Source organism: Arctopsyche grandis, chromosome 6 (assembly GCF_051622035.1).
Source record: "Arctopsyche grandis isolate Sample6627 chromosome 6, ASM5162203v2, whole genome shotgun sequence".
Lineage (NCBI taxonomy): Eukaryota > Metazoa > Arthropoda > Insecta > Trichoptera > Hydropsychidae > Arctopsyche > Arctopsyche grandis.
The window spans coordinates 866,749-1,155,106 of NC_135360.1; the positions used below are offsets into that span (position 1 = coordinate 866,749).

A 288,358-nucleotide genomic window follows, 5' to 3' on the forward strand; every position below is an offset into this window, starting at 1 on the left:
TAAGCACGTTTTGTGGATATTTTAGCAATGTCCAATTCTTTGATTTCGGTGATGGTTAGGTTCAGATGGGTGAGGTTTGGTAGGATAAGAACTTTTTGTGGATATTTTGGCAATGTCGAATTCTCTGACTTCGGTGATGGTAAGGTTAGGTTGGGTTAGGTATTTTGAGGTAACCACGTTTCGTGGATATTTTGGCAATGCCTAGTTCTTTAATTTCGGTGATGGTTAGTTTCAGATGGGTGAGGTTTTTAGGATAAGAACTTTTTGTGGATATTTTGGCAATGTCAAATTCTCTGACTTCGGTGATGGTTAGGTTAGGTTGAGTTAGGTATTGTGAGGTAAGCCCGTTTTGTGGATATTTTATCATTGTCCAATTCCTTGATTTCGGTGATGGTTAGGTTCAGATAAGTGAGGTTTGGTAGGATAAGAACTTTTTGTGGATATTTTGGCAATGTCGAATTCTCTGACTTCGGTGATGGTTAGGTTAGGTTGGATAAGGTATAGTGAGGAAAGTTCGTTTTGTGGATATTTTAGCAATGTCCATTAATTCGATTTCGGTGATGGTTAGGTTCAGATGCTTAGGTTTGGTGGGGTATTAATTTTTTTTGGATATTTTGGCAATGTTGGATTCTCTGACTTCGGTGATGGTTAGGTTAGGTTGGTTTAGGTATTGTGAAGTAAGCACGTTTTGTGGATATTTTCGCAATGTCTAATTCTTTGATTTCGGTGATGGTTAGGTTCAGATGGGTGAGGTTCTGTAGGATAAGAACTTTTTGTTGATATTTTGGCAATGTCGAATTCTCTGACTTCGGTGATGGTTAGGTTAGGTTGGATAAGGTATAGTGAGGTAAGCACGTTTTGTGGATATTTTGGCAATGTCCATTTCTTCGATTTCGGTGATGGTTAGGTTCAGATGGGTGAGGTTTGCTGGGGTATAAACTTTTTGTGGATATTTTGGCAATGTTGAATTCTCTGACTTCGGTGATGGTTAGGTTAGGTTAGGTTAGGTATTGTGAGGTAAGCACGTTTTGTGGAGATTTTGGCAATGTCGAATTCTTTAATTTCGGTGATGGTTAGGTTCTGATGGGTGAGGTTTGGTAGGATAAGAACTTTTTGTGGATATTTTGGCATTGTCGAATTCTCTGACTTCGGTGATGGTTAGGTTAGGTTGGGTTAGGTACTGTGAGGTAAGCATGTTTTGTAGATATTTTGGCAATGTCTAATTCTTTAATTTCGTTGATGGTTAGGCTCAGATGGGTGAGGTTTGGTAGGATAAGAACTTTTTGTGGATATTTTGGCAATGTCGAATTCTCTGACTTTGGTGATTGTTAGGTTAGGTTGGGTTAGGTATTGTGAGGTAAGCACGTTTTGTGGATATTTTATCATTGTCTAATTCTTTGATTTCGGTGATAGTTAGGTTCAGATAAGTGAGGTTTGGTAGGATAAGAACTTTTTGTGGATATTTTGGCAAAGTCGAATTCTCTGACTTCGGTGATGGTTAGGTTAGGTTGGGTTAGGTATTGTGAGGTAAGCACGTTTCGTGGATATTTTGGCAATGCCTAATTCTTTAATTTCGGTGATGGTTAGGTTCAGATGGGTGAGGTTTGGTAGGATAAGAACTTTTTGTGGATATTTTGGTAATGTCGAATTCTCTGACTTCGGTGATGGTTAGGTTAGGTTGGATAAGGTATAGTGAGGTAAGCACGTTTTGTGGATATTTTGGCAATGTCAATTTCTTCGATTTCAGTGATGGTTAGGTTCAGATGGGTGAGGTTTGGTGGGGTATGAACTTTTTGTGGATATTTTGGCAATGTTGAATTCTCTGACTTCGGTGATGGTTAGGTTAGGTTGGGTTAGGTATTGTGAGGTAAGCACGTTTTGTGGATATTTTATCATTGTCCAATTCTTTGATTTCGGTGATGGTTAGGTTCAGATAAGTGAGGTTTGGTAGGATAAGAACTTTTTGTGGATATTTTGGCAATGTCGAATTCTCTGACTTCGATGATGGTTAGGTTAGGTTGGATAAGGTATAGTGAGGAAATCTCGTTTTGTGGATATTTTGGCAATGTCTTTTTATTCGATTTCGGTGATGGTTAGGTTCAGATGCTTAGGTTTGGTGGGGTATTAATTTTTTTTGGATATTTTGGCAATGTTGGATTCTCTGACTTCGGTGATGGTTAGGTTAGGTTGGGTTAGGTATTGTGAGGTAAGCACGTTTTGTGGATATTTTGGCAATGTCCAATTCTTTGATTTCGGTGATGGTTAGGTTCAGATGGGTGAGGTTTGGTAGGATAAGAACTTTTTGTGGATATTTTGGCAATGTCGAATTCTCTGACTTCGGTGATGGTAAGGTTAGGTTGGGTTAGGTATTTTGAGGTAACCACGTTTCGTGGATATTTTGGCAATGCCTAGTTCTTTAATTACGGTGATGGTTAGGTTCAGATGGGTGAGGTTTTTAGGATAAGAACTTTTTGTGGATATTTTGGCAATGTCAAATTCTCTGACTTCGGTGATGGTTAGGTTAGGTTGAGTTAGGTATTGTGAGGTAAGCCCGTTTTGTGGATATTTTATCATTGTCCAATTCCTTGATTTCGGTGATGGTTAGGTTCAGATAAGTGAGGTTTGGTAGGATAAGAACTTTTTGTGGATATTTTGGCAATGTCGAATTCTCTGACTTCGGTGATGGTTAGGTTAGGTTGGATAAGGTATAGTGAGGAAAGCTCGTTTTGTGGATATTTTAGCAATGTCCATTAATTCGATTTCGGTGATGGTTAGGTTCAGATGCTTAGGTTTGGTGGGGTATTAATTTTTTTTGGATATTTTGGCAATGTTGGATTCTCTGACTTCGGTGATGGTTAGGTTAGGTTAGGTTAGGTTTTGTGAGGTAAGCACGTTTTGTGGATATTTTGGCAATGTCCAATTCTTTGATTTCGGTGATGGTTAGGTTCAGAAGGGTGAGGTTTGGTGGGGTATGAACTTTTTGTGGATATTTTGGCAATGTTGAATTCTCTGACTTCGGTGATGGTTAGGTAAGGTTAGGTTAGGTATTGTGAGGTAAGCACGTTTTGTGGATATTTTATCATTGTCCAATTCTTTGATTTCGGTGATGGTTAGGTTCAGATAAGTGAGGTTTGGTAGGATAAGAACTTTTTGTGGTTATTTTGGCATTGTCGAATTCTCTGACTTCGGTGATGGTTAGGTTAGGTTAGGTTAAGTATTGTGAGGTAAGCACGTTTTGTGGATATTTTGGCAATGTCCAAATCTTTGATTTCGGTGATGGTTAGGTTCAGGTGGGAGATGTTTTGTAGGATAAGAACTTTTTGTGGATATTTTGGCAATGTCGAATTCTTTGACTTCGGTGATGGTAAGGTTAGGTTAAGTTAGGTATGGTGAGGTAAGCACGTTTTGTGGATATTTTGGCAATGTCTAATTCTTTGATTTCGGTGTTGTTTAGGTTCAGATTGGTGAGGTTTTGTAGGATAAGAACTTTTTGTGGATATTTTGGCAATGTCAAATTCTCTGACTTCGGTGATGGTTAGGTTAGGTTGGGTTAGGTATTGTGAGGTAAGCCCGTTTTGTGGATATTTTATCATTGTCCAATTCTTTGATTTTGGTGATGGTTAGGTTCAGATAAGTGAGGTTTGGTAGGATAAGAACTTTTTGTGGATATTTTGGCAATGTCGAATTCTCTGACTTCGATGATGGTTAGGTTAGGTTGGATAAGGAATAGTGAGGAAAGCTCGTTTTGTGGATATTTTGGCAATGTCTATTAATTCGATTTCGGTGATGGTTATGTTCAGATGCTTAGGTTTGGTGGGGTATTAATTTTTTTTGGATATTTTGGCAATGTTGGATTCTCTGACTTCGGTGATGGTTAGGTTAGGTTGGGTTAGGTATTGTGAGGTAATCACGTTTTGTGGATATTTTGGCAATGTCCAATTCTTTGATTTCGGTGATGGTTAGGTTCAGATGGGTGAGGTTTGGTAGGATAAGAACTTTTTGTGGATATTTTGGCAATGTCGAATTCTCTGACTTCGGTGATGGTAAGGTTAGGTTGGGTTAGGTATTGTGAGGTAACCACGTTTTGTGGATATTTTGGCAATGTCCAATTCTATGATTTCGGTGATGGTTAGGTTCAGATGGGTGAGGTTTGGTAGGATAAGAACTTTTTGTGGATATTTTGGCAATGTCGAATTCTCTGACTTCGGTGATGGTAAGGTTAGGTTGGGTTAGGTATTGTGAGGTAACCACGTTTCGTGGATATTTTGGCAATGCCTAGTTCTTTAATTTCGGTGATTGTTAGGTTCAGATGGGTGAGGTTTGGTAGGATAAGAACTTTTTGTGGATATTTTGGCATTGTCGAATTCTCTGACTTCGGTGATGGTTAGGTTAGGTTAGGTTAAGTATTGTGAGGTAAGCACGTTTTGTGGATACTTTGGCAATGTCGAATTCTTTGATTTCGGTGAAGGTTAGGTTCAGATGGGTGAGGTTTTAAGGATAAGAACTTTTTGTGGATATTTTGGCAATGTCAAATTCTCTGACTTCGGTGATGGTTAGGTTAGGTTGAGTTAGGTATTGTGAGGTAAGCCCGTTTTGTGGATATTTTATCATTGTCCAATTCCTTGATTTCGGTGATGGTTAGGTTCAGATAAGTGAGGTTTGGTAGGATAAGAACTTTTTGTGGATATTTTGGCAATGTCGAATTCTCTGACTTCGGTGATGGTTAGGTTAGGTTGGATAAGGTATAGTGAGGAAAGCTCGTTTTGTGGATATTTTAGCAATGTCCATTAATTCGATTTCGGTGATGGTTAGGTTCAGATGCTTAGGTTTGGTGGGGTATTAATTTTTTTTGGATATTTTGGCAATGTTGGATTCTCTGACTTCGGTGATGGTTAGGTTAGGTTGGGTTAGGTATTGTGAGGTAAGCACGTTTTGTGGATATTTTGGCAATGTCCAATTCTTTGATTTCGGTGATGGTTAGGTTCAGATGGGTGAGGTTTGGTAGGATAAGAACTTTTTGTGGATATTTTGGCAATGTCGAATTCTCTGACTTCGTTGATGGTTAGGTTAGGTTGGGTTAGGTATTGTGAGGTAAGCACATTTTGTGGATTATTTATCAATGTCAAATTCTTTGATTTCGGTGATGGTTAGGTTCAGATGGGTGAGGTTTTGTAGGATAAGAACTTTTTGTGGATATTTTGGCAATGTCGAATTCTCTGACTTTGGTGATGGTAAGGTTAGGTTGGGTTAGGTATTGTGAGGTAAGCACGTTTTGTGGATTATTTATCAATGTCCATTTCTTTGATTTCGGTGATGGTTAGGTTCAGATGGGTGAGGTTTGGTGGGGTATGAACTTTTTGTGGATATTTTGGCAATGTCGAATTCTCTGACTTCGGTGATGCTTAGGTTAGGTTGGGTTAGGTATTGTGAGGTAAGCACGTTTTGTGGATATTTAATCATTGTCCAATTCTTTGATTTCGGTGATGGTTAGGTTCAGATAAGTGAGGTTTGGTAGAATAAGAACTTTTTGTGGATATTTTGGCAATGTCGAATTCTCTGACTTCGGTGATGGTTAGGTTAGGTTGGTTTGGGTATTGTGAAGTAAGCACGTTTTGTGGATATTTTCGCAATGTCCAATTCTTTGATTTCGGTAATGGTTAGGTTCAGATGGGTGAGGTTCTGTAGGATAAGAACTTTTTGTGGATATTTTGGCAATGTCGAATTCTCTGACTTCGGTGATGGTTAGGTTAGGTTGGATAAGGTAATGTGAGGTAAGCACGTTTTGTGGATATTTTATTAATGTCCAATTCTTTGATTTCGGTGATGGTTAGGTTCAGATGGGTAAGGTTTGGTAGGATAAGAACTTTTTGTGGATATTTTGGCAATGTCGAATTCTCTGACTTCGATGATGGTTAGGTTAGGTTGGATAAGGTATAGTGAGGAAATCTCGTTTTGTGGATATTTTGGCAATGTCTTTTTATTCGATTTCGGTGATGGTTAGGTTCAGATGCTTAGGTTTGGTGGGGTATTAATTTTTTTTGGATATTTTGGCAATGTTGGATTCTCTGACTTCGGTGATGGTTAGGTTAGGTTGGGTTAGGTATTGTGAGGTAAGCACGTTTTGTGGATATTTTGGCAATGTCCAATTCTTTGATTTCGGTGATGGTTAGGTTCAGATGGGTGAGGTTTGGTAGGATAAGAACTTTTTGTGGATATTTTGGCAATGTCGAATTCTCTGACTTCGGTGATGGTAAGGTTAGGTTGGGTTAGGTATTTTGAGGTAACCACGTTTCGTGGATATTTTGGCAATGCCTAGTTCTTTAATTACGGTGATGGTTAGGTTCAGATGGGTGAGGTTTTTAGGATAAGAACTTTTTGTGGATATTTTGGCAATGTCAAATTCTCTGACTTCGGTGATGGTTAGGTTAGGTTGAGTTAGGTATTGTGAGGTAAGCCCGTTTTGTGGATATTTTATCATTGTCCAATTCCTTGATTTCGGTGATGGTTAGGTTCAGATAAGTGAGGTTTGGTAGGATAAGAACTTTTTGTGGATATTTTGGCAATGTCGAATTCTCTGACTTCGGTGATGGTTAGGTTAGGTTGGATAAGGTATAGTGAGGAAAGCTCGTTTTGTGGATATTTTAGCAATGTCCATTAATTCGATTTCGGTGATGGTTAGGTTCAGATGCTTAGGTTTGGTGGGGTATTAATTTTTTTTGGATATTTTGGCAATGTTGGATTCTCTGACTTCGGTGATGGTTAGGTTAGGTTAGGTTAGGTTTTGTGAGGTAAGCACGTTTTGTGGATATTTTGGCAATGTCCAATTCTTTGATTTCGGTGATGGTTAGGTTCAGAAGGGTGAGGTTTGGTGGGGTATGAACTTTTTGTGGATATTTTGGCAATGTTGAATTCTCTGACTTCGGTGATGGTTAGGTAAGGTTAGGTTAGGTATTGTGAGGTAAGCACGTTTTGTGGATATTTTATCATTGTCCAATTCTTTGATTTCAGTGATGGTTAGGTTCAGATAAGTGAGGTTTGGTAGGATAAGAACTTTTTGTGGTTATTTTGGCATTGTCGAATTCTCTGACTTCGGTGATGGTTAGGTTAGGTTAGGTTAAGTATTGTGAGGTAAGCACGTTTTGTGGATATTTTGGCAATGTCCAAATCTTTGATTTCGGTGATGGTTAGGTTCAGGTGGGAGATGTTTTGTAGGATAAGAACTTTTTGTGGATATTTTGGCAATGTCGAATTCTTTGACTTCGGTGATGGTAAGGTTAGGTTAAGTTAGGTATGGTGAGGTAAGCACGTTTTGTGGATATTTTGGCAATGTCTAATTCTTTGATTTCGGTGTTGTTTAGGTTCAGATTGGTGAGGTTTTGTAGGATAAGAACTTTTTGTGGATATTTTGGCAATGTCAAATTCTCTGACTTCGGTGATGGTTAGGTTAGGTTGGGTTAGGTATTGTGAGGTAAGCCCGTTTTGTGGATATTTTATCATTGTCCAATTCTTTGATTTTGGTGATGGTTAGGTTCAGATAAGTGAGGTTTGGTAGGATAAGAACTTTTTGTGGATATTTTGGCAATGTCGAATTCTCTGACTTCGATGATGGTTAGGTTAGGTTGGATAAGGTATAGTGAGGAAAGCTCGTTTTGTGGATATTTTGGCAATGTCTATTAATTCGATTTCGGTGATGGTTATGTTCAGATGCTTAGGTTTGGTGGGGTATTAATTTTTTTTGGATATTTTGGCAATGTTGGATTCTCTGACTTCGGTGATGGTTAGGTTAGTGTTCCGACTTTTGTAATGACGTGTGGCAAACAGTCTTATTAACTGATTGTCGATTGGCATTATTGACGAGTTGGCATTAGTGTCGGCCCAAGCGGAAATACGCGACGGTCGACAGAGTTCGAGCAGACGGCGTACGGACAACTTGTGTTCCGTACGCTCCGCTGAACCACCACGTGCAAATTTTACATTTCAATAAACTACATCAAACCATTATCGAAGTCTTTTCCATGATGGTCACTTCGAACCGGACACCAGGAACCTAGGCCACAACACCAAACGGACAAACCAATAGGAAAAAACGTGGTCGAGAAAAAATGGATGTCAATTAAGAAATCGGTATCGTTCCTTTGTTACTATCCATACCTTTCCAATACTAATAACATGTTTGCTTCTATTTCAGCAATATATTGATTGATGTACAGAGGTACATGACCGCGTGATTGACGCAGAAAATATATAAATAAAAACATAACCTACAAAGACGCATGGGACACAGAGGTAATCCAAAATTATCGGAACGATCACATAAACATCGTAAAGGATATTCAAGTAAGTGAATGTATTCAATCTCAGGCAATCTGTTCAAAAGGCAATCATGTGGGTAGGTCAGTTTTAAAATATGTTTTAAAGTATAACAATTAATTAACGCGATTGTATAAAATAATATCGCGCTACGAAGGAATGTTTCATCGGTCGCATCGAATTTCGTATTAAAAGTGTAAAATCAGATGTAGTGTAAAATTAGCAAAGCACGTGGAGAATTATACTTGTAGCCCCAAAGTGGATTAAATCAAGTACATACCGGTATATTCATATCGGTAGATCTTTGTTTCTTAATGTGTGTAGAAACACCCTCCCCCCCCCCCCTTCCACGATAAATGTGGAATTATACTTGTAGCCCCAAAGTGGCTTAAACCAAGTACATACCGGTATATTCATATCGGTAGATCTTTGTTTCTTAATGTGTGTAGAAACACCCTCCCCCCCCCCCCCTTCCACGATAAATGTGGAATTACACTTGTAGCCCCAAAGTGGATTAAATCAAGTACATACCGGCATATTCATACATCGGTAGATCTCTTTGTTTCATAATGTGTGATGAAACAGTGGTGATTTAAATTAAATCACAAGACTTGTAGCCCCAAAGTGGTTTAAATCAAGCACCCACCAATTTAGGGTTGTTATTTCTACCAAAATATGTTGGATAGATTCTGGTGATAATAGTTAAAGTAGAATATTAAGATTCACGGTGAATCATTGAATATTATTACCTTATCTCTACGAATAGTTCAATTGACAGCTATAGTAGAGAATAACTGTATTTATGAGACGAAATAGTGCAACTTTCTGAAACAAATGTCAAGTGCTGAAAACGAGGAAATAGAAGCTTCGACTTCCCAGTCGCATAAAGGTCGAAATCCAACTAGGGACGTAGAACCTATTAGAGACAGGTCAAGCTCTAGAATACATCAGACTCGAAGTCAGACTCAATCGATAAAAACATTAGCGAAAGAAAATAAAGTAGAAGTTACAATGACGTCAATAGAATTAAGGTATTCGGGCGCGTTTAAAAGACTACAGGAGAAAATAGACAGAATCTCCGAAATAAATGAAGGACAGTATCAATTTATTGAAAAAGCATACGACTATCTCCAAAAACTCCATTATGAGTATTTAGACAACATCACAGATATAGAGCAGGCGGATCAAATAGACGAAGAGTTCTACATAATCACAATGACAATTCAAAATCTTAAAGCAGCATTAGAGAGACAATCCATTCAAGATTGTAAACTGAAGGTAGAGCAAGCAACAATTAAATTTGCTAGAGATAAGTTACCGACGTTAACCATTCCCACATTTCAGGGAGATCCATCTGAATGGCAATCGTTTCAACAAGCTTTTAAGAATATAATAGGAAACAAAACGGAATATTCGAATGTCACGAAATTGCAATATTTGCATCAATCCTTAATCGGTCCCGCTTTGGCAGCTGTATCAGGTTTAGATATTAGCTCAGACAGTTACGAAATAGCTTGGAGTATTTTAGACAAGCAATATAATTTACCAAGACTTAATCTCAAAACTAGGATTAATTCACTTTGTGACTTAAAATTAATCACAAGAGAATCACATATCGAATTGAGAAATCTATTGAATCAGGTAACAGTGTGTATTAAAAACATTGAATCGTTGGGTTACGCGAGAGAAATTTTAGATCCATGGGTAACATGTTTAGTTCTAAGGAAATTACCTTTTAATCTAGTAAGAGACTGGGAAATATCGCTGGTTAGCAGAGAAATGCCACCATATGAAAGTTTAGAGACATTCTTGCAGAATAGATGTAATGTATTACAATCTACTGCATCTGTAACTACGGTGAAGGAATTCCCTCATAGTCGTCAAAGAATCATGAGAACTCATGTCGCGAACAAAAACCCATCAAGTAAGGTAAACGCATGCGCATTCTGTCGAAATAATCATTTCATAGGCAAATGTGATAAATTCAAAGCAAAATCCAGTATGGAAAGAAATGAATTCGTTAAATCTAATAACATGTGTTTTAAATGTTTAAATTCATCGCATAAGATAACAAATTGCAAGTCTAACTATAATTGCTTAAGGTGCAAACAAAACCATCATACTTTGTTGCATCAGGACGATACATTTAGTTCAAATAATACGGGAAGGAAGTCAATTAATGCTCATTCTACTCATTTCTCTCAAAGGGAGATAATTTTACCCACGGTACAAGTAGACATTATAACGTCCAATGGAACGGTCGCTAAGGGTCGCACATTATTAGATTCCGGCTCACAAGTCAACTATGTTACCACATCTTTCGCTAAGAAGAATAACTTCAAATTAGAGAAAATCTCTCAAAAAATTGTAGGTATCGCTAATCAAGAAAGTAGCATTCGTCACATCACCAAGGTGACCATAAGGTCTTCAACCACTAATTACTCAACCAAAGTGTCGTGTTTGGTATTACCAGAAATTACTGGCGAAATTCCAACTGTGAAACTGGATCAACAGTTAATTTCAATACCAGCGGGAATCAAGTTATCAGATCCCCTTTGGAATAAACCGACGCCAATCGATTTATTGCTCGGCGCCGAGATTTGCGTTCATGCTATGAAAGCAGGAACCATCCAGTTAGGAAAAGGTATGCCTATCTTAAAGGATACCGAATTCGGATGGACAATAGTTGGTCCATATCCCGAAGTAAATAATGCTCCAGGGAAGAGCCACATAGGCTTAAGTCAATTAGACAGTCACATTCAAAACTTTTGGATGATAGACCAGGTTCCTATGGTAAAACATCAATCTCTTGAGGAGAAAAGATGTGAGGAACATTTCCAAGCACACACATCACGAGATAAAAACGGTAGATTTTGTGTAGCTTTACCATATAAAAATTCCCCGGTAGTATTAGGAAGTTCATTGCACATTGCGGAGAAAAGACACAAAACTTTGGAAAGACGTTTTTTAGCCAATAATAATTTAAAAATGGAATACAATAAGGTTTTAGAAGAGTACATAAATTTAGGACATATGTCAGAGTGTGAACCTCCGGAGGCACATGAGGTTCATTGTTATTTACCTCATCACGTCGTGGTTAAGGAGTCTAGCCTTACCACTAAATATCGTGTAGTTTTTGATGCGTCCGCAAAGACAACGTCCAATATCTCACTAAATAATATTTTGATGGTGGGACCTAGTGTCCAATCAGATTTGTTAAGTTTACTACTCAACTTTCGACTCCATAAATACGTGATTACTGCGGATATTAAGCAGATGTACCGACAGATTCAAATAGCAGAGAAAAATAAAAATGTACAACGAATCATTTGGCGAACAGATCCCCAGAGTAAATTCAAGCATTACAAACTTAATACAGTAACATTCGGAACTGCTTCAGCCCCATTTTTAGCTACTAGATGTCTAAATCAGTTAGCAGAGGAGAATAGAAACAAATATCCCATCGCTAGTAAAGTGATCGAACGTGATTTTTATGTTGATGATTTGCTCACGGGAACTAATACTATTGAAGCTGGTAAATTATTAAAGGTTCAACTGGAAACCATATTATTATCAGCCGGTATGCCCTTAAGCAAATGGACATCGAACAACTCCGATATAATCACGGATGTTAAAGCTGACGATTGTTCAGATTTTAACTTCTCTAACGAATCACACAAAACTTTAGGTTTATTTTGGAAACCGCGGGAAGACGTTTTTGTATTTAAGGTTCAAACCGAAGTCGAGACTGAAAATATAACAAAAAGAAACTTTTTATCAGTAATTAGTCAGATCTTCGACCCATTAGGACTATTATCTCCATTGTTAATTAATTATAAGATATTAATGCAATCTGTCTGGCAACAAACCATTGGTTGGGATGAATTCATTCCTCAGACAATCTTCAAAAAATGGAAAGATTGCCAATTATCCAATACAGTCATGAAACTTTATAAAATTCCTAGATTGATAATACTAAATAATGCCATTAATATACAGGCACACGGATTTTGTGACGCATCCGAGAAAGCTTATGGTGCTTGTATTTATGTAAAATGTACTGATCAATTGGGAAATTCCAAATGTCATCTTGTGTGTTCTCGTTCGAGAGTCGCTCCGCTCAGTTTTGTAACTATTCCGCGTTTAGAGCTGTGCTCCGCTATGTTATTATCAAAGTTAATGAAGTCAACAATAGACCAATTAACAATTCATATTAATGAAAAATATTATTGGACGGATTCAACCGTCGCATTGCATTGGATTAGAGGAGAGTCATGTAAATGGACCACCTTCGTTGCCAATCGAGTGGCCGAAATCCAATCAATATCTCAACCCATTGAGTGGTACCATGTCTCCTCTACAGACAATCCAGCAGATTTAATTTCTCGAGGGACTCAACCATCAGAATTAAATCATAATTCGTTATGGTGGGACGGCCCTAGTTGGTTGAAATTAGACGAATCACGATGGCCTCGAAGACCTCCTGAGATCACAATAGATCTTCCAGAGAGAAGGGTAGTCACTAACGCTACCCTTGTGAGGGAAAATAATTGGATAGATAAATATTCTCATCTTCCAAGACTCCTTCGAGTTTTATCATATGTTCGTCGGCCACTAAGGAATAAACAATTAAACGTTAAAGAAAATAACGAACCGTCCGCTTTAGAATTAAAAGATGCTTTAAATAATTTGATAAGGTTATCGCAAATGGAATCATTTCCATTGGAATATCGTTTGCTGAGCAAGGGACATCCAATTCCCAGTAGCAGTAAATTAGCTAAATTGTCCCCTCTATTCCACGAGAATTTAATTTGTGTTGGAAGTAGACTTCCTCTGGGAACAACTCTATCAACGTCACCCATTATCTTGTCAAATAAGCATAAACTTACACACATGATTGTCCGAGATGCGCACTTGAAATATATTCACTTGGGTACTCAAGCCTTACTGTCGTTATTGCGGCAGACCTATTGGCCATTGGCCGGACATAATACTGTCAAAGGAGTGGTGCGTTCATGTGTCATTTGTTTCAGAAATAAACCACTGTCACACAATAGATTAATGGGATTACTCCCGCTTGAACGTACCACTGCGAATTTTCCTTTCAGTCATGTGGGGATAGATTTCGCAGGACCTTTTCCTGTGAAGAGTGGTTGCAATAAGAATTCTAAGATAATTAAGGGTTACGTTTGTGTCTTTGTGTGTTTTTCCAGTAAGGCAGTTCACTTGGAACTTGTCGGAGACTTAACGAGTTCAAATTTCTTAAATTGTTTAAGAAGATTCGTAGCCAGACGTGGCAGGCCCAATACGATATATTCCGACAATGCTACTAATTTTGTCGGTGCAAGTCGTGAACTCGTTAATTTAGTAAAATTAATTTACGAACGTCCTCATGAGGAGAAGCTACTACGGTATGTAGCCTCCGAAGGGATTCGTTGGAAGTTTAACCCGCCAAGGGCGCCTCACATGGGAGGGCTGTGGGAAGCAGCGGTTAAATCCATGAAGATTCATTTAAACAAGGTGTTAAAGGCCACCACCTTAAATTTCGAATCATTTTGTACGGTATTGACTCAAATAGAAGCTTGCATGAATTCCCGTCCTCTTAGTCCCTTGTCTTCGGATCCACTAGACCTTTTACCCCTCACACCTGGACATTTCTTAATTGGCAGATCCTTACTCGCTCTTCCAATGGAGGTTAAATATAACACTAATGTCCATGCCAATCTGCTTCAGATACAATTGACCACAGCAGCATTTTGGAAACGTTGGTCGGCGGAATATTTACATTCTTTGCAGTTACGACACAAATGGAAGAAGGACTCGAGCAACAATCTGAGTGTGGGTCAAATGGTCCTGTTAAAGGAGGAACACATGCTGCCAACCCGATGGGTCTTGGGTCGAGTCACTAAATTGTATCCCGGACCAGATGGCAGAGTTCGAGTCGTCGACGTCTTTACTGCCAGCGGAGAGTTTCGTCGGTCCAGTCATCTAGTGGCGCCATTGCCGATTCTACCACAAGGACCACTTGACAGGAAGGAAGATCAGCAAGAGGGAGGAGAAACAGCAGCTTCAATTCCGTCAACTTCGGTAGCTTAGTTTAACCCGAAGACACTACCCCCAACTCATATTACTTATTAGATGTAATCATGAGTTTAAATCAGTCAATGTTAATAGTAGTACTCCGTAATTCACTTTAATTGTGTTGTGTGTATAATTTAAGCTATTTTCATTTTAACATTCGGCAGTATATATCTCCGAATTTAATCTAATCATTTTGTCTTTATAATATAAGACTTGTCTCATGTCATCACTCGGAAGGATTATATCCGAGTTTAAAATAAACTGTTCAAATTTGACAGTTAAAATTAGATTCATGATTTGTTAATGTTAGTCTCCAAGCCACACTTAATGGAGCATCTTAAATTATTTCATGTCTACTTAATTATAACCTGCCGGGAGTCATCCGCAGGTCTTATGTTTCTTGTTATGAAAACATAAATTAACTCTTACTGTTTATAGTATTTATGTGAATCATAGAATAAGTAAATATTATAATACTGAACATTTCGATGTAACGTAGAGACATCTATAATCATAGTTCGCCTTCATTTCCTGCTTGTAGGAATGAATGAATGACTTTCCAATTTACTTTTAATTTAGCAATGTTTGTGCTACTTGTTGATGAAATCAAGTTAACTTAGGAGCATTACACTCACTAATCAAGTTTAGTTGATCGGTAATAGCTGATCTGTCTTGACAACTGTAACAGTGTCAACATTGTATTGTCTAAGTTAACATCAAGATGAGGAATGCTTAAGTTTTAAACCATATACAGTCCACTCTCTCTTCTTTAAAGTAAACTTATCTTGTAATGCTTATTCACAGCTTCAAAGGAGATTTCAAAAATTTTAATGTAAAGAGAAACAACATTCACCAGAGGTATACCTATAAGTTGAAATATTACTGAACCAATAAATTGATTTTATCCTCACACTGGATGAGGCAAAGGTTTCATTATTCACCCTCTATTTAATTATTTTAAGAGCTATGATTTATTGTAAACGACTCGTCAGTAATGCTGTAACTCTGTAGAATAACTGTATTGTTCAACAGTTTTCCTATGTGGGACTATGTTCCGACTTTTGTAATGACGTGTGGCAAACAGTCTTATTAACTGATTGTCGATTGGCATTATTGACGAGTTGGCATTAGTGTCGGCCCAAGCGGAAATACGCGACGGTCGACAGAGTTCGAGCAGACGGCGTATGGACAACTTGTGTTCCGTACGCTCCGCTGAACCACCACGTGCAAATTTTACATTTCAATAAACTACATCAAACCATTATCGAAGTCTTTTCCAGTTAGGTTGGGTTAGGTATTGTGAGGTAATCACGTTTTGTGGATATTTTGGCAATGTCCAATTCTTTGATTTCGGTGATGGTTAGGTTCAGATGGGTGAGGTTTGGTAGGATAAGAACTTTTTGTGGATATTTTGGCAATGTCGAATTCTCTGACTTCGGTGATGGTAAGGTTAGGTTGGGTTAGGTATTGTGAGGTAACCACGTTTTGTGGATATTTTGGCAATGTCCAATTCTATGATTTCGGTGATGGTTAGGTTCAGATGGGTGAGGTTTGGTAGGATAAGAACTTTTTGTGGATATTTTGGCAATGTCGAATTCTCTGACTTCGGTGATGGTAAGGTTAGGTTGGGTTAGGTATTGTGAGGTAACCACGTTTCGTGGATATTTTGGCAATGCCTAGTTCTTTAATTTCGGTGATTGTTAGGTTCAGATGGGTGAGGTTTGGTAGGATAAGAACTTTTTGTGGATATTTTGGCATTGTCGAATTCTCTGACTTCGGTGATGGTTAGGTTAGGTTAGGTTAAGTATGGTGAGGTAAGCACGTTTTGTGGATATTTTGGAAATGTCCAATTCTTTGATTTCGGTGTTGTTTAGGTTCAGATTGGTGAGGTTTTGTAGGATAAGAACTTTTTGTGGATATTTTGGCAATGTCAAATTCTCTGACTTCAGTGATGGTTAGGTTAGGTTGGGTTAGGTATTGTGAGGTAAGCCCGTTTTGTGGATATTTTATCATTGTCCAATTCTTTGATTTTGGTGATGGTTAGGTTCAGATAAGTGAGGTTTGGTAGGATAAGAACTTTTTGTGGATATTTTGGCAATGTCGAATTCTCTGACTTCGATGATGGTTAGGTTAGGTTGGATAAGGTATAGTGAGGAAAGCTCGTTTTGTGGATATTTTGGCAATGTCTATTAATTCGATTTCGGTGATGGTTAGGTTCAGATGCTTAGGTTTGGTGGGGTATTAATTTTTTTTGGATATTTTGGCAATGTTGGATTCTCTGACTTCGGTGATGGTTAGGTTAGGTTGGGTTAGGTATTGTGAGGTAAGCACGTTTTGTGGATATTTTGGCAATGTCCAATTCTTTGATTTCGGTGATGGTTAGGTTCAGATGGGTGAGGTTTGGTAGGATAAGAACTTTTTGTGGATATTTTGGCAATGTCGAATTCTCTGACTTCGGTGATGGTAAGGTTAGGTTGGGTTAGGTATTTTGAGGTAACCACGTTTCGTGGATATTTTGGCAATGCCTAGTTCTTTAATTTCGGTGATGGTTAGGTTCAGATGGGTGAGGTTTTTAGGATAAGAACTTTTTGTGGATATTTTGGCAATGTCAAATTCTCTGACTTCGGTGATGGTTAGGTTAGGTTGAGTTAGGTATTGTGAGGTAAGCCCGTTTTGTGGATATTTTATCATTGTCCAATTCCTTGATTTCGGTGATGGTTAGGTTCAGATAAGTGAGGTTTGGTAGGATAAGAACTTTTTGTGGATATTTTGGCAATGTCGAATTCTCTGACTTCGGTGATGGTTAGGTTAGGTTGGATAAGGTATAGTGAGGAAAGCTCGTTTTGTGGATATTTTAGCAATGTCCATTAATTCGATTTCGGTGATGGTTAGGTTCAGATGCTTAGGTTTGGTGGGGTATTAATTTTTTTTGGATATTTTGGCAATGTTGGATTCTCTGACTTCGGTGATGGTTAGGTTAGGTTGGTTTAGGTATTGTGAAGAAAGCACGTTTTGTGGATATTTTCGCAATGTCTAATTCTTTGATTTCGGTGATGGTTAGGTTCAGATGGGTGAGGTTCTGTAGGATAAGAACTTTTTGTTGATATTTTGGCAATGTCGAATTCTCTGACTTCGGTGATGGTTAGGTTAGGTTGGATAAGGTATAGTGAGGTAAGCACGTTTTGTGGATATTTTGGCAATGTCCATTTCTTCGATTTCGGTGATGGTTAGGTTCAGATGGGTGAGGTTTGCTGGGGTATAAACTTTTTGTGGATATTTTGGCAATGTTGAATTCTCTGACTTCGGTGATGGTTAGGTTAGGTTAGGTTAGGTATTGTGAGGTAAGCACGTTTTGTGGAGATTTTGGCAATGTCGAATTCTTTAATTTCGGTGATGGTTAGGTTCTGATGGGTGAGGTTTGGTAGGATAAGAACTTTTTGTGGATATTTTGGCATTGTCGAATTCTCTGACTTCGGTGATGGTTAGGTTAGGTTGGGTTAGGTACTGTGAGGTAAGCATGTTTTGTAGATATTTTGGCAATGTCTAATTCTTTAATTTCGTTGATGGTTAGGCTCAGATGGGTGAGGTTTGGTAGGATAAGAACTTTTTGTGGATATTTTGGCAATGTCGAATTCTCTGACTTTGGTGATTGTTAGGTTAGGTTGGGTTAGGTATTGTGAGGTAAGCACGTTTTGTGGATATTTTATCATTGTCTAATTCTTTGATTTCGGTGATAGTTAGGTTCAGATAAGTGAGGTTTGGTAGGATAAGAACTTTTTGTGGATATTTTGGCAAAGTCGAATTCTCTGACTTCGGTGATGGTTAGGTTAGGTTGGGTTAGGTATTGTGAGGTAAGCACGTTTCGTGGATATTTTGGCAATGCCTAATTCTTTAATTTCGGTGATGGTTAGGTTCAGATGGGTGAGGTTTGGTAGGATAAGAACTTTTTGTGGATATTTTGGTAATGTCGAATTCTCTGACTTCGGTGATGGTTAGGTTAGGTTGGAAAAGGTATAGTGAGGTAAGCACGTTTTGTGGATATTTTGGCAATGTCAATTTCTTCGATTTCAGTGATGGTTAGGTTCAGATGGGTGAGGTTTGGTGGGGTATGAACTTTTTGTGGATATTTTGGCAATGTTGAATTCTCTGACTTCGGTGATGGTTAGGTTAGGTTGGGTTAGGTATTGTGAGGTAAGCACGTTTTGTGAATATTTTATCATTGTCCAATTCTTTGATTTCGGTGATGGTTAGGTTCAGATAAGTGAGGTTTGGTAGGATAAGAACTTTTTGTGGATATTTTGGCAATGTCGAATTCTCTGACTTCGATGATGGTTAGGTTAGGTTGGATAAGGTATAGTGAGGAAATCTCGTTTTGTGGATATTTTGGCAATGTCTATTAATTCGATTTCGGTGATGGTTAGGTTCAGATGCTTAGGTTTGGTGGGGTATTAATTTTTTTTGGATATTTTGGCAATGTTGGATTCTCTGACTTCGGTGATGGTTAGGTTAGGTTGGGTTAGGTTTTGTGAGGTAAGCACGTTTTGTGGATATTTTGGCAATGTCCAATTCTTTGATTTCGGTGATGGTTAGGTTCAGATGGGTGAGGTTTGGTAGGATAAGAACTTTTTGTGGATATTTTGGCAATGTCGAATTCTCTGACTTCGGTGATGGTAAGGTTAGGTTGGGTTAGGTATTTTGAGGTAACCACGTTTCGTGGATATTTTGGCAATGCCTAGTTCTTTAATTTCGGTGATGGTTAGGTTCAGATGGGTGAGGTTTTTAGGATAAGAACTTTTTGTGGATATTTTGGCAATGTCAAATTCTCTGACTTCGGTGATGGTTAGGTTAGGTTGAGTTAGGTATTGTGAGGTAAGCCCGTTTTGTGGATATTTTATCATTGTCCAATTCCTTGATTTCGGTGATGGTTAGGTTCAGATAAGTGAGGTTTGGTAGGATAAGAACTTTTTGTGGATATTTTGGCAATGTCGAATTCTCTGACTTCGGTGATGGTTAGGTTAGGTTGGATAAGGTATAGTGAGGAAAGCTCGTTTTGTGGATATTTTAGCAATGTCCATTAATTCGATTTCGGTGATGGTTAGGTTCAGATGCTTAGGTTTGGTGGGGTATTAATTTTTTTTGGATATTTTGGCAATGTTGGATTCTCTGACTTCGGTGATGGTTAGGTTAGGTTAGGTAAGGTTTTGTGAGGTAAGCACGTTTTGTGGATATTTTGGCAATGCCTAGTTCTTTAATTTCGGTGATGGTTAGGTTCAGATGGGTGAGGTTTTTAGGATAAGAACTTTTTGTGGATATTTTGGCAATGTCAAATTCTCTGACTTCGGTGATGGTAAGGTTAGGTTGGGTTAGGTATTGTGAGGTAACCACGTTTCGTGGATATTTTGGCAATGCCTAGTTCTTTAATTTCGGTGATTGTTAGGTTCAGATGGGTGAGGTTTGGTAGGATAAGAACTTTTTGTGGATATTTTGGCATTGTCGAATTCTCTGACTTCGGTGATGGTTAGGTTAGGTTAGGTTAAGTATGGTGAGGTAAGCACGTTTTGTGGATATTTTGGAAATGTCCAATTCTTTGATTTCGGTGTTGTTTAGGTTCAGATTGGTGAGGTTTTGTAGGATAAGAACTTTTTGTGGATATTTTGGCAATGTCAAATTCTCTGACTTCAGTGATGGTTAGGTTAGGTTGGGTTAGGTATTGTGAGGTAAGCCCGTTTTGTGGATATTTTATCATTGTCCAATTCTTTGATTTTGGTGATGGTTAGGTTCAGATAAGTGAGGTTTGGTAGGATAAGAACTTTTTGTGGATATTTTGGCAATGTCGAATTCTCTGACTTCGATGATGGTTAGGTTAGGTTGGATAAGGTATAGTGAGGAAAGCTCGTTTTGTGGATATTTTGGCAATGTCTATTAATTCGATTTCGGTGATGGTTAGGTTCAGATGCTTAGGTTTGGTGGGGTATTAATTTTTTTTGGATATTTTGGCAATGTTGGATTCTCTGACTTCGGTGATGGTTAGGTTAGGTTGGGTTAGGTATTGTGAGGTAAGCACGTTTTGTGGATATTTTGGCAATGTCCAATTCTTTGATTTCGGTGATGGTTAGGTTCAGATGGGTGAGGTTTGGTAGGATAAGAACTTTTTGTGGATATTTTGGCAATGTCGAATTCTCTGACTTCGGTGATGGTAAGGTTAGGTTGGGTTAGGTATTTTGAGGTAACCACGTTTCGTGGATATTTTGGCAATGCCTAGTTCTTTAATTTCGGTGATGGTTAGGTTCAGATGGGTGAGGTTTTTAGGATAAGAACTTTTTGTGGATATTTTGGCAATGTCAAATTCTCTGACTTCGGTGATGGTTAGGTTAGGTTGAGTTAGGTATTGTGAGGTAAGCCCGTTTTGTGGATATTTTATCATTGTCCAATTCCTTGATTTCGGTGATGGTTAGGTTCAGATAAGTGAGGTTTGGTAGGATAAGAACTTTTTGTGGATATTTTGGCAATGTCGAATTCTCTGACTTCGGTGATGGTTAGGTTAGGTTGGATAAGGTATAGTGAGGAAAGCTCGTTTTGTGGATATTTTAGCAATGTCCATTAATTCGATTTCGGTGATGGTTAGGTTCAGATGCTTAGGTTTGGTGGGGTATTAATTTTTTTTGGATATTTTGGCAATGTTGGATTCTCTGACTTCGGTGATGGTTAGGTTAGGTTGGTTTAGGTATTGTGAAGTAAGCACGTTTTGTGGATATTTTCGCAATGTCTAATTCTTTGATTTCGGTGATGGTTAGGTTCAGATGGGTGAGGTTCTGTAGGATAAGAACTTTTTGTTGATATTTTGGCAATGTCGAATTCTCTGACTTCGGTGATGGTTAGGTTAGGTTGGATAAGGTATAGTGAGGTAAGCACGTTTTGTGGATATTTTGGCAATGTCCATTTCTTCGATTTCGGTGATGGTTAGGTTCAGATGGGTGAGGTTTGCTGGGGTATAAACTTTTTGTGGATATTTTGGCAATGTTGAATTCTCTGACTTCGGTGATGGTTAGGTTAGGTTAGGTTAGGTATTGTGAGGTAAGCACGTTTTGTGGAGATTTTGGCAATGTCGAATTCTTTAATTTCGGTGATGGTTAGGTTCTGATGGGTGAGGTTTGGTAGGATAAGAACTTTTTGTGGATATTTTGGCATTGTCGAATTCTCTGACTTCGGTGATGGTTAGGTTAGGTTGGGTTAGGTACTGTGAGGTAAGCATGTTTTGTAGATATTTTGGCAATGTCTAATTCTTTAATTTCGTTGATGGTTAGGCTCAGATGGGTGAGGTTTGGTAGGATAAGAACTTTTTGTGGATATTTTGGCAATGTCGAATTCTCTGACTTTGGTGATTGTTAGGTTAGGTTGGGTTAGGTATTGTGAGGTAAGCACGTTTTGTGGATATTTTATCATTGTCTAATTCTTTGATTTCGGTGATAGTTAGGTTCAGATAAGTGAGGTTTGGTAGGATAAGAACTTTTTGTGGATATTTTGGCAAAGTCGAATTCTCTGACTTCGGTGATGGTTAGGTTAGGTTGGGTTAGGTATTGTGAGGTAAGCACGTTTCGTGGATATTTTGGCAATGCCTAATTCTTTAATTTCGGTGATGGTTAGGTTCAGATGGGTGAGGTTTGGTAGGATAAGAACTTTTTGTGGATATTTTGGTAATGTCGAATTCTCTGACTTCGGTGATGGTTAGGTTAGGTTGGAAAAGGTATAGTGAGGTAAGCACGTTTTGTGGATATTTTGGCAATGTCAATTTCTTCGATTTCAGTGATGGTTAGGTTCAGATGGGTGAGGTTTGGTGGGGTATGAACTTTTTGTGGATATTTTGGCAATGTTGAATTCTCTGACTTCGGTGATGGTTAGGTTAGGTTGGGTTAGGTATTGTGAGGTAAGCACGTTTTGTGAATATTTTATAATTGTCCAATTCTTTGATTTCGGTGATGGTTAGGTTCAGATAAGTGAGGTTTGGTAGGATAAGAACTTTTTGTGGATATTTTGGCAATGTCGAATTCTCTGACTTCGATGATGGTTAGGTTAGGTTGGATAAGGTATAGTGAGGAAATCTCGTTTTGTGGATATTTTGGCAATGTCTATTAATTCGATTTCGGTGATGGTTAGGTTCAGATGCTTAGGTTTGGTGGGGTATTAATTTTTTTTGGATATTTTGGCAATGTTGGATTCTCTGACTTCGGTGATGGTTAGGTTAGGTTGGGTTAGGTTTTGTGAGGTAAGCACGTTTTGTGGATATTTTGGCAATGTCCAATTCTTTGATTTCGGTGATGGTTAGGTTCAGATGGGTGAGGTTTGGTAGGATAAGAACTTTTTGTGGATATTTTGGCAATGTCGAATTCTCTGACTTCGGTGATGGTAAGGTTAGGTTGGGTTAGGTATTTTGAGGTAACCACGTTTCGTGGATATTTTGGCAATGCCTAGTTCTTTAATTTCGGTGATGGTTAGGTTCAGATGGGTGAGGTTTTTAGGATAAGAACTTTTTGTGGATATTTTGGCAATGTCAAATTCTCTGACTTCGGTGATGGTTAGGTTAGGTTGAGTTAGGTATTGTGAGGTAAGCCCGTTTTGTGGATATTTTATCATTGTCCAATTCCTTGATTTCGGTGATGGTTAGGTTCAGATAAGTGAGGTTTGGTAGGATAAGAACTTTTTGTGGATATTTTGGCAATGTCGAATTCTCTGACTTCGGTGATGGTTAGGTTAGGTTGGATAAGGTATAGTGAGGAAAGCTCGTTTTGTGGATATTTTAGCAATGTCCATTAATTCGATTTCGGTGATGGTTAGGTTCAGATGCTTAGGTTTGGTGGGGTATTAATTTTTTTTGGATATTTTGGCAATGTTGGATTCTCTGACTTCGGTGATGGTTAGGTTAGGTTAGGTAAGGTTTTGTGAGGTAAGCACGTTTTGTGGATATTTTGGCAATGTCCAATTCTTTGATTTCGGTGATGGTTAGGTTCAGATGTGTGAGGTTTGGTGGGGTATGAACTTTTTGTGGATATTTTGGCAATGTTGAATTCTCTGACTTCGGTGATGGTTAGGTTAGGTTAGGTTAGGTATTGTGAGGTAAGCACGTTTTGTGGATATTTTATCATTGTCCAATTCTTTGATTTCGGTGATGGTTAGGTTCAGATAAGTGAGGTTTGGTAGGATAAGAACTTTTTGTGGATATTTTGGCATTGTCGAATTCTCTGACTTCGGTGATGGTTAGGTTAGGTTAGGTTAAATATTGTGAGGTAAGCACGTTTTGTGGATATTTTGGCAATGTCCAAATCTTTGATTTCGGTGATGGTTAGGTTCAGGTGGGAGATGTTTTGTAGGATAAGAACTTTTTGTGGATATTTTGGCAATGTCGAATTCTTTGACTTCGGTGAGGGTAAGGTTAGGTTAAGTTAGGTATGGTGAGGTAAGCACGTTTTGTGGATTTTTTGGCAATGTCCAATTCTTTGATTTCGGTGTTGTTTAGGTTCAGATTGGTGAGGTTTTGTAGGATAAGAACTTTTTGTGGATATTTTGGCAATGTCAAATTCTCTGACTTCGGTGATGGTTAGGTTAGGTTGGGTTAGGTATTGTGAGGTAAGCCCGTTTTGTGGATATTTTATCATTGTCCAATTCTTTGATTTTGGTGATGGTTAGGTTCAGATAAGTGAGGTTTGGTAGGATAAGAACTTTTTGTGGATATTTTGGCAATGTCGAATTCTCTGACTTCGATGATGGTTAGGTTAGGTTGGATAAGGTATAGTGAGGAAAGCTCGTTTTGTGGATATTTTGGCAATGTCTATTAATTCGATTTCGGTGATGGTTATGTTCAGATGCTTAGGATTGGTGGGGTATTAATTTTTTTTGGATATTTTGGCAATGTTGGATTCTCTGACTTCGGTGATGGTTAGGTTAGGTTGGGTTAGGTATTGTGAGGTAATCACGTTTTGTGGATATTTTGGCAATGTCCAATTCTTTGATTTCGGTGATGGTTAGGTTCAGATGGGTGAGGTTTGGTAGGATAAGAACTTTTTGTGGATATTTTGGCAATGTCGAATTCTCTGACTTCGGTGATGGTAAGGTTAGGTTGGGTTAGGTATTGTGAGGTAACCACGTTTCGTGGATATTTTGGCATTGCCTAGTTCTTTAATTTCGGTGATGGTTAGGTTCAGATGGGTGAGGTTTGGTAGGATAAGAACTTTTTGTGGATATTTTGGCATTGTCGAATTCTCTGACTTCGGTGATGGTTAGGTTAGGTTAGGTTAAGTATTGTGAGGTAAGCACGTTTTGTGGATACTTTGGCAATGTCGAATTCTTTGATTTCGGTGATGGTTAGGTTCAGATGGGTGAGAATTTTAGGATAAGAACTTTTTGTGGATATTTTGGCAATGTCAAATTCTCTGACTTCGGTGATGGTTAGGTTAGGTTGAGTTAGGTATTGTGAGGTAAGCCCGTTTTGTGGATATTTTATCATTGTCCAATTCCTTGATTTCGGTGATGGTTAGGTTCAGATAAGTGAGGTTTGGTAGGATAAGAACTTTTTGTGGATATTTTGGCAATGTCGAATTCTCTGACTTCGGTGATGGTTAGGTTAGGTTGGATAAGGTATTGTGAGGAAAGCTCGTTTTGTGGATATTTTAGCAATGTCCATTAATTCGATTTCGGTGATGGTTAGGTTCAGATGCTTAGGTTTGGTGGGGTATTAATTTTTTTTGGATATTTTGGCAATGTTGGATTCTCTGACTTCGGTGATGGTTAGGTTAGGTTGGGTTAGGTATTGTGAGGTAAGCACGTTTTGTGGATATTTTGGCAATGTCCAATTCTTTGATTTCGGTGATGGTTAGGTTCAGATGGGTGAGGTTTGGTGGGGTATGAACTTTTTGTGGATATTTTGGCAATGTTGAATTCTCTGACTTCGGTGATGGTTAGGTTAGGTTGGGTTAGGTATTGTGAGGTAAGCACGTTTTGTGGATATTTGATCATTGTCCAATTCTTTGATTTCGGTGATGGTTAGGTTCAGATAAGTGAGGTTTGGTAGGATAAGAACTTTTTGTGGATATTTTGGCATTGTCGAATTCTCTGACTTCGGTGATGGTTAGGTTAGGTTAGGTTAAGTATTGTGAGGTAAGCACGTTTTGTGGATATTTTGGCAATGTCCAATTCTTTGATTTCGGTGATGGTTAGGTTCAGATGGGTGAGGTTTGGTAGGATAAGAACTTTTTGTGGATATTTTGGCAATGTCGAATTCTCTGACTTCGGTGATGGTAAGGTTAGGTTGGGTTAGGTATTGTGAGGTAACCACGTTTCGTGGATATTTTGGCAATGCCTAGTTCTTTAATTTCGGTGATTGTTAGGTTCAGATGGGTGAGGTTTGGTAGGATAAGAACTTTTTGTGGATATTTTGGCATTGTCGAATTCTCTGACTTCGGTGATGGTTAGGTTAGGTTAGGTTAAGTATTGTGAGGTAAGCACGTTTTGTGGATACTTTGGCAATGTCGAATTCTTTGATTTCGGTGAAGGTTAGGTTCAGATGGGTGAGGTTTTTAGGATAAGAACTTTTTGTGGATATTTTGGCAATGTCAAATTCTCTGACTTCGGTGATGGTTAGGTTAGGTTGAGTTAGGTATTGTGAGGTAAGCCCGTTTTGTGGATATTTTATCATTGTCCAATTCCTTGATTTCGGTGATGGTTAGGTTCAGATAAGTGAGGTTTGGTAGGATAAGAACTTTTTGTGGATATTTTGGCAATGTCGAATTCTCTGACTTCGGTGATGGTAAGGTTAGGTTGGATAAGGTATAGTGAGGGAAGCTCGTTTTGTGGATATTTTAGCAATGTCCATTAATTCGATTTCGGTGATGGTTAGGTTCAGATGCTTAGGTTTGGTGGGGTATTAATTTTTTTTGGATATTTTGGCAATGTTGGATTCTCTGACTTCGGTGATGGTTAGGTTAGGTTGGGTTAGGTATTGTGAGGTAAGCACGTTTTGTGGATATTTTGGCAATGTCCAATTCTTTGATTTCGGTGATGGTTAGGTTCAGATGGGTGAGGTTTGGTAGGATAAGAACTTTTTGTGGATATTTTGGCAATGTCGAATTCTCTGACTTCGTTGATGGTTAGGTTAGGTTGGGTTAGGTATTGTGAAGTAAGCACATTTTGTGGATTATTTATCAATGTCAAATTCTTTGATTTCGGTGATGGTTAGGTTCAGATGGGTGAGGTTTTGTAGGATAAGAACTTTTTGTGGATATTTTGGCAATGTCGAATTCTCTGACTTTGGTGATGGTAAGGTTAGGTTGGGTTAGGTATTGTGAGGTAAGCACGTTTTGTGGATTATTTATCAATGTCCATTTCTTTGATTTCGGTGATGGTTAGGTTCAGATGGGTGAGGTTTGGTGGGGTATGAACTTTTTGTGGATATTTTGGCAATGTTGAATTCTCTGACTTCGGTGATGGTTAGGTTAGGTTGGGTTAGGTATTGTGAGGTAAGCACGTTTTGTGGATATTTTATCATTGTTCAATTCTTTGATTTCGGTGATGGTTAGGTTCAGATAAGTGAGGTTTAGTAGGATAAGAACTCTTTGTGGATATTTTGGCAATGTCGAATTCTCTGACTTCGGTGATGATAAGGTTAGGTTGGTTTAGGTATTGTGAGGTAAGCACGTTTTGTGGATATTTTCGCAAGGTCCAATTCTTTGATTTCTGTGATGGTTAGGTTCAGATGGGTGAGGTTCTGTAGGATAAGAACTTTTTGTGGATATTTTGGCAATGTCGAATTCTCTGACTTCGGTGATGGTTAGGTTAGGTTGGATAAAGTATAGTGAGGTAAGAACGTTTTGTGGATATTTTGGCAATGTCCAATTCTTTGATTTCGGTGATGGTTAGGTTCAGATGGGTGAAATTTGGTAGGATAAGAACTTTTTGTGGATATTTTGGCAATGTCGAATTCTCTGACTTCGGTGATGCTTAGGTTAGGTTGGGTTAGGTATTGTGAGGTAAGCACGTTTTGTGGATATTTAGTCATTGTCCAATTCTTTGATTTCGGTGATGGTTAGGTTCGGATAAGTGAGGTTTGGTAGAATAAGAACTTTTTGTGGATATTTTGGCAATGTCGAATTCTCTGACTTCGGTGATGGTTAGGTTAGGTTGGTTTAGGTATTGTGAAGTAAGCACGTTTTGTGGATATTTTCGCAATGTCCGATTCTTTGATTTCGGTAATGGTTAGGTTCAGATGGGTGAGGTTCTGTAGGATAAGAACTTTTTGTGGATATTTTGGCAATGTCGAATTCTCTGACTTCGGTGATGGTTAGGTTAGGTTGGATAAGGTAATGTGAGGTAAGCACGTTTTGTGGATATTTTATTAATGTCCAATTCTTTGATTTCGGTGATGGTTAGGTTCAGATGGGTAAGGTTTGGTAGGATAATAACTTTTTGTGGATAATTTGGCAATGTCGAATTCTCTAACTTCGGTGATGGTTAGGTTAGGTTGGATAAGGTATAGTGAGGTAAGCACGTTTTGTGGATATTTTGGCAATGTCCATTTCTTCGATTTCGGTGATGGTTAGGTTCAGATGGGGGAGGTTTGGTGGGGTATGAACTATTTGTCGATATTTTGGCAATGTTGAATTCTCTGACTTCGGTGATGGTTAGGTTTGGTTAGGTTTGGTATTGTGAGGTAAGCACGTTTTGTGGATATTTTGGCAATGTCGAATTCTTTGATTTCGGTGAAAGTTAGGTTCATATGGGTGATGTTTGGTAGGATAAGAACTTTTTGTGGATATTTTGGCAATGTCAAATTCTCTGACTTCGGTGATGGTTAGGTTAGGTTGGGTTAGGTATTGTGAGGTAAGCACGTTTTGTGGATATTTTCGCTATGTCCCATTCTTTGATTTCGGTGATGGTTAGGTTCAGATGGGTGAGGTTTGGTAGGATAAGAACTTTTTGTGGATATTTTGGCAATGTCGAATTCTCTGACTTCGGTGATGGTTAGGTTAGGTTGGGTTAGGTATTGTGAGTTAAGCACGTTTTGTGGATATTTTCGCTATGTCTCATTCTTTGATTTCGGTGATGGTTAGGTTCAGATGGGTGAGGTTTGGTAGGATAAGAACTTTTTGTGGATATTTTGGCAATGTCGAATTCTCTGACTTCGGTGATGGTTAGGTTAGGTTGGGTTAGGTATTGTGAGGTAAGCACGTTTTGTGGATTATTTATCAATATCCAATTCTTTGATTTCGGTGATGGTTAGGTTCAGATGGGTGAGGTTTTGTAGGATAAGAACTTTTTGTGGATATTTTGGCAATGTCGAATTCTCTGACTTCGGTAATGGTTAGGTTAGGTTGGGTTAGGTATTGTGAGGTAAGCACGTTTTGTGGATATTTTGTCAAGCCTAATTCTTTGATTTCGGTGATGGTTAGGTTCAGATGGGTGAGGTTTGGTAGGATAAGAACTTTTTGTGGATATTTTGGCAATGTCGAATTCTCTGACTTCGGTGATGGTTAGGATAGGATGGATAAGGTATAGTGAGGTAAGCACGTTTTGTGGATATTTTGGCAATGTCCATTTCCTCGATTTCGGTGATGGTTAGGTTCAGATGGGTGAGGTTTGGTGGGGTATGAACTTTTTGTGGATATTTTGGCAATGTTGAATTCTCTGACTGCAGGGATGGTTAGGTTAGGTTAGGTTAGGTATTGTGAGGAAGGCACGTTTTGTGGAGATTTTGGCAATGTCGAATTCTTTAATTTCGGTGATGGTTAGGTTCAGATGGGTGAGGTTTGGTAGGATAAGAACTTTTTGTGGATATTTTGGCATTGTCGAATTCTCTGACTTCGGTGATGGTTAGGTTAGGTTGGGTTAGGTATTGTGAGGTAAGCATGTTTTGTAGATATTTTGGCAATGTCTAATTCTTTAATTTCGTTAATGGTTAGGCTCAGATGGGTGAGGTTTGGTAGGATAAGAACTTTTTGTGGATATTTTGGCAATGTCGAATTCTCTGACTTCGGTGATGGTTAGGTTAGGTTGGATAAGGTATAGTGAGGTAAGCACGTTTTGTGGGTATTTTGGCAATGTCCATTTCTTCGATTTCGGTGATGGTTAGGTTCAGATGGGTGAGGTTTGGTGGGGTATGAACTTTTTGTGGATATTTTGGCAATGTTGAATTCTCTGACTTCGGTGATGGTTAGGTTAGGTTGGTTTAGGTATTGTGAAGTAAGCACGTTTTGTGGATATTTTCGCAATATCCAATTCTTTGATTTCGGTAATGGTTAGGTTCAGATGGGTGAGGTTCTGTAGGATAAGAACTTTTTGTGGATATTTTGGCAATGTCGAATTCTCTGACTTCGGTGATGGTTAGGTTAGGTTGGATAAGGTATTGTGAGGTAAGCACGTTTTGTGGATATTTTATTAATGTCCAATTCTTTGATTTCGGTGAGGGTTAGGTTCATATGGGTGAGGTTTGGTAGGATAAGAACTTTTTGTGGATATTTTGGCAATGTCGAATTCTCTGACTTCGGTGATGGTTAGGTTAGGTTGGGTTAGGTATTGTGAGGTAAGCACGTTTTGTGGATATTTTCGCTATGTCCCATTCTTTGATTTCGGTGATGGTTAGGTTCAGATGGGTGAGGTTTTGTAGGATAAGAACTTTTTGTGGATATTTTGGCAATGTCGAATTCTCTGACTTTGGTGATGGTTAGGTTAGGTTGGATAAGGTATTGTGAGGTAAGCACGTTTTGTGGATTATTTATCAATATCCAATTCTTTGATTTCGGTGATGGTGAGGTTCAGATGGGTGAGGTTTTGTAGGATAAGAACTTTTTGTGGATATTTTGGCAATGTCGAATTCTCTGACTTTGGTGATGGTAAGGTTAGGTTGGGTTAGGTATTGTGAGGTAAGCACGTTTTGTGGATTATTTATCAATGTCCATTTCTTTGATTTCGGTGATGGTTAGGTTCAGATGGGTGAGGTTTGGTGGGGTATGAACTTTTTGTGGATATTTTGGCAATGTTGAATTCTCTGACTTCGGTGATGGTTAGGTTAGGTTGGGTTAGGTATTGTGAAGTAAGCACGTTTTGTGGATAGTTTATCATTGTTCAATTCTTTGATTTCGGTGATGGTTAGGTTCAGATAAGTGAGGTTTAGTAGAATAAGAACTCTTTGTGGATATTTTGGCAATGTCGAATTCCCTGACTTCGGTGATGATAAGGTTAGGTTGGTTTAGGTATTGTGAGGTAAGCACGTTTTGTGGATATTTTCGCAATGTCCAATTCTTTGATTTCTGTGATGGTTAGGTTCAGATGGGTGAGGTTCTGTAGGATAAGAACTTTTTGTGGATATTTTGGCAATGTCGAATTCTCTGACTTCGGTGATGGTTAGGTTAGGTTGGATAAAGTATAGTGAGGTAAGAACGTTTTGTGGATATTTTGGCAATGTCCAATTCTTTGATTTCGGTGATGGTTAGGTTCAGATGGGTGAAATTTGGTAGGATAAGAACTTTTTGTGGATATTTTGGCAATGTCGAATTCTCTGACTTCGGTGATGCTTAGGTTAGGTTGGGTTAGGTATTGTGAGGTAAGCACGTTTTGTGGATATTTAATCATTGTCCGATTCTTTGATTTCGGTGATGGTTAGGTTCAGATAAGTGAGGTTTGGTAGAATAAGAACTTTTTGTGGATATTTTGGCAATGTCGAATTCTCTGACTTCGGTGATGGTTAGGTTAGGTTGGTTTAGGTATTGTGAAGTAAGCACGTTTTGTGGATATTTTCGCAATGTCCAATTCTTTGATTTCGGTAATGGTTAGGTTCAGATGGGTGAGGTTCTGTAGGATAATAACTTTTTGTGGATATTTTGGCAATGTCGAATTCTCTGACTTCGGTGATGGTTAGGTTAGGTTGGATAAGGTAATGTGAGGTAAGCACGTTTTGTGGATATTTTATTAATGTCCAATTCTTTGATTTCGGTGATGGTTAGGTTCAGATGGGTAAGGTTTGGTAGGATAATAACTTTTTGTGGATAATTTGGCAATGTCGAATTCTCTAACTTCGGTGATGGTTAGGTTAGGTTGGATAAGGTATAGTGAGGTAAGCACGTTTTGTGGATATTTTGGCAATGTCCATTTCTTCGATTTCGGTGATGGTTAGGTTCAGATGGGGGAGGTTTGGTGGGGTATGAACTATTTGTGGATATTTTGGCAATGTTGAATTCTCTGACTTCGGTGATGGTTAGGTTAGGTTAGGTTTGGTATTGTGAGGTAAACACGTTTTGTGGATATTTTGGCAATGTCGAATTCTTTGATTTCGGTGAAAGTTAGGTTCATATGGGTGAGGTTTGGTAGGATAAGAACTTTTTGTGGATATTTTGGCAATGTCAAATTCTCTGACTTCGGTGATGGTTATGTTAGGTTGGGTTAGGTATTGTAAGGTAAGCACGTTTTGTGGATATTTTGCGCTATGTCCCATTCTTTGATTTCGGTGATGGTTAGGTTCAGATGGATGAGGTTTGGTAGGATAAGAACTTTTTGTGGATATTTTGGCAATGTCGAATTCTCTGACTTCGGTGATGGTTAGGTTAGGTTGGGTTAGGTATTGTGAGGTAAGCACGTTTTGTGAATTATTTATCAATATCCAATTCTTTGATTTCGGTGATGGTTAGGTTCAGATGGGTGAGGTTTTGTAGGATAAGAACTTTTTGTGGATATTTTGGCAATGTCGAATTCTCTGACTTCGGTGATGGTTGGGTTAGGTTGGGTTAGGTATTGTGAGGTAAGCACGTTTTGTGGATATTTTCGCTATGTCCCATTCTTTGATTTCGGTGATGGTTAGGTTCAGATGGGTGAGGTTTGGTAGGATAAGAACTTTTTGTGGATATTTTGGCAATGTCGAATTCTCTGACTTCGGTGATGGTTAGGTTAGGTTGGGTTAGGTATTGTGAGGTAAGCACGTTTTGTGGATTATTTATCAATATCCAATTCTTTGATTTCGGTGATGGTTAGGTTCAGATGGGTGAGGTTTTGTAGGATAAGAACTTTTTGTGGATATTTTGGCAATGTCGAATTCTCTGACTTCGGTAATGGTTAGGTTAGGTTGGGTTAGGTATTGTGAGGTAAGCACGTTTTGTGGATATTTTGTCAAGCCTAATTCTTTGATTTCGGTGATGGTTAGATTCAGATGGGTGAGGTTTGGTAGGATAAGAACTTTTTGTGGATATTTTGGCAATGTCGAATTCTCTGACTTCGGTGATGGTTAGGTTAGGTTGGATAAGGTATAGTGAGGTAAGCACGTTTTGTGGATATTTTGGCAATGTCCATTTCCTCGATTTCGGTGATGGTTAGGTTCAGATGGGTGAGGTTTGGTAGGATAAGAACTTTTTGTGGATATTTTGGCATTGTCGAATTCTCTGACTTCGGTGATGGTTAGGTTAGGTTGGGTTAGGTATTGTGAGGTAAGCATGTTTTGTAGATATTTTGGCAATGTCTAATTCTTTAATTTCGTTGATGGTTAGGCTCAGATGGGTGAGGTTTGGTAGGATAAGAACTTTTTGTGGATATTTTGGCAATGTCGAATTCTCTGACTTCGGTGATGGTTAGGTTAGGTTGGATAAGGTATAGTGAGGTAAGCTCGTTTTGTGGGTATTTTGGCAATGTCCATTTCTTCGATTTCGGTGATGGTTAGGTTCAGATGGGTGAGGTTTGGTGGGGTATGAACTTTTTGTGGATATTTTGGCAATGTTGAATTCTCTGACTTCGGTGATGGTTAGGTTAGGTTGGTTTAGGTATTGTGAAGTAAGCACGTTTTGTGGATATTTTCGCAATATCCAATTCTTTGATTTCGGTAATGGTTAGGTTCAGATGGGTGAGGTTCTGTAGGATAAGAACTTTTTGTGGATATTTTGGCAATGTCGAATTCTCTGACTTCGGTGATGGTTAGGTTAGGTTGGATAAGGTATTGTGAGGTAAGCACGTTTTGTGGATATTTTATTAATGTCCAATTCTTTGATTTCGGTGAGGGTTAGGTTCATATGGGTGAGGTTTGGTAGGATAAGAACTTTTTGTGGATATTTTGGCAATGTCAAATTCTCTGACTTCGGTGATGGTTAGGTTAGGTTGGGTTAGGTATTGTGAGGTAAGCACGTTTTGTGGATATTTTCGTTATGTCCCATTCTTTGATTTCGGTGATGGTTAGGTTCAGATGGGTGAGGTTTTGTAGGATAAGAACTTTTTGTGGATATTTTGGCAATGTCGAATTCTCTGACTTCGGTGATGGTTAGGTTAGGTTGGGTTAGGTATTGTAAGGTAAGCACGTTTTGGGGATATTTTGTCAAGCCTAATTCTTTGATTTCGGTGATGGTTAGGTTCAGATGGGTGAGGTTTGGTAGGATAAGAACTTTTTGTGGATATTTTGGCAATGTCGAATTCTCTGACTTCGGTGATGGTAAGGTTAGGTTGGGTTAGGTATTGTGAGGTAAGCACGTTTTGTGGATTATTTATCAATGTCCATTTCTTTGATTTCGGTGATGGTTAGGTTCAGATGGGTGAGGTTTGGTGGGGTATGAACTTTTTGTGGATATTTTGGCAATGTTGAATTCTCTGACTTCGGTGATGGTTAGGTTAGGTTGGGTTAGGTATTGTGAGGTAAGCACGTTTTGTGGATATTTTATCATTGTTCAATTCTTTGATTTCGGTGACGGTTAGGTTCAGATAAGTGAGGTTTAGTAGGATAAGAACTCTTTGTGGATATTTTGGCAATGTCGAATTCTCTGACTTCGGTGATGATAAGGTTAGGTTGGTTTAGGTATTGTGAGGTAAGCACGTTTTGTGGATATTTTCGCAATGTCCAATTCTTTGATTTCGGTGATGGTTAGGTTCAGATGGGTGAGGTTCTGTAGGATAAGAACTTTTTGTGGATATTTTGGCAATGTCGAATTCTCTGACTTAGGTAATGGTTAGGTTAGGTTGGGTTAGGTATTGTGAGGTAAGCACGTTTTGTGGATATTTTGTCAAGCCTAATTCTTTGATTTCGGTGATGGTTAGATTCAGATGGGTGAGGTTTGGTAGGATAAGAACTTTTTGTGGATATTTTGGCAATGTCGAATTCTCTGACTTCGGTGATGGTTAGGTTAGGTTGGATAAGGTATAGTGAGGTAAGCACGTTTTGTGGATATTTTGGCAATGTCCATTTCCTCGATTTCGGTGATGGTTAGGTTCAGATGGGTGAGGTTTGGTGGGGTATGAACTTTTTGTGGATATTTTGGCAATGTTGAATTCTCTGACTTCGGTGATGGTTAGGTTAGGTTAGGTTAGGTATTGTGAGGAAGGCACGTTTTGTGGAGATTTTGGCAATGTCGAATTCTTTAATTTCGGTGATGGTTAGGTTCAGATGGGTGAGGTTTGGTAGGATAAGAACTTTTTGTGGATATTTTGGCATTGTCGAATTCTCTGACTTCGGTGATGGTTAGGTTAGGTTGGGTTAGGTATTGTGAGGTAAGCATGTTTTGTAGATATTTTGGCAATGTCTAATTCTTTAATTTCGTTGATGGTTAGGCTCAGATGGGTGAGGTTTGGTAGGATAAGAACTTTTTGTGGATATTTTGGCAATGTCGAATTCTCTGACTTCGGTGATGGTTAGGTTAGGTTGGATAAGGTATAGTGAGGTAAGCACGTTTTGTGGGTATTTTGGCAATGTCCATTTCTTCGATTTCGGTGATGGTTAGGTTCAGATGGGTGAGGTTTGGTGGGGTATGAACTTTTTGTGGATATTTTGGCAATGTTGAATTCTCTGACTTCGGTGATGGTTAGGTTAGGTTGGTTTAGGTATTGTGAAGTAAGCACGTTTTGTGGATATTTTCGCAATATCCAATTCTTTGATTTCGGTAATGGTTAGGTTCAGATGGGTGAGGTTCTGTAGGATAAGAACTTTTTGTGGATATTTTGGCAATGTCGAATTCTCTGACTTCGGTGATGGTTAGGTTAGGTTGGATAAGGTATTGTGAGGTAAGCACGTTTTGTGGACATTTTATTAATGTCCAATTCTTTGATTTCGGTGAGGGTTAGGTTCATATGGGTGAGGTTTGGTAGGATAAGAACTTTTTGTGGATATTTTGGCAATGTCAAATTCTCTGACTTCGGTGATGGTTAGGTTAGGTTGGGTTAGGTATTGTGAGGTAAGCACGTTTTGTGGATATTTTCGCTATGTCCCATTCTTTGATTTCGGTGATGGTTAGGTTCAGATGGGTGAGGTTTTGTAGGATAAGAACTTTTTGTGGATATTTTGGCAATGTCGAATTCTCTGACTTCGGTGATGGTTAGGTTAGGTTGGGTTAGGTATTGTAAGGTAAGCACGTTTTGTGGATATTTTGTCAAGCCTAATTCTTTGATTTCGGTGATGGTTAGGTTCAGATGGGTGAGGTTTGGTAGGATAAGAACTTTTTGTGGATATTTTGGCAATGTCGAATTCTCTGACTTCGGTGATGGTAAGGTTAGGTTGGGTTAGGTATTGTGAGGTAAGCACGTTTTGTGGATTATTTATCAATGTCCATTTCTTTGATTTCGGTGATGGTTAGGTTCAGATGGGTGAGGTTTGGTGGGGTATGAACTTTTTGTGGATATTTTGGCAATGTTGAATTCTCTGACTTCGGTGATGGTTAGGTTAGGTTGGGTTAGGTATTGTGAGGTAAGCACGTTTTGTGGATATTTTATCATTGTTCAATTCTTTGATTTCGGTGACGGTTAGGTTCAGATAAGTGAGGTTTAGTAGGATAAGAACTCTTTGTGGATATTTTGGCAATGTCGAATTCTCTGACTTCGGTGATGATAAGGTTAGGTTGGTTTAGGTATTGTGAGGTAAGCACGTTTTGTGGATATTTTCGCAATGTCCAATTCTTTGATTTCGGTGATGGTTAGGTTCAGATGGGTGAGGTTCTGTAGGATAAGAACTTTTTGTGGATATTTTGGCAATGTCGAATTCTCTGACATCGGTGATGGTTAGGTTAGGTTGGGTTAGGTATTGTGAGGTAAGCACGTTTCGTGGATATTTTGGCAATGCCTAATTCTTTAATTTCGGTGATGGTTAGGTTCAGATGGGTGAGGTTTGGTAGGATAAGAACTTTTTATGGATATTGTGGCATTGTCGAATTCTCTGACTTCGGTGATGGTTAGGTTCAGATGGGTGAGGTTTGGTAGGATAAGAACTTTTTGTGGATATTTTGGCATTGTCGAATTCTCTGACTTCGGTGATGGTTAGGTTAGGTTGGGTTAGGTATTGTGAGGTAAGCATGTTTTGTAGATATTTTGGCAATGTCTAATTCTTTAATTTTTTGATGGTTAGGCTCAGATGGGTGACGTTTGGTAGGATAAGAACTTTTTGTGGATATTTTGGCAATGTCGAATTCTCTGACTTCGGTGATGGTTAGGTTAGGTTGGATAAGGTATAGTGAGGTAAGCACGTTTTGTGGGTATTTTGGCAATGTCCATTTCTTCGATTTCGGTGATGGTTAGGTTCAGATGGGTGAGGTTTGGTGGGGTATGAACTTTTTGTGGATATTTTGGCAATGTTGAATTCTCTGACTTCGGTGATGGTTAGGTTAGGTTGGTTTAGGTATTGTGAAGTAAGCACGTTTTGTGGATATTTTCGCAATATCCAATTCTTTGATTTCGGTAATGGTTAGGTTCAGATGGGTGAGGTTCTGTAGGATAAGAACTTTTTGTGGATATTTTGGCAATGTCAAATTCTCTGACTTCGGTGATGGTTAGGTTAGGTTGGGTTAGGTATTGTGAGGTAAGCACGTTTTGTGGATATTTTCGCTATGTCCCATTCTTTGATTTCGGTGATGGTTAGGTTCAGATGGGTGAGGTTTTGTAGGATAAGAACTTTTTGTGGATATTTTGGCAATGTCGAATTCTCTGACTTCGGTGATGGTTAGGTTAGGTTGGGTTAGGTATTGTAAGGTAAGCACGTTTTGGGGATATTTTGTCAAGCCTAATTCTTTGATTTCGGTGATGGTTAGGTTCAGATGGGTGAGGTTTGGTAGGATAAGAACTTTTTGTGGATATTTTGGCAATGTCGAATTCTCTGACTTCGGTGATGGTAAGGTTAGGTTGGGTTAGGTATTGTGAGGTAAGCACGTTTTGTGGATTATTTATCAATGTCCATTTCTTTGATTTCGGTGATGGTAAGGTTCAGATGGGTGAGGTTTGGTGGGGTATGAACTTTTTGTGGATATTTTGGCAATGTTGAATTCTCTGACTTCGGTGATGGTTAGGTTAGGTTGGTTTAGGTATTGTGAAGTAAGCACGTTTTGTGGATATTTTCGCAATATCCAATTCTTTGATTTCGGTAATGGTTAGGTTCAGATGGGTGAGGTTCTGTAGGATAAGAACTTTTTGTGGATATTTTGGCAATGTCAAATTCTCTGACTTCGGTGATGGTTAGGTTAGGTTGGGTTAGGTATTGTGAGGTAAGCACGTTTTGTGGATATTTTCGCTATGTCCCATTCTTTGATTTCGGTGATGGTTAGGTTCAGATGGGTGAGGTTTTGTAGGATAAGAACTTTTTGTGGATATTTTGGCAATGTCGAATTCTCTGACTTCGGTGATGGTTAGGTTAGGTTGGGTTAGGTATTGTAAGGTAAGCACGTTTTGGGGATATTTTGTCAAGCCTAATTCTTTGATTTCGGTGATGGTTAGGTTCAGATGGGTGAGGTTTGGTAGGATAAGAACTTTTTGTGGATATTTTGGCAATGTCGAATTCTCTGACTTCGGTGATGGTAAGGTTAGGTTGGGTTAGGTATTGTGAGGTAAGCACGTTTTGTGGATTATTTATCAATGTCCATTTCTTTGATTTCGGTGATGGTAAGGTTCAGATGGGTGAGGTTTGGTGGGGTATGAACTTTTTGTGGATATTTTGGCAATGTTGAATTCTCTGACTTCGGTGATGGTTAGGTTAGGTTGGTTTAGGTATTGTGAAGTAAGCACGTTTTGTGGATATTTTCGCAATATCCAATTCTTTGATTTCGGTAATGGTTAGGTTCAGATGGGTGAGGTTTGGTAGGATAAGAACTTTTTGTGGATATTTTGGCATTGTCGAATTCTCTGACTTCGGTGATGGTTAGGTTAGGTTGGGTTAGGTATTGTGAGGTAAGCATGTTTTGTAGATATTTTGGCAATGTCTAATTCTTTAATTTCGTTGATGGTTAGGCTCAGATGGGTGAGGTTTGGTAGGATAAGAACTTTTTGTGGATATTTTGGCAATGTCGAATTCTCTGACTTCGGTGATGGTTAGGTTAGGTTGGATAAGGTATAGTGAGGTAAGCACGTTTTGTGGGTATTTTGGCAATGTCCATTTCTTCGATTTCGGTGATGGTTAGGTTCAGATGGGTGAGGTTTGGTGGGGTATGAACTTTTTGTGGATATTTTGGCAATGTTGAATTCTCTGACTTCGGTGATGGTTAGGTTAGGTTGGTTTAGGTATTGTGAAGTAAGCACGTTTTGTGGATATTTTCGCAATATCCAATTCTTTGATTTCGGTAATGGTTAGGTTCAGATGGGTGAGGTTCTGTAGGATAAGAACTTTTTGTGGATATTTTGGCAATGTCGAATTCTCTGACTTCGGTGATGGTTAGGTTAGGTTGGATAAGGTATTGTGAGGTAAGCACGTTTTGTGGATATTTTATTAATGTCCAATTCTTTGATTTCGGTGAGGGTTAGGTTCATATGGGTGAGGTTTGGTAGGATAAGAACTTTTTGTGGATATTTTGGCAATGTCAAATTCTCTGACTTCGGTGATGGTTAGGTTAGGTTGGGTTAGGTATTGTGAGGTAAGCACGTTTTGTGGATATTTTCGCTATGTCCCATTCTTTGATTTCGGTGATGGTTAGGTTCAGATGGGTGAGGTTTTGTAGGATAAGAACTTTTTGTGGATATTTTGGCAATGTCGAATTCTCTGACTTCGGTGATGGTTAGGTTAGGTTGGTTTAGGTATTGTGAAGTAAGCACGTTTTGTGGATATTTTCGCAATATCCAATTCTTTGATTTCGGTAATGGTTAGGTTCAGATGGGTGAGGTTCTGTAGGATAAGAACTTTTTGTGGATATTTTGGCAATGTCGAATTCTCTGACTTCGGTGATGGTTAGGTTAGGTTGGATAAGGTATTGTGAGGTAAGCACGTTTCGTGGATATTTTTGCAATGCCTAGATCTATAATTTCGGTGATGGTTAGGTTCAGATGGGTGAGGTTCTGTAGGATAAGAACTTTTTGTTGATATTTTGGCAATGTCGAATTCTCTGACTTCGGTGATGGTTAGGTTAGGTTGGATAAGGTATAGTGAGGTAAGCACGTTTTGTGGATATTTTGGCAATGTCCATTTCTTCGATTTCGGTGATGGTTAGGTTCAGATGGGTGAGGTTTGCTGGGGTATAAACTTTTTGTGGATATTTTGGCAATGTTGAATTCTCTGACTTCGGTGATGGTTAGGTTAGGTTAGGTTAGGTATTGTGAGGTAAGCACGTTTTGTGGAGATTTTGGCAATGTCGAATTCTTTAATTTCGGTGATGGTTAGGTTCTGATGGGTGAGGTTTGGTAGGATAAGAACTTTTTGTGGATATTTTGGCATTGTCGAATTCTCTGACTTCGGTGATGGTTAGGTTAGGTTGGGTTAGGTACTGTGAGGTAAGCATGTTTTGTAGATATTTTGGCAATGTCTAATTCTTTAATTTCGTTGATGGTTAGGCTCAGATGGGTGAGGTTTGGTAGGATAAGAACTTTTTGTGGATATTTTGGCAATGTCGAATTCTCTGACTTTGGTGATTGTTAGGTTAGGTTGGGTTAGGTATTGTGAGGTAAGCACGTTTTGTGGATATTTTATCATTGTCTAATTCTTTGATTTCGGTGATAGTTAGGTTCAGATAAGTGAGGTTTGGTAGGATAAGAACTTTTTGTGTATATTTTGGCAAAGTCGAATTCTCTGACTTCGGTGATGGTTAGGTTAGGTTGGGTTAGGTATTGTGAGGTAAGCACGTTTCGTGGATATTTTGGCAATGCCTAATTCTTTAATTTCGGTGATGGTTAGGTTCAGATGGGTGAGGTTTGGTAGGATAAGAACTTTTTGTGGATATTTTGGTAATGTCGAATTCTCTGACTTCGGTGATGGTAAGGTTAGGTTGGATAAGGTATAGTGAGGTAAGCACGTTTTGTGGATATTTTGGCAATGTCAATTTCTTCGATTTCAGTGATGGTTAGGTTCAGATGGGTGAGGTTTGGTGGGGTATGAACTTTTTGTGGATATTTTGGCAATGTTGAATTCTCTGACTTCGGTGATGGTTAGGTTAGGTTGGGTTAGGTATTGTGAGGTAAGCACGTTTTGTGGATATTTTATCATTGTCCAATTCTTTGATTTCGGTGATGGTTAGGTTCAGATAAGTGAGGTTTGGTAGGATAAGAACTTTTTGTGGATATTTTGGCAATGTCGAATTCTCTGACTTCGATGATGGTTAGGTTAGGTTGGATAAGGTATAGTGAGGAAATCTCGTTTTGTGGATATTTTGGCAATGTCTATTAATTCGATTTCGGTGATGGTTAGGTTCAGATGCTTAGGTTTGGTGGGGTATTAATTTTTTTTGGATATTTTGGCAATGTTGGATTCTCTGACTTCGGTGATGGTTAGGTTAGGTTGGGTTAGGTATTGTGAGGTAAGCACGTTTTGTGGATATTTTGGCAATGTCCAATTCTTTGATTTCGGTGATGGTTAGGTTCAGATGGGTGAGGTTTGGTAGGATAAGAACTTTTTGTGGATATTTTGGCAATGTCGAATTCTCTGACTTCGGTGATGGTAAGGTTAGGTTGGGTTAGGTATTTTGAGGTAACCACGTTTCGTGGATATTTTGGCAATGCCTAGTTCTTTAATTTCGGTGATGGTTTGGTTCAGATGGGTGAGGTTTTTAGGATAAGAACTTTTTGTGGATATTTTGGCAATGTCAAATTCTCTGACTTCGGTGATGGTTAGGTTAGGTTGAGTTAGGTATTGTGAGGTAAGCCCGTTTTGTGGATATTTTATCATTGTCCAATTCCTTGATTTCGGTGATGGTTAGGTTCAGATAAGTGAGGTTTGGTAGGATAAGAACTTTTTGTGGATATTTTGGCAATGTCGAATTCTCTGACTTCGGTGATGGTTAGGTTAGGTTGGATAAGGTATAGTGAGGAAAGCTCGTTTTGTGGATATTTTAGCAATGTCCATTAATTCGATTTCGGTGATGGTTAGGTTCAGATGCTTAGGTTTGGTGGGGTATTAATTTTTTTTGGATATTTTGGCAATGTTGGATTCTCTGACTTCGGTGATGGTTAGGTTAGGTTAGGTTAGGTTTTGTGAGGTAAGCACGTTTTGTGGATATTTTGGCAATGTCCAATTCTTTGATTTCGGTGATGGTTAGGTTCAGAAGGGTGAGGTTTGGTGGGGTATGAACTTTTTGTGGATATTTTGGCAATGTTGAATTCTCTGACTTCGGTGATGGTTAGGTTAGGTTAGGTTAGGTATTGTGAGGTAAGCACGTTTTGTGGATATTTTATCATTGTCCAATTCTTTGATTTCGGTGATGGTTAGGTTCAGATAAGTGAGGTTTGGTAGGATAAGAACTTTTTGTGGATATTTTGGCAATGTCGAATTCTCTGACTTCGGTGATGGTTAGGTTAGGTTGGTTTAGGTATTGTGAAGTAAGCACGTTTTGTGGATATTTTCGCAATATCCAATTCTTTGATTTCGGTAATGGTTAGGTTCAGATGGGTGAGGTTCTGTAGGATAAGAACTTTTTGTGGATATTTTGGCAATGTCGAATTCTCTGACTTCGGTGATGGTTAGGTTAGGTTGGATAAGGTATTGTGAGGTAAGCACGTTTCGTGGATATTTTTGCAATGCCTAGATCTATAATTTCGGTGATGGTTAGGTTCAGATGGGTGAGGTTCTGTAGGATAAGAACTTTTTGTTGATATTTTGGCAATGTCGAATTCTCTGACTTCGGTGATGGTTAGGTTAGGTTGGATAAGGTATAGTGAGGTAAGCACGTTTTGTGGATATTTTGGCAATGTCCATTTCTTCGATTTCGGTGATGGTTAGGTTCAGATGGGTGAGGTTTGCTGGGGTATAAACTTTTTGTGGATATTTTGGCAATGTTGAATTCTCTGACTTCGGTGATGGTTAGGTTAGGTTAGGTTAGGTATTGTGAGGTAAGCACGTTTTGTGGAGATTTTGGCAATGTCGAATTCTTTAATTTCGGTGATGGTTAGGTTCTGATGGGTGAGGTTTGGTAGGATAAGAACTTTTTGTGGATATTTTGGCATTGTCGAATTCTCTGACTTCGGTGATGGTTAGGTTAGGTTGGGTTAGGTACTGTGAGGTAAGCATGTTTTGTAGATATTTTGGCAATGTCTAATTCTTTAATTTCGTTGATGGTTAGGCTCAGATGGGTGAGGTTTGGTAGGATAAGAACTTTTTGTGGATATTTTGGCAATGTCGAATTCTCTGACTTTGGTGATTGTTAGGTTAGGTTGGGTTAGGTATTGTGAGGTAAGCACGTTTTGTGGATATTTTATCATTGTCTAATTCTTTGATTTCGGTGATAGTTAGGTTCAGATAAGTGAGGTTTGGTAGGATAAGAACTTTTTGTGGATATTTTGGCAAAGTCGAATTCTCTGACTTCGGTGATGGTTAGGTTAGGTTGGGTTAGGTATTGTGAGGTAAGCACGTTTCGTGGATATTTTGGCAATGCCTAATTCTTTAATTTCGGTGATGGTTAGGTTCAGATGGGTGAGGTTTGGTAGGATAAGAACTTTTTGTGGATATTTTGGTAATGTCGAATTCTCTGACTTCGGTGATGGTAAGGTTAGGTTGGATAAGGTATAGTGAGGTAAGCACGTTTTGTGGATATTTTGGCAATGTCAATTTCTTCGATTTCAGTGATGGTTAGGTTCAGATGGGTGAGGTTTGGTGGGGTATGAACTTTTTGTGGATATTTTGGCAATGTTGAATTCTCTGACTTCGGTGATGGTTAGGTTAGGTTGGGTTAGGTATTGTGAGGTAAGCACGTTTTGTGGATATTTTATCATTGTCCAATTCTTTGATTTCGGTGATGGTTAGGTTCAGATAAGTGAGGTTTGGTAGGATAAGAACTTTTTGTGGATATTTTGGCAATGTCGAATTCTCTGACTTCGATGATGGTTAGGTTAGGTTGGATAAGGTATAGTGAGGAAATCTCGTTTTGTGGATATTTTGGCAATGTCTATTAATTCGATTTCGGTGATGGTTAGGTTCAGATGCTTAGGTTTGGTGGGGTATTAATTTTTTTTGGATATTTTGGCAATGTTGGATTCTCTGACTTCGGTGATGGTTAGGTTAGGTTGGGTTAGGTATTGTGAGGTAAGCACGTTTTGTGGATATTTTGGCAATGTCCAATTCTTTGATTTCGGTGATGGTTAGGTTCAGATGGGTGAGGTTTGGTAGGATAAGAACTTTTTGTGGATATTTTGGCAATGTCGAATTCTCTGACTTCGGTGATGGTAAGGTTAGGTTGGGTTAGGTATTTTGAGGTAACCACGTTTCGTGGATATTTTGGCAATGCCTAGTTCTTTAATTTCGGTGATGGTTTGGTTCAGATGGGTGAGGTTTTTAGGATAAGAACTTTTTGTGGATATTTTGGCAATGTCAAATTCTCTGACTTCGGTGATGGTTAGGTTAGGTTGAGTTAGGTATTGTGAGGTAAGCCCGTTTTGTGGATATTTTATCATTGTCCAATTCCTTGATTTCGGTGATGGTTAGGTTCAGATAAGTGAGGTTTGGTAGGATAAGAACTTTTTGTGGATATTTTGGCAATGTCGAATTCTCTGACTTCGGTGATGGTTAGGTTAGGTTGGATAAGGTATAGTGAGGAAAGCTCGTTTTGTGGATATTTTAGCAATGTCCATTAATTCGATTTCGGTGATGGTTAGGTTCAGATGCTTAGGTTTGGTGGGGTATTAATTTTTTTTGGATATTTTGGCAATGTTGGATTCTCTGACTTCGGTGATGGTTAGGTTAGGTTAGGTTAGGTTTTGTGAGGTAAGCACGTTTTGTGGATATTTTGGCAATGTCCAATTCTTTGATTTCGGTGATGGTTAGGTTCAGAAGGGTGAGGTTTGGTGGGGTATGAACTTTTTGTGGATATTTTGGCAATGTTGAATTCTCTGACTTCGGTGATGGTTAGGTTAGGTTAGGTTAGGTATTGTGAGGTAAGCACGTTTTGTGGATATTTTATCATTGTCCAATTCTTTGATTTCGGTGATGGTTAGGTTCAGATAAGTGAGGTTTGGTAGGATAATAACTTTTTGTGGTTATTTTGGCATTGTCGAATTCTCTGACTTCGGTGATGGTTAGGTTAGGTTAGGTTAAGTATTGTGAGGTAAGCACGTTTTGTGGATATTTTATCATTGTCCAATTCTTTGATTTCGGTGATAGTTAGGTTCAGATAAGTGAGGTTTGGTAGGATAAGAACTTTTTGTGGATATTTTGGCAAAGTCGAATTCTCTGACTTCGGTGATGGTAAGGTTAGGTTGGGTTAGGTATTGTGAGGTAAGCACGTTTCGTGGATATTTTGGCAATGCCTAATTCTTTAATTTCGGTGATGGTTAGGTTCAGATGGGTGAGGTTTGGTAGGATAAGAACTTTTTGTGGATATTTTGGCATTGTCGAATTTTCTGACTTCGGTGATGGTTAGGTTAGGTTGGGTTAGGTACTGTGAGGTAAGCATGTTTTGTAGATATTTTGGCAATGTCTAATTTTTTAATTTCGTTGATGGTTAGGCTCAGATGGGTGAGGTTTGGTAGGATAAGAACTTTTTGTGGATATTTTGGCAATGTCGAATTCTCTGACTTTGGTGATTGTTAGGTTAGGTTGGGTTAGGTATTGTGAGGTAAGCACGTTTTGTGGATATTTTATCATTGTCCAATTCTTTGATTTCGGTGATAGTTAGGTTCAGATAAGTGAGGTTTGGTAGGATAAGAACTTTTTGTGGATATTTTGGCAAAGTCGAATTCTCTGACTTCGGTGATGGTAAGGTTAGGTTAAGTTAGGTATTGTGAGGTAAGCACGTTTCGTGGATATTTTGGCAATGCCTAATTCTTTAATTTCGGTGATGCTTAGGTTCAGATGGGTGAGGTTTGGTAGGATAAGAACTTTTTGTGTATATTTTGGTAATGTCGAATTCTCTGACTTCGGTGATGGTTAGGTTAGGTTGGATAAGGTATAGTGAGGTAAGCACGTTTTGTGGATATTTTGGCAATGTCAATTTCTTCGATTTCAGTGATGGTTAGGTTCAGATGGGTGAGGTTTGGTGGGGTATGAACTTTTTGTGGATATTTTGGCAATGTTGAATTCTCTGACTTCGGTGATGGTTAGGTTAGGTTGGTTTAGGTATTGTGAAGTAAGCACGTTTTGTGGATATTTTCGCAATATCCAATTCTTTGATTTCGGTAATGGTTAGGTTCAGATGGGTGAGGTTCTGTAGGATAAGAACTTTTTGTGGATATTTTGGCAATGTCAAATTCTCTGACTTCGGTGATGGTTAGGTTAGGTTGGGTTAGGTATTGTGAGGTAAGCACGTTTTGTGGATATTTTCGCTATGTCCCATTCTTTGATTTCGGTGATGGTTAGGTTCAGATGGGTGAGGTTTTGTAGGATAAGAACTTTTTGTGGATATTTTGGCAATGTCGAATTCTCTGACTTCGGTGATGGTTAGGTTAGGTTGGGTTAGGTATTGTAAGGTAAGCACGTTTTGGGGATATTTTGTCAAGCCTAATTCTTTGATTTCGGTGATGGTTAGGTTCAGATGGGTGAGGTTTGGTAGGATAAGAACTTTTTGTGGATATTTTGGCAATGTCGAATTCTCTGACTTCGGTGATGGTAAGGTTAGGTTGGGTTAGGTATTGTGAGGTAAGCACGTTTTGTGGATTATTTATCAATGTCCATTTCTTTGATTTCGGTAATGGTAAGGTTCAGATGGGTGAGGTTTGGTGGGGTATGAACTTTTTGTGGATATTTTGGCAATGTTGAATTCTCTGACTTCGGTGATGGTTAGGTTAGGTTGGTTTAGGTATTGTGAAGTAAGCACGTTTTGTGGATATTTTCGCAATATCCAATTCTTTGATTTCGGTAATGGTTAGGTTCAGATGGGTGAGGTTTGGTAGGATAAGAACTTTTTGTGGATATTTTGGCATTGTCGAATTCTCTGACTTCGGTGATGGTTAGGTTAGGTTGGGTTAGGTATTGTGAGGTAAGCATGTTTTGTAGATATTTTGGCAATGTCTAATTCTTTAATTTCGTTGATGGTTAGGCTCAGATGGGTGAGGTTTGGTAGGATAAGAACTTTTTGTGGATATTTTGGCAATGTCGAATTCTCTGACTTCGGTGATGGTTAGGTTAGGTTGGATAAGGTATAGTGAGGTAAGCACGTTTTGTGGGTATTTTGGCAATGTCCATTTCTTCGATTTCGGTGATGGTTAGGTTCAGATGGGTGAGGTTTGGTGGGGTATGAACTTTTTGTGGATATTTTGGCAATGTTGAATTCTCTGACTTCGGTGATGGTTAGGTTAGGTTGGTTTAGGTATTGTGAAGTAAGCACGTTTTGTGGATATTTTCGCAATATCCAATTCTTTGATTTCGGTAATGGTTAGGTTCAGATGGGTGAGGTTCTGTAGGATAAGAACTTTTTGTGGATATTTTGGCAATGTCGAATTCTCTGACTTCGGTGATGGTTAGGTTAGGTTGGATAAGGTATTGTGAGGTAAGCACGTTTTGTGGATATTTTATTAATGTCCAATTCTTTGATTTCGGTGAGGGTTAGGTTCATATGGGTGAGGTTTGGTAGGATAAGAACTTTTTGTGGATATTTTGGCAATGTCAAATTCTCTGACTTCGGTGATGGTTAGGTTAGGTTGGGTTAGGTATTGTGAGGTAAGCACGTTTTGTGGATATTTTCGCTATGTCCCATTCTTTGATTTCGGTGATGGTTAGGTTCAGATGGGTGAGGTTTTGTAGGATAAGAACTTTTTGTGGATATTTTGGCAATGTCGAATTCTCTGACTTCGGTGATGGTTAGGTTAGGTTGGTTTAGGTATTGTGAAGTAAGCACGTTTTGTGGATATTTTCGCAATATCCAATTCTTTGATTTCGGTAATGGTTAGGTTCAGATGGGTGAGGTTCTGTAGGATAAGAACTTTTTGTGGATATTTTGGCAATGTCGAATTCTCTGACTTCGGTGATGGTTAGGTTAGGTTGGATAAGGTATTGTGAGGTAAGCACGTTTCGTGGATATTTTTGCAATGCCTAGATCTATAATTTCGGTGATGGTTAGGTTCAGATGGGTGAGGTTCTGTAGGATAAGAACTTTTTGTTGATATTTTGGCAATGTCGAATTCTCTGACTTCGGTGATGGTTAGGTTAGGTTGGATAAGGTATAGTGAGGTAAGCACGTTTTGTGGATATTTTGGCAATGTCCATTTCTTCGATTTCGGTGATGGTTAGGTTCAGATGGGTGAGGTTTGCTGGGGTATAAACTTTTTGTGGATATTTTGGCAATGTTGAATTCTCTGACTTCGGTGATGGTTAGGTTAGGTTAGGTTAGGTATTGTGAGGTAAGCACGTTTTGTGGAGATTTTGGCAATGTCGAATTCTTTAATTTCGGTGATGGTTAGGTTCTGATGGGTGAGGTTTGGTAGGATAAGAACTTTTTGTGGATATTTTGGCATTGTCGAATTCTCTGACTTCGGTGATGGTTAGGTTAGGTTGGGTTAGGTACTGTGAGGTAAGCATGTTTTGTAGATATTTTGGCAATGTCTAATTCTTTAATTTCGTTGATGGTTAGGCTCAGATGGGTGAGGTTTGGTAGGATAAGAACTTTTTGTGGATATTTTGGCAATGTCGAATTCTCTGACTTTGGTGATTGTTAGGTTAGGTTGGGTTAGGTATTGTGAGGTAAGCACGTTTTGTGGATATTTTATCATTGTCTAATTCTTTGATTTCGGTGATAGTTAGGTTCAGATAAGTGAGGTTTGGTAGGATAAGAACTTTTTGTGTATATTTTGGCAAAGTCGAATTCTCTGACTTCGGTGATGGTTAGGTTAGGTTGGGTTAGGTATTGTGAGGTAAGCACGTTTCGTGGATATTTTGGCAATGCCTAATTCTTTAATTTCGGTGATGGTTAGGTTCAGATGGGTGAGGTTTGGTAGGATAAGAACTTTTTGTGGATATTTTGGTAATGTCGAATTCTCTGACTTCGGTGATGGTAAGGTTAGGTTGGATAAGGTATAGTGAGGTAAGCACGTTTTGTGGATATTTTGGCAATGTCAATTTCTTCGATTTCAGTGATGGTTAGGTTCAGATGGGTGAGGTTTGGTGGGGTATGAACTTTTTGTGGATATTTTGGCAATGTTGAATTCTCTGACTTCGGTGATGGTTAGGTTAGGTTGGGTTAGGTATTGTGAGGTAAGCACGTTTTGTGGATATTTTATCATTGTCCAATTCTTTGATTTCGGTGATGGTTAGGTTCAGATAAGTGAGGTTTGGTAGGATAAGAACTTTTTGTGGATATTTTGGCAATGTCGAATTCTCTGACTTCGATGATGGTTAGGTTAGGTTGGATAAGGTATAGTGAGGAAATCTCGTTTTGTGGATATTTTGGCAATGTCTATTAATTCGATTTCGGTGATGGTTAGGTTCAGATGCTTAGGTTTGGTGGGGTATTAATTTTTTTTGGATATTTTGGCAATGTTGGATTCTCTGACTTCGGTGATGGTTAGGTTAGGTTGGGTTAGGTATTGTGAGGTAAGCACGTTTTGTGGATATTTTGGCAATGTCCAATTCTTTGATTTCGGTGATGGTTAGGTTCAGATGGGTGAGGTTTGGTAGGATAAGAACTTTTTGTGGATATTTTGGCAATGTCGAATTCTCTGACTTCGGTGATGGTAAGGTTAGGTTGGGTTAGGTATTTTGAGGTAACCACGTTTCGTGGATATTTTGGCAATGCCTAGTTCTTTAATTTCGGTGATGGTTTGGTTCAGATGGGTGAGGTTTTTAGGATAAGAACTTTTTGTGGATATTTTGGCAATGTCAAATTCTCTGACTTCGGTGATGGTTAGGTTAGGTTGAGTTAGGTATTGTGAGGTAAGCCCGTTTTGTGGATATTTTATCATTGTCCAATTCCTTGATTTCGGTGATGGTTAGGTTCAGATAAGTGAGGTTTGGTAGGATAAGAACTTTTTGTGGATATTTTGGCAATGTCGAATTCTCTGACTTCGGTGATGGTTAGGTTAGGTTGGATAAGGTATAGTGAGGAAAGCTCGTTTTGTGGATATTTTAGCAATGTCCATTAATTCGATTTCGGTGATGGTTAGGTTCAGATGCTTAGGTTTGGTGGGGTATTAATTTTTTTTGGATATTTTGGCAATGTTGGATTCTCTGACTTCGGTGATGGTTAGGTTAGGTTAGGTTAGGTTTTGTGAGGTAAGCACGTTTTGTGGATATTTTGGCAATGTCCAATTCTTTGATTTCGGTGATGGTTAGGTTCAGAAGGGTGAGGTTTGGTGGGGTATGAACTTTTTGTGGATATTTTGGCAATGTTGAATTCTCTGACTTCGGTGATGGTTAGGTTAGGTTAGGTTAGGTATTGTGAGGTAAGCACGTTTTGTGGATATTTTATCATTGTCCAATTCTTTGATTTCGGTGATGGTTAGGTTCAGATAAGTGAGGTTTGGTAGGATAAGAACTTTTTGTGGATATTTTGGCAATGTCGAATTCTCTGACTTCGGTGATGGTTAGGTTAGGTTGGTTTAGGTATTGTGAAGTAAGCACGTTTTGTGGATATTTTCGCAATATCCAATTCTTTGATTTCGGTAATGGTTAGGTTCAGATGGGTGAGGTTCTGTAGGATAAGAACTTTTTGTGGATATTTTGGCAATGTCGAATTCTCTGACTTCGGTGATGGTTAGGTTAGGTTGGATAAGGTATTGTGAGGTAAGCACGTTTCGTGGATATTTTTGCAATGCCTAGATCTATAATTTCGGTGATGGTTAGGTTCAGATGGGTGAGGTTCTGTAGGATAAGAACTTTTTGTTGATATTTTGGCAATGTCGAATTCTCTGACTTCGGTGATGGTTAGGTTAGGTTGGATAAGGTATAGTGAGGTAAGCACGTTTTGTGGATATTTTGGCAATGTCCATTTCTTCGATTTCGGTGATGGTTAGGTTCAGATGGGTGAGGTTTGCTGGGGTATAAACTTTTTGTGGATATTTTGGCAATGTTGAATTCTCTGACTTCGGTGATGGTTAGGTTAGGTTAGGTTAGGTATTGTGAGGTAAGCACGTTTTGTGGAGATTTTGGCAATGTCGAATTCTTTAATTTCGGTGATGGTTAGGTTCTGATGGGTGAGGTTTGGTAGGATAAGAACTTTTTGTGGATATTTTGGCATTGTCGAATTCTCTGACTTCGGTGATGGTTAGGTTAGGTTGGGTTAGGTACTGTGAGGTAAGCATGTTTTGTAGATATTTTGGCAATGTCTAATTCTTTAATTTCGTTGATGGTTAGGCTCAGATGGGTGAGGTTTGGTAGGATAAGAACTTTTTGTGGATATTTTGGCAATGTCGAATTCTCTGACTTTGGTGATTGTTAGGTTAGGTTGGGTTAGGTATTGTGAGGTAAGCACGTTTTGTGGATATTTTATCATTGTCTAATTCTTTGATTTCGGTGATAGTTAGGTTCAGATAAGTGAGGTTTGGTAGGATAAGAACTTTTTGTGGATATTTTGGCAAAGTCGAATTCTCTGACTTCGGTGATGGTTAGGTTAGGTTGGGTTAGGTATTGTGAGGTAAGCACGTTTCGTGGATATTTTGGCAATGCCTAATTCTTTAATTTCGGTGATGGTTAGGTTCAGATGGGTGAGGTTTGGTAGGATAAGAACTTTTTGTGGATATTTTGGTAATGTCGAATTCTCTGACTTCGGTGATGGTAAGGTTAGGTTGGATAAGGTATAGTGAGGTAAGCACGTTTTGTGGATATTTTGGCAATGTCAATTTCTTCGATTTCAGTGATGGTTAGGTTCAGATGGGTGAGGTTTGGTGGGGTATGAACTTTTTGTGGATATTTTGGCAATGTTGAATTCTCTGACTTCGGTGATGGTTAGGTTAGGTTGGGTTAGGTATTGTGAGGTAAGCACGTTTTGTGGATATTTTATCATTGTCCAATTCTTTGATTTCGGTGATGGTTAGGTTCAGATAAGTGAGGTTTGGTAGGATAAGAACTTTTTGTGGATATTTTGGCAATGTCGAATTCTCTGACTTCGATGATGGTTAGGTTAGGTTGGATAAGGTATAGTGAGGAAATCTCGTTTTGTGGATATTTTGGCAATGTCTATTAATTCGATTTCGGTGATGGTTAGGTTCAGATGCTTAGGTTTGGTGGGGTATTAATTTTTTTTGGATATTTTGGCAATGTTGGATTCTCTGACTTCGGTGATGGTTAGGTTAGGTTGGGTTAGGTATTGTGAGGTAAGCACGTTTTGTGGATATTTTGGCAATGTCCAATTCTTTGATTTCGGTGATGGTTAGGTTCAGATGGGTGAGGTTTGGTAGGATAAGAACTTTTTGTGGATATTTTGGCAATGTCGAATTCTCTGACTTCGGTGATGGTAAGGTTAGGTTGGGTTAGGTATTTTGAGGTAACCACGTTTCGTGGATATTTTGGCAATGCCTAGTTCTTTAATTTCGGTGATGGTTTGGTTCAGATGGGTGAGGTTTTTAGGATAAGAACTTTTTGTGGATATTTTGGCAATGTCAAATTCTCTGACTTCGGTGATGGTTAGGTTAGGTTGAGTTAGGTATTGTGAGGTAAGCCCGTTTTGTGGATATTTTATCATTGTCCAATTCCTTGATTTCGGTGATGGTTAGGTTCAGATAAGTGAGGTTTGGTAGGATAAGAACTTTTTGTGGATATTTTGGCAATGTCGAATTCTCTGACTTCGGTGATGGTTAGGTTAGGTTGGATAAGGTATAGTGAGGAAAGCTCGTTTTGTGGATATTTTAGCAATGTCCATTAATTCGATTTCGGTGATGGTTAGGTTCAGATGCTTAGGTTTGGTGGGGTATTAATTTTTTTTGGATATTTTGGCAATGTTGGATTCTCTGACTTCGGTGATGGTTAGGTTAGGTTAGGTTAGGTTTTGTGAGGTAAGCACGTTTTGTGGATATTTTGGCAATGTCCAATTCTTTGATTTCGGTGATGGTTAGGTTCAGAAGGGTGAGGTTTGGTGGGGTATGAACTTTTTGTGGATATTTTGGCAATGTTGAATTCTCTGACTTCGGTGATGGTTAGGTTAGGTTAGGTTAGGTATTGTGAGGTAAGCACGTTTTGTGGATATTTTATCATTGTCCAATTCTTTGATTTCGGTGATGGTTAGGTTCAGATAAGTGAGGTTTGGTAGGATAATAACTTTTTGTGGTTATTTTGGCATTGTCGAATTCTCTGACTTCGGTGATGGTTAGGTTAGGTTAGGTTAAGTATTGTGAGGTAAGCACGTTTTGTGGATATTTTATCATTGTCCAATTCTTTGATTTCGGTGATAGTTAGGTTCAGATAAGTGAGGTTTGGTAGGATAAGAACTTTTTGTGGATATTTTGGCAAAGTCGAATTCTCTGACTTCGGTGATGGTAAGGTTAGGTTGGGTTAGGTATTGTGAGGTAAGCACGTTTCGTGGATATTTTGGCAATGCCTAATTCTTTAATTTCGGTGATGGTTAGGTTCAGATGGGTGAGGTTTGGTAGGATAAGAACTTTTTGTGGATATTTTGGCATTGTCGAATTTTCTGACTTCGGTGATGGTTAGGTTAGGTTGGGTTAGGTACTGTGAGGTAAGCATGTTTTGTAGATATTTTGGCAATGTCTAATTTTTTAATTTCGTTGATGGTTAGGCTCAGATGGGTGAGGTTTGGTAGGATAAGAACTTTTTGTGGATATTTTGGCAATGTCGAATTCTCTGACTTTGGTGATTGTTAGGTTAGGTTGGGTTAGGTATTGTGAGGTAAGCACGTTTTGTGGATATTTTATCATTGTCCAATTCTTTGATTTCGGTGATAGTTAGGTTCAGATAAGTGAGGTTTGGTAGGATAAGAACTTTTTGTGGATATTTTGGCAAAGTCGAATTCTCTGACTTCGGTGATGGTAAGGTTAGGTTAAGTTAGGTATTGTGAGGTAAGCACGTTTCGTGGATATTTTGGCAATGCCTAATTCTTTAATTTCGGTGATGCTTAGGTTCAGATGGGTGAGGTTTGGTAGGATAAGAACTTTTTGTGTATATTTTGGTAATGTCGAATTCTCTGACTTCGGTGATGGTTAGGTTAGGTTGGATAAGGTATAGTGAGGTAAGCACGTTTTGTGGATATTTTGGCAATGTCAATTTCTTCGATTTCAGTGATGGTTAGGTTCAGATGGGTGAGGTTTGGTGGGGTATGAACTTTTTGTGGATATTTTGGCAATGTTGAATTCTCTGATTTCGGTGATGGTTAGGTTAGGTTGGGTTAGGTATTGTGAGGTAAGCACGTTTTGTGGATATTTTATTATTGTCCAATTCATTGATTTCGGTGATGGTTAGGTTCAGATAAGTGAGGTTTGGTAGGATAAAAACTTTTTGTGGATATTTTGGCAATGTCGAATTCTCTGACTTCGGTGATGGTAAGGTTAGGTTGGGTTAGGTATTGAGAGGTAACCACGTTTCGTGGATATTTTGGCAATGCCTAGATCTATAATTTCGGTGATGGTTAGGTTCAGATGGGTGAGGTTTGGTAGGATAAGAACTTTTTGTGGATATTTTGGCATTGTCGAATTCTCTGACTTCGGTGATGGTTAGGTTAGGTTAGGTTAAGTATTGTGAGGTAAGCACGTTTCGTGGATATTTTGGCATTGCCTAGTTCTTTAATTTCGGTGATGGTTAGGTTCAGATGGGTGAGGTTTGGTAGGATAAGAACTTTTTGTGTATATTTTGGTAATGTCGAATTCTCTGACTTCGGTGATGGTTAGGTTAGGTTGGATAAGGTATAGTGAGGAAAGCTCGTTTTGTGGATATTTTGGCAATGTCTATTAATTCGATTTCGGTGATGGTTATGTTCAGATGCTTAGGTTTGGTGGGGTATTAATTTTTTTTGGATATTTTGGCAATGTTGGATTCTCTGACTTCGGTGATGGTTAGGTTAGGTTGGGTTAGGTATTGTGAGGTAATCACGTTTTGTGGATATTTTGGCAATGTCCAATTCTTTGATTTCGGTGATGGTTAGGTTCAGATGGGTGAGGTTTGGTAGGATAAGAACTTTTTGTGGATATTTTGGCAATGTCGAATTCTCTGACTTCGGTGATGGTAAGGTTAGGTTGGGTTAGGTATTGTGAGGTAACCACGTTTCGTGGATATTTTGGCATTGCCTAGTTCTTTAATTTCGGTGATGGTTAGGTTCAGATGGGTGAGGTTTGGTAGGATAAGAACTTTTTGTGGATATTTTGGCAATGTCGAATTCTCTGACTTCGGTGATGGTAAGGTTAGGTTGGATAAGGTATAGTGAGGAAAGCTCGTTTTGTGGATATTTTAGCAATGTCCATTAATTCGATTTCGGTGATGGTTAGGTTCAGATGCTTAGGTTTGGTGGGGTATTAATTTTTTTTGGATATTTTGGCAATGTTGGATTCTCTGACTTCGGTGATGGTTAGGTTAGGTTGGGTTAGGTATTGTGAGGTAAGCACGTTTTGTGGATATTTTGGCAATGTCCAATTCTTTGATTTCGGTGATGGTTAGGTTCAGATGGGTGAGGTTTGGTAGGATAAGAACTTTTTGTGGATATTTTGGCAATGTCGAATTCTCTGACTTCGTTGATGGTTAGGTTAGGTTGGGTTAGGTATTGTGAGGTAAGCACATTTTGTGGATTATTTATCAATGTCAAATTCTTTGATTTCGGTGATGGTTAGGTTCAGATGGGTGAGGTTTTGTAGGATAAGAACTTTTTGTGGATATTTTGGCAATGTCGAATTCTCTGACTTTGGTGATGGTAAGGTTAGGTTGGGTTAGGTATTGTGAGGTAAGCACGTTTTGTGGATTATTTATCAATGTCCATTTCTTTGATTTCGGTGATGGTTAGGTTCAGATGGGTGAGGTTTGGTGGGGTATGAACTTTTTGTGGATATTTTGGCAATGTTGAATTCTCTGACTTCGGTGATGGTTAGGTTAGGTTGGGTTAGGTATTGTGAGGTAAGCACGTTTTGTGGATATTTTATCATTGTTCAATTCTTTGATTTCGGTGATGGTTAGGTTCAGATAAGTGAGGTTTAGTAGGATAAGAACTCTTTGTGGATATTTTGGCAATGTCGAATTCTCTGACTTCGGTGATGATAAGGTTAGGTTGGTTTAGGTATTGTGAGGTAAGCACGTTTTGTGGATATTTTCGCAAGGTCCAATTCTTTGATTTCTGTGATGGTTAGGTTCAGATGGGTGAGGTTCTGTAGGATAAGAACTTTTTGTGGATATTTTGGCAATGTCGAATTCTCTGACTTCGGTGATGGTTAGGTTAGGTTGGATAAAGTATAGTGAGGTAAGAACGTTTTGTGGATATTTTGGCAATGTCCAATTCTTTGATTTCGGTGATGGTTAGGTTCAGATGGGTGAAATTTGGTAGGATAAGAACTTTTTGTGGATATTTTGGCAATGTCGAATTCTCTGACTTCGGTGATGCTTAGGTTAGGTTGGGTTAGGTATTGTGAGGTAAGCACGTTTTGTGGATATTTAATCATTGTCCAATTCTTTGATTTCGGTGATGGTTAGGTTCAGATAAGTGAGGTTTGGTAGAATAAGAACTTTTTGTGGATATTTTGGCAATGTCGAATTCTCTGACTTCGGTGATGGTTAGGTTAGGTTGGTTTGGGTATTGTGAAGTAAGCACGTTTTGTGGATATTTTCGCAATGTCCAATTCTTTGATTTCGGTAATGGTTAGGTTCAGATGGGTGAGGTTCTGTAGGATAAGAACTTTTTGTGGATATTTTGGCAATGTCGAATTCTCTGACTTCGGTGATGGTTAGGTTAGGTTGGATAAGGTAATGTGAGGTAAGCACGTTTTGTGGATATTTTATTAATGTCCAATTCTTTGATTTCGGTGATGGTTAGGTTCAGATGGGTAAGGTTTGGTAGGATAATAACTTTTTGTGGATAATTTGGCAATGTCGAATTCTCTAACTTCGGTGATGGTTAGGTTAGGTTGGATAAGGTATAGTGAGGTAAGCACGTTTTGTGGATATTTTAGCAATGTCCATTTCTTCGATTTCGGTGATGGTTAGGTTCAGATGGGGGAGGTTTGGTGGGGTATGAACTATTTGTGGATATTTTGGCAATGTTGAATTCTCTGACTTCGGTGATGGTTAGGTTTGGTTAGGTTTGGTATTGTGAGGTAAGCACGTTTTGTGGATATTTTGGCAATGTCGAATTCTTTGATTTCGGTGAAAGTTAGGTTCATATGGGTGATGTTTGGTAGGATAAGAACTTTTTGTGGATATTTTGGCAATGTCAAATTCTCTGACTTCGGTGATGGTTAGGTTAGGTTGGGTTAGGTATTGTGAGGTAAGCACGTTTTGTGGATATTTTCGCTATGTCCCATTCTTTGATTTCGGTGATGGTTAGGTTCAGATGGGTGAGGTTTGGTAGGATAAGAACTTTTTGTGGATATTTTGGCAATGTCGAATTCTCTGACTTCGGTGATGGTTAGGTTAGGTTGGGTTAGGTATTGTGAGGTAAGCACGTTTTGTGGATATTTTGGCAATGTCCAATTCTTTGATTTTGGTGATGGTTAGGTTCAGATGGGTGAGGTTTGGTAGGATAAGAACTTTTTGTGGATATTTTGGCAATGTCGAATTCTCTGACTTCGGTGATGGTAAGGTTAGGTTGGATTAGGTATTTTGAGGTAACCACGTTTCGTGGATATTTTGGCAATGCCTAGTTCTTTAATTTCGGTGATGGTTAGGTTCAGATGGGTGAGGTTTTTAGGATAAGAACTTTTTGTGGATATTTTGGCAATGTCAAATTCTCTGACTTCGGTGATGGTTAGGTTAGGTTGAGTTAGGTATTGTGAGGTAAGCCCGTTTTTTGGATATTTTATCATTGTCCAATTCCTTGATTTCGGTGATGGTTAGGTTCAGATAAGTGAGGTTTGGTAGGATAAGAACTTTTTGTGGATATTTTGGCAATGTCGAATTCTCTGACTTCGGTGATGGTTAGGTTAGGTTGGATAAGGTATAGTGAGGAAAGCTCGTTTTGTGGATATTTTAGCAATGTACATTAATTCGATTTCGGTGATGGTTAGGTTCAGATGCTTAGGTTTGGTGGGGTATTAATTTTTTTTGGATATTTTGGCAATGTTGGATTCTCTGACTTCGGTGATGGTTAGGTTAGGTTAGGTTAGGTTTTGTGAGGTAAGCACGTTTTGTGGATATTTTGGCAATGTCCAATTCTTTGATTTCGGTGATGGTTAGGTTCAGATGGGTGAGGTTTGGTGGGGTATGAACTTTTTGTGGATATTTTGGCAATGTTGAATTCTCTGACTTCGGTGATGGTTAGGTTAGGTTAGGTTAGGTATTGTGAGGTGAGCACGTTTTGTGGATATTTTATCATTGTCCAATTCTTTGATTTCGGTGATGGTTAGGTTCAGATAAGTGAGGTTTGGTAGGATAAGAACTTTTTGTGGATATTTTGGCATTGTCGAATTCTCTGACTTCGGTGATGGTTAGGTTAGGTTAGGTTAAATATTGTGAGGTAAGCACGTTTTGTGGATATTTTGGCAATGTCCAAATCTTTGATTTCGGTGATGGTTAGGTTCAGGTGGGAGATGTTTTGTAGGATAAGAACTTTTTGTGGATATTTTGGCAATGTCGAATTCTTTGACTTCGGTGAGGGTAAGGTTAGGTTAAGTTAGGTATGGTGAGGTAAGCACGTTTTGTGGATTTTTTGGCAATGTCCAATTCTTTGATTTCGGTGTTGTTTAGGTTCAGATTGGTGAGGTTTTGTAGGATAAGAACTTTTTGTGGATATTTTGGCAATGTCAAATTCTCTGACTTCGGTGATGGTTAGGTTAGGTTGGGTTAGGTATTGTGAGGTAAGCCCGTTTTGTGGATATTTTATCATTGTCCAATTCTTTGATTTTGGTGATGGTTAGGTTCAGATAAGTGAGGTTTGGTAGGATAAGAACTTTTTGTGGATATTTTGGCAATGTCGAATTCTCTGACTTCGATGATGGTTAGGTTAGGTTGGATAAGGTATAGTGAGGAAAGCTCGTTTTGTGGATATTTTGGCAATGTCTATTAATTCGATTTCGGTGATGGTTATGTTCAGATGCTTAGGATTGGTGGGGTATTAATTTTTTTTGGATATTTTGGCAATGTTGGATTCTCTGACTTCGGTGATGGTTAGGTTAGGTTGGGTTAGGTATTGTGAGGTAATCACGTTTTGTGGATATTTTGGCAATGTCCAATTCTTTGATTTCGGTGATGGTTAGGTTCAGATGGGTGAGGTTTGGTAGGATAAGAACTTTTTGTGGATATTTTGGCAATGTCGAATTCTCTGACTTCGGTGATGGTAAGGTTAGGTTGGGTTAGGTATTGTGAGGTAACCACGTTTCGTGGATATTTTGGCATTGCCTAGTTCTTTAATTTCGGTGATGGTTAGGTTCAGATGGGTGAGGTTTGGTAGGATAAGAACTTTTTGTGGATATTTTGGCATTGTCGAATTCTCTGACTTCGGTGATGGTTAGGTTAGGTTAGGTTAAGTATTGTGAGGTAAGCACGTTTTGTGGATACTTTGGCAATGTCGAATTCTTTGATTTCGGTGATGGTTAGGTTCAGATGGGTGAGAATTTTAAGATAAGAACTTTTTGTGGATATTTTGGCAATGTCAAATTCTCTGACTTCGGTGATGGTTAGGTTAGGTTGAGTTAGGTATTGTGAGGTAAGCCCGTTTTGTGGATATTTTATCATTGTCCAATTCCTTGATTTCGGTGATGGTTAGGTTCAGATAAGTGAGGTTTGGTAGGATAAGAACTTTTTGTGGATATTTTGGCAATGTCGAATTCTCTGACTTCGGTGATGGTTAGGTTAGGTTGGATAAGGTATTGTGAGGAAAGCTCGTTTTGTGGATATTTTAGCAATGTCCATTAATTCGATTTCGGTGATGGTTAGGTTCAGATGCTTAGGTTTGGTGGGGTATTAATTTTTTTTGGATATTTTGGCAATGTTGGATTCTCTGACTTCGGTGATGGTTAGGTTAGGTTGGGTTAGGTATTGTGAGGTCAGCACGTTTTGTGGATATTTTGGCAATGTCCAATTCTTTGATTTCGGTGATGGTTAGGTTCAGATGGGTGAGGTTTGGTGGGGTATGAACTTTTTGTGGATATTTTGGCAATGTTGAATTCTCTGACTTCGGTGATGGTTAGGTTAGGTTGGGTTAGGTATTGTGAGGTAAGCACGTTTTGTGGATATTTGATCATTGTCCAATTCTTTGATTTCGGTGATGGTTAGGTTCAGATAAGTGAGGTTTGGTAGGATAAGAACTTTTTGTGGATATTTTGGCATTGTCGAATTCTCTGACTTCGGTGATGGTTAGGTTAGGTTAGGTTAAGTATTGTGAGGTAAGCACGTTTTGTGGATATTTTGGCAATGTCCAATTCTTTGATTTCGGTGATGGTTAGGTTCAGATGGGTGAGGTTTGGTAGGATAAGAACTTTTTGTGGATATTTTGGCAATGTCGAATTCTCTGACTTCGGTGATGGTAAGGTTAGGTTGGGTTAGGTATTGTGAGGTAACCACGTTTCGTGGATATTTTGGCAATGCCTAGTTCTTTAATTTCGGTGATTGTTAGGTTCAGATGGGTGAGGTTTGGTAGGATAAGAACTTTTTGTGGATATTTTGGCATTGTCGAATTCTCTGACTTCGGTGATGGTTAGGTTAGGTTAGGTTAAGTATTGTGAGGTAAGCACGTTTTGTGGATACTTTGGCAATGTCGAATTCTTTGATTTCGGTGAAGGTTAGGTTCAGATGGGTGAGGTTTTTAGGATAAGAACTTTTTGTGGATATTTTGGCAATGTCAAATTCTCTGACTTCGGTGATGGTTAGGTTAGGTTGAGTTAGGTATTGTGAGGTAAGCTCGTTTTGTGGATATTTTATCATTGTCCAATTCCTTGATTTCGGTGATGGTTAGGTTCAGATAAGTGAGGTTTGGTAGGATAAGAACTTTTTGTGGATATTTTGGCAATGTCGAATTCTCTGACTTCGGTGATGGTTAGGTTAGGTTGGATAAGGTATAGTGAGGGAAGCTCGTTTTGTGGATATTTTAGCAATGTCCATTAATTCGATTTCGGTGATGGTTAGGTTCAGATGCTTAGGTTTGGTGGGGTATTAATTTTTTTTGGATATTTTGGCAATGTTGGATTCTCTGACTTCGGTGATGGTTAGGTTAGGTTGGGTTAGGTATTGTGAGGTAAGCACGTTTTGTGGATATTTTGGCAATGTCAAATTCTTTGATTTCGGTGATGGTTAGGTTCAGATGGGTGAGGTTTGGTAGGATAAGAACTTTTTGTGGATATTTTGGCAATGTCGAATTCTCTGACTTCGTTGATGGTTAGGTTAGGTTGGGTTAGGTATTGTGAAGTAAGCACATTTTGTGGATTATTTATCAATGTCAAATTCTTTGATTTCGGTGATGGTTAGGTTCAGATGGGTGAGGTTTTGTAGGATAAGAACTTTTTGTGGATATTTTGGCAATGTCGAATTCTCTGACTTTGGTGATGGTAAGGTTAGGTTGGGTTAGGTATTGTGAGGTAAGCACGTTTTGTGGATTATTTATCAATGTCCATTTCTTTGATTTCGGTGATGGTTAGGTTCAGATGGGTGAGGTTTGGTGGGGTATGAACTTTTTGTGGATATTTTGGCAATGTTGAATTCTCTGACTTCGGTGATGGTTAGGTTAGGTTGGGTTAGGTATTGTGAGGTAAGCACGTTTTGTGGATATTTTATCATTGTTCAATTTTTTGATTTCGGTGATGGTTAGGTTCAGATAAGTGAGGTTTAGTAGGATAAGAACTCTTTGTGGATATTTTGGCAATGTCGAATTCTCTGACTTCGGTGATGATAAGGTTAGGTTGGTTTAGGTATTGTGAGGTAAGCACGTTTTGTGGATATTTTCGCAAGGTCCAATTCTTTGATTTCTGTGATGGTTAGGTTCAGATGGGTGAGGTTCTGTAGGATAAGAACTTTTTGTGGATATTTTGGCAATGTCGAATTCTCTGACTTCGGTGATGGTTAGGTTAGGTTGGATAAAGTATAGTGAGGTAAGAACGTTTTGTGGATATTTTGGCAATGTCCAATTCTTTGATTTCGGTGATGGTTAGGTTCAGATGGGTGAAATTTGGTAGGATAAGAACTTTTTGTGGATATTTTGGCAATGTCGAATTCTCTGACTTCGGTGATGCTTAGGTTAGGTTGGGTTAGGTATTGTGAGGTAAGCACGTTTTGTGGATATTTAATCATTGTCCAATTCTTTGATTTCGGTGATGGTTAGGTTCAGATAAGTGAGGTTTGGTAGAATAAGAACTTTTTGTGGATATTTTGGCAATGTCGAATTCTCTGACTTCGGTGATGGTTAGGTTAGGTTGGTTTAGGTATTGTGAAGTAAGCACGTTTTGTGGATATTTTCGCAATGTCCAATTCTTTGATTTCGGTAATGGTTAGGTTCAGATGGGTGAGGTTCCCTAGGATAAGAACTTTTTGTGGATATTTTGGCAATGTCGAATTCTCTGACTTCGGTGATGGTTAGGTTAGGTTGGATAAGGTAATGTGAGGTAAGCACGTTTTGTGGATATTTAATTAATGTCCAATTCTTTGATTTCGGTGATGGTTAGGTTCAGATGGGTAAGGTTTGGTAGGATAATAACTTTTTGTGGATAATTTGGCAATGTCGAATTCTCTAACTTCGGTGATGGTTAGGTTAGGTTGGATAAGGTATAGTGAGGTAAGCACGTTTTGTGGATATTTTGGCAATGTCCATTTCTTCGATTTCGGTGATGTTTAGGTTCAGATGGGGGAGGTTTGGTGGGGTATGAACTATTTGTGGATATTTTGGCAATGTTGAATTCTCTGACTTCGGTGATGGTTAGGTTTGGTTAGGTTTGGTATTGTGAGGTAAGCACGTTTTGTGGATATTTTGGCAATGTCGAATTCTTTGATTTCGGTGAAAGTTAGGTTCATATGGGTGATGTTTGGTAGGATAAGAACTTTTTGTGGATATTTTGGCAATGTCAAATTCTCTGACTTCGGTGATGGTTAGGTTAGGTTGGGTTAGGTATTGTGAGGTAAGCACGTTTTGTGGATATTTTCGCTATGTCCCATTCTTTGATTTCGGTGATGGTTAGGTTCAGATGGGTGAGGTTTGGTAGGATAAGAACTTTTTGTGGATATTTTGGCAATGTCGAATTCTCTGACTTCGGTGATGGTTAGGTTAGGTTGGGTTAGGTATTGTGAGGTAAGCACGTTTTGTGAATTATTTATCAATATCCAATTCTTTGATTTCGGTGATGGTTAGGTTCAGATGGGTGAGGTTTTGTAGGATAAGAACTTTTCGTGGATATTTTGGCAATGTCGAATTCTCTGACTTCGGTGATGGTTAGGTTAGGTTGGGTTAGGTATTGTGAGTTAAGCACGTTTTGTGGATATTTTCGCTATGTCTCATTCTTTGATTTCGGTGATGGTTAGGTTCAGATGGGTGAGGTTTGGTAGGATAAGAACTTTTTGTGGATATTTTGGCAATGTCGAATTCTCTGACTTCGGTGATGGTTAGGTTAGGTTGGGTTAGGTATTGTGAGGTAAGCACGTTTTGTGGATTATTTATCAATATCCAATTCTTTGATTTCGGTGATGGTTAGGTTCAGATGGGTGAGGTTTTGTAGGATAAGAACTTTTTGTGGATATTTTGGCAATGTCGAATTCTCTGACTTCGGTAATGGTTAGGTTAGGTTGGGTTAGGTATTGTGAGGTAAGCACGTTTTGTGGATATTTTGTCAAGCCTAATTCTTTGATTTCGGTGATGGTTAGGTTCAGATGGGTGAGGTTTGGTAGGATAAGAACTTTTTGTGGATATTTTGGCAATGTCGAATTCTCTGACTTCGGTGATGGTTAGGATAGGATGGATAAGGTATAGTGAGGTAAGCACGTTTTGTGGATATTTTGGCAATGTCCATTTCCTCGATTTCGGTGATGGTTAGGTTCAGATGGGTGAGGTTTGGTGGGGTATGAACTTTTTGTGGATATTTTGGCAATGTTGAATTCTCTGACTGCGGTGATGGTTAGGTTAGGTTAAGTTAGGTATTGTGAGGAAGGCACGTTTTGTGGAGATTTTGGCAATGTCGAATTCTTTAATTTCGGTGATGGTTAGGTTCAGATGGGTGAGGTTTGGTAGGATAAGAACTTTTTGTGGATATTTTGGCATTGTCGAATTCTCTGACTTCGGTGATGGTTAGGTTAGGTTGGGTTAGGTATTGTGAGGTAAGCATGTTTTGTAGATATTTTGGCAATGTCTAATTCTTTAATTTCGTTAATGGTTAGGCTCAGATGGGTGAGGTTTGGTAGGATAAGAACTTTTTGTGGATATTTTGGCAATGTCGAATTCTCTGACTTCGGTGATGGTTAGGTTAGGTTGGATAAGGTATAGTGAGGTAAGCACGTTTTGTGGGTATTTTGGCAATGTCCATTTTTTCGATTTCGGTGATGGTTAGGTTCAGATGGGTGAGGTTTGGTGGGGTATGAACTTTTTGTGGATATTTTGGCAATGTTGAATTCTCTGACTTCGGTGATGGTTAGGTTAGGTTGGTTTAGGTATTGTGAAGTAAGCACGTTTTGTGGATATTTTCGCAATATCCAATTCTTTGATTTCGGTAATGGTTAGGTTCAGATGGGTGAGGTTCTGTAGGATAAGAACTTTTTGTGGATATTTTGGCAATGTCGAATTCTCTGACTTCGGTGATGGTTAGGTTAGGTTGGATAAGGTATTGTGAGGTAAGCACGTTTTGTGGATATTTTATTAATGTCCAATTCTTTGATTTCGGTGAGGGTTAGGTTCATATGGGTGAGGTTTGGTAGGATAAGAACTTTTTGTGGATATTTTGGCAATGTCGAATTCTCTGACTTCGGTGATGGTTAGGTTAGGTTGGGTTAGGTATTGTGAGGTAAGCACGTTTTGTGGATATTTTCGCTATGTCCCATTCTTTGATTTCGGTGATGGTTAGGTTCAGATGGGTGAGGTTTTGTAGGATAAGAACTTTTTGTGGATATTTTGGCAATGTCGAATTCTCTGACTTTGGTGATGGTTAGGTTAGGTTGGATAAGGTATTGTGAGGTAAGCACGTTTTGTGGATTATTTATCAATATCCAATTCTTTGATTTCGGTGATGGTGAGGTTCAGATGGGTGAGGTTTTGTAGGATAAGAACTTTTTGTGGATATTTTGGCAATGTCGAATTTTCTGACTTTGGTGATGGTAAGGTTAGGTTGGGTTAGGTATTGTGAGGTAAGCACGTTTTGTGGATTATTTATCAATGTCCATTTCTTTGATTTCGGTGATGGTTAGGTTCAGATGGGTGAGGTTTGGTGGGGTATGAACTTTTTGTGGATATTTTGGCAATGTTGAATTCTCTGACTTCGGTGATGGTTAGGTTAGGTTGGGTTAGGTATTGTGAAGTAAGCACGTTTTGTGGATATTTTATCATTGTTCAATTCTTTGATTTCGGTGATGGTTAGGTTCAGATAAGTGAGGTTTAGTAGAATAAGAACTCTTTGTGGATATTTTGGCAATGTCGAATTCTCTGACTTCGGTGATGATAAGGTTAGGTTGGTTTAGGTATTGTGAGGTAAGCACGTTTTGTGGATATTTTCGCAATGTCCAATTCTTTGATTTCTGTGATGGTTAGGTTCAGATGGGTGAGGTTCTGTAGGATAAGAACTTTTTGTGGATATTTTGGCAATGTCGAATTCTCTGACTTCGGTGATGGTTAGGTTAGGTTGGATAAAGTATAGTGAGGTAAGAACGTTTTGTGGATATTTTGGCAATGTCCAATTCTTTGATTTCGGTGATGGTTAGGTTCAGATGGGTGAAATTTGGTAGGATAAGAACTTTTTGTGGATATTTTGGCAATGTCGAATTCTCTGACTTCGGTGATGCTTAGGTTAGGTTGGGTTAGGTATTGTGAGGTAAGCACGTTTTGTGGATATTTAATCATTGTCCAATTCTTTGATTTCGGTGATGGTTAGGTTCAGATAAGTGAGGTTTGGTAGAATAAGAACTTTTTGTGGATATTTTGGCAATGTCGAATTCTCTGACTTCGGTGATGGTTAGGTTAGGTTGGTTTAGGTATTGTGAAGTAAGCACGTTTTGTGGATATTTTCGCAATGTCCAATTCTTTGATTTCGGTAATGGTTAGGTTCAGATGGGTGAGGTTCTGTAGGATAATAACTTTTTGTGGATATTTTGGCAATGTCGAATTCTCTGACTTCGGTGATGGTTAGGTTAGGTTGGATAAGGTAATGTGAGGTAAGCACGTTTTGTGGATATTTTATTAATGTCCAATTCTTTGATTTCGGTGATGGTTAGGTTCAGATGGGTAAGGTTTGGTAGGATAATAACTTTTTGTGGATAATTTGGCAATGTCGAATTCTCTAACTTCGGTGATGGTTAGGTTAGGTTGGATAAGGTATAGTGAGGTAAGCACGTTTTGTGGATATTTTGGCAATGTCCATTTCTTCGATTTCGGTGATGGTAAGGTTCAGATGGGGGAGGTTTGGTGGGGTATGAACTATTTGTGGATATTTTGGCAATGTTGAATTCTCTGACTTCGGTGATGGTTAGGTTAGGTTAGGTTTGGTATTGTGAGGTAAACACGTTTTGTGGATATTTTGGCAATGTCGAATTCTTTGATTTCGGTGAAAGTTAGGTTCATATGGGTGAGGTTTGGTAGGATAAGAACTTTTTGTGGATATTTTGGCAATGTCAAATTCTCTGACTTCGGTGATGGTTATGTTAGGTTGGGTTAGGTATTGTAAGGTAAGCACGTTTTGTGGATATTTTGCGCTATGTCCCATTCTTTGATTTCGGTGATGGTTAGGTTCAGATGGATGAGGTTTGGTAGGATAAGAACTTTTTGTGGATATTTTGGCAATGTCGAATTCTCTGACTTCGGTGATGGTTAGGTTAGGTTGGGTTAGGTATTGTGAGGTAAGCACGTTTTGTGAATTATTTATCAATATCCAATTCTTTGATTTCGGTGATGGTTAGGTTCAGATGGGTGAGGTTTTGTAGGATAAGAACTTTTTGTGGATATTTTGGCAATGTCGAATTCTCTGACTTCGGTGATGGTTGGGTTAGGTTGGGTTAGGTATTGTGAGGTAAGCACGTTTTGTGGATATTTTCGCTATGTCCCATTCTTTGATTTCGGTGATGGTTAGGTTCAGATGGGTGAGGTTTGGTAGGATAAGAACTTTTTGTGGATATTTTGGCAATGTCGAATTCTCTGACTTCGGTGATGGTTAGGTTAGGTTGGGTTAGGTATTGTGAGGTAAGCACGTTTTGTGGATTATTTATCAATATCCAATTCTTTGATTTCGGTGATGGTTAGGTTCAGATGGGTGAGGTTTTGTAGGATAAGAACTTTTTGTGGATATTTTGGCAATGTCGAATTCTCTGACTTCGGTAATGGTTAGGTTAGGTTGGGTTAGGTATTGTGAGGTAAGCACGTTTTGTGGATATTTTGTCAAGCCTAATTCTTTGATTTCGGTGATGGTTAGATTCAGATGGGTGAGGTTTGGTAGGATAAGAACTTTTTGTGGATATTTTGGCAATGTCGAATTCTCTGACTTCGGTGATGGTAAGGTTAGGTTGGATAAGGTATAGTGAGGTAAGCACGTTTTGTGGATATTTTGGCAATGTCCATTTCCTCGATTTCGGTGATGGTTAGGTTCAGATGGGTGAGGTTTGGTAGGATAAGAACTTTTTGTGGATATTTTGGCATTGTCGAATTCTCTGACTTCGGTGATGGTTAGGTTAGGTTGGGTTAGGTATTGTGAGGTAAGCATGTTTTGTAGATATTTTGGCAATGTCTAATTCTTTAATTTCGTTGATGGTTAGGCTCAGATGGGTGAGGTTTGGTAGGATAAGAACTTTTTGTGGATATTTTGGCAATGTCGAATTCTCTGACTTCGGTGATGGTTAGGTTAGGTTGGATAAGGTATAGTGAGGTAAGCTCGTTTTGTGGGTATTTTGGCAATGTCCATTTCTTCGATTTCGGTGATGGTTAGGTTCAGATGGGTGAGGTTTGGTGGGGTATGAACTTTTTGTGGATATTTTGGCAATGTTGAATTCTCTGACTTCGGTGATGGTTAGGTTAGGTTGGTTTAGGTATTGTGAAGTAAGCACGTTTTGTGGATATTTTCGCAATATCCAATTCTTTGATTTCGGTAATGGTTAGGTTCAGATGGGTGAGGTTCTGTAGAATAAGAACTTTTTGTGGATATTTTGGCAATGTCGAATTCTCTGACTTCGGTGATGGTTAGGTTAGGTTGGATAAGGTATTGTGAGGTAAGCACGTTTTGTGGATATTTTATTAATGTCCAATTCTTTGATTTCGGTGAGGGTTAGGTTCATATGGGTGAGGTTTGGTAGGATAAGAACTTTTTGTGGATATTTTGGCAATGTCAAATTCTCTGACTTCGGTGATGGTTAGGTTAGGTTGGGTTAGGTATTGTGAGGTAAGCACGTTTTGTGGATATTTTCGTTATGTCCCATTCTTTGATTTCGGTGATGGTTAGGTTCAGATGGGTGAGGTTTTGTAGGATAAGAACTTTTTGTGGATATTTTGGCAATGTCGAATTCTCTGACTTCGGTGATGGTTAGGTTAGGTTGGGTTAGGTATTGTAAGGTAAGCACGTTTTGGGGATATTTTGTCAAGCCTAATTCTTTGATTTCGGTGATGGTTAGGTTCAGATGGGTGAGGTTTGGTAGGATAAGAACTTTTTGTGGATATTTTGGCAATGTCGAATTCTCTGACTTCGGTGATGGTAAGGTTAGGTTGGGTTAGGTATTGTGAGGTAAGCACGTTTTGTGGATTATTTATCAATGTCCATTTCTTTGATTTCGGTGATGGTTAGGTTCAGATGGGTGAGGTTTGGTGGGGTATGAACTTTTTGTGGATATTTTGGCAATGTTGAATTCTCTGACTTCGGTGATGGTTAGGTTAGGTTGAATTAGGTATTGTGAGGTAAGCACGTTTTGTGGATATTTTATCATTGTTCAATTCTTTGATTTCGGTGATGGTTAGGTTCAGATAAGTGAGGTTTAGTAGGATAAGAACTCTTTGTGGATATTTTGGCAATGTCGAATTCTCTGACTTCGGTGATGATAAGGTTAGGTTGGTTTAGGTATTGTGAGGTAAGCACGTTTTGTGGATATTTTCGCAATGTCCAATTCTTTGATTTCGGTGATGGTTAGGTTCAGATGGGTGAGGTTCTGTAGGATAAGAACTTTTTGTGGATATTTTGGCAATGTCGAATTCTCTGACTTCGGTAATGGTTAGGTTAGGTTAGGTTAGGTATTGTGAGGTAAGCACGTTTTGTGGATATTTTGTCAAGCCTAATTCTTTGATTTCGGTGATGGTTAGATTCAGATGGGTGAGGTTTGGTAGGATAAGAACTTTTTGTGGATATTTTGGCAATGTCGAATTCTCTGACTTCGGTGATGGTTAGGTTAGGTTGGATAAGGTATAGTGAGGTAAGCACGTTTTGTGGATATTTTGGCAATGTCCATTTCCTCGATTTCGGTGATGGTTAGGTTCAGATGGGTGAGGTTTGGTGGGGTATGAACTTTTTGTGGATATTTTGGCAATGTTGAATTCTCTGACTTCGGTGATGGTTAGGTTAGGTTAGGTTAGGTATTGTGAGGAAGGCACGTTTTGTGGAGATTTTGGCAATGTCGAATTCTTTAATTTCGGTGATGGTTAGGTTCAGATGGGTGAGGTTTGGTAGGATAAGAACTTTTTGTGGATATTTTGGCATTGTCGAATTCTCTGACTTCGGTGATGGTTAGGTTAGGTTGGGTTAGGTATTGTGAGGTAAGCATGTTTTGTAGATATTTTGGCAATGTCTAATTCTTTAATTTCGTTGATGGTTAGGCTCAGATGGGTGAGGTTTGGTAGGATAAGAACTTTTTGTGGATATTTTGGCAATGTCGAATTCTCTGACTTCGGTGATGGTTAGGTTAGGTAAGATAAGGTATAGTGAGGTAAGCACGTTTTGTGGGTATTTTGGCAATGTCCATTTCTTCGATTTCGGTGATGGTTAGGTTCAGATGGGTGAGGTTTGGTGGGGTATGAACTTTTTGTGGATATTTTGGCAATGTTGAATTCTCTGACTTCGGTGATGGTTAGGTTAGGTTGGTTTAGGTATTGTGAAGTAAGCACGTTTTGTGGATATTTTCGCAATATCCAATTCTTTGATTTCGGTAATGGTTAGGTTCAGATGGGTGAGGTTCTGTAGGATAAGAACTTTTTGTGGATATTTTGGCAATGTCGAATTCTCTGACTTCGGTGATGGTTAGGTTAGGTTGGATAAGGTATTGTGAGGTAAGCACGTTTTGTGGATATTTTATTAATGTCCAATTCTTTGATTTCGGTGAGGGTTAGGTTCATATGGGTGAGGTTTGGTAGGATAAGAACTTTTTGTGGATATTTTGGCAATGTCGAATTCTCTGACTTCGGTGATGGTTAGGTTAGGTTGGATAAGGAATAGTGAGGTAAGCACGTTTTGTGGATATTTTGGCAATGTCCATTTCCTCGATTTCGGTGATGGTTAGGTTCAGATGGGTGAGGTTTGGTAGGATAAGAACTTTTTGTGGATATTTTGGCATTGTCGAATTCTCTGACTTCGGTGATGGTTAGGTTAGGTTGGGTTAGGTATTGTGAGGTAAGCATGTTTTGTAGATATTTTGGCAATGTCTAATTCTTTAATTTCGTTGATGGTTAGGCTCAGATGGGTGAGGTTTGGTAGGATAAGAACTTTTTGTGGATATTTTGGCAATGTCGAATTCTCTGACTTCGGTGATGGTTAGGTTAGGTTGGATAAGGTATAGTGAGGTAAGCTCGTTTTGTGGGTATTTTGGCAATGTCCATTTCTTCGATTTCGGTGATGGTTAGGTTCAGATGGGTGAGGTTTGGTGGGGTATGAACTTTTTGTGGATATTTTGGCAATGTTAAATTCTCTGACTTCGGTGATGGTTAGGTTAGGTTGGTTTAGGTATTGTGAAGTAAGCACGTTTTGTGGATATTTTCGCAATATCCAATTCTTTGATTTCGGTAATGGTTAGGTTCAGATGGGTGAGGTTCTGTAGGATAAGAACTTTTTGTGGATATTTTGGCAATGTCGAATTCTCTGACTTCGGTGATGGTTAGGTTAGGTTGGATAAGGTATTGTGAGGTAAGCACGTTTTGTGGATATTTTATTAATGTCCAATTCTTTGATTTCGGTGAGGGTTAGGTTCATATGGGTGAGGTTTGGTAGGATAAGAACTTTTTGTGGATATTTTGGCAATGTCAAATTCTCTGACTTCGGTGATGGTAAGGTTAGGTTGGGTTAGGTATTGTGAGGTAAGCACGTTTTGTGGATATTTTCGTTATGTCCCATTCTTTGATTTCGGTGATGGTTAGGTTCAGATGGGTGAGGTTTTGTAGGATAAGAACTTTTTGTGGATATTTTGGCAATGTCGAATTCTCTGACTTCGGTGATGGTTAGGTTAGGTTGGGTTAGGTATTGTAAGGTAAGCACGTTTTGGGGATATTTTGTCAAGCCTAATTCTTTGATTTCGGTGATGGTTAGGTTCAGATGGGTGAGGTTTGGTAGGATAAGAACTTTTTGTGGATATTTTGGCAATGTCGAATTCTCTGACTTCGGTGATGGTAAGGTTAGGTTGGGTTAGGTATTGTGAGGTAAGCACGTTTTGTGGATTATTTATCAATGTCCATTTCTTTGATTTCGGTGATGGTTAGGTTCAGATGGGTGAGGTTTGGTGGGGTATGAACTTTTTGTGGATATTTTGGCAATGTTGAATTCTCTGACTTCGGTGATGGTTAGGTTAGGTTGAATTAGGTATTGTGAGGTAAGCACGTTTTGTGGATATTTTATCATTGTTCAATTCTTTGATTTCGGTGATGGTTAGGTTCAGATAAGTGAGGTTTAGTAGGATAAGAACTCTTTGTGGATATTTTGGCAATGTCGAATTCTCTGACTTCGGTGATGATAAGGTTAGGTTGGTTTAGGTATTGTGAGGTAAGCACGTTTTGTGGATATTTTCGCAATGTCCAATTCTTTGATTTCGGTGATGGTTAGGTTCAGATGGGTGAGGTTCTGTAGGATAAGAACTTTTTGTGGATATTTTGGCAATGTCGAATTCTCTGACTTCGGTAATGGTTAGGTTAGGTTGGGTTAGGTATTGTGAGGTAAGCACGTTTTGTGGATATTTTGTCAAGCCTAATTCTTTGATTTCGGTGATGGTTAGATTCAGATGGGTGAGGTTTGGTAGGATAAGAACTTTTTGTGGATATTTTGGCAATGTCGAATTCTCTGACTTCGGTGATGGTTAGGTTAGGTTGGATAAGGTATAGTGAGGTAAGCACGTTTTGTGGATATTTTGGCAATGTCCATTTCCTCGATTTCGGTGATGGTTAGGTTCAGATGGGTGAGGTTTGGTGGGGTATGAACTTTTTGTGGATATTTTGGCAATGTTGAATTCTCTGACTTCGGTGATGGTTAGGTTAGGTTAGGTTAGGTATTGTGAGGAAGGCACGTTTTGTGGAGATTTTGGCAATGTCGAATTCTTTAATTTCGGTGATGGTTAGGTTCAGATGGGTGAGGTTTGGTAGGATAAGAACTTTTTGTGGATATTTTGGCATTGTCGAATTCTCTGACTTCGGTGATGGTTAGGTTAGGTTGGGTTAGGTATTGTGAGGTAAGCATGTTTTGTAGATATTTTGGCAATGTCTAATTCTTTAATTTCGTTGATGGTTAGGCTCAGATGGGTGAGGTTTGGTAGGATAAGAACTTTTTGTGGATATTTTGGCAATGTCGAATTCTCTGACTTCGGTGATGGTTAGGTTAGGTTGGATAAGGTATAGTGAGGTAAGCACGTTTTGTGGGTATTTTGGCAATGTCCATTTCTTCGATTTCGGTGATGGTTAGGTTCAGATGGGTGAGGTTTGGTGGGGTATGAACTTTTTGTGGATATTTTGGCAATGTTGAATTCTCTGACTTCGGTGATGGTTAGGTTAGGTTGGTTTAGGTATTGTGAAGTAAGCACGTTTTGTGGATATTTTCGCAATATCCAATTCTTTGATTTCGGTAATGGTTAGGTTCAGATGGGTGAGGTTCTGTAGGATAAGAACTTTTTGTGGATATTTTGGCAATGTCGAATTCTCTGACTTCGGTGATGGTTAGGTTAGGTTGGATAAGGTATTGTGAGGTAAGCACGTTTTGTGGATATTTTATTAATGTCCAATTCTTTGATTTCGGTGAGGGTTAGGTTCATATGGGTGAGGTTTGGTAGGATAAGAACTTTTTGTGGATATTTTGGCAATGTCAAATTCTCTGACTTCGGTGATGGTTAGGTTAGGTTGGGTTAGGTATTGTGAGGTAAGCACGTTTTGTGGATATTTTCGCTATGTCCCATTCTTTGATTTCGGTGATGGTTAGGTTCAGATGGGTGAGGTTTTGTAGGATAAGAACTTTTTGTGGATATTTTGGCAATGTCGAATTCTCTGACTTCGGTGATGGTTAGGTTAGGTTGGGTTAGGTATTGTAAGGTAAGCACGTTTTGTGGATATTTTGTCAAGCCTAATTCTTTGATTTCGGTGATGGTTAGGTTCAGATGGGTGAGGTTTGGTAGGATAAGAACTTTTTGTGGATATTTTGGCAATGTCGAATTCTCTGACTTCGGTGATGGTAAGGTTAGGTTGGGTTAGGTATTGTGAGGTAAGCACGTTTTGTGGATTATTTATCAATGTCCATTTCTTTGATTTCGGTGATGGTTAGGTTCAGATGGGTGAGGTTTGGTGGGGTATGAACTTTTTGTGGATATTTTGGCAATGTTGAATTCTCTGACTTCGGTGATGGTTAGGTTAGGTTGGGTTAGGTATTGTGAGGTAAGCACGTTTTGTGGATATTTTATCATTGTTCAATTCTTTGATTTCGGTGACGGTTAGGTTCAGATAAGTGAGGTTTAGTAGGATAAGAACTCTTTGTGGATATTTTGGCAATGTCGAATTCTCTGACTTCGGTGATGATAAGGTTAGGTTGGTTTAGGTATTGTGAGGTAAGCACGTTTTGTGGATATTTTCGCAATGTCCAATTCTTTGATTTCGGTGATGGTTAGGTTCAGATGGGTGAGGTTGTGTAGGATAAGAACTTTTTGTGGATATTTTGGCAATGTCGAATTCTCTGACATCGGTGATGGTTAGGTTAGGTTGGGTTAGGTATTGTGAGGTAAGCACGTTTCGTGGATATTTTGGCAATGCCTAATTCTTTAATTTCGGTGATGGTTAGGTTCAGATGGGTGAGGTTTGGTAGGATAAGAACTTTTTATGGATATTGTGGCATTGTCGAATTCTCTGACTTCGGTGATGGTTAGGTTCAGATGGGTGAGGTTTGGTAGGATAAGAACTTTTTGTGGATATTTTGGCAATGTCGAATTCTCTGACTTCGGTGATGGTTAGGTTAGGTTGGGTTAGGTATTGTGAAGTAAGCACGTTTTGTGGATATTTTCGCAATATCCAATTCTTTGATTTCGGTAATGGTTAGGTTCAGATGGGTGAGGTTTGGTAGGATAAGAACTTTTTGTGGATATTTTGGCATTGTCGAATTCTCTGACTTCGGTGATGGTTAGGTTAGGTTGGGTTAGGTATTGTGAGGTAAGCATGTTTTGTAGATATTTTGGCAATGTCTAATTCTTTAATTTCGTTGATGGTTAGGCTCAGATGGGTGAGGTTTGGTAGGATAAGAACTTTTTGTGGATATTTTGGCAATGTCGAATTCTCTGACTTCGGTGATGGTTAGGTTAGGTTGGATAAGGTATAGTGAGGTAAGCACGTTTTGTGGGTTTTTTGGCAATGTCCATTTCTTCGATTTCGGTGATGGTTAGGTTCAGATGGGTGAGGTTCGGTGGGGTATGAACTTTTTGTGGATATTTTGGCAATGTTGAATTCTCTGACTTCGGTGATGGTTAGGTTAGGTTGGTTTAGGTATTGTGAAGTAAGCACGTTTTGTGGATATTTTCGCAATATCCAATTCTTTGATTTCGGTAATGGTTAGGTTCAGATGGGTGAGGTTCTGTAGGATAAGAACTTTTTGTGGATATTTTGGCAATGTCGAATTCTCTGACTTCGGTGATGGTTAGGTTAGGTTGGATAAGGTATTGTGAGGTAAGCACGTTTTGTGGATATTTTATTAATGTCCAATTCTTTGATTTCGGTGAGGGTTAGGTTCATATGGGTGAGGTTTGTTAGGATAAGAACTTTTTGTGGATATTTTGGCAATGTCAAATTCTCTGACTTCGGTGATGGTTAGGTTAGGTTGGGTTAGGTATTGTGAGGTGAGCATGTTTTGTAGATATTTTGGCAATGTCTAATTCTTTAATTTCGTTGATGGTTAGGCTCAGATGGGTGAGGTTTGGTAGGAAAAGAACTTTTTGTGGATATTTTGGCAATGTCGAATTCTCTGACTTTGGTGATGGTTAGGTTAGGTTGGATAAGGTATAGTGAGGTAAGCACGTTTTGTGGGTATTTTGGCAATGTCCATTTCTTCGATTTCGGTGATGGTTAGGTTCAGATGGGTGAGGTTTGGTGGGGTATGAACTTTTTGTGGATATTTTGGCAATGTTGAATTCTCTGACTTCGGTGATGGTTAGGTTAGGTTGGTTTAGGTATTGTGAAGTAAGCACGTTTTGTGGATATTTTCGCAATATCCAATTCTTTGATTTCGGTAATGGTTAGGTTCAGATGGGTGAGGTTCTGTAGGATAAGAACTTTTTGTGGATATTTTGGCAATGTCGAATTCTCTGACTTCGGTGATGGTTAGGTTAGGTTGGATAAGGTATTGTGAGGTAAGCACGTTTTGTGGATATTTTATTAATGTCCAATTCTTTGATTTCGGTGAGGGTTAGGTTCATATGGGTGAGGTTTGGTAGGATAAGAACTTTTTGTGGATATTTTGGCAATGTCAAATTCTCTGACTTCGGTGATGGTTAGGTTAGGTTGGGTTAGGTATTGTGAGGTAAGCACGTTTTGTGGATATTTTCGCTATGTCCCATTCTTTGATTTCGGTGATGGTTAGGTTCAGATGGGTGAGGTTTTGTAGGATAAGAACTTTTTGTGGATATTTTGGCAATGTCGAATTCTCTGACTTCGGTGATGGTTAGGTTAGGTTGGGTTAGGTATTGTAAGGTAAGCACGTTTTGTGGATATTTTGTCAAGCCTAATTCTTTGATTTCGGTGATGGTTAGGTTCAGATGGGTGAGGTTTGGTAGGATAAGAACTTTTTGTGGATATTTTGGCAATGTCGAATTCTCTGACTTCGGTGATGGTAAGGTTAGGTTGGGTTAGGTATTGTGAGGTAAGCACGTTTTGTGGATTATTTATCAATGTCCATTTCTTTGATTTCGGTGATGGTTAGGTTCAGATGGGTGAGGTTTGGTGGGGTATGAACTTTTTGTGGATATTTTGGCAATGTTGAATTCTCTGACTTCGGTGATGGTTAGGTTAGGTTGGGTTAGGTATTGTGAGGTAAGCACGTTTTGTGGATATTTTATCATTGTTCAATTCTTTGATTTCGGTGATGGTTAGGTTCAGATAAGTGAGGTTTAGTAGGATAAGAACTCTTTGTGGATATTTTGGCAATGTCGAATTCTCTGACTTCGGTGATGATAAGGTTAGGTTGGTTTAGGTATTGTGAGGTAAGCACGTTTTGTGGATATTTTCGCAATGTCCAATTCTTTGATTTCGGTGATGGTTAGGTTCAGATGGGTGAGGTTCTGTAGGATAAGAACTTTTTGTGGATATTTTGGCAATGTCGAATTCTCTGACTTCGGTGATGGTTAGGTTAGGTTGGGTTAGGTATTGTGAGGTAAGCACGTTTCGTGGATATTTTGGCAATGCCTAATTCTTTAATTTCGGTGATGGTTAGGTTCAGATGGGTGAGGTTTGGTAGGATAAGAACTTTTTGTGGATATTGTGGCATTGTCGAATTCTCTGACTTCGGTGATGGTTAGGTTAGGTTGGGTTAGGTATTGAGAGGTAAGCACGTTTTGTGGATATTTTGGCAATGTCCAATTCTTTGATTTCGGTGATGGTTAGGTTCAGATGGGTGAGGTTTTGTAGTATAAGAACTTTTTGTGGATATTTTGGCAATGTCAAATTCTCCGACTTCGGTGATGGTTTGGTAAGGTTAGGTTAGGTATTGTGAGGTAAGCACGTTTTGTGGATATTTTCGCAATGTCGAATTCTTTGATTTCGGTGATGGTTAGGTTCAGATGGGTGAGATTTGGTAGGATAAGAACTTTTTGTGGATATTTTGCCAATGTCGAATTCTCTGACTTCGGTGATGGTTAGGTTAGGTTGGATAAGGTATAGTGAGGTAAACACGTTTTGTGGGTATTTTGGCAATGTCCATTTCTTCGATTTCGGTGATGGTTAGGTTCAGATGGGTGAGGTTTGGTGGGGTATGAACTTTTTGTGGATATTTTGGCAATGTTGAATTCTCTGACTTCGGTGATGGTTAGGTTAGGTTAGGTTAGGTATTGTGAGATAAGCACGTTTTGTGGAGATTTTGGCAATGTCGAATTCTTTAATTTCGGTGATGGTTAGGTTCAGATGGGTGAGGTTCTGTAGGATAAGAACTTTTTGTGGATATTTTGGCAATGTCGAATTCTCTGACTTCGGTGATGGTTAGGTTAGGTTGGATAAGGTTTTGTGAGGTAAGCACGTTTTGTGGATATTTAATTAATGTCCAATTCTTTGATTTCGGTGAGGGTTAGGTTCATATGGGTGAGGTTTGGTAGGATAAGAACTTTTTGTGGATATTTTGGCAATGTCAAATTCTCTGACTTCGGTGATGGTTAGGTTAGGTTGGGTTAGGTATTGTGAGGTAAGCACGTTTTGTGGATATTTTCGCTATGTCCCATTCTTTAATTTCGGTGATGGTTAGGTTCAGATGGGTGAGGTTTGGTAGGATAAGAACTTTTTGTGGATATTTTGGCAATGTCGAATTCTCTGACTTCGGTGATGGTTAGGTTAGGTTGGGTTAGGTATTGTGAGGTAAGCACGTTTTGTGGATTATTTATCAATATCCAATTCTTTGATTTCGGTGATGGTTAGGTTCAGATGGGTGAGGTTCTGTAGGATAAGAACTTTTTGTGGATATTTTGGCAATGTCGAATTCTCTGACTTCGGTGATGGTTAGGTTAGGTTGGATAAGGTATTGTGAGGTAAGCACGTTTTGTGGATATTTTATTAATGTCCAATTCTTTGATTTCGGTGAGGGTTAGGTTCATATGGGTGAGGTTTGGTAGGATAAGAACTTTTTGTGGATATTTTGGCAATGTCAAATTCTCTGACTTCGGTGATGGTTAGGTTAGGTTGGGTTAGGTATTGTGAGGTAAGCACGTTTTGTGGATATTTTCGCTATGTCCCATTCTTTGATTTCGGTGATGGTTAGGTTCAGATGGGTGAGGTTTGGTAGGATAAGAACTTTTTGTGGATATTTTGGCAATGTCGAATTCTCTGACTTCGGTGATGGTTAGGTTAGGTTGGGTTAGGTATTGTGAGGTAAGCACGTTTTGTGGATTATTTATCAATATCCAATTCTTTGATTTCGGTGATGGTTAGGTTCAGATGGGTGAGGTTTTGTAGGATAAGAACTTTTTGTGGATATTTTGGCAATGTCGAATTCTCTGACTTCGGTGATGGTTAGGTTAGGTTGGGTTAGGTATTGTAAGGTAAGCACGTTTTGTGGATATTTTGTCAAGCCTAATTCTTTGATTTCGGTGATGGTAAGGTTCAGATGGGTGAGGTTTGGTAGGATAAGAACTTTTTGTGGATATTTTGGCATTGTCGAATTCTCTGACTTCGGTGATGGTTAGGTTAGGTTGGGTTAGGTACTGTGAGGTAAGCATGTTTTGTAGATATTTTGGCAATGTCTAATTCTTTAATTTCGTTGATGGTTAGGCTCAGATGGGTGAGGTTTGGTAGGATAAGAACTTTTTGTGGATATTTTGGCAATGTCGAATTCTCTGACTTCGGTGATGGTAAGGTTAGGTTGGGTTAGGTATTGTGAGGTAAGCACGTTTTGTGGATTATTTATCAATGTCCATTTCTTTGATTTCGGTGATGGTTAGGTTCAGATAAGTGAGGTTTAGTAGGATAAGAACTCTTTGTGGATATTTTGGCAATGTCGAATTCTCTGACTTCGGTGATGATAAGGTTAGGTTGGTTTAGGTATTGTGAGGTAAGCACGTTTTGTGGATATTTTGGCAATGTCGAATTCTCTGACTTCGGTGATGGTTAGGTTAGGTTGGATAAGGTATAGTGAGGTAAGCACGTTTTGTGGGTATTTTGGCAATATCCAATTCTTTGATTTCGGTAATGGTTAGGTTCAGATGGGTGAGGTTCTGTAGGATAAGAACTTTTTGTGGATATTTTGGCAATGTCGAATTCTCTGATTTCGGTGATGGTAAGGTTAGGTTGGATAAGGTATTGTGAGGTAAGCACGTTTTGTGGATATTTTATTAATGTCCAATTCTTTGATTTCGGTGAGGGTTAGGTTCATATGGGTGAGGTTTGGTAGGATAAGAACTTTTTGTGGATATTTTGGCAATGTCAAATTCTCTGACTTCGGTGATGGTTAGGTTAGGTTGGGTTAGGTATTGTGAGGTAAGCACGTTTTGTGGATATTTTCGCTATGTCCCATTCTTTGATTTCGGTGATGGTTAGGTTCAGATGGGTGAGGTTTGGTAGGATAAGAACTTTTTGTGGATATTTTGGCAATGTCGAATTCTCTGACTTCGGTGATGGTTAGGTTAGGTTGGGATAGGTATTGTGAGGTAAGCACGTTTTGTGGATTATTTATCAATATCCAATTCTTTGATTTCGGTGATGGTCAGGTTCAGATGGGTGAGGTTCTGTAGGATAAGAACTTTTTGTGGATATTTTGGCAATGTCGAATTCTCTGACTTCGGTGATGGTTAGGTTAGGTTGGATAAGGTATTGTGAGGTAAGCACGTTTTGTGGATATTTTATTAATGTCCAATTCTTTGATTTCGGTGAGGGTTAGGTTCATATGGGTGAGGTTTGGTAGGATAAGAACTTTTTGTGGATATTTTGGCAATGTCAAATTCTCTGACTTCGGTGATGGTTAGGTTAGGTTGGGTTGGGTATTGTGAGGTAAGCACGTTTTGTGGATATTTTCGCTATGTCCCATTCTTTGATTTCGGTGATGGTTAGGTTCAGATGGGTGAGGTTTGGTAGGATAAGAACTTTTTGTGGATATTTTGGCAATGTCGAATTCTCTGACTTCGGTGATGGTTAGGTTAGGTTGGGTTAGGTATTGTGAGGTAAGCACGTTTTGTGGATTATTTGTCAATATCCAATTCTTTGATTTCGGTGATGGTTAGGTTCAGATGGGTGAGGTTTTGTAGGATAAGAACTTTTTGTGGATATTTTGGCAATGTCGAATTCTCTGACTTCGGTGATGGTTAGGTTAGGTTGGGTTAGGTATTGTAAGGTAAGCACGTTTTGTGGATATTTTGTCAAGCCTAATTCTTTGATTTCGGTGATGGTTAGGTTCAGATGGGTGAGGTTTGGTAGGATAAGAACTTTTTGTGGATATTTTGGCATTGTCGAATTCTCTGACTTCGGTGATGGTTAGGTTAGGTTGGGTTAGGTACTGTGAGGTAAGCATGTTTTGTAGATATTTTGGCAATGTCTAATTCTTTAATTTCGTTGATGGTTAGGCTCAGATGGGTGAGGTTTGGTAGGATAAGAACTTTTTGTGGATATTTTGGCAATGTCGAATTCTCTGACTTCGGTGATGGTAAGGTTAGGTTGGGTTAGGTATTGTGAGGTAAGCACGTTTTGTGGATTATTTATCAATGTCCATTTCTTTGATTTCGGTGATGGTTAGGTTCAGATAAGTGAGGTTTAGTAGGATAAGAACTCTTTGTGGATATTTTGGCAATGTCGAATTCTCTGACTTCGGTGATGATAAGGTTAGGTTGGTTTAGGTATTGTGAGGTAAGCACGTTTTGTGGATATTTTCGCAATGTCCAATTCTTTGATTTCGGTGATGGTTAGGTTCAGATGGGTGAGGTTCTGTAGGATAAGAACTTTTTGTGGATATTTTGGCAATGTCGAATTCTCTGACTTCGGTGATGGTTAGGTTAGGTTGGGTTAGGTATTGTGAGGTAAGCACGTTTCGTGGATATTTTGGCAATGCCTAATTCTTTAATTTCGGTGATGGTTAGGTTCAGATGGGTGAGGTTTGGTAGGATAAGAACTTTTTGTGGATATTGTGGCATTGTCGAATTCTCTGACTTCGGTGATGGTTAGGTTAGGTTGGGTTAGGTATTGAGAGGTAAGCACGTTTTGTGGATATTTTGGCAATGTCCAATTCTTTGATTTCGGTGATGGTTAGGTTCAGATGGGTGAGGTTTTGTAGTATAAGAACTTTTTGTGGATATTTTGGCAATGTCAAATTCTCCGACTTCGGTGATGGTTAGGTAAGGTTAGGTTAGGTATTGTGAGGTAAGCACGTTTTGTGGATATTTTCGCAATGTCGAATTCTTTGATTTCGGTGATGGTTAGGTTCAGATGGGTGAGGTTTGGTAGGATAAGAACTTTTTGTGGATATTTTGCCAATGTCGAATTCTCTGACTTCGGTGATGGTTAGGTTAGGCTGGATAAGGTATAGTGAGGTAAGCACGTTTTGTGGGTATTTTGGCAATGTCCATTTCTTCGATTTCGGTGATGGTTAGGTTCAGATGGGTGAGGTTTGGTGGGGTATGAACTTTTTGTGGATATTTTGGCAATGTTGAATTCTCTGACTTCGGTGATGGTTAGGTTAGGTTAGGTTATGTATTGTGAGGTAAGCACGTTTTGAGGAGATTTTGGCAATGTCGAATTCTTTAATTTCGGTGATGGTTAGGTTCAGATGGGTGAGGTTTGGTAGGATAAGAACTTTTTGTGGATATTTTGGCATTGTCGAATTCTCTGACTTCGGTGATGGTTAGGTTAGGTTGGGTTAGGTACTGTGAGGTAAGCATGTTTTGTAGATATTTTGGCAATGTCTAATTCTTTAATTTCGTTGATGGTTAGGTTCAGATGGGTGAGGTTTTGTAGGATAAGAACTTTTTGTGGATATTTTGGCAATGTCGAATTCTCTGACTTCGGTGATGGTTAGGTTAGGTTGGGTTAGGTATTGTGAGGTAAGCACGTTTTGTGGATTATTTATCAATATCCAATTCTTTGATTTCGGTGATGGTTAGGTTCAGATGGGTGAGGTTTTGTAGGATAAGAACTTTTTGTGGATATTTTGGCAATGTCGAATTCTCTGACTTCGGTGATGGTTAGGTTAGGTTGGGTTAGGTATTGTGAGGTAAGCACGTTTTGTGGATATTTTCGCAATGTCCAATTCTTTGATTTCGGTGATGGTTAGGTTCAGATGGGTGAGGTTCTGTAGGATAAGAACTTTTTGTGGATATTTTGGCAATGTCGAATTCTCTGACTTCGGTGATGGTTAGGTTAGGTTGGGTTAGGTATTGTGAGGTAAGCACGTTTTGTGGATTATTTATCAATATCCAATTCTTTGATTTCGGTGATGGTTAGGTTCAGATGGGTGAGGTTTTGTAGGATAAGAACTTTTTGTGGATATTTTGGCAATGTCGAATTCTCTGACTTCGGTGATGGTTAGGTTAGGTTGGGTTAGGTATTGTAAGGTAAGCACGTTTTGTGGATATTTTGTCAAGCCTAATTCTTTGATTTCGGTGATGGTTAGGTTCAGATGGGTGAGGTTTGGTAGGATAAGAACTTTTTGTGGATATTTTGGCATTGTCGAATTCTCTGACTTCGGTGATGGTTAGGTTAGGTTGGGTTAGGTACTGTGAGGTAAGCATGTTTTGTAGATATTTTGGCAATGTCTAATTCTTTAATTTCGTTGATGGTTAGGCTCAGATGGGTGAGGTTTGGTAGGATAAGAACTTTTTGTGGATATTTTGGCAATGTCGAATTCTCTGACTTCGGTGATGGTAAGGTTAGGTTGGGTTAGGTATTGTGAGGTAAGCACGTTTTGTGGATTATTTATCAATGTCCATTTCTTTGATTTCGGTGATGGTTAGGTTCAGATAAGTGAGGTTTAGTAGGATAAGAACTCTTTGTGGATATTTTGGCAATGTCGAATTCTCTGACTTCGGTGATGATAAGGTTAGGTTGGTTTAGGTATTGTGAGGTAAGCACGTTTTGTGGATATTTTCGCAATGTCCAATTCTTTGATTTCGGTGATGGTTAGGTTCAGATGGGTGAGGTTCTGTAGGATAAGAACTTTTTGTGGATATTTTGGCAATGTCGAATTCTCTGACTTCGGTGATGGTTAGGTTAGGTTGGGTTAGGTATTGTGAGGTAAGCACGTTTCGTGGATATTTTGGCAATGCCTAATTCTTTAATTTCGGTGATGGTTAGGTTCAGATGGGTGAGGTTTGGTAGGATAAGAACTTTTTGTGGATATTTTGCCAATGTCGAATTCTCTGACTTCGGTGATGGTTAGGTTAGGCTGGATAAGGTATAGTGAGGTAAGCACGTTTTGTGGGTATTTTGGCAATGTCCATTTCTTCGATTTCGGTGATGGTTAGGTTCAGATGGGTGAGGTTTGGTGGGGTATGAACTTTTTGTGGATATTTTGGCAATGTTGAATTCTCTGACTTCGGTGATGGTTAGGTTAGGTTAGGTTATGTATTGTGAGGTAAGCACGTTTTGAGGAGATTTTGGCAATGTCGAATTCTTTAATTTCGGTGATGGTTAGGTTCAGATGGGTGAGGTTTGGTAGGATAAGAACTTTTTGTGGATATTTTGGCATTGTCGAATTCTCTGACTTCGGTGATGGTTAGGTTAGGTTGGGTTAGGTACTGTGAGGTAAGCATGTTTTGTAGATATTTTGGCAATGTCTAATTCTTTAATTTCGTTGATGGTTAGGTTCAGATGGGTGAGGTTTTGTAGGATAAGAACTTTTTGTGGATATTTTGGCAATGTCGAATTCTCTGACTTCGGTGATGGTTAGGTTAGGTTGGGTTAGGTATTGTGAGGTAAGCACGTTTTGTGGATTATTTATCAATATCCAATTCTTTGATTTCGGTGATGGTTAGGTTCAGATGGGTGAGGTTTTGTAGGATAAGAACTTTTTGTGGATATTTTGGCAATGTCGAATTCTCTGACTTCGGTGATGGTTAGGTTAGGTTGGGTTAGGTATTGTGAGGTAAGCACGTTTTGTGGATATTTTCGCAATGTCCAATTCTTTGATTTCGGTGATGGTTAGGTTCAGATGGGTGAGGTTCTGTAGGATAAGAACTTTTTGTGGATATTTTGGCAATGTCGAATTCTCTGACTTCGGTGATGGTTAGGTTAGGTTGGGTTAGGTATTGTGAGGTAAGCACGTTTTGTGGATTATTTATCAATATCCAATTCTTTGATTTCGGTGATGGTTAGGTTCAGATGGGTGAGGTTTTGTAGGATAAGAACTTTTTGTGGATATTTTGGCAATGTCGAATTCTCTGACTTCGGTGATGGTTAGGTTAGGTTGGGTTAGGTATTGTAAGGTAAGCACGTTTTGTGGATATTTTGTCAAGCCTAATTCTTTGATTTCGGTGATGGTTAGGTTCAGATGGGTGAGGTTTGGTAGGATAAGAACTTTTTGTGGATATTTTGGCATTGTCGAATTCTCTGACTTCGGTGATGGTTAGGTTAGGTTGGGTTAGGTACTGTGAGGTAAGCATGTTTTGTAGATATTTTGGCAATGTCTAATTCTTTAATTTCGTTGATGGTTAGGCTCAGATGGGTGAGGTTTGGTAGGATAAGAACTTTTTGTGGATATTTTGGCAATGTCGAATTCTCTGACTTCGGTGATGGTAAGGTTAGGTTGGGTTAGGTATTGTGAGGTAAGCACGTTTTGTGGATTATTTATCAATGTCCATTTCTTTGATTTCGGTGATGGTTAGGTTCAGATAAGTGAGGTTTAGTAGGATAAGAACTCTTTGTGGATATTTTGGCAATGTCGAATTCTCTGACTTCGGTGATGATAAGGTTAGGTTGGTTTAGGTATTGTGAGGTAAGCACGTTTTGTGGATATTTTCGCAATGTCCAATTCTTTGATTTCGGTGATGGTTAGGTTCAGATGGGTGAGGTTCTGTAGGATAAGAACTTTTTGTGGATATTTTGGCAATGTCGAATTCTCTGACTTCGGTGATGGTTAGGTTAGGTTGGGTTAGGTATTGTGAGGTAAGCACGTTTCGTGGATATTTTGGCAATGCCTAATTCTTTAATTTCGGTGATGGTTAGGTTCAGATGGGTGAGGTTTGGTAGGATAAGAACTTTTTGTGGATATTGTGGCATTGTCGAATTCTCTGACTTCGGTGATGGTTAGGTTAGGTTGGGTTAGGTATTAAGAGGTAAACACGTTTTGTGGATATTTTGGCAATGTCCAATTCTTTGATTTCGGTGATGGTTAGGTTCAGATGGGTGAGGTTTTGTAGTATAAGAACTTTTTGTGGATATTTTGGCAATGTCAAATTCTCCGACTTCGGTGATGGTTAGGTAAGGTTAGGTTAGGTATTGTGAGGTAAGCACGTTTTGTGGATATTTTCGCAATGTCGAATTCTTTGATTTCGGTGATGGTTAGGTTCAGATGGGTGAGGTTTGGTAGGATAAGAACTTTTTGTGGATATTTTGCCAATGTCGAATTCTCTGACTTCGGTGATGGTTAGGTTAGGTTGGATAAGGTATAGTGAGGTAAGCACGTTTTGTGGGTATTTTGGCAATGTCCATTTCTTCGATTTCGGTGATGGTTAGGTTCAGATGGGTGAGGTTTGGTGGGGTATGAACTTTTTGTGGATATTTTGGCAATGTTGAATTCTCTGACTTCGGTGATGGTTAGGTTAGGTTAGGTTAGGTATTGTGAGGTAAGCACGTTTTGTGGAGATTTTGGCAATGTCGAATTCTTTAATTTCGGTGATGGTTAGGTTCAGATGGGTGAGGTTTGGTAGGATAAGAACTTTTTGTGGATATTTTGGCATTGTCGAATTCTCTGACTTCGGTGATGGTTAGGTTAGGTTGGGTTAGGTACTGTGAGGTAAGCATGTTTTGTAGATATTTTGGCAATGTCTAATTCTTTAATTTCGTTGATGGTTAGGCTCAGATGGGTGAGGTTTGGTAGGATAAGAACTTTTTGTGGATATTTTGGCAATGTCGAATTCTCTGACTTTGGTGATTGTTAGGTTAGGTTGGGTTAGGTATTGTGAGGTAAGCACGTTTTGTGGATATTTAATCATTGTTCAATTCTTTGATTTCGGTGATGGTTAGGTTCAGATAAGTGAGGTTTAGTAGGATAAGAACTCTTTGTGGATATTTTGGCAATGTCGAATTCTCTGACTTCGGTGATGATAAGGTTAGGTTGGTTTAGGTATTGTGAGGTAAGCACGTTTTGTGGATATTTTGGCAATGTCGAATTCTCTGACTTCGGTGATGGTTAGGTTAGGTTGGATAAGGTATAGTGAGGTAAGCACGTTTTGTGGGTATTTTATTAATGTCCAATTCTTTGATTTCGGTGAGGGTTAGGTTCATATGGGTGAGGTTTGGTAGGATAAGAACTTTTTGTGGATATTTTGGCAATGTCGAATTCTCTGACTTCGGTGATGGTTAGGTTAGGTTGGGTTAGGTATTGTGAGGTAAGCACGTTTCGTGGATATTTTGGCAATGCCTATTTCTTTAATTTCGGTGATGGTTAGGTTCAGATGGGTGAGGTTTGGTAGGATAAGAACTTTTTGTGGATATTGTGGCATTGTCGAATTCTCTGACTTCGGTGATGGTTAGGTTAGGTTGGGTTAGGTATTGAGAGGTAAGCACGTTTTGTGGATATTTTGGCAATGTCCAATTCTTTGATTTCGGTGATGGTTAGGTTCAGATGGGTGAGGTTTTGTAGTATAAGAACTTTTTGTGGATATTTTGGCAATGTCAAATTCTCCGACTTCGGTGATGGTTAGGTAAGGTTAGGTTAGGTATTGTGAGGTAAGCACGTTTTGTGGATATTTTATCATTGTTCAATTCTTTGATTTCGGTGATGGTTAGGTTCAGATAAGTGAGGTTTAGTAGGATAAGAACTCTTTGTGGATATTTTGGCAATGTCGAATTCTCTGACTTCGGTGATGATAAGGTTAGGTTGGTTTAGGTATTGTGAGGTAAGCACGTTTTGTGGATATTTTCGCAATGTCCAATTCTTTGATTTCGGTGATGGTTAGGTTCAGATGGGTGAGGTTCTGTAGGATAAGAACTTTTTGTGGATATTTTGGCAATGTCGAATTCTCTGACTTCGGTGATGGTTAGGTTAGGTTGGGTTAGGTATTGTGAGGTAAGCACGTTTCGTGGATATTTTGGCAATGCCTAATTCTTTAATTTCGGTGATGGTTAGGTTCAGATGGGTGAGGTTTTGTAGTATAAGAACTTTTTGTGGATATTTTGGCAATGTCAAATTCTCCGACTTCGGTGATGGTTAGGTAAGGTTAGGTTAGGTATTGTGAGGTAAGCACGTTTTGTGGATATTTTTGCAATGTCGAATTCTTTGATTTCGGTGATGGTTAGGTTCAGATGGGTGAGGTTTGGTAGGATAAGAACTTTTTGTGGATATTTTGCCAATTTCGAATTCTCTGACTTCGGTGATGGTTAGGTTAGGTTGGATAAGGTATAGTGAGGTAAGCACGTTTTGTGGGTATTTTGGCAATGTCCATTTCTTCGATTTCGGTGATGGTTAGGTTCAGATGGGTGAGGTTTGGTGGGGTATGAACTTTTTGTGGATATTTTGGCAATGTTGAATTCTCTGACTTCGGTGATGGTTAGGTTAGGTTAGGTTAGGTATTGTGAGGTAAGCACGTTTTGTGGAGATTTTGGCAATGTCGAATTCTTTAATTTCGGTGATGGTTAGGTTCAGATGGGTGAGGTTTGGTAGGATAAGAACTTTTTGTGGATATTTTGGCATTGTCGAATTCTCTGACTTCGGTGATGGTTAGGTTAGGTTGGGTTAGGTACTGTGAGGTAAGCATGTTTTGTAGATATTTTGGCAATGTCTAATTCTTTAATTTCGTTGATGGTTAGGCTCAGATGGGTGAGGTTTGGTAGGATAAGAACTTTTTGTGGATATTGTGGCATTGTCGAATTCTCTGACTTCGGTGATGCTTAGGTTAGGTTGGGTTAGGTATTGTGAGGTAAGCACGTTTTGTGGATATTTAATCATTGTCCAATTCTTTGATTTCGGTGATGGTTAGGTTCAGATAAGTGAGGTTTGGTAGAATAAGAACTTTTTGTGGATATTTTGGCAATGTCGAATTCTCTGACTTCGGTGATGGGTAGGTTAGGTTGGTTTAGGTATTGTGAAGTAAGCACGTTTTGTGGATATTTTCGCAATGTCCAATTCTTTGATTTCGGTAATGGTTAGGTTCAGATGGGTGAGGTTCTGTAGGATAAGAACTTTTTGTGGATATTTTGGCAATGTCGAATTCTCTGACTTCGGTGATGGTTAGGTTAGGTTGGATAAGGTAATGTGAGGTAAGCACGTTTTGTGGATATTTTATTAATGTCCAATTCTTTGATTTCGGTGATGGTTAGGTTCAGATGGGTAAGGTTTGGTAGGATAATAACTTTTTGTGGATAATTTGGCAATGTCGAATTCTCTAACTTCGGTGATGGTTAGGTTAGGTTGGATAAGGTATAGTGAGGTAAGCACGTTTTGTGGATATTTTGGCAATGTCCATTTCTTCGATTTCGGTGATGGTTAGGTTCAGATGGGGGAGGTTTGGTGGGGTATGAACTATTTGTGGATATTTTGGCAATGTTGAATTCTCTGACTTCGGTGATGGTTAGGTTAGGTTAGGTTTGGTATTGTGAGGTAAACACGTTTTGTGGATATTTTGGCAATGTCGAATTCTTTGATTTCGGTGAAAGTTAGGTTCATATGGGTGAGGTTTGGTAGGATAAGAACTTTTTGTGGATATTTTGGCAATGTCAAATTCTCTGACTTCGGTGATGGTTATGTTAGGTTGGGTTAGGTATTGTAAGGTAAGCACGTTTTGTGGATATTTTGCGCTATGTCCCATTCTTTGATTTCGGTGATGGTTAGGTTCAGATGGATGAGGTTTGGTAGGATAAGAACTTTTTGTGGATATTTTGGCAATGTCGAATTCTCTGACTTCGGTGATGGTTAGGTTAGGTTGGGTTAGGTATTGTGAGGTAAGCACGTTTTGTGAATTATTTATCAATATCCAATTCTTTGATTTCGGTGATGGTTAGGTTCAGATGGGTGAGGTTTTGTAGGATAAGAACTTTTTGTGGATATTTTGGCAATGTCGAATTCTCTGACTTCGGTGATGGTTGGGTTAGGTTGGGTTAGGTATTGTGAGGTAAGCACGTTTTGTGGATATTTTCGCTATGTCCCATTCTTTGATTTCGGTGATGGTTAGGTTCAGATGGGTGAGGTTTGGTAGGATAAGAACTTTTTGTGGATATTTTGGCAATGTCGAATTCTCTGACTTCGGTGATGGTTAGGTTAGGTTGGGTTAGGTATTGTGAGGTAAGCACGTTTTGTGGATTATTTATCAATGTCCAATTCTTTGATTTCGGTGATGGTTAGGTTCAGATGGGTGAGGTTTTGTAGGATAAGAACTTTTTGTGGATATTTTGGCAATGTCGAATTCTCTGACTTCGGTAATGGTTAGGTTAGGTTGGGTTAGGTATTGTGAGGTAAGCACGTTTTGTGGATATTTTGTCAAGCCTAATTCTTTGATTTCGGTGATGGTTAGATTCAGATGGGTGAGGTTTGGTAGGATAAGAACTTTTTGTGGATATTTTGGCAATGTCGAATTCTCTGACTTCGGTGATGGTTAGGTTAGGTTGGATAAGGTATAGTGAGGTAAGCACGTTTTGTGGATATTTTGGCAATGTCCATTTCCTCGATTTCGGTGATGGTTAGGTTAAGATGGGTGAGGTTTGGTGGGGTATGAACTTTTTGTGGATATTTTGGCAATGTTGAATTCTCTGACTTCGGTGATGGTTAGGTTAGGTTAGGTTAGGTATTGTGAGGAAGGCACGTTTTGTGGAGATTTTGGCAATGTCGAATTCTTTAATTTCGGTGATGGTTAGGTTCAGATGGGTGAGGTTTGGTAGGATAAGAACTTTTTGTGGATATTTTGGCATTGTCGAATTCTCTGACTTCGGTGATGGTTAGGTTAGGTTGGGTTAGGTATTGTGAGGTAAGCATGTTTTGTAGATATTTTGGCAATGTCTAATTCTTTAATTTCGTTGATGGTTAGGCTCAGATGGGTGAGGTTTGGTAGGATAAGAACTTTTTGTGGATATTTTGGCAATGTCGAATTCTCTGACTTCGGTGATGGTTAGGTTAGGTTGGATAAGGTATAGTGAGGTAAGCTCGTTTTGTGGGTATTTTGGCAATGTCCATTTCTTCGATTTCGGTGATGGTTAGGTTCAGATGGGTGAGGTTTGGTGGGGTATGAACTTTTTGTGGATATTTTGGCAATGTTGAATTCTCTGACTTCGGTGATGGTTAGGTTAGGTTGGGTTAGGTATTGTGAGGTAAGCACGTTTTGTGGATATTTTCGCAATGTCCAATTCTTTGATTTCGGTGATGGTTAGGTTCAGATGGGTGAGGTTCTGTAGGATAAGAACTTTTTGTGGATATTTTGGCAATGTCGAATTCTCTGACTTCGGTGATGGTTAGGTTAGGTTGGATAAGGTATTGTGAGGTAAGCACGTTTTGTGGATATTTTATTAATGTCCAATTCTTTGATTTCGGTGAGGGTTAGGTTCATATGGGTGAGGTTTGGTAGGATAAGAACTTTTTGTGGATATTTTGGCAATGTCAAATTCTCTGACTTCGGTGATGGTTAGGTTAGGTTGGGTTAGGTATTGTGAGGTAAGCACGTTTTGTGGATATTTTCGCTATGTCCCATTCTTTGATTTCGGTGATGGTTAGGTTCAGATGGGTGAGGTTTTGTAGGATAAGAACTTTTTGTGGATATTTTGGCAATGTCGAATTCTCTGACTTCGGTGATGGTTAGGTTAGGTTGGGTTAGGTATTGTAAGGTAAGCACGTTTTGGGGATATTTTGTCAAGCCTAATTCTTTGATTTCGGTGATGGTTAGGTTCAGATGGGTGAGGTTTGGTAGGATAAGAACTTTTTGTGGATATTTTGGCAATGTCGAATTCTCTGACTTCAGTGATGGTAAGGTTAGGTTGGGTTAGGTATTGTGAGGTAAGCACGTTTTGTGGATTATTTATCAATGTCCATTTCTTTGATTTCGGTGATGGTTAGGTTCAGATGGGTGAGGTTTGGTGGGGTATGAACTTTTTGTGGATATTTTGGCAATGTTGAATTCTCTGACTTCGGTGATGGTTAGGTTAGGTTGAATTAGGTATTGTGAGGTAAGCACGTTTTGTGGATATTTTATCATTGTTCAATTCTTTGATTTCGGTGATGGTTAGGTTCAGATAAGTGAGGTTTAGTAGGATAAGAACTCTTTGTGGATATTTTGGCAATGTCGAATTCTCTGACTTCGGTGATGATAAGGTTAGGTTGGTTTAGGTATTGTGAGGTAAGCACGTTTTGTGGATATTTTCGCAATGTCCAATTCTTTGATTTCGTTGATGGTTAGGTTCAGATGGGTGAGGTTCTGTAGGATAAGAACTTTTTGTGGATATTTTGGCAATGTCGAATTCTCTGACTTCGGTAATGGTTAGGTTAGGTTGGGTTAGGTATTGTGAGGTAAGCACGTTTTGTGGATATTTTGTCAAGCCTAATTCTTTGATTTCGGTGATGGTTAGATTCAGATGGGTGAGGTTTGGTAGGATAAGAACTTTTTGTGGATATTTTGGCAATGTCGAATTCTCTGACTTCGGTGATGGTTAGGTTAGGTTGGATAAGGTATAGTGAGGTAAGCACGTTTTGTGGATATTTTGGCAATGTCCATTTCCTCGATTTCGGTGATGGTTAGGTTCAGATGGGTGAGGTTTGGTGGGGTATGAACTTTTTGTGGATATTTTGGCAATGTTGAATTCTCTGACTTCGGTGATGGTTAGGTTAGGTTAGGTTAGGTATTGTGAGGAAGGCACGTTTTGTGGAGATTTTGGCAATGTCGAATTCTTTAATTTCGGTGATGGTTAGGTTCAGATGGGTGAGGTTTGGTAGGATAAGAACTTTTTGTGGATATTTTGGCATTGTCGAATTCTCTGACTTCGGTGATGGTTAGGTTAGGTTGGGTTAGGTATTGTGAGGTAAGCATGTTTTGTAGATATTTTGGCAATGTCTAATTCTTTAATTTCGTTGATGGTTAGGCTCAGATGGGTGAGGTTTGGTAGGATAAGAACTTTTTGTGGATATTTTGGCAATGTCGAATTCTCTGACTTCGGTGATGGTTAGGTTAGGTTGGATAAGGTATAGTGAGGTAAGCACGTTTTGTGGGTATTTTGGCAATGTCCATTTCTTCGATTTCGGTGATGGTTAGGTTCAGATGGGTGAGGTTTGGTGGGGTATGAACTTTTTGTGGATATTTTGGCAATGTTGAATTCTCTGACTTCGGTGATGGTTAGGTTAGGTTGGTTTAGGTATTGTGAAGTAAGCACGTTTTGTGGATATTTTCGCAATATCCAATTCTTTGATTTCGGTAATGGTTAGGTTCAGATGGGTGAGGTTCTGTAGGATAAGAACTTTTTGTGGATATTTTGGCAATGTCGAATTCTCTGACTTCGGTGATGGTTAGGTTAGGTTGGATAAGGTATTGTGAGGTAAGCACGTTTTGTGGATATTTTATTAATGTCCAATTCTTTGATTTCGGTGAGGGTTAGGTTCATATGGGTGAGGTTTGGTAGGATAAGAACTTTTTGTGGATATTTTGGCAATGTCAAATTCTCTGACTTCGGTGAAGGTTAGGTTAGGTTGGGTTAGGTATTGTGAGGTAAGCACGTTTTGTGGATATTTTCGCTATGTCCCATTCTTTGATTTCGGTGATGGTTAGGTTCAGATGGGTGAGGTTTTGTAGGATAAGAACTTTTTGTGGATATTTTGGCAATGTCGAATTCTCTGACTTCGGTGATGGTAAGGTTAGGTTGGGTTAGGTATTGTAAGGTAAGCACGTTTTGTGGATATTTTGTCAAGCCTAATTCTTTGATTTCGGTGATGGTTAGGTTCAGATGGGTGAGGTTTGGTAGGATAAGAACTTTTTGTGGATATTTTGGCAATGTCGAATTCTCTGACTTCGGTGATGGTAAGGTTAGGTTGGGTTAGGTATTGTGAGGTAAGCACGTTTTGTGGATTATTTATCAATGTCCATTTCTTTGATTTCGGTGATGGTTAGGTTCAGATGGGTGAGGTTTGGTGGGGTATGAACTTTTTGTGGATATTTTGGCAATGTTGAATTCTCTGACTTCGGTGATGGTTAGGTTAGGTTGGGTTAGGTATTGTGAGGTAAGCACGTTTTGTGGATATTTTATCATTGTTCAATTCTTTGATTTCGGTGATGGTTAGGTTCAGATAAGTGAGGTTTAGTAGGATAAGAACTCTTTGTGGATATTTTGGCAATGTCGAATTCTCTGACTTCGGTGATGATAAGGTTAGGTTGGTTTAGGTATTGTGAGGTAAGCACGTTTTGTGGATATTTTCGCAATGTCCAATTCTTTGATTTCGGTGATGGTTAGGTTCAGATGGGTGAGGTTCTGTAGGATAAGAACTTTTTGTGGATATTTTGGCAATGTCGAATTCTCTGACATCGGTGATGGTTAGGTTAGGTTGGGTTAGGTATTGTGAGGTAAGCACGTTTCGTGGATATTTTGGCAATGCCTAATTCTTTAATTTCGGTGATGGTTAGGTTCAGATGGGTGAGGTTTGGTAGGATAAGAACTTTTTGTGGATATTGTGGCATTGTCGAATTCTCTGACTTCGGTGATGGTTAGGTTCAGATGGGTGAGGTTTGGTAGGATAAGAACTTTTTGTGGATATTTTGGCATTGTCGAATTCTCTGACTTCGGTGATGGTTAGGTTAGGTTGGGTTAGGTATTGTGAGGTAAGCATGTTTTGTAGATATTTTGGCAATGTCTAATTCTTTAATTTCGTTGATGGTTAGGCTCAGATGGGTGAGGTTTGGTAGGATAAGAACTTTTTGTGGATATTTTGGCAATGTCGAATTCTCTGACTTCGGTGATGGTTAGGTTAGGTTGGATAAGGTTTAGTGAGGTAAGCACGTTTTGTGGGTATTTTGGCAATGTCCATTTCTTCGATTTCGGTGATGGTTAGGTTCAGATGGGTGAGGTTTGGTGGGGTATGAACTTTTTGTGGATATTTTGGCAATGTTGAATTCTCTGACTTCGGTGATGGTTAGGTTAGGTTGGTTTAGGTATTGTGAAGTAAGCACGTTTTGTGGATATTTTCGCAATATCCAATTCTTTGATTTCGGTAATGGTTAGGTTCAGATGGGTGAGGTTCTGTAGGATAAGAACTTTTTGTGGATATTTTGGCAATGTCGAATTCTCTGACTTCGGTGATGGTTAGGTTAGGTTGGATAAGGTATTGTGAGGTAAGCACGTTTTGTGGATATTTTATTAATGTCCAATTCTTTGATTTCGGTGAGGGTTAGGTTCATATGGGTGAGGTTTGGTAGGATAAGAACTTTTTGTGGATATTTTGGCAATGTCAAATTCTCTGACTTCGGTGATGGTTAGGTTAGGTTGGGTTAGGTATTGTGAGGTAAGCACGTTTTGTGGATATTTTCGCTATGTCCCATTCTTTGATTTCGGTGATGGTTAGGTTCAGATGGGTGAGGTTTTGTAGGATAAGAACTTTTTGTGGATATTTTGGCAATGTCGAATTCTCTGACTTCGGTGATGGTTAGGTTAGGTTGGGTTAGGTATTGTAAGGTAAGCACGTTTTGGGGATATTTTGTCAAGCCTAATTCTTTGATTTCGGTGATGGTTAGGTTCAGATGGGTGAGGTTTGGTAGGATAAGAACTTTTTGTGGATATTTTGGCAATGTCGAATTCTCTGACTTCGGTGATGGTAAGGTTAGGTTGGGTTAGGTATTGTGAGGTAAGCACGTTTTGTGGATTATTTATCAATGTCCATTTCTTTGATTTCGGTGATGGTTAGGTTCAGATGGGTGAGGTTTGGTGGGGTATGAACTTTTTGTGGATATTTTGGCAATGTTGAATTCTCTGACTTCGGTGATGGTTAGGTTAGGTTAAATTAGGTATTGTGAGGTAAGCACGTTTTGTGGATATTTTATCATTGTTCAATTCTTTGATTTCGGTGATGGTTAGGTTCAGATAAGTGAGGTTTAGTAGGATAAGAACTCTTTGTGGATATTTTGGCAATGTCGAATTATCTGACTTCGGTGATGATAAGGTTAGGTTGGTTTAGGTATTGTGAGGTAAGCACGTTTTGTGGATATTTTCGCAATGTCCAATTCTTTGATTTCGGTGATGGTTAGGTTCAGATGGGTGAGGTTCTGTAGGATAAGAACTTTTTGTGGATATTTTGGCAATGTCGAATTCTCTGACTTCGGTAATGGTTAGGTTAGGTTGGGTTAGGTATTGTGAGGTAAGCACGTTTTGTGGATATTTTGTCAAGCCTAATTCTTTGATTTCGGTGATGGTTAGATTCAGATGGGTGAGGTTTGGTAGGATAAGAACTTTTTGTGGATATTTTGGCAATGTCGAATTCTCTGACTTCGGTGATGGTTAGGTTAGGTTGGATAAGGTATAGTGAGGTAAGCACGTTTTGTGAATATTTTGGCAATGTCCATTTCCTCGATTTCGGTGATGGTTAGGTTCAGATGGGTGAGGTTTGGTGGGGTATGAACTTTTTGTGGATATTTTGGCAATGTTGAATTCTCTGACTTCGGTGATGGTTAGGTTAGGTTGGTTTAGGTATTGTGAAGTAAGCACGTTTTGTGGATATTTTCGCAATATCCAATTCTTTGATTTCGGTAATGGTTAGGTTCAGATGGGTGAGGTTTGGTAGGATAAGACCTTTTTGTGGATATTTTGGCATTGTCGAATTCTCTGACTTCGGTGATGGTTAGGTTAGGTTGGGTTAGGTATTGTGAGGTAAGCATGTTTTGTAGATATTTTGGCAATGTCTAATTCTTTAATTTCGTTGATGGTTAGGCTCAGATGGGTGAGGTTTGGTAGGATAAGAACTTTTTGTGGATATTTTGGCAATGTCGAATTCTCTGACTTCGGTGATGGTTAGGTTAGGTTGGATAAGGTATAGTGAGGTAAGCACGTTTTGTGGGTATTTTGGCAATGTCCATTTCTTCGATTTCGGTGATGGTTAGGTTCAGATGGGTGAGGTTTGGTGGGGTATGAACTTTTTGTGGATATTTTGGCAATGTTGAATTCTCTGACTTCGGTGATGGTTAGGTTAGGTTGGATAAGGTATAGTGAGGTAAGCACGTTTTGTGGATATTTTGGCAATGTCCATTTCCTCGATTTCGGTGATGGTTAGGTTCAGATGGGTGAGGTTTGGTGGGGTATGAACTTTTTGTGGATATTTTGGCAATGTTGAATTCTCTGACTTCGGTGATGGTTAGGTTAGGTTGGTTTAGGTATTGTGAAGTAAGCACGTTTTGTGGATATTTTCGCAATATCCAATTCTTTGATTTCGGTAATGGTTAGGTTCAGATGGGTGAGGTTCTGTAGGATAAGAACTTTTTGTGGATATTTTGGCAATGTCGAATTCTCTGTCTTCGGTGATGGTTAGGTTAGGTTGGATAAGGTATTGTGAGGTAAGCACGTTTTGTGGATATTTTATTAATGTCCAATTCTTTGATTTCGGTGAGGGTTAGGTTCATATGGGTGAGGTTTGGTAGGATAAGAACTTTTTGTGGATATTTTGGCAATGTCAAATTCTCTGACTTCGGTGATGGTTAGGTTAGGTTGGGTTAGGTATTGTGAGGTAAGCACGTTTTGTGGATATTTTCGCTATGTCCCATTCTTTGATTTCGGTGATGGTTAGGTTCAGATGGGTGAGGTTTTGTAGGATAAGAACTTTTTGTGGATATTTTGGCAATGTCGAATTCTCTGACTTCGGTGATGGTTAGGTTAGGTTGGTTTAGGTATTGTGAAGTAAGCACGTTTTGTGGATATTTTCGCAATATCCAATTCTTTGATTTCGGTAATGGTTAGGTTCAGATGGGTGAGGTTCTGTAGGATAAGAACTTTTTGTGGATATTTTGGCAATGTCGAATTCTCTGACTTCGGTGATGGTTAGGTTAGGTTGGATAAGGTATTGTGAGGTAAGCACGTTTTGTGGATATTATATTAATGTCCAATTCTTTGATTTCGGTGAGGGTTAGGTTCATATGGGTGAGGTTTGTTAGGATAAGAACTTTTTGTGGATATTTTGGCAATGTCAAATTCTCTGACTTCGGTGATGGTTAGGTTAGGTTGGGTTAGGTATTGTGAGGTAAGCATGTTTTGTAGATATTTTGGCAATGTCTAATTCTTTAATTTCGTTGATGGTTAGGCTCAGATGGGTGAGGTTTGGTAGGATAAGAACTTTTTGTGGATATTTTGGCAATGTCGAATTCTCTGACTTCGGTGATGGTTAGGTTAGGTTGGATAAGGTATAGTGAGGTAAGCACGTTTTGTGGGTATTTTGGCAATGTCCATTTTTTCGATTTCGGTGATGGTTAGGTTCAGATGGGTGAGGTTTGGTGGGGTATGAACTTTTTGTGGATATTTTGGCAATGTTGAATTCTCTGACTTCGGTGATGGTTAGGTTAGGTTGGTTTAGGTATTGTGAAGTAAGCACGTTTTGTGGATATTTTCGCAATATCCAATTCTTTGATTTCGGTAATGGTTAGGTTCAGATGGGTGAGGTTCTGTAGGATAAGAACTTTTTGTGGATATTTTGGCAATGTCGAATTCTCTGACTTCGGTGATGGTTAGGTTAGGTTGGATAAGGTATTGTGAGGTAAGCACGTTTTGTGGATATTTTATTAATGTCCAATTCTTTGATTTCGGTGAGGGTTAGGTTCATATGGGTGAGGTTTGGTAGGATAAGAACTTTTTGTGGATATTTTGGCAATGTCAAATTCTCTGACTTCGGTGATGGTTAGGTTAGGTTGGGTTAGGTATTGTGAGGTAAGCACGTTTTGTGGATATTTTCGCTATGTCCCATTCTTTGATTTCGGTGATGGTTAGGTTCAGATGGGTGAGGTTTGGTAGGATAAGAACTTTTTGTGGATATTTTGGCAATGTCGAATTCTCTGACTTCGGTGATGGTAAGGTTAGGTTGGGTTAGGTATTGTGAGGTAAGCACGTTTTGTGGATTATTTATCAATGTCCATTTCTTTGATTTCGGTGATGGTTAGGTTCAGATGGGTGAGGTTTGGTGGGGTATGAACTTTTTGTGGATATTTTGGCAATGTTGAATTCTCTGACTTCGGTGATGGTTAGGTTAGGTTGGGTTAGGTATTGTGAGGTAAGCACGTTTTGTGGATATTTTATCATTGTTCAATTCTTTGATTTCGGTGATGGTTAGGTTCAGATAAGTGAGGTTTAGTAGGATAAGAACTCTTTGTGGATATTTTGGCAATGTCGAATTCTCTGACTTCGGTGATGATAAGGTTAGGTTGGTTTAGGTATTGTGAGGTAAGCACGTTTTGTGGATATTTTCGCAATGTCAAATTCTCTGACTTCGGTGATGGTTAGGTTAGGTTGGGTTAGGTATTGTGAGGTAAGCACGTTTTGTGGATATTTTCGCTATGTCCCATTCTTTGATTTCGGTGATGGTTAGGTTCAGATGGGTGAGGTTTTGTAGGATAAGAACTTTTTGTGGATATTTTGGCAATGTCGAATTCTCTGACTTCGGTGATGGTTAGGTTAGGTTGGTTTAGGTATTGTGAAGTAAGCACGTTTTGTGGATATTTTCGCAATATCCAATTCTTTGATTCCGGTAATGGTTAGGTTCAGATGGGTGAGGTTCTGTAGGATAAGAACTTTTTGTGGATATTTTGGCAATGTCGAATTCTCTGACTTCGGTGATGGTTAGGTTAGGTTGGGTTAGGTATTGTGAGGTAAGCACGTTTTGTGGATATTTTCGCTATGTCCCATTCTTTGATTTCGGTGATGGTTAGGTTCAGATGGGTGAGGTTTTGTAGGATAAGAACTTTTTGTGGATATTTTGGCAATGTCGAATTCTCTGACTTCGGTGATGGTTAGGTTAGGTTGGTTTAGGTATTGTGAAGTAAGCACGTTTTGTGGATATTTTCGCAATATCCAATTCTTTGATTTCGGTAATGGTTAGGTTCAGATGGGTGAGGTTCTGTAGGATAAGAACTTTTTGTGGATATTTTGGCAATGTCGAATTCTCTGACTTCGGTGATGGTTAGGTTAGGTTGGATAAGGTATTGTGAGGTAAGCACGTTTTGTGGATATTATATTAATGTCCAATTCTTTGATTTCGGTGAGGGTTAGGTTCATATGGGTGAGGTTTGTTAGGATAAGAACTTTTTGTGGATATTTTGGCAATGTCAAATTCTCTGACTTCGGTGATGGTTAGGTTAGGTTGGGTTAGGTATTGTGAGGTAAGCATGTTTTGTAGATATTTTGGCAATGTCTAATTCTTTAATTTCGTTGATGGTTAGGCTCAGATGGGTGAGGTTTGGTAGGATAAGAACTTTTTGTGGATATTTTGGCAATGTCGAATTCTCTGACTTCGGTGATGGTTAGGTTAGGTTGGATAAGGTATAGTGAGGTAAGCACGTTTTGTGGGTATTTTGGCAATGTCCATTTCTTCGATTTCGGTGATGGTTAGGTTCAGATGGGTGAGGTTTGGTGGGGTATGAACTTTTTGTGGATATTTTGGCAATGTTGAATTCTCTGACTTCGGTGATGGTAAGGTTAGGTTGGTTTAGGTATTGTGAAGTAAGCACGTTTTGTGGATATTTTTGAAATATCCAATTCTTTGATTTCGGTAATGGTTAGGTTCAGATGGGTGAGGTTCTGTAGGATAAGAACTTTTTGTGGATATTTTGGCAATGTCGAATTCTCTGACTTCGGTGATGGTTAGGTTAGGTTGGATAAGGTATTGTGAGGTAAGCACGTTTTGTGGATATTTTATTAATGTCCAATTCTTTGATTTCGGTGAGGGTTAGGTTCATATGGGTGAGGTTTGGTAGGATAAGAACTTTTTGTGGATATTTTGGCAATGTCAAATTCTCTGACTTCGGTGATGGTTAGGTTAGGTTGGGTTAGGTATTGTGAGGTAAGCACGTTTTGTGGATATTTTCGCTATGTCCCATTCTTTGATTTCGGTGATGGTTAGGTTCAGATGGGTGAGGTTTGGTAGGATAAGAACTTTTTGTGGATATTTTGGCAATGTCGAATTCTCTGACTTCGGTGATGGTAAGGTTAGGTTGGGTTAGGTATTGTGAGGTAAGCACGTTTTGTGGATTATTTATCAATGTCCATTTCTTTGATTTCGGTGATGGTTAGGTTCAGATGGGTGAGGTTTGGTGGGGTATGAACTTTTTGTGGATATTTTGGCAATGTTGAATTCTCTGACTTCGGTGATGGTTAGGTTAGGTTGGGTTAGGTATTGTGAGGTAAGCACGTTTTGTGGATATTTTATCATTGTTCAATTCTTTGATTTCGGTGATGGTTAGGTTCAGATAAGTGAGGTTTAGTAGGATAAGAACTCTTTGTGGATATTTTGGCAATGTCGAATTCTCTGACTTCGGTGATGATAAGGTTAGGTTGGTTTAGGTATTGTGAGGTAAGCACGTTTTGTGGATATTTTCGCAATGTCCAATTCTTTGATTTCGGTGATGGTTAGGTTCAGATGGGTGAGGTTCTGTAGGATAAGAACTTTTTGTGGATATTTTGGCAATGTCGAATTCTCTGACTTCGGTGATGGTTAGGTTAGGTTGGGTTAGGTATTGTGAGGTAAGCACGTTTCGTGGATATTTTGGCAATGCCTAATTCTTTAATTTCGGTGATGGTTAGGTTCAGATGGGTGAGGTTTGGTAGGATAAGAACTTTTTGTGGATATTGTGGCATTGTCGAATTCTCTGACTTCGGTGATGGTTAGGTTAGGTTGGGTTAGGTATTGAGAGGTAAGCACGTTTTGTGGATATTTTGGCAATGTCCAATTCTTTGATTTCGGTGATGGTTAGGTTCAGATGGGTGAGGTTTTGTAGTATAAGAACTTTTTGTGGATATTTTGGCAATGTCAAATTCTCCGACTTCGGTGATGGTTTGGTAAGGTTAGGTTAGGTATTGTGAGGTAAGCACGTTTTGTGGATATTTTCGCAATGTCGAATTCTTTGATTTCGGTGATGGTTAGGTTCAGATGGGTGAGATTTGGTAGGATAAGAACTTTTTGTGGATATTTTGCCAATGTCGAATTCTCTGACTTCGGTGATGGTTAGGTTAGGTTGGATAAGGTATAGTGAGGTAAACACGTTTTGTGGGTATTTTGGCAATGTCCATTTCTTCGATTTCGGTGATGGTTAGGTTCAGATGGGTGAGGCTTGGTGGGGTATGAACTTTTTGTGGATATTTTGGCAATGTTGAATTCTCTGACTTCGGTGATGGTTAGGTTAGGTTAGGTTAGGTATTGTGAGATAAGCACGTTTTGTGGAGATTTTGGCAATGTCGAATTCTTTAATTTCGGTGATGGTTAGGTTCAGATGGGTGAGGTTTGGTAGGATAAGAACTTTTTGTGGATATTTTGGCAATGTCGAATTCTCTGACTTTGGTGATTGTTAGGTTAGGTTGGGTTAGGTATTGTGAGGTAAGCACGTTTTGTGGATATTTTATCATTGTTCAATTCTTTGATTTCGGTGATGGTTAGGTTCAGATAAGTGAGGTTTAGTAGGATAAGAACTCTTTGTGGATATTTTGGCAATGTCGAATTCTCTGACTTCGGTGATGATAAGGTTAGGTTGGTTTAGGTATTGTGAGGTAAGCACGTTTTGTGGATATTTTGGCAATGTCGAATTCTCTGACTTCGGTGATGGTTAGGTTAGGTTGGATAAGGTATAGTGAGGTAAGCACGTTTTGTGGGTATTTTGGCAATGTCCATTTCTTCGATTTCGGTGATGGTTAGGTTCAGATGTGTGAGGTTTGGTGGGGTATGAACTTTTTGTGGATATTTTGGCAATGTTGAATTCTCTGACTTCGGTGATGGTTAGGTTAGGTTGGTTTAGGTATTGTGAAGTAAGCACGTTTTGTGGATATTTTCGCAATATCCAATTCTTTGATTTCGGTAATGGTTAGGTTCAGATGGGTGAGGTTCTGTAGGATAAGAACTTTTTGTGGATATTTTGGCAATGTCGAATTCTCTGACTTCGGTGATGGTTAGGTTAGGTTGGATAAGGTATTGTGAGGTAAGCACGTTTTGTGGATATTTTATTAATGTCCAATTCTTTGATTTCGGTGAGGGTTAGGTTCATATGGGTGAGGTTTGGTAGTATAAGAACTTTTTGTGGATATTTTGGCAATGTCAAATTCTCTGACTTCGGTGATGGTTAGGTTAGGTTGGGTTAGTTATTGTGAGGTAAGCACGTTTTGTGGATTATTTATCAATATCCAATTCTTTGATTTCGGTGATGGTTAGGTTCAGATGGGTGAGGTTCTGTAGGATAAGAACTTTTTGTGGATATTTTGGCAATGTCGAATTCTCTGACTTCGGTGATGGTTAGGTTAGGTTGGATAAGGTATTGTGAGGTAAGCACGTTTTGTGGATATTTTATTAATGTCCAATTCTTTGATTTCGGTGAGGGTTAGGTTCATATGGGTGAAATTGGGAGGATAAGAACTTTTTGTGGATATTTTGGCAATGTCAAATTCTCTGACTTCGGTGATGGTTAGGTTAGGTTGGGTTAGGTATTGTGAGGTAAGCACGTTTTGTGGATATTTTCGCTATGTCCCATTCTTTGATTTCGGTGATGGTTAGGTTCAGATGGGTGAGGTTTGGTAGGATAAGAACTTTTTGTGGATATTTTGGCAATGTCGAATTCTCTGACTTCGGTGATGGTTAGGTTAGGTTGGGTTAGGTATTGTGAGGTAAGCACGTTTTGTGGATTATTTATCAATATCCAATTCTTTGATTTCGGTGATGGTTAGGTTCAGATGGGTGAGGTTTTGTAGGATAAGAACTTTTTGTGGATATTTTGGCAATGTCGAATTCTCTGACTTCGGTGATGGTTAGGTTAGGTTGGGTTAGGTATTGTAAGGTAAGCACGTTTTGTGGATATTTTGTCAAGCCTAATTCTTTGATTTCGGTGATGGTTAGGTTCAGATGGGTGAGGTTTGGTAGGATAAGAACTTTTTGTGGATATTTTGGCATTGTCGAATTCTCTGACTTCGGTGATGGTTAGGTTAGGTTGGGTTAGGTACTGTGAGGTAAGCATGTTTTGTAGATATTTTGGCAATGTCTAATTCTTTAATTTCGTTGATGGTTAGGCTCAGATGGGTGAGGTTTGGTAGGATAAGAACTTTTTGTGGATATTTTGGCAATGTCGAATTCTCTGACTTCGGTGATGGTAAGGTTAGGTTGGGTTAGGTATTGTGAGGTAAGCACGTTTTGTGGATTATTTATCAATGTCCATTTCTTTGATTTCGGTGATGGTTAGGTTCAGATAAGTGAGGTTTAGTAGGATAAGAACTCTTTGTGGATATTTTGGCAATGTCGAATTCTCTGACTTCGGTGATGATAAGGTTAGGTTGGTTTAGGTATTGTGAGGTAAGCACGTTTTGTGGATATTTTCGCAATGTCCAATTCTTTGATTTCGGTGATGGTTAGGTTCAGATGGGTGAGGTTCTGTAGGATAAGAACTTTTTGTGGATATTTTGGCAATGTCGAATTCTCTGACTTCGGTGATGGTTAGGTTAGGTTGGGTTAGGTATTGTGAGGTAAGCACGTTTCGTGGATATTTTGGCAATGCCTAATTCTTTAATTTCGGTGATGGTTAGGTTCAGATGGGTGAGGTTTGGTAGGATAAGAACTTTTTGTGGATATTGTGGCATTGTCGAATTCTCTGACTTCGGTGATGGTTAGGTTAGGTTGGGTTAGGTATTGAGAGGTAAGCACGTTTTGTGGATATTTTGGCAATGTCCAATTCTTTGATTTCGGTGATGGTTAGGTTCAGATGGGTGAGGTTTTGTAGTATAAGAACTTTTTGTGGATATTTTGGCAATGTCAAATTCTCCGACTTCGGTGATGGTTAGGTAAGGTTAGGTTAGGTATTGTGAGGTAAGCACGTTTTGTGGATATTTTCGCAATGTCGAATTCTTTGATTTCGGTGATGGTTAGGTTCAGATGGGTGAGGTTTGGTAGGATAAGAACTTTTTGTGGATATTTTGCCAATGTCGAATTCTCTGACTTCGGTGATGGTTAGGTTAGGTTGGATAAGGTATAGTGAGGTAAGCACGTTTTGTGGGTATTTTGGCAATGTCCATTTCTTCGATTTCGGTGATGGTTAGGTTCAGATGGGTGAGGTTTGGTGGGGTATGAACTTTTTGTGGATATTTTGGCAATGTTGAATTCTCTGACTTCGGTGATGGTTAGGTTAGGTTAGGTTAGGTATTGTGAGGTAAGCACGTTTTGTGGAGATTTTGGCAATGTCGAATTCTTTAATTTCGGTGATGGTTAGGTTCAGATGGGTGAGGTTTGGTAGGATAAGAACTTTTTGTGGATATTTTGGCATTGTCGAATTCTCTGACTTCGGTGATGGTTAGGTTAGGTTGGGTTAGGTACTGTGAGGTAAGCATGTTTTGTAGATATTTTGGCAATGTCTAATTCTTTAATTTCGTTGATGGTTAGGCTCAGATGGGTGAGGTTTGGTAGGATAAGAACTTTTTGTGGATATTTTGGCAATGTCGAATTCTCTGACTTTGGTGATTGTTAGGTTAGGTTGGGTTAGGTATTGTGAGGTAAGCACGTTTTGTGGATATTTTATCATTGTTCAATTCTTTGATTTCGGTGATGGTTAGGTTCAGATAAGTGAGGTTTAGTAGGATAAGAACTCTTTGTGGATATTTTGGCAATGTCGAATTCTCTGACTTCGGTGATGGTTAGGTTAGGTTGGATAAGGTATAGTGAGGTAAGCACGTTTTGTGGGTATTTTGGCAATGTCCATTTCTTCGATTTCGGTGATGGTTAGGTTCAGATGGGTGAGGTTTGGTGGGGTATGAACTTTTTGTGGATATTTTGGCAATGTTGAATTCTCTGACTTCGGTGATGGTTAGGTTAGGTTGGTTTAGGTATTGTGAAGTAAGCACGTTTTGTGGATATTTTCGCAATATCCAATTCTTTGATTTCGGTAATGGTTAGGTTCAGATGGGTGAGGTTCTGTAGGATAAGAACTTTTTGTGGATATTTTGGCAATGTCGAATTCTCTGACTTCGGTGATGGTTAGGTTAGGTTGGATAAGGTATTGTGAGGTAAGCACGTTTTGTGGATATTTTATTAATGTCCAATTCTTTGATTTCGGTGAGGGTTAGGTTCATATGGGTGAGGTTTGGTAGGATAAGAACTTTTTGTGGATATTTTGGCAATGTCAAATTCTCTGACTTCGGTGATGGTTAGGTTAGGTTGGGTTAGGTATTGTGAGGTAAGCACGTTTTGTGGATATTTTCGCTATGTCCCATTCTTTGATTTCGGTGATGGTTAGGTTCAGATGGGTGAGGTTTTGTAGGATAAGAACTTTTTGTGGATATTTTGGCAATGTCGAAATCTCTGACTTCGGTGATGGTTAGGTTAGGTTGGTTTAGGTTTTGTGAAGTAAGCACGTTTTGTGGATATTTTCGCAATATCCAATTCTTTGATTTCGGTAATGGTTAGGTTCAGATGGGTGAGGTTCTGTAGGATAAGAACTTTTTGTGGATATTTTGGCAATGTCGAATTCTCTGACTTTGGTGATGGTTAGGTTAGGTTGGATAAGGTATTGTGAGGTAAGCACGTTTTGTGGATATTTTATTAATGTCCAATTCTTTGATTTCGGTGAGGGTTAGGTTCATATGGGTGAGGTTTGGTAGGATAAGAACTTTTTGTGGATATTTTGGCAATGTCAAATTCTCTGACTTCGGTGATGGTTAGGTTAGGTTGGGTTAGGTATTGTGAGGTAAGCACGTTTTGTGGATATTTTCGCTATGTCCCATTCTTTGATTTCGGTGATGGTTAGGTTCAGATGGGTGAGGTTTTGTAGGATAAGAACTTTTTGTGGATATTTTGGCAATGTCGAATTCTCTGACTTCGGTGATGGTTAGGTTAGGTTGGGTTAGGTATTGTAAGGTAAGCAATTTTTGTGGATATTTTGTCAAGCCTAATTCTTTGATTTCGGTGATGGTTAGGTTCAGATGGGTGAGGTTTGGTAGGATAAGAACTTTTTGTGGATATTTTGGCAATGTCGAATTCTCTGACTTCGGTGATGGTAAGGTTAGGTTGGGTTAGGTATTGTGAGGTAAGCACGTTTTGTGGATTATTTATCAATGTCCATTTCTTTGATTTCGGTGATGGTTAGGTTCAGATGGGTGAGGTTTGGTGGGGTATGAACTTTTTGTGGATATTTTGGCAATGTTGAATTCTCTGACTTCGGTGATGGTTAGGTTAGGTTGGGTTAGGTATTGTGAGGTAAGCACGTTTTGTGGATATTTTATCATTGTTCAATTCTTTGATTTCGGTGATGGTTAGGTTCAGATAAGTGAGGTTTAGTAGGATAAGAACTCTTTGTGGATATTTTGGCAATGTCGAATTCTCTGACTTCGGTGATGATAAGGTTAGGTTGGTTTAGGTATTGTGAGGTAAGCACGTTTTGTGGATATTTTCGCAATGTCCAATTCTTTGATTTCGGTGATGGTTAGGTTCAGATGGGTGAGGTTCTGTAGGATAAGAACTTTTTGTGGATATTTTGGCAATGTCGAATTCTCTGACTTCGGTGATGGTTAGGTTAGGTTGGGTTAGGTATTGTGAGGTAAGCACGTTTTGTGGATTATTTATCAATATCCAATTCTTTGATTTCGGTGATGGTTAGGTTCAGATGGGTGAGGTTTTGTAGGATAAGAACTTTTTGTGGATATTTTGGCAATGTCGAATTCTCTGACTTCGGTGATGGTTAGGTTAGGTTGGGTTAGGTATTGTAAGGTAAGCACGTTTTGTGGATATTTTGTCAAGCCTAATTCTTTGATTTCGGTGATGGTTAGGTTCAGATGGGTGAGGTTTGGTAGGATAAGAACTTTTTGTGGATATTTTGGCATTGTCGAATTCTCTGACTTCGGTGATGGTTAGGTTAGGTTGGGTTAGGTACTGTGAGGTAAGCATGTTTTGTAGATATTTTGGCAATGTCTAATTCTTGAATTTCGTTGATGGTTAGGCTCAGATGGGTGAGGTTTGGTAGGATAAGAACTTTTTGTGGATATTTTGGCAATGTCGAATTCTCTGACTTCGGTGATGGTAAGGTTAGGTTGGGTTAGGTATTGTGAGGTAAGCACGTTTTGTGGATTATTTATCAATGTCCATTTCTTTGATTTCGGTGATGGTTAGGTTCAGATAAGTGAGGTTTAGTAGGATAAGAACTCTTTGTGGATATTTTGGCAATGTCGAATTCTCTGACTTCGGTGATGATAAGGTTAGGTTGGTTTAGGTATTGTGAGGTAAGCACGTTTTGTGGATATTTTCGCAATGTCCAATTCTTTGATTTCGGTGATGGTTAGGTTCAGATGGGTGAGGTTCTGTAGGATAAGAACTTTTTGTGGATATTTTGGCAATGTCGAATTCTCTGACTTCGGTGATGGTTAGGTTAGGTTGGGTTAGGTATTGTGAGGTAAGCACGTTTCGTGGATATTTTGGCAATGCCTAATTCTTTAATTTCGGTGATGGTTAGGTTCAGATGGGTAAGGTTTGGTAGGATAAGAACTTTTTGTGGATATTGTGGCATTGTCGAATTCTCTGACTTCGGTGATGGTTAGGTTAGGTAAGGTTAGGTATTGTGAGGTAAGCACGTTTTGTGGATATTTTCGCAATGTCGAATTCTTTGATTTCGGTGATGGTTAGGTTCAGATGGGTGAGGTTTGGTAGGATAAGAACTTTTTGTGGATATTTTGCCAATGTCGAATTCTCTGACTTCGGTGATGGTTAGGTTAGGTTGGATAAGGTATAGTGAGGTAAGCACGTTTTGTGGGTATTTTGGCAATGTCCATTTCTTCGATTTCGGTGATGGTTAGGTTCAGATGGGTGAGGTTTGGTGGGGTATGAACTTTTTGTGGATATTTTGGCAATGTTGAATTCTCTGACTTCGGTGATGGTTAGGTTAGGTTAGGTTAGGTATTGTGAAGTAAGCACGTTTTGTGGAGATTTTGGCAATGTCGAATTCTTTAATTTCGGTGATGGTTAGGTTCAGATGGGTGAGGTTTGGTAGGATAAGAACTTTTTGTGGATATTTTGGCATTGTCGAATTCTCTGACTTCGGTGATGGTTAGGTTAGGTTGGGTTAGGTACTGTGAGGTAAGCATGTTTTGTTGATATTTTGGCAATGTCTAATTCTTTAATTTCGTTGATGGTTAGGCTCAGATGGGTGAGGTTTGGTGGGGTATGAACTTTTTGTGGATATTTTGGCAATGTTGAATTCTCTGACTTAAGTGATGGTTAGGTTAGGTTGGTTTAGGTATTGTGAAGTAAGCACGTTTTGTGGATATTTTCGCAATATCCAATTCTTTGATTTCGGTAATGGTTAGGTTCAGATGGGTGAGGATCTGTAGGATAAGAACTTTTTGTGGATATTTTGCCAATGTCGAATTCTCTGACTTCGGTGATGGTTAGGTTAGGTTGGATAAGGTATTGTGAGGTAAGCACGTTTTGTGGGTATTTTGGCAATGTCCATTTCTTCGATTTCGGTGATGGTTAGGTTCAGATGGGTGAGGTTTGGTGGGGTATGAACTTTTTGTGGATATTTTGGCAATGTTGAATTCTCTGACTTCGGTGATGGTAGGGTTAGGTTAGGTTAGGTATTGTGAGGTAAGCACGTTTTGTGGAGATTTTGGCAATGTCGAATTCTTTATTTTCGGTGATGGTTAGGTTCAGATGGGTGAGGTTTGGTAGGATAAGAACTTTTTGTGGATATTTTGGCATTGTCGAATTCTCTGACTTCGGTGATGGTTAGGTTAGGTTGGGTTAGGTACTGTGAGGTAAGCATGTTTTGTAGATATTTTGGCAATGTCTAATTCTTTAATTTCGTTGATGGTTAGGCTCAGATGGGTGAGGTTTGGTAGGATAAGAACTTTTTGTGGATATTTTGGCAATGTCGAATTCTCTGACTTTGGTGATTGTTAGGTTAGGTTGGGTTAGGTATTGTGAGGTAAGCACGTTTTGTGGATATTTTATCATTGTTCAATTCTTTGATTTCGGTGATGGTTAGGTTCAGATAAGTGAGGTTTAGTAGGATAAGAACTCTTTGTGGATATTTTGGCAATGTCGAATTCTCTGACTTCGGTGATGATAAGGTTAGGTTGGTTTAGGTATTGTGAGGTAAGCACGTTTTGTGGATATTTTGGCAATGTCGAATTCTCTGACTTCGGTGATGGTTAGGTTAGGTTGGATAAGGTATAGTGAGGTAAGCACGTTTTGTGGGTATTTTGGCAATGTCCATTTCTTCGATTTCGGTGATGGTTAGGTTCAGATGTGTGAGGTTTGGTGGGGTATGAACTTTTTGTGGATATTTTGGCAATGTTGAATTCTCTGACTTCGGTGATGGTTAGGTTAGGTTGGTTTAGGTATTGTGAAGTAAGCACGTTTTGTGGATATTTTCGCAATATCCAATTCTTTGATTTCGGTAATGGTTAGGTTCAGATGGGTGAGGTTCTGTAGGATAAGAACTTTTTGTGGATATTTTGGCAATGTCGAATTCTCTGATTTCGGTGATGGTTAGGTTAGGTTGGATAAGGTATTGTGAGGTAAGCACGTTTTGTGGATATTTTATTAATGTCCAATTCTTTGATTTCGGTGAGGGTTAGGTTCATATGGGTGAGGTTTGGTAGGATAAGAACTTTTTGTGGATATTTTGGCAATGTCAAATTCTCTGACTTCGGTGATGGTTAGGTTAGGTTGGGTTAGGTATTGTGAGGTAAGCACGTTTTGTGGATATTTTCGCTATGTCCCATTCTTTGATTTCGGTGATGGTTAGGTTCAGATGGGTGAGGTTTGGTAGGATAAGAACTTTTTGTGGATATTTTGGCAATGTCGAATTCTCTGACTTCGGTGATGGTAAGGTTAGGTTGGGTTAGGTATTGTGAGGTAAGCACGTTTTGTGGATTATTTATCAATATCCAATTCTTTGATTTCGGTGATGGTTAGGTTCAGATGGGTGAGGTTCTGTAGGATAAGAACTTTTTGTGGATATTTTGGCAATGTCGAATTCTCTGACTTCGGTGATGGTTAGGTTAGGTTGGATAAGGTATTGTGAGGTAAGCACGTTTTGTGGATATTTTATTAATGTCCAATTCTTTGATTTCGGTGAGGGTTAGGTTCATATGGGTGAGGTTTGGTAGGATAAGAACTTTTTGTGGATATTTTGGCAATGTCAAATTCTCTGACTTCGGTGATGGTTAGGTTAGGTTGGGTTAGGTATTGTGAGGTAAGCACGTTTTGTGGATATTTTCGCTATGTCCCATTCTTTGATTTCGGTGATGGTTAGGTTCAGATGGGTGAGGTTTGGTAGGATAAGAACTTTTTGTGGATATTTTGGCAATGTCGAATTCTCTGACTTCGGTGATGGTTAGGTTAGGTTGGGTTAGGTATTGTGAGGTAAGCACGTTTTGTGGATTATTAATCAATATCCAATTCTTTGATTTCGGTGATGGTTAGGTTCAGATGGGTGAGGTTCTGTAGGATAAGAACTTTTTGTGGATATTTTGGCAATGTCGAATTCTCTGACTTCGGTGATGGTTAGGTTAGGTTGGATAAGGTATTGTGAGGTAAGCACGTTTTGTGGATATTTTATTAATGTCCAATTTTTTGATTTCGGTGAGGGTTAGGTTCATATGGGTGAGGTTTGGTAGGATAAGAACTTTTTGTGGATATTTTGGCAATGTCAAATTCTCTGACTTCGGTGATGGTTAGGTTAGGTTGGGTTAGGTATTGTGAGGTAAGCACGTTTTGTGGATTATTTATCAATATCCAATTCTTTGATTTCGGTGATGGTTAGGTTCAGATGGGTGAGGTTTTGTAGGATAAGAACTTTTTGTGGATATTTTGGCAATGTCGAATTCTCTGACTTCGGTGATGGTTAGGTTAGGTTGGGTTAGGTATTGTAAGGTAAGCACGTTTTGTGGATATTTTGTCAAGCCTAATTCTTTGATTTCGGTGATGGTTAGGTTCAGATGGGTGAGGTTTGGTAGGATAAGAACTTTTTGTGGATATTTTGGCATTGTCGAATTCTCTGACTTCGGTGATGGTTAGGTTAGGTTGGGTTAGGTACTGTGAGGTAAGCATGTTTTGTAGATATTTTGGCAATGTCTAATTCTTGAATTTCGTTGATGGTTAGGCTCAGATGGGTGAGGTTTGGTAGGATAAGAACTTTTTGTGGATATTTTGGCAATGTCGAATTCTCTGACTTCGGTGATGGTAAGGTTAGGTTGGGTTAGGTATTGTGAGGTAAGCACGTTTTGTGGATTATTTATCAATGTCCATTTCTTTGATTTCGGTGATGGTTAGGTTCAGATAAGTGAGGTTTAGTAGGATAAGAACTCTTTGTGGATATTTTGGCAATGTCGAATTCTCTGACTTCGGTGATGATAAGGTTAGGTTGGTTTAGGTATTGTGAGGTAAGCACGTTTTGTGGATATTTTCGCAATGTCCAATTCTTTGATTTCGGTGATGGTTAGGTTCAGATGGGTGAGGTTCTGTAGGATAAGAACTTTTTGTGGATATTTTGGCAATGTCGAATTCTCTGACTTCGGTGATGGTTAGGTTAGGTTGGGTTAGGTATTGTGAGGTAAGCACGTTTCGTGGATATTTTGGCAATGCCTAATTCTTTAATTTCGGTGATGGTTAGGTTCAGATGGGTAAGGTTTGGTAGGATAAGAACTTTTTGTGGATATTGTGGCATTGTCGAATTCTCTGACTTCGGTGATGGTTAGGTTAGGTTAGGTTAGGTATTGTGAGGTAAGCACGTTTTGTGGATATTTTCGCAATGTCGAATTCTTTGATTTCGGTGATGGTTAGGTTCAGATGGGTGAGGTTTGGTAGGATAAGAACTTTTTGTGGATATTTTGCCAATGTCGAATTCTCTGACTTCGGTGATGGTTAGGTTAGGTTGGGTTAGGTACTGTGAGGTAAGCATGTTTTGTAGATATTTTAGCAATGTCTAATTCTTTAATTTCGTTGATGGTTAGGCTCAGATGGGTGAGGTTTGGTGGGGTATGAACTTTTTGTGGATATTTTGGCAATGTTGAATTCTCTGACTTAAGTGATGGTTAGGTTAGGTTGGTTTAGGTATTGTGAAGTAAGCACGTTTTGTGGATATTTTCGCAATATCCAATTCTTTGATTTCGGTAATGGTTAGGTTCAGATGGGTGAGGATCTGTAGGATAAGAACTTTTTGTGGATATTTTGGCAATGTCGAATTCTCTGACTTCGGTGATGGTTAGGTTAGGTTGGATAAGGTATTGTGAGGTAAGCACGTTTTGTGGATATTTTATTAATGTCCAATTCTTTGATTTCGGTGAGGGTTAGGTTCATATGGGTGAGGTTTGGTAGGATAAGAACTTTTTGTGGATATTTTGGCAATGTCAAATTCTCTGACTTCGGTGATGGTTAGGTTAGGTTGGGTTAGGTATTGTGAGGTAAGCACGTTTTGTGGATATTTTCGCTATGTCCCATTCTTTGATTTCGGTGATGGTTAGGTTCAGATGGGTGAGGTTTGGTAGGATAAGAACTTTTTGTGGATATTTTGGCAATGTCGAATTCTCTGACTTCGGTGATGGTTAGGTTAGGTTGGGTTAGGTATTGTGAGGTAAGCACGTTTTGTGGATTATTTATCAATATCCAATTCTTTGATTTCGGTGATGGTTAGGTTCAGATGGGTGAGGTTCTGTAGGATAAGAACTTTTTGTGGATATTTTGGCAATGTCGAATTCTCTGACTTCGGTGATGGTTAGGTTAGGTTGGATAAGGTATTGTGAGGTAAGCACGTTTTGTGGATATTTTATTAATGTCCAATTCTTTGATTTCGGTGAGGGTTAGGTTCATATGGGTGAGGTTTGGTAGGATAAGAACTTTTTGTGGATATTTTGGCAATGTCAAATTCTCTGACTTCGGTGATGGTTAGGTTAGGTTGGGTTAGGTATTGTGAGGTAAGCACGTTTTGTGGATATTTTCGCTATGTCCCATTCTTTGATTTCGGTGATGGTTAGGTTCAGATGGGTGAGGTTTGGTAGGATAAGAACTTTTTGTGGATATTTTGGCAATGTCGAATTCTCTGACTTCGGTGATGGTTAGGTTAGGTTGGGTTAGGTATTGTGAGGTAAGCACGTTTTGTGGATTATTTATCAATATCCAATTCTTTGATTTCGGTGATGGTTAGGTTCAGATGGGTGAGGTTTTGTAGGATAAGAACTTTTTGTGGATATTTTGGCAATGTCGAATTCTCTGACTTCGGTGATGGTTAGGTTAGGTTGGGTTAGGTATTGTAAGGTAAGCACGTTTTGTGGATATTTTGTCAAGCCTAATTCTTTGATTTCGGTGATGGTTAGGTTCAGATGGGTGAGGTTTGGTAGGATAAGAACTTTTTGTGGATATTTTGGCATTGTCGAATTCTCTGACTTCGGTGATGGTGAGGTTAGGTTGGGTTAGGTACTGTGAGGTAAGCATGTTTTGTAGATATTTTGGCAATGTCTAATTCTTGAATTTCGTTGATGGTTAGGCTCAGATGGGTGAGGTTTGGTAGGATAAGAACTTTTTGTGGATATTTTGGCAATGTCGAATTCTCTGACTTCGGTGATGGTAAGGTTAGGTTGGGTTAGGTATTGTGAGGTAAGCACGTTTTGTGGATTATTTATCAATGTCCATTTCTTTGATTTCGGTGATGGTTAGGTTCAGATAAGTGAGGTTTAGTAGGATAAGAACTCTTTGTGGATATTTTGGCAATGTCGAATTCTCTGACTTCGGTGATGATAAGGTTAGGTTGGTTTAGGTATTGTGAGGTAAGCACGTTTTGTGGATATTTTCGCAATGTCCAATTCTTTGATTTCGGTGATGGTTAGGTTCAGATGGGTGAGGTTCTGTAGGATAAGAACTTTTTGTGGATATTTTGGCAATGTCGAATTCTCTGACTTCGGTGATGGTTAGGTTAGGTTGGGTTAGGTATTGTGAGGTAAGCACGTTTCGTGGATATTTTGGCAATGCCTATTTCTTTAATTTCGGTGATGGTTAGGTTCAGATGGGTGAGGTTTGGTAGGATAAGAACTTTTTGTGGATATTTTGGCAATGTCGAATTCTCTGACTTCGGTGATGGTTAGGTTAGGTTGGGTTAGGTATTGTGAGGTAAGCACGTTTTGTGGATTATTTATCAATGTCTATTTCTTTGATTTCGGTGAAGGTTAGGTTCATAGGGGTGAGGTTTGGTAGGATAAGAACTTTTTGTGGATATATTGGCAATGTCAAATTCTCTGACTTCGGTGATGGTTAGGTTAGGTTGGGTTAGGTATTGTGAGGTAGGCACGTTTTGTGGATATTTTCGCCATGTCCAATTCTTTGATTTCGGTGATGGTTAGGTTCAGATGGGTGAGGTTTGGTAGGACAAGAACTTTTTGTGGATATTTTGGCAATGTCGAATTCTCTGACTTCGGTGATGGTTAGGTTAGGTTGGGTTAGGTATTGTGAGGTAAACACGTTTTGTGGATTATTTATCAATATCCAATTCTTTGATTTCGGTGATGGTTAGGTTCAGATGGGTGAGGTTTTGTAGGATAAGAAGTTTTTCTGGATATTTTGGCAATGTCGAATTCTCCGACTTCGGTGATGGTTAGGTTAGGTTGGGTTAGGTATTGTGAGGTAAGCACGTTTTGTGGATATTTTGTCAAGCCTAATTCTTTGATTTCGGTGATGGTTAGGTAGGATAAGAACTTTTTGTGGATATTTTGGCAATGTCGAATTCTCTGACTTCGGTGATGGTTAGGTTAGGTTGGATAAGGTATAGTGAGGTAAGCACGTTTTGTGGATATTTTGGCAATGTCTATTTCTTCGATTTCGGTGATGGTTAGGTTCAGATGGGTGAGGTTTGGTGGGGTATGAACTTTTTGTGGATATTTTGGCAATGTTGAATTCTCTGACTTCGGTGATGGTTAGGTTAGGTTAGGTTAGGTATTGTGAGGTAAGCACGTTTTGTGGATATTTTCGCAATGTCCAATTCTTTGATTTCGGTGATGGTTAGGTTCAGATGGGTGAGGTTTGGTAGGATAAGAACTTTTTGTGGATATTTTGGCAATGTCGAATTCTCTGAATTCGGTGATGGTAAGGTTAGGTTGGATAAAGTATAGTGAAGAAAGCTCAATTTGTGGATATTTTGGCAATGTCCATTAATTCGATTTCGGTGATGGTTAGGTTCAGATGCTTAGGTTTGTTGGGGTATTAATTTTTTTTGGATATTTTGGCAATGTTGGATTCTCTGACTTCGGTGATGGTTAGGTTAGGTTGGGTTAGGTATTGTGAAATAAGTACGTTTTGTGGATATTTTGGCAATGTCCAATTCTTTGATTTCGGTGATAGTTAGGTTCAGATGGGTGAGGTTTGGTAGGATAAGAACTTTTTGTGGATATTTTGGCAATGTCGAATTCTCTGACTTCGGTGATGGTTAGGTTAGGTTGGGTTAGGTATTGTGAGGTCAGCACGTTTTGTGGATTATTTATCAATGTCTATTTCTTTGATTTCGGTGAAGGTTAGGTTCATATGGGTGAGGTTTGGTAGGATAAGAACTTTTTGTGGATATTTTGGCAATGTCGAATTCTCTGACTTCGGTGATGGTTAGGTTAGGTTGGGTTAGGTATTGTGAGGTAAGCACGTTTCGTGGATATTTTGGCAATGCCTAATTCTTTAATTTCGGTGATGGTTAGGTTCAGATGGGTGAGGTTTGGTAGGATAAGAACTTTTTGTGGATATTGTGGCATTGTCGAATTCTCTGACTTCGGTGATGGTTAGGTTAGGTTGGGTTAGGTATTGAGAGGTAAGCACGTTTTGTGGATATTTTGACAATGTCCAATTCTTTGATTTCGGTGATGGTTAGGTTCAGATGGGTGAGGTTTTGTAGTATAAGAACTTTTTGTGGATATTTTGGCAATGTCAAATTCTCTGACTTCGGTGATGGTGAGGTTAGGTTGGGTTAGGTATTGTGAGGTAAGCCCGTTTTGTGGATATTTTATCATTGTCGAATTCTTTGATTTCGGTGATGGTTAGGTTCAGATAAGTGAGGTTTGGTAGGATAAGAACTTTTTGTGGATATTTTGGCAATGTCGAATTCTCTGACTTCGGTGATGGTTAGGTTAGGTTGGATAAGGTATAGTGAAGAAAACTCGTTTTGTGGATATTTTGGCAATGTCCATTAATTCGATTTCGGTAATGGTTAGGTTCAGATGCTTAGGTTTGGTGGGGTATTAATTTTTTTTGGATATTTTGGCAATGTTGGATTTTCTGACTTCGGTGATGGTTAGGTTAGGTTGGGTTAGGTATTGTGAGGTAAGCATGTTTTGTAGATATTTTGGCAATGTCTAATTCTTTAATTTCGTTGATGGTTAGGCTCAGATGGGTGAGGTTTGGTAGGATAAGATCTTTTTGTGGATATTTTGGCAATATCGATTTCTCTGACTTCGGTGATGGTTAGGTTAGGTTGGGTTAGGTATTGTGAGGTAAGCACGTTTCGTGGATATTTTGGCAATGCCTAATTCTTTAATTTCGGTGATGGTTAGGTTCAGATGGGTGAGGTTTGGTAGGATAAGAACTTTTTGTGGATATTGTGGCATTGTCGAATTCTCTGACTTCGGTGATGGTTAGGTTAGGTTGGGTTAGGTATTGTGAGGTAAGCACGTTTTGTGGATATTTTCGCTATGTCCCATTCTTTGATTTCGGTGATGGTTAGGTTCAGATGGGTGAGGTTTGGTAGGATAAGAACTTTTTGTGGATATTTTGGCAATGTCGAATTCTCTGACTTCGGTGATGGTTAGGTTAGGTTGGGTTAGGTATTGTGAGGTAAGCACGTTTTGTGGATTATTTATCAATATCCAATTCTTTGATTTCGGTGATGGTTAGGTTCAGATGGGTGAGGTTTTGTAGGATAAGAACTTTTTGTGGATATTTTGGCAATGTCGAATTCTCTGACTTCGGTGATGGTTAGGTTAGGTTGGGTTAGGTATTGTAAGGTAAGCACGTTTTGTGGATATTTTGTCAAGCCTAATTCTTTGATTTCGGTGATGGTTAGGTTCAGATGGGTGAGGTTTGGTAGGATAAGAACTTTTTGTGGATATTTTGGCATTGTCGAATTCTCTGACTTCGGTGATGGTGAGGTTAGGTTGGGTTAGGTACTGTGAGGTAAGCATGTTTTGTAGATATTTTGGCAATGTCTAATTCTTGAATTTCGTTGATGGTTAGGCTCAGATGGGTGAGGTTTGGTAGGATAAGAACTTTTTGTGGATATTTTGGCAATGTCGAATTCTCTGACTTCGGTGATGGTAAGGTTAGGTTGGGTTAGGTATTGTGAGGTAAGCACGTTTTGTGGATTATTTATCAATGTCCATTTCTTTGATTTCGGTGATGGTTAGGTTCAGATAAGTGAGGTTTAGTAGGATAAGAACTCTTTGTGGATATTTTGGCAATGTCGAATTCTCTGACTTCGGTGATGATAAGGTTAGGTTGGTTTAGGTATTGTGAGGTAAGCACGTTTTGTGGATATTTTCGCAATGTCCAATTCTTTGATTTCGGTGATGGTTAGGTTCAGATGGGTGAGGTTCTGTAGGATAAGAACTTTTTGTGGATATTTTGGCAATGTCGAATTCTCTGACTTCGGTGATGGTTAGGTTAGGTTGGGTTAGGTATTGTGAGGTAAGCACGTTTCGTGGATATTTTGGCAATGCCTATTTCTTTAATTTCGGTGATGGTTAGGTTCAGATGGGTGAGGTTTGGTAGGATAAGAACTTTTTGTGGATATTTTGGCAATGTCGAATTCTCTGACTTCGGTGATGGTTAGGTTAGGTTGGGTTAGGTATTGTGAGGTAAGCACGTTTTGTGGATTATTTATCAATGTCTATTTCTTTGATTTCGGTGAAGGTTAGGTTCATATGGGTGAGGTTTGGTAGGATAAGAACTTTTTGTGGATATATTGGCAATGTCAAATTCTCTGACTTCGGTGATGGTTAGGTTAGGTTGGGTTAGGTATTGTGAGGTAGGCACGTTTTGTGGATATTTTCGCTATGTCCAATTCTTTGATTTCGGTGATGGTTAGGTTCAGATGGGTGAGGTTTGGTAGGACAAGAACTTTTTGTGGATATTTTGGCAATGTCGAATTCTCTGACTTCGGTGATGGTTAGGTTAGGTTGGGTTAGGTATTGTGAGGTAAACACGTTTTGTGGATTATTTATCAATATCCAATTCTTTGATTTCGGTGATGGTTAGGTTCAGATGGGTGAGGTTTTGTAGGATAAGAAGTTTTTCTGGATATTTTGGCAATGTCGAATTCTCCGACTTCGGTGATGGTTAGGTTAGGTTGGGTTAGGTATTGTGAGGTAAGCACGTTTTGTGGATATTTTGTCAAGCCTAATTCTTTGATTTCGGTGATGGTTAGGTAGGATAAGAACTTTTTGTGGATATTTTGGCAATGTCGAATTCTCTGACTTCGGTGATGGTTAGGTTAGGTTGGATAAGGTATAGTGAGGTAAGCACGTTTTGTGGATATTTTGGCAATGTCTATTTCTTCGATTTCGGTGATGGTTAGGTTCAGATGGGTGAGGTTTGGTGGGGTATGAACTTTTTGTGGATATTTTGGCAATGTTGAATTCTCTGACTTCGGTGATGGTTAGGTTAGGTTAGGTTAGGTATTGTGAGGTAAGCACGTTTTGTGGATATTTTCGCAATGTCCAATTCTTTGATTTCGGTGATGGTTAGGTTCAGATGGGTGAGGTTTGGTAGGATAAGAACTTTTTGTGGATATTTTGGCAATGTCGAATTCTCTGAATTCGGTGATGGTAAGGTTAGGTTGGATAAAGTATAGTGAAGAAAGCTCAATTTGTGGATATTTTGGCAATGTCCATTAATTCGATTTCGGTGATGGTTAGGTTCAGATGCTTAGGTTTGTTGGGGTATTAATTTTTTTTGGATATTTTGGCAATGTTGGATTCTCTGACTTCGGTGATGGTTAGGTTAGGTTGGGTTAGGTATTGTGAAATAAGTACGTTTTGTGGATATTTTGGCAATGTCCAATTCTTTGATTTCGGTGATAGTTAGGTTCAGATGGGTGAGGTTTGGTAGGATAAGAACTTTTTGTGGATATTTTGGCAATGTCGAATTCTCTGACTTCGGTGATGGTTAGGTTAGGTTGGGTTAGGTATTGTGAGGTCAGCACGTTTTGTGGATTATTTATCAATGTCTATTTCTTTGATTTCGGTGAAGGTTAGGTTCATATGGGTGAGGTTTGGTAGGATAAGAACTTTTTGTGGATATTTTGGCAATGTCGAATTCTCTGACTTCGGTGATGGTTAGGTTAGGTTGGGTTAGGTATTGTGAGGTAAGCACGTTTCGTGGATATTTTGGCAATGCCTAATTCTTTAATTTCGGTGATGGTTAGGTTCAGATGGGTGAGGTTTGGTAGGATAAGAACTTTTTGTGGATATTGTGGCATTGTCGAATTCTCTGACTTCGGTGATGGTTAGGTTAGGTTGGGTTAGGTATTGAGAGGTAAGCACGTTTTGTGGATATTTTGACAATGTCCAATTCTTTGATTTCGGTGATGGTTAGGTTCAGATGGGTGAGGTTTTGTAGTATAAGAACTTTTTGTGGATATTTTGGCAATGTCAAATTCTCTGACTTCGGTGATGGTGAGGTTAGGTTGGGTTAGGTATTGTGAGGTAAGCCCGTTTTGTGGATATTTTATCATTGTCGAATTCTTTGATTTCGGTGATGGTTAGGTTCAGATAAGTGAGGTTTGGTAGGATAAGAACTTTTTGTGGATATTTTGGCAATGTCGAATTCTCTGACTTCGGTGATGGTTAGGTTAGGTTGGATAAGGTATAGTGAAGAAAGCTCGTTTTGTGGATATTTTGGCAATGTCCATTAATTCGATTTCGGTAATGGTTAGGTTCAGATGCTTAGGTTTGGTGGGGTATTAATTTTTTTTGGATATTTTGGCAATGTTGGATTTTCTGACTTCGGTGATGGTTAGGTTAGGTTGGGTTAGGTATTGTGAGGTAAGCATGTTTTGTAGATATTTTGGCAATGTCTAATTCTTTAATTTCGTTGATGGTTAGGCTCAGATGGGTGAGGTTTGGTAGGATAAGATCTTTTTGTGGATATTTTGGCAATATCGATTTCTCTGACTTCGGTGATGGTTAGGTTAGGTTGGGTTAGGTATTGTGAGGTAAGCACGTTTCGTGGATATTTTGGCAATGCCTAATTCTTTAATTTCGGTGATGGTTAGGTTCAGATGGGTGAGGTTTGGTAGGATAAGAACTTTTTGTGGATATTGTGGCATTGTCGAATTCTCTGACTTCGGTGATGGTTAGGTTAGGTTGGGTTAGGTATTGAGAGGTAAGCACGTTTTGTGGATATTTTGGCAATGTCCAATTCTTTGATTTCGGTGATGGTTAGGTTCAGATAAGTGAGGTTTGGTAGGATAAGAACTTTTTGTGGATATTTTGGCACTGTCGAATTCTCTGACTTCGGTGATGGTTAGGTTAGGTTGGATAAGGTATAGTGAGGAAAGCTCGTTTTGTGGATATTTTGGCAATGTCCATTAATTCGATTTCGGTGATGGTAAGGTTCAGATGCTTAGGTTTGGTGGGGTATTAATTTTTTTTGGATATTTTGGCAATGTTGGATTTTCTGACTTCGGTGATGGTTAGGTTAGGTTGGGTTAGGTATTGTGAGGTAAGCATGTTTTGTAGATATTTTGGCAATGTCTAATTCTTTAATTTCGTTGATGGTTAGGCTCAGATGGGTGAGGTTTGGTAGGATAAGAACTTTTTGTGGATATTTTGGCAATATCGATTTCTCTGACTTCGGTGATGGTTAGGTTAGGTTGGGTTAGGTATTGTGAGGTAAGCACGTTTTGTGGATATTTTGTCAAGCCTAATTCTTTGATTTCGGTGATGGTTAGGTTCAGATGGGTGAGGTTTGGTAGGATAAGAACTTTTTGTGGATATTTTGGCAATGTCGAATTCTCTGACTTCGGTGATGGTTAGGTTAGGTTGGGTTAGGTATTGTGAGGTAAGCACGTTTTGTGGATTATTTATCAATGTCTATTTCTTTGATTTCGGTGAAGGTTAGGTTCATATGGGTGAGGTTTGGTAGGATAAGAACTTTTTGTGGATATTTTGGCAATGTCAAATTCTCTGACTTCGGTGATGGTTAGGTTAGGTTGGGTTAGGTATTGTGAGGTAGGCACGTTTTGTGGATATTTTCGCTATGTCCAATTCTTTGATTTCGGTGATGGTTAGGTTCAGATGGGTGAGGTTTGGTAGGACAAGAACTTTTTGTGGATATTTTGGCAATGTCGAATTCTCTGACTTCGGTGATGGTTAGGTTAGGTTGGGTTAGGTATTGTGAGGTAAACACGTTTTGTGGATTATTTATCAATATCCAATTCTTTGATTTCGGTGATGGTTAGGTTCAGATGGGTGAGGTTTTGTAGGATAAGAACTTTTTCTGGATATTTTGGCAATGTCGAATTCTCTGACTTCGGTGATGGTTAGGTTAGGTTGGGTTAGGTATTGTGAGGTAAGCACGTTTTGTGGATATTTTGTCAAGCCTATTTCTTTGATTTCGGTGATGGTTAGGTTCAGATGGGTGAGGTTTGATAGGATAAGAACTTTTTATGGATATTTTGGCAATGTCGAATTCTCTGATATCGGTGATGGTTAGGTTAGGTTGGGTTAGGTATTGTGAGGTAAGCACGTTTTGTGGATTATTTATCAATGTCTATTTCTTTGATTTCGGTGAAGGTTAGGTTCATATGGGTGAGGTTTGGTAGGATAAGAACTTTTTGTGGATATTTTGGCAATGTCGAATTCTCTGACTTCGGTGATGGTTAGGTTAGGTTGGGTTAGGTATTGTGAGGTAAGCACGTTTCGTGGATATTTTGGCAATGCCTAATTCTTTAATTTCGGTGATGGTTAGGTTCAGATGGGTGAGGTTTGGTAGGATAAGAACTTTTTGTGGATATTGTGGCATTGTCGAATTCTCTGACTTCGGTGATGGTTAGGTTAGGTTGGGTTAGGTATTGAGAGGTAAGCACGTTTTGTGGATATTTTGGCAATGTCCAATTCTTTGATTTCGGTGATGGTTAGGTTCAGATGGGTGAGGTTTTGTAGTATAAGAACTTTTTGTGGATATTTTGGCAATGTCAAATTCTCTGACTTCGGTGATGGTGAGGTAAGGTTGGGTTAGGTATTGTGAGGTAAGCCCGTTTTGTGGATATTTAATCATTGTCGAATTCTTTGATTTCGGTGATGGTTAGGTTCAGATAAGTGAGGTTTGGTAGGATAAGAACTTTTTGTGGATATTTTGGCAATGTCGAATTCTCTGACTTTGGTGATGGTTAGGTTAGGTTAGATAAGGTATAGTGAGGAAAGCTCGTTTTGTGGATATTTTGGCAATGTCCATTAATTCGATTTCGGTGATGGTTAGGTTCAGATGCTTAGGTTTGGTGGGGTATTAATTTTTTTTGGATATTTTGGCAATGTTGGATTTTCTGACTTCGGTGATGGTTAGGTTAGGTTGGGTTAGGTATTGTGAGGTAAGCATGTTTTGTAGATATTTTGGCAATGTCTAATTCTTTAATTTCGTTGATGGTTAGGCTCAGATGGGTGAGGTTTTGTAGGATAAGAACTTTTTGTGGATATTTTGGCAATATCGATTTCTCTGACTTCGGTGATGGTTAGGTTAGGTTGGGTTAGGTATTGTGAGGTAAGCACGTTTTGTGGATATTTTGTCAAGCCTAATTCTTTGATTTCGGTGATGGTTAGGTTCAGATGGGTGAGGTTTGGTAGGATAAGAACTTTTTGTGGATATTTTGGCATTGTCGAATTCTCTGACTTCGGTGATGGTTAGGTTAGGTTGGATAAGGTATAGTGAGGTAAGCACGTTTTGTGGATATTTTGGCAATGTCTATTTCTTCGATTTCGGTGATGGTTAGGTTCAGATGGGTGAGGTTTGGTGGGGTATGAACTTTTTGTGGATATTTTAGCAATGTTGAATTCTCTGACTTCGGTGATGGTTTAGTTAGGTTAGGTTAGGTATTGTGAGGTAAGCACGTTTTGTGGATATTTTGGCAAGCCTAATTCTTTAATTTCGGTGATGGTTAGGTTCAGATGGGTGAGGTTTGGTAGGATAAGAACTTTTTGTGGATATTTTGGCATTGTCGAATTCTCTGACTTCGGTGATGGTTAGGTTAGGTTGGGTTAGGTACTTTGAGGTAAGCATGTTTTGTAGATATTTTGGCAATGTCTAATTCTATAATTTCGTTGATGGTTAGGCTCAGATGGGTGAGGTTTGGTAGGATAAGAACTTTTTGTGGATATTTTGGCAATGTCGAATTCTCTGACTTCGGTGATGGTTAGGTTAGGTTGGGTTAGGTATTGTGAGGTAAGCACGTTTTTTGGATATTTTGTCAAGCCTAATTCTTTGATTTCGGTGATGGTTAGGTTCAGATGGGTGAGGTTTGGTAGGATAAGAACTTTTTGTGGATATTTTGGCATTGTCGAATTCTCTGACTTCGGTGATGGTTAGGTTAGGTTGGGTTAGGTACTGTGAGGTAAGCATGTTTTGTAGATATTTTGGCAATGTCTAATTCTTTAATTTCGTTGATGGTTAGGCTCAGATGGGTGAGGTTTGGTAGGATAAGAACTTTTTGTGGATATTTTGGCAATGTCGAATTCTCTGACTTCGGTGATGGTAAGGTTAGGTTGGGTTAGGTATGGTGAGGGAATCACGTTTTGTGGATATTTTATCAATGTCGAATTCTTTGATTTCAGTGATGGTTAGGTTCAGATGGGAGAGGTTTGGTAGGATAAGAACTTTTTGTGGATATTTTGGCAATGTCGAATTCTTTGACTTCGGTGATGATAAGGTTAGGTTGGGTTAAATATGGTGAGGTAAGCACGTTTTGTGGATATTTTGGCAATGTCTAATTCTTTGATTTCGGTGATGGTTAGGTTCAGATGGGTGAGGTTTGGTAGGATAAGAACTTTTTGTGGATATTTTGGCAATGTCGAATTCTCTGACTTCGGTGATAGTTAGGTTAGGTTGGGTTAGGTATTGTGAGGTAAGCACGTTTTGTGGATTATTTATCAATGTCCAATTCTTTGATTTCGGTGATGGTTAGGTTCAGATGGGTGAGGTTTGGTAGGGTAAGAACTTTTTGTGGATATTTTGGCATTGTCGAATTCTCTGACTTCGGTGATGGTTAGGTTAGGTTGGGTTAGGTACTTTGAGGTAAGCATGTTTTGTAGATATTTTGGCAATGTCTAATTCTTTAATTTCGTTGATGGTTAGGCTCAGATGGGTGAGGTTTGGTAGGATAAGAACTTTTTGTGGATATTTTGGCAATGTCGAATTCTCTGACTTCGGTGATGGTTAGGTTAGGTTGGGTTAGGTATTGTGAGGTAAGCACGTTTTTTGGATATCTTGTCAAGCCTAATTCTTTGATTTCGGTGATGGTTAGGTTCAGATGGGTGAGGTTTGGTAGGATAAGAACTTTTTGTGGATATTTTGGCATTGTCGAATTCTCTGACTTCGGTGATGGTTAGGTTAGGTTGGGTTAGGTACTGTGAGGTAAGCATGTTTTGTAGATATTTTGGCAATGTCTAATTCTTTAATTTCGTTGATGGTTAGGCTCAGATGGGTGAGGTTTGGTAGGATAAGAACTTTTTGTGGATATTTTGGCAATGTCGAATTCTCTGACTTCGGTGATGGTAAGGTTAGGTTGGGTTAGGTATGGTGAGGGAATCACGTTTTGTGGATATTTTGGCAATGTCGAATTCTTTGATTTCAGTGATGGTTAGGTTCAGATGGGAGAGGTTTGGTAGGATAAGAACTTTTTGTGGATATTTTGGCAATGTCGAATTCTTTGACTTCGGTGATGATAAGGTTAGGTTGGGTTAAATATGGTGAGGTAAGCACGTTTTGTGGATATTTTGGCAATGTCTAATTCTTTGATTTCGGTGATGGTTAGGTTCAGATGGGTGAGGTTTGGTAGGATAAGAACTTTTTGTGGATATTTTGGCAATGTCGAATTCTCTGACTTCGGTGATAGTTAGGTTAGGTTGGGTTAGGTATTGTGAGGTAAGCACGTTTTGTGGATTATTTATCAATGTCCAATTCTTTGATTTCGGTGATGGTTAGGTTCAGATGGGTGAGGTTTGGTAGGGTAAGAACTTTTTGTGGATATTTTGGCATTGTCGAATTCTCTGACTTCGGTGATGGTTAGGTTAGGTTGGGTTAGGTACTGTGAGGTAAGCATGTTTTGTAGATATTTTGGCAATGTCTAATTCTTTAATTTCGTTGATGGTTAGGCTCAGATTGGTGAGGTTTGGTAGGATAAGAACTTTTTGTGGATATTTTGGCAATGTCGAATTCTCTGACTTCGGTGATGGTTAGGTTAGGTAAGGTTAGGTATTGTGAGGTAAGCACGTTTTGTGGAGATTTTGGCAATGTCGAACTCTTTAAATTCGGTGATGGTTAGGTTCAGATGGGTGAGGTTTGGTAGGATAAGAACTTTTTGTGGATATTTTGGCAATGTCGAATTTTCTGACTTCGGTGATGGTTAGGTTAGGTTGGGTTAGGTATTGTGAGGTAAGCACGTTTTGTGGATATTTTGTCAAGCCTAATTCTTTGATTTCGGTGATGGTTAGGTTCAGATGGGTGAGGTTTGGTAGGATAAGAACTTTTTGTGGATATTTTGGCATTGTCGAATTCTCTGACTTCGGTGATGGTTAGGTTAGGTTGGGTTAAGTACTGTGAGGTAAACATGTTTTGTAGATATTTTGGCAATGTCTAATTCTTTAATTTCGTTGATGGTTAGGCTCAGATTGGTGAGGTTTGGTAGGATAAGAACTTTTTGTGGATATTTTGGCAATGTCGAATTCTCTGACTTCGGTGATGGTTAGGTTAGGTTTGGTTAGGTATTGTGAGGTAAGCACGTTTTGTGGAGATTTTGGCAATGTCGAACTCTTTAAATTCGGTGATGGTTAGGTTCAGATGGGTGAGGTTTGGTAGGATAAGAACTTTTTGTGGATATTTTGGCAATGTCGAATTTTCTGACTTCGGTGATGGTTAGGTTAGGTTGGGTTAGGTATTGTGAGGTAAGCACGTTTTGTGGATATTTTGTCAAGCCTAATTCTTTGATTTCGGTGATGGTTAGGTTCAGATGGGTGAGGTTTGGTAGGATAAGAACTTTTTGTGGATATTTTGGCATTGTCGAATTCTCTGACTTCGGTGATGGTTAGGTTAGGTTGGATAAGGTATAGTGAGGTAAGCACGTTTTGTGGATATTTTGGCAATGTCTATTTCTTCGATTTCGGTGATGGTTAGGTTCAGATGGGTGAGGTTTGGTGGGGTATGAACTTTTTGTGGATATTTTAGCAATGTTGAATTCTCTGACTTCGGTGATGGTTTAGTTAGGTTAGGTTAGGTATTGTGAGTTAAGCACGTTTTGTGGATATTTTGGCAAGCCTAATTCTTTAATTTCGGTGATGGTTAGGTTCAGATGGGTGAGGTTTGGTAGGATAAGAACTTTTTGTGGATATTTTGGCATTGTCGAATTCTCTGACTTCGGTGATGGTTAGGTTAGGTTGGGTTAGGTACTTTGAGGTAAGCATGTTTTGTAGATATTTTGGCAATGTCTAATTCTATAATTTCGTTGATGGTTAGGCTCAGATGGGTGAGGTTTGGTAGGATAAGAACTTTTTGTGGATATTTTGGCAATGTCGAATTCTCTGACTTCGGTGATGGTTAGATTAGGTTGGGTTAGGTATTGTGAGGTAAGCACGTTTTTTGGATATTTTGTCAAGCCTAATTCTTTGATTTCGGTGATGGTTAGGTTCAGATGGGTGAGGTTTGGTAGGATAAGAACTTTTTGTGGATATTTTGGCATTGTCGAATTCTCTGACTTCGGTGATGGTTAGGTTAGGTTGGGTTAGGTACTGTGAGGTAAGCATGTTTTGTAGATATTTTGGCAATGTCTAATTCTTTAATTTCGTTGATGGTTAGGCTCAGATGGGTGAGGTTTGGTAGGATAAGAACTTTTTGTGGATATTTTGGCAATGTCGAATTCTCTGACTTCGGTGATGGTAAGGTTAGGTTGGGTTAGGTATGGTGAGGGAATCACGTTTTGTGGATATTTTATCAATGTCGAATTCTTTGATTTCAGTGATGGTTAGGTTCAGATGGGAGAGGTTTGGTAGGATAAGAACTTTTTGTGGATATTTTGGCAATGTCGAATTCTTTGACTTCGGTGATGATAAGGTTAGGTTGGGTTAAATATGGTGAGGTAAGCACGTTTTGTGGATATTTTGGCAATGTCGAATTCTTTGACTTCGGTGATGATAAGGTTAGGTTGGGTTAAATATGGTGAGGTAAGCACGTTTTGTGGATATTTTGGCAATGTCTAATTCTTTGATTTCGGTGATGGTTAGGTTAGGTTAGGTTAGGTATTGTGAGGTAAGCACGTTTTGTAAAGATTTTGGCAATGTCGAACTCTTTAAATTCGGTGATGGTTAGGCTCAGATTGGTGAGGTTTGGTAGGATAAGAACTTTTTGTGGATATTTTGGCAATGTCGAATTCTCTGACTTCGGTGATGGTTAGGTTAGGTTAGGTTAGGTATTGTGAGGTAAGCACGTTTTGTGGAGATTTTGGCAATGTCGAACTCTTTAAATTCGGTGATGGTTAGGTTCAGATGGGTGAGGTTTGGTAGGATAAGAACTTTTTGTGGATATTTTGGCAATGTCGAATTTTCTGACTTCGGTGATGGTTAGGTTAGGTTGGGTTAGGTATTGTGAGGTAAGCACGTTTTGTGGATATGTTGTCAAGCCTAATTCTTTGATTTCGGTGATGGTTAGGTTCAGATGGGTGAGGTTTGGTAGGATAAGAACTTTTTGTGGATATTTTGGCATTGTCAAATTCTCTGACTTCGGTGATGGTTAGGTTAGGTTGGGTTAAGTACTGTGAGGTAAACATGTTTTGTAGATATTTTGGCAATGTCTAATTCTTTAATTTCGTTGATGGTTAGGTTCAGATGGGTGAGGTTTGGTAGGATAAGAACTTTTTGTGGATATTTTGGCATTGTCGAATTCTCTGACTTCGGTGATGGTTAGGTTAGGTTGGGTTAGGTACTGTGAGGTAAGCATGTTTTGTAGATATTTTGGCAATGTCTAATTCTTTAATTTCGTTGATGGTTAGGCTCAGATTGGTGAGGTTTGGTAGGATAAGAACTTTTTGTGGATATTTTGGCAATGTCGAATTCTCTGACTTCGGTGATGGTTAGGTTAGGTTAGGTTAGGTATTGTGAGGTAAGCACGTTTTGTGGAGATTTTGGCAATGTCGAACTCTTTAAATTCGGTGATGGTTAGGTTCAGATGGGTGAGGTTTGGTAGGATAAGAACTTTTTGTGGATATTTTGGCAATGTCGAATTTTCTGACTTCGGTGATGGTTAGGTTAGGTTGGGTTAGGTATTGTGAGGTAAGCACGTTTTGTGGATATTTTGTCAAGCCTAATTCTTTGATTTCGGTGATGGTTAGGTTCAGATGGGTGAGGTTTGGTAGGATAAGAACTTTTTGTGGATATTTTGGCAATATCGATTTCTCTGACTTCGGTGATGGTTAGGTTAGGTTGGGTTAGGTATTGTGAGGTAAGCACGTTTTGTGGATATTTTGTCAAGCCTAATTCTTTGATTTCGGTGATGGTTAGGTTCAGATGGGTGAGGTTTGGTAGGATAAGAACTTTTTGTGGATATTTTGGCATTGTCGAATTCTCTGACTTCGGTGATGGTTAGGTTAGGTTGGATAAGGTATAGTGAGGTAAGCACGTTTTGTGGATATTTTGGCAATGTCTATTTCTTCGATTTCGGTGATGGTTAGGTTCAGATGGGTGAGGTTTGGTGGGGTATGAACTTTTTGTGGATATTTTAGCAATGTTGAATTCTCTGACTTCGGTGATGGTTTAGTTAGGTTAGGTTAGGTATTGTGAGGTAAGCACGTTTTGTGGATATTTTGGCAAGCCTAATTCTTTAATTTCGGTGATGGTTAGGTTCAGATGGGTGAGGTTTGGTAGGATAAGAACTTTTTGTGGATATTTTGGCATTGTCGAATTCTCTGACTTCGGTGATGGTTAGGTTAGGTTGGGTTAGGTACTTTGAGGTAAGCATGTTTTGTAGATATTTTGGCAATGTCTAATTCTATAATTTCGTTGATGGTTAGGCTCAGATGGGTGAGGTTTGGTAGGATAAGAACTTTTTGTGGATATTTTGGCAATGTCGAATTCTCTGACTTCGGTGATGGTTAGGTTAGGTTGGGTTAGGTATTGTGAGGTAAGCACGTTTTTTGGATATTTTGTCAAGCCTAATTCTTTGATTTCGGTGATGGTTAGGTTCAGATGGGTGAGGTTTGGTAGGATAAGAACTTTTTGTGGATATTTTGGCATTGTCGAATTCTCTGACTTCGGTGATGGTTAGGTTAGGTTGGGTTAGGTACTGTGAGGTAAGCATGTTTTGTAGATATTTTGGCAATGTCTAATTCTTTAATTTCGTTGATGGTTAGGCTCAGATGGGTGAGGTTTGGTAGGATAAGAACTTTTTGTGGATATTTTGGCAATGTCGAATTCTCTGACTTCGGTGATGGTAAGGTTAGGTTGGGTTAGGTATGGTGAGGGAATCACGTTTTGTGGATATTTTATCAATGTCGAATTCTTTGATTTCAGTGATGGTTAGGTTCAGATGGGAGAGGTTTGGTAGGATAAGAACTTTTTGTGGATATTTTGGCAATGTCGAATTCTTTGACTTCGGTGATGATAAGGTTAGGTTGGGTTAAATATGGTGAGGTAAGCACGTTTTGTGGATATTTTGGCAATGTCTAATTCTTTGATTTCGGTGATGGTTAGGTTCAGATGGGTGAGGTTTGGTAGGATAAGAACTTTTTGTGGATATTTTGGCAATGTCGAATTCTCTGACTTCGGTGATAGTTAGGTTAGGTTGGGTTAGGTATTGTGAGGTAAGCACGTTTTGTGGATTATTTATCAATGTCCAATTCTTTGATTTCGGTGATGGTTAGGTTCAGATGGGTGAGGTTTGGTAGGGTAAGAACTTTTTGTGGATATTTTGGCATTGTCGAATTCTCTGACTTCGGTGATGGTTAGGTTAGGTTGGGTTAGGTACTTTGAGGTAAGCATGTTTTGTAGATATTTTGGCAATGTCTAATTCTTTAATTTCGTTGATGGTTAGGCTCAGATGGGTGAGGTTTGGTAGGATAAGAACTTTTTGTGGATATTTTGGCAATGTCGAATTCTCTGACTTCGGTGATGGTTAGGTTAGGTTGGGTTAGGTATTGTGAGGTAAGCACGTTTTTTGGATATCTTGTCAAGCCTAATTCTTTGATTTCGGTGATGGTTAGGTTCAGATGGGTGAGGTTTGGTAGGATAAGAACTTTTTGTGGATATTTTGGCATTGTCGAATTCTCTGACTTCGGTGATGGTTAGGTTAGGTTGGGTTAGGTACTGTGAGGTAAGCATGTTTTGTTGATATTTTGGCAATGTCTAATTCTTTAATTTCGTTGATGGTTAGGCTCAGATGGGTGAGGTTTGGTAGGATAAGAACTTTTTGTGGATATTTTGGCAATGTCGAATTCTCTGACTTCGGTGATGGTAAGGTTAGGTTGGGTTAGGTTTGGTGAGGGAATCACGTTTTGTGGATATTTTGGCAATGTCGAATTCTTTGATTTCAGTGATGGTTAGGTTCAGATGGGAGAGGTTTGGTAGGATAAGAACTTTTTGTGGATATTTTGGCAATGTCGAATTCTTTGACTTCGGTGATGATAAGGTTAGGTTGGGTTAAATATGGTGAGGTAAGCACGTTTTGTGGATATTTTGGCAATGTCTAATTCTTTGATTTCGGTGATGGTTAGGTTCAGATGGGTGAGGTTTGGTAGGATAAGAACTTTTTGTGGATATTTTGGCAATGTCGAATTCTCTGACTTCGGTGATAGTTAGGTTAGGTTGGGTTAGGTATTGTGAGGTAAGCACGTTTTGTGGATTATTTATCAATGTCCAATTCTTTGATTTCGGTGATGGTTAGGTTCAGATGGGTGAGGTTTGGTAGGGTAAGAACTTTTTGTGGATATTTTGGCATTGTCGAATTCTCTGACTTCGGTGATGGTTAGGTTAGGTTGGGTTAGGTACTGTGAGGTAAGCATGTTTTGTAGATATTTTGGCAATGTCTAATTCTTTAATTTCGTTGATGGTTAGGCTCAGATTGGTGAGGTTTGGTAGGATAAGAACTTTTTGTGGATATTTTGGCAATGTCGAATTCTCTGACTTCGGTGATGGTTAGGTTAGGTTAGGTTAGGTATTGTGAGGTAAGCACGTTTTGTGGAGATTTTGGCAATGTCGAACTCTTTAAATTCGGTGATGGTTAGGTTCAGATGGGTGAGGTTTGGTAGGATAAGAACTTTTTGTGGATATTTTGGCAATGTCGAATTCTCTGACTTCGGTGATGGTTAGGTTAGGTTGGGTTAGGTACTTTGAGGTAAGCATGTTTTGTAGATATTTTGGCAATGTCTAATTCTTTAATTTCGTTGATGGTTAGGCTCAGATGGGTGAGGTTTGGTAGGATAAGAACTTTTTGTGGATATTTTGGCAATGTCGAATTCTCTGACTTCGGTGATGGTTAGGTTAGGTTGGGTTAGGTATTGTGAGGTAAGCACGTTTTTTGGATATCTTGTCAAGCCTAATTCTTTGATTTCGGTGATGGTTAGGTTCAGATGGGTGAGGTTTGGTAGGATAAGAACTTTTTGTGGATATTTTGGCATTGTCGAATTCTCTGACTTCGGTGATGGTTAGGTTAGGTTGGGTTAGGTACTGTGAGGTAAGCATGTTTTGTAGATATTTTGGCAATGTCTAATTCTTTAATTTCGTTGATGGTTAGGCTCAGATGGGTGAGGTTTGGTAGGATAAGAACTTTTTGTGGATATTTTGGCAATGTCGAATTCTCTGACTTCGGTGATGGTAAGGTTAGGTTGGGTTAGGTATGGTGAGGGAATCACGTTTTGTGGATATTTTGGCAATGTCGAATTCTTTGATTTCAGTGATGGTTAGGTTCAGATGGGAGAGGTTTGGTAGGATAAGAACTTTTTGTGGATATTTTGGCAATGTCGAATTCTTTGACTTCGGTGATGATAAGGTTAGGTTGGGTTAAATATGGTGAGGTAAGCACGTTTTGTGGATATTTTGGCAATGTCTAATTCTTTGATTTCGGTGATGGTTAGGTTCAGATGGGTGAGGTTTGGTAGGATAAGAACTTTTTGTGGATATTTTGGCAATGTCGAATTCTCTGACTTCGGTGATAGTTAGGTTAGGTTAGGTTAGGTATTGTGAGGTAAGCACGTTTTGTGGATTATTTATCAATGTCCAATTCTTTGATTTCGGTGATGGTTAGGTTCAGATGGGTGAGGTTTGGTAGGGTAAGAACTTTTTGTGGATATTTTGGCATTGTCGAATTCTCTGACTTCGGTGATGGTTAGGTTAGGTTGGGTTAGGTACTGTGAGGTAAGCATGTTTTGTAGATATTTTGGCAATGTCTAATTCTTTAATTTCGTTGATGGTTAGGCTCAGATTGGTGAGGTTTGGTAGGATAAGAACTTTTTGTGGATATTTTGGCAATGTCGAATTCTCTGACTTCGGTGATGGTTAGGTTAGGATAGGTTAGGTATTGTGAGGTAAGCACGTTTTGTGGAGATTTTGGCAATGTCGAACTCTTTAAATTCGGTGATGGTTAGGTTCAGATGGGTGAGGTTTGGTAGGATAAGAACTTTTTGTGGATATTTTGGCAATGTCGAATTTTCTGACTTCGGTGATGGTTAGGTTAGGTTGGGTTAGGTATTGTGAGGTAAGCACGTTTTGTGGATATTTTGTCAAGCCTAATTCTTTGATTTCGGTGATGGTTAGGTTCAGATGGGTGAGGTTTGGTAGGATAAGAACTTTTTGTGGATATTTTGGCATTGTCGAATTCTCTGACTTCGGTGATGGTTAGGTTAGGTTGGGTTAGGTACTGTGAGGTAAACATGTTTTGTAGATATTTTGGCAATGTCTAATTCTTTAATTTCGTTGATGGTTAGGCTCAGATGGGTGAGGTTTGGTAGGATAAGAACTTTTTGTGGATATTTTGGCAATGTCGAATTCTCTGACTTTAGTGATGGTTAGGTTAGGTTGGATAAGGTATAGTGAGGTAAGCACGTTTTGTGGATATTTTGGCAAGCCTAATTCTTTAATTTCGGTGATGGTTAGGTTCAGATGGGTGAGGTTTGGTAGGATAAGAACTTTTTGTGGATATTTTGGCATTGTCGAATTCTCTGACTTCGGTGATGGTTAGGTTAGGTTGGGTTAGGTATTTTGAGGTAAGCTTGTTTTGTAGATATTTTGGCAATGTCTAATTCTTTAATTTCGTTGATGGTTAGGCTCAGATGGGTGAGGTTTGGTAGGATAAGAACTTTTTGTGGATATTTTGGCAATGTCGAATTCTCTGACTTCGGTGATGGTTAGGTTAGGTTGGGTTAGGTATTGTGAGGTAAGCACGTTTTGTGGATATTTTGTCAAGCCTAATTCTTTGATTTCGGTGATGGTTAGGTTCAGATGGGTGAGGTTTGGTAGGATAAGAACTTTTTGTGGATATTTTGGCAATGTCAAATTCTCTGACTTCGGTGATGGTGAGGTTAGGTTGGGTTAGGTATTGTGAGGTAAGCCCGTTTTGTGGATATTTTATCATTGTCGAATTCTTTGATTTCGGTGATGGTTAGGTTCAGATAAGTGAGGTTTGGTAGGATAAGAACTTTTTGTGGATATTTTGGCAATGTCGAATTCTCTGACTTCGGTGATGGTTAGGTTAGGTTGGATAAGGTATAGTGAGGAAAGCTCGTTTTGTGGATATTTTGGCAATGTCCATTAATTCGATTTCGGTGATGGTTAGGTTCAGATGATTAGGTTTGGTGGGGTATTAATTTTTTTTGGATATTTTGGCAATGTTGGATTTTCTGACTTCGGTGATGGTTAGGTTAGGTTAGGTTAGGTATTGTGAGGTAAGCATGTTTTGTAGATATTTTGGCAATGTCTAATTCTTTAATTTCGGTGATGGTTAGGTTCAGATGGGTGAGGTTTCGTAGGATAAGAACTTTTTGTGGATATTTTGGCAATGTCGAATTCTCTGACTTCGGTGATGGTTAGGTTAGGTTGGGTTAGGTATTGTGAGGTAAGCACGTTTTGTGGATTATTTATTAATGTCTATTTCTTTGATTTCGGTGAAGGTTAGGTTCATATGGGTGAGGTTTGGTAGGATAAGAACTTTTTGTGGATATTTTGGCAATGTCAAATTCTCTGACTGCGGTGATGGTTAGGTTAGGTTGGGTTAGGTATTGTGAGGTAAGCACGTTTTGTGGATATTTTCGCTATGTCCAATTCTTTGATTTCGGTGATGGTTAGGTTCAGATGGGTGAGGTTTGGTAGGACAAGAACTTTTTGTGGATATTTTGGCAATGTCGAATTCTCTGACTTCGGTGATGGTTAGGTTAGGTTGGGTTAGGTATTGTGAGGTAAACACGTTTTGTGGATTATTTATCAATATCCAATTCTTTGATTTCGGTGATGGTTAGGTTCAGATGGGTGAGGTTTGGTAGGATATGAACTTTTTGTGGATATTTTGGCAATGTCGAATTCTCTGACTTCGGTGATGGTTAGGTTAGGTTGGGTTAGGTATTGTGAAGTAAGCACGTTTTGTGGATATTTTATCATTGTCTAATTCTTTGATTTCGGTGATGGTTAGGTTCAGATAAGTGAGGTTTGGTAGGATAAGAACTTTTTGTGGATATTTTGGCAATGTCGAATTCTCTGACTTCGGTGATGGTTAGGTTAGGTTGGGTTAGGTATTGTGAGGTAAGCACGTTTTGTGGATATTTTGGCAAGCCTAATTCTTTAATTTCGGTGATGGTTAGGTTCAGATGGGTGAGGTTTGGTAGGATAAGAACTTTTTGTGGATATTTTGGCATTGTCGAATTCTCTGACTTCGGTGATGGTTAGGTTAGGTTGGGTTAGGTATTTTGAGGTAAGCTTGTTTTGTAGATATTTTGGCAATGTCTAATTCTTTAATTTCGTTGATGGTTAGGCTCAGATGGGTGAGGTTTGGTAGGATAAGAACTTTTTGTGGATATTTTGGCAATGTCGAATTCTCTGACTTCGGTGATGGTTAGGTTAGGTTGGGTTAGGTATTGTGAGGTAAGCACGTTTTGTGGATATTTTGTCAAGCCTAATTCTTTGATTTCGGTGATGGTTAGGTTCAGATGGGTGAGGTTTGGTAGGATAAGAACTTTTTGTGGATATTTTGGCATTGTCGAATTCTCTGACTTCGGTGATGGTTAGGTTAGGTTAAGTTAGGTACTATGAGGTAAGCATGTTTTGTAGATATTTTGGCAATGTCTAATTCTTTAATTTCGTTGATGGTTAGGCTCAGATTGGTGAGGTTTGGTAGGATAAGAACTTTTTGTGGATATTTTGGCAATGTCGAATTCTCTGACTTCGGTGATGGTTAGGTTAGGTTAGGTTAGGTATTGTGAGGTAAGCACGTTTTGTGGAGATTTTGGCAATGTCGAACTCTTTAATTTCGGTGATGGTTAGGTTCAGATGGGTGAGGTTTGGTAGGACAAGAACTTTTTGTGGATATTTTGGCAATGTCGAATTCTCTGACTTCGGTGATGGTAAGGTTAGGTTGGGTTAGGTATTGTGAGGTAAACACGTTTTGTGGATTATTTATCAATATCCAATTCTTTGATTTCGGTGATGGTTAGGTTCAGATGGGTGAGGTTTGGTAGGGTAAGAACTTTTTGTGGATATTTTGGCATTGTCGAATTCTCTGACTTCGGTGATGGTTAGGTTAGGTTGGGTTAGGTATTGTGAGGTAAGCATGTTTTGTAGATATTTTGGCAATGTCTAATTCTTTAATTTCGTTGATGGTTAGGCTCAGATTGGTGAGGTTTGGTAGGATAAGAACTTTTTGTGGATATTTTGGCAATGTCGAATTCTCTGACTTCGGTGATGGTTAGGTTAGGTTAGGTTAGGTATTGTGAGGTAAGCACGTTTTGTGGAGATTTTGGCAATGTCGAACTCTTTAATTTCGGTGATGGTTAGGTTCAGATGGGTGAGGTTTGGTAGGATAAGAACTTTTTGTGGATATTTTGGCAATGTCGAATTCTCTGACTTCGGTGATGGTTAGGTTAGGTTGGGTTAGGAACTGTGAGGTAAACATGTTTTGTAGATATTTTGGCAATGTCTAATTCTTCAATTTCGTTGATGGTTAGGCTCAGATGGGTGAGGTTTGGTAGGATAAGAACTTTTTGTGGATATTTTGGCAATGTCGAATTCTCTGACTTTGGTGATGGTTAGGTTAGGTTGGGTTAGGTATTGTGAGGTAAGCACGTTTTGTGGATATTTTGTTAAGCCTAATTCTTTGATTTCGGTGATGGTTAGGTTCAGATGGGTGAGGTTTGGTAGGATAAGAACTTTTTGTGGATATTTTGGCATTGTCGAATTCTCTGACTTCGGTGATGGTTAGGTTAGGTTGGGTTAGGTACTGTGAGGTAAACATGTTTTGTAGATATTTTGGCAATGTCTAATTCTTTAATTTCGTTGATGGTTAGGCTCAGATGGGTGAGGTTTGGTAGGATAAGAACTTTTTGTGGATATTTTGGCAATGTCGAATTCTCTGACTTTAGTGATGGTTAGGTTAGGTTGGATAAGGTATAGTGAGGTAAGCACGTTTTGTGGATATTTTGGCAATGTCTATTTCTTCGATTTCGGTGATGGTTAGGTTCAGATGGGTGAGGTTTGGTGGGGTATGAACTTTTTGTGGATATTTTGGCAATGTTGAATTCTCTGACTTCGGTGATGGTTAGGTTAGGTTAGGTTAGGTATTGTGAGGTAAGCACGTTTTGTGGATATTTTCGCAATGTCCAATTCTTTGATTTCGGTGATGGTTAGGTTCAGATGGGTGAGGTTTGGTAGGATAAGAACTTTTTGTGGATATTTTGGCAATGTCGAATTCTCTGACTTCGGAGATGGTTAGGTTAGGTTGGGTTAGGTATTGTGAGGTAAGCACGTTTCGTGGATATTTTGGCAATGCCTAATTCTTTAATTTCGGTGAAGTTAGGTTCAGATGGGTGAGGTTTGGTAGGATAAGAACTTTTTGTGGATATTGTGGCATTGTCGAATTCTCTGACTTCGGTGATGGTTAGGTTAGGTTGGGTTAGGTATTGAGAGGTAAGCACGTTTTGTGGATATTTTGGCAATGTCCAATTCTTTGATTTCGGTGATGGTTAGGTTCAGATGGGTGAGGTTTTGTAGTATAAGAACTTTTTGTGGATATTTTGGCAATGTCAAATTCTCTGACTTCGGTGATGGTGAGGTTAGGTTGGGTTAGGTATTGTGAGGTAAGCCCGTTTTGTGGATATTTTATCATTGTCGAATTCTTTGATTTCGGTGATGGTTAGGTTCAGATAAGTGAGGTTTGGTAGGATAAGAACTTTTTGTGGATATTTTGGCAATGTCGAATTCTCTGACTTCGGTGATGGTTAGGTTAGGTTGGATAAGGTATAGTGAGGAAAGCTCGTTTTGTGGATATTTTGGCAATGTCCATTAATTCGATTTCGGTGATGGTTAGGTTCAGATGATTAGGTTTGGTGGGGTATTAATTTTTTTTGGATATTTTGGCAATGTTGGATTTTCTGACTTCGGTGATGGTTAGGTTAGGTTAGGTTAGGTATTGTGAGGTAAGCATGTTTTGTAGATATTTTGGCAATGTCTAATTCTTTAATTTCGGTGATGGTTAGGTTCAGATGGGTGAGGTTTCGTAGGATAAGAACTTTTTGTGGATATTTTGGCAATGTCGAATTCTCTGACTTCGGTGATGGTTAGGTTAGGTTGGGTTAGGTATTGTGAGGTAAGCACGTTTTGTGGATTATTTATTAATGTCTATTTCTTTGATTTCGGTGAAGGTTAGGTTCATATGGGTGAGGTTTGGTAGGATAAGAACTTTTTGTGGATATTTTGGCAATGTCAAATTCTCTGACTTCGGTGATGGTTAGGTTAGGTTGGGTTAGGTATTGTGAGGTAAGCACGTTTTGTGGATATTTTCGCTATGTCCAATTCTTTGATTTCGGTGATGGTTAGGTTCAGATGGGTGAGGTTTGGTAGGACAAGAACTTTTTGTGGATATTTTGGCAATGTCGAATTCTCTGACTTCGGTGATGGTTAGGTTAGGTTGGGTTAGGTATTGTGAGGTAAACACGTTTTGTGGATTATTTATCAATATCCAATTCTTTGATTTCGGTGATGGTTAGGTTCAGATGGGTGAGGTTTGGTAGGATATGAACTTTTTGTGGATATTTTGGCAATGTCGAATTCTCTGACTTCGGTGATGGTTAGGTTAGGTTGGGTTAGGTATTGTGAAGTAAGCACGTTTTGTGGATATTTTATCATTGTCTAATTCTTTGATTTCGGTGATGGTTAGGTTCAGATAAGTGAGGTTTGGTAGGATAAGAACTTTTTGTGGATATTTTGGCAATGTCGAATTCTCTGACTTCGGTGATGGTTAGGTTAGGTTGGGTTAGGTATTGTGAGGTAAGCACGTTTTGTGGATATTTTGGCAAGCCTAATTCTTTAATTTCGGTGATGGTTAGGTTCAGATGGGTGAGGTTTGGTAGGATAAGAACTTTTTGTGGATATTTTGGCATTGTCGAATTCTCTGACTTCGGTGATGGTTAGGTTAGGTTGGGTTAGGTACTTTGAGGTAAGCTTGTTTTGTAGATATTTTGGCAATGTCTAATTCTTTAATTTCGTTGATGGTTAGGCTCAGATGGGTGAGGTTTGGTAGGATAAGAACTTTTTGTGGATATTTTGGCAATGTCGAATTCTCTGACTTCGGTGATGGTTAGGTTAGGTTGGGTTAGGTATTGTGAGGTAAGCACGTTTTGTGGATATTTTGTCAAGCCTAATTCTTTGATTTCGGTGATGGTTAGGTTCAGATGGGTGAGGTTTGGTAGGATAAGAACTTTTTGTGGATATTTTGGCATTGTCGAATTCTCTGACTTCGGTGATGGTTAGGTTAGGTTAAGTTAGGTACTATGAGGTAAGCATGTTTTGTAGATATTTTGGCAATGTCTAATTCTTTAATTTCGTTGATGGTTAGGCTCAGATGGGTGAGGTTTGGTAGGATAAGAACTTTTTGTGGATATTTTGGCAATGTCGAATTCTCTGACTTCGGTGATGGTAAGGTTAGGTTGGGTTAGGTATGGTGAGGGAATCACGTTTTGTGGATATTTTGGCAATGTCTAATTCTTTGATTTCGGTGATGGTTAGGTTCAGATGGGTGATGTTTGGTAGGATAAGAACTTTTTGTGGATATTTTGGCAATGTCGAATTCTCTGACTTCGGTGATGGTTAGGTTAGGTTGGGTTAGGTATTGTGAGGTAAGCACGTTTTGTGGATTATTTATCAATGTCTATTTCTTTGATTTCGGTGAAGGTTAGGTTCATATGGGTGAGGTTTGGTAGGATAAGAACTTTTTGTGGATATTTTGGCAATGTCAAATTCTCTGACTTCGGTGATGGTTAGGTTAGGTTGGGTTAGGTATTGTGAGGTAAGCACGTTTTGTGGATATTTTTGCTATGTCCAATTCTTTGATTTCGGTGATGGTTAGGTTCAGATGGGTGAGGTTTGGTAGGACAAGAACTTTTTGTGGATATTTTGGCAATGTCGAATTCTCTGACTTCGGTGGTGGTTAGGTTAGGTTGGGTTAGGTATTGTGAGGTAAACATGTTTTGTAGATATTTTAGCAATGTCTAATTCTTTAATTTCGTTGATGGTTAGGCTCAGATGGGTGAGGTTTGGTAGGATAAGAACTTTTTGTGGATATTTTGGCAATGTCGAATTCTCTGACTTCGGTGATGGTTAGGTTAGGTTGGATAAGGTATAGTGAGGTAAGCACGTTTTGTGGATATTTTGGCAATGTTGAATTCTCTGACTTCGGTGATGGTTAGGTTAGGTTAGGTTAGGTATTGTGAGGTAAGCACGTTTTGTGGATATTTTCGCAATGTCCAATTCTTTGATTTCGGTGATGGTTAGGTTCAGATGGGTGAGGTTTGGTAGGATATGAACTTTTTGTGGATATTTTGGCAATGTCGAATTCTCTGACTTCGGTGATGGTTAGGTTAGGTTGGGTTAGGTATTGTGAAGTAAGCACGTTTTGTGGATATTTTATCATTGTCTAATTCTTTGATTTCGGTGATGGTTAGGTTCAGATAAGTGAGGTTTGGTAGGATAAGAACTTTTTGTGGATAATTTGGCAATGTCGAATTCTCTGACTTCGGTGATAGTTAGGTTAGGTTAGGTTAGGTATTGTGAGGTAAGCACGTTTTGTGGATATTTTGGCAAGCCTAATTCTTTAATTTCGGTGATGGTTAGGTTCAGATGGGTGAGGTTTGGTAGGATAAGAACTTTTTGTGGATATTTTGGCATTGTCGAATTCTCTGACTTCGGTGATGGTTAGGTTAGGTTGGGTTAGGTACTTTGAGGTAAGCTTGTTTTGTAGATATTTTGGCAATGTCTAATTCTTTGATTTCGGTGATTGTTAGGTTCAGATGGGTGAGGTTTGGTAGGATAAGAACTTTTTGTGGATATTTTGGCATTGTCGAATTCTCTGACTTCGGTGATGGTTAGGTTAGGTTAAGTTAGGTACTATGAGGTAAGCATGTTTTGTAGATATTTTGGCAATGTCTAATTCTTTAATTTCGTTGATGGTTAGGCTCAGATGGGTGAGGTTTGGTAGGATAAGAACTTTTTGTGGATATTTTGGCAATGTCGAATTCTCTGACTTCGGTGATGGTAAGGTTAGGTTGGGTTAGGTATGGTGAGGGAATCACGTTTTGTGGATATTTTGGCAATGTCGAATTCTTTGATTTCAGTGATGGTTAGGTTCAGATGGGAGAGGTTTGGTAGGATAAGAACTTTTTGTGGATATTTTGGCAATGTCGAATTCTTTGACTTCGGTGATGATAAGGTTAGGTTGGGTTAAATATGGTGAGGTAAGCACGTTTTGTGGATATTTTGGCAATGTCTAATTCTTTGATTTCGGTGATGGTTAGGTTCAGATGGGTGATGTTTGGTAGGATAAGAACTTTTTGTGGATATTTTGGCAATGTCGAATTCTCTGACTTCGGTGATACTTAGGTTAGGTTGGGTTAGGTATTGTGAGGTAAGCACGTTTTGTGGATTATTTATCAATGTCCAATTCTTTGATTTCGGTGATGGTTAGGTTCAGATGGGTGAGGTTTGGTAGGATAAGAACTTTTTGTGGATATTTTGGCAATGTCGAATTCTCTGACTTCGGTGATGGTTAGGTTAGGTTGGGTTAGGTATTGTGAAGTAAGCACGTTTTGTGGATATTTTATCATTGTCTAATTCTTTGATTTCGGTGATGGTTAGGTTCAGATAAGTGAGGTTTGGTAGGATAAGAACTTTTTGTGGATATTTTGGCAATGTCGAATTCTCTGACTTCGGTGATGGTTAGGTTAGGTTGGGTTAGGTATTGTGAGGTAAGCACGTTTTGTGGATATTTTGGCAAGCCTAATTCTTTAATTTCGGTGATGGTTAGGTTCAGATGGGTGAGGTTTGGTAGGATAAGAACTTTTTGTGGATATTTTGGCATTGTCGAATTCTCTGACTTCGGTGATGGTTAGGTTAGGTTGGGTTAGGTACTGTGAGGTAAACATGTTTTGTAGATATTTTAGCAATGTCTAATTCTTTAATTTCGTTGATGGTTAGGCTCAGATGGGTGAGGTTTGGTAGGATAAGAACTTTTTGTGGATATTTTGGCAATGTCGAATTCTCTGACTTCGGTGATGGTTAGGTTAGGTTGGATAAGGTATAGTGAGGTAAGCACGTTTTGTGGATATTTTGGCAATGTTGAATTCTCTGACTTCGGTGATGGTTAGGTTAGGTTAGGTTAGGTATTGTGAGGTAAGCACGTTTTGTGGATATTTTCGCAATGTCCAATTCTTTGATTTCGGTGATGGTTAGGTTCAGATGGGTGAGGTTTGGTAGGATATGAACTTTTTGTGGATATTTTGGCAATGTCGAATTCTCTGACTTCGGTGATGGTTAGGTTAGGTTGGGTTAGGTATTGTGAAGTAAGCACGTTTTGTGGATATTTTATCATTGTCTAATTCTTTGATTTCGGTGATGGTTAGGTTCAGATAAGTGAGGTTTGGTAGGATAAGAACTTTTTGTGGATAATTTGGCAATGTCGAATTCTCTGACTTCGGTGATAGTTAGGTTAGGTTAGGTTAGGTATTGTGAGGTAAGCACGTTTTGTGGATATTTTGGCAAGCCTTATTCTTTAATTTCGGTGATGGTTAGGTTCAGATGGGTGAGGTTTGGTAGGATAAGAACTTTTTGTGGATATTTTGGCATTGTCGAATTCTCTGACTTCGGTGATGGTTAGGTTAGGTTGGGTTAGGTACTTTGAGGTAAGCTTGTTTTGTAGATATTTTGGCAATGTCTAATTCTTTGGTTTCGGTGATGGTTAGGTTCAGATGGGTGAGGTTTGGTAGGATAAGAACTTTTTGTGGATATTTTGGCATTGTCGAATTCTCTGACTTCGGTGATGGTTAGGTTAGGTTAAGTTAGGTACTATGAGGTAAGCATGTTTTGTAGATATTTTGGCAATGTCTAATTCTTTAATTTCGTTGATGGTTAGGCTCAGATGGGTGAGGTTTGGTAGGATAAGAACTTTTTGTGGATATTTTGGCAATGTGTAATTCTCTGACTTCGGTGATGGTAAGGTTAGGTTGGGTTAGGTATGGTGAGGGAATCACGTTTTGTGGATATTTTGGCAATGTCGAATTCTTTGATTTCAGTGATGGTTAGGTTCAGATGGGAGAGGTTTGGTAGGATAAGAACTTTTTGTGGATATTTTGGCAATGTCGAATTCTTTGACTTCGGTGATGATAAGGTTAGGTTGGGTTAAATATGGTGAGGTAAGCACGTTTTGTGGATATTTTGGCAATGTCTAATTCTTTGATTTCGGTGATGGTTAGGTTCAGATGGGTGATGTTTGGTAGGATAAGAACTTTTTGTGGATATTTTGGCAATGTCGAATTCTCTGACTTCGGTGATACTTAGGTTAGGTTGGGTTAGGTATTGTGAGGTAAGCACGTTTTGTGGATTATTTATCAATGTCCAATTCTTTGATTTCGGTGATGGTTAGGTTCAGATGGGTGAGGTTTGGTAGGATAAGAACTTTTTGTGGATATTTTGGCAATGTCGAATTCTCTGACTTCGGTGATGGTTAGGTTAGGTTAGGTTAGGTATTGTGAGGTAAGCACGTTTTGTGGAGATTTTGGCAATGTCGAACTCTTTAATTTCGGTGATGGTTAGGTTCAGATGGGTGAGGTTTGGTAGGATAAGAACTTTTTGTGGATATTTTGGCAATGTCGAATTCTCTGACTTCGGTGATGGTTAGGTTAGGTTGGATAAAGTATAGTGAGGAAAGCTCGTTTTGTGGATATTTTGGCGATGTCCATTAATTCGATTTCGGTGATGGTTAGGTTCAGATGCTTAGGTTTGGTGGGGTATTAATTTTTTTTGGATATTTTGGCAATGTTGGATTCTCTGACTTTGGTGATGGTTAGGTTAGGTTGGGTTAGGTATTGTGAGGTAAGTACGTTTTGTGGATATTTTGGCAATGTCCAATTCTTTGATTTCGGTGATGGTTAGGTTCAGATGGGTGAGGTTTGGTAGGATAAGAACTTTTTGTGGATATTTTGGCAATGTCGAATTCTCTGACTTCGGTGATAGTTAGGTTAGGTTGGATTAGGTATTGTGAGGTAAGCACGTTTTGTGGATTATTTATTAATGTCCAATTCTTTGATTTCGGTGATGGTTAGGTTCAGATGGGTGAGGTTTGGTAGGATAAGAACTTTTTGTGGATATATTGGCAATGTCGAATTCTCTGACTTCGGTGATGGTTAGGTTAGGTTGGGTTAGGTATTGTGAGGTAAACACGTTTTGTGGATTATTTATCAATATCCAATTCTTTGATTTCGGTGATGGTTAGGTTCAGATGGGTGAGGTTTTGTAGGATAAGAACTTTTTGTGGATATTTTGGCAATGTCGAATTCTCTGACTTCGGTGATGGTTAGGTTAGGTTGGGTTAGGTACTGTGAGGTAAACATGTTTTGTAGATATTTTAGCAATGTCTAATTCTTTAATTTCGTTGATGGTTAGGCTCAGATGGGTGAGGTTTGGTAGGATAAGAACTTTTTGTGGATATTTTGGCAATGTCGAATTCTCTGACTTCGGTGATGGTTAGGTTAGGTTGGATAAGGTATAGTGAGGTAAGCACGTTTTGTGGATATTTTGGCAATGTCTATTTCTTCGATTTCGGTGATGGTTAGGTTCAGATGGGTGAGGTTTGGTGGGGTATGAACTTTTTGTGGATATTTTGGCAATGTTGAATTCTCTGACTTCGGTGATGGTTAGGTTAGGTTGGGTTAGGTATTGTGAAGTAAGCACGTTTTGTGGATTATTTATCAATGTCCAATTCTTTGATTTCGGTGATGGTTAGGTTCAGATGGGTGAGGTTTGGTAGGATAAGAACTTTTTGTGGATATTTTGGCAATGTCGAATTCTCTGACTTCGGTGATGGTTAGGTTAGGTTAGGTTAGGTATTGTGAGGTAAGCACGTTTTGTGGAGATTTTGGCAATGTCGAACTTTTTAATTTCGGTGATGGTTAGGTTCAGATGGGTGAGGTTTGGTAGGATAAGAACTTTTTGTGGATATTTTGGCAATGTCGAATTCTCTGACTTCGGTGATGGTTAGGTTAGGTTGGGTTAGGTATTGTGAGGTAAGCACGTTTTGTGAATATTTTGGCAAGCCTAATTCTTTAATTTCGGTGATGGTTAGGTTCAGATGGGTGAGGTTTGGTAGGATAAGAACTTTTTGTGGATATTTTGGCATTGTCGAATTCTCTGACTTCGGTGATGGTTAGGTTAGGTTGGGTTAGGTACTTTGAGGTAAGCTTTTTTTGTAGATATTTTGGCAATGTCTAATTCTTTGATTTCGGTGATGGTTAGGTTCAGATGGGTGAGGTTTGGTAGGATAAGAACTTTTTGTGGATATTTTGGCAATGTCGAATTCTCTGACTTCGGTGATGGTTAGGTTAGGTTGGATAAGGTATAGTGAGGTAAGCACGTTTTGTGGATATTTTGGCAATGTTGAATTCTCTGACTTCGGTGATGGTTAGGTTAGGTTAGGTTAGGTATTGTGAGGTAAGCACGTTTTGTGGATATTTTCGCAATGTCCAATTCTTTGATTTCGGTGATGGTTAGGTTCAGATGGGTGAGGTTTGGTAGGATATGAACTTTTTGTGGATATTTTGGCAATGTCGAATTCTCTGACTTCGGTGATGGTTAGGTTAGGTTGGGTTAGGTATTGTGAAGTAAGCACGTTTTGTGGATATTTTATCATTGTCTAATTCTTTGATTTCGGTGATGGTTAGGTTCAGATAAGTGAGGTTTGGTAGGATAAGAACTTTTTGTGGATAATTTGGCAATGTCGAATTCTCTGACTTCGGTGATAGTTAGGTTAGGTTAGGTTAGGTATTGTGAGGTAAGCACGTTTTGTGGATATTTTGGCAAGCCTTATTCTTTAATTTCGGTGATGGTTAGGTTCAGATGGGTGAGGTTTGGTAGGATAAGAACTTTTTGTGGATATTTTGGCATTGTCGAATTCTCTGACTTCGGTGATGGTTAGGTTAGGTTGGGTTAGGTACTTTGAGGTAAGCTTGTTTTGTAGATATTTTGGCAATGTCTAATTCTTTGGTTTCGGTGATGGTTAGGTTCAGATGGGTGAGGTTTGGTAGGATAAGAACTTTTTGTGGATATTTTGGCATTGTCGAATTCTCTGACTTCGGTGATGGTTAGGTTAGGTTAAGTTAGGTACTATGAGGTAAGCATGTTTTGTAGATATTTTGGCAATGTCTAATTCTTTAATTTCGTTGATGGTTAGGCTCAGATGGGTGAGGTTTGGTAGGATAAGAACTTTTTGTGGATATTTTGGCAATGTGTAATTCTCTGACTTCGGTGATGGTAAGGTTAGGTTGGGTTAGGTATGGTGAGGGAATCACGTTTTCTGGATATTTTGGCAATGTCGAATTCTTTGATTTCAGTGATGGTTAGGTTCAGATGGGAGAGGTTTGGTAGGATAAGAACTTTTTGTGGATATTTTGGCAATGTCGAATTCTTTGACTTCGGTGATGATAAGGTTAGGTTGGGTTAAATATGGTGAGGTAAGCACGTTTTGTGGATATTTTGGCAATGTCTAATTCTTTGATTTCGGTGATGGTTAGGTTCAGATGGGTGATGTTTGGTAGGATAAGAACTTTTTGTGGATATTTTGGCAATGTCGAATTCTCTGACTTCGGTGATACTTAGGTTAGGTTGGGTTAGGTATTGTGAGGTAAGCACGTTTTGTGGACTATTTATCAATGTCCAATTCTTTGATTTCGGTGATGGTTAGGTTCAGATGGGTGAGGTTTGGTAGGATAAGAACTTTTTGTGGATATTTTGGCAATGTCGAATTCTCTGACTTCGGTGATGGTTAGGTTAGGTTAGGTTAGGTATTGTGAGGTAAGCACGTTTTGTGGAGATTTTGGCAATGTCGAACTCTTTAATTTCGGTGATGGTTAGGTTCAGATGGGTGAGGTTTGGTAGGATAAGAACTTTTTGTGGATATTTTGGCAATGTCGAATTCTCTGACTTCGGTGATGGTTAGGTTAGGTTGGATAAAGTATAGTGAGGAAAGCTCGTTTTGTGGATATTTTGGCAATGTCCATTAATTCGATTTCGGTGATGGTTAGGTTCAGATGCTTAGGTTTGGTGGGGTATTAATTTTTTTTGGATATTTTGGCAATGTTGGATTCTCTGACTTTGGTGATGGTTAGGTTAGGTTGGGTTAGGTATTGTGAGGTAAGTACGTTTTGTGGATATTTTGGCAATGTCCAATTCTTTGATTTCGGTGATGGTTAGTTTCAGATGGGTGAGGTTTGGTAGGATAAGAACTTTTTGTGGATATTTTGGCAATGTCGAATTCTCTGACTTCGGTGATAGTTAGGTTAGGTTGGATTAGGTATTGTGAGGTAAGCACGTTTTGTGGATTATTTATTAATGTCCAATTCTTTGATTTCGGTGATGGTTAGGTTCAGATGGGTGAGGTTTGGTAGGATAAGAACTTTTTGTGGATATATTGGCAATGTCGAATTCTCTGACTTCGGTGATGGTTAGGTTAGGTTGGGTTAGGTATTGTGAGGTAAACACGTTTTGTGGATTATTTATCAATATCCAATTCTTTGATTTCGGTGATGGTTAGGTTCAGATGGGTGAGGTTTTGTAGGATAAGAACTTTTTGTGGATATTTTGGCAATGTCGAATTCTCTGACTTCGGTGATGGTTAGGTTAGGTTGGGTTAGGTACTGTGAGGTAAACATGTTTTGTAGATATTTTAGCAATGTCTAATTCTTTAATTTCGTTGATGGTTAGGCTCAGATGGGTGAGGTTTGGTAGGATAAGAACTTTTTGTGGATATTTTGGCAATGTCGAATTCTCTGACTTCGGTGATGGTTAGGTTAGGTTGGATAAGGTATAGTGAGGTAAGCACGTTTTGTGGATATTTTGGCAATGTCTATTTCTTCGATTTCGGTGATGGTTAGGTTCAGATGGGTGAGGTTTGGTGGGGTATGAACTTTTTGTGGATATTTTGGCAATGTTGAATTCTCTGACTTCGGTGATGGTTAGGTTAGGTTAGGTTAGGTATTGTGAGGTAAGCACGTTTTGTGGATATTTTCGCAATGTCCAATTCTTTGATTTCGGTGATGGTTAGGTTCAGATGGGTGAGGTTTGGTAGGATATGAACTTTTTGTGGATATTTTGGCAATGTCGAATTCTCTGACTTCGGTGATGGTTAGGTTAGGTTGGGTTAGGTATTGTGAAGTAAGCACGTTTTGTGGATATTTTATCATTGTCTAATTCTTTGATTTCGGTGATGGTTAGGTTCAGATAAGTGAGGTTTGGTAGGATAAGAACTTTTTGTGGATATTTTGGCAATGTCGAATTCTCTGACTTCGGTGATGGTTAGGTTAGGTTGGGTTAGGTATTGTGAGGTAAGCACGTTTTGTGGATATTTTGGCAAGCCTAATTCTTTAATTTCGGTGATGGTTAGGTTCAGATGGGTGAGGTTTGGTAGGATAAGAACTTTTTGTGGATATTTTGGCATTGTCGAATTCTCTGACTTCGGTGATGGTTAGGTTAGGTTGGGTTAGGTACTTTGAGGTAAGCTTTTTTTGTAGATATTTTGGCAATGTCTAATTCTTTGATTTCGGTGATGGTTAGGTTCAGATGGGTGAGGTTTGGTAGGATAAGAACTTTTTGTGGATATTTTGGCATTGTCGAATTCTCTGACTTCGGTGATGGTTAGGTTAGGTTAAGTTAGGTACTATGAGGTAAGCATGTTTTGTAGATATTTTGGCAATGTCTAATTCTTTAATTTCGTTGATGGTTAGGCTCAGATGGGTGAGGTTTGGTAGGATAAGAACTTTTTGTGGATATTTTGGCAATGTCGAATTCTCTGACTTCGGTGATGGTAAGGTTAGGTTGGGTTAGGTATGGTGAGGGAATCACGTTTTGTGGATATTTTGGCAATGTCGAATTCTTTGATTTCAGTGATGGTTAGGTTCAGATGGGAGAGGTTTGGTAGGATAAGAACTTTTTGTGGATATTTTGGCAATGTCGAATTCTTTGACTTCGGTGATGGTTAGGTTCAGATGGGTGATGTTTGGTAGGATAAGAACTTTTTGTGGATATTTTGGCAATGTCGAATTCTCTGACTTCGGTGATAGTTAGGTTAGGTTGGGTTAGGTATTGTGAGGTAAGCACGTTTTGTGGATTATTTATCAATGTCCAATTCTTTGATTTCGGTGATGGTTAGGTTCAGATGGGTGAGGTTTGGTAGGATAAGAACTTTTTGTGGATATTTTGGCAATGTCGAATTCTCTGACTTCGGTGATGGTTAGGTTAGGTTAGGTTAGGTATTGTGAGGTAAGCACGTTTTGTGGAGATTTTGGCAATGTCGAACTCTTTAATTTCGGTGATGGTTAGGTTCAGATGGGTGAGGTTTGGTAGGATAAGAACTTTTTGTGTATATTTTGGCAATGTCGAATTCTCTGACTTCGGTGATGGTTAGGTTAGGTTGGGTTAGGTATTGTGAGGTAAACACGTTTTGTGGATTATTTATCAATATCCAATTCTTTGATTTCGGTGATGGTTAGGTTCAGATGGGTGAGGTTTGGTAGGGTAAGAACTTTTTGTGGATATTTTGGCATTGTCGAATTCTCTGACTTCGGTGATGGTTAGGTTAGGTTGGGTTAGGTACTGTGAGGTAAGCATGTTTTGTAGATATTTTGGCAATGTCTAATTCTTTAATTTCGTTGATGGTTAGGCTCAGATTGGTGAGGTTTGGTAGGATAAGAACTTTTTGTGGATATTTTGGCAATGTCGAATTCTCTGACTTCGGTGATGGTTAGGTTAGGTTAGGTTAGGTATTGTGAGGTAAGCACGTTTTGTGGAGATTTTGGCAATGTCGAACTCTTTAATTTCGGTGATGGTTAGGTTCAGATGGGTGAGGTTTGGTAGGATAAGAACTTTTTGTGGATATTTTGGCAATGTCGAATTCTCTGACTTCGGTGATGGTTAGGTTAGGTTGGGTTAGGTACTGTGAGGTAAACATGTTTTGTAGATATTTTGGCAATGTCTAATTCTTTAATTTCGTTGATGGTTAGGCTCAGATGGGTGAGGTTTGGTAGGATAAGAACTTTTTGTGGATATTTTGGCAATGTCGAATTCTCTGACTTTGGTGATGGTTAGGTTAGGTTGGGTTAGGTATTGTGAGGTAAGCACGTTTTGTGGATATTTTGTCAAGCCTAATTCTTTGATTTCGGTGATGGTTAGGTTCAGATGGGTGAGGTTTTGTAGGATAAGAACTTTTTGTGGATATTTTGGCATTGTCGAATTCTCTGACTTCGGTGATGGTTAGGTTAGGTTGGGTTAGGTACTGTGAGGTAAACATGTTTTGTAGATATTTTGGCAATGTCTAATTCTTTAATTTCGTTGATGGTTAGGCTCAGATGGGTGAGGTTTGGTAGGATAAGAACTTTTTGTGGATATTTTGGCAATGTCGAATTCTCTGACTTTAGTGATGGTTAGGTTAGGTTGGATAAGGTATAGTGAGGTAAGCACGTTTTGTGGATATTTTGGCAATGTCTATTTCTTCGATTTCGGTGATGGTTAGGTTCAGATGGGTGAGGTTTGGTGGGGTATGAACTTTTTGTGGATATTTTGGCAATGTTGAATTCTCTGACTTCGGTGATGGTTAGGTTAGGTTAGGTTAGGTATTGTGAGGTAAGCACGTTTTGTGGATATTTTCGCAATGTCCAATTCTTTGATTTCGGTGATGGTTAGGTTCAGATGGGTGAGGTTTGGTAGGATAAGAACTTTTTGTGGATATTTTGGCAATGTCGAATTCTCTGACTTCGGAGATGGTTAGGTTAGGTTGGGTTAGGTATTGTGAGGTAAGCACGTTTCGTGGATATTTTGGCAATGCCTAATTCTTTAATTTCGGTGAAGTAAGGTTCAGATGGGTGAGGTTTGGTAGGATAAGAACTTTTTGTGGATATTGTGGCATTGTCGAATTCTCTGACTTCGGTGATGGTTAGGTTAGGTTGGGTTAGGTATTGAGAGGTAAACACGTTTTGTGGATATTTTGGCAATGTCCAATTCTTTGATTTCGGTGATGGTTAGGTTCAGATGGGTGAGGTTTTGTAGTATAAGAACTTTTTGTGGATATTTTGGCAATGTCGAATTCTCTGACTTCGGTGATGGTTAGGTTAGGTTGGGTTAGGTATTGAGAGGTAAACACGTTTTGTGGATATTTTGGCAATGTCGAATTCTTTGATTTCAGTGATGGTTAGGTTCAGATGGGAGAGGTTTGGTAGGATAAGAACTTTTTGTGGATATTTTGGCAATGTCGAATTCTTTGACTTCGGTGATGGTTAGGTTCAGATGGGTGATGTTTGGTAGGATAAGAACTTTTTGTGGATATTTTGGCAATGTCGAATTCTCTGACTTCGGTGATAGTTAGGTTAGGTTGGGTTAGGTATTGTGAGGTAAGCACGTTTTGTGGATTATTTATCAATGTCCAATTCTTTGATTTCGGTGATGGTTAGGTTCAGATGGGTGAGGTTTGGTAGGATAAGAACTTTTTGTGGATATTTTGGCAATGTCGAATTCTCTGACTTCGGTGATGGTTAGGTTAGGTTAGGTTAGGTATTGTGAGGTAAGCACGTTTTGTGGAGATTTTGGCAATGTCGAACTCTTTAATTTCGGTGATGGTTAGGTTCAGATGGGTGAGGTTTGGTAGGATAAGAACTTTTTGTGTATATTTTGGCAATGTCGAATTCTCTGACTTCGGTGATGGTTAGGTTAGGTTGGGTTAGGTATTGTGAGGTAAACACGTTTTGTGGATTATTTATCAATATCCAATTCTTTGATTTCGGTGATGGTTAGGTTCAGATGGGTGAGGTTTGGTAGGGTAAGAACTTTTTGTGGATATTTTGGCATTGTCGAATTCTCTGACTTCGGTGATGGTTAGGTTAGGTTGGGTTAGGTACTGTGAGGTAAGCATGTTTTGTAGATATTTTGGCAATGTCTAATTCTTTAATTTCGTTGATGGTTAGGCTCAGATTGGTGAGGTTTGGTAGGATAAGAACTTTTTGTGGATATTTTGGCAATGTCGAATTCTCTGACTTCGGTGATGGTTAGGTTAGGTTAGGTTAGGTATTGTGAGGTAAGCACGTTTTGTGGAGATTTTGGCAATGTCGAACTCTTTAATTTCGGTGATGGTTAGGTTCAGATGGGTGAGGTTTGGTAGGATAAGAACTTTTTGTGGATATTTTGGCAATGTCGAATTCTCTGACTTCGGTGATGGTTAGGTTAGGTTGGGTTAGGTACTGTGAGGTAAACATGTTTTGTAGATATTTTGGCAATGTCTAATTCTTTAATTTCGTTGATGGTTAGGCTCAGATGGGTGAGGTTTGGTAGGATAAGAACTTTTTGTGGATATTTTGGCAATGTCGAATTCTCTGACTTTGGTGATGGTTAGGTTAGGTTGGGTTAGGTATTGTGAGGTAAGCACGTTTTGTGGATATTTTGTCAAGCCTAATTCTTTGATTTCGGTGATGGTTAGGTTCAGATGGGTGAGGTTTTGTAGGATAAGAACTTTTTGTGGATATTTTGGCATTGTCGAATTCTCTGACTTCGGTGATGGTTAGGTTAGGTTGGGTTAGGTACTGTGAGGTAAACATGTTTTGTAGATATTTTGGCAATGTCTAATTCTTTAATTTCGTTGATGGTTAGGCTCAGATGGGTGAGGTTTGGTAGGATAAGAACTTTTTGTGGATATTTTGGCAATGTCGAATTCTCTGACTTTAGTGATGGTTAGGTTAGGTTGGATAAGGTATAGTGAGGTAAGCACGTTTTGTGGATATTTTGGCAATGTCTATTTCTTCGATTTCGGTGATGGTTAGGTTCAGATGGGTGAGGTTTGGTGGGGTATGAACTTTTTGTGGATATTTTGGCAATGTTGAATTCTCTGACTTCGGTGATGGTTAGGTTAGGTTAGGTTAGGTATTGTGAGGTAAGCACGTTTTGTGGATATTTTCGCAATGTCCAATTCTTTGATTTCGGTGATGGTTAGGTTCAGATGGGTGAGGTTTGGTAGGATAAGAACTTTTTGTGGATATTTTGGCAATGTCGAATTCTCTGACTTCGGAGATGGTTAGGTTAGGTTGGGTTAGGTATTGTGAGGTAAGCACGTTTCGTGGATATTTTGGCAATGCCTAATTCTTTAATTTCGGTGAAGTAAGGTTCAGATGGGTGAGGTTTGGTAGGATAAGAACTTTTTGTGGATATTGTGGCATTGTCGAATTCTCTGACTTCGGTGATGGTTAGGTTAGGTTGGGTTAGGTATTGAGAGGTAAACACGTTTTGTGGATATTTTGGCAATGTCCAATTCTTTGATTTCGGTGATGGTTAGGTTCAGATGGGTGAGGTTTTGTAGTATAAGAACTTTTTGTGGATATTTTGGCAATGTCAAATTCTCTGACTTCGGTGATGGTGAGGTTAGGTTGGGTTAGGTATTGTGAGGTAAGCCCGTTTTGTGGATATTTTATCATTGTCGAATTCTTTGATTTCGGTGATGGTTAGGTTCAGATAAGTGAGGTTTGGTAGGATAAGAACTTTTTGTGGATATTTTGGCAATGTCGAATTCTCTGACTTCGGTGATGGTTAGGTTAGGTTGGATAAGGTATAGTGAGGAAAGCTCGTTTTGTGGATATTTTGGCAATGTCCATTAATTCGATTTCGGTGATGGTTAGGTTCAGATGATTAGGTTTGGTGGGGTATTAATTTTTTTTGGATATTTTGGCAATGTTGGATTTTCTGACTTCGGTGATGGTTAGGTTAGGTTAGGTTAGGTATTGTGAGGTAAGCATGTTTTGTAGATATTTTGGCAATGTCTAATTCTTTAATTTCGGTGATGGTTAGGTTCAGATGGGTGAGGTTTCGTAGGATAAGAACTTTTTGTGGATATTTTGGCAATGTCGAATTCTCTGACTTCGGTGATGGTTAGGTTAGGTTGGGTTAGGTATTGTGAGGTAAGCACGTTTTGTGGATTATTTATTAATGTCTATTTCTTTGATTTCGGTGAAGGTTAGGTTCATATGGGTGAGGTTTGGTAGGATAAGAACTTTTTGTGGATATTTTGGCAATGTCAAATTCTCTGACTTCGGTGATGGTTAGGTTAGGTTGGGTTAGGTATTGTGAGGTAAGCACGTTTTGTGGATATTTTCGCTATGTCCAATTTTTTGATTTCGGTGATGGTTAGGTTCAGATGGGTGAGGTTTGGTAGGACAAGAACTTTTTGTGGATATTTTGGCAATGTCGAATTCTCTGACTTCGGTGATGGTTAGGTTAGGTTGGGTTAGGTATTGTGAGGTAAACACGTTTTGTGGATTATTTATCAATATCCAATTCTTTGATTTCGGTGATGGTTAGGTTCAGATGGGTGAGGTTTGGTAGGATATGAACTTTTTGTGGATATTTTGGCAATGTCGAATTCTCTGACTTCGGTGATGGTTAGGTTAGGTTGGGTTAGGTATTGTGAAGTAAGCACGTTTTGTGGATATTTTATCATTGTCTAATTCTTTGATTTCGGTGATGGTTAGGTTCAGATAAGTGAGGTTTGGTAGGATAAGAACTTTTTGTGGATATTTTGGCAATGTCGAATTCTCTGACTTCGGTGATGGTAAGGTTAGGTTGGGTTAGGTATTGTGAGGTAAGCACGTTTTGTGGATATTTTGGCAAGCCTAATTCTTTAATTTCGGTGATGGTTAGGTTCAGATGGGTGAGGTTTGGTAGGATAAGAACTTTTTGTGGATATTTTGGCATTGTCGAATTCTCTGACTTCGGTGATGGTTAGGTTAGGTTGGGTTAGGTACTTTGAGGTAAGCTTGTTTTGTAGATATTTTGGCAATGTCTAATTCTTTAATTTCGTTGATGGTTAGGCTCAGATGGGTGAGGTTTGGTAGGATAAGAACTTTTTGTGGATATTTTGGCAATGTCGAATTCTCTGACTTCGGTGATGGTTAGGTTAGGTTGGGTTAGGTATTGTGAGGTAAGCACATTTTGTGGATATTTTGTCAAGCCTAATTCTTTGATTTCGGTGATGGTTAGATTCAGATGGGTGAGGTTTGGTAGGATAAGAACTTTTTGTGGATATTTTGGCATTGTCGAATTCTCTGACTTCGGTGATGGTTAGGTTAGGTTAAGTTAGGTACTATGAGGTAAGCATGTTTTGTAGATATTTTGGCAATGTCTAATTCTTTAATTTCGTTGATGGTTAGGCTCAGATGGGTGAGGTTTGGTAGGATAAGAACTTTTTGTGGATATTTTGGCAATGTCGAATTCTCTGACTTCGGTGATGGTAAGGTTAGGTTGGGTTAGGTATTGTGAGGTAAGCACGTTTTGTGGATATTTTTGCTATGTCCAATTCTTTGATTTCGGTGATGGTTAGGTTCAGATGGGTGAGGTTTGGTAGGACAAGAACTTTTTGTGGATATTTTGGCAATGTCGAATTCTCTGACTTCGGTGGTGGTTAGGTTAGGTTGGGTTAGGTATTGTGAGGTAAACACGTTTTGTGGATTATTTATCAATATCCAATTCTTTGATTTCGGTGATGGTTAGGTTCAGATGGGTGAGGTTTGGTAGGATAAGAACTTTTTGTGGATATTTTGGCATTGTCGAATTCTCTGACTTCGGTGATGGTTAGGTTAGGTTGGGTTAGGTATTGTGAGGTAAGCACATTTTGTGGATATTTTGTCAAGCCTAATTCTTTGATTTCGGTGATGGTTAGATTCAGATGGGTGAGGTTTGGTAGGATAAGAACTTTTTGTGGATATTTTGGCATTGTCGAATTCTCTGACTTCGGTGATGGTTAGGTTAGGTTAAGTTAGGTACTATGAGGTAAGCATGTTTTGTAGATATTTTGGCAATGTCTAATTCTTTAATTTCGTTGATGGTTAGGCTCAGATGGGTGAGGTTTGGTAGGATAAGAACTTTTTGTGGATATTTTGGCAATGTCGAATTCTCTGACTTCGGTGATGGTAAGGTTAGGTTGGGTTAGGTATTGTGAGGTAAGCACGTTTTGTGGATATTTTTGCTATGTCCAATTCTTTGATTTCGGTGATGGTTAGGTTCAGATGGGTGAGGTTTGGTAGGACAAGAACTTTTTGTGGATATTTTGGCAATGTCGAATTCTCTGACTTCGGTGGTGGTTAGGTTAGGTTGGGTTAGGTATTGTGAGGTAAACACGTTTTGTGGATTATTTATCAATATCCAATTCTTTGATTTCGGTGATGGTTAGGTTCAGATGGGTGAGGTTTGGTAGGATAAGAACTTTTTGTGGATATTTTGGCATTGTCGAATTCTCTGACTTCGGTGATGGTTAGGTTAGGTTGGGTTAGGTACTGTGAGGTAAACATGTTTTGTAGATATTTTAGCAATGTCTAATTCTTTAATTTCGTTGATGGTTAGGCTCAGATGGGTGAGGTTTGGTAGGATAAGAACTTTTTGTGGATATTTTGGCAATGTCGAATTCTCTGACTTCGGTGATGGTTAGGTTAGGTTGGATAAGGTATAGTGAGGTAAGCACGTTTTGTGGATATTTTGGCAATGTTGAATTCTCTGACTTCGGTGATGGTTAGGTTAGGTTAGGTTAGGTATTGTGAGGTAAGCACGTTTTGTGGATATTTTCGCAATGTCCAATTCTTTGATTTCGGTGATGGTTAGGTTCAGATGGGTGAGGTTTGGTAGGATATGAACTTTTTGTGGATATTTTGGCAAAGTCGAATTCTCTGACTTCGGTGATGGTTAGGTTAGGTTGGGTTAGGTATTGTGAAGTAAGCACGTTTTGTGGATATTTTATCATTGTCTAATTCTTTGATTTCGGTGATGGTTAGGTTCAGATAAGTGAGGTTTGGTAGGATAAGAACTTTTTGTGGATATTTTGGCAATGTCGAATTCTCTGACTTCGGTGATAGTTAGGTTAGGTTAGGTTAGGTATTGTGAGGTAAGCACGTTTTGTGGATATTTTGGCAAGCCTAATTCTTTAATTTCGGTGATGGTTAGGTTCAGATGGGTGAGGTTTGGTAGGATAAGAACTTTTTGTGGATATTTTGGCATTGTCGAATTCTCTGACTTCGGTGATGGTTAGGTTAGGTTGGGTTAGGTACTTTGAGGTAAGCTTGTTTTGTAGATATTTTGGCAATGTCTAATTCTTTGATTTCGGTGATGGTTAGGTTCAGATGGGTGAGGTTTGGTAGGATAAGAACTTTTTGTGGATATTTTGGCATTGTCGAATTCTCTGACTTCGGTGATGGTTAGGTTAGGTTAAGTTAGGTACTATGAGGTAAGCATGTTTTGTAGATATTTTGGCAATGTCTAATTCTTTAATTTCGTTGATGGTTAGGCTCAGATTGGTAAGGTTTGGTAGGATAAGAACTTTTTGTGGATATTTTGGCAATGTCGAATTCTCTGACTTCGGTGATGGTTAGGTTAGGTTAGGTTAGGTATTGTGAGGTAAGCACGTTTTGTGGAGATTTTGGCAATGTCGAACTCTTTAATTTCGGTGATGGTTAGGTTCAGATGGGTGAGGTTTGGTAGGATAAGAACTTTTTGTGAATATTTTGGCAATGTCGAATTCTCTGACTTCTGTGATGGTTAGGTTAGGTTGGGTTAGGTACTGTGAGGTAAACATGTTTTGTAGATATTTTGGCAATGTCTAATTCTTTAATTTCGTTGATGGTTAGGCTCAGATGGGTGAGGTTTGGTAGGATAAGAACTTTTTGTGGATATTTTGGCAATGTCGAATTCTCTGACTTTGGTGATGGTTAGGTTAGGTTGGGTTAGGTATTGTGAGGTAAGCACGTTTTGTGGATATTTTGTCAAGCCTAATTCTTTGATTTCGGTGATGGTTAGGTTCAGATGGGTGAGGTTTGGTAGGATAAGAACTTTTTGTGGATATTTTGGCATTGTCGAATTCTCTGACTTCGGTGATGGTTAGGTTAGGTTGGGTTAGGTACTGTGAGGTAAACATGTTTTGTAGATATTTTGGCAATGTCTAATTCTTTAATTTCGTTGATGGTTAGGTTCAGATGGGTGAGGTTTGGTAGGATAAGAACTTTTTGTGGATATTTTGGCATTGTCGAATTCTCTGACTTCGGTGATGGTTAGGTTAGGTTGGGTTAGGTATTTTGAGGTAAGCTTGTTTTGTAGATATTTTGGCAATGTCTAATTCTTTAATTTCGTTGATGGTTAGGCTCAGATGGGTGAGGTTTGGTAGGATAAGAACTTTTTGTGGATATTTTGGCAATGTCGAATTCTCTGACTTCGGTGATGGTTAGGTTAGGTTGGGTTAGGTATTGTGAGGTAAGCACGTTTTGTGGATATTTTGTCAAGCCTAATTCTTTGATTTCGGTGATGGTTAGGTTCAGATGGGTGAGGTTTGGTAGGATAAGAACTTTTTGTGGATATTTTGGCATTGTCAAATTCTCTGACTTCGGTGATGGTTAGGTTAGGTTAAGTTAGGTACTATGAGGTAAGCATGTTTTGTAGATATTTTGGCAATGTCTTATTCTTTAATTTCGTTGATGGTTAGGCTCAGATTGGTGAGGTTTGGTAGGATAAGAACTTTTTGTGGATATTTTGGCAATGTCGAATTCTCTGACTTCGGTGATGGTTAGGTTAGGTTAGGTTAGGTATTGTGAGGTAAGCACGTTTTGTGGAGATTTTGGCAATGTCGAACTCTTTAATTTCGGTGATGGTTAGGTTCAGATGGGTGAGGTTTGGTAGGACAAGAACTTTTTGTGGATATTTTGGCAATGTCGAATTCTCTGACTTCGGTGATGGTTAGGTTAGGTTGGGTTAGGTATTGTGAGGTAAACACGTTTTGTGGATTATTTATCAATATCCAACTCTTTGATTTCGGTGATGGTTAGGTTCAGATGGGTGAGGTTTGGTAGGGTAAGAACTTTTTGTGGATATTTTGGCATTGTCGAATTCTCTGACTTCGGTGATGGTTAGGTTAGGTTGGGTTAGGTACTGTGAGGTAAGCTTAATTTGTAGATATTTTGGCAATGTCTAATTCTTTAATTTCGTTGATGGTTAGGCTCAGATTGGTGAGGTTTGGTAGGATAAGAACTTTTTGTGGATATTTTGGCATTGTCAAATTCTCTGACTTCGGTGATGGTTAGGTTAGGTTAAGTTAGGTACTATGAGGTAAGCATGTTTTGTAGATATTTTGGCAATGTCTTATTCTTTAATTTCGTTGATGGTTAGGCTCAGATTGGTGAGGTTTGGTAGGATAAGAACTTTTTGTGGATATTTTGGCAATGTCGAATTCTCTGACTTCGGTGATGGTTAGGTTAGGTTAGGTTAGGTATTGTGAGGTAAGCACGTTTTGTGGAGATTTTGGCAATGTCGAACTCTTTAATTTCGGTGATGGTTAGGTTCAGATGGGTGAGGTTTAGTAGGATAAGAACTTTTTGTGGATATTTTGGCAATGTCGAATTCTCTGACTTCGGTGATGGTTAGGTTAGGTTGGGTTAGGTACTGTGAGGTAAACATGTTTTGTAGATATTTTGGCAATGTCTAATTCTTTAATTTCGTTGATGGTTAGGCTCAGATGGGTGAGGTTTGGTAGGATAAGAACTTTTTGTGGATATTTTGGCAATGTCGAATTCTCTGACTTTGGTGATGGTTAGGTTAGGTTGGGTTAGGTATTGTGAGGTAAGCACGTTTTGTGGATATTTTGTCAAGCCTAATTCTTTGATTTCGGTGATGGTTAGGTTCAGATGGGTGAGGTTTGGTAGGATAAGAACTTTTTGTGGATATTTTGGCATTGTCGAATTCTCTGACTTCGGTGATGGTTAGGTTAGGTTGGGTTAGGTACTGTGAGGTAAACATGTTTTGTAGATATTTTGGCAATGTCTAATTCTTTAATTTCGTTGATGGTTAGGCTCAGATGGGTGAGGTTTGGTAGGATAAGAACTTTTTGTGGATATTTTGGCAATGTCGAATTCTCTGACTTTAGTGATGGTTAGGTTAGGTTGGATAAGGTATAGTGAGGTAAGCACGTTTTGTGGATATTTTGGCAATGTCTATTTCTTCGATTTCGGTGATGGTTAGGTTCAGATGGGTGAGGTTTGGTGGGGTATGAACTTTTTGTGGATATTTTGGCAATGTTGAATTCTCTGACTTCGGTGATGGTTAGGTTAGGTTAGGTTAGGTATTGTGAGGTAAGCACGTTTTGTGGATATTTTCGCAATGTCCAATTCTTTGATTTCGGTGATGGTTAGGTTCAGATGGGTGAGGTTTGGTAGGATAAGAACTTTTTGTGGATATTTTGGCAATGTCGAATTCTCTGACTTCGGAGATGGTTAGGTTAGGTTGGGTTAGGTATTGTGAGGTAAGCACGTTTCGTGGATATTTTGGCAATGCCTAATTCTTTAATTTCGGTGAAGTTAGGTTCAGATGGGTGAGGTTTGGTAGGATAAGAACTTTTTGTGGATATTGTGGCATTGTCGAATTCTCTGACTTCGGTGATGGTTAGGTTAGGTTGGGTTAGGTATTGAGAGGTAAGCACGTTTTGTGGATATTTTGGCAATGTCCAATTCTTTGATTTCGGTGATGGTTAGGTTCAGATGGGTGAGGTTTTGTAGTATAAGAACTTTTTGTGGATATTTTGGCAATGTCAAATTCTCTGACTTCGGTGATGGTGAGGTTAGGTTGGGTTAGGTATTGTGAGGTAAGCCCGTTTTGTGGATATTTTATCATTGTCGAATTCTTTGATTTCGGTGATGGTTAGGTTCAGATAAGTGAGGTTTGGTAGGATAAGAACTTTTTGTGGATATTTTGGCAATGTCGAATTCTCTGACTTCGGTGATGGTTAGGTTAGGTTGGATAAGGTATAGTGAGGAAAGCTCGTTTTGTGGATATTTTGGCAATGTCCATTAATTCGATTTCGGTGATGGTTAGGTTCAGATGATTAGGTTTGGTGGGGTATTAATTTTTTTTGGATATTTTGGCAATGTTGGATTTTCTGACTTCGGTGATGGTTAGGTTAGGTTAGGTTAGGTATTGTGAGGTAAGCATGTTTTGTAGATATTTTGGCAATGTCTAATTCTTTAATTTCGGTGATGGTTAGGTTCAGATGGGTGAGGTTTCGTAGGATAAGAACTTTTTGTGGATATTTTGGCAATGTCGAATTCTCTGACTTCGGTGATGGTTAGGTTAGGTTGGGTTAGGTATTGTGAGGTAAGCACGTTTTGTGGATTATTTATTAATGTCTATTTCTTTGATTTCGGTGAAGGTTAGGTTCATATGGGTGAGGTTTGGTAGGATAAGAACTTTTTGTGGATATTTTGGCAATGTCAAATTCTCTGACTTCGGTGATGGTTAGGTTAGGTTGGGTTAGGTATTGTGAGGAAAGCACGTTTTGTGGATATTTTCGCTATGTCCAATTCTTTGATTTCGGTGATGGTTAGGTTCAGATGGGTGAGGTTTGGTAGGACAAGAACTTTTTGTGGATATTTTGGCAATGTCGAATTCTCTGACTTCGGTGATGGTTAGGTTAGGTTGGGTTAGGTATTGTGAGGTAAACACGTTTTGTGGATTATTTATCAATATCCAATTCTTTGATTTCGGTGATGGTTAGGTTCAGATGGGTGAGGTTTGGTAGGATATGAACTTTTTGTGGATATTTTGGCAATGTCGAATTCTCTGACTTCGGTGATGGTTAGGTTAGGTTGGGTTAGGTATTGTGAAGTAAGCACGTTTTGTGGATATTTTATCATTGTCTAATTCTTTGATTTCGGTGATGGTTAGGTTCAGATAAGTGAGGTTTGGTAGGATAAGAACTTTTTGTGGATATTTTGGCAATGTCGAATTCTCTGACTTCGGTGATGGTTAGGTTAGGTTGGGTTAGGTATTGTGAGGTAAGCACGTTTTGTGGATATTTTGGCAAGCCTAATTCTTTAATTTCGGTGATGGTTAGGTTCAGATGGGTGAGGTTTGGTAGGATAAGAACTTTTTGTGGATATTTTGGCATTGTCGAATTCTCTGACTTCGGTGATGGTTAGGTTAGGTTGGGTTAGGTACTTTGAGGTAAGCTTGTTTTGTAGATATTTTGGCAATGTCTAATTCTTTAATTTCGTTGATGGTTAGGCTCAGATGGGTGAGGTTTGGTAGGATAAGAACTTTTTGTGGATATTTTGGCAATGTCGAATTCTCTGACTTCGGTGATGGTTAGGTTAGGTTGGGTTAGGTATTGTGAGGTAAGCACGTTTTGTGGATATTTTGTCAAGCCTAATTCTTTGATTTCGGTGATGGTTAGGTTCAGATGGGTGAGGTTTGGTAGGATAAGAACTTTTTGTGGATATTTTGGCATTGTCGAATTCTCTGACTTCGGTGATGGATAGGTTAGGTTAAGTTAGGTACTATGAGGTAAGCATGTTTTGTAGATATTTTGGCAATGTCTAATTCTTTAATTTCGTTGATGGTTAGGCTCAGATGGGTGAGGTTTGGTAGGATAAGAACTTTTTGTGGATATTTTGGCAATGTCGAATTCTCTGACTTCGGTGATGGTAAGGTTAGGTTGGGTTAGGTATGGTGAGGGAATCACGTTTTGTGGATATTTTGGCAATGTCTAATTCTTTGATTTCGGTGATGGTTAGGTTCAGATGGGTGATGTTTGGTAGGATAAGAACTTTTTGTGGATATTTTGGCAATGTCGAATTCTCTGACTTCGGTGATGGTTAGGTTAGGTTGGGTTAGGTATTGTGAGGTAAGCACGTTTTGTGGATTATTTATCAATGTCTATTTCTTTGATTTCGGTGAAGGTTAGGTTCATATGGGTGAGGTTTGGTAGGATAAGAACTTTTTGTGGATATTTTGGCAATGTCAAATTCTCTGACTTCGGTGATGGTTAGGTTAGGTTGGGTTAGGTATTGTGAGGTAAGCACGTTTTGTGGATATTTTTGCTATGTCCAATTCTTTGATTTCGGTGATGGTTAGGTTCAGATGGGTGAGGTTTGGTAGGACAAGAACTTTTTGTGGATATTTTGGCAATGTCGAATTCTCTGACTTCGGTGGTGGTTAGGTTAGGTTGGGTTAGGTATTGTGAGGTAAACACGTTTTGTGGATTATTTATCAATATCCAATTCTTTGATTTCGGTGATGGTTAGGTTCAGATGGGTGAGGTTTGGTAGGATAAGAACTTTTTGTGGATATTTTGGCATTGTCGAATTCTCTGACTTCGGTGATGGTTAGGTTAGGTTGGGTTAGGTACTGTGAGGTAAACATGTTTTGTAGATATTTTAGCAATGTCTAATTCTTTAATTTCGTTGATGGTTAGGCTCAGATGGGTGAGGTTTGGTAGGATAAGAACTTTTTGTGGATATTTTGGCAATGTCGAATTCTCTGACTTCGGTGATGGTTAGGTTAGGTTGGATAAGGTATAGTGAGGTAAGCACGTTTTGTGGATATTTTGGCAATGTTGAATTCTCTGACTTCGGTGATGGTTAGGTTAGGTTAGGTTAGGTATTGTGAGGTAAGCACGTTTTGTGGATATTTTCGCAATGTCCAATTCTTTGATTTCGGTGATGGTTAGGTTCAGATGGGTGAGGTTTGGTAGGATATGAACTTTTTTCGGATATTTTGGCAATGTCGAACTCTCTGACTTCGGTGATGGTTAGGTTAGGTTGGGTTAGGTATTGTGAAGTAAGCACGTTTTGTGGATATTTTATCATTGTCTAATTCTTTGATTTCGGTGATGGTTAGGTTCAGATAAGTGAGGTTTGGTAGGATAAGAACTTTTTGTGGATAATTTGGCAATGTCGAATTCTCTGACTTCGGTGATAGTTAGGTTAGGTTAGGTTAGGTATTGTGAGGTAAGCACGTTTTGTGGATATTTTGGCAAGCCTAATTCTTTAATTTCGGTGATGGTTAGGTTCAGATGGGTGAGGTTTGGTAGGATAAGAACTTTTTGTGGATATTTTGGCATTGTCGAATTCTCTGACTTCGGTGATGGTTAGGTTAGGTTGGGTTAGGTACTTTGAGGTAAGCTTGTTTTGTAGATATTTTGGCAATGTCTAATTCTTTGATTTCGGTGATGGTTAGGTTCAGATGGGTGAGGTTTGGTAGGATAAGAACTTTTTGTGGATATTTTGGCATTGTCGAATTCTCTGACTTCGGTGATGGTTAGGTTAGGTTAAGTTAGGGACTATGAGGTAAGCATGTTTTGTAGATATTTTGGCAATGTCTAATTCTTTAATTTCGTTGATGGTTAGGCTCAGATGGGTGAGGTTTGGTAGGATAAGAACTTTTTGTGGATATTTTGGCAATGTCGAATTCTCTGACTTCGGTGATGGTAAGGTTAGGTTGGGTTAGGTATGGTGAGGGAATCACGTTTTGTGGATATTTTGGCAATGTCGAATTCTTTGATTTCAGTGATGGTTAGGTTCAGATGGGAGAGGTTTGGTAGGATAAGAACTTTTTGTGGATATTTTGGCAATGTCGAATTCTTTGACTTCGGTGATGATAAGGTTAGGTTGGGTTAAATATGGTGAGGTAAGCACGTTTTGTGGATATTTTGGCAATGTCTAATTCTTTGATTTCGGTGATGGTTAGGTTCAGATGGGTGATGTTTGGTAGGATAAGAACTTTTTGTGGATATTTTGGCAATGTCGAATTCTCTGACTTCGGTGATACTTAGGTTAGGTTGGGTTAGGTATTGTGAGGTAAGCACGTTTTGTGGATTATATATCAATGTCCAATTCTTTGATTTCGGTGATGGTTAGGTTCAGATGGGTGAGGTTTGGTAGGATAAGAACTTTTTGTGGATATTTTGGCAATGTCGAATTCTCTGACTTCGGTGATGGTTAGGTTAGGTTGGGTTAGGTATTGTGAAGTAAGCACGTTTTGTGGATATTTTATCATTGTCTAATTCTTTGATTTCGGTGATGGTTAGGTTCAGATAAGTGAGGTTTGGTAGGATAAGAACTTTTTGTGGATATTTTGGCAATGTCGAATTCTCTGACTTCGGTGATGGTTAGGTTAGGTTGGGTTAGGTATTGTGAGGTAAGCACGTTTTGTGGATATTTTGGCAAGCCTAATTCTTTAATTTCGGTGATGGTTAGGTTCAGATGGGTGAGGTTTGGTAGGATAAGAACTTTTTGTGGATATTTTGGCATTGTCGAATTCTCTGACTTCGGTGATGGTTAGGTTAGGTTGGGTTAGGTACTTTGAGGTAAGCTAGTTTTGTAGATATTTTGGCAATGTCTAATTCTTTAATTTCGTTGATGGTTAGGCTCAGATGGGTGAGGTTTGGTAGGATAAGAACTTTTTGTGGATATTTTGGCAATGTCGAATTCTCTGACTTCGGTGATGGTTAGGTTAGGTTGGGTTAGGTATTGTGAGGTAAGCACGTTTTGTGGATATTTTGTCAAGCCTTATTCTTTGATTTCGGTGATGGTTAGGTTCAGATGGGTGAGGTTTGGTAGGATAAGAACTTTTTGTGGATATTTTGGCATTGTCGAATTCTCTGACTTCGGTGATGGTTAGGTTAGGTTAAGTTAGGTACTATGAGGTAAGCATGTTTTGTAGATATTTTGGCAATGTCTAATTCTTTAATTTCGTTGATGGTTAGGCTCAGATGGGTGAGGTTTGGTAGGATAAGAACTTTTTGTGGATATTTTGGCAATGTCGAATTCTCTGACTTCGGTGATGGTAAGGTTAGGTTGGGTTAGGTATGGTGAGGGAATTACGTTTTGTGGATATTTTGGCAATGTCTAATTCTTTGATTTCCGTGATGGTTAGGTTCAGATGGGTGATGTTTGGTAGGATAAGAACTTTTTGTGGATATTTTGGCAATGTCGAATTCTCTGACTTCGGTGATGGTTAGGTTAGGTTGGGTTAGGTATTGTGAGGTAAGCACGTTTTGTGGATTATTTATCAATGTCTATTTCTTTGATTTCGGTGAAGGTTAGGTTCATATGGGTGAGGTTTGGTAGGATAAGAACTTTTTGTGGATATTTTGGCAATGTCAAATTCTCTGACTTCGGTGATGGTTAGGTTAGGTTGGGTTAGGTATTGTGAGGTAAGCACGTTTTGTGGATATTTTTGCTATGTCCAATTCTTTGATTTCGGTGATGGTTAGGTTCAGATGGGTGAGGTTTGGTAGGACAAGAACTTTTTGTGGATATTTTGGCAATGTCGAATTCTCTGACTTCGGTGGTTGTTAGGTTAGGTTGGGTTAGGTATTGTGAGGTAAACACGTTTTGTGGATTATTTATCAATATCCAATTCTTTGATTTCGGTGATGGTTAGGTTCAGATGGGTGAGGTTTGGTAGGATAAGAACTTTTTGTGGATATTTTGGCATTGTCGAATTCTCTGACTTCGGTGATGGTTAGGTTAGGTTGGGTTAGGTACTGTGAGGTAAACATGTTTTGTAGATATTTTAGCAATGTCTAATTCCTTAATTTCGTTGATGGTTAGGCTCAGATGGGTGAGGTTTGGTAGGATAAGAACTTTTTGTGGATATTTTGGCAATGTCGAATTCTCTGACTTCGGTGATGGTTAGGTTAGGTTGGATAAGGTATAGTGAGGTAAGCACGTTTTGTGGATATTTTGGCAATGTTGAATTCTCTGACTTCGGTGATGGTTAGGTTAGGTTAGGTTAGGTATTGTGAGGTAAGCACGTTTTGTGGATATTTTCGCAATGTCCAATTCTTTGATTTCGGTGATGGTTAGGTTCAGATGGGTGAGGTTTGGTAGGATATGAACTTTTTGTGGATATTTTGGCAATGTCGAATTCTCTGACTTCGGTGATGGTTAGGTTAGGTTGGGTTAGGTATTGTGAAGTAAGCACGTTTTGTGGATATTTTATCATTGTCTAATTCTTTGATTTCGGTGATGGTTAGGTTCAGATAAGTGAGGTTTGGTAGGATAAGAACTTTTTGTGGATAATTTGGCAATGTCGAATTCTCTGACTTCGGTGATAGTTAGGTTAGGTTAGGTTAGGTATTGTGAGGTAAGCACGTTTTGTGGATATTTTGGCAAGCCTTATTCTTTAATTTCGGTGATGGTTAGGTTCAGATGGGTGAGGTTTGGTAGGATAAGAACTTTTTGTGGATATTTTGGCATTGTCGAATTCTCTGACTTCGGTGATGGTTAGGTTAGGTTGGGTTAGGTACTTTGAGGTAAGCTTGTTTTGTAGATATTTTGGCAATGTCTAATTCTTTGGTTTCGGTGATGGTTAGGTTCAGATGGGTGAGGTTTGGTAGGATAAGAACTTTTTGTGGATAATTTGGCATTGTCGAATTCTCTGACTTCGGTGATGGTTAGGTTAGGTTAAGTTAGGTACTATGAGGTAAGCATGTTTTGTAGATATTTTGGCAATGTCTAATTCTTTAATTTCGTTGATGGTTAGGCTCAGATGGGTGAGGTTTGGTAGGATAAGAACTTTTTGTGGATATTTTGGCAATGTCGAATTCTCTGACTTCGGTGATGGTAAGGTTAGGTTGGGTTAGGTATGGTGAGGGAATCACGTTTTGTGGATATTTTGGCAATGTCGAATTCTTTGATTTCAGTGATGGTTAGGTTCAGATGGGAGAGGTTTGGTAGGATAAGAACTTTTTGTGGATATTTTGGCAATGTCGAATTCTTTGACTTCGGTGATGATAAGGTTAGGTTGGGTTAAATATGGTGAGGTAAGCACGTTTTGTGGATATTTTGGCAATGTCTAATTCTTTGATTTCGGTGATGGTTAGGTTCAGATGGGTGATGTTTGGTAGGATAAGAACTTTTTGTGGATATTTTGGCAATGTCGAATTCTCTGACTTCGGTGATACTTAGGTTAGGTTGGGTTAGGTATTGTGAGGTAAGCACGTTTTGTGGATTATTTATCAATGTCCAATTCTTTGATTTCGGTGATGGTTAGGTTCAGATGGGTGAGGTTTGGTAGGATAAGAACTTTTTGTGGATATTTTGGCAATGTCGAATTCTCTGACTTCGGTGATGGTTAGGTTAGGTTAGGTTAGGTATTGTGAGGTAAGCACGTTTTGTGGAGATTTTGGCTATGTCGAACTCTTTAATTTCGGTGATGGTTAGGTTCAGATGGGTGAGGTTTGGTAAGATAAGAACTTTTTGTGGATATTTTGGCAATGTCGAATTCTCTGACTTCGGTGATGGTTAGGTTAGGTTGGATAAAGTATAGTGAGGAAAGCTCGTTTTGTGGATATTTTGGCAATGTCCATTAATTCGATTTCGGTGATGGTTAGGTTCAGATGCTTAGGTTTGGTGGGGTATTAATTTTTTTTGGATATTTTGGCAATGTTGGATTCTCTGACTTTGGTGATGGTTAGGTTAGGTTGGGTTAGGTATTGTGAGGTAAGTACGTTTTGTGGATATTTTGGCAATGTCCAATTCTTTGATTTCGGTGATGGTTAGGTTCAGATGGGTGAGGTTTGGTAGGATAAGAACTTTTTGTGGATATTTTGGCAATGTCGAATTCTCTGACTTCGGTGATAGTTAGGTTAGGTTGGATTAGGTATTGTGAGGTAAGCACGTTTTGTGGATTATTTATTAATGTCCAATTCTTTGATTTCGGTGATGGTTAGGTTCAGATGGGTGAGGTTTGGTAGGATAAGAACTTTTTGTGGATATATTGGCAATGTCGAATTCTCTGACTTCGGTGATGGTTAGGTTAGGTTGGGTTAGGTATTGTGAGGTAAACACGTTTTGTGGATTATTTATCAATATCCAATTCTTTGATTTCGGTGATGGTTAGGTTCAGATGGGTGAGGTTTTGTAGGATAAGAACTTTTTGTGGATATTTTGGCAATGTCGAATTCTCTGACTTCGGTGATGGTTAGGTTAGGTTGGGTTAGGTACTGTGAGGTAAACATGTTTTGTAGATATTTTAGCAATGTCTAATTCTTTAATTTCGTTGATGGTTAGGCTCAGATGGGTGAGGTTTGGTAGGATAAGAACTTTTTGTGGATATTTTGGCAATGTCGAATTCTCTGACTTCGGTGATGGTTAGGTTAGGTTGGATAAGGTATAGTGAGGTAAGCACGTTTTGTGGATATTTTGGCAATGTCTATTTCTTCGATTTCGGTGATGGTTAGGTTCAGATGGGTGAGGTTTGGTGGGGTATGAAGTTTTTGTGGATATTTTGGCAATGTTGAATTCTCTGACTTCGGTGATGGTTAGGTTAGGTTAGGTTAGGTATTGTGAGGTAAGCACGTTTTGTGGATATTTTCGCAATGTCCAATTCTTTGATTTCGGTGATGGTTAGGTTCAGATGGGTGAGGTTTGGTAGGATATGAACTTTTTGTGGATATTTTGGCAATGTCGAATTCTCTGACTTCGGTGATGGTTAGGTTAGGTTGGGTTAGGTATTGTGAAGTAAGCACGTTTTGTGGATATTTTATCATTGTCTAATTCTTTGATTTCGGTGATGGTTAGGTTCAGATAAGTGAGGTTTGGTAGGATAAGAACTTTTTGTGGATATTTTGGCAATGTCGAATTCTCTGACTTCGGTGATGGTTAGGTTAGGTTGGGTTAGGTATTGTGAGGTAAGCACGTTTTGTGGATATTTTGGCAAGCCTAATTCTTTAATTTCGGTGATGGTTAGGTTCAGATGGGTGAGGTTTGGTAGGATAAGAACTTTTTGTGGATATTTTGGCATTGTCGAATTCTCTGACTTCGGTGATGGTTAGGTTAGGTTGGGTTAGGTACTTTGAGGTAAGCTTTTTTTGTAGATATTTTGGCAATGTCTAATTCTTTGATTTCGGTGATGGTTAGGTTCAGATGGGTGAGGTTTGGTAGGATAAGAACTTTTTGTGGATATTTTGGCATTGTCGAATTCTCTGACTTCGGTGATGGTTAGGTTAGGTTAAGTTAGGTACTATGAGGTAAGCATGTTTTGTTGATATTTTGGCAATGTCTAATTCTTTAATTTCGTTGATGGTTAGGCTCAGATGGGTGAGGTTTGGTAGGATAAGAACTTTTTGTGGATATTTTGGCAATGTCGAATTCTCTGACTTCGGTGATGGTAAGGTTAGGTTGGGTTAGGTATGGTGAGGGAATCACGTTTTGTGGATATTTTGGCAATGTCGAATTCTTTGATTTCAGTGATGGTTAGGTTCAGATGGGAGAGGTTTGGTAGGATAAGAACTTTTTGTGGATATTTTGGCAATGTCGAATTCTTTGACTTCGGTGATGATAAGGTTAGGTTGGGTTAAATATGGTGAGGTAAGCACGTTTTGTGGATATTTTGGCAATGTCTAATTCTTTGATTTCGGTGATGGTTAGGTTCAGATGGGTGATGTTTGGTAGGATAAGAACTTTTTGTGGATATTTTGGCAATGTCGAATTCTCTGACTTCGGTGATAGTTAGGTTAGGTTGGGTTAGGTATTGTGAGGTAAGCACGTTTTGTGGATTATTTATCAATGTCCAATTCTTTGATTTCGGTGATGGTTAGGTTCAGATGGGTGAGGTTTGGTAGGATAAGAACTTTTTGTGGATATTTTGGCAATGTCGAATTCTCTGACTTCGGTGATGGTTAGGTTAGTTTGGGTTAGGTATTGTGAGGTAAACACGTTTTGTGGATTATTTATCAATATCCAATTCTTTGATTTCGGTGATGGTTAGGTTCAGATGGGTGAGGTTTGGTAGGGTAAGAACTTTTTGTGGATATTTTGGCATTGTCGAATTCTCTGACTTCGGTGATGGTTAGGTTAGGTTGGGTTACGTACTGTGAGGTAAGCATGTTTTGTAGATATTTTGGCAATGTCTAATTCTTTAATTTCGTTGATGGTTAGGCTCAGATTGGTGAGGTTTGGTAGGATAAGAACTTTTTGTGGATATTTTGGCAATGTCGAATTCTCTGACTTCGGTGATGGTTAGGTTAGGTTAGGTTAGGTATTGTGAGGTAAGCACGTTTTGTGGAGATTTTGGCAATGTCGAACTCTTTAATTTCGGTGATGGTTAGGTTCAGATGGGTGAGGTTTGGTAGGATAAGAACTTTTTGTGGATATTTTGGCAATGTCGAATTCTCTGACTTCGGTGATGGTTAGGTTAGGTTGGGTTAGGTACTGTGAGGTAAACATGTTTTGTAGATATTTTGGCAATGTCTAATTCTTTAATTTCGTTGATGGTTAGGCTCAGATGGGTGAGGTTTGGTAGGATAAGAACTTTTTGTGGATATTTTGGCAATGTCGAATTCTCTGACTTCGGTGATGGTAAGGTTAGGTTGGGTTAGGTATTGTGAGGTAAGCACGTTTTGTGGATATTTTTGCTATGTCCAATTCTTTGATTTCGGTGATGGTTAGGTTCAGATGGGTGAGGTTTGGTAGGACAAGAACTTTTTGTGGATATTTTGGCAATGTCGAATTCTCTGACTTCGGTGGTGGTTAGGTTAGGTTGGGTTAGGTATTGTGAAGTAAGCACGTTTTGTGGATATTTTATCATTGTCTAATTCTTTGATTTCGGTGATGGTTAGGTTCAGATAAGTGAGGTTTGGTAGGATAAGAACTTTTTGTGGATATTTTGGCAATGTCGAATTCTCTGACTTCGGTGATAGTTAGGTTAGGTTAGGTTAGGTATTGTGAGGTAAGCACGTTTTGTGGATATTTTGGCAAGCCTAATTCTTTAATTTCGGTGATGGTTAGGTTCAGATGGGTGAGGTTTGGTAGGATAAGAACTTTTTGTGGATATTTTGGCATTGTCGAATTCTCTGACTTCGGTGATGGTTAGGTTAGGTTGGGTTAGGTACTTTGAGGTAAGCTTGTTTTGTAGATATTTTGGCAATGTCTAATTCTTTAATTTCGGTGATGGTTAGGTTCAGATGGGTGAGGTTTGGTAGGATAAGAACTTTTTGTGGATATTTTGGCATTGTCGAATTCTCTGACTTCGATGATGGTTAGGTTAGGTTAAGTTAGGTACTATGAGGTAAGCATGTTTTGTAGATATTTTGGCAATGTCTAATTCTTTAATTTCGTTGATGGTTAGGCTCAGATTGGTGAGGTTTGGTAGGATAAGAACTTTTTGTGGATATTTTGGCAATGTCGAATTCTCTGACTTCGGTGATGGTTAGGTTAGGTTAGGTTAGGTATTGTGAGGTAAGCACGTTTTGTGGAGATTTTGGCAATGTCGAACTCTTTAATTTCGGTGATGGTTAGGTTCAGATGGGTGAGGTTTGGTAGGATAAGAACTTTTTGTGGATATTTTGGCAATGTCGAATTCTCTGACTTCGGTGATGGTTAGGTTAGGTTGGGTTAGGTACTGTGAGGTAAACATGTTTTGTAGATATTTTGGCAATGTCTAATTCTTTAATTTCGTTGATGGTTAGGCTCAGATGGGTGAGGTTTGGTAGGATAAGAACTTTTTGTGGATATTTTGGCAATGTCGAATTCTCTGACTTTGGTGATGGTTAGGTTAGGTTGGGTTAGGTATTGTGAGGTAAGCACGTTTTGTGGATATTTTGTCAAGCCTAATTCTTTGATTTCGGTGATGGTTAGGTTCAGATGGGTGAGGTTTGGTAGGATAAGAACTTTTTGTGGATATTTTGGCATTGTCGAATTCTCTGACTTCGGTGATGGTTAGGTTAGGTTGGGTTAGGTACTGTGAGGTAAACATGTTTTGTAGATATTTTGGCAATGTCTAATTCTTTAATTTCGTTGATGGTTAGGCTCAGATGGGTGAGGTTTGGTAGGATAAGAACTTTTTGTGGATATTTTGGCAATGTCGAATTCTCTGACTTTAGTGATGGTTAGGTTAGGTTGGATAAGGTATAGTGAGGTAAGCACGTTTTGTGGATATTTTGGCAATGTCTATTTCTTCGATTTCGGTGATGGTTAGGTTCAGATGGGTGAGGTTTGGTGGGGTATGAACTTTTTGTGGATATTTTGGCAATGTTGAATTCTCTGACTTCGGTGATGGTTAGGTTAGGTTAGGTTAGGTATTGTGAGGTAAGCACGTTTTGTGGATATTTTGGCAATGTCCAATTCTTTGATTTCGGTGATGGTTAGGTTCAGATGGGTGAGGTTTGGTAGGATAAGAACTTTTTGTGGATATTTTGGCAATGTCGAATTCTCTGACTTCGGAGATGGTTAGGTTAGGTTGGGTTAGGTATTGTGAGGTAAGCACGTTTCGTGGATATTTTGGCAATGCCTAATTCTTTAATTTCGGTGAAGTTAGGTTCAGATGGGTGAGGTTTGGTAGGATAAGAACTTTTTGTGGATATTGTGGCATTGTCGAATTCTCTGACTTCGGTGATGGTTAGGTTAGGTTGGGTTAGGTATTGAGAGGTAAGCACGTTTTGTGGATATTTTGGCAATGTCCAATTCTTTGATTTCGGTGATGGTTAGGTTCAGATGGGTGAGGTTTTGTAGTATAAGAACTTTTTGTGGATATTTTGGCAATGTCAAATTCTCTGACTTCGGTGATGGTGAGGTTAGGTTGGGTTAGGTATTGTGAGGTAAGCCCGTTTTTTGGATATTTTATCATTGTCGAATTCTTTGATTTCGGTGATGGTTAGGTTCAGATAAGTGAGGTTTGGTAGGATAAGAACTTTTTGTGGATATTTTGGCAATGTCGAATTCTCTGACTGCGGTGATGGTTAGGTTAGGTTGGCCAGGTTTAGTGAGAAAAGCTCGTTTTGTGGATATTTTGGCAATGTCCATTAATTCGATTTCGGTGATGGTTAGGTTCAGATGATTAGGTTTGGTGGGGTATTAATTTTTTTTGGATATTTTGGCAATGTTGGATTTTCTGACTTCGGTGATGGTTAGGTTAGGTTAGGTTAGGTATTGTGAGGTAAGCATGTTTTGTAGATATTTTGGCAATGTCTAATTCTTTAATTTCGGTGATGGTTAGGTTCAGATGGGTGAGGTTTCGTAGGATAAGAACTTTTTGTGGATATTTTGGCAATGTCGAATTCTCTGACTTCGGTGATGGTTAGGTTAGGTTGGGTTAGGTATTGTGAGGTAAGCACGTTTTGTGGATTATTTATTAATGTCTATTTCTTTGATTTCGGTGAAGGTTAGGTTCATATGGGTGAGGTTTGGTAGGATAAGAACTTTTTGTGGATATTTTGGCAATGTCAAATTCTCTGACTTCGGTGATGGTTAGGTTAGGTTGGGTTAGGTATTGTGAGGTAAGCACGTTTTGTGGATATTTTCGCTATGTCCAATTCTTTGATTTCGGTGATGGTTAGGTTCAGATGGGTGAGGTTTGGTAGGACAAGAACTTTTTGTGGATATTTTGGCAATGTCGAATTCTCTGACTTCGGTGATGGTTAGGTTAGGTTGGGTTAGGTATTGTGAGGTAAACACGTTTTGTGGATTATTTATCAATATCCAATTCTTTGATTTCGGTGATGGTTAGGTTCAGATGGGTGAGGTTTGGTAGGATATGAACTTTTTGTGGATATTTTGGCAATGTCGAATTCTCTGACTTCGGTGATGGTTAGGTTAGGTTGGGTTAGGTATTGTGAAGTAAGCACGTTTTGTGGATATTTTATCATTGTCTAATTCTTTGATTTCGGTGATGGTTAGGTTCAGATAAGTGAGGTTTGGTAGGATAAGAACTTTTTGTGGATATTTTGGCAATGTCGAATTCTCTGACTTCGGTGATGGTTAGGTTAGGTTGGGTTAGGTATTGTGAGGTAAGCACGTTTTGTGGATATTTTGGCAAGCCTAATTCTTTAATTTCGGTGATGGTTAGGTTCAGATGGGTGAGGTTTGGTAGGATAAGAACTTTTTGTGGATATTTTGGCATTGTCGAATTCTCTGACTTCGGTGATGGTTAGGTTAGGTTGGGTTAGGTACTTTGAGGTAAGCTTGTTTTGTAGATATTTTGGCAATGTCTAATTCTTTAATTTCGTTGATGGTTAGGCTCAGATGGGTGAGGTTTGGTAGGATAAGAACTTTTTGTGGATATTTTGGCAATGTCGAATTCTCTGACTTCGGTGATGGTTAGGTTAGGTTGGGTTAGGTATTGTGAGGTAAGCACGTTTTGTGGATATTTTGTCAAGCCTAATTCTTTGATTTCGGTGATGGTTAGGTTCAGATGGGTGAGGTTTGGTAGGATAAGAACTTTTTGTGGATATTTTGGCATTGTCGAATTCTCTGACTTCGGTGATGGTTAGGTTAGGTTAAGTTAGGTACTATGAGGTAAGCATGTTTTGTAGATATTTTGGCAATGTCTAATTCTTTAATTTCGTTGATGGTTAGGCTCAGATGGGTGAGGTTTGGTAGGATAAGAACTTTTTGTGGATATTTTGGCAATGTCGAATTCTCTGACTTCGGTGATGGTAAGGTTAGGTTGGGTTAGGTATTGTGAGGTAAGCACGTTTTGTGGATATTTTTGCTATGTCCAATTCTTTGATTTCGGTGATGGTTAGGTTCAGATGGGTGAGGTTTGGTAGGACAAGAACTTTTTGTGGATATTTTGGCAATGTCGAATTCTCTGACTTCGGTGGTGGTTAGGTTAGGTTGGGTTAGGTATTGTGAGGTAAACACGTTTTGTGGATTATTTATCAATATCCAATTCTTTGATTTCGGTGATGGTTAGGTTCAGATGGGTGAGGTTTGGTAGGATAAGAACTTCTTGTGGATATTTTGGCATTGTCGAATTCTCTGACTTCGGTGATGGTTAGGTTAGGTTGGGTTAGGTACTGTGAGGTAAACATGTTTTGTAGATATTTTAGCAATGTCTAATTCTTTAATTTCGTTGATGGTTAGGCTCAGATGGGTGAGGTTTGGTAGGATAAGAACTTTTTGTGGATATTTTGGCAATGTCGAATTCTCTGACTTCGGTGATGGTTAGGTTAGGTTGGATAAGGTATAGTGAGGTAAGCACGTTTTGTGGATATTTTGGCAATGTTGAATTCTCTGACTTCGGTGATGGTTAGGTTAGGTTAGGTTAGGTATTGTGAGGTAAGCACGTTTTGTGGATATTTTCGCAATGTCCAATTCTTTGATTTCGGTGATGGTTAGGTTCAGATGGGTGAGGTTTGGTAGGATATGAACTTTTTGTGGATATTTTGGCAATGTCGAATTCTCTGACTTCGGTGATGGTTAGGTTAGGTTGGGTTAGGTATTGTGAAGTAAGCACGTTTTGTGGATATTAATTCATTGTCTAATTCTTTGATTTCGGTGATGGTAAGGTTCAGATAAGTGAGGTTTGGTAGGATAAGAACTTTTTGTGGATATTTTGGCAATGTCGAATTCTCTGACTTCGGTGATAGTTAGGTTAGGTTAGGTTAGGTATTGTGAGGTAAGCACGTTTTGTGGATATTTTGGCAAGCCTAATTCTTTAATTTCGGTGATGGTTAGGTTCAGATGGGTGAGGTTTGGTAGGATAAGAACTTTTTGTGGATATTTTGGCATTGTCGAATTCTCTGACTTCGGTGATGGTTAGGTTAGGTTGGGTTAGGTACTTTGAGGTAAGCTTGTTTTGTAGATATTTTGGCAATGTCTAATTCTTTGATTTCGGTGATGGTTAGGTTCAGATGGGTGAGGTTTGGTAGGATAAGAACTTTTTGTGGATATTTTGGCATTGTCGAATTCTCTGACTTCGGTGATGGTTAGGTTAGGTTAAGTTAGGTACTATGAGGTAAGCATGTTTTGTAGATATTTTGGCAATGTCTAATTCTTTAATTTCGTTGATGATTAGGCTCAGATGGGTGAGGTTTGGTAGGATAAGAACTTTTTGCGGATATTTTGGCAATGTCGAATTCTCTGACTTCGGTGATGGTAAGGTTAGGTTGGGTTAGGTATGGTGAGGGAATCACGTTTTGTGGATATTTTGGCAATGTCGAATTCTTTGATTTCAGTGATGGTTAGGTTCAGATGGGAGAGGTTTGGTAGGATAAGAACTTTTTGTGGATATTTTGGCAATGTCGAATTCTTTGACTTCGGTGATGATAAGGTTAGGTTGGGTTAAATATGGTGAGGTAAGCACGTTTTGTGGATATTTTGGCAATGTCTAATTCTTTGATTTCGGTGATGGTTAGGTTCAGATGGGTGATGTTTGGTAGGATAAGAACTTTTTGTGGATATTTTGGCAATGTCGAATTCTCTGACTTCGGTGATACTTAGGTTAGGTTGGGTTAGGTATTGTGAGGTAAGCACGTTTTGTGGATTATTAATCAATGTCCAATTCTTTGATTTCGGTGATGGTTAGGTTCAGATGGGTGAGGTTTGGTAGGATAAGAACTTTTTGTGGATATTTTGGCAATGTCGAATTCTCTGACTTCGGTGATGGTTAGGTTAGGTTAGGTTAGGTATTGTGAGGTAAGCACGTTTTGTGGAGATTTTGGCAATGTCGAACTCTTTAATTTCGGTGATGGTTAGGTTCAGATGGGTGAGGTTTGGTAGGATAAGAACTTTTTGTGGATATTTTGGCAATGTCGAATTCTCTGACTTCGGTGATGGTTAGGTTAGGTTGGATAAAGTATAGTGAGGAAAGCTCGTTTTGTGGATATTTTGGCAATGTCCATTAATTCGATTTCGGTGATGGTTAGGTTCAGATGCTTAGGTTTGGTGGGGTATTAATTTTTTTTGGATATTTTGGCAATGTTGGATTCTCTGACTTTGGTGATGGTTAGGTTAGTTTGGGTTAGGTATTGTGAGGTAAGTACGTTTTGTGGATATTTTGGCAATGTCCAATTCTTTGATTTCGGTGATGGTTAGGTTCAGATGGGTGAGGTTTGGTAGGATAAGAACTTTTTGTGGATATTTTGGCAATGTCGAATTCTCTGACTTCGGTGATAGTTAGGTTAGGTTGGATTAGGTATTGTGAGGTAAGCACGTTTTGTGGATTATTTATTAATGTCCAATTCTTTGATTTCGGTGATGGTTAGGTTCAGATGGGTGAGGTTTGGTAGGATAAGAACTTTTTGTGGATATATTGGCAATGTCGAATTCTCTGACTTCGGTGATGGTTAGGTTAGGTTGGGTTAGGTATTGTGAGGTAAACACGTTTTGTGGATTATTTATCAATATCCAATTCTTTGATTTCGGTGATGGTTAGGTTCAGATGGGTGAGGTTTTGTAGGATAAGAACTTTTTGTGGATATTTTGGCAATGTCGAATTCTCTGACTTCGGTGATGGTTAGGTTAGGTTGGGTTAGGGACTGTGAGGTAAACATGTTTTGTAGATATTTTAGCAATGTCTAATTCTTTAATTTCGTTGATGGTTAGGCTCAGATGGGTGAGGTTTGGTAGGATAAGAACTTTTTGTGGATATTTTGGCAATGTCGAATTCTCTGACTTCGGTGATGGTTAGGTTAGGTTGGATAAGGTATAGTGAGGTAAGCACGTTTTGTGGATATTTTGGCAATGTCTATTTCTTCGATTTCGGTGATGGTTAGGTTCAGATGGGTGAGGTTTGGTGGGGTATGAACTTTTTGTGGATATTTTGGCAATGTTGAATTCTCTGACTTCGGTGATGGTTAGGTTAGGTTGGGTTAGGTATTGTGAAGTAAGCACGTTTTGTGGATATTTTATCATTGTCTAATTCTTTGATTTCGGTGATGGTTAGGTTCAGATAAGTGAGGTTTGGTAGGATAAGAACTTTTTGTGGATATTTTGGCAATGTCGAATTCTCTGACTTCGGTGATGGTTAGGTTAGGTTGGGTTAGGTATTGTGAGGTAAGCACGTTTTGTGGATATTTTGGCAAGCCTAATTCTTTAATTTCGGTGATGGTTAGGTTCAGATGGGTGAGGTTTGGTAGGATAAGAACTTTTTGTGGATATTTTGGCATTGTCGAATTCTCTGACTTCGGTGATGGTTAGGTTAGGTTGGGTTAGGTACTTTGAGGTAAGCTTTTTTTGTAGATATTTTGGCAATGTCTAATTCTTTGATTTCGGTGATGGTTAGGTTCAGATGGGTGAGGTTTGGTAGGATAAGAACTTTTTGTGGATATTTTGGCATTGTCGAATTCTCTGACTTCGGTGATGGTTAGGTTAGGTTAAGTTAGGTACTATGAGGTAAGCATGTTTTGTAGATATTTTGGCAATGTCTAATTCTTTAATTTCGTTGATGGTTAGGCTCAGATGGGTGAGGTTTGGTAGGATAAGAACTTTTTGTGGATATTTTGGCAATGTCGAATTCTCTGACTTCGGTGATGGTAAGGTTAGGTTGGGTTAGGTATGGTGAGGGAATTACGTTTTGTGGATATTTTGGCAATGTCGAATTCTTTGATTTTAGTGATGGTTAGGTTCAGATGGGAGAGGTTTGGTAGGATAAGAACTTTTTGTGGATATTTTGGCAATGTCGAATTCTTTGACTTCGGTGATGATAAGGTTAGGTTGGGTTAAATATGGTGAGGTAAGCACGTTTTGTGGATATTTTGGCAATGTCTAATTCTTTGATTTCGGTGATGGTTAGGTTCAGATGGGTGATGTTTGGTAGGATAAGAACTTTTTGTGGATATTTTGGCAATGTCGAATTCTCTGACTTCGGTGATAGTTAGGTTAGGTTGGGTTAGGTATTGTGAGGTAAGCACGTTTTGTGGATTATTTATCAATGTCCAATTCTTTGATTTCGGTGATGGTTAGGTTCAGATGGGTGAGGTTTGGTAGGATAAGAACTTTTTGTGGATATTTTGGCAATGTCGAATTCTCTGACTTCGGTGATGGTTAGGTTAGGTTAGGTTAGGTATTGTGAGGTAAGCACGTTTTGTGGAGATTTTGGCAATGTCGAACTCTTTAATTTCGGTGATGGTTAGGTTCAGATGGGTGAGGTTTGGTAGGATAAGAACTTTTTGTGGATATTTTGGCAATGTCGAATTCTCTGACTTCGGTGATGGTTAGGTTAGGTTGGATAAAATATAGTGAGGAAAGCTCGTTTTGTGGATATTTTGGCAATGTCCATTAATTCGATTTCGGTGATGGTTAGGTTCAGATGCTTAGGTTTGGTGGGGTATTATTTTTTTTTGGATATTTTGGCAATGTTGGATTCTCTGACTTTGGTGATGGTTAGGTTAGGTTGGGTTAGGTATTGTGAGGTAAGTACGTTTTGTGGATATTTTGGCAATGTCCAATTTTTTGATTTCGGTGATGGTTAGGTTCAGATGGGTGAGGTTTGGTAGGATAAGAACTTTTTGTGGATATTTTGGCAATGTCGAATTCTCTGACTTCGGTGATAGTTAGGTTAGGTTGGATTAGGTATTGTGAGGTAAGCACGTTTTGTGGATTATTTATTAATGTCCAATTCTTTGATTTCGGTGATGGTTAGGTTCAGATGGGTGAGGTTTGGTAGGATAAGAACTTTTTGTGGATATTTTGGCAATGTCGAATTCTCTGACTTCGGTGATGGTTAGGTTAGGTTGGGTTAGGTATTGTGAGGTAAACACGTTTTGTGGATTATTTATCAATATCCAATTCTTTGATTTCGGTGATGGTTAGGTTCAGATGGGTGAGGTTTTGTAGGATAAGAACTTTTTGTGGATATTTTGGCAATGTCGAATTCTCTGACTTCGGTGATGGTAAGGTTAGGTTGGGTTAGGTATTGTGAGGTAAGCACGTTTTGTGGATATTTTGTCAAGCCTTATTCTTTGATTTCGGTGATGGTTAGGTTCAGATGGGTGAGGTTTGGTAGGATAAGAACTTTTTGTGGATATTTTGGCATTGTCGAATTCTCTGACTTCGGTGATGGTTAGGTTAGGTTAAGTTAGGTATTGTGAGGTAAGCACGTTTTGTGGATATTTTGTCAAGCCTAATTCTTTGATTTCGGTGATGGTTAGGTTTAGATGGGTGAGGTTTGGTAGGATAAGAACTTTTTGTGGATATTTTGGCATTGTCGAATTCTCTGACTTCGGTGATGGTTAGGTTAGGTTGGGTTAGGTACTGTGAGGTAAGCATGTTTTGTAGATATTTTGGCAATGTCTAATTCTTTAATTTCGTTGATGTTTAGGCTCAGATTGGTGAGGTTTGGTAGGATAAGAACTTTTTGTGGACATTTTGGCAATGTCGAATTCTCTGACTTCGGTGATGGTTAGGTTAGGTTGGGTTAGGTATTGTGAGGTAAGCACGTTTTGTGGATATTTTGGCAAGCCTAATTCTTTAATTTCGGTGATGGTTAGGTTCAGATGGGTGAGGTTTGGTAGGATAAGAACTTTTTGTGGATATTTTGGCATTGTCGAATTCTCTGACTTCGGTGATGGTTAGGTTAGGTTGGGTTAGGTACTTTGAGGTAAGCTTGTTTTGTAGATATTTTGGCAATGTCTAATTCTTTAATTTCGTTGATTTGTTAGGCTCAGATGGGTGAGGTTTGGTAGGATAAGAACTTTTTGTGGATATTTTGGCAATGTCGAATTCTCTGACTTCGGTGATGGTTAGGTTAGGTTAGATTAGGTATTGTGAGGTAAGCACGTTTTGTGGAGATTTTGGCAATGTCGAACTCTTTAATTTCGGTGATGGTTAGGTTCAGATGGGTGAGGTTTGGTAGGATAAGAACTTTTTGTGGATATTTTGGCAATGTCGAATTCTCTGACTTCGGTGATGGTTAGGTTAGGTTGGATAAAGTATAGTGAGGAAAGCTCGTTTTGTGGATATTTTGGCAATGTCCATTAATTCGATTTCGGTGATGGTTAGGTTCAGATTCTTAGGTTTGGTGGGGTATTAATTTTTTTTGGATATTTTGGCAATGTTGGATTCTCTGACTTTGGTGATGGTTAGGTTAGGTTGGGTTAGGTATTGTGAGGTAAGTACGTTTTGTGGATATTTTGGCAATGTCCAATTCTTTGATTTCGGTGATGGTTAGGTTCAGATGGGTGAGGTTTGGTAGGATAAGAACTTTTTGTGGATATTTTGGCAATGTCGAATTCTCTGACTTCGGTGATAGTTAGGTTAGGTTGGATTAGGTATTGTGAGGTAAGCACGTTTTGTGGATTATTTATTAATGTCCAATTCTTTGATTTCGGTGATGGTTAGGTTCAGATGGGTGAGGTTTGGTAGGATAAGAACTTTTTGTGGATATTTTGGCATTGTCGAATTCTCTGACTTCGGTGATGGTTAGGTTAGGTTAAGTTAGGTATTGTGAGGTAAGCACGTTTTGTGGATATTTTGTCAAGCCTAATTCTTTGATTTCGGTGATGGTTAGGTTTAGATGGGTGAGGTTTGGTAGGATAAGAACTTTTTGTGGATATTTTGGCATTGTCGAATTCTCTGACTTCGGTGATGGTTAGGTTAGGTTGGGTTAGGTACTGTGAGGTAAGCATGTTTTGTAGATATTTTGGCAATGTCTAATTCTTTAATTTCGTTGATGTTTAGGCTCAGATTGGTGAGGTTTGGTAGGATAAGAACTTTTTGTGGACATTTTGGCAATGTCGAATTCTCTGACTTCGGTGATGGTAAGTTTAGGTTAGGTTAGGTATTGTGAGGTAAGCACGTTTTGTGGAGATTTTGGCAATGTCGAACTCTTTAATTTCGGTGATGGTTAGGTTCAGATGGGTGAGGTTTGGTAGGATAAGAACTTTTTGTGGATATTTTGGCAATGTCGAATTCTCTGACTTCGGTGATGGTTAGGTTAGGTTGGATAAAGTATAGTGAGGAAAGCCCGTTTTGTGGATATTTTGGCAATGTCCATTAATTAGATTTCGGTGATGGTTAGGTTCAGATGCTTAGGTTTGGTGGGGTATTAATTTTTTTTGGATATTTTGGCAATGTTGGATTCTCTGACTTCGGTGATGGTTTGGTTAGGTTGAGTTAGGTATTGTGGGGTAAGTACGTGTTGTGGATATTTTCGCAATGTCCAATTCTTTGATTTCGGTGATAGTTAGGTTCAGATGGGTGAGGTTCTGTAGGATAAGAACTTTTTGTGGATATTTTGGCAATGTCGAATTTTCTGACTTCGGTGATGGTTAGGTTAGGTTGGATAAGATATTGTAAGATAAGCACGTTTTGTGGATATTTTATTAATGTCCAATTCTTTGATTTCGGTGATGGTTAGGTTCAGATGGGTAAGGTTTGGTAGGATAAGAACATTTTGTGGATATTTTGGCAATGTCGAATTCTCTAACTTCGGTGATGGTTAGGTTAGGTTGGATACGGTATAGTGAGGTAAGCACGTTTTGTGGATATTTTGGCAATGTCCATTTCTTCGATTTCGGTGATGGTTAGGTTCAGATGAGCGAGGTTTGGTGGGGTATGAACTTTTTGTGGATATTTTGGCAATGTTGAATTCTCTGACTTCGGTGATGGTTAGGTTAGGTTAGGTTTGGTATTGTGAAGTAAGTACGTTTTGTGGATACTTTGGCAATGTCCAATTCTTTGATTTCTGTGATGGTTAGGTTCAGATGGGTGAGGTTTGGTAGGATAAGAACTTTTTGTGGATATTTTGGCATTGTCGAATTCTCTGACTTCGGTGATGGTTAGGTTAAGTTGGATAAGGTATAGTGAGGTAAGCACGTTTTTTGGATATTTTGGCAATGTCCATTTCTTCGATATCGGTGATGGTTAGGTACATCTGGGTGAGGTTTGGTGGGGTATGAACTTTTTGTGGATATTTTGGCAATGTTGAATTCTCTGACTTCGGTGATGGTTAGGTTAGGTTAGGTTAGGTATTGTGAGGTAAGCACGTTTTGTGGAGATTTTGGCAATGTCGAATTCTTTAATTTCCGTGATGGTTAGGTTCAGATGGGTGAGGTTTGGTAGGATAAGAACTTTTTGTGGATATTTTGGCAATGTCGAATTCTCTGACTTCAGTGATGGTTAGGTTAGGTTGGATAAAGTATAGTGAGGAAAGCTCGTTTTGTGGATATTTTGGCAATGTCCATTAATTCGATTTCGGTGATGGTTAGGTTCAGATGCTTAGGTTTGGTGGGGTATTAATTTTTTTTGGATATTTTGGCAATGTTGGATTCTCTGACTTCGGTGATGGTTAGGTTAGGTTGGGTTAGGTATTGTGAGGTAAGTACGTTTTGTGGATATTTTGGCAATGTCCAATTCTTTGATTTCGGTGATGGTTAGGTTCAGATGGGTGAGGTTTGGTAGGATAAGAACTTTTTGTGGATATTTTGGCAATGTCGAATTCTCTGACTTCGGTGATGGTTAGGTTAGGTTGGGTTAGGTATTGTGAAGTAAGCACGTTTTGTGGATATTTTATCATTGTCTAATTCTTTGATTTCGGTGATGGTTAGGTTCAGATAAGTGAGGTTTGGTAGGATAAGAACTTTTTGTGGATATTTTGGCAATGTCGAATTCTCTGACTTCGGTGATGGTTAGGTTAGGTTGGGTTAGGTATTGTGAGGTAAACTCGTTTTGTGGATTATTTATCAATATCCAATTCTTTGATTTCGGTGATGGTTAGGTTTAGATGGGTGAGGTTTGGTAGGATAAGAACTTTTTGTGGATATTTTGGCATTGTCGAATTCTCTGACTTCGGTGATGGTTAGGTTAGGTTGTGCTAGGTACTGTGAGGTAAGCATGTTTTGTAGATATTTTGGCAATGTCTAATTCTTTAATTTCGTTGATGGTTAGGCTCAGATGGGTGAGGTTTGGTAGGATAAGAACTTTTTGTGGATATTTTGGCAATGTCGAATTCTCTGACTTCGGTGATGGTTAGGTTAGGTTCGATAAAGTATAGTGAGGAAAGCTCGTTTTGTGGATATTTTGGCAATGTCCATTAATTCGATTTCGGTGATGGTTAGGTTCAGATGCTTAGGTTTGGTGGGGTATTAATTTTTTTTGGATATTTTGGCAATGTTGGATTCTCTGACTTTGGTGATGGTTAGGTTAGGTTGGGTTAGGTATTGTGAGGTAAGTATGTTTTGTGGATATTTTGGCAATGTCCAATTCTTTGATTTCGGTGATGGTTAGGTTCAGATGGGTGAGGTTTGGTAGGATAAGAACTTTTTGTGGATATTTTGGCAATGTCGAATTCTCTAACTTCGGTGATGGTTAGGTTAGGTTGGATAAAGTATAGTGAGGAAAGCTCGTTTTGTGGATATTTTGGCAATGTCCATTAATTCGATTTCGGTGATGGTTAGGTTCAGATGCTTAGGTTTGGTGGGGTATTAATTTTTTTTGGATATTTTGGCAATGTTGGATTCTCTGACTTCGGTGATGGTTTGGTTAGGTTGAGTTAGGTATTGTGGGGTAAGTACGTGTTGTGGATATTTTCGCAATGTCCAATTCTTTGATTTCGGTGATAGTTAGGTTCAGATGGGTGAGGTTCTGTAGGATAAGAACTTTTTGTGGATATTTTGGCAATGTCGAATTTTCTGACTTCGGTGATGGTTAGGTTAGGTTGGATAAGATATTGTAAGATAAGCACGTTTTGTGGATATTTTATTAATGTCCAATTCTTTGATTTCGGTGATGGTTAGGTTCAGATGGGTAAGGTTTGGTAGGATAAGAACATTTTGTGGATATTTTGGCAATGTCGAATTCTCTAACTTCGGTGATGGTTAGGTTAGGTTGGATACGGTATAGTGAGGTAGGCACGTTTTGTGGATATTTTGGCAATGTCCATTTCTTCGATTTCGGTGATGGTTAGGTTCAGATGAGCGAGGTTTGGTATGGTATGAACTTTTTGTGGATATTTTGGCAATGTTGAATTCTCTGACTTCGGTGATGGTTAGGTTAGGTTGGGTTAGGTATTGTGAGGTAAGCACGTTTTGTGGATATTTTGTCAAGCCTAATTCTTTGATTTCGGTGATGGTTAGGTTCAGATGGGTGAGGTTTGGTAGGATAAGAACTTTTTGTGGATATTTTGGCATTGTCGAATTCTCTGACTTCGGTGATGGTTAGGTTAGGTTAAGTTAGGTACTATGAGGTAAGCATGTTTTGTAGATATTTTGGCAATGTCTAATTCTTTAATTTCGTTGATGGTTAGGCTCAGATGGGTGAGGTTTGGTAGGATAAGAACTTTTTGTGGATATTTTGGCAATGTCGAATTCTCTGACTTCGGTGATGGTAAGGTTAGGTTGGGTTAGGTATTGTGAGGTAAGCACGTTTTGTGGATATTTTTGCTATGTCCAATTCTTTGATTTCGGTGATGGTTAGGTTCAGATGGGTGAGGTTTGGTAGGACAAGAACTTTTTGTGGATATTTTGGCAATGTCGAATTCTCTGACTTCGGTGGTGGTTAGGTTAGGTTGGGTTAGGTATTGTGAGGTAAACACGTTTTGTGGATTATTTATCAATATCCAATTCTTTGATTTCGGTGATGGTTAGGTTCAGATGGGTGAGGTTTGGTAGGATAAGAACTTTTTGTGGATATTTTGGCATTGTCGAATTCTCTGACTTCGGTGATGGTTAGGTTAGGTTGGGTTAGGTACTGTGAGGTAAACATGTTTTGTAGATATTTTAGCAATGTCTAATTCTTTAATTTCGTTGATGGTTAGGCTCAGATGGGTGAGGTTTGGTAGGATAAGAACTTTTTGTGGATATTTTGGCAATGTCGAATTCTCTGACTTCGGTGATGGTTAGGTTAGGTTGGATAAGGTATAGTGAGGTAAGCACGTTTTGTGGATATTTTGGCAATGTTGAATTCTCTGACTTCGGTGATGGTTAGGTTAGGTTAGGTTAGGTATTGTGAGGTAAGCACGTTTTGTGGATATTTTCGCAATGTCCAATTCTTTGATTTCGGTGATGGTTAGGTTCAGATGGGTGAGGTTTGGTAGGATATGAACTTTTTGTGGATATTTTGGCAATGTCGAATTCTCTGACTTCGGTGATGGTTAGGTTAGGTTGGGTTAGGTATTGTGAAGTAAGCACGTTTTGTGGATATTAATTCATTGTCTAATTCTTTGATTTCGGTGATGGTAAGGTTCAGATAAGTGAGGTTTGGTAGGATAAGAACTTTTTGTGGATATTTTGGCAATGTCGAATTCTCTGACTTCGGTGATAGTTAGGTTAGGTTAGGTTAGGTATTGTGAGGTAAGCACGTTTTGTGGATATTTTGGCAAGCCTAATTCTTTAATTTCGGTGATGGTTAGGTTCAGATGGGTGAGGTTTGGTAGGATAAGAACTTTTTGTGGATATTTTGGCATTGTCGAATTCTCTGACTTCGGTGATGGTTAGGTTAGGTTGGGTTAGGTACTTTGAGGTAAGCTTGTTTTGTAGATATTTTGGCAATGTCTAATTCTTTGATTTCGGTGATGGTTAGGTTCAGATGGGTGAGGTTTGGTAGGATAAGAACTTTTTGTGGATATTTTGGCATTGTCGAATTCTCTGACTTCGGTGATGGTTAGGTTAGGTTAAGTTAGGTACTATGAGGTAAGCATGTTTTGTAGATATTTTGGCAATGTCTAATTCTTTAATTTCGTTGATGGTTAGGCTCAGATGGGTGAGGTTTGGTAGGATAAGAACTTTTTGCGGATATTTTGGCAATGTCGAATTCTCTGACTTCGGTGATGGTAAGGTTAGGTTGGGTTAGGTATGGTGAGGGAATCACGTTTTGTGGATATTTTGGCAATGTCGAATTCTTTGATTTCAGTGATGGTTAGGTTCAGATGGGAGAGGTTTGGTAGGATAAGAACTTTTTGTGGATATTTTGGCAATGTCGAATTCTTTGACTTCGGTGATGATAAGGTTAGGTTGGGTTAAATATGGTGAGGTAAGCACGTTTTGTGGATATTTTGGCAATGTCTAATTCTTTGATTTCGGTGATGGTTAGGTTCAGATGGGTGATGTTTGGTAGGATAAGAACTTTTTGTGGATATTTTGGCAATGTCGAATTCTCTGACTTCGGTGATACTTAGGTTAGGTTGGGTTAGGTATTGTGAGGTAAGCACGTTTTGTGGATTATTAATCAATGTCCAATTCTTTGATTTCGGTGATGGTTAGGTTCAGATGGGTGAGGTTTGGTAGGATAAGAACTTTTTGTGGATATTTTGGCAATGTCGAATTCTCTGACTTCGGTGATGGTTAGGTTAGGTTAGGTTAGGTATTGTGAGGTAAGCACGTTTTGTGGAGATTTTGGCAATGTCGAACTCTTTAATTTCGGTGATGGTTAGGTTCAGATGGGTGAGGTTTGGTAGGATAAGAACTTTTTGTGGATATTTTGGCAATGTCGAATTCTCTGACTTCGGTGATAGTTAGGTTAGGTTGGATTAGGTATTGTGAGGTAAGCACGTTTTGTGGATTATTTATTAATGTCCAATTCTTTGATTTCGGTGATGGTTAGGTTCAGATGGGTGAGGTTTGGTAGGATAAGAACTTTTTGTGGATATATTGGCAATGTCGAATTCTCTGACTTCGGTGATGGTTAGGTTAGGTTGGGTTAGGTATTGTGAGGTAAACACGTTTTGTGGATTATTTATCAATATCCAATTCTTTGATTTCGGTGATGGTTAGGTTCAGATGGGTGAGGTTTTGTAGGATAAGAACTTTTTGTGGATATTTTGGCAATGTCGAATTCTCTGACTTCGGTGATGGTTAGGTTAGGTTGGGTTAGGTACTGTGAGGTAAACATGTTTTGTAGATATTTTAGCAATGTCTAATTCTTTAATTTCGTTGATGGTTAGGCTCAGATGGGTGAGGTTTGGTAGGATAAGAACTTTTTGTGGATATTTTGGCAATGTCGAATTCTCTGACTTCGGTGATGGTTAGGTTAGGTTGGATAAGGTATAGTGAGGTAAGCACGTTTTGTGGATATTTTGGCAATGTCTATTTCTTCGATTTCGGTGATGGTTAGGTTCAGATGGGTGAGGTTTGGTGGGGTATGAACTTTTTGTGGATATTTTGGCAATGTTGAATTCTCTGACTTCGGTGATGGTTAGGTTAGGTTGGGTTAGGTATTGTGAAGTAAGCACGTTTTGTGGATATTTTATCATTGTCTAATTCTTTGATTTCGGTGATGGTTAGGTTCAGATAAGTGAGGTTTGGTAGGATAAGAACTTTTTGTGGATATTTTGGCAATGTCGAATTCTCTGACTTCGGTGATGGTTAGGTTAGGTTGGGTTAGGTATTGTGAGGTAAGCACGTTTTGTGGATATTTTGGCAAGCCTAATTCTTTAATTTCGGTGATGGTTAGGTTCAGATGGGTGAGGTTTGGTAGGATAAGAACTTTTTGTGGATATTTTGGCATTGTCGAATTCTCTGACTTCGGTGATGGTTAGGTTAGGTTGGGTTAGGTACTTTGAGGTAAGCTTTTTTTGTAGATATTTTGGCAATGTCTAATTCTTTGATTTCGGTGATGGTTAGGTTCAGATGGGTGAGGTTTGGTAGGATAAGAACTTTTTGTGGATATTTTGGCATTGTCGAATTCTCTGACTTCGGTGATGGTTAGGTTAGGTTAAGTTAGGTACTATGAGGTAAGCATGTTTTGTAGATATTTTGGCAATGTCTAATTCTTTAATTTCGTTGATGGTTAGGCTCAGATGGGTGAGGTTTGGTAGGATAAGAACTTTTTGTGGATATTTTGGCAATGTCGAATTCTCTGACTTCGGTGATGGTAAGGTTAGGTTGGGTTAGGTATGGTGAGGGAATTACGTTTTGTGGATATTTTGGCAATGTCGAATTCTTTGATTTCAGTGATGGTTAGGTTCAGATGGGAGAGGTTTGGTAGGATAAGAACTTTTTGTGGATATTTTGGCAATGTCGAATTCTTTGACTTCGGTGATGATAAGGTTAGGTTGGGTTAAATATGGTGAGGTAAGCACGTTTTGTGGATATTTTGGCAATGTCTAATTCTTTGATTTCGGTGATGGTTAGGTTCAGATGGGTGATGTTTGGTAGGATAAGAACTTTTTGTGGATATTTTGGCAATGTCGAATTCTCTGACTTCGGTGATAGTTAGGTTAGGTTGGGTTAGGTATTGTGAGGTAAGCACGTTTTGTGGATTATTTATCAATGTCCAATTCTTTGATTTCGGTGATGGTTAGGTTCAGATGGGTGAGGTTTGGTAGGATAAGAACTTTTTGTGGATATTTTGGCAATGTCGAATTCTCTGACTTCGGTGATGGTTAGGTTAGGTTAGGTTAGGTATTGTGAGGTAAGCACGTTTTGTGGAGATTTTGGCAATGTCGAACTCTTTAATTTCGGTGATGGTTAGGTTCAGATGGGTGAGGTTTGGTAGGATAAGAACTTTTTGTGGATATTTTGGCAATGTCGAATTCTCTGACTTCGGTGATGGTTAGGTTAGGTTGGATAAAATATAGTGAGGAAAGCTCGTTTTGTGGATATTTTGGCAATGTCCATTAATTCGATTTCGGTGATGGTTAGGTTCAGATGCTTAGGTTTGGTGGGGTATTATTTTTTTTTGGATATTTTGGCAATGTTGGATTCTCTGACTTTGGTGATGGTTAGGTTAGGTTGGGTTAGGTATTGTGAGGTAAGTACGTTTTGTGGATATTTTGGCAATGTCCAATTTTTTGATTTCGGTGATGGTTAGGTTCAGATGGGTGAGGTTTGGTAGGATAAGAACTTTTTGTGGATATTTTGGCAATGTCGAATTCTCTGACTTCGGTGATAGTTAGGTTAGGTTGGATTAGGTATTGTGAGGTAAGCACGTTTTGTGGATTATTTATTAATGTCCAATTCTTTGATTTCGGTGATGGTTAGGTTCAGATGGGTGAGGTTTGGTAGGATAAGAACTTTTTGTGGATATTTTGGCAATGTCGAATTCTCTGACTTCGGTGATGGTTAGGTTAGGTTGGGTTAGGTATTGTGAGGTAAACACGTTTTGTGGATTATTTATCAATATCCAATTCTTTGATTTCGGTGATGGTTAGGTTCAGATGGGTGAGGTTTTGTAGGATAAGAACTTTTTGTGGATATTTTGGCAATGTCGAATTCTCTGACTTCGGTGATGGTAAGGTTAGGTTGGGTTAGGTATTGTGAGGTAAGCACGTTTTGTGGATATTTTGTCAAGCCTTATTCTTTGATTTCGGTGATGGTTAGGTTCAGATGGGTGAGGTTTGGTAGGATAAGAACTTTTTGTGGATATTTTGGCATTGTCGAATTCTCTGACTTCGGTGATGGTTAGGTTAGGTTAAGTTAGGTATTGTGAGGTAAGCACGTTTTGTGGATATTTTGTCAAGCCTAATTCTTTGATTTCGGTGATGGTTAGGTTTAGATGGGTGAGGTTTGGTAGGATAAGAACTTTTTGTGGATATTTTGGCATTGTCGAATTCTCTGACTTCGGTGATGGTTAGGTTAGGTTGGGTTAGGTACTGTGAGGTAAGCATGTTTTGTAGATATTTTGGCAATGTCTAATTCTTTAATTTCGTTGATGTTTAGGCTCAGATTGGTGAGGTTTGGTAGGATAAGAACTTTTTGTGGACATTTTGGCAATGTCGAATTCTCTGACTTCGGTGATGGTTAGGTTAGGTTGGGTTAGGTATTGTGAGGTAAGCACGTTTTGTGGATATTTTGGCAAGCCTAATTCTTTAATTTCGGTGATGGTTAGGTTCAGATGGGTGAGGTTTGGTAGGATAAGAACTTTTTGTGGATATTTTGGCATTGTCGAATTCTCTGACTTCGGTGATGGTTAGGTTAGGTTGGGTTAGGTACTTTGAGGTAAGCTTGTTTTGTAGATATTTTGGCAATGTCTAATTCTTTAATTTCGTTGATTTGTTAGGCTCAGATGGGTGAGGTTTGGTAGGATAAGAACTTTTTGTGGATATTTTGGCAATGTCGAATTCTCTGACTTCGGTGATGGTTAGGTTAGGTTAGATTAGGTATTGTGAGGTAAGCACGTTTTGTGGAGATTTTGGCAATGTCGAACTCTTTAATTTCGGTGATGGTTAGGTTCAGATGGGTGAGGTTTGGTAGGATAAGAACTTTTTGTGGATATTTTGGCAATGTCGAATTCTCTGACTTCGGTGATGGTTAGGTTAGGTTGGATAAAGTATAGTGAGGAAAGCTCGTTTTGTGGATATTTTGGCAATGTCCATTAATTCGATTTCGGTGATGGTTAGGTTCAGATTCTTAGGTTTGGTGGGGTATTAATTTTTTTTGGATATTTTGGCAATGTTGGATTCTCTGACTTTGGTGATGGTTAGGTTAGGTTGGGTTAGGTATTGTGAGGTAAGTACGTTTTGTGGATATTTTGGCAATGTCCAATTCTTTGATTTCGGTGATGGTTAGGTTCAGATGGGTGAGGTTTGGTAGGATAAGAACTTTTTGTGGATATTTTGGCAATGTCGAATTCTCTGACTTCGGTGATAGTTAGGTTAGGTTGGATTAGGTATTGTGAGGTAAGCACGTTTTGTGGATTATTTATTAATGTCCAATTCTTTGATTTCGGTGATGGTTAGGTTCAGATGGGTGAGGTTTGGTAGGATAAGAACTTTTTGTGGATATTTTGGCATTGTCGAATTCTCTGACTTCGGTGATGGTTAGGTTAGGTTAAGTTAGGTATTGTGAGGTAAGCACGTTTTGTGGATATTTTGTCAAGCCTAATTCTTTGATTTCGGTGATGGTTAGGTTTAGATGGGTGAGGTTTGGTAGGATAAGAACTTTTTGTGGATATTTTGGCATTGTCGAATTCTCTGACTTCGGTGATGGTTAGGTTAGGTTGGGTTAGGTACTGTGAGGTAAGCATGTTTTGTAGATATTTTGGCAATGTCTAATTCTTTAATTTCGTTGATGTTTAGGCTCAGATTGGTGAGGTTTGGTAGGATAAGAACTTTTTGTGGACATTTTGGCAATGTCGAATTCTCTGACTTCGGTGATGGTAAGTTTAGGTTAGGTTAGGTATTGTGAGGTAAGCACGTTTTGTGGAGATTTTGGCAATGTCGAACTCTTTAATTTCGGTGATGGTTAGGTTCAGATGGGTGAGGTTTGGTAGGATAAGAACTTTTTGTGGATATTTTGGCAATGTCGAATTCTCTGACTTCGGTGATGGTTAGGTTAGGTTGGATAAAGTATAGTGAGGAAAGCCCGTTTTGTGGATATTTTGGCAATGTCCATTAATTAGATTTCGGTGATGGTTAGGTTCAGATGCTTAGGTTTGGTGGGGTATTAATTTTTTTTGGATATTTTGGCAATGTTGGATTCTCTGACTTCGGTGATGGTTTGGTTAGGTTGAGTTAGGTATTGTGGGGTAAGTACGTGTTGTGGATATTTTCGCAATGTCCAATTCTTTGATTTCGGTGATAGTTAGGTTCAGATGGGTGAGGTTCTGTAGGATAAGAACTTTTTGTGGATATTTTGGCAATGTCGAATTTTCTGACTTCGGTGATGGTTAGGTTAGGTTGGATAAGATATTGTAAGATAAGCACGTTTTGTGGATATTTTATTAATGTCCAATTCTTTGATTTCGGTGATGGTTAGGTTCAGATGGGTAAGGTTTGGTAGGATAAGAACATTTTGTGGATATTTTGGCAATGTCGAATTCTCTAACTTCGGTGATGGTTAGGTTAGGTTGGATACGGTATAGTGAGGTAAGCACGTTTTGTGGATATTTTGGCAATGTCCATTTCTTCGATTTCGGTGATGGTTAGGTTCAGATGAGCGAGGTTTGGTGGGGTATGAACTTTTTGTGGATATTTTGGCAATGTTGAATTCTCTGACTTCGGTGATGGTTAGGTTAGGTTAGGTTTGGTATTGTGAAGTAAGTACGTTTTGTGGATACTTTGGCAATGTCCAATTCTTTGATTTCTGTGATGGTTAGGTTCAGATGGGTGAGGTTTGGTAGGATAAGAACTTTTTGTGGATATTTTGGCATTGTCGAATTCTCTGACTTCGGTGATGGTTAGGTTAAGTTGGATAAGGTATAGTGAGGTAAGCACGTTTTTTGGATATTTTGGCAATGTCCATTTCTTCGATATCGGTGATGGTTAGGTACATCTGGGTGAGGTTTGGTGGGGTATGAACTTTTTGTGGATATTTTGGCAATGTTGAATTCTCTGACTTCGGTGATGGTTAGGTTAGGTTAGGTTAGGTATTGTGAGGTAAGCACGTTTTGTGGAGATTTTGGCAATGTCGAATTCTTTAATTTCCGTGATGGTTAGGTTCAGATGGGTGAGGTTTGGTAGGATAAGAACTTTTTGTGGATATTTTGGCAATGTCGAATTCTCTGACTTCAGTGATGGTTAGGTTAGGTTGGATAAAGTATAGTGAGGAAAGCTCGTTTTGTGGATATTTTGGCAATGTCCATTAATTCGATTTCGGTGATGGTTAGGTTCAGATGCTTAGGTTTGGTGGGGTATTAATTTTTTTTGGATATTTTGGCAATGTTGGATTCTCTGACTTCGGTGATGGTTAGGTTAGGTTGGGTTAGGTATTGTGAGGTAAGTACGTTTTGTGGATATTTTGGCAATGTCCAATTCTTTGATTTCGGTGATGGTTAGGTTCAGATGGGTGAGGTTTGGTAGGATAAGAACTTTTTGTGGATATTTTGGCAATGTCGAATTCTCTGACTTCGGTGATGGTTAGGTTAGGTTGGGTTAGGTATTGTGAAGTAAGCACGTTTTGTGGATATTTTATCATTGTCTAATTCTTTGATTTCGGTGATGGTTAGGTTCAGATAAGTGAGGTTTGGTAGGATAAGAACTTTTTGTGGATATTTTGGCAATGTCGAATTCTCTGACTTCGGTGATGGTTAGGTTAGGTTGGGTTAGGTATTGTGAGGTAAACTCGTTTTGTGGATTATTTATCAATATCCAATTCTTTGATTTCGGTGATGGTTAGGTTTAGATGGGTGAGGTTTGGTAGGATAAGAACTTTTTGTGGATATTTTGGCATTGTCGAATTCTCTGACTTCGGTGATGGTTAGGTTAGGTTGTGTTAGGTACTGTGAGGTAAGCATGTTTTGTAGATATTTTGGCAATGTCTAATTCTTTAATTTCGTTGATGGTTAGGCTCAGATGGGTGAGGTTTGGTAGGATAAGAACTTTTTGTGGATATTTTGGCAATGTCGAATTCTCTGACTTCGGTGATGGTTAGGTTAGGTTCGATAAAGTATAGTGAGGAAAGCTCGTTTTGTGGATATTTTGGCAATGTCCATTAATTCGATTTCGGTGATGGTTAGGTTCAGATGCTTAGGTTTGGTGGGGTATTAATTTTTTTTGGATATTTTGGCAATGTTGGATTCTCTGACTTTGGTGATGGTTAGGTTAGGTTGGGTTAGGTATTGTGAGGTAAGTATGTTTTGTGGATATTTTGGCAATGTCCAATTCTTTGATTTCGGTGATGGTTAGGTTCAGATGGGTGAGGTTTGGTAGGATAAGAACTTTTTGTGGATATTTTGGCAATGTCGAATTCTCTAACTTCGGTGATGGTTAGGTTAGGTTGGATAAAGTATAGTGAGGAAAGCTCGTTTTGTGGATATTTTGGCAATGTCCATTAATTCGATTTCGGTGATGGTTAGGTTCAGATGCTTAGGTTTGGTGGGGTATTAATTTTTTTTGGATATTTTGGCAATGTTGGATTCTCTGACTTCGGTGATGGTTTGGTTAGGTTGAGTTAGGTATTGTGGGGTAAGTACGTGTTGTGGATATTTTCGCAATGTCCAATTCTTTGATTTCGGTGATAGTTAGGTTCAGATGGGTGAGGTTCTGTAGGATAAGAACTTTTTGTGGATATTTTGGCAATGTCGAATTTTCTGACTTCGGTGATGGTTAGGTTAGGTTGGATAAGATATTGTAAGATAAGCACGTTTTGTGGATATTTTATTAATGTCCAATTCTTTGATTTCGGTGATGGTTAGGTTCAGATGGGTAAGGTTTGGTAGGATAAGAACATTTTGTGGATATTTTGGCAATGTCGAATTCTCTAACTTCGGTGATGGTTAGGTTAGGTTGGATACGGTATAGTGAGGTAGGCACGTTTTGTGGATATTTTGGCAATGTCCATTTCTTCGATTTCGGTGATGGTTAGGTTCAGATGAGCGAGGTTTGGTATGGTATGAACTTTTTGTGGATATTTTGGCAATGTTGAATTCTCTGACTTCGGTGATGGTTAGGTTAGGTTAGGTTTGGTATTGTGAAGTAAGTACGTTTTGTGGATATTTTGGCAATGTCCAATTTTTTGATTTCGATGATGGTTAGGTTCAGATGGGTGAGGTTTGGTAGGATAAGAACTTTTTGTGGATATTTTGGCATTGTCGAATTCTCTGACTTCGGTGATGGTTAGGTTAAGTTGGATAAGGTATAGTGAGGTAAGCACGTTTTTTGGATATTTTGGCAATGTCCATTTCTTCGATATCGGTGATGGTTAGGTTCATCTGGGTGAGGTTTGGTGGGGTATGAACTTTTTGTGGATATTTTGGCAATGTTGAATTCTCTGACTTCGGTGATGGTTAGGTTAGGTTAGGTTAGGTATTGTGAGGTAAGCACGTTTTGTGGAGATTTTGGCAATGTGGAATTCTTTAATTTCCGTGATGGTTTGGTTCAGATGGGTGAGGTTTGGTAGGATAAGAACTTTTTGTGGATATTTTGGCAATGTCGAATTCTCTGACTTCAGTGATGGTTAGGTTAGGTTGGATAAAGTATAGTGAGGAAAGCTCGTTTTGTGGATATTTTGGCAATGTCCATTAATTCGATTTCGGTGATGGTTAGGTTCAGATGCTTAGGTTTGGTGGGGTATTAATTTTTTTTGGATATTTTGGCAATGTTGGATTCTCTGACTTCGGTGATGGTTAGGTTAGGTTGGGTTAGGTATTGTGAGGTAAGTACGTTTTGTGGATATTTTGGCAATGTCCAATTCTTTGATTTCGGTGATGGTTAGGTTCAGATGGGTGAGGTTTGGTAGGATAAGAACTTTTTGTGGATATTTTGGCAATGTCGAATTCTCTGACTTCGGTGATGGTTAGGTTAGGTTGGGTTAGGTATTATGAGGTAAGCACGTTTTGTGGATATTTTATCATTGTCTAATTCTTTGATTTCGGTGATGGTTAGGTTCAGATAAGTGAGGTTTGGTAGGATAAGAACTTTTTGTGGATATTTTGGCAATGTCGAATTCTCTGACTTCGGTGATGGTTAGGTTAGGTTGGGTTAGGTATTGTGAGGTAAGCACGTTTTGTGGATATTTTGTCAAGCCTAATTCTTTGATTTCGGTGATGGTTAGGTTCAGATGGGTGAGGTTTGTTAGGATAAGAACTTTTTGTGGATATTTTGGCATTGTCGAATTCTCTGACTTCGGTGATGGTTAGGTTAGGTTGGGTTAGGTATTGTGAGGTAAACACGTTTTGTGGATATTTTGTCAAGCCTAATTCTTTGATTTCGGTGATGGTTAGGTTCAGATGGGTGAGGTTTGGTAGGATAAGAACTTTTTGTTGATATTTTGGCATTGTCGAATTCTCTGACTTCGGTGATGGTTAGGTTAGGTTGGGTTAGGTACTGTGAGGTAAACATGTTTTGTAGATATTTTGGCAATGTCTAATTCTTTAATTTCGTTGATGGTTAGGCTCAGATGGGTGAGGTTTGGTAGGATAAGAACTTTTTGTGGATATTTTGGCAATGTTAAATTCTCTGACTTCGGTGATGGTTAGGTTAGGTTAGGTTAGGTATTGTGAGGTAAGCACGTTTTGTGGATATTTTCGCAATGTCCAATTCTTTGATTTCGGTGATGGTTAGGTTCAGATGGGTGAGGTTTGGTAGGATAAGAACTTTTTGTGGATATTTTGGCAATGTCGAATTCTCTGACTTCGGTGATGGTAAGGTTAGGTTGGATAAAGTATAGTGAAGAAAGCTCGTTTTGTGGATATTTTGGCAATGTCCATTAATTCGATTTCGGTGATGGTTAGGTTCAGATGCTTAGGTTTGTTGGGGTATTAATTTTTTTTGGATATTTTGGCAATGTTGGATTCTCTGACTTCGGTGATGGTTAGGTTAGGTTGGGTTAGGTATTGTGAGGTAAGTACGTTTTGTGGATATTTTGGCAATGTCCAATTCTTTGATTTCGGTGATGGTTAGGTTCAGATGGGTGAGGTTTGGTAGGATAAGAACTTTTTGTGGATATTTTGGCAATGTCGAATTCTCTGACTTCGGTGATGGTTAGGTTAGGTTGGGTTAGGTATTGTGAGGTAAGCACGTTTTGTGGATATTTTATCATTGTCTAATTCTTTGATTTCGGTGATGGTTAGGTTCAGATAAGTGAGGTTTGGTAGGATAAGAACTTTTTGTGGATATTTTGGCAATGTCGAATTCTCTGACTTCGGTGATGGTTAGGTAAGGTTGGGTTAGGTATTGTGAGGTAAACACGTTTTGTGGATATTTTGGCAAGCCTAATTCTTTAATTTCGGTGATGGTTAGGTTCAGATGGGTGAGGTTTGGTAGGATAAGAACTTTTTGTGGATATTGTTCCGACTTTTGTAATGACGTGTGGCAAACAGTCTTATTAACTGATTGTCGATTGGCATTATTGACGAGTTGGCATTAGTGTCGGCCCAAGCGGAAATACGCGACGGTCGACAGAGTCAGCGAGCAGACGGCGTACGGACAACTTGTGTTCCGTACGCTCCGCTGAACCACCACGTGCAAATTTTACATTTCAATAAACTACATCAAACCATTATCGAAGTCTTTTCCATGATGGTCACTTCGAACCGGACACCAGTAACCTAGGCCACAACACCAAACGGACAAACCAATAGGAAAAAACGTGGTCGAGAAAAAATGGATGTCAATTAAGAAATCGGTATCGTTCCTTTGTTACTATCCATACCTTTCCAATACTAATAACATGTTTGCTTCTATTTCAGCAATATATTGATTGATGTACAGAGGTACATGACCGCGTGATTGACGCAGAAAATATATAAATAAAAACATAACCTACAAAGACGCATGGGACACAGAGGTAATCCAAAATTATCGGAACGATCACATAAACATCGTAAAGGATATTCAAGTAAGTGAATGTATTCAATCTCAGGCAATCTGTTCAAAAGGCAATCATGTGGGTAGGTCAGTTTTTAAAATATGTTTTAAAGTATAACAATTAATTAACGCGATTGTATAAAATAATATCGCGCTACGAAGGAATGTTTCATCGGTCGCATCGAATTTCGTATTAAAAGTGTAAAATCAGATGTAGTGTAAAATTAGCAAAGCACGTGGGGAATTATACTTGTAGCCCCAAAGTGGTTTAAAGCAAGTACATACCGGTATATTCATACATCGGTAGATCTTTGTTTCTTAATGTGTGTAGAAACACCCTCCCCCCCCCCCTCCACAATAAATGTGGAATTATACTTGTAGCCCCAAAGTGGTTTAAAGCAAGTACGTACCGGTATATTCATACATCGGTAGATCTTTGTTTCTTAATGTGTGTAGAAACACCCTCCCCCCCCCCCTCCACAATAAATGTGGAATTATACTTGTAGCCCCAAAGTGGCTTAAACCAAGTACATACCGGTATATTCATATCGGTAGATCTTTGTTTCTTAATGTGTGTAGAAACACCCTCCCCCCCCCCCCCTTCCACGATAAATGTGGAATTATACTTGTAGCCCCAAAGTGGCTTAAACCAAGTACATACCGGTATATTCATATCGGTAGATCTTTGTTTCTTAATGTGTTTAGAAACACCCTCCCCCCCCCCCCCCCCTTCCACGATAAATGTGGAATTACACTTGTAGCCCCAAAGTGGATTAAATCAAGTACATACCGGCATATTCATACATCGGTAGATCTCTTTGTTTCATAATGTGTGATGAAACAGTGGTGATTTAAAATAAATCACAAGACTTGTAGCCCCAAAGTGGTTTAAATCAAGCACCCACCAATTTAGGGTTGTTATTTCTTCCAAAATATGTTGGATAGATTCTGGTGATAATAGTTAAAGTAGAATATTAAGATTCACGGTTAATCATTGAATATTATTACCTTATCTCTACGAATAGTTCAATTGACAGCTATAGTAGAGAATAACTGTATTTATGAGACGAAATAGTGCAACTTTCTGAAACAAATGTCAAGTGCTGAAAACGAGGAAATAGAAGCTTCGACTTCCAAGTCGCATAAAGGTCGAAATCCAACTAGGGACGTAGAACCTATTAGAGACAGGTCAAGCTCTAGAATACATCAGACTCGAAGTCAGACTCAATCGATAGAAATATTAGCGAAGGAAAATAAAGTAGAAGTTATAATGACGTCAATAGAATTAAGGTATTCAGGCGCGGTACAAAGACTAAAAGGAAAAATAGATAAATCCTCCGAATTAGATGAAGGACAGTATCAAACCATTAAAGAAGCATACGATTATGTCCGAAAACTCCATTACGAGTATTTAGATAACCTTACAGACATATCGAAAGCGGCCAAAATAGACGAAGAGTACGATGCAATTACAATAACAGTTAAAAATCTTAAAGCAGCATTAGATTGCCAATCCTTTCAAGATAGTAAACTAAAGGTAGAGCAAGCAACAATTAAATTTGCTAGAGATAAGTTACCGACGTTAACCATTCCCACATTTCAGGGAGATCCATCTGAATGGCAATCGTTTCAACAAGCTTTTAAGAATATAATAGGAAACAAAACGGAATATTCGAATGTCACGAAATTGCAATATTTGCATCAATCCTTAATCGGTCCCGCTTTGGCAGCTGTATCAGGTTTAGATATTAGCTCAGACAATTACGAAATAGCTTGGAGTATTTTAGACAAGCAATATAATTTACCAAGACTTAATCTCAAAACTAGGATTAATTCACTTTGTGACTTAAAATTAATCACAAGAGAATCACATATCGAATTGAGAAATCTATTGAATCAGGTAACAGTGTGTATTAAAAACATTGAATCGTTGGGTTACGCGAGAGAAATTTTAGATCCATGGGTAACATGTTTAGTTCTAAGGAAATTACCTTTTAATATAGTAAGAGACTGGGAAATATCGCTGGTTAGCAGAGAAATGCCACCATATGAAAGAAATTCCAACTGTGAAACTGGATCAACAGTTAATTTCAATACCAGCGGGAATCAAGTTATCAGATCCCCTTTGGAATAAACCGACGCCAATCGATTTATTGCTCGGCGCCGAGATTTGCGTTCATGCTATGAAAGCAGGAACCATCCAGTTAGGAAAAGGTATGCCTATCTTAAAGGATACCGAATTCGGATGGACAATAGTTGGTCCATATCCCGAAGTAAATAATGCTCCAGGGAAGAGCCACATAGGCTTAAGTCAATTAGACAGTCACATTCAAAACTTTTGGATGATCGACCAGGTTCCTATGGTAAAACATCAATCTCTTGAGGAGAAAAGATGTGAGGAACATTTCCAAGCACACACATCACGAGATAAAAACGGTAGATTTTGTGTAGCTTTACCATATAAAAATTCCCCGGTAGTATTAGGAAGTTCATTGCACATTGCGGAGAAAAGACACAAAACTTTGGAAAGACGTTTTTTAGCCAATAATAATTTAAAAATGGAATACAATAAAGTTTTAGAAGAGTACATAAATTTAGGACATATGTCAGAGTGTGAACCTCCGGAGGCACATGAGGTTCATTGTTATTTACCTCATCACGTCGTGGTTAAGGAGTCTAGCCTTACCACTAAATATCGTGTAGTTTTTGATGCGTCCGCAAAGACAACGTCTAATATCTCACTAAATAATATTTTGATGGTGGGACCTAGTGTCCAATCAGATTTGTTAAGTTTACTACTCAACTTTCGACTCCATAAATACGTGATTACTGCGGATATTAAGCAGATGTACCGACAGATTCAAATAGCAGAGAAAAATAAAAATGTACAACGAATCATTTGGCGAACAGATCCCCAGAGTAAATTCAAGCATTACAAGCTTAATACAGTAACATTCGGAACTGCTTCAGCCCCATTTTTAGCTACTAGATGTCTAAATCAGTTAGCAGAGGAGAATAGAAACAAATATCCCATCGCTAGTAAAGTGATCGAACGTGATTTTTATGTTGATGATTTGCTCACGGGAACTAATACTATTGAAGCTGGTAAATTATTAAAGGTTCAACTGGAAACCATATTATTATCAGCCGGTATGCCCTTAAGCAAATGGACATCGAACAACTCCGATATAATCACGGATGTTAAAGCTGACGATTGTTCAGATTTTAACTTCTCTAACGAATCACACAAAACTTTAGGTTTATTTTGGAAACCGCGGGAAGACGTTTTTGTATTTAAGGTTCAAACCGAAGTCGAGACTGAAAATATAACAAAAAGAAACTTTTTATCAGTAATTAGTCAGATCTTCGACCCATTAGGACTATTATCTCCATTGTTAATTAATTATAAGATATTAATGCAATCTGTCTGGCAACAAACCATTGGTTGGGATGAATTCATTCCTCAGACAATCTTCAAAAAATGGAAAGATTGTCAATTATCCAATACAGTCATGAAACTTTATAAAATTCCTAGATTGATAATACTAAATAATGTCATTAATATACAGGCACACGGATTTTGTGACGCATCCGAGAAAGCTTATGGTGCTTGTATTTATGTAAAATGTACTGATCAATTGGGAAATTCCAAATGTCATCTTGTGTGTTCTCGTTCGAGTGTCGCTCCGCTCAGTTTTGTAACTATTCCGCGTTTAGAGCTGTGCTCCGCTATGTTATTATCAAAGTTAATGAAGTCAACAATAGACCAATTAACAATTCATATTAATGAAAAATATTATTGGACGGATTCAACCGTCGCATTGCATTGGATTAGAGGAGAGTCATGTAAATGGACCACCTTCGTTGCCAATCGAGTGGCCGAAATCCAATCAATATCTCAACCCATTGAGTGGTACCATGTCTCCTCTACAGACAATCCAGCAGATTTAATTTCTCGAGGGACTCAACCATCAGAATTAAATCATAATTCGTTATGGTGGGACGGCCCTAGTTGGTTGAAATTAGACGAATCACGATGGCCTCGAAGACCTCCTGAGATCACAATAGATCTTCCAGAGAGAAGGGTAGTCACTAACGCTACCCTTGTGAGGGAAAATAATTGGATAGATAAACATTCTCATCTTCCAAGACTCCTTCGAGTTTTATCATATGTTCGTCGGCCACTAAGGAATAAACAATTAAACGTTAAAGAAAATAACGAACCGTCCGCTTTAGAATTAAAAGATGCTTTAAATAATTTGATAAGGTTATCGCAAATGGAATCATTTCCATTGGAATATCGTTTGCTGAGCAAGGGACATCCAATTCCCAGTAGCAGTAAATTAGCTAAATTGTCCCCTCTATTCCACGAGAATTTAATTTGTGTTGGAAGTAGACTTCCTCTGGGAACAACTCTATCAACGTCACCCATTATCTTGTCAAATAAGCATAAACTTACACACATGATTGTGAGAGATGCGCACTTGAAATATATTCACTTGGGTACTCAAGCCTTACTGTCGTTATTGCGGCAGACCTATTGGCCATTGGCCGGACATAATACTGTCAAAGGAGTGGTGCGTTCATGTGTCATTTGTTTCAGAAATAAACCACTGTCACACAATAGATTAATGGGATTACTCCCGCTTGAACGTACCACTGCGAATTTTCCTTTCAGTCATGTGGGGATAGATTTCGCAGGACCTTTTCCTGTGAAGAGTGGTTGCAATAAGAATTCTAAGATAATTAAGGGTTACGTTTGTGTCTTTGTGTGTTTTTCCAGTAAGGCAGTTCACTTGGAACTTGTCGGAGACTTAACGAGTTCAAATTTCTTAAATTGTTTAAGAAGATTCGTAGCCAGACGTGGCAGGCCCAATACGATATATTCCGACAATGCTACTAATTTTGTCGGTGCAAGTCGTGAACTCGTTAATTTAGTAAAATTAATTTACGAACGTCCTCATGAGGAGAAGCTACTACGGTATGTAGCCTCCGAAGGGATTCGTTGGAAGTTTAACCCGCCAAGGGCGCCTCACATGGGAGGGCTGTGGGAAGCAGCGGTTAAATCCATGAAGATTCATTTAAACAAGGTGTTAAAGGCCACCACCTTAAATTTCGAATCATTTTGTACGGTATTGACTCAAATAGAAGCTTGCATGAATTCCCGTCCTCTTAGTCCCTTGTCTTCGGATCCACTAGACCTTTTACCCCTCACACCTGGACATTTCTTAATTGGCAGATCCTTACTCGCTCTTCCAATGGAGGTTAAATATAACACTAATGTCCATGCCAATCTGCTTCAGATACAATTGACCACAGCAGCATTTTGGAAACGTTGGTCGGCGGAATATTTACATTCTTTGCAGTTACGACACAAATGGAAGAAGGACTCGAGCAACAATCTGAGTGTGGGTCAAATGGTCCTGTTAAAGGAGGAACACATGCTGCCAACCCGATGGGTCTTGGGTCGAGTCACTAAATTGTATCCCGGACCAGATGGCAGAGTTCGAGTCGTCGACGTCTTTACTGCCAGCGGAGAGTTTCGTCGGTCCAGTCATCTAGTGGCGCCATTGCCGATTCTACCACAAGGACCACTTGACAGGAAGGAAGATCAGCAAGAGGGAGGAGAAACAGCAGCTTCAATTCCGTCAACTTCGGTAGCTTAGTTTAACCCGAAGACACTACCCCCAACTCATATTATGTATTAGATGTAATCATGAGTTTAAATCATTCAATGTTAATAGTAGTACTCCGTAATTCACTTTAATTGTGTTGTGTGTATAATTTAAGCTATTTTCATTTTAACATTCGGCAGTATATATCTCCGAATTTAATCTAATCATTTTGTCTTTATAATATAAGACTTGTCTCATGTCATCACTCGGAAGGATTATATCCGAGTTTAAAATAAACTGTTCAAATTTGACAGTTAAAATTAGATTCATGATTTGTTAATGTTAGTCTCCAAGCCACACTTAATGGAGCATCTTAAATTATTTCATGTCTACTTAATTATAACCTGCCGGGAGTCATCCGCAGGTCTTATGTTTCTTGTTATGAAAACATAAGTTAACTCTTACTGTTTATAGTATTTATGTGAATCATAGAATAAGTAAATATTATAATACTGAACATTTCGATGTTTAACGTAGAGACATCTATAATCATAGTTCGCCTTCATTTCCTGCTTGTAGGAATGAATGAATGACTTTCCAATTTACTTTTAATTTAGCAATGTTTGTGCTACTTGTTGATGAAATCAAGTTAACTTAGGAGCATTACACTCACTAATCAAGTTTAGTTGATCGGTAATAGCTGATCTGTCTTGACAACTGTAACAGTGTCAACATTGTATTGTCTAAGTTAACATCAAGATGAGGAATGCTTAAGTTTTAAACCATAAACAGTCCACTCTCTCTTCTTTAAAGTAAACTTATCTTGTAATGCTTATTCACAGCTTCAAAGGAGATTTCAAAAATTTTAATGTAAATAGAAACAACATTCACCAGAGGTATACCTATAAGTTGAAATATTACTGAACCAATAAATTGATTTTATCCTCACACTGGATGAGGCAAAGGTTTCATTATTCACCCTCTATTTAATTATTTTAAGAGCTATGATTTATTGTAAACGACTCGTCAGTAATGCTGTAACTCTGTAGAATAACTGTATTGTTCAACAGTTTTCCTATGTGGGACTATGTTCCGACTTTTGTAATGACGTGTGGCAAACAGTCTTATTAACTGATTGTCGATTGGCATTATTGACGAGTTGGCATTAGTGTCGGCCCAAGCGGAAATACGCGACGGTCGACAGAGTCAGCGAGCAGACGGCGTACGGACAACTTGTGTTCCGTACGCTCCGCTGAACCACCACGTGCAAATTTTACATTTCAATAAACTACATCAAACCATTATCGAAGTCTTTTCCAGATATTTTGGCATTGTCGAATTCTCTGACTTCGGTGATGGTTAGGTTAGGTTGGGTTAGGTACTGTGAGGTAAGCATGTTTTGTAGATATTTTGGCAATGTCTAATTCTTTAATTTCGTTGATGGTTAGGCTCAGATGGGTGAGGTTTGGTAGGATAAGAACTTTTTGTGGATATTTTGGCAATGTCGAATTCTCGGACTTCGGTGATGGTAAGGTTAGGTTGGGTTAGGTATGGTGAGGGAAGCACGTTTTGTGGATATTTTGGCAATGTCGAATTCTTTGATTTCAGTGATGGTTAGGTTCAGATGGGAGAGGTTTGGTAGGATAAGAACTTTTTGTGGATATTTTGGCAATGTCGAATTCTTTGACTTCGGTGATGATAAGGTTAGGTTGGGTTAAATATGGTGAGGTAAGCACGTTTTGTGGATATTTTGGCAATGTCTAATTCTTTGATTTCGGTGATGGTTAGGTTCAGATGGGTGAGGTTTGGTAGGATAAGAAATTTTTGTGGATATTTTGGCAATGTCAAATTCTCTAACTTCGGTGATGGTTAGGTTAGGTTGGATAAGGTATAGTGAGGTAAGCACGTTTTGTGGATATTTTGGCAATGTCCAATTCTTTGATTTCGGTGATCGTTAGATTCAGATGGGTGAAATTTGGTAGGATAAGAACTTTTTGTGGATATTTTGGCAATGTCGAATTCTCTGACTTCGGTGATGGTTAGGTTAGGTTGGGTTAGGTATTGTGAGGTAAGCACGTTTTGTGGATATTTTGTCAAGCCTAATTCTTTGATTTCGGTGATGGTTAGGTTTAGATGGGTGAGGTTTGGTAGGATAAGAACTTTTTGTGGATATTTTGGCATTGTCGAATTCTCTGACTTCGGTGATGGTTAGGTTAGGTTGGGTTAGGTACTGTGAGGTAAGCATGTTTTGTAGATATTTTGGCAATGTCTTATTCTTTAATTTCGTTGATGGTTAGGCTCAGATTGGTGAGGTTTGGTAGGTTAAGAACTTTTTGTGAATATTTTGGCAATGTCGAATTCTTTGATTTCGGTGAAGGTTAGGTTCATATGGGTGAGGTTTGGTAGGATAAGAACTTTTTGTGGATATTTTGGCAATGTCAAATTCTCTGACTTCGGTGATGGTTAGCTTAGGTTGGGTTAGGTATTGTGAGGTAAGCACGTTTTGTGGATATTTTCGCTATGTCCAATTCTTTGATTTCGGTGATGGTTAGGTTCAGATGGGTGAGGTTTGGTAGGATAAGAACTTTTTGTGGATATTTTGGCAATGTCGAATTCTCTGACTTCGGTGATGTTTAGGTTAGGTTGGGTTAGGTATTGTGAAGTAAGCACGTTTTGTGGATATTTTATCATTGTCTAATTCTTTGATTTCGGTGATGGTTAGGTTCAGATAAGTGAGGTTTGGTAGGATAAGAACTTTTTGTGGATATTTTGGCAATGTCGAATTCTCTGACTTCGGTGATGGTTAGGTTAGGTTGGGTTAAGTATTGTGAGGTAAGCACGTTTTGTGGATTATTTATCAATATCCAATTCTTTGATTTCGTTGATGGTTAGGTTTAGATGGGTGAGGTTTGGTAGGATAAGAACTTTTTGTGGATATTTTGGCATTGTCGAATTCTCTGACTTCGGTGATGGTTAGGTTAGGTTGGGTTAGGTACTGTGAGGTAAGCATGTTTTGTAGATATTTTGGCAATGTCTAATTCTTTAATTTCGTTGATGGTTAGGCTCAGATTGGTGAGGTTTGGTAGGATAAGAACTTTTTGTGGATATTTTGGCAATGTCGAATTCTCTGACTTCGGTGATGGTTAGGTTAGGTTAGGTTAGGTATTGTGAGGTAAGCACGTTTTGTGGAGATTTTGGCCTTGTCGAACTCTTTAATTTCGGTGATGGTTAGGTTCAGATGGGTGAGGTTTGGTAGGATAAGAACTTTTTGTGGATATTTTGGCAATGTCGAATTCTCTGACTTCGGTGATGGTGAGGTTAGGTTGGATAAAGTATAGTGAGGAAAGCTCGTTTTGTGGATATTTTGGCAATGTCCATTAATTCGATTTTGGTGATGGTTAGGTTCAGATGCTTAGGTTTGGTGGGGTATTAATTTTTTTTGGATATTTTGGCAATGTTGGATTCTCTGACTTTGGTGATGGTTAGGTTAGGTTGGGTTAGGTATTGTGAAGTAAGTACGTTTCGTGGATATTTTGGCAATGTCCAATTCTTTGATTTCGGTGATGGTTAGGTTCAGATGGGTGAGGTTTGGTAGGATAAGAACTTTTTGTGGATATTTTGGCAATGTCGAATTCTCTGACTTCGGTGATGGTTAGGTTAGGTTGGGTTAGGTATTGTGAAGTAAGCACGTTTTGTGGATATTTTATCATTGTCTAATTCTTTGATTTCGGTGATGGTTAGGTTCAGATAAGTGAGGTTTGGTAGGATAAGAACTTTTTGTGGATATTTTGGCAATGTCGAATTCTCTGACTTCGGTGATGGTTAGGTTAGGTTGGGTTAAGTATTGTGAGGTAAGCACGTTTTGTGGATATTTTGGCAAGCCTAATTCTTTAATTTCGGTGATGGTTAGGTTCAGATGGGTGAGGTTTGGTAGGATAAGAACTTTTTGTGGATATTTTGGCAATGTCGAATTCTCTGACTTCGGTGATGGTTAGGTTAAGTTGGATAAGGTATAGTGAGGTAAGCACGTTTTGTGGATATTTTGGCAATGTCCATTTCTTCGATTTCGGTGATGGTTAGGTTCAGATGGGTGAGGTTTGGTGGGGTATGAACTTTTTGTGGATATTATGGCAATGTTGAATTCTCTGACTTCGGTGATGGTTAGGTTAGGTTAGGTTAGGTATTGTGAGGTAAGCACGTTTTGTGGAGATTTTGGCAATGTCGAATTCTTTAATTTCGGTGATGGTTAGGTTCAGATGGGTGAGGTTTGGTAGGATAAGAACTTTTTGTGGATATTTTGGCAATGTCGAATTCTCTGACTTCAGTGATGGTTAGGTTAGGTTGGATAAAGTATAGTGAGGAAAGTTCGTTTTGTGGATATTTTGGCAATGTCCATTAATTCGATTTCGGTGATGGTTAGGTTCAGATGCTTAGGTTTGGTGGGGTATTAATTTTTTTTGGATATTTTGGCAATGTTGGATTCTCTGACTTTGGTGATGGTTAGGTTAGGTTGGGTTAGGTATTGTGAAGTAAGTACGTTTCGTGGATATTTTGGCAATGTCCAATTCTTTGATTTCGGTGATGGTTAGGTTCAGATGGGTGAGGTTTGGTAGGATAAGAACTTTTTGTGGATATTTTGGCAATGTCGAATTCTCTGACTTCGGTGATGGTTAGGTTAGGTTGGGTTAGGTATTGTGAAGTAAGCACGTTTTGTGGATATTTTATCATTGTCTAATTCTTTGATTTCGGTGATGGTTAGGTTCAGATAAGTGAGGTTTGGTAGGATAAGAACTTTTTGTGGATATTTTGGCAATGTCGAATTCTCTGACTTCGGTGATGGTTAGGTTAGGTTGGGTTAAGTATTGTGAGGTAAGCACGTTTTGTGGATATTTTGGCAAGCCTAATTCTTTAATTTCGGTGATGGTTAGGTTCAGATGGGTGAGGTTTGGTAGGATAAGAACTTTTTGTGGATATTTTGGCATTGTCGAATTCTCTGACTTCGGTGATGGTTAGGTTAGGTTGGGTTAGGTATTGTGAGGTAAGTACGTTTTGTGGATATTTTGGCAATGTCCAATTCTTTGATTTCGGTGATGGTTAGGTTCAGATGGGTGAGGTTTGGTAGGATAAGAACTTTTTGTGGATATTTTGGCAATGTCGAATTCTCTGACTTCGGTGATGGTTAGGTTAGGTTGGGTTAGGTATTGTGAAGTAAGCACGTTTTGTGGATATTTTATCATTGTCTAATTCTTTGATTTCGGTGATGGTTAGGTTCAGATAAGTGAGGTTTGGTAGGATAAGAACTTTTTGTGGATATTTTGGCAATGTCGAATTCTCTGACTTCGGTGATGGGTAGGTTAGGTTGGGTTAGGTATTGTGAGGTAAACTCGTTTTGTGGATTATTTATCAATATCCAATTCTTTGATTTCGTTGATGGTTAGGTTTAGATGGGTGAGGTTTGGTAGGATAAGAACTTTTTGTGGATATTTTGGCATTGTCGAATTCTCTGACTTCGGTGATGGTTAGGTTAGGTTGGGTTAGGTACTGTGAGGTAAGCATGTTTTGTAGATATTTTGGCAATGTCTAATTCTTTAATTTCGTTGATGGTTAGGCTCAGATTGGTGAGGTTTGGTAGGATAAGAACTTTTTGTGGATATTTTGGCAATGTCGAATTCTCTGACTTCGGTGATGGTTAGGTTAGGTTAGGTTAGGTATTGTGAGGTAAGCACGTTTTGTGGAGATTTTGGCCTTGTCGAACTCTTTAATTTCGGTGATGGTTAGGTTCAGATGGGTGAGGTTTGGTAGGATAAGAACTTTTTGTGGATATTTTGGCAATGTCGAATTCTCTGACTTCGGTGATGGTAAGGTTAGGTTGGATAAAGTATAGTGAGGAAAGCTCGTTTTGTGGATATTTTGGCAATGTCCATTAATTCGATTTTGGTGATGGTTAGGTTCAGATGCTTAGGTTTGGTGGGGTATTAATTTTTTTTGGATATTTTGGCAATGTTGGATTCTCTGACTTTGGTGATGGTTAGGTTAGGTTGGGTTAGGTATTGTGAAGTAAGTACGTTTCGTGGATATTTTGGCAATGTCCAATTCTTTGATTTCGGTGATGGTTAGGTTCAGATGGGTGAGGTTTGGTAGGATAAGAACTTTTTGTGGATATTTTGGCAATGTCGAATTCTCTGACTTCGGTGATAATTAGGTTAGGTTGGGTTAGGTATTGTGAAGTAAGCACGTTTTGTGGATATTTTATCATTGTCTAATTCTTTGATTTCGGTGATGGTTAGGTTCAGATAAGTGAGGTTTGGTAGGATAAGAACTTTTTGTGGATATTTTGGCAATGTCGAATTCTCTGACTTCGGTGATGGTTAGGTTAGGTTGGGTTAAGTATTGTGAGGTAAGCACGTTTTGTGGATATTTTGGCAAGCCTAATTCTTTAATTTCGGTGATGGTTAGGTTCAGATGGGTGAGGTTTGGTAGGATAAGAACTTTTTGTGGATATTTTGGCATTGTCGAATTCTCTGACTTCGGTGATGGTAAGGTTAGGTTGGGTTAGGTATTGTGAGGTAAGTACGTTTTGTGGATATTTTGGCATTGTCCAATTCTTTGATTTCGGTGATGGTTAGGTTCAGATGGGTGAGGTTTGGTAGGATAAGAACTTTTTGTGGATATTTTGGCAATGTCGAATTCTCTGACTTCGGTGATGGTTAGGTTAGGTTGGGTTAGGTATTGTGAAGTAAGCACGTTTTGTGGATATTTTATCATTGTCTAATTCTTTGATTTCGGTGATGGTTAGGTTCAGATAAGTGAGGTTTGGTAGGATAAGAACTTTTTGTGGATATTTTGGCAATGTCGAATTCTCTGACTTCGGTGATGGGTAGGTTAGGTTGGGTTAGGTATTGTGAGGTAAACTCGTTTTGTGGATTATTTATCAATATCCAATTCTTTGATTTCGTTGATGGTTAGGTTTAGATGGGTGAGGTTTGGTAGGATAAGAACTTTTTGTGGATATTTTGGCATTGTCGAATTCTCTGACTTCGGTGATGGTTAGGTTAGGTTGGGTTAGGTACTGTGAGGTAAGCATGTTTTGTAGATATTTTGGCAATGTCTAATTCTTTAATTTCGTTGATGGTTAGGCTCAGATTGGTGAGGTTTGGTAGGATAAGAACTTTTTGTGGATATTTTGGCAATGTCGAATTCTCTGACTTCGGTGATGGTTAGGTTAGGTTAGGTTAGGTATTGTGAGGTAAGCACGTTTTGTGGAGATTTTGGCCTTGTCGAACTCTTTAATTTCGGTGATGGTTAGGTTCAGATGGGTGAGGTTTGGTAGGATAAGAACTTTTTGTGGATATTTTGGCAATGTCGAATTCTCTGACTTCGGTGATGGTGAGGTTAGGTTGGATAAAGTATAGTGAGGAAAGCTCGTTTTGTGGATATTTTGGCAATGTCCATTAATTCGATTTTGGTGATGGTTAGGTTCAGATGCTTAGGTTTGGTGGGGTATTAATTTTTTTTGGATATTTTGGCAATGTTGGATTCTCTGACTTTGGTGATGGTTAGGTTAGGTTGGGTTAGGTATTGTGAAGTAAGTACGTTTCGTGGATATTTTGGCAATGTCCAATTCTTTGATTTCGGTGATGGTTAGGTTCAGATGGGTGAGGTTTGGTAGGATAAGAACTTTTTGTGGATATTTTGGCAATGTCGAATTCTCTGACTTCGGTGATGGTTAGGTTAGGTTGGGTTAGGTATTGTGAAGTAAGCACGTTTTGTGGATATTTAATCATTGTCTAATTCTTTGATTTCGGTGATGGTTAGGTTCAGATAAGTGAGGTTTGGTAGGATAAGAACTTTTTGTGGATATTTTGGTAATGTCGAATTGTCTGACTTCGGTGATGGTTAGGTTAGGTTGGGTTAAGTATTGTGAGGTAAGCACGTTTTGTGGATATTTTGGCAAGCCTAATTCTTTAATTTCGGTGATGGTTAGGTTCAGATGGGTGAGGTTTGGTAGGATAAGAACTTTTTGTGGATATTTTGGCATTGTCGAATTCTCTGACTTCGGTGATGGTTAGGTTAGGTTGGGTTAGGTACTGTGAGGTAAGCATGTTTTGTAGATATTTTGGCAATGTCTAATTCTTTAATTTCGTTGATGGTTAGGCTCAGATGGGTGAGGTTTGGTAGGATAAGAACTTTTTGTGGATATTTTGGCAATGTCGAATTCTCGGACTTCGGTGATGGTAAGGTTAGGTTGGGTTAGGTATGGTGAGGGAAGCACGTTTTGTGGATATTTTGGCAATGTCGAATTCTTTGATTTCAGTGATGGTTAGGTTCAGATGGGAGAGGTTTGGTAGGATAAGAACTTTTTGTGGATATTTTGGCAATGTCGAATTCTTTGACTTCGGTGATGATAAGGTTAGGTTGGGTTAAATATGGTGAGGTAAACACGTTTTGTGGATATTTTGGCAATGTCTAATTCTTTGATTTCGGTGATGGTTAGGTTCAGATGGGTGAGGTTTGGTAGGATAAGAATTTTTTGTGGATATTTTGGCAATGTCGAATTCTCTGACTTCGGTGATAGTTAGGTTAGGTTGGGTTAGGTATTGTGAGGTAAGCACGTTTTGTGGATATTTTATCATTGTCTAATTCTTTGATTTCGGTGATGGTTAGGTTCAGATAAGTGAGGTTTGGTAGGATAAGAACTTTTTGTGGATATTTTGGCAATGTCGAATTCTCTGACTTCGGTGATGGTTAGGTTAGGTTGGGTTAGGTATTGTGAGGTAAACTCGTTTTGTGGATTATTTATCAATATCCAATTCTTTGATTTCGTTGATGGTTAGGTTTAGATGGGTGAGGTTTGGTAGGATAAGAACTTTTTGTGGATATTTTGGCATTGTCGAATTCTCTGACTTCGGTGATGGTTAGGTTAGGTTGGGTTAGGTACTGTGAGGTAAGCATGTTTTGTAGATATTTTAGCAATGTCTAATTCTTTAATTTCGTTGATGGTTAGGCTCAGATTGGTGAGGTTTGGTAGGATAAGAACTTTTTGTGGATATTTTGGCAATGTCGAATTCTCTGACTTCGGTGATGGTTAGGTTAGGTTAGGTTAGGTATTGTGAGGTAAGCACGTTTTGTGGAGATTTTGGCCTTGTCGAACTCTTTAATTTCGGTGATGGTTAGGTTCAGATGGGTGAGGTTTGGTAGGATAAGAACTTTTTGTGGATATTTTGGCAATGTCGAATTCTCTGACTTCGGTGATGGTTAGGTTAGGTTGGATAAAGTATAGTGAGGAAAGCTCATTTTGTGGATATTTTGGCAATGTCCATTAATTCGATTTCGGTGATGGTTAGGTTCAGATGCTTAGGTTTGGTGGGGTATTAATTTTTTTTGGATATTTTGGCAATGTTGGATTCTCTGACTTTGGTGATGGTTAGGTTAGGTTGGGTTAGGTATTGTGAAGTAAGTACGTTTCGTGGATATTTTGGCAATGTCCAATTCTTTGATTTCGGTGATGGTTAGGTTCAGATGGGTGAGGTTTGGTAGGATAAGAACTTTTTGTGGATATTTTGGCAATGTCGAATTCTCTGACTTCGGTGATGGTTAGGTTAGGTTGGGTTAGGTATTGTGAAGTAAGCACGTTTTGTGGATATTTTATCATTGTCTAATTCTTTGATTTCGGTGATGGTTAGGTTCAGATAAGTGAGGTTTGGTAGGATAAGAACTTTTTGTGGATATTTTGGCAATGTCGAATTCTCTGACTTCGGTGATGGTTAGGTTAGGTTGGGTTAAGTATTGTGAGGTAAGCACGTTTTGTGGATATTTTGGCAAGCCTAATTCTTTAATTTCGGTGATGGTTAGGTTCAGATGGGTGAGGTTTGGTAGGATAAGAACTTTTTGTGGATATTTTGGCATTGTCGAATTCTCTGACTTCGGTGATGGTTAGGTTAGGTTGGGTTAGGTATTGTGAGGTAAGTACGTTTTGTGGATATTTTGGCAATGTCCAATTCTTTGATTTCGGTGATGGTTAGGTTCAGATGGGTGAGGTTTGGTAGGATAAGACCTTTTTGTGGATATTTTGGCAATGTCGAATTCTCTGACTTCGGTGATGGTTAGGTTAGGTTGGGTTAGGTATTGTGAAGTAAGCACGTTTTGTGGATATTTTATCATTGTCTAATTCTTTGATTTCGGTGATGGTTAGGTTCAGATAAGTGAGGTTTGGTAGGATAAGAACTTTTTGTGGATATTTTGGCATTGTCGAATTCCTTGACTTCGGTGATGGTTAGGTTAGGTTGGGTTAGGTACTGTGAGGTAAGCATGTTAAGTTAGGTACTGTGAGGTAAGCAGGTGTCGGGGATTCGGACACATTGCGGTAGAATGCGCCAGCAAACAAGACAGAAGCAAAGAATGCAACAAGTGCGGCCAGGAAGGCCATAAAGCTGTGATTTGTAAGAACGACCCACACTGCAGCATTTGTGAAGGAGAAAAAATAAGCAGCGGTCATCAGACCGGTAGTCGAAGCTGTGCAGCCCTCCGGACTGCTCTGAAAGGACGAACACAACAATGATCCGCATACTCCAGATCAATCTGAATGGATGCCAGGCGGCGCAGGATGTGATGATACAGACAGCAGAGGAGCGGCGAGCGGACCTCGTGATTGTGTCTGAACAGTACCGCAACATTCCTCATCGATGGTATTCGGATGCAAGCTCAAGATCTGCAATCTACACACCAACTGCCCACCTGCGAATCACGAATGCTGTTTCAATTGGCGTCCAAGGCTGGACGTGGGTGGAGATGAGGGGAGTGAGGTTCTATAGCTGCTATTTTTCTCCTAGTGCAACAATAGAGGAGTTCAAGAGAGATCTCGTCTGCCTTGAAGATGACGTGAGAACATCGACCTTACCTGTTGTCGTTGCCGGAGATTTTAACTCAAAAGCTCCAGAGTGGGGCTCTCAAAAAACGGATCGCAGAGGTATTTTACTCTCTGAAATGGCATCGCATTTACATCTGCATGCGGCCAACGTAGGAAGTGCTTACACGTTCGTTCGGGGCAGCACCGGATCGGTCATCGATGTCACATTTGCAGGTGAAACAATAATTGGCAGGATCCGAAAATGGCAAGTGCTTGACAGCTACTCTCACAGCGACCATCGCTACATTGGCTTCGAGTTGGAAGATCGCCTCGCCGGGCCACAAATGTTACCTTCTAGTTCTGGCTGGGGAGCTCGTAAGCTGGACATCGTAGTTTTGGACGAAGCCGTTGCAGAACTAAGATCAAAAGTGACTGACGTCGCAAGCAGCGGGGTTGGAGCCGAAGACATTGCCAACTCATTAAATGACCTATTGAGTGAGAGCTGCGACGCATCGATGCCGAGACGCGGAGGTAAAAAGAGGCGCCCGGTCTTCTGGTGGACCGAAAACATCGCCATACTTCGCCGCGAGTGCTTAACCTGCAGACGCCGAGCACAACGACGGTCAAGCAATGAACAGCAAAGAGTGAAATATCAAGAAGCCAGGATAGCTTTACGAAAAGCTATAAAAGAAAGTAAAGAGAGATGCTGGAAAGAGCTCTGCAAATCGATTGATGTGGATCCGTGGGGGAGCCCATATAAGATCATAAGGAAAAAGCTCCGAATTGGAACTGTCGATCCATATCTTGAAAACAAGGCGAGTCTTGAATTGGTCATAGATGGCCTCTTTCCGCAACACCCAGTGATGGAAAGACGATCGGCGAGCAGTACTGGTGATGAGATGCCGATTTTCACGGAGGAAGAAGTCGTAGCAGCCGCCAAACGAATAAATATTGAAAAGGCGCCGGGACCGGACTGCATTCCAAACGCAGTTATTAAAAGAATTGCCTTGAGCGATCCTGCATTGCTGTTGACGACCTTCAATGCTTGTCTGTCGGAAGGAACCTTTCCAAAACCATGGAAAAGACAAAAACTCGTGCTGATTTCAAAAGGAAAGGGAGGCCCACCAGGACCTTCATCATACAGGCCACTCTGCCTACTTGACGGGGTAGGAAAGTTACTAGAGAGACTTCTCCTACAGCGACTACAACAACAGCTAGAAAACAGCGACACAGGACTGTCATCGCAGCAATTTGGATTTCGACCCGGTCACTCAACTATTGACGCGATCAGTGAAGTCGTAAACACCGTAAGACTTGCATGGCGTGGGAGCGTCAAGGCGAGCAAACATGTTGTGATGATCGCGCTCGACATAAAAAATGCATTCAACACTGCCAACTGGGGAAGGACTCTCGATGCATTAGTCACTATCAATGCTCCGGAAAAACTTATCAAGATGATCGAGAGCTATTTTTCGGACAGAATCCTTCTGTATGAATGCATGGGCAAAAAATACGAACGATCAGTCACTGCGGGCGTGCCACAGGGATCGGTCCTGGGCCCGGCGCTTTGGAATGTAATGTACGACGGCTTGTTGAAGATCCCAATGCCAGATGAAACGAGCCTGGTCGCCTTTGCTGACGATGTCGCGTTGCTTGTCACCGCAAAGAACACAACATCTTTACGCCTAAGAAGCGAAGAAGCCATAAGAAGGGTTAAAAAATGGCTCGTGGATGCGGGCTTGGAGCTCGCCGTCCAGAAAACCGAAGCTGTATTCTTCACAAGACGTAGAAAGCTGCTGCCTCCTCAAATAACAGTCAACGGTTTTGAGGTGACGTTCAGCAGATCACTGCGGTATTTGGGAGTGCAGTTAGATGACAAACTACGCTTTGCAAAACATGCGGAAAAAGCGGGAGCTAGGGCGGCCCAAATAGCAGAAGACCTCGCCAGACTGATGCCCAACATCGGTGGACCGAAACAGAGGAGAAGAAAACTATACTGTGAAGTAGTACACTCAGTCCTCCTGTACGGTGCTCCGATTTGGGCGGAAAAAACAAAGGTTGAGAGGACGAGGCTCAGCCTCGCTAGAGTACAAAGAAGAGCTGCATTAAGAGTCGCAGCGGCATACCGTACAGTATCTGAAGATGCCATCCTGGTGTTGTGCGCCATTCCACCGATCGACTTACTCGCTCTAGAACGACAAGCGATCTACAGAGGTAAAAAGAAGAGCACAGCCAGAGAGACAACGATGATCAAATGGCAAGACAGATGGAACAACTCAGAAAAAGGTCGATGGACACACCATCTCATCAGAGACCTAAAAGCGTGGTGCCAAAGAAAGCACGGCGAACTGAATCACCACACGACCCAAATACTCACAGGTCACGGGTGCTTCGGGACCTACCTACACAAAATAGGAAAGGAAACAACTCCGAAGTGCCACCACTGTGAAAACGAGAAAGACGACGCGGCCCACACAACCTTTGATTGTCCAGCATGGGAAGACGACAGAAGAACATTCAGAACTGTAATCGGCGTAGAACACCTGACGCCGATAAACATAATCTTCGTCATACTGGATAGCGCAACTGCCTGGTCAGCGTGGGAAGCATTTGCTTCGATGATAATGAAAAATAAAGAAGAAGCAGAAAGAACCCGAGAACTCGAAGGAAGAGCCATAAATGGCTAAGACAAAACTGCTTTCCCGAAGCAAAACATGAAAATGTGTCCGGGGAGCAGAGGTGTCAAGGGGGTGGGGTTAAGTCGGTAAAAATCCGACACTATCCTCCAGTTCGGGCTGGAGGATGTCTTTGGAAGATTCCCCACCTCCGACGATAAAAAAAAAAAAAAAAAAAAAAAAAAAAAAAAAAAAAAAAAGGTAAGCATGTTTTGTAGATATTTTGGCAATGTCTAATTCTTTAATTTCGTTGATGGTTAGGCTCAGATTGGTGAGGTTTGGTAGGATAAGAACTTTTTGTGGATATTTTGGCAATGTCGAATTTTCTGACTTCGGTGATGGTTAGGTTAGGTTAGGTTAGGTATTGTGAGGTAAGCACGTTTTGTGGAGATTTTGGCCTTGTCGAACTCTTTAATTTCGGTGATGGTTAGGTTCAGATGGGTGAGGTTTGGTAGGATAAGAACTTTTTGTGGATATTTTGGCAATGTCGAATTCTCTGACTTCGGTGATGGTTAGGTTAGGTTGGATAAAGTATAGTGAGGAAAGCTCGTTTTGTGGATATTTTGGCAATGTCCATTAATTCGATTTTGGTGATGGTTAGGTTCAGATGCTTAGGTTTGGTGGGGTATTAATTTTTTTTGGATATTTTGGCAATGTTGGATTCTCTGACTTTGGTGATGGTTAGGTTAGGTTGGGTTAGGTATTGTGAAGTAAGTACGTTTCGTGGATATTTTGGCAATGTCCAATTCTTTGATTTCGGTGATGGTTAGGTTCAGATGGGTGAGGTTTGGTAGGATAAGAACTTTTTGTGGATATTTTGGCAATGTCGAATTCTCTGACTTCGGTGATGGTTAGGTTAGGTTGGGTTAGGTATTGTGAAGTAAGCACGTTTTGTGGATATTTTATCATTGTCTAATTCTTTGATTTCGGTGATGGTTAGGTTCAGAAAAGTGAGGTTTGGTAGGATAAGAACTTTTTGTGGATATTTTGGCAATGTCGAATTCTCTGACTTCGGTGATGGTTAGGTTAGGTTGGGTTAAGTAATGTGAGGTAAGCACGTTTTGTGGATATTTTGGCAAGCCTAATTCTTAAATTTCGGTGATGGTTAGGTTCAGATGGGTGAGGTTTGGTAGGATAAGAACTTTTTGTGGATATTTTGGCATTGTCGAATTCTCTGACTTCGGTGATGGTTAGGTTAAGTTGGATAAGGTATAGTGAGGTAAGCACGTTTTGTGGATATTTTGGCAATGTCCATTTCTTCGATTTCGGTGATGGTTAGGTTCAGATGGGTGAGGTTTGGTGGGGTATGAACTTTTTGTGGATATTATGGCAATGTTAAATTCTCTGACTTCGGTGATGGTTAGGTTAGGTTAGGTAAGGTATTGTGAGGAAAGCACGTTTTGTGGAGATTTTGGCAATGTCGAATTCTTTAATTTCGGTGATGGTTAGGTTCAGATGGGTGAGGTTTGGTAGGATAAGAACTTTTTGTGGATATTTTGGCAATGTCGAATTCTCTGACTTCAGTGATGGTTAGGTTAGGTTGGATAAAGTATAGTGAGGAAAGCTCGTTTTGTGGATATTTTGGCAATGTCCATTAATTCGATTTCGGTGATGGTTAGGTTCAGATGCTTAGGTTTGGTGGGGTATTAATTTTTTTTGGATATTTTGGCAATGTTGGATTCTCTGACTTCGGTGATGGTTAGGTTAGGTTGGGTTAGGTATTGTGAGGTAAGTACGTTTTGTGGATATTTTGGCAATGTCCAATTCTTTGATTTCGGTGATGGTTAGGTTCAGATGGGTGAGGTTTGGTAGGATAAGAACTTTTTGTGGATATTTTGGCAATGTCGAATTCTCTGACTTCGGTGATGGTTAGGTTAGGTTGGGTTAGGTATTGTGAAGTAAGCACGTTTTGTGGATATTTTATCATTGTCTAATTCTTTGATTTCGGTGATGGTTAGGTTCAGATAAGTGAGGTTTGGTAGGATAAGAACTTTTTGTGGATATTTTGGCATTGTCGAATTCTCTGACTTCGGTGATGGTTAGGTTAGGTTGGGTTAAGTATTGTGAGGTAAGCACGTTTTGTGGATATTTTGGCAAGCCTAATTCTTTAATTTCGGTGATGGTTAGGTTCAGATGGGTGAGGTTTGGTAGGATAAGAACTTTTTGTGGATATTTTGGCATTGTCGAATTCTCTGACTTCGGTGATGGTTAGGTTAAGTTGGATAAGGTATAGTGAGGTAAGCACGTTTTGTGGATATTTTCGCAATGTCCATTTCTTCGATTTCGGTGATGGTTAGGTTCAGATGGGTGAGGTTTGGTGGGGTATGAACTTTTTGTGGATATTTTGGCAATGTTGAATTCTCTGACTTCGGTGATGGTTAGGTTAGGTTGGGTTAGGTATTGTGAAGTAAGCACGTTTTGTGGATATTTTATCATTGTCTAATTCTTTGATTTCGGTGATGGTTAGGTTCAGATAAGTGAGGTTTGGTAGGATAAGAACTTTTTGTGGATATTTTGGCAATGTCGAATTCTCTGACTTCGGTGATGGTTAGGTTAGGTTGGGTTAGGTATTGTGAGGTAAACTCGTTTTGTGGATTATTTATCAATATCCAATTCTTTGATTTCGTTGATGGTTAGGTTTAGATGGGTGAGGTTTGGTAGGAAAAGAACTTTTTGTGGATATTTTGGCATTGTCGAATTCTCTGACTTCGGTGATGGTTAGGTTAGGTTGGGTTAGGTACTGTGAGGTAAGCATGTTTTGTAGATATTTTGGCAATGTCTAATTCTTTAATTTTGTTGATGGTTAGGCTCAGATTGGTGAGGTTTGGTAGGATAAGAACTTTTTGTGGATATTTTGGCAATGTCGAATTCTCTGACTTCGGTGATGGTTAGGTTAGGTTAGGTTAGGTATTGTGAGGTAAGCACGTTTTGTGGAGATTTTGGCCTTGTCGAACTCTTTAATTTCGGTGATGGTTAGGTTCAGATGGGTGAGGTTTGGTAGGATAAGAACTTTTTGTGGATATTTTGGCAATGTCGAATTCTCTGACTTCGGTGATGGTTAGGTTAGGTTGGATAAAGTATAGTGAGGAAAGCTCGTTTTGTGGATATTTTGGCAATGTCCATTAATTCGATTTCGGTGATGGTTAGGTTCAGATGCTTAGGTTTGGTGGGGTATTAATTTTTTTTGGATATTTTGGCAATGTTGGATTCTCTGACTTCGGTGATGGTTAGGTTAGGTTGAGTTAGGTATTGTGAGGTAAGTACGTTTTGTGGATATTTTAGCAATGTCCAATTCTTTGATTTCGGTGATGGTTAGGTTCAGATGGGTGAGCTTTGGTAGGATAAGAACTTTTTGTGGATATTTTGGCAATGTCGAATTCTCTGACTTCGGTGATGGTTAGGTTAGGTTGGGTTAAGTATTGTGAGGTAAGCACGTTTTGTGGATATTTAATCATTGTCTAATTCTTTGATTTCGGTGATGGTTAGGTTCAGATGGGTGAGGTTTGGTAGGATAAGAACTTTTTGTGGATATTTTGGCATTGTCGAATTCTCTGACTTCGGTGATGGTTAGGTTAGGTTGGGTTAGGTACTGTGAGGTAAGCATGTTTTGTAGATATTTTGGCAATGTCTAATTCTTTAATTTCGTTGATGGTTAGGCTCAGATGGGTGAGGTTTGGTAGGATAAGAACTTTTTGTGGATATTTTGGCAATGTCGAATTCTCTGACTTCGGTGATGGTTAGGTTAGGTTGGATAAAGTATAGTGAGGAAAGCTCGTTTTGTGGATATTTTGGCAATGTCCATTAATTCGATTTCGGTGATGGTTAGGTTCAGATGCTTAGGTTTGGTGGGGTATTAATTTTTTTTGGATATTTTGGCAATGTTGGATTCTCTGACTTTGGTGATGGTTAGGTTAGGTTGGGTTAGGTATTGTGAGGTAAGTATGTTTTGTGGATATTTTGGCAATGTCCAATTCTTTGATTTCGGTGATGGTTAGGTTCAGATGGGTGAGGTTTGGTAGGATAAGAACTTTTTGTGGATATTTTGGCAATGTCGAATTCTCTGACTTCGGTGATGGTTAGGTTAGGTTGGGTTAGGTATTGTGAGGTAAGCACGTTTTGTGGATATTTAATCATTGTCTAATTCTTTGATTTCGGTGATGGTTAGGTTCAGATAAGTGAGGTTTGGTAGGATAAGAACTTTTTGTGGATATTTTGGCAATGTCGAATTCTCTGACTTCGGTGATGGTTAGGTTAGGTTGGGTTAGGTATTGTGAGGTAAACACGTTTTGTGGATATTTTGGCAAGCCTAATTCTTTAATTTCGGTGATGGTTAGGTTCAGATGGGTGAGGTTTGGTAGGATAAGAACTTTTTGTGGATATTTTGGCATTGTCGAATTCTCTGACTTCGGTGATGGTTAGGTTAGGTTGGGTTAGGTACTGTGAGGTAAGCATGTTTTGTTGATATTTTGGCAATGTCTAATTCTTTAATTTCGTTGATGGTTAGGCTCAGATGGGTGAGGTTTGGTAGGATAAGAACTTTTTGTGGATATTTTGGCAATGTCGAATTCTCTGACTTCGGTGATACTTAGGTTAGGTTGGGTTAGGTATTGTGAGGTAAGCACGTTTTGTGGATTATTTATCAATGTCCAATTCTTTGATTTCGGTGATGGTTAGGTTCAGATGGGTGAGGTTTGGTAGGATAAGAACTTTTTGTGGATATTTTGGCAATGTCGAATTCTCTGACTTCGGTGATGGTTAGGTTAGGTTAGGTTAGGTATTGTGAGGTAAGCACGTTTTGTGGAGATTTTGGCAATGTCGAACTCTTTAATTTCGTTGATGGTTAGGTTCAGATGGGTGAGGTTTGGTAGGATAAGAACTTTTTGTGGATATTTTGGCAATGTCGAATTCTCTGACTTCGGTGATGGTTAGGTTAGGTTGGATAAAGTATAGTGAGGAAAGCTCGTTTTGTGGATATTTTGGCAATGTCCATTAATTCGATTTCGGTGATGGTTAGGTTCAGATGCTTAGGTTTGGTGGGGTATTAATTTTTTTTGGATATTTTGGCAATGTTGGATTCTCTGACTTTGGTGATGGTAAGGTTAGGTTGGGTTAGGTATTGTGAGGTAAGTACGTTTTGTGGATATTTTGGCAATGTCCAATTCTTTGATTTCGGTGATGGTTAGGTTCAGATGGGTGAGGTTTGGTAGGATAAGAACTTTTTGTGGATATTTTGGCAATGTCGAATTCTCTGACTTCGGTGATGGTTAGGTTAGGTTGGGTTAGGTATTGTGAAGTAAGCACGTTTTGTGGATATTTTATCATTGTCTAATTCTTTGATTTCGGTGATGGTTAGGTTCAGATAAGTGAGGTTTGGTAGGATAAGAACTTTTTGTGGATATTTTGGCATTGTCGAATTCTCTGACTTCGGTGATGGTTAGGTTAGGTTGGGTTAAGTATTGTGAGGTAAGCACGTTTTGTGGATATTTTGGCAAGCCTAATTCTTTAATTTCGGTGATGGTTAGGTTCAGATGGGTGAGGTTTGGTAGGATAAGAACTTTTTGTGGATATTTTGGCATTGTCGAATTCTCTGACTTCGGTGATGGTTAGGTTAAGTTGGATAAGGTATAGTGAGGTAAGCACGTTTTGTGGATATTTTCGCAATGTCCATTTCTTCGATTTCGGTGATGGTTAGGTTCAGATGGGTGAGGTTTGGTGGGGTATGAACTTTTTGTGGATATTTTGGCAATGTTGAATTCTCTGACTTCGGTGATGGTTAGGTTAGGTTGGGTTAGGTATTGTGAAGTAAGCACGTTTTGTGGATATTTTATCATTGTCTAATTCTTTGATTTCGGTGATGGTTAGGTTCAGATAAGTGAGGTTTGGTAGGATAAGAACTTTTTGTGGATATTTTGGCAATGTCGAATTCTCTGACTTCGGTGATGGTTAGGTTAGGTTGGGTTAGGTATTGTGAGGTAAACTCGTTTTGTGGATTATTTATCAATATCCAATTCTTTGATTTCGTTGATGGTTAGGTTTAGATGGGTGAGGTTTGGTAGGATAAGAACTTTTTGTGGATATTTTGGCATTGTCGAATTCTCTGACTTCGGTGATGGTTAGGTTAGGTTGGGTTAGGTACTGTGAGGTAAGCATGTTTTGTAGATATTTTGGCAATGTCTAATTCTTTAATTTTGTTGATGGTTAGGCTCAGATTGGTGAGGTTTGGTAGGATAAGAACTTTTTGTGGATATTTTGGCAATGTCGAATTCTCTGACTTCGGTGATGGTTAGGTTAGGTTAGGTTAGGTATTGTGAGGTAAGCACGTTTTGTGGAGATTTTGGCCTTGTCGAACTCTTTAATTTCGGTGATGGTTAGGTTCAGATGGGTGAGGTTTGGTAGGATAAGAACTTTTTGTGGATATTTTGGCATTGTCGAATTCTCTGACTTCGGTGATGGTTAGGTTAGGTTGGGTTAGGTACTGTGAGGTAAGCATGTTTTGTAGATATTTTGGCAATGTCTAATTCTTTAATTTTGTTGATGGTTAGGCTCAGATTGGTGAGGTTTGGTAGGATAAGAACTTTTTGTGGATATTTTGGCAATGTCGAATTCTCTGACTTCGGTGATGGTTAGGTTAGGTTAGGTTAGGTATTGTGAGGTAAGCACGTTTTGTGGAGATTTTGGCCTTGTCGAACTCTTTAATTTCGGTGATGGTTAGGTTCAGATGGGTGAGGTTTGGTAGGATAAGAACTTTTTGTGGATATTTTGGCAATGTCGAATTCTCTGACTTCGGTGATGGTTAGGTTAGGTTGGATAAAATATAGTGAGGAAAGCTCGTTTTGTGGATATTTTGGCAATGTCCATTAATTCGATTTCGGTGATGGTTAGGTTCAGATGCTTAGGTTTGGTGGGGTATTAATTTTTTTTGGATATTTTGGCAATGTTGGATTCTCTGACTTCGGTGATGGTTAGGTTAGGTTGGGTTAGGTATTGTGAGGTAAGTACGTTTTGTGGATATTTTGGCAATGTCCAATTCTTTGATTTCGGTGATGGTTAGGTTCAGATGGGTGAGGTTTGGTAGGATAAGAACTTTTTGTGGATATTTTGGCAATGTCGAATTCTCTGACTTCGGTGATGGTTAGGTTAGGTTGGGTTAGGTATTGTGAAGTAAGCACGTTTTGTGGATATTTTATCATTGTCTAATTCTTTGATTTCGGTGATGGTTAGGTTCAGATAAGTGAGGTTTGGTAGGATAAGAACTTTTTGTGGATATTTTGGCATTGTCGAATTCTCTGACTTCGGTGATGGTTAGGTTAGGTTGGGTTAAGTATTGTGAGGTAAGCACGTTTTGTGGATATTTTGGCAAGCCTAATTCTTTAATTTCGGTGATGGTTAGGTTCAGATGGGTGAGGTTTGGTAGGATAAGAACTTTTTGTGGATATTTTGGCATTGTCGAATTCTCTGACTTCGGTGATGGTTAGGTTAAGTTGGATAAGGTATAGTGAGGTAAGCACGTTTTGTGGATATTTTCGCAATGTCCATTTCTTCGATTTCGGTGATGGTTAGGTTCAGATGGGTGAGGTTTGGTGGGGTATGAACTTTTTGTGGATATTTTGGCAATGTTGAATTCTCTGACTTCGGTGATGGTTAGGTTAGGTTGGGTTAGGTATTGTGAAGTAAGCACGTTTTGTGGATATTTTATCATTGTCTAATTCTTTGATTTCGGTGATGGTTAGGTTCAGATAAGTGAGGTTTGGTAGGATAAGAACTTTTTGTGGATATTTTGGCAATGTCGAATTCTCTGACTTCGGTGATGGTTAGGTTAGGTTGGGTTAGGTATTGTGAGGTAAACTCGTTTTGTGGATTATTTATCAATATCCAATTCTTTGATTTCGTTGATGGTTAGGTTTAGATGGGTGAGGTTTGGTAGGAAAAGAACTTTTTGTGGATATTTTGGCATTGTCGAATTCTCTGACTTCGGTGATGGTTAGGTTAGGTTGGGTTAGGTACTGTGAGGTAAGCATGTTTTGTAGATATTTTGGCAATGTCTAATTCTTTAATTTTGTTGATGGTTAGGCTCAGATTGGTGAGGTTTGGTAGGATAAGAACTTTTTGTGGATATTTTGGCAATGTCGAATTCTCTGACTTCGGTGATGGTTAGGTTAGGTTAGGTTAGGTATTGTGAGGTAAGCACGTTTTGTGGAGATTTTGGCCTTGTCGAACTCTTTAATTTCGGTGATGGTTAGGTTCAGATGGGTGAGGTTTGGTAGGATAAGAACTTTTTGTGGATATTTTGGCAATGTCGAATTCTCTGACTTCGGTGATGGTTAGGTTAGGTTGGATAAAGTATAGTGAGGAAAGCTCGTTTTGTGGATATTTTGGCAATGTCCATTAATTCGATTTCGGTGATGGTTAGGTTCAGATGCTTAGGTTTGGTGGGGTATTAATTTTTTTTGGATATTTTGGCAATGTTGGATTCTCTGACTTCGGTGATGGTTAGGTTAGGTTGAGTTAGGTATTGTGAGGTAAGTACGTTTTGTGGATATTTTAGCAATGTCCAATTCTTTGATTTCGGTGATGGTTAGGTTCAGATGGGTGAGCTTTGGTAGGATAAGAACTTTTTGTGGATATTTTGGCAATGTCGAATTCTCTGACTTCGGTGATGGTTAGGTTAGGTTGGGTTAAGTATTGTGAGGTAAGCACGTTTTGTGGATATTTAATCATTGTCTAATTCTTTGATTTCGGTGATGGTTAGGTTCAGATGGGTGAGGTTTGGTAGGATAAGAACTTTTTGTGGATATTTTGGCATTGTCGAATTCTCTGACTTCGGTGATGGTTAGGTTAGGTTGGGTTAGGTACTGTGAGGTAAGCATGTTTTGTAGATATTTTGGCAATGTCTAATTCTTTAATTTCGTTGATGGTTAGGCTCAGATGGGTGAGGTTTGGTAGGATAAGAACTTTTTGTGGATATTTTGGCAATGTCGAATTCTCTGACTTCGGTGATGGTTAGGTTAGGTTGGATAAAGTATAGTGAGGAAAGCTCGTTTTGTGGATATTTTGGCAATGTCCATTAATTCGATTTCGGTGATGGTTAGGTTCAGATGCTTAGGTTTGGTGGGGTATTAATTTTTTTTGGATATTTTGGCAATGTTGGATTCTCTGACTTTGGTGATGGTTAGGTTAGGTTGGGTTAGGTATTGTGAGGTAAGTATGTTTTGTGGATATTTTGGCAATGTCCAATTCTTTGATTTCGGTGATGGTTAGGTTCAGATGGGTGAGGTTTGGTAGGATAAGAACTTTTTGTGGATATTTTGGCAATGTCGAATTCTCTGACTTCGGTGATGGTTAGGTTAGGTTGGGTTAGGTATTGTGAGGTAAGCACGTTTTGTGGATATTTTATCATTGTCTAATTCTTTGATTTCGGTGATGGTTAGGTTCAGATAAGTGAGGTTTGGTAGGATAAGAACTTTTTGTGGATATTTTGGCAATGTCGAATTCTCTGACTTCGGTGATGGTTAGGTTAGGTTGGGTTAGGTATTGTGAGGTAAACACGTTTTGTGGATATTTTGGCAAGCCTAATTCTTTAATTTCGGTGATGGTTAGGTTCAGATGGGTGAGGTTTGGTAGGATAAGAACTTTTTGTGGATATTTTGGCATTGTCGAATTCTCTGACTTCGGTGATGGTTAGGTTAGGTTGGGTTAGGTACTGTGAGGTAAGCATGTTTTGTTGATATTTTGGCAATGTCTAATTCTTTAATTTCGTTGATGGTTAGGCTCAGATGGGTGAGGTTTGGTAGGATAAGAACTTTTTGTGGATATTTTGGCAATGTCGAATTCTCTGACTTCGGTGATACTTAGGTTAGGTTGGGTTAGGTATTGTGAGGTAAGCACGTTTTGTGGATTATTTATCAATGTCCAATTCTTTGATTTCGGTGATGGTTAGGTTCAGATGGGTGAGGTTTGGTAGGATAAGAACTTTTTGTGGATATTTTGGCAATGTCGAATTCTCTGACTTCGGTGATGGTTAGGTTAGGTTAGGTTAGGTATTGTGAGGTAAGCACGTTTTGTGGAGATTTTGGCAATGTCGAACTCTTTAATTTCGTTGATGGTTAGGTTCAGATGGGTGAGGTTTGGTAGGATAAGAACTTTTTGTGGATATTTTGGCAATGTCGAATTCTCTGACTTCGGTGATGGTTAGGTTAGGTTGGATAAAGTATAGTGAGGAAAGCTCGTTTTGTGGATATTTTGGCAATGTCCATTAATTCGATTTCGGTGATGGTTAGGTTCAGATGCTTAGGTTTGGTGGGGTATTAATTTTTTTTGGATATTTTGGCAATGTTGGATTCTCTGACTTTGGTGATGGTTAGGTTAGGTTGGGTTAGGTATTGTGAGGTAAGTACGTTTTGTGGATATTTTGGCAATGTCCAATTCTTTGATTTCGGTGATGGTTAGGTTCAGATGGGTGAGGTTTGGTAGGATAAGAACTTTTTGTGGATATTTTGGCAATGTCGAATTCTCTGACTTCGGTGATGGTTAGGTTAGGTTGGGTTAGGTATTGTGAAGTAAGCACGTTTTGTGGATATTTTATCATTGTCTAATTCTTTGATTTCGGTGATGGTTAGGTTCAGATAAGTGAGGTTTGGTAGGATAAGAACTTTTTGTGGATATTTTGGCATTGTCGAATTCTCTGACTTCGGTGATGGTTAGGTTAGGTTGGGTTAAGTATTGTGAGGTAAGCACGTTTTGTGGATATTTTGGCAAGCCTAATTCTTTAATTTCGGTGATGGTTAGGTTCAGATGGGTGAGGTTTGGTAGGATAAGAACTTTTTGTGGATATTTTGGCATTGTCGAATTCTCTGACTTCGGTGATGGTTAGGTTAAGTTGGATAAGGTATAGTGAGGTAAGCACGTTTTGTGGATATTTTCGCAATGTCCATTTCTTCGATTTCGGTGATGGTTAGGTTCAGATGGGTGAGGTTTGGTGGGGTATGAACTTTTTGTGGATATTTTGGCAATGTTGAATTCTCTGACTTCGGTGATGGTTAGGTTAGGTTGGGTTAGGTATTGTGAAGTAAGCACGTTTTGTGGATATTTTATCATTGTCTAATTCTTTGATTTCGGTGATGGTTAGGTTCAGATAAGTGAGGTTTGGTAGGATAAGAACTTTTTGTGGATATTTTGGCAATGTCGAATTCTCTGACTTCGGTGATGGTTAGGTTAGGTTGGGTTAGGTATTGTGAGGTAAACTCGTTTTGTGGATTATTTATCAATATCCAATTCTTTGATTTCGTTGATGGTTAGGTTTAGATGGGTGAGGTTTGGTAGGATAAGAACTTTTTGTGGATATTTTGGCATTGTCGAATTCTCTGACTTCGGTGATGGTTAGGTTAGGTTGGGTTAGGTACTGTGAGGTAAGCATGTTTTGTAGATATTTTGGCAATGTCTAATTCTTTAATTTTGTTGATGGTTAGGCTCAGATTGGTGAGGTTTGGTAGGATAAGAACTTTTTGTGGATATTTTGGCAATGTCGAATTCTCTGACTTCGGTGATGGTTAGGTTAGGTTAGGTTAGGTATTGTGAGGTAAGCACGTTTTGTGGAGATTTTGGCCTTGTCGAACTCTTTAATTTCGGTGATGGTTAGGTTCAGATGGGTGAGGTTTGGTAGGATAAGAACTTTTTGTGGATATTTTGGCAATGTCGAATTCTCTGACTTCGGTGATGGTTAGGTTAGGTTGGATAAAATATAGTGAGGAAAGCTCGTTTTGTGGATATTTTGGCAATGTCCATTAATTCGATTTCGGTGATGGTTAGGTTCAGATGCTTAGGTTTGGTGGGGTATTAATTTTTTTTGGATATTTTGGCAATGTTGGATTCTCTGACTTCGGTGATGGTTAGGTTAGGTTGAGTTAGGTATTGTGAGGTAAGTACGTTTTGTGGATATTTTAGCAATGTCCAATTCTTTGATTTCGGTGATGGTTAGGTTCAGATGGGTGAGCTTTGGTAGGATAAGAACTTTTTGTGGATATTTTGGCAATGTCGAATTCTCTGACTTCGGTGATGGTTAGGTTAGGTTGGGTTAAGTATTGTGAGGTAAGCACGTTTTGTGGATATTTAATCATTGTCTAATTCTTTGATTTCGGTGATGGTTAGGTTCAGATGGGTGAGGTTTGGTAGGATAAGAACTTTTTGTGGATATTTTGGCATTGTCGAATTCTCTGACTTCGGTGATGGTTAGGTTAGGTTGGGTTAGGTACTGTGAGGTAAGCATGTTTTGTAGATATTTTGGCAATGTCTAATTCTTTAATTTCGTTGATGGTTAGGCTCAGATGGGTGAGGTTTGGTAGGATAAGAACTTTTTGTGGATATTTTGGCAATGTCGAATTCTCTGACTTCGGTGATGGTTAGGTTAGGTTGGATAAAGTATAATGAGGAAAGCTCGTTTTGTGGATATTTTGGCAATGTCCATTAATTCGATTTCGGTGATGGTTAGGTTCAGATGCTTAGGTTTGGTGGGGTATTAATTTTTTTTGGATATTTTGGCAATGTTGGATTCTCTGACTTTGGTGATGGTTAGGTTAGGTTGGGTTAGGTATTGTGAGGTAAGTATGTTTTGTGGATATTTTGGCAATGTCCAATTCTTTGATTTCGGTGATGGTTAGGTTCAGATGGGTGAGGTTTGTTAGGATAAGAACTTTTTGTGGATATTTTGGCAATGTCGAATTCTCTGACTTCGGTGATGGTTAGGTTAGGTTGGGTTAGGTATTGTGAGGTAAGCACGTTTTGTGGATATTTTATCATTGTCTAATTCTTTGATTTCGGTGATGGTTAGGTTCAGATAAGTGAGGTTTGGTAGGATAAGAACTTTTTGTGGATATTTTGGCAATGTCGAATTCTCTGACTTCGGTGATGGTTAGGTTAGGTTGGGTTAGGTATTGTGAGGTAAACACGTTTTGTGGATATTTTGGCAAGCCTAATTCTTTAATTTCGGTGATGGTTAGGTTCAGATGGGTGAGGTTTGGTAGGATAAGAACTTTTTGTGGATATTTTGGCATTGTCGAATTCTCTGACTTCGGTGATGGTTAGGTTAGGTTGGGTTAGGTACTGTGAGGTAAGCATGTTTTGTAGATATTTTGGCAATGTCTAATTCTTTAATTTCGTTGATGGTTAGGCTCAGATGGGTGAGGTTTGGTAGGATAAGAACTTTTTGTGGATATTTTGGCAATGTCGAATTCTCTGACTTCGGTGATACTAAGGTTAGGTTGGGTTAGGTATTGTGAGGTAAGCACGTTTTGTGGATTATTTATCAATGTCCAATTCTTTGATTTCGGTGATGGTTAGGTTCAGATGGGTGAGGTTTGGTAGGATAAAAACTTTTTGTGGATATTTTGGCAATGTCGAATTCTCTGACTTCGGTGATGGTTAGGTTAGGTTAGGTTAGGTATTGTGAGGTAAGCACGTTTTGTGGAGATTTTGGCAATGTCGAACTCTTTAATTTCGTTGATGGTTAGGTTCAGATGGGTGAGGTTTGGTAGGATGAGAACTTTTTGTGGATATTTTGGCAATGTCGAATTCTCTGACTTCGGTGATGGTTAGGTTAGGTTGGATAAAGTATAGTGAGGAAAGCTCGTTTTGTGGATATTTTGGCAATGTCCATTAATTCGATTTCGGTGATGGTTAGGTTCAGATGCTTAGGTTTGGTGGGGTATTAATTTTTTTTGGATATTTTGGCAATGTTGGATTCTCTGACTTTGGTGATGGTTAGGTTAGGTTGGGTTAGGTATTGTGAGGTAAGTACGTTTTGTGGATATTTTGGCAATGTCCAATTCTTTGATTTCGGTGATGGTTAGGTTCAGATGTGTGAGGTTTGGTAGGATAAGATCTTTTTGTGGATATTTTGGCAATGTCGAATTCTCTGACTTCGGTGATAGTTAGGTTAGGTTGGATTAGGTATTGTGAGGTAAGCACGTTTTGTGGATTATTTATTAATGTCCAATTCTTTGATTTCGGTGATGGTTAGGTTCAGATGGGTGAGGTTTGGTAGGATAAGAACTTTTTGTGGATATTTTGGCAATGTCGAATTCTCTGACTTCGGTGATGGTTAGGTTAGGTTGGGTTAGGTATTGTGAGGTAAACACGTTTTGTGGATTATTTATCAATATCCAATTCTTTGATTTCGGTGATGGTTAGGTTCAGATGGGTGAGGTTTTGTAGGATAAGAACTTTTTGTGGATATTTTGGCAATGTCGAATTCTCTGACTTCGGTGATGGTTAGGTTAGGTTGGGTTAGGTACTGTGAGGTAAACATGTTTTGTAGATATTTTAGCAATGTCTAATTCTTTAATTTCGTTGATGGTTAGGCTCAGATGGGTGAGGTTTGGTAGGATAAGAACTTTTTGTGGATATTTTGGCAATGTCGAATTCTCTGACTTCGGTGATGGTTAGGTTAGGTTGGATAAGGTATAGTGAGGTAAGCACGTTTTGTGGATATTTTGGCAATGTCTATTTCTTCGATTTCGGTGATGGTTAGGTTCAGATGGGTGAGGTTTGGTGGGGTATGAACTTTTTGTGGATATTTTGGCAATGTTGAATTCTCTGACTTCGGTGATGGTTAGGTTAGGTTAGGTTAGGTATTGTGAGGTAAGCACGTTTTGTGGATATTTTCGCAATGTCCAATTCTTTGATTTCGGTGATGGTTAGGTTCAGATGGGTGAGGTTTGGTAGGATATGAACTTTTTGTGGATATTTTGGCAATGTCGAATTCTCTGACTTCGGTGATGGTTAGGTTAGGTTGGGTTAGGTATTGTGAAGTAAGCACGTTTTGTGGATATTTTATCATTGTCTAATTCTTTGATTTCGGTGATGGTTAGGTTCAGATAAGTGAGGTTTGGTAGGATAAGAACTTTTTGTGGATATTTTGGCAATGTCGAATTCTCTGACTTCGGTGATGGTTAGGTTAGGTTGGGTTAGGTATTGTGAGGTAAGCACGTTTTGTGGATATTTTGGCAAGCCTAATTCTTTAATTTCGGTGATGGTTAGGTTCAGATGGGTGAGGTTTGGTAGGATAAGAACTTTTTGTGGATATTTTGGCATTGTCGAATTCTCTGACTTCGGTGATGGTTAGGTTAAGTTGGGTTAGGTACTTTGAGGTAAGCTTGTTTTGTAGATATTTTGGCAATGTCTAATTCTTTGATTTCGGTGATGGTTAGGTTCAGATGGGTGAGGTTTGGTAGGATAAGAACTTTTTGTGGATATTTTGGCATTGTCGAATTCTCTGACTTCGGTGATGGTTAGGTTAGGTTAAGTTAGGTACTATGAGGTAAGCATGTTTTGTAGATATTTTGGCAATGTCTAATTCTTTAATTTCGTTGATGGTTAGGCTCAGATGGGTGAGGTTTGGTAGGATAAGAACTTTTTGTGGATATTTTGGCAATGTCGAATTCTCTGACTTCGGTGATGGTTAGGTTAGGTTGGATAAAGTATAGTGAGGAAAGCTCGTTTTGTGGATATTTTGGCAATGTCCATTAATTCGATTTCGGTGATGGTTAGGTTCAGATGCTTAGGTTTGGTGGGGTATTAATTTTTTTTGGATATTTTGGCAATGTTGGATTCTCTGACTTTGGTGATGGTTAGGTTAGGTTGGGTTAGGTATTGTGAGGTAAGTATGTTTTGTGGATATTTTATCATTGTCTAATTCTTTGATTTCGGTGATGGTTAGGTTCAGATAAGTGAGGTTTGGTAGGATAAGAACTTTTTGTGGATATTTTGGCAATGTCGAATTCTCTGACTTCGGTGATGGTTAGGTTAGGTTGGGTTAGGTATTGTGAGGTAAACACGTTTTGTGGATATTTTGGCAAGCCTAATTCTTTAATTTCGGTGATGGTTAGGTTCAGATGGGTGAGGTTTGGTAGGATAAGAACTTTTTGTGGATATTTTGGCATTGTCGAATTCTCTGACTTCGGTGATGGTTAGGTTAGGTTGGGTTAGGTACTGTGAGGTAAGCATGTTTTGTAGATATTTTGGCAATGTCTAATTCTTTAATTTCGTTGATGGTTAGGCTCAGATGGGTGAGGTTTGGTAGGATAAGAACTTTTTGTGGATATTTTGGCAATGTCGAATTCTCTGACTTCGGTGATGGTTAGGTTAGGTTGGATAAAGTATAGTGAGGAAAGCTCGTTTTGTGGATATTTTGGCAATGTCCATTAATTCGATTTCGGTGATGGTTAGGTTCAGATGCTTAGGTTTGGTGGGGTATTAATTTTTTTTGGATATTTTGGCAATGTTGGATTCTCTGACTTTGGTGATGGTTAGGTTAGGTTGGGTTAGGTATTGTGAGGTAAGTACGTTTTGTGGATATTTTGGCAATGTCCAATTCTTTGATTTCGGTGATGGTTAGGTTCAGATGGGTGAGGTTTGGTAGGATAAGAACTTTTTGTGGATATTTTGGCAATGTCGAATTCTCTGACTTCGGTGATGGTTAGGTTAGGTTAGGTTAGGTATTGTGAGGTAAGCACGTTTTGTGGAGATTTTGGCAATGTCGAACTCTTTAATTTCGTTGATGGTTAGGTTCAGATGGGTGAGGTTTGGTAGGATAAGAACTTTTTGTGGATATTTTGGCAATGTCGAATTCTCTGACTTCGGTGATGGTTAGGTTAGGTTGGATAAAGTATAGTGAGGAAAGCTCGTTTTGTGGATATTTTGGCAATGTCCATTAATTCGATTTCGGTGATGGTTAGGTTCAGATGCTTAGGTTTGGTGGGGTATTAATTTTTTTTGGATATTTTGGCAATGTTGGATTCTCTGACTTTGGTGATGGTTAGGTTAGGTTGGGTTAGGTATTGTGAGGTAAGTACGTTTTGTGGATATTTTGGCAATGTCCAATTCTTTGATTTCGGTGATGGTTAGGTTCAGATGGGTGAGGTTTGGTAGGATAAGAACTTTTTGTGGATATTTTGGCAATGTCGAATTCTCTGACTTCGGTGATAGTTAGGTTAGGTTGGATTAGGTATTGTGAGGTAAGCACGTTTTGTGGATTATTTATTAATGTCCAATTCTTTGATTTCGGTGATGGTTAGGTTCAGATGGGTGAGGTTTGGTAGGATAAGAACTTTTTGTGGATATTTTGGCAATGTCGAATTCTCTGACTTCGGTGATGGTTAGGTTAGGTTGGGTTAGGTATTGTGAGGTAAACACGTTTTGTGGATTATTTATCAATATCCAATTCTTTGATTTCGGTGATGGTTAGGTTCAGATGGGTGAGGTTTTGTAGGATAAGAACTTTTTGTGGATATTTTGGCAATGTCGAATTCTCTGACTTCGGTGATGGTTAGGTTAGGTTGGGTTAGGTACTGTGAGGTAAACATGTTTTGTAGATATTTTAGCAATGTCTAATTCTTTAATTTCGTTGATGGTTAGGCTCAGATGGGTGAGGTTTGGTAGGATAAGAACTTTTTGTGGATATTTTGGCAATGTCGAATTCTCTGACTTCGGTGATGGTTAGGTTAGGTTGGATAAGGTATAGTGAGGTAAGCACGTTTTGTGGATATTTTGGCAATGTCTATTTCTTCGATTTCGGTGATGGTTAGGTTCAGATGGGTGAGGTTTGGTGGGGTATGAACTTTTTGTGGATATTTTGGCAATGTTGAATTCTCTGACTTCGGTGATGGTTAGGTTAGGTTAGGTTAGGTATTGTGAGGTAAGCACGTTTTGTGGATATTTTCGCAATGTCCAATTCTTTGATTTCGGTGATGGTTAGGTTCAGATGGGTGAGGTTTGGTAGGATATGAACTTTTTGTGGATATTTTGGCAATGTCGAATTCTCTGACTTCGGTGATGGTTAGGTTAGGTTGGGTTAGGTATTGTGAAGTAAGCACGTTTTGTGGATATTTTATCATTGTCTCATTCTTTGATTTCGGTGATGGTTAGGTTCAGATAAGTGAGGTTTGGTAGGATAAGAACTTTTTGTGGATATTTTGGCAATGTCGAATTCTCTGACTTCGGTGATGGTTAGGTTAGGTTGGGTTAGGTATTGTGAGGTAAGCACGTTTTGTGGATATTTTGGCAAGCCTAATTCTTTAATTTCGGTGATGGTTAGGTTCAGATGGGTGAGGTTTGGTAGGATAAGAACTTTTTGTGGATATTTTGGCATTGTCGAATTCTCTGACTTCGGTGATGGTTAGGTTAGGTTGGGTTAGGTACTTTGAGGTAAGCTTGTTTTGTAGATATTTTGGCAATGTCTAATTCTTTGATTTCGGTGATGGTTAGGTTCAGATGGGTGAGGTTTGGTAGGATAAGAACTTTTTGTGGATATTTTGGCATTGTCGAATTCTCTGACTTCGGTGATGGTTAGGTTAGGTTAAGTTAGGTATTATGAGGTAAGCATGTTTTGTAGATATTTTGGCAATGTCTAATTCTTTAATTTCGTTGATGGTTAGGCTCAGATGGGTGAGGTTTGGTAGGATAAGAACTTTTTGTGGATATTTTGGCAATGTCGAATTCTCTGACTTCGGTGATGGTAAGGTTAGGTTGGGTTAGGTATGGTGAGGAAATCACGTTTTGTGGATATTTTGGCAATGTCGAATTCTTTGATTTCAGTGATGGTTAGGTTCAGATGGGAGAGGTTTGGTAGGATAAGAACTTTTTGTGGATATTTTGGCAATGTCGAATTCTTTGACTTCGGTGATGATAAGGTTAGGTTGGGTTAAATATGGTGAGGTAAGCACGTTTTGTGGATATTTTGGCAATGTCTAATTCTTTGATTTCGGTGATGGTTAGGTTCAGATGGGTGATGTTTGGTAGGATAAGAACTTTTTGTGGATATTTTGGCAATGTCGAATTCTCTGACTTCGGTGATAGTTAGGTTAGGTTGGGTTAGGTATTGTGAGGTAAGCACGTTTTGTGGATTATTTATCAATGTCCAATTCTTTGATTTCGGTGATGGTTAGGTTCAGATGGGTGAGGTTTGGTAGGATAAGAACTTTTTGTGGATATTTTGGCAATGTCGAATTCTCTGACTTCGGTGATGGTTAGGTTAGGTTAGGTTAGGTATTGTGAGGTAAGCACGTTTTGTGGAGATTTTGGCAATGTCGAACTCTTTAATTTCGGTGATGGTTAGGTTCAGATGGGTGAGGTTTGGTAGGATAAGAACTTTTTGTGGATATTTTGGCAATGTCGAATTCTCTGACTTCGGTGATGGTTAGGTTAGGTTGGATAAAGTATAGTGAGGAAAGCTCGTTTTGTGGATATTTTGGCAATGTCCATTAATTCGATTTCGGTGATGGTTAGGTTCAGATGCTTAGGTTTGGTGGGGTATTATTTTTTTTTGGATATTTTGGCAATGTTGGATTCTCTGACTTTGGTGATGGTTAGGTTAGGTTGGGTTAGGTATTGTGAGGTAAGTACGTTTTGTGGATATTTTGGCAATGTCCAATTTTTGGATTTCGGTGATGGTTAGGTTCAGATGGGTGAGGTTTGGTAGGATAAGAACTTTTTGTGGATATTTTGGCAATGTCGAATTCTCTGACTTCGGTGATAGTTAGGTTAGGTTGGATTAGGTATTGTGAGGTAAGCACGATTTGTGGATTATTTATTAATGTCCAATTCTTTGATTTCGGTGATGGTTAGGTTCAGATGGGTGAGGTTTGGTAGGATAAGAACTTTTTGTGGATATTTTGGCAATGTCGAATTCTCTGACTTCGGTGATGGTTAGGTTAGGTTGGGTTAGGTATTGTGAGGTAAACACGTTTTGTGGATTATTTATCAATATCCAATTCTTTGATTTCGGTGATGGTTAGGTTCAGATGGGTGAGGTTTTGTAGGATAAGAACTTTTTGTGGATATTTTGGCAATGTCGAATTCTCTGACTTCGGTGATGGTTAGGTTAGGTTGGGTTAGGTATTGTGAGGTAAGCACGTTTTGTGGATATTTTGTCAAGCCTTATTCTTTGATTTCGGTGATGGTTAGGTTCAGATGGGTGAGGTTTGGTAGGATAAGAACTTTTTGTGGATATTTTGGCATTGTCGAATTCTCTGACTTGGGTGATGGTTAGGTTAGGTTAAGTTAGGTATTGTGAGGTAAGCACGTTTTGTGGATATTTTGTCAAGCCTAATTCTTTGATTTCGGTGATGGTTAGGTTTAGATTGGTGAGGTTTGGTAGGATAAGAACTTTTTGTGGACATTTTGGCAATGTCGAATTCTCTGACTTCGGTGATGGTTAGGTTAGGTTGGGTTAGGTATTGTGAGGTAAGCACGTTTTGTGGATATTTTGGCAAGCCTAATTCTTTAATTTCGGTGATGGTTAGGTTCAGATGGGTGAGGTTTGGTAGGATAAGAACTTTTTGTGGATATTTTGGCATTGTCGAATTCTCTGACTTCGGTGATGGTTAGGTTAGGTTGGGTTAGGTACTTTGAGGTAAGCTTGTTTTGTAGATATTTTGGCAATGTCTAATTCTTTAATTTCGTTGATTTGTTAGGCTCAGATGGGTGAGGTTTGGTAGGATAAGAACTTTTTGTGGATATTTTGGCAATGTCGAATTCTCTGACTTCGGTGATGGTTAGGTTAGGTTAGATTAGGTATTGTGAGGTAAGCACGTTTTGTGGAGATTTTGGCAATGTCGAACTCTTTAATTTCGGTGATGGTTAGGTTCAGATGGGTGAGGTTTGGTAGGATAAGAACTTTTTGTGGATATTTTGTTATTGTCGAATTCTCTGACTTCGGTGATGGTTAGGTTAAGTTGGATAAGGTATAGTGAGGTAAGCACGTTTTTTGGATATTTTGGCAATGTCCATTTCTTCGATATCGGTGATGGTTAGGTACATCTGGGTGAGGTTTGGTGGGGTATGAACTTTTTGTGGATATTTTGGCAATGTTGAATTCTCTGACTTCGGTGATGGTTAGGTTAGGTTAGGTTAGGTATTGTGAGGTAAGCACGTTTTGTGGAGATTTTGGCAATGTCGAATTCTTTAATTTCCGTGATGGTTAGGTTCAGATGGGTGAGGTTTGGTAGGATAAGAACTTTTTGTGGATATTTTGGCAATGTCGAATTCTCTGACTTCAGTGATGGTTAGGTTAGGTTGGATAAAGTATAGTGAGGAAAGCTCGTTTTGTGGATATTTTGGCAATGTCCATTAATTCGATTTCGGTGATGGTTAGGTTCAGATGCTTAGGTTTGGTGGGGTATTAATTTTTTTTGGATATTTTGGCAATGTCGAATTCTCTGACTTCGGTGATGGTTAGGTTAGGTTGGGTTAGGTATTGTGAGGTAAACACGTTTTGTGGATTATTTATCAATATCCAATTCTTTGATTTCGGTGATGGTTAGGTTCAGATGGGTGAGGTTTTGTAGGATAAGAACTTTTTGTGGATATTTTGGCAATGTCGAATTCTCTGACTTCGGTGATGGTTAGGTTAGGTTGGGTTAGGTATTGTGAGGTAAGCACGTTTTGTGGATATTTTGTCAAGCCTTATTCTTTGATTTCGGTGATGGTTAGGTTCAGATGGGTGAGGTTTGGTAGGATAAGAACTTTTTGTGGATATTTTGGCATTGTCGAATTCTCTGACTTGGGTGATGGTTAGGTTAGGTTAAGTTAGGTATTGTGAGGTAAGCACGTTTTGTGGATATTTTGTCAAGCCTAATTCTTTGATTTCGGTGATGGTTAGGTTTAGATTGGTGAGGTTTGGTAGGATAAGAACTTTTTGTGGACATTTTGGCAATGTCGAATTCTCTGACTTCGGTGATGGTTAGGTAAGGCGGGTTAGGTATTGTGAGGTAAGCACGTTTTGTGGATATTTTGGCAAGCCTAATTCTTTAATTTCGGTGATGGTTAGGTTCAGATGGGTGAGGTTTGGTAGGATAAGAACTTTTTGTGGATATTTTGGCATTGTCGAATTCTCTGACTTCGGTGATGGTTAGGTTAGGTTGGGTTAGGTACTTTGAGGTAAGCTTGTTTTGTAGATATTTTGGCAATGTCTAATTCTTTAATTTCGTTGATTTGTTAGGCTCAGATGGGTGAGGTTTGGTAGGATAAGAACTTTTTGTGGATATTTTGGCAATGTCGAATTCTCTGACTTCGGTGATGGTTAGGTTAGGTTAGATTAGGTATTGTGAGGTAAGCACGTTTTGTGGAGATTTTGGCAATGTCGAACTCTTTAATTTCGGTGATGGTTAGGTTCAGATGGGTGAGGTTTGGTAGGATAAGAACTTTTTGTGGATATTTTGTTATTGTCGAATTCTCTGACTTCGGTGATGGTTAGGTTAAGTTGGATAAGGTATAGTGAGGTAAGCACGTTTTTTGGATATTTTGGCAATGTCCATTTCTTCGATATCGGTGATGGTTAGGTACATCTGGGTGAGGTTTGGTGGGGTATGAACTTTTTGTGGATATTTTGGCAATGTTGAATTCTCTGACTTCGGTGATGGTTAGGTTAGGTTAGGTTAGGTATTGTGAGGTAAGCACGTTTTGTGGAGATTTTGGCAATGTCGAATTCTTTAATTTCCGTGATGGTTAGGTTCAGATGGGTGAGGTTTGGTAGGATAAGAACTTTTTGTGGATATTTTGGCAATGTCGAATTCTCTGACTTCAGTGATGGTTAGGTTAGGTTGGATAAAGTATAGTGAGGAAAGCTCGTTTTGTGGATATTTTGGCAATGTCCATTAATTCGATTTCGGTGATGGTTAGGTTCAGATGCTTAGGTTTGGTGGGGTATTAATTTTTTTTGGATATTTTGGCAATGTTGGATTCTCTGACTTCGGTGATGGTTAGGTTAGGTTGGGTTAGGTATTGTGAGGTAAGTACGTTTTGTGGATATTTTGGCAATGTCCAATTCTTTGATTTCGGTGATGGTTAGGTTCAGATGGGTGAGGTTTGGTAGGATAAGAACTTTTTGTGGATATTTTGGCAATGTCGAATTCTCTGACTTCGGTGATGGTTAGGTTAGGTTGGGTTAGGTATTGTGAAGTAAGCACGTTTTGTGGATATTTTATCATTGTCTAATTCTTTGATTTCGGTGATGGTTAGGTTCAGATAAGTGAGGTTTGGTAGGATAAGAACTTTTTGTGGATATTTTGGCAATGTCGAATTCTCTGACTTCGGTGATGGTTAGGTTAGGTTGGGTTAGGTATTGTGAGGTAAACTCGTTTTGTGGATTATTTATCAATATCCAATTCTTTGATTTCGGTGATGGTTAGGTTTAGATGGGTGAGGTTTGGTAGGATAAGAACTTTTTGTGGATATTTTGGCATTGTCGAATTCTCTGACTTCGGTGATGGTTAGGTTAGGTTGTGTTAGGTACTGTGAGGTAAGCATGTTTTGTAGATATTTTGGCAATGTCTAATTCTTTAATTTCGTTGATGGTTAGGCTCAGATGGGTGAGGTTTGGTAGGATAAGAACTTTTTGTGGATATTTTGGCAATGTCGAATTCTCTGACTTCGGTGATGGTTAGGTTAGGTTCGATAAAGTATAGTGAGGAAAGCTCGTTTTGTGGATATTTTGGCAATGTCCATTAATTCGATTTCGGTGATGGTTAGGTTCAGATGCTTAGGTTTGGTGGGGTATTAATTTTTTTTGGATATTTTGGCAATGTTGGATTCTTTGACTTTGGTGATGGTTAGGTTAGGTTGGGTTAGGTATTGTGAGGTAAGTATGTTTTGTGGATATTTTGGCAATGTCCAATTCTTTGATTTCGGTGATGGTTAGGTTCAGATGGGTGAGGTTTGGTAGGATAAGAACTTTTTGTGGATATTTTGGCAATGTCGAATTCTCTAACTTCGGTGATGGTTAGGTTAGGTTGGATAAAATATAGTGAGGAAAGCTCGTTTTGTGGATATTTTGGCAATGTCCATTAATTCGATTTCGGTGATGGTTAGGTTCAGATGCTTAGGTTTGGTGGGGTATTAATTTTTTTTGGATATTTTGGCAATGTTGGATTCTCTGACTTCGGTGATGGTTTGGTTAGGTTGAGTTAGGTATTGTGGGGTAAGTACGTGTTGTGGATATTTTCGCAATGTCCAATTCTTTGATTTCGGTGATAGTTAGGTTCAGATGGGTGAGGTTCTGTAGGATAAGAACTTTTTGTGGATATTTTGGCAATGTCGAATTTTCTGACTTCGGTGATGGTTAGGTTAGGTTGGATAAGATATTGTAAGATAAGCACGTTTTGTGGATATTTTATTAATGTCCAATTCTTTGATTTCGGTGATGGTTAGGTTCAGATGGGTAAGGTTTGGTAGGATAAGAACATTTTGTGGATATTTTGGCAATGTCGAATTCTCTAACTTCGGTGATGGTTAGGTTAGGTTGGATACGGTATAGTGAGGTAGGCACGTTTTGTGGATATTTTGGCAATGTCCATTTCTTCGATTTCGGTGATGGTTAGGTTCAGATGAGCGAGGTTTGGTATGGTATGAACTTTTTGTGGATATTTTGGCAATGTTGAATTCTCTGACTTCGGTGATGGTTAGGTTAGGTTAGGTTTGGTATTGTGAAGTAAATACGTTTTGTGGATATTTTGGCAATGTCCAATTCTTTGATTTCGGTGATGGTTAGGTTCAGATGGGTGAGGTTTGGTAGGATAAGAACTTTTTGTGGATATTTTGGCATTGTCGAATTCTCTGACTTCGGTGATGGTTAGGTTAAGTTGGATAAGGTATAGTGAGGTAAGCACGTTTTTTGGATATTTTGGCAATGTCCATTTCTTCGATATCGGTGATGGTTAGGTTCATCTGGGTGAGGTTTGGTGGGGTATGAACTTTTTGTGGATATTTTGGCAATGTTGAATTCTCTGACTTCGGTGATGGTTAGGTTAGGTTAGGTTAGGTATTGTGAGGTAAGCACGTTTTGTGGAGATTTTGGCAATGTCGAATTCTTTAATTTCCGTGATGGTTAGGTTCAGATGGGTGAGGTTTGGTAGGATAAGAACTTTTTGTGGATATTTTGGCAATGTCGAATTCTCTGACTTCAGTGATGGTTAGGTTAGGTTGGATAAAGTATAGTGAGGAAAGCTCGTTTTGTGGATATTTTGGCAATGTCCATTAATTCGATTTCGGTGATGGTTAGGTTCAGATGCTTAGGTTTGGTGGGGTATTAATTTTTTTTGGATATTTTGGCAATGTTGGATTCTCTGACTTCGGTGATGGTTAGGTTAGGTTGGGTTAGGTATTGTGAGGTAAGTACGTTTTGTGGATATTTTGGCAATGTCCAATTCTTTGATTTCGGTGATGGTTAGGTTCAGATGGGTGAGGTTTGGTAGGATAAGAACTTTTTGTGGATATTTTGGCAATGTCGAATTCTCTGACTTCGGTGATGGTTAGGTTAGGTTGGGTTAGGTATTATGAGGTAAGCACGTTTTGTGGATATTTTATTATTGTCTAATTCTTTGATTTCGGTGATGGTTAGGTTCAGATAAGTGAGGTTTGGTAGGATAAGAACTTTTTGTGGATATTTTGGCAATGTCGAATTCTCTGACTTCGGTGATGGTTAGGTTAGGTTGGGTTAGGTATTGTGAGGTAAGCACGTTTTGTGGATATTTTGTCAAGCCTAATTCTTTGATTTCGGTGATGGTTAGGTTCAGATGGGTGAGGTTTGTTAGGATAAGAACTTTTTGTGGATATTTTGGCATTGTCGAATTCTCTGACTTCGGTGATGGTTAGGTTAGGTTGGGTTAGGTATTGTGAAGTAAGCACGTTTTGTGGATATTTTATCATTGTCTAATTCTTTGATTTCGGTGATTGTTAGGTTCAGAAAAGTGAGGTTTGGTAGGATAAGAACTTTTTGTGGATATTTTGGCAATGTCGAATTCTCTGACTTCGGTGATGGTTAGGTTAGGTTGGGTTAAGTATTGTGAGGTAAGCACGTTTTGTGGATATTTTGGCAAGCCTAATTCTTAAATTTCGGTGATGGTTAGGTTCAGATGGGTGAGGTTTGGTAGGATAAGAACTTTTTGTGGATATTTTGGCATTGTCGAATTCTCTGACTTCGGTGATGGTTAGGTTAAGTTGGATAAGGTATAGTGAGGTAAGCACGTTTTGTGGATATTTTGGCAATGTCCATTTCTTCGATTTCGGTGATGGTTAGGTTCAGATGGGTGAGGTTTGGTGGGGTATGAACTTTTTGTGGATATTATGGCAATGTTAAATTCTCTGACTTCGGTGATGGTTAGGTTAGGTTAGGTAAGGTATTGTGAGGTAAGCACGTTTTGTGGAGATTTTGGCAATGTCGAATTCTTTAATTTCGGTGATGGTTAGGTTCAGATGGGTGAGGTTTGGTAGGATAAGAACTTTTTGTGGATATTTTGGCAATGTCGAATTCTCTGACTTCAGTGATGGTTAGGTTAGGTTGGATAAAGTATAGTGAGGAAAGCTCGTTTTGTGGATATTTTGGCAATGTCCATTAATTTGATTTCGGTGATGGTTAGGTTCAGATGCTTAGGTTTGGTGGGGTATTAATTTTTTTTGGATATTTTGGCAATGTTGGATTCTCTGACTTCGGTGATGGTTAGGTTAGGTTGGGTTAGGTATTGTGAGGTAAGTACGTTTTGTGGATATTTTGGCAATGTCCAATTCTTTGATTTCGGTGATGGTTAGGTTCAGATGGGTGAGGTTTGGTAGGATAAGAACTTTTTGTGGATATTTTGGCAATGTCGAATTCTCTGACTTCGGTGATGGTTAGGTTAGGTTGGGTTAGGTATTGTGAAGTAAGCACGTTTTGTGGATATTTTATCATTGTCTAATTCTTTGATTTCGGTGATGGTTAGGTTCAGATAAGTGAGGTTTGGTAGGATAAGAACTTTTTGTGGATATTTTGGCATTGTCGAATTCTCTGACTTCGGTGATGGTTAGGTTAGGTTGGGTTAAGTATTGTGAGGTAAGCACGTTTTGTGGATATTTTGGCAAGCCTAATTCTTTAATTTCGGTGATGGTTAGGTTCAGATGGGTGAGGTTTGGTAGGATAAGAACTTTTTGTGGATATTTTGGCATTGTCGAATTCTCTGACTTCGGTGATGGTTAGGTTAAGTTGGATAAGGTATAGTGAGGTAAGCACGTTTTGTGGATATTTTCGCAATGTCCATTTCTTCGATTTCGGTGATGGTTAGGTTCAGATGGGTGAGGTTTGGTGGGGTATGAACTTTTTGTGGATATTTTGGCAATGTTGAATTCTCTGACTTCGGTGATGGTTAGGTTAGGTTGGGTTAGGTATTGTGAAGTAAGCACGTTTTGTGGATATTTTATCATTGTCTAATTCTTTGATTTCGGTGATGGTTAGGTTCAGATAAGTGAGGTTTGGTAGGATAAGAACTTTTTGTGGATATTTTGGCAATGTCGAATTCTCTGACTTCGGTGATGGTTAGGTTAGGTTGGGTTAGGTATTGTGAGGTAAACTCGTTTTGTGGATTATTTATCAATATCCAATTCTTTGATTTCGTTGATGGTTAGGTTTAGATGGGTGAGGTTTGGTAGGAAAAGAACTTTTTGTGGATATTTTGGCATTGTCGAATTCTCTGACTTCGGTGATGGTTAGGTTAGGTTGGGTTAGGTACTGTGAGGTAAGCATGTTTTGTAGATATTTTGGCAATGTCTAATTCTTTAATTTTGTTGATGGTTAGGCTCAGATTGGTGAGGTTTGGTAGGATAAGAACTTTTTGTGGATATTTTGGCAATGTCGAATTCTCTGACTTCGGTGATGGTTAGGTTAGGTTAGGTTAGGTATTGTGAGGTAAGCACGTTTTGTGGAGATTTTGGCCTTGTCGAACTCTTTAATTTCGGTGATGGTTAGGTTCAGATGGGTGAGGTTTGGTAGGATAAGAACTTTTTGTTGATATTTTGGCATTGTCGAATTCTCTGACTTCGGTGATGGTTAGGTTAGGTTGGGTTAGGTACTGTGAGGTAAACATGTTTTGTAGATATTTTGGCAATGTCTAATTCTTTAATTTCGTTGATGGTTAGGCTCAGATGGGTGAGGTTTGGTAGGATAAGAACTTTTTGTGGATATTTTGGCAATGTTAAATTCTCTGACTTCGGTGATGGTTAGGTTAGGTTAGGTTAGGTATTGTGAGGTAAGCACGTTTTGTGGATATTTTCGCAATGTCCAATTCTTTGATTTCGGTGATGGTTAGGTTCAGATGGGTGAGGTTTGGTAGGATAAGAACTTTTTGTGGATATTTTGGCAATGTCGAATTCTCTGACTTCGGTGATGGTTAGGTTAGGTTGGGTTAGGTATTGTGAAGTAAGCACGTTTTGTGGATATTTTATCATTGTCTAATTCTTTGATTTCGGTGATGGTTAGGTTCAGATAAGTGAGGTTTGGTAGGATAAGAACTTTTTGTGGATATTTTGGCAATGTCGAATTCTCTGACTTCGGTGATGGTTAGGTTAGGTTGGGTTAAGTATTGTGAGGTAAGCACGTTTTGTGGATATTTTGGCAAGCCTAATTCTTTAATTTCGGTGATGGTTAGGTTAAGATGGGTGAGGTTTGGTAGGATAAGAACTTTTTGTGGATATTTTGGCAATGTTAAATTCTCTGACTTCGGTGATGGTTAGGTTAGGTTAGGTTAGGTATTGTGAGGTAAGCACGTTTTGTGGATATTTTCGCAATGTCCAATTCTTTGATTTCGGTGATGGTTAGGTTCAGATGGGTGAGGTTTGGTAGGATAAGAACTTTTTGTGGATATTTTGGCAATGTCGAATTCTCTGACTTCGGTGATGGTTAGGTAAGGTTGGGTTAGGTATTGTGAGGTAAACACGTTTTGTGGATATTTTGGCAAGCCTAATTCTTTAATTTCGGTGATGGTTAGGTTCAGATGGGTGAGGTTTGGTAGGATAAGAACTTTTTGTGGATATTGTTCCGACTTTTGTAATGACGTGTGGCAAACAGTCTTATTAACTGATTGTCGATTGGCATTATTGACGAGTTGGCATTAGTGTCGGCCCAAGCGGAAATACGCGACGGTCGACAGAGTCAGCGAGCAGACGGCGTACGGACAACTTGTGTTCCGTACGCTCCGCTGAACCACCACGTGCAAATTTTACATTTCAATAAACTACATCAAACCATTATCGAAGTCTTTTCCATGATGGTCACTTCGAACCGGACACCAGTAACCTAGGCCACAACACCAAACGGACAAACCAATAGGAAAAAACGTGGTCGAGAAAAAATGGATGTCAATTAAGAAATCGGTATCGTTCCTTTGTTACTATCCATACCTTTCCAATACTAATAACATGTTTGCTTCTATTTCAGCAATATATTGATTGATGTACAGAGGTACATGACCGCGTGATTGACGCAGAAAATATATAAATAAAAACATAACCTACAAAGACGCATGGGACACAGAGGTAATCCAAAATTATCGGAACGATCACATAAACATCGTAAAGGATATTCAAGTAAGTGAATGTATTCAATCTCAGGCAATCTGTTCAAAAGGCAATCATGTGGGTAGGTCAGTTTTTAAAATATGTTTTAAAGTATAACAATTAATTAACGCGATTGTATAAAATAATATCGCGCTACGAAGGAATGTTTCATCGGTCGCATCGAATTTCGTATTAAAAGTGTAAAATCAGATGTAGTGTAAAATTAGCAAAGCACGTGGGGAATTATACTTGTAGCCCCAAAGTGGCTTAAACCAAGTACATACCGGTATATTCATATACCGGCAGATCTCTTTGTTTCTTAATGTGTGTAGAAACTTTCTCCCCCCTCCCCTCTCCACAATAAATGTGGAATTATACTTGTAGCCCCAAAGTGGCTTAAACCAAGTACATACCGGTATATTCATATCGGTAGATCTTTGTTTCTTAATGTGTGTAGAAACACCCTCCCCCCCCCCCCCCTTCCACGATAAATGTGGAATTATACTTGTAGCCCCAAAGTGGCTTAAACCAAGTACATACCGGTATATTCATATCGGTAGATCTTTGTTTCTTAATGTGTGTAGAAACACCCTCCCCCCCCCCCCCCCCTTCCACGATAAATGTGGAATTATACTTGTAGCCCCAAAGTGGCTTAAACCAAGTACATACCGGTATATTCATATCGGTAGATCTTTGTTTCTTAATGTGTGTAGAAACACTTTCCCCCCCCCCCCCCCCCTTCCACGATAAATGTGGAATTACACTTGTAGCCCCAAAGTGGATTAAATCAAGTACATACCGGCATATTCATACATCGGTAGATCTCTTTGTTTCATAATGTGTGATGAAACAGTGGTGATTTAAAATAAATCACAAGACTTGTAGCCCCAAAGTGGTTTAAATCAAGCACCCACCAATTTAGGGTTGTTATTTCTTCCAAAATATGTTGGATAGATTCTGGTGATAATAGTTAAAGTAGAATATTAAGATTCACGGTTAATCATTGAATATTATTACCTTATCTCTACGAATAGTTCAATTGACAGCTATAGTAGAGAATAACGGTATTTATGAGACGAAATAGTGCAACTTTCTGAAACAAATGTCAAGTGCTGAAAACGAGGAAATAGAAGCTTCGACTTCCAAGTCGCATAAAGGTCGAAATCCAACTAGGGACGTAGAACCTATTAGAGACAGGTCAAGCTCTAGAATACATCAGACTCGAAGTCAGACTCAATCGATAGAAATATTAGCGAAGGAAAATAAAGTAGAAGTTATAATGACGTCAATAGAATTAAGGTATTCAGGCGCGGTACAAAGACTAAAAGGAAAAATAGATAAATCCTCCGAATTAGATGAAGGACAGTATCAAACCATTAAAGAAGCATACGATTATGTCCGAAAACTCCATTACGAGTATTTAGATAACCTTACAGACATATCGAAAGCGGCCAAAATAGACGAAGAGTACGATGCAATTACAATAACAGTTAAAAATCTTAAAGCAGCATTAGATTGCCAATCCTTTCAAGATAGTAAACTAAAGGTAGAGCAAGCAACAATTAAATTTGCTAGAGATAAGTTACCGACGTTAACCATTCCCACATTTCAGGGAGATCCATCTGAATGGCAATCGTTTCAACAAGCTTTTAAGAATATAATAGGAAACAAAACGGAATATTCGAATGTCACGAAATTGCAATATTTGCATCAATCCTTAATCGGTCCCGCTTTGGCAGCTGTATCAGGTTTAGATATTAGCTCAGACAATTACGAAATAGCTTGGAGTATTTTAGACAAGCAATATAATTTACCAAGACTTAATCTCAAAACTAGGATTAATTCACTTTGTGACTTAAAATTAATCACAAGAGAATCACATATCGAATTGAGAAATCTATTGAATCAGGTAACAGTGTGTATTAAAAACATTGAATCGTTGGGTTACGCGAGAGAAATTTTAGATCCATGGGTAACATGTTTAGTTCTAAGGAAATTACCTTTTAATATAGTAAGAGACTGGGAAATATCGCTGGTTAGCAGAGAAATGCCACCATATGAAAGAAATTCCAACTGTGAAACTGGATCAACAGTTAATTTCAATACCAGCGGGAATCAAGTTATCAGATCCCCTTTGGAATAAACCGACGCCAATCGATTTATTGCTCGGCGCCGAGATTTGCGTTCATGCTATGAAAGCAGGAACCATCCAGTTAGGAAAAGGTATGCCTATCTTAAAGGATACCGAATTCGGATGGACAATAGTTGGTCCATATCCCGAAGTAAATAATGCTCCAGGGAAGAGCCACATAGGCTTAAGTCAATTAGACAGTCACATTCAAAACTTTTGGATGATCGACCAGGTTCCTATGGTAAAACATCAATCTCTTGAGGAGAAAAGATGTGAGGAACATTTCCAAGCACACACATCACGAGATAAAAACGGTAGATTTTGTGTAGCTTTACCATATAAAAATTCCCCGGTAGTATTAGGAAGTTCATTGCACATTGCGGAGAAAAGACACAAAACTTTGGAAAGACGTTTTTTAGCCAATAATAATTTAAAAATGGAATACAATAAAGTTTTAGAAGAGTACATAAATTTAGGACATATGTCAGAGTGTGAACCTCCGGAGGCACATGAGGTTCATTGTTATTTACCTCATCACGTCGTGGTTAAGGAGTCTAGCCTTACCACTAAATATCGTGTAGTTTTTGATGCGTCCGCAAAGACAACGTCTAATATCTCACTAAATAATATTTTGATGGTGGGACCTAGTGTCCAATCAGATTTGTTAAGTTTACTACTCAACTTTCGACTCCATAAATACGTGATTACTGCGGATATTAAGCAGATGTACCGACAGATTCAAATAGCAGAGAAAAATAAAAATGTACAACGAATCATTTGGCGAACAGATCCCCAGAGTAAATTCAAGCATTACAAGCTTAATACAGTAACATTCGGAACTGCTTCAGCCCCATTTTTAGCTACTAGATGTCTAAATCAGTTAGCAGAGGAGAATAGAAACAAATATCCCATCGCTAGTAAAGTGATCGAACGTGATTTTTATGTTGATGATTTGCTCACGGGAACTAATACTATTGAAGCTGGTAAATTATTAAAGGTTCAACTGGAAACCATATTATTATCAGCCGGTATGCCCTTAAGCAAATGGACATCGAACAACTCCGATATAATCACGGATGTTAAAGCTGACGATTGTTCAGATTTTAACTTCTCTAACGAATCACACAAAACTTTAGGTTTATTTTGGAAACCGCGGGAAGACGTTTTTGTATTTAAGGTTCAAACCGAAGTCGAGACTGAAAATATAACAAAAAGAAACTTTTTATCAGTAATTAGTCAGATCTTCGACCCATTAGGACTATTATCTCCATTGTTAATTAATTATAAGATATTAATGCAATCTGTCTGGCAACAAACCATTGGTTGGGATGAATTCATTCCTCAGACAATCTTCAAAAAATGGAAAGATTGTCAATTATCCAATACAGTCATGAAACTTTATAAAATTCCTAGATTGATAATACTAAATAATGTCATTAATATACAGGCACACGGATTTTGTGACGCATCCGAGAAAGCTTATGGTGCTTGTATTTATGTAAAATGTACTGATCAATTGGGAAATTCCAAATGTCATCTTGTGTGTTCTCGTTCGAGTGTCGCTCCGCTCAGTTTTGTAACTATTCCGCGTTTAGAGCTGTGCTCCGCTATGTTATTATCAAAGTTAATGAAGTCAACAATAGACCAATTAACAATTCATATTAATGAAAAATATTATTGGACGGATTCAACCGTCGCATTGCATTGGATTAGAGGAGAGTCATGTAAATGGACCACCTTCGTTGCCAATCGAGTGGCCGAAATCCAATCAATATCTCAACCCATTGAGTGGTACCATGTCTCCTCTACAGACAATCCAGCAGATTTAATTTCTCGAGGGACTCAACCATCAGAATTAAATCATAATTCGTTATGGTGGGACGGCCCTAGTTGGTTGAAATTAGACGAATCACGATGGCCTCGAAGACCTCCTGAGATCACAATAGATCTTCCAGAGAGAAGGGTAGTCACTAACGCTACCCTTGTGAGGGAAAATAATTGGATAGATAAACATTCTCATCTTCCAAGACTCCTTCGAGTTTTATCATATGTTCGTCGGCCACTAAGGAATAAACAATTAAACGTTAAAGAAAATAACGAACCGTCCGCTTTAGAATTAAAAGATGCTTTAAATAATTTGATAAGGTTATCGCAAATGGAATCATTTCCATTGGAATATCGTTTGCTGAGCAAGGGACATCCAATTCCCAGTAGCAGTAAATTAGCTAAATTGTCCCCTCTATTCCACGAGAATTTAATTTGTGTTGGAAGTAGACTTCCTCTGGGAACAACTCTATCAACGTCACCCATTATCTTGTCAAATAAGCATAAACTTACACACATGATTGTGAGAGATGCGCACTTGAAATATATTCACTTGGGTACTCAAGCCTTACTGTCGTTATTGCGGCAGACCTATTGGCCATTGGCCGGACATAATACTGTCAAAGGAGTGGTGCGTTCATGTGTCATTTGTTTCAGAAATAAACCACTGTCACACAATAGATTAATGGGATTACTCCCGCTTGAACGTACCACTGCGAATTTTCCTTTCAGTCATGTGGGGATAGATTTCGCAGGACCTTTTCCTGTGAAGAGTGGTTGCAATAAGAATTCTAAGATAATTAAGGGTTACGTTTGTGTCTTTGTGTGTTTTTCCAGTAAGGCAGTTCACTTGGAACTTGTCGGAGACTTAACGAGTTCAAATTTCTTAAATTGTTTAAGAAGATTCGTAGCCAGACGTGGCAGGCCCAATACGATATATTCCGACAATGCTACTAATTTTGTCGGTGCAAGTCGTGAACTCGTTAATTTAGTAAAATTAATTTACGAACGTCCTCATGAGGAGAAGCTACTACGGTATGTAGCCTCCGAAGGGATTCGTTGGAAGTTTAACCCGCCAAGGGCGCCTCACATGGGAGGGCTGTGGGAAGCAGCGGTTAAATCCATGAAGATTCATTTAAACAAGGTGTTAAAGGCCACCACCTTAAATTTCGAATCATTTTGTACGGTATTGACTCAAATAGAAGCTTGCATGAATTCCCGTCCTCTTAGTCCCTTGTCTTCGGATCCACTAGACCTTTTACCCCTCACACCTGGACATTTCTTAATTGGCAGATCCTTACTCGCTCTTCCAATGGAGGTTAAATATAACACTAATGTCCATGCCAATCTGCTTCAGATACAATTGACCACAGCAGCATTTTGGAAACGTTGGTCGGCGGAATATTTACATTCTTTGCAGTTACGACACAAATGGAAGAAGGACTCGAGCAACAATCTGAGTGTGGGTCAAATGGTCCTGTTAAAGGAGGAACACATGCTGCCAACCCGATGGGTCTTGGGTCGAGTCACTAAATTGTATCCCGGACCAGATGGCAGAGTTCGAGTCGTCGACGTCTTTACTGCCAGCGGAGAGTTTCGTCGGTCCAGTCATCTAGTGGCGCCATTGCCGATTCTACCACAAGGACCACTTGACAGGAAGGAAGATCAGCAAGAGGGAGGAGAAACAGCAGCTTCAATTCCGTCAACTTCGGTAGCTTAGTTTAACCCGAAGACACTACCCCCAACTCATATTATGTATTAGATGTAATCATGAGTTTAAATCATTCAATGTTAATAGTAGTACTCCGTAATTCACTTTAATTGTGTTGTGTGTATAATTTAAGCTATTTTCATTTTAACATTCGGCAGTATATATCTCCGAATTTAATCTAATCATTTTGTCTTTATAATATAAGACTTGTCTCATGTCATCACTCGGAAGGATTATATCCGAGTTTAAAATAAACTGTTCAAATTTGACAGTTAAAATTAGATTCATGATTTGTTAATGTTAGTCTCCAAGCCACACTTAATGGAGCATCTTAAATTATTTCATGTCTACTTAATTATAACCTGCCGGGAGTCATCCGCAGGTCTTATGTTTCTTGTTATGAAAACATAAGTTAACTCTTACTGTTTATAGTATTTATGTGAATCATAGAATAAGTAAATATTATAATACTGAACATTTCGATGTTTAACGTAGAGACATCTATAATCATAGTTCGCCTTCATTTCCTGCTTGTAGGAATGAATGAATGACTTTCCAATTTACTTTTAATTTAGCAATGTTTGTGCTACTTGTTGATGAAATCAAGTTAACTTAGGAGCATTACACTCACTAATCAAGTTTAGTTGATCGGTAATAGCTGATCTGTCTTGACAACTGTAACAGTGTCAACATTGTATTGTCTAAGTTAACATCAAGATGAGGAATGCTTAAGTTTTAAACCATAAACAGTCCACTCTCTCTTCTTTAAAGTAAACTTATCTTGTAATGCTTATTCACAGCTTCAAAGGAGATTTCAAAAATTTTAATGTAAATAGAAACAACATTCACCAGAGGTATACCTATAAGTTGAAATATTACTGAACCAATAAATTGATTTTATCCTCACACTGGATGAGGCAAAGGTTTCATTATTCACCCTCTATTTAATTATTTTAAGAGCTATGATTTATTGTAAACGACTCGTCAGTAATGCTGTAACTCTGTAGAATAACTGTATTGTTCAACAGTTTTCCTATGTGGGACTATGTTCCGACTTTTGTAATGACGTGTGGCAAACAGTCTTATTAACTGATTGTCGATTGGCATTATTGACGAGTTGGCATTAGTGTCGGCCCAAGCGGAAATACGCGACGGTCGACAGAGTCAGCGAGCAGACGGCGTACGGACAACTTGTGTTCCGTACGCTCCGCTGAACCACCACGTGCAAATTTTACATTTCAATAAACTACATCAAACCATTATCGAAGTCTCAGATATTTCGACATTGTCGAATTCTCTGACTTCGGTGATGGTTAGGTTAGGTTGGGTTAGGTACTGTGAGGTAAGCATGTTTTGTAGATATTTTGGCAATGTCTAATTCTTTAATTTCGTTGATGGTTAGGCTCAGATGGGTGAGGTTTGGTAGGATAAGAACTTTTTGTGGATATTTTGGCAATGTCGAATTCTCGGACTTCGGTGATGGTAAGGTTAGGTTGGGTTAGGTATGGTGAGGGAAGCACGTTTTGTGGATATTTTGGCAATGTCGAATTCTTTGATTTCAGTGATGGTTAGGTTCAGATGGGAGAGGTTTGGTAGGATAAGAACTTTTTGTGGATATTTTGGCAATGTCGAATTCTTTGACTTCGGTGATGATAAGGTTAGGTTGGGTTAAATATGGTGAGGTAAGCACGTTTTGTGGATATTTTGGCAATGTCTAATTCTTTGATTTCGGTGATGGTTAGGTTCAGATGGGTGAGGTTTGGTAGGATAAGAAATTTTTGTGGATATTTTGGCAATGTCAAATTCTCTAACTTCGGTGATGGTTAGGTTAGGTTGGATAAGGTATAGTGAGGTAAGCACGTTTTGTGGATATTTTGGCAATGTCCAATTCTTTGATTTCGGTGATCGTTAGATTCAGATGGGTGAAATTTGGTAGGATAAGAACTTTTTGTGGATATTTTGGCAATGTCGAATTCTCTGACTTCGGTGATGGTTAGGTTAGGTTGGGTTAGGTATTGTGAGGTAAGCACGTTTTGTGGATATTTTGTCAAGCCTAATTCTTTGATTTCGGTGATGGTTAGGTTTAGATGGGTGAGGTTTGGTAGGATAAGAACTTTTTGTGGATATTTTGGCATTGTCGAATTCTCTGACTTCGGTGATGGTTAGGTTAGGTTGGGTTAGGTACTGTGAGGTAAGCATGTTTTGTAGATATTTTGGCAATGTCTTATTCTTTAATTTCGTTGATGGTTAGGCTCAGATTGGTGAGGTTTGGTAGGTTAAGAACTTTTTGTGAATATTTTGGCAATGTCGAATTCTTTGATTTCGGTGAAGGTTAGGTTCATATGGGTGAGGTTTGGTAGGATAAGAACTTTTTGTGGATATTTTGGCAATGTCAAATTCTCTGACTTCGGTGATGGTTAGCTTAGGTTGGGTTAGGTATTGTGAGGTAAGCACGTTTTGTGGATATTTTCGCTATGTCCAATTCTTTGATTTCGGTGATGGTTAGGTTCAGATGGGTGAGGTTTGGTAGGATAAGAACTTTTTGTGGATATTTTGGCAATGTCGAATTCTCTGACTTCGGTGATGTTTAGGTTAGGTTGGGTTAGGTATTGTGAAGTAAGCACGTTTTGTGGATATTTTATCATTGTCTAATTCTTTGATTTCGGTGATGGTTAGGTTCAGATAAGTGAGGTTTGGTAGGATAAGAACTTTTTGTGGATATTTTGGCAATGTCGAATTCTCTGACTTCGGTGATGGTTAGGTTAGGTTGGGTTAAGTATTGTGAGGTAAGCACGTTTTGTGGATTATTTATCAATATCCAATTCTTTGATTTCGTTGATGGTTAGGTTTAGATGGGTGAGGTTTGGTAGGATAAGAACTTTTTGTGGATATTTTGGCATTGTCGAATTCTCTGACTTCGGTGATGGTTAGGTTAGGTTGGGTTAGGTACTGTGAGGTAAGCATGTTTTGTAGATATTTTGGCAATGTCTAATTCTTTAATTTCGTTGATGGTTAGGCTCAGATTGGTGAGGTTTGGTAGGATAAGAACTTTTTGTGGATATTTTGGCAATGTCGAATTCTCTGACTTCGGTGATGGTTAGGTTAGGTTAGGTTAGGTATTGTGAGGTAAGCACGTTTTGTGGAGATTTTGGCCTTGTCGAACTCTTTAATTTCGGTGATGGTTAGGTTCAGATGGGTGAGGTTTGGTAGGATAAGAACTTTTTGTGGATATTTTGGCAATGTCGAATTCTCTGACTTCGGTGATGGTGAGGTTAGGTTGGATAAAGTATAGTGAGGAAAGCTCGTTTTGTGGATATTTTGGCAATGTCCATTAATTCGATTTTGGTGATGGTTAGGTTCAGATGCTTAGGTTTGGTGGGGTATTAATTTTTTTTGGATATTTTGGCAATGTTGGATTCTCTGACTTTGGTGATGGTTAGGTTAGGTTGGGTTAGGTATTGTGAAGTAAGTACGTTTCGTGGATATTTTGGCAATGTCCAATTCTTTGATTTCGGTGATGGTTAGGTTCAGATGGGTGAGGTTTGGTAGGATAAGAACTTTTTGTGGATATTTTGGCAATGTCGAATTCTCTGACTTCGGTGATGGTTAGGTTAGGTTGGGTTAGGTATTGTGAAGTAAGCACGTTTTGTGGATATTTTATCATTGTCTAATTCTTTGATTTCGGTGATGGTTAGGTTCAGATAAGTGAGGTTTGGTAGGATAAGAACTTTTTGTGGATATTTTGGCAATGTCGAATTCTCTGACTTCGGTGATGGTTAGGTTAGGTTGGGTTAAGTATTGTGAGGTAAGCACGTTTTGTGGATATTTTGGCAAGCCTAATTCTTTAATTTCGGTGATGGTTAGGTTCAGATGGGTGAGGTTTGGTAGGATAAGAACTTTTTGTGGATATTTTGGCAATGTCGAATTCTCTGACTTCGGTGATGGTTAGGTTAAGTTGGATAAGGTATAGTGAGGTAAGCACGTTTTGTGGATATTTTGGCAATGTCCATTTCTTCGATTTCGGTGATGGTTAGGTTCAGATGGGTGAGGTTTGGTGGGGTATGAACTTTTTGTGGATATTATGGCAATGTTGAATTCTCTGACTTCGGTGATGGTTAGGTTAGGTTAGGTTAGGTATTGTGAGGTAAGCACGTTTTGTGGAGATTTTGGCAATGTCGAATTCTTTAATTTCGGTGATGGTTAGGTTCAGATGGGTGAGGTTTGGTAGGATAAGAACTTTTTGTGGATATTTTGGCAATGTCGAATTCTCTGACTTCAGTGATGGTTAGGTTAGGTTGGATAAAGTATAGTGAGGAAAGTTCGTTTTGTGGATATTTTGGCAATGTCCATTAATTCGATTTCGGTGATGGTTAGGTTCAGATGCTTAGGTTTGGTGGGGTATTAATTTTTTTTGGATATTTTGGCAATGTTGGATTCTCTGACTTTGGTGATGGTTAGGTTAGGTTGGGTTAGGTATTGTGAAGTAAGTACGTTTCGTGGATATTTTGGCAATGTCCAATTCTTTGATTTCGGTGATGGTTAGGTTCAGATGGGTGAGGTTTGGTAGGATAAGAACTTTTTGTGGATATTTTGGCAATGTCGAATTCTCTGACTTCGGTGATAATTAGGTTAGGTTGGGTTAGGTATTGTGAAGTAAGCACGTTTTGTGGATATTTTATCATTGTCTAATTCTTTGATTTCGGTGATGGTTAGGTTCAGATAAGTGAGGTTTGGTAGGATAAGAACTTTTTGTGGATATTTTGGCAATGTCGAATTCTCTGACTTCGGTGATGGTTAGGTTAGGTTGGGTTAAGTATTGTGAGGTAAGCACGTTTTGTGGATATTTTGGCAAGCCTAATTCTTTAATTTCGGTGATGGTTAGGTTCAGATGGGTGAGGTTTGGTAGGATAAGAACTTTTTGTGGATATTTTGGCATTGTCGAATTCTCTGACTTCGGTGATGGTAAGGTTAGGTTGGGTTAGGTATTGTGAGGTAAGTACGTTTTGTGGATATTTTGGCAATGTCCAATTCTTTGATTTCGGTGATGGTTAGGTTCAGATGGGTGAGGTTTGGTAGGATAAGAACTTTTTGTGGATATTTTGGCAATGTCGAATTCTCTGACTTCGGTGATGGTTAGGTTAGGTTGGGTTAGGTATTGTGAAGTAAGCACGTTTTGTGGATATTTTATCATTGTCTAATTCTTTGATTTCGGTGATGGTTAGGTTCAGATAAGTGAGGTTTGGTAGGATAAGAACTTTTTGTGGATATTTTGGCAATGTCGAATTCTCTGACTTCGGTGATGGGTAGGTTAGGTTGGGTTAGGTATTGTGAGGTAAACTCGTTTTGTGGATTATTTATCAATATCCAATTCTTTGATTTCGTTGATGGTTAGGTTTAGATGGGTGAGGTTTGGTAGGATAAGAACTTTTTGTGGATATTTTGGCATTGTCGAATTCTCTGACTTCGGTGATGGTTAGGTTAGGTTGGGTTAGGTACTGTGAGGTAAGCATGTTTTGTAGATATTTTGGCAATGTCTAATTCTTTAATTTCGTTGATGGTTAGGCTCAGATTGGTGAGGTTTGGTAGGATAAGAACTTTTTGTGGATATTTTGGCAATGTCGAATTCTCTGACTTCGGTGATGGTTAGGTTAGGTTAGGTTAGGTATTGTGAGGTAAGCACGTTTTGTGGAGATTTTGGCCTTGTCGAACTCTTTAATTTCGGTGATGGTTAGGTTCAGATGGGTGAGGTTTGGTAGGATAAGAACTTTTTGTGGATATTTTGGCAATGTCGAATTCTCTGACTTCGGTGATGGTGAGGTTAGGTTGGATAAAGTATAGTGAGGAAAGCTCGTTTTGTGGATATTTTGGCAATGTCCATTAATTCGATTTTGGTGATGGTTAGGTTCAGATGCTTAGGTTTGGTGGGGTATTAATTTTTTTTGGATATTTTGGCAATGTTGGATTCTCTGACTTTGGTGATGGTTAGGTTAGGTTGGGTTAGGTATTGTGAAGTAAGTACGTTTCGTGGATATTTTGGCAATGTCCAATTCTTTGATTTCGGTGATGGTTAGGTTCAGATGGGTGAGGTTTGGTAGGATAAGAACTTTTTGTGGATATTTTGGCAATGTCGAATTCTCTGACTTCGGTGATGGTTAGGTTAGGTTGGGTTAGGTATTGTGAAGTAAGCACGTTTTGTGGATATTTAATCATTGTCTAATTCTTTGATTTCGGTGATGGTTAGGTTCAGATAAGTGAGGTTTGGTAGGATAAGAACTTTTTGTGGATATTTTGGTAATGTCGAATTGTCTGACTTCGGTGATGGTTAGGTTAGGTTGGGTTAAGTATTGTGAGGTAAGCACGTTTTGTGGATATTTTGGCAAGCCTAATTCTTTAATTTCGGTGATGGTTAGGTTCAGATGGGTGAGGTTTGGTAGGATAAGAACTTTTTGTGGATATTTTGGCATTGTCGAATTCTCTGACTTCGGTGATGGTTAGGTTAAGTTGGATAAGGTATAGTGAGGTAAGCACGTTTTGTGGATATTTTGGCAATGTCCATTTCTTCGATTTCGGTGATGGTTAGGTTCAGATGGGTGAGGTTTGGTGGGGTATGAACTTTTTGTGGATATTATGGCAATGTTGAATTCTCTGACTTCGGTGATGGTTAGGTTAGGTTTGGTTAGGTATTGTGAGGTAAGCACGTTTTGTGGAGATTTTGGCAATGTCGAATTCTTTAATTTCGGTGATGGTTAGGTTCAGATGGGTGAGGTTTGGTAGGATAAGAACTTTTTGTGGATATTTTGGCAATGTCGAATTCTCTGACTTCAGTGATGGTTAGGTTAGGTTGGATAAAGTATAGTGAGGAAAGCTCGTTTTGTGGATATTTTGGCAATGTCCATTAATTCGATTTCGGTGATGGTTAGGTTCAGATGCTTAGGTTTGGTGGGGTATTAATTTTTTTTGGATATTTTGGCAATGTTGGATTCTCTGACTTCGGTGATGGTTAGGTTAGGTTGGGTTAGGTATTGTGAGGTAAGTACGTTTTGTGGATATTTTGGCAATGTCCAATTCTTTGATTTCGGTGATGGTTAGGTTCAGATGGGTGAGGTTTGGTAGGATAAGAACTTTTTGTGGATATTTTGGCAATGTCGAATTCTCTGACTTCGGTGATGGTTAGGTTAGGTTGGGTTAGGTATTGTGAAGTAAGCACGTTTTGTGGATATTTTATCATTGTCTAATTCTTTGAATTCGGTGATGGTTAGGTTCAGATAAGTGAGGTTTGGTAGGATAAGAACTTTTTGTGGATATTTTGGCAATGTCGAATTCTCTGACTTCGGTGATGGTTAGGTTAGGTTGGGTTAAGTATTGTGAGGTAAGCACGTTTTGTGGATATTTTGGCAAGCCTAATTCTTTAATTTCGGTGATGGTTAGGTTCAGATGGGTGAGGTTTGGTAGGATAAGAACTTTTTGTGGATATTTTGGCTTTGTCGAATTCTCTGACTTCGGTGATGGTTAGGTTAAGTTGGATAAGGTATAGTGAGGTAAGCACGTTTTGTGGATATTTTCGCAATGTCCATTTCTTCGATTTCGGTGATGGTTAGGTTCAGATGGGTGAGGTTTGGTGGGGTATGAACTTTTTGTGGATATTTTGGCAATGTTGAATTCTCTGACTTCGGTGATGGTTAGGTTAGGTTGGGTTAGGTATTGTGAGGTAAGTACGTTTTGTGGATATTTTGGCAATGTCCAATTCTTTGATTTCGGTGATGGTTAGGTTCAGATGGGTGAGGTTTGGTAGGATAAGAACTTTTTGTGGATATTTTGGCAATGTCGAATTCTCTGACTTCAGTGATGGTTAGGTTAGGTTGGATAAAGTATAGTGAGGAAAGCTCGTTTTGTGGATATTTTGGCAATGTCCATTAATTCGATTTCGGTGATGGTTAGGTTCAGATGCTTAGGTTTGGTGGGGTATTAATTTTTTTTGGATATTTTGGCAATGTTGGATTCTCTGACTTCGGTGATGGTTAGGTTAGGTTGGATAAGGTATAGTGAGGTAAGCACGTTTTGTGGATATTTTGGCAATGTCCATTTCTTCGATTTCGGTGATGGTTAGGTTCAGATGGGTGAGGTTTGGTGGGGTATGAACTTTTTGTGGATATTATGGCAATGTTGAATTCTCTGACTTCGGTGATGGTTAGGTTAGGTTTGGTTAGGTATTGTGAGGTAAGCACGTTTTGTGGAGATTTTGGCAATGTCGAATTCTTTAATTTCGGTGATGGTTAGGTTCAGATGGGTGAGGTTTGGTAGGATAAGAACTTTTTGTGGATATTTTGGCAATGTCGAATTCTCTGACTTCAGTGATGGTTAGGTTAGGTTGGATAAAGTATAGTGAGGAAAGCTCGTTTTGTGGATATTTTGGCAATGTCCATTAATTCGATTTCGGTGATGGTTAGGTTCAGATGCTTAGGTTTGGTGGGGTATTAATTTTTTTTGGATATTTTGGCAATGTTGGATTCTCTGACTTCGGTGATGGTTAGGTTAGGTTGGGTTAGGTATTGTGAGGTAAGTACGTTTTGTGGATATTTTGGCAATGTCCAATTCTTTGATTTCGGTGATGGTTAGGTTCAGATGGGTGAGGTTTGGTAGGATAAGAACTTTTTGTGGATATTTTGGCAATGTCGAATTCTCTGACTTCGGTGATGGTTAGGTTAGGTTGGGTTAGGTATTGTGAAGTAAGCACGTTTTGTGGATATTTTATCATTGTCTAATTCTTTGAATTCGGTGATGGTTAGGTTCAGATAAGTGAGGTTTGGTAGGATAAGAACTTTTTGTGGATATTTTGGCAATGTCGAATTCTCTGACTTCGGTGATGGTTAGGTTAGGTTGGGTTAAGTATTGTGAGGTAAGCACGTTTTGTGGATATTTTGGCAAGCCTAATTCTTTAATTTCGGTGATGGTTAGGTTCAGATGGGTGAGGTTTGGTAGGATAAGAACTTTTTGTGGATATTTTGGCTTTGTCGAATTCTCTGACTTCGGTGATGGTTAGGTTAAGTTGGATAAGGTATAGTGAGGTAAGCACGTTTTGTGGATATTTTCGCAATGTCCATTTCTTCGATTTCGGTGATGGTTAGGTTCAGATGGGTGAGGTTTGGTGGGGTATGAACTTTTTGTGGATATTTTGGCAATGTTGAATTCTCTGACTTCGGTGATGGTTAGGTTAGGTTGGGTTAGGTATTGTGAGGTAAGTACGTTTTGTGGATATTTTGGCAATGTCCAATTCTTTGATTTCGGTGATGGTTAGGTTCAGATGGGTGAGGTTTGGTAGGATAAGAACTTTTTGTGGATATTTTGGCAATGTCGAATTCTCTGACTTCGGTGATGGTTAGGTTAGGTTGGGTTAGGTATTGTGAAGTAAGCACGTTTTGTGGATATTTTATCATTGTCTAATTCTTTGATTTCGGTGATGGTTAGGTTCAGATAAGTGAGGTTTGGTAGGATAAGAACTTTTTGTGGATATTTTGGCAATGTCGAATTCTCTGACTTCGGTGATGGTTAGGTTAGGTTGGGTTAGGTATTGTGAAGTAAGCACGTTTTGTGGATATTTTATCATTGTCTAATTCTTTGATTTCGGTGATGGTTAGGTTCAGATAAGTGAGGTTTGGTAGGATAAGAACTTTTTGTGGATATTTTGGCAATGTCGAATTCTCTGACTTCGGTGATGGTTAGGTTAGGTTGGGTTAGGTATAGTGAGGTAAGCACGTTTTGTGGATATTTTCGCAATGTCCATTTCTTCGATTTCGGTGATGGTTAGGTTCAGATGGGTGAGGTTTGGTGGGGTATGAACTTTTTGTGGATATTTTGGCAATGTTGAATTCTCTGACTTCGGTGATGGTTAGGTTAGGTTGGGTTAGGTATTGTGAGGTAAGTACGTTTTGTGGATATTTTGGCAATGTCCAATTCTTTGATTTCGGTGATGGTTAGGTTCAGATGGGTGAGGTTTGGTAGGATAAGAACTTTTTGTGGATATTTTGGCAATGTCGAATTCTCTGACTTCGGTGATGGTTAGGTTAGGTTGGGTTAGGTATTGTGAAGTAAGCACGTTTTGTGGATATTTTATCATTGTCTAATTCTTTGATTTCGGTGATGGTTAGGTTCAGATAAGTGAGGTTTGGTAGGATAAGAACTTTTTGTGGATATTTTGGCAATGTCGAATTCTCTGACTTCGGTGATGGTTAGGTTAGGTTGGGTTAGGTATTGTGAAGTAAGCACGTTTTGTGGATATTTTATCATTGTCTAATTCTTTGATTTCGGTGATGGTTAGGTTCAGATAAGTGAGGTTTGGTAGGATAAGAACTTTTTGTGGATATTTTGGCAATGTCGAATTCTCTGACTTCGGTGATGGTTAGGTTAGGTTGGGTTAAGTATTGTGAGGTAAGCACGTTTTGTGGATATTTTGGCAAGCCTAATTCTTTAATTTCGGTGATGGTTAGGTTCAGATGGGTGAGGTTTGGTAGGATAAGAACTTTTTGTGGATATTTTGGCATTGTCGAATTCTCTGACTTCGGTGATGGTTAGGTTAGGTTGGGTTAGGTATTGTGAGGTAAGTACGTTTTGTGGATATTTTGGCAATGTCCAATTCTTTGATTTCGGTGATGGTTAGGTTCAGATGGGTGAGGTTTGGTAGGATAAGAACTTTTTGTGGATATTTTGGCAATGTCGAATTCTCTGACTTCGGTGATGGTTAGGTTAGGTTGGGTTAGGTATTGTGAAGTAAGCACGTTTTGTGGATATTTTATCATTGTCTAATTCTTTGATTTCGGTGATGGTTAGGTTCAGATAAGTGAGGTTTGGTAGGATAAGAACTTTTTGTGGATATTTTGGCAATGTCGAATTCTCTGACTTTGGTGATGGGTAGGTTAGGTTGGGTTAGGTATTGTGAGGTAAACTCGTTTTGTGGATTATTTATCAATATCCAATTCTTTGATTTCGTTGATGGTTAGGTTTAGATGGGTGAGGTTTGGTAGGATAAGAACTTTTTGTGGATATTTTGGCATTGTCGAATTCTCTGACTTCGGTGATGGTTAGGTTAGGTTGGGTTAGGTACTGTGAGGTAAGCATGTTTTGTAGATATTTTGGCAATGTCTAATTCTTTAATTTCGTTGATGGTTAGGCTCAGATTGGTGAGGTTTGGTAGGATAAGAACTTTTTGTGGATATTTTGGCAATGTCGAATTCTCTGACTTCGGTGATGGTTAGGTTAGGTTAGGTTAGGTATTGTGAGGTAAGCACGTTTTGTGGAGATTTTGGCCTTGTCGAACTCTTTAATTTCGGTGATGGTTAGGTTCAGATGGGTGAGGTTTGGTAGGATAAGAACTTTTTGTGGATATTTTGGCAATGTCGAATTCTCTGACTTCGGTGATGGTGAGGTTAGGTTGGATAAAGTATAGTGAGGAAAGCTCGTTTTGTGGATATTTTGGCAATGTCCATTAATTCGATTTTGGTGATGGTTAGGTTCAGATGCTTAGGTTTGGTGGGGTATTAATTTTTTTTGGATATTTTGGCAATGTTGGATTCTCTGACTTTGGTGATGGTTAGGTTAGGTTGGGTTAGGTATTGTGAAGTAAGTACGTTTCGTGGATATTTTGGCAATGTCCAATTCTTTGATTTCGGTGATGGTTAGGTTCAGATGGGTGAGGTTTGGTAGGATAAGAACTTTTTGTGGATATTTTGGCAATGTCGAATTCTCTGACTTCGGTGATGGTTAGGTTAGGTTGGGTTAGGTATTGTGAAGTAAGCACGTTTTGTGGATATTTTATCATTGTCTAATTCTTTGATTTCGGTGATGGTTAGGTTCAGATAAGTGAGGTTTGGTAGGATAAGAACTTTTTGTGGATATTTTGGCAATGTCGAATTCTCTGACTTCGGTGATGGTTAGGTTAGGTTGGGTTAAGTATTGTGAGGTAAGCACGTTTTGTGGATATTTTGGCAAGCCTAATTCTTTAATTTCGGTGATGGTTAGGTTCAGATGGGTGAGGTTTGGTAGGATAAGAACTTTTTGTGGATATTTTGGCATTGTCGAATTCTCTGACTTCGGTGATGGTTAGGTTAAGTTGGATAAGGTATAGTGAGGTAAGCACGTTTTGTGGATATTTTGGCAATGTCCATTTCTTCGATTTCGGTGATGGTTAGGTTCAGATGGGTGAGGTTTGGTGGGGTATGAACTTTTTGTGGATATTATGGCAATGTTGAATTCTCTGACTTCGGTGATGGTTAGGTTAGGTTAGGTTAGGTATTGTGAGGTAAGCACGTTTTGTGGAGATTTTGGCAATGTCGAATTCTTTAATTTCGGTGATGGTTAGGTTCAGATGGGTGAGGTTTGGTAGGATAAGAACTTTTTGTGGATATTTTGGCAATGTCGAATTCTCTGACTTCAGTGATGGTTAGGTTAGGTTGGATAAAGTATAGTGAGGAAAGTTCGTTTTGTGGATATTTTGGCAATGTCCATTAATTCGATTTCGGTGATGGTTAGGTTCAGATGCTTAGGTTTGGTGGGGTATTAATTTTTTTTGGATATTTTGGCAATGTTGGATTCTCTGACCTCGGTGATGGTTAGGTTAGGTTGAGTTAGGTATTGTGAAATAAGTACGTTTTGTGGATATTTTAGCAATGTCCAATTCTTTGATTTCGGTGATGGTTAGGTTCAGATGGGTGAGCTTTGGTAGGATAAGAACTTTTTGTGGATATTTTGGCAATGTCGAATTCTCTGACTTCGGTGATGGTTAGGTTAGGTTGGGTTAAGTATTGTGAGGTAAGCACGTTTTGTGGATATTTTAGCAAGCCTAATTCTTTAATTTCGGTGATGGTTAGGTTCAGATGGGTGAGGTTTGGTAGGATAAGAACTTTTTGTGGATATTTTGGCATTGTCGAATTCTCTGACTTCGGTGATGGTTAGGTTAGGTTGGGTTAGGTACTGTGAGGTAAGCGTGTTTTGTAGATATTTTGGCAATGTCTAATTCTTTAATTTCGTTGATGGTTAGGCTCAGATGGGTGAGGTTTGGTAGGATAAGAACTTTTTGTGGATATTTTGGCAATGTCGAATTCTCTGACTTCGGTGATGGTTAGGTTAGGTTGGATAAAGTATAGTGAGGAAAGCTCGTTTTGTGGATATTTTGGCAATGTCCATTAATTCGATTTCGGTGATGGTTAGGTTCAGATGCTTAGGTTTGGTGGGGTATTAATTTTTTTTGGATATTTTGGCAATGTTGGATTCTCTGACTTTGGTGATGGTTAGGTTAGGTTGGGTTAGGTATTGTGAAGTAAGTACGTTTTGTGGATATTTTGGCAATGTCCAATTCTTTGATTTCGGTGATGGTTAGGTTCAGATGGGTGAGGTTTGGTAGGATAAGAACTTTTTGTGGATATTTTGGCAATGTCGAATTCTCTGACTTCGGTGATGGTTAGGTTAGGTTAGGTTAGGTATTGTGAGGTAAGCACGTTTTGTGGAGATTTTGGCCTTGTCGAACTCTTTAATTTCGGTGATGGTTAGGTTAGGTTGGGTTAGGTATTGTGAAGTAAGCACGTTTTGTGGATATTTTATCATTGTCTAATTCTTTGATTTCGGTGATGGTTAGGTTCAGATAAGTGAGGTTTGGTAGGATAAGAACTTTTTGTGGATATTTTGGCAATGTCGAATTCTCTGACTTCGGTGATGGTTAGGTTAGGTTGGGTTAAGTATTGTGAGGTAAGCACGTTTTGTGGATATTTTGGCAAGCCTAATTCTTTAATTTCGGTGATGGTTAGGTTCAGATGGGTGAGGTTTGGTAGGATAAGAACTTTTTGTGGATATTTTGGCATTGTCGAATTCTCTGACTTCGGTGATGGTTAGGTTAAGTTGGATAAGGTATAGTGAGGTAAGCACGTTTTGTGGATATTTTGGCAATGTCCATTTCTTCGATTTCGGTGATGGTTAGGTTCAGATGGGTGAGGTTTGGTGGGGTATGAACTTTTTGTGGATATTATGGCAATGTTGAATTCTCTGACTTCGGTGATGGTTAGGTTAGGTTAGGTTAGGTATTGTGAGGTAAGCACGTTTTGTGGAGATTTTGGCAATGTCGAATTCTTTAATTTCGGTGATGGTTAGGTTCAGATGGGTGAGGTTTGGTAGGATAAGAACTTTTTGTGGATATTTTGGCAATGTCGAATTCTCTGACTTCAGTGATGGTTAGGTTAGGTTGGATAAAGTATAGTGAGGAAAGTTCGTTTTGTGGATATTTTGGCAATGTCCATTAATTCGATTTCGGTGATGGTTAGGTTCAGATGCTTAGGTTTGGTGGGGTATTAATTTTTTTTGGATATTTTGGCAATGTTGGATTCTCTGACCTCGGTGATGGTTAGGTTAGGTTGAGTTAGGTATTGTGAAATAAGTACGTTTTGTGGATATTTTAGCAATGTCCAATTCTTTGATTTCGGTGATGGTTAGGTTCAGATGGGTGAGCTTTGGTAGGATAAGAACTTTTTGTGGATATTTTGGCAATGTCGAATTCTCTGACTTCGGTGATGGTTAGGTTAGGTTGGGTTAAGTATTGTGAGGTAAGCACGTTTTGTGGATATTTTAGCAAGCCTAATTCTTTAATTTCGGTGATGGTTAGGTTCAGATGGGTGAGGTTTGGTAGGATAAGAACTTTTTGTGGATATTTTGGCATTGTCGAATTCTCTGACTTCGGTGATGGTTAGGTTAGGTTGGGTTAGGTACTGTGAGGTAAGCGTGTTTTGTAGATATTTTGGCAATGTCTAATTCTTTAATTTCGTTGATGGTTAGGCTCAGATGGGTGAGGTTTGGTAGGATAAGAACTTTTTGTGGATATTTTGGCAATGTCGAATTCTCTGACTTCGGTGATGGTTAGGTTAGGTTGGATAAAGTATAGTGAGGAAAGCTCGTTTTGTGGATATTTTGGCAATGTCCATTAATTCGATTTCGGTGATGGTTAGGTTCAGATGCTTAGGTTTGGTGGGGTATTAATTTTTTTTGGATATTTTGGCAATGTTGGATTCTCTGACTTTGGTGATGGTTAGGTTAGGTTGGGTTAGGTATTGTGAAGTAAGTACGTTTTGTGGATATTTTGGCAATGTCCAATTCTTTGATTTCGGTGATGGTTAGGTTCAGATGGGTGAGGTTTGGTAGGATAAGAACTTTTTGTGGATATTTTGGCAATGTCGAATTCTCTGACTTCGGTGATGGTTAGGTTAGGTTAGGTTAGGTATTGTGAGGTAAGCACGTTTTGTGGAGATTTTGGCCTTGTCGAACTCTTTAATTTCGGTGATGGTTAGGTTCAGATGGGTGAGGTTTGGTAGGATAAGAACTTTTTGTGGATATTTTGGCAATGTCGAATTCTCTGACTTCGGTGATGGTTAGGTTAGGTTGGATAAAGTATAGTGAGGAAAGCTCGTTTTGTGGATATTTTGGCAATGTCCATTAATTCGATTTCGGTGATGGTTAGGTTCAGATGCTTAGGTTTGGTGGGGTATTAATTTTTTTTGGATATTTTGGCAATGTTGGATTCTCTGACTTCGGTGATGGTTAGGTTAGGTTGAGTTAGGTATTGTGAGGTAAGTACGTTTTGTGGATATTTTAGCAATGTCCATTTCTTTGATTTCGGTGATGGTTAGGTTCAGATGGGTGAGCTTTGGTAGGATAAGAACTTTTTGTGGATATTTTGGCAATGTCGAATTCTCTGACTTCGGTGATGGTTAGGTTAGGTTGGGTTAAGTATTGTGAGGTAAGCACGTTTTGTGGATATTTTAGCAAGCCTAATTCTTTAATTTCGGTGATGGTTAGGTTCAGATGGGTGAGGTTTGGTAGGATAAGAACTTTTTGTGGATATTTTGGCATTGTCGAATTCTCTGACTTCGGTGATGGTTAGGTTAGGTTGGGTTAGGTACTGTGAGGTAAGCGTGTTTTGTAGATATTTTGGCAATGTCTAATTCTTTAATTTCGTTGATGGTTAGGCTCAGATGGGTGAGGTTTGGTAGGATAAGAACTTTTTGTGGATATTTTGGCAATGTCGAATTCTCTGACTTCGGTGATGGTTAGGTTAGGTTGGATAAAGTATAGTGAGGAAAGCTCGTTTTGTGGATATTTTGGCAATGTCCATTAATTCGATTTCGGTGATGGTTAGGTTCAGATGCTTAGGTTTGGTGGGGTATTAATTTTTTTTGGATATTTTGGCAATGTTGGATTCTCTGACTTTGGTGATGGTTAGGTTAGGTTGGGTTAGGTATTGTGAAGTAAGTACGTTTTGTGGATATTTTGGCAATGTCCAATTCTTTGATTTCGGTGATGGTTAGGTTCAGATGGGTGAGGTTTGGTAGGATAAGAACTTTTTGTGGATATTTTGGCAATGTCGAATTCTCTGACTTCGGTGATGGTTAGGTTAGGTTAGGTTAGGTATTGTGAGGTAAGCACGTTTTGTGGAGATTTTGGCCTTGTCGAACTCTTTAATTTCGGTGATGGTTAGGTTCAGATGGGTGAGGTTTGGTAGGATAAGAACTTTTTGTGGATATTTTGGCAATGTCGAATTCTCTGACTTCGGTGATGGTTAGGTTAGGTTGGATAAAGTATAGTGAGGAAAGCTCGTTTTGTGGATATTTTGGCAATGTCCATTAATTCGATTTCGGTGATGGTTAGGTTCAGATGCTTAGGTTTGGTGGGGTATTAATTTTTTTTGGATATTTTGGCAATGTTGGATTCTCTGACTTCGGTGATGGTTAGGTTAGGTTGAGTTAGGTATTGTGAGGTAAGTACGTTTTGTGGATATTTTAGCAATGTCCAATTCTTTGATTTCGGTGATGGTTAGGTTCAGATGGGTGAGCTTTGGTAGGATAAGAACTTTTTGTGGATATTTTGGCAATGTCGAATTCTCTGACTTCGGTGATGGTTAGGTTAGGTTGGGTTAAGTATTGTGAGGTAAGCACGTTTTGTGGATATTTTAGCAAGCCTAATTCTTTAATTTCGGTGATGGTTAGGTTCAGATGGGTGAGGTTTGGTAGGATAAGAACTTTTTGTGGATATTTTGGCATTGTCGAATTCTCTGACTTCGGTGATGGTTAGGTTAGGTTGGGTTAGGTACTGTGAGGTAAGCATGTTTTGTAGATATTTTGGCAATGTCTAATTCTTTAATTTCGTTGATGGTTAGGCTCAGATGGGTGAGGTTTGGTAGGATAAGAACTTTTTGTGGATATTTTGGCAATGTCGAATTCTCTGACTTCGGTGATGGTTAGGTTAGGTTGGGTTAGGTACTGTGAGGTAAGCATGTTTTGTAGATATTTTGGCAATGTCTAATTCTTTAATTTCGTTGATGGTTAGGCTCAGATTGGTGAGGTTTGGTAGGATAAGAACTTTTTGTGGATATTTTGGCAATGTCGAATTCTCTGACTTCGGTGATGGTTAGGTTAGGTTAGGTTAGGTATTGTGAGGTAAGCACGTTTTGTGGAGATTTTGGCCTTGTCGAACTCTTTAATTTCGGTGATGGTTAGGTTCAGATGGGTGAGGTTTGGTAGGATAAGAACTTTTTGTGGATATTTTGGCAATGTCGAATTCTCTGACTTCGGTGATGGTTAGGTTAGGTTGGATAAAGTATAGTGAGGAAAGCTCGTTTTGTGGATATTTTGGCAATGTCCATTAATTCGATTTCGGTGATGGTTAGGTTCAGATGCTTAGGTTTGGTGGGGTATTAATTTTTTTTGGATATTTTGGCAATGTTGGATTCTCTGACTTTGGTGATGGTTAGGTTAGGTTGGGTTAGGTATTGTGAAGTAAGTACGTTTCGTGGATATTTTGGCAATGTCCAATTCTTTGATTTCGGTGATGGTTAGGTTCAGATGGGTGAGGTTTGGTAGGATAAGAACTTTTTGTGGATATTTTGGCAATGTCGAATTCTCTGACTTCGGTGATGGTTAGGTTAGGTTGGGTTAGGTATTGTGAAGTAAGCACGTTTTGTGGATATTTTATCATTGTCTAATTCTTTGATTTCGGTGATGGTTAGGTTCAGATAAGTGAGGTTTGGTAGGATAAGAACTTTTTGTGGATATTTTGGCAATGTCGAATTCTCTGACTTCGGTGATGGTTAGGTTAGGTTGGGTTAAGTATTGTGAGGTAAGCACGTTTTGTGGATATTTTGGCAAGCCTAATTCTTTAATTTCGGTGATGGTTAGGTTCAGATGGGTGAGGTTTGGTAGGATAAGAACTTTTTGTGGATATTTTGGCATTGTCGAATTCTCTGACTTCGGTGATGGTTAGGTTAGGTTGGGTTAGGTATTGTGAGGTAAGTACGTTTTGTGGATATTTTGGCAATGTCCAATTCTTTGATTTCGGTGATGGTTGGGTTCAGATGGGTGAGGTTTGGTAGGATAAGAACTTTTTGTGGATATTTTGGCAATGTCGAATTCTCTGACTTCGGTGATGGTTAGGTTAGGTTAGGTTAGGTATTGTGAAGTAAGCACGTTTTGTGGATATTTTATCATTGTCTAATTCTTTGATTTCGGTGATGGTTAGGTTCAGATAAGTGAGGTTTGGTAGGATAAGAACTTTTTGTGGATATTTTGGCAATGTCGAATTCTCTGACTTCGGTGATGGGTAGGTTAGGTTGGGTTAGGTATTGTGAGGTAAACTCGTTTTGTGGATTATTTATCAATATCCAATTCTTTGATTTCGTTGATGGTTAGGTTTAGATGGGTGAGGTTTGGTAGGATCAGAACTTTTTGTGGATATTTTGGCATTGTCGAATTCTCTGACTTCGGTGATGGTTAGGTTAGGTTAGGTTAGGTATTGTGAGGTAAGCACGTTTTGTGGAGATTTTGGCCTTGTCGAACTCTTTAATTTCGGTGATGGTTAGGTTCAGATGGGTGAGGTTTGGTAGGATAAGAACTTTTTGTGGATATTTTGGCAATGTCGAATTCTCTGACTTCGGTGATGGTTAGGTTAGGTTGGATAAAGTATAGTGAGGAAAGCTCGTTTTGTGGATATTTTGGCAATGTCCATTAATTCGATTTCGGTGATGGTTAGGTTCAGATGCTTAGGTTTGGTGGGGTATTAATTTTTTTTGGATATTTTGGCAATGTTGGATTCTCTGACTTTGGTGATGGTTAGGTTAGGTTGGGTTAGGTATTGTGAAGTAAGTACGTTTCGTGGATATTTTGGCAATGTCCAATTCTTTGATTTCGGTGATGGTTAGGTTCAGATGGGTGAGGTTTGGTAGGATAAGAACTTTTTGTGGATATTTTGGCAATGTCGAATTCTCTGACTTCGGTGATGGTTAGGTTAGGTTGGGTTAGGTATTGTGAAGTAAGCACGTTTTGTGGATATTTTATCATTGTCTAATTCTTTGATTTCGGTGATGGTTAGGTTCAGATAAGTGAGGTTTGGTAGGATAAGAACTTTTTGTGGATATTTTGGCAATGTCGAATTCTCTGACTTCGGTGATGGTTAGGTTAGGTTGGGTTAAGTATTGTGAGGTAAGCACGTTTTGTGGATATTTTGGCAAGCCTAATTCTTTAATTTCGGTGATGGTTAGGTTCAGATGGGTGAGGTTTGGTAGGATAAGAACTTTTTGTGGATATTTTGGCATTGTCGAATTCTCTGACTTCGGTGATGGTTAGGTTAGGTTGGGTTAGGTATTGTGAGGTAAGTACGTTTTGTGGATATTTTGGCAATGTCCAATTCTTTGATTTCGGTGATGGTTAGGTTCAGATGGGTGAGGTTTGGTAGGATAAGAACTTTTTGTGGATATTTTGGCAATGTCGAATTCTCTGACTTCGGTGATGGTTAGGTTAGGTTGGGTTAGGTATTGTGAAGTAAGCACGTTTTGTGGATATTTTATCATTGTCTAATTCTTTGATTTCGGTGATGGTTAGGTTCAGATAAGTGAGGTTTGGTAGGATAAGAACTTTTTGTGGATATTTTGGCAATGTCGAATTCTCTGACTTTGGTGATGGGTAGGTTAGGTTGGGTTAGGTATTGTGAGGTAAACTCGTTTTGTGGATTATTTATCAATATCCAATTCTTTGATTTCGTTGATGGTTAGGTTTAGATGGGTGAGGTGTGGTAGGATAAGAACTTTTTGTGGATATTTTGGCATTGTCGAATTCTCTGACTTCGGTGATGGTTAGGTTAGGTTGGGTTAGGTACTGTGAGGTAAGCATGTTTTGTAGATATTTTGGCAATGTCTAATTCTTTAATTTCGTTGATGGTTAGGCTCAGATTGGTGAGGTTTGGTAGGATAAGAACTTTTTGTGGATATTTTGGCAATGTCGAATTCTCTGACTTCGGTGATGGTTAGGTTAGGTAAGGTTAGGTATTGTGAGGTAAGCACGTTTTGTGGAGATTTTGGCCTTGTCGAACTCTTTAATTTCGGTGATGGTTAGGTTCAGATGGGTGAGGTTTGGTAGGATAAGAACTTTTTGTGGATATTTTGGCAATGTCGAATTCTCTGACTTCGGTGATGGTGAGGTTAGGTTGGATAAAGTATAGTGAGGAAAGCTCGTTTTGTGGATATTTTGGCAATGTCCATTAATTCGATTTTGGTGATGGTTAGGTTCAGATGCTTAGGTTTGGTGGGGTATTAATTTTTTTTGGATATTTTGGCAATGTTGGATTCTCTGACTTTGGTGATGGTTAGGTTAGGTTGGGTTAGGTATTGTGAAGTAAGTACGTTTCGTGGATATTTTGGCAATGTCCAATTCTTTGATTTCGGTGATGGTTAGGTTCAGATGGGTGAGGTTTGGTAGGATAAGAACTTTTTGTGGATATTTTGGCAATGTCGAATTCTCTGACTTCGGTGATGGTTAGGTTAGGTTGGGTTAGGTATTGTGAAGTAAGCACGTTTTGTGGATATTTTATCATTGTCTAATTCTTTGATTTCGGTGATGGTTAGGTTCAGATAAGTGAGGTTTGGTAGGATAAGAACTTTTTGTGGATATTTTGGCAATGTCGAATTCTCTGATTTCGGTGATGGTTAGGTTAGGTTGGGTTAAGTATTGTGAGGTAAGCACGTTTTGTGGATATTTTGGCAAGCCTAATTCTTTAATTTCGGTGATGGTTAGGTTCAGATGGGTGAGGTTTGGTAGGATAAGAACTTTTTGTGGATATTTTGGCATTGTCGAATTCTCTGACTTCGGTGATGGTTAGGTTAAGTTGGATAAGGTATAGTGAGGTAAGCACGTTTTGTGGATATTTTGGCAATGTCCATTTCTTCGATTTCGGTGATGGTTAGGTTCAGATGGGTGAGGTTTGGTGGGGTATGAACTTTTTGTGGATATTATGGCAATGTTGAATTCTCTAACTTCGGTGATGGTTAGGTTAGGTTAGGTTAGGTATTGTGAGGTAAGCCCGTTTTGTGGAGATTTTGGCAATGTCGAATTTTTTAATTTCGGTGATGGTTAGGTTCAGATGGGTGAGGTTTGGTAGGATAAGAACTTTTTGTGGATATTTTGGCAATGTCGAATTCTCTGACTTCAGTGATGATTAGGTTAGGTTGGATAAAGTATAGTGAGGAAAGTTCGTTTTGTGGATATTTTGGCAATGTCCATTAATTCGATTTCGGTGATGGTTAGGTTCAGATGCTTAGGTTTGGTGGGGTATTAATTTTTTTTGGATATTTTGGCAATGTTGGATTTTCTGACTTTGGTGATGGTTAGGTTAGGTTGGGTTAGGTATTGTGAAGTAAGTACGTTTCGTGGATATTTTGGCAATGTCCAATTCTTTGATTTCGGTGATGGTTAGGTTCAGATGGGTGAGGTTTGGTAGGATAAGAACTTTTTGTGGATATTTTGGCAATGTCGAATTCTCTGACTTCGGTGATGGTTAGGTTAGGTTGGGTTAAGTATTGTGAAGTAAGCACGTTTTGTGGATATTTTATCATTGTCTAATTCTTTGATTTCGGTGATGGTTAGGTTCAGATGGGTGAGGTTTGGTAGGATAAGAACTTTTTGTGGATATTTTGGCAATGTCGAATTCTCTGACTTCGGTGATGGTTAGGTTAGGTTGGATAAAGTATAGTGAGGAAAGCTCGTTTTGTGGATATTTTGGCAATGTCCATTAATTCGATTTCGGTGATGGTTAGGTTCAGATGCTTAGGTTTGGTGGGGTATTAATTTTTTTTGGATATTTTGGCAATGTTGGATTCTCTGACTTTGGTGATGGTTAGGTTAGGTTGGGTTAGGTATTGTGAAGTAAGTACGTTTCGTGGATATTTTGGCAATGTCCAATTCTTTGATTTCGGTGATGGTTAGGTTCAGATGGGTGAGGTTTGGTAGGATAAGAACTTTTTGTGGATATTTTGGCAATGTCGAATTCTCTGACTTCGGTGATGGTTAGGTTAGGTTGGGTTAGGTATTGTGAAGTAAGCACGTTTTGTGGATATTTTATCATTGTCTAATTCTTTGATTTCGGTGATGGTTAGGTTCAGATAAGTGAGGTTTGGTAGGATAAGAACTTTTTGTGGATATTTTGGCAATGTCGAATTCTCTGACTTCGGTGATGGTTAGGTTAGGTTGGGTTAAGTATTGTGAGGTAAGCACGTTTTGTGGATATTTTGGCAAGCCTAATTCTTTAATTTCGGTGATGGTTAGGTTCAGATGGGTGAGGTTTGGTAGGATAAGAACTTTTTGTGGATATTTTGGCATTGTCGAATTCTCTGACTTCGGTGATGGTTAGGTTAGGTTGGGTTAGGTATTGTGAGGTAAGTACGTTTTGTGGATATTTTGGCAATGTCCAATTCTTTGATTTCGGTGATGGTTAGGTTCAGATGGGTGAGGTTTGGTAGGATAAGAACTTTTTGTGGATATTTTGGCAATGTCGAATTCTCTGACTTCGGTGATGGGTAGGTTAGGTTGGGTTAGGTATTGTGAGGTAAACTCGTTTTGTGGATTATTTATCAATATCCAATTCTTTGATTTCGTTGATGGTTAGGTTAAGATGGGTGAGGTTTGGTAGGATAAGAACTTTTTGTGGATATTTTGGCATTGTCGAATTCTCTGACTTCGGTGATGGTTAGGTTAGGTTGGGTTAGGTATTGTGAAGTAAGTACGTTTCGTGGATATTTTGGCCTTGTCGAACTCTTTAATTTCGGTGATGGTTAGGTTCAGATGGGTGAGGTTTGGTAGGATAAGAACTTTTTGTGGATATTTTGGCAATGTCGAATTCTCTGACTTCGGTGATGGTTAGGTTAGGTTGGATAAAGTATAGTGAGGAAAGCTCGTTTTGTGGATATTTTGGCAATGTCCATTAATTCGATTTCGGTGATGGTTAGGTTCAGATGCTTAGGTTTGGTGGGGTATTAATTTTTTTTGGATATTTTGGCAATGTTGGATTCTCTGACTTCGGTGATGGTTAGGTTAGGTTGAGTTAGGTATTGTGAGGTAAGTACGTTTTGTGGATATTTTAGCAATGTCAAATTCTTTGATTTCGGTGATGGTTAGGTTCAGATGGGTGAGCTTTGGTAGGATAAGAACTTTTTGTGGATATTTTGGCAATGTCGAATTCTCTGACTTCGGTGATGGTTAGGTTAGGTTGGGTTAAGTATTGTGAGGTAAGCACGTTTTGTGGATATTTTAGCAAGCCTAATTCTTTAATTTCGGTGATGGTTAGGTTCAGATGGGTGAGGTTTGGTAGGATAAGAACTTTTTGTGGATATTTTGGCATTGTCGAATTCTCTGACTTCGGTGATGGTTAGGTTAGGTTGGGTTAGGTACTGTGAGGTAAGCATGTTTTGTAGATATTTTGGCAATGTCTAATTCTTTAATTTCGTTGATGGTTAGGCTCAGATGGGTGAGGTTTGGTAGGATAAGAACTTTTTGTGGATATTTTGGCAATGTCGAATTCTCTGACTTCGGTGATGGTGAGGTTAGGTTGGATAAAGTATAGTGAGGAAAGCTCGTTTTGTGGATATTTTGGCAATGTCCATTAATTCGATTTTGGTGATGGTTAGGTTCAGATGCTTAGGTTTGGTGGGGTATTAATTTTTTTTGGATATTTTGGCAATGTTGGATTCTCTGACTTTGGTGATGGTAAGGTTAGGTTGGGTTAGGTATTGTGAAGTAAGTACGTTTCGTGGATATTTTGGCAATGTCCAATTCTTTGATTTCGGTGATGGTTAGGTTCAGATGGGTGAGGTTTGGTAGGATAAGAACTTTTTGTGGATATTTTGGCAATGTCGAATTCTCTGACTTCGGTGATGGTTAGGTTAGGTTGGGTTAGGTATTGTGAAGTAAGCACGTTTTGTGGATATTTTATCATTGTCTAATTCTTTGATTTCGGTGATGGTTAGGTTCAGATAAGTGAGGTTTGGTAGGATAAGAACTTTTTGTGGATATTTTGGCAATGTCGAATTCTCTGACTTCGGTGATGGTTAGGTTAGGTTGGGTTAAGTATTGTGAGGTAAGCACGTTTTGTGGATATTTTGGCAAGCCTAATTCTTTAATTTCGGTGATGGTTAGGTTCAGATGGGTGAGGTTTGGTAGGATAAGAACTTTTTGTGGATATTTTGGCATTGTCGAATTCTCTGACTTCGGTGATGGTTAGGTTAAGTTGGATAAGGTATAGTGAGGTAAGCACGTTTTGTGGATATTTTGGCAATGTCCATTTCTTCGATTTCGGTGATGGTTAGGTTCAGATGGGTGAGGTTTGGTGGGGTATGAACTTTTTGTGGATATTATGGCAATGTTGAATTCTCTGACTTCGGTGATGGTTAGGTTAGGTAAGGTTAGGTATTGTGAGGTAAGCACGTTTTGTGGAGATTTTGGCAATGTCAAATTCTTTAATTTCGGTGATGGTTAGGTTCAGATGGGTGAGGTTTGGTAGGATAAGAACTTTTTGTGGATATTTTGGCAATGTCGAATTCTCTGACTTCAGTGATGGTTAGGTTAGGTTGGATAAAGTATAGTGAGGAAAGTTCGTTTTGTGGATATTTTGGCAATGTCCATTAATTCGATTTCGGTGATGGTTAGGTTCAGATGCTTAGGTTTGGTGGGGTATTAATTTTTTTTGGATATTTTGGCAATGTTGGATTCTCTGACTTTGGTGATGGTTAGGTTAGGTTGGGTTAGGTATTGTGAAGTAAGTACGTTTCGTGGATATTTTGGCAATGTCCAATTCTTTGATTTCGGTGATGGTTAGGTTCAGATGGGTGAGGTTTGGTAGGATAAGAACTTTTTGTGGATATTTTGGCAATGTCGAATTCTCTGACTTCGGTGATGGTTAGGTTAGGTTGGGTTAGGTATTGTGAAGTAAGCACGTTTTGTGGATATTTTATCATTGTCTAATTCTTTGATTTCGGTGATGGTTAGGTTCAGATAAGTGAGGTTTGGTAGGATAAGAACTTTTTGTGGATATTTTGGCAATGTCGAATTCTCTGACTTCGGTGATGGTTAGGTTAGGTTGGGTTAAGTATTGTGAGGTAAGCACGTTTTGTGGATATTTTGGCAAGCCTAATTCTTTAATTTCGGTGATGGTTAGGTTCAGATGGGTGAGGTTTGGTAGGATAAGAACTTTTTGTGGATATTTTGGCATTGTCGAATTCTCTGACTTCGGTGATGGTTAGGTTAGGTTGGGTTAGGTATTGTGAGGTAAGTACGTTTTGTGGATATTTTGGCAATGTCCAATTCTTTGATTTCGGTGATGGTTAGGTTCAGATGGGTGAGGTTTGGTAGGATAAGAACTTTTTGTGGATATTTTGGCAATGTCGAATTCTCTGACTTCGGTGATGGTTAGGTTAGGTTGGGTTAGGTATTGTGAAGTAAGCACGTTTTCTGGATATTTTATCATTGTCTAATTCTTTGATTTCGGTGATGGTTAGGTTCAGATAAGTGAGGTTTGGTAGGATAAGAACTTTTTGTGGATATTTTGGCAATGTCGAATTCTCTGACTTCGGTGATGGGTAGGTTAGGTTGGGTTAGGTATTGTGAGGTAAACTCGTTTTGTGGATTATTTATCAATATCCAATTCTTTGATTTCGTTGATGGTTAGGTTTAGATGGGTGAGGTTTGGTAGGATAAGAACTTTTTGTGGATATTTTGGCATTGTCGAATTCTCTGACTTCGGTGATGGTTAGGTTAGGTTGGGTTAGGTACTGTGAGGTAAGCATCTTTTGTAGATATTTTGGCAATGTCTAATTCTTTTATTTCGTTGATGGTTAGGCTCAGATGGGTGAGGTTTGGTAGGATAAGAACTTTTTGTGGATATTTTGGCAATGTCGAATTCTCTGACTTCGGTGATGGTGAGGTTAGGTTGGATAAAGTATAGTGAGGAAAGCTCGTTTTGTGGATATTTTGGCAATGTCCATTAATTCGATTTTGGTGATGGTTAGGTTCAGATGCTTAGGTTTGGTGGGGTATTAATTTTTTTTGGATATTTTGGCAATGTTGGATTCTCTGACTTTGGTGATGGTTAGGTTAGGTTGGGTTAGGTATTGTGAAGTAAGTACGTTTCGTGGATATTTTGGCAATGTCCAATTCTTTGATTTCGGTGATGGTTAGGTTCAGATGGGTGAGGTTTGGTAGGATAAGAACTTTTTGTGGATATTTTGGCAATGTCGAATTCTCTGACTTCGGTGATGGTTAGGTTAGGTTGGGTTAGGTATTGTGAAGTAAGCACGTTTTGTGGATATTTTATCATTGTCTAATTCTTTGATTTCGGTGATGGTTAGGTTCAGATAAGTGAGGTTTGGTAGGATAAGAACTTTTTGTGGATATTTTGGTAATGTCGAATTCTCTGACTTCGGTGATGGTTAGGTTAGGTTGGGTTAAGTATTGTGAGGTAAGCACGTTTTGTGGATATTTTGGCAAGCCTAATTCTTTAATTTCGGTGATGGTTAGGTTCAGATGGGTGAGGTTTGGTAGGATAAGAACTTTTTGTGGATATTTTGGCATTGTCGAATTCTCTGACTTCGGTGATGGTTAGGTTAAGTTGGATAAGGTATAGTGAGGTAAGCACGTTTTGTGGATATTTTGGCAATGTCCATTTCTTCGATTTCGGTGATGGTTAGGTTTAGATGGGTGAGGTTTGGTGGGGTATGAACTTTTTGTGGATATTATGGCAATGTTGAATTCTCTGACTTCGGTGATGGTTAGGTTAGGTTAGGTTAGGTATTGTGAGGTAAGCACGTTTTGTGGAGATTTTTAAAATGTCGAATTCTTTAATTTCGGTGATGGTTAGGTTCAGATGGGTGAGGTTTGGTAGGATAAGAACTTTTTGTGGATATTTTGGCAATGTCGAATTCTCTGACTTCAGTGATGGTTAGGTTAGGTTGGATAAAGTATAGTGAGGAAAGCTCGTTTTGTGGATATTTTGGCAATGTCCATTAATTCGATTTCGGTGATGGTTAGGTTCAGATGCTTAGGTTTGGTGGGGTATTAATTTTTTTTGGATATTTTGGCAATGTTGGATTCTCTGACTTCGGTGATGGTTAGGTTAGGTTGGGTTAGGTATAGTGAGGTAAGTACGTTTTGTGGATATTTTGGCAATGTCCAATTCTTTGATTTCGGTGATGATTAGGTTCAGATGGGTGAGGTTTGGTAGGATAAGAACTTTTTGTGGATATTTTGGCAATGTCGAATTCTCTGACTTCGGTGATGGTTAGGTTAGGTTGGGTTAGGTATTGTGAAGTAAGCACGTTTTGTGGATATTTTATCATTGTCTAATTCTTTGAATTCGGTGATGGTTAGGTTCAGATAAGTGAGGTTTGGTAGGATAAGAACTTTTTGTGGATATTTTGGCAATGTCGAATTCTCTGACTTCGGTGATGGTTAGGTTAGGTTGGGTTAAGTATTGTGAGGTAAGCACGTTTTGTGGATATTTTGGCAAGCCTAATTCTTTAATTTCGGTGATGGTTAGGTTCAGATGGGTGAGGTTTGGTAGGATAAGAACTTTTTGTGGATATTTTGGCATTGTCGAATTCTCTGACTTCGGTGATGGTTAGGTTAAGTTGGATAAGGTATAGTGAGGTAAGCACGTTTTGTGGATATTTTCGCAATGTCCATTTCTTCGATTTCGGTGATGGTAAGGTTCAGATGGGTGAGGTTTGGTGGGGTATGAACTTTTTGTGGATATTTTGGCAATGTTGAATTCTCTGACTTCGGTGATGGTTAGGTTAGGTTGGGTTAGGTATTGTGAGGTAAGTACGTTTTGTGGATATTTTGGCAATGTCCAATTCTTTGATTTCGGTGATGGTTAGGTTCAGATGGGTGAGGTTTGGTAGGATAAGAACTTTTTGTGGATATTTTGGCAATGTCGAATTCTCTGACTTCGGTGATGGTTAGGTTAGGTTGGGTTAGGTATTGTGAAGTAAGCACGTTTTGTGGATATTTTATAATTGTCTAATTCTTTGATTTCGGTGATGGTTAGGTTCAGATAAGTGAGGTTTGGTAGGATAAGAACTTTTTGTGGATATTTTGGCAATGTCGAATTCTCTGACTTCGGTGATGGTTAGGTTAGGTTGGGTTAGGTATTGTGAGGTAAACTCGTTTTGTGGATTATTTATCAATATCCAATTCTTTGATTTCGTTGATGGTTAGGTTTAGATGGGTGAGGTTTGGTAGGATAAGAACTTTTTGTGGATATTTTGGCATTGTCGAATTCTCTGACTTCGGTGATGGTTAGGTTAGGTTGGGTTAGGTACTGTGAGGTAAGCATGTTTTGTAGATATTTTGGCAATGTCTAATTCTTTAATTTTGTTGATGGTTAGGCTCAGATTGGTGAGGTTTGGTAGGATAAGAACTTTTTGTGGATATTTTGGCAATGTCGAATTCTCTGACTTCGGTGATGGTTAGGTTAGGTTAGGTTAGGTATTGTGAGGTAAGCACGTTTTGTGGAGATTTTGGCCTTGTCGAACTCTTTAATTTCGGTGATGGTTAGGTTCAGATGGGTGAGGTTTGGTAGGATAAGAACTTTTTGTGGATATTTTGGCAATGTCGAATTCTCTGACTTCGGTGATGGTTGAGTTAGGTTGGATAAAGTATAGTGAGGAAAGCTCGTTTTGTGGATATTTTGGCAATGTCCATTAATTCGATTTCGGTGATGGTTAGGTTCAGATGCTTAGGTTTGGTGGGGTATTAATTTTTTTTGGATATTTTGGCAATGTTGGATTCTCTGACTTCGGTGATGGTTAGGTTAGGTTGAGTTAGGTATTGTGAGGTAAGTACGTTTTGTGGATATTTTAGCAATGTCCAATTCTTTGATTTCGGTGATGGTTAGGTTCAGATGGGTGAGCTTTGGTAGGATAAGAACTTTTTGTGGATATTTTGGCAATGTCGAATTCTCTGACTTCGGTGATGGTTAGGTTAGGTTGGGTTAGGTACTGTGAGGTAAGCATGTTTTGTAGATATTTTGGCAATGTCTAATTCTTTAATTTCGTTGATGGTTAGGCTCAGATGGGTGAGGTTTGGTAGGATAAGAACTTTTTGTGGATATTTTGGCAATGTCGAATTCTCTGACTTCGGTGATGGTTAGGTTAGGTTGGATAAAGTATAGTGAGGAAAGCTCGTTTTGTGGATATTTTGGCAATGTCCATAAATTCGATTTTGGTGATGGTTAGGTTCAGATGCTTAGGTTTGGTGGGGTATTAATTTTTTTTGGATATTTTGGCAATGTTGGATTCTCTGACTTTGGTGATGGTTAGGTTAGGTTGGGTTAGGTATTGTGAGGTAAGTATGTTTTGTGGATATTTTGGCAATGTCCAATTCTTTGATTTCGGTGATGGTTAGGTTCAGATGGGTGAGGTTTGGTAGGATAAGAACTTTTTGTGGATATTTTGGCAATGTCGAATTCTCTGACTTCGGTGATGGTTAGGTTAGGTTGGGTTAGGTATTGTGAGGTAAGCACGTTTTGTGGATATTTTATCATTGTCTAATTCTTTGATTTCGGTGATGGTTAGGTTCAGATAAGTGAGGTTTGGTAGGATAAGAACTTTTTGTGGATATTTTGGCAATGTCGAATTCTCTGACTTCGGTGATGGTTAGGTTAGGTTGGGTTAGGTACTGTGAGGTAAGCATGTTTTGTAGATATTTTGGCAATGTCTAATTCTTTAATTTCGTTGATGGTTAGGCTCAGATGGGTGAGGTTTGGTAGGATAAGAACTTTTTGTGGATATTTTGGCAATGTCGAATTCTCGGACTTCGGTGATGGTAAGGTTAGGTTGGGTTAGGTATGGTGAGGGAAGCACGTTTTGTGGATATTTTGGCAATGTCGAATTCTTTGATTTCAGTGATGGTTAGGTTCAGATGGGAGAGGTTTGGTAGGATAAGAACTTTTTGTGGATATTTTGGCAATGTCGAATTCTTTGACTTCGGTGATGATAAGGTTAGGTTGGGTTAAATATGGTGAGGTAAGCACGTTTTGTGGATATTTTGGCAATGTCTAATTCTTTGATTTCGGTGATGGTTAGGTTCAGATGGGTGAGGTTTGGTAGGATAAGAATTTTTTGTGGATATTTTGGCAATGTCGAATTCTCTGACTTCGGTGATAGTTAGGTTAGGTTGGGTTAGGTATTGTGAGGTAAGCACGTTTTGTGGATTATTTATCAATGTCCAATTCTTTGATTTCGGTGATGGTTAGGTTCAGATGGGTGAGGTTTTGTAGGATAAGAAATTTTTGTGGATATTTTGGCAATGTCGAATTCTCTGACTTTGGTGATGGTTAGGTTAGGTTGGGTTAAGTATTGTGAGGTAAGCACGTTTTGTGGATATTTTGGCAAGCCTAATTCTTTAATTTCGGTGATGGTTAGGTTCAGATGGGTGAGGTTTGGTAGGATAAGAACTTTTTGTGGATATTTTGGCATTGTCGAATTCTCTGACTTCGGTGATGATTAGGTTAGGTTGGCTTAGGTACTGTGAGGTAAGCTCGTTTTGTAGATATTTTGGCAATGTCTAATTCTTTATTTTCGTTGATGGATAGGCTCAGATGGGTGAGGTTTGGTAGGATAAGAACTTTTTGTGGATATTTTGGCAATATCGATTTCTCTGACTTCGGTGATGGTTAGGTTAGGTTGGGTTAGGTATTGTGAGGTAAGCACGTTTTGTGGATATTTTGTCAAGCCTAATTCTTTGATTTCGGTGATGGTTAGGTTCAGATGGGTGAGGTTTGGTAGGATAAGAACTTTTTGTGGATATTTTGGCAATGTCGAATTCTCTGACTTCGGTGATGGTTAGTTTAGGTTGGGTTAGGTATTGTGAGGTAAGCACGTTTTGTGGATTTTTTCGCTATGTCCAATTCTTTGATTTCGGTGATGGTTAGGTTCAGATGGGTGAGGTTTGGTAGGACAAGAACTTTTTGTGGATATTTTGGCAATGTCGAATTCTCTGACTTCGGTGATGGTTAGGTTAGGTTGGGTTAGGTATTGTGAGGTAAACACGTTTTGTGGATTATTTATCAATATCCAATTCTTTGATTTCGGTGATGGTTAGGTTCAGATGGGTGAGGTTTTGTAGGATAAGAACTTTTTGTGGATATTTTGGCAATGTCGAATTCTCTGACTTCGGTGATGGTTAGGTTAGGTTGGGTTAGGTATTGTGAGGTAAGCACGTTTTGTGGATATTTTGTCAAGCCTTATTCTTTGATTTCGGTGATGGTTAGGTTCAGATGGGTGAGTTTTGTTAGGATAAGAACTTTTTGTGGATATTTTGGCATTGTCGAATTCTCTGACTTCGGTGATGGTTAGGATAGGTTGGGTTAGGTATTGTGAGGTAAACACGTTTTGTGGATATTTTGTCAAGCCTTATTCTTTGATTTCGGTGATGGTTAGGTTCAGATGGGTGAGGTTTGGTAGGATAAGAACTTTTTGTGGATATTTTGGCATTGTCGAATTCTCTGACTTCGGTGATGGTTAGGTTAGGTTGGGTTAGGTACTGTGAGGTAAACATGTTTTGTAGATATTTTGGCAATGTCTAATTCTTTAATTTCGTTGATGGTTAGGCTCAGATGGGTGAGGTTTGGTAGGATAAGAACTTTTTGTGGATATTTTGGCAATGTTAAATTCTCTGACTTCGGTGATGGTTAGGTTAGGTTAGGTTAGGTATTGTGAGGTAATCACGTTTTGTGGATATTTTCGCAATGTCCAATTCTTTGATTTCAGTGATGGTTAGGTTCAGATGGGTGAAGTTTGGTAGGATAAGAACTTTTTGTGGATATTTTGGCAATGTCGAATTCCTTGACTTCGGTGATGGTAAGGTTAGGTTGGATAAAGTATAGTGAAGAAAGCTCGTTTTGTGGATATTTTGGCAATGTCCATTAATTCGATTTCGGTGATGGTTAGGTTCAGTTGCTTAGGTTTGTTGGGGTATTAATTTTTTTTGGATATTTTGACAATGTTGGATTCTCTGACTTCGGTGATGGTTAGGTTAGGTTGGGTTAGGTATTGTGAGGTAAGTACGTTTTGTGGATATTTTGGCAATGTCCAATTCTTTGATTTCGGTGATGGTTAGGTTCAGATGGGTGAGGTTTGGTAGGATAAGAACTTTTTGTGGATATTTTGGCAATGTCGAATTCTCTGACTTCGGTGATGGTTAGGTTAGGTTGGGTTAGGTATTGTGAGGTAAGCACGTTTTGTGGATATTTTATCATTGTCTAATTCTTTGATTTCGGTGATGGTTAGGTTCAGATGGGAGAGGTTTGGTAGGATAAGAACTTTTTGTGGATATTTTGGCAATGTCGAATTCTTTGACTTCGGTGATGATAAGGTTAGGTTGGGTTAAATATGGTGAGGTAAGCACGTTTTGTGGATATTTTGGCAATGTCTAATTCTTTGATTTCGGTGATGGTTAGGTTCAGATGGGTGAGGTTTGGTAGGATAAGAATTTTTTGTGGATATTTTGGCAATGTCGAATTCTCTGACTTCGGTGATAGTTAGGTTAGGTTGGGTTAGGTATTGTGAGGTAAGCACGTTTTGTGGATTATTTATCAATGTCCAATTCTTTGATTTCGGTGATGGTTAGGTTCAGATTGGTGAGGTTTTGTAGGATAAGAAATTTTTGTGGATATTTTGGCAATGTCGAATTCTCTGACTTTGGTGATGGTTAGGTTAGGTTGGGTTAAGTATTGTGAGGTAAGCACGTTTTGTGGATATTTTGGCAAGCCTAATTCTTTAATTTCGGTGATGGTTAGGTTCAGATGGGTGAGGTTTGGTAGGATAAGAACTTTTTGTGGATATTTTGGCATTGTCGAATTCTCTGACTTCGGTGATGATAAGGTTAGGTTGGCTTAGGTACTGTGAGGTAAGCATGTTTTGTAGATATTTTGGCAATGTCTAATTCTTTATTTTCGTTGATGGATAGGCTCAGATGGGTGAGGTTTGGTAGGATAAGAACTTTTTGTGGATATTTTGGCAATATCGATTTCTCTGACTTCGGTGATGGTTAGGTTAGGTTGGGTTAGGTATTGTGAGGTAAGCACGTTTTGTGGATATTTTGTCAAGCCTAATTCTTTGATTTCGGTGATGGTTAGGTTCAGATGGGTGAGGTTTGGTAGGATAAGAACTTTTTGTGGATATTTTGGCAATGTCGAATTCTCTGACTTCGGTGATGGTTAGGTTAGGTTAGGTTAGGTATTGTGAGGTAAGCACGTTTTGTGGAGATTTTGGCCTTGTCGAACTCTTTAATTTCGGTGATGGTTAGGTTCAGATGGGTGAGGTTTGGTAGGATAAGAACTTTTTGTGGATATTTTGGCAATGTCGAATTCTCTGACTTCGGTGATGGTTAGGTTAGGTTGGATAAAGTATAGTGAGGAAAGCTCGTTTTGTGGATATTTTGGCAATGTCCATTAATTCGATTTCGGTGATGGTTAGGTTCAGATGCTTAGGTTTGGTGGGGTATTAATTTTTTTTGGATATTTTGGCAATGTTGGATTCTCTGACTTCGGTGATGGTTAGGTTAGGTTGAGTTAGGTATTGTGAGGTAAGTACGTTTTGTGGATATTTTAGCAATGTCAAATTCTTTGATTTCGGTGATGGTTAGGTTCAGATGGGTGAGCTTTGGTAGGATAAGAACTTTTTGTGGATATTTTGGCAATGTCGAATTCTCTGACTTCGGTGATGGTTAGGTTAGGTTGGGTTAAGTATTGTGAGGTAAGCACGTTTTGTGGATATTTTAGCAAGCCTAATTCTTTAATTTCGGTGATGGTTAGGTTCAGATGGGTGAGGTTTGGTAGGATAAGAACTTTTTGTGGATATTTTGGCATTGTCGAATTCTCTGACTTCGGTGATGGTTAGGTTAGGTTGGGTTAGGTACTGTGAGGTAAGCATGTTTTGTAGATATTTTGGCAATGTCTAATTCTTTAATTTCGTTGATGGTTAGGCTCAGATGGGTGAGGTTTGGTAGGATAAGAACTTTTTGTGGATATTTTGGCAATGTCGAATTCTCTGACTTCGGTGATGGTGAGGTTAGGTTGGATAAAGTATAGTGAGGAAAGCTCGTTTTGTGGATATTTTGGCAATGTCCATTAATTCGATTTTGGTGATGGTTAGGTTCAGATGCTTAGGTTTGGTGGGGTATTAATTTTTTTTGGATATTTTGGCAATGTTGGATTCTCTGACTTTGGTGATGGTAAGGTTAGGTTGGGTTAGGTATTGTGAAGTAAGTACGTTTCGTGGATATTTTGGCAATGTCCAATTCTTTGATTTCGGTGATGGTTAGGTTCAGATGGGTGAGGTTTGGTAGGATAAGAACTTTTTGTGGATATTTTGGCAATGTCGAATTCTCTGACTTCGGTGATGGTTAGGTTAGGTTGGGTTAGGTATTGTGAAGTAAGCACGTTTTGTGGATATTTTATCATTGTCTAATTCTTTGATTTCGGTGATGGTTAGGTTCAGATAAGTGAGGTTTGGTAGGATAAGAACTTTTTGTGGATATTTTGGCAATGTCGAATTCTCTGACTTCGGTGATGGTTAGGTTAGGTTGGGTTAAGTATTGTGAGGTAAGCACGTTTTGTGGATATTTTGGCAAGCCTAATTCTTTAATTTCGGTGATGGTTAGGTTCAGATGGGTGAGGTTTGGTAGGATAAGAACTTTTTGTGGATATTTTGGCATTGTCGAATTCTCTGACTTCGGTGATGGTTAGGTTAAGTTGGATAAGGTATAGTGAGGTAAGCACGTTTTGTGATTATTTTGGCAATGTCCATTTCTTCGATTTCGGTGATGGTTAGGTTCAGATGGGTGAGGTTTGGTGGGGTATGAACTTTTTGTGGATATTATGGCAATGTTGAATTCTCTGACTTCGGTGATGGTTAGGTTAGGTTAGGTTAGGTATTGTGAGGTAAGCACGTTTTGTGGAGATTTTGGCAATGTCGAATTCTTTAATTTCGGTGATGGTTAGGTTCAGA

At 38.9% G+C, this 288,358-nt stretch overlaps 1 protein-coding gene across 1 annotated transcript; it reads left to right on the forward strand.

Annotated features, from left to right (window-relative positions):
- The first annotated feature begins 8,203 nt into the window (after positions 1–8,203).
- LOC143913776 (uncharacterized) lies at positions 8,204–198,554 on the forward strand. Its single transcript, XM_077433765.1, has 2 exons — positions 8,204–15,521; positions 198,421–198,554. Exon 1 carries the CDS (start codon positions 9,145–9,147, stop codon positions 14,404–14,406), a length of 5,262 nt encoding a protein of 1,753 aa, XP_077289891.1. The 5' UTR covers positions 8,204–9,144; the 3' UTR covers positions 14,407–15,521; positions 198,421–198,554.
- Positions 198,555–288,358: the final 89,804 nt, after the last annotated feature.

What these genes read in the sequence shown, in the direction of transcription:
- LOC143913776 (XM_077433765.1), top strand. Translation starts at nt 9,145, where the DNA reads ATGTCAAGTGCTGAAAACGAGGAAATAGAAGCTTCGACTTCCCAGTCG.